Source organism: Carettochelys insculpta, chromosome 8 (genome assembly GCF_033958435.1).
Source record: "Carettochelys insculpta isolate YL-2023 chromosome 8, ASM3395843v1, whole genome shotgun sequence".
Taxonomy (NCBI): Eukaryota; Metazoa; Chordata; order Testudines; family Carettochelyidae; genus Carettochelys; species Carettochelys insculpta.
The window spans coordinates 58,095,029-58,307,009 of NC_134144.1; the positions used below are offsets into that span (position 1 = coordinate 58,095,029).

General features: G+C 42.3%; 4 protein-coding genes and 1 long non-coding RNA gene across 14 annotated transcripts in view; 2 read left to right on the top strand and 3 right to left on the bottom strand.

Annotated features, from left to right (window-relative positions):
* The first annotated feature begins 5,787 nt into the window (after nucleotides 1-5,787).
* Nucleotides 5,788-118,439, top strand: ZRANB3 (zinc finger RANBP2-type containing 3). Its single transcript, XM_075001070.1, has 21 exons — nucleotides 5,788-5,835; nucleotides 15,690-15,847; nucleotides 34,295-34,313; nucleotides 46,790-46,968; nucleotides 51,271-51,502; nucleotides 54,512-54,597; nucleotides 68,779-68,950; nucleotides 76,365-76,493; nucleotides 78,253-78,372; nucleotides 80,262-80,381; nucleotides 81,649-81,828; nucleotides 85,896-86,048; nucleotides 91,544-92,015; nucleotides 93,642-93,866; nucleotides 95,360-95,448; nucleotides 99,270-99,371; nucleotides 100,506-100,648; nucleotides 104,314-104,457; nucleotides 107,100-107,502; nucleotides 115,714-115,845; nucleotides 116,956-118,439. The coding sequence occupies exons 2-21, from the start codon at nucleotides 15,696-15,698 to the stop codon at nucleotides 117,052-117,054; spliced, it is 3,351 nt and encodes a 1,116-aa protein (XP_074857171.1). The 5' UTR covers nucleotides 5,788-5,835; nucleotides 15,690-15,695; the 3' UTR covers nucleotides 117,055-118,439.
* Nucleotides 35,978-76,378, bottom strand: LOC142016802 (uncharacterized). Of its 2 annotated transcripts, XR_012646394.1 has the most exons (4): nucleotides 76,335-76,378; nucleotides 58,791-59,039; nucleotides 54,474-54,555; nucleotides 35,978-36,127 (listed from the first exon to the last, which is right to left on the bottom strand). It is a non-coding gene; the product is annotated as an uncharacterized LOC142016802 (long non-coding RNA). The 2 variants fall into 2 exon arrangements; XR_012646395.1 differs by lacking the exon at nucleotides 35,978-36,127 and having other exon boundaries at nucleotides 54,457-54,555.
* Nucleotides 118,440-125,396: 6,957 nt separating the features above from the next.
* RAB3GAP1 (RAB3 GTPase activating protein catalytic subunit 1) lies at nucleotides 125,397-176,045 on the bottom strand. 3 transcript variants are annotated; one of them, XM_075000835.1, is made up of 25 exons: nucleotides 176,021-176,045; nucleotides 175,884-175,939; nucleotides 173,240-173,315; nucleotides 170,148-170,280; nucleotides 165,417-165,495; nucleotides 163,548-163,667; nucleotides 160,721-160,886; nucleotides 159,344-159,443; nucleotides 154,132-154,213; nucleotides 152,132-152,200; nucleotides 150,117-150,190; nucleotides 149,226-149,318; nucleotides 147,814-147,983; nucleotides 147,213-147,308; nucleotides 146,140-146,312; nucleotides 145,049-145,103; nucleotides 144,280-144,663; nucleotides 142,301-142,438; nucleotides 141,040-141,267; nucleotides 136,346-136,442; nucleotides 136,156-136,259; nucleotides 135,910-136,025; nucleotides 133,632-133,734; nucleotides 130,720-130,740; nucleotides 125,397-130,091 (listed from the first exon to the last, which is right to left on the bottom strand). In XM_075000835.1, the coding sequence occupies exons 1-25, from the start codon at nucleotides 176,036-176,038 to the stop codon at nucleotides 129,849-129,851; spliced, it is 2,994 nt and encodes a 997-aa protein (XP_074856936.1). In that variant the 5' UTR covers nucleotides 176,039-176,045; the 3' UTR covers nucleotides 125,397-129,848. The 3 variants fall into 3 exon arrangements, 2 of the variants coding, with proteins under 2 accessions (XP_074856936.1, XP_074856938.1); XM_075000837.1 differs by lacking the exon at nucleotides 130,720-130,740; XR_012646371.1 differs by lacking the exons at nucleotides 125,397-130,091; nucleotides 130,720-130,740; nucleotides 133,632-133,734 and having other exon boundaries at nucleotides 135,992-136,025; nucleotides 136,359-136,442.
* Nucleotides 176,046-193,710: 17,665 nt separating this feature from the next.
* MAP3K19 (mitogen-activated protein kinase kinase kinase 19) lies at nucleotides 193,711-204,712 on the top strand. Its single transcript, XM_075001714.1, has 4 exons — nucleotides 193,711-196,104; nucleotides 198,425-198,568; nucleotides 198,793-199,490; nucleotides 204,655-204,712. Exons 1-4 carry the CDS (start codon nucleotides 193,711-193,713, stop codon nucleotides 204,710-204,712), a joined length of 3,294 nt encoding a protein of 1,097 aa, XP_074857815.1.
* Nucleotides 204,713-210,177: 5,465 nt separating this feature from the next.
* The window catches only part of CCNT2 (cyclin T2), a 44,467-nt gene continuing 42,663 nt past the window's right edge, over nucleotides 210,178-211,981 (bottom strand). For all 7 annotated transcript variants that reach the window (XM_075000695.1, XM_075000696.1, XM_075000697.1 and 4 more), the window contains one exon: nucleotides 210,178-211,981. This exon is cut by the window's right edge. The gene's annotated coding sequence lies outside the window, so the exon portion shown is untranslated.

Genomic DNA, 211,981 nt, shown 5'->3' on the forward strand with positions numbered 1-211,981 from the left:
CTTTAAACTTATTCTATAAGAAAAGAATTACTAATTGATTATTCTTTGTGAACTGCTGCTAATGCCATAGTTTTGGACATTTCCATTAAGAGAGAGTTGAAAATAGCCTTATGTGTATTTAAAATACAAGAGCCTTTCTAAGTTCCAAGTTCCATGATGTATTTCCATTTAGGTGTATAAATTTTCATAAACTTGCTTTGCGAGATGTCTACTTTCAAAGAGTGAACATCATTGTGGGATATATTAGTGGGAGTGCTCTAAGCAACACATGAGAAATAATTCTCACACTCAATATTGGTAACGTCTCAGCCACAGTATTATGTCCACTTCTGGGCCCCACACTTTGGGAAAGATGTGGACAAACTGGTGGAAGTCCAGAGGAGAGCAACAAAAATAAAAATGTCTAGTAAGCATGGAACCACTTGCAGCTCTGGGTGCTGCTGCTGCTAACTCCTCTTTAGGAAACTGCACTGCCGGTGTCAAACCAATTCAGTCTAGTTCCATTACTGCAACGGGGTCACAGCAGGGAGCCACCTGTGCTGCACTTGTGGGAAGTGAGCAGGGAGATGGGTGGCCAAGTCTGCCCCTCCTAGGGCTGCACAACCACGCTAAGGAGAAAAAGGTGGCGGAAGGCCTCCTACGAATGCAGCTTCCCTCTCTGCAGGGCCAGTGCCTCCTCCCGGGCAACACAGTGCCCCCCGTCTCCTCCTCACTCTGCAGCAGCCACTGGAAACTTGAGCTGCATGCAGGGGTACAAGATCAGCTCCCCCAGGACCCAGCCCTGCTCCCTCCCCAGCCTTGGGACCCAGCTGGAACCAGCGCCATTAAGTGGGGAGCAGCTGGAAAAGTTGCAAGCACTTTCTGACCTGAGAAAAGTTTGGGTGTGTGTGTGGTGGTGGGGGGAAGGGCAGCAGGCGGACAAGTAAGATCTGTATTCAGTGGACAGGTTGGGGACGATTAAACCTGGGGATGTGGGGGGGGCACAATTTGGCACTGATAGGGGTTAAGCCTGGGGGTGGGGGGTGGAATAGGGGCACTTGGGGATGGGGCAGATTTGGAGACTCAGGTGGGTAAAGCCTGGAGATGGGGGTAACCACTTTCAAACCGGTACACATAATTGTATGCGAGCTGTTCTTAAAATAAGGGTTACAAAAAAGTAGTTTAATATTTATTTATTAAGGACTGTCCAGTATTCATGTCCATTGCGGCTCTTAAAGTAGTGATTTTGTAACTGAATTTGAAAAAATGGCTCATCACTATTTTGGTTGCAGACCCCTGTCCTAAAAGGCAATATTGAAAAGAACTGGAGTTGTTTAGTCTGTAAAAGAGACAACTGAGGGAGGGAATCAGAAGAGGGAAGGACAAAATAACAGCCTTCAAATACATAGAAGACTGTGTAAAGCAGAGGGTAATCAACTGCTCACCTTAACCACTAAGGACAGAACAAGTAGTAGTGGGCTTAAATGGTAGCCAAGAAGATTTAAGTTAGAGATCAGGAAAAACTTCCTAATTGTCGAAGCAATTAAGCAGTGGAACAAGTTATCTAAAGAAGTTGTTACTGGAGATTTTTAAGGCAGTTAGACAAAAGCCTATCAGGGAAGGTCCAAATAATGCTTAGCCCTACTTTGGTGCAAGGGACTAGACTAGATGAGCTAGTGACACCCCTTTAACTCTACGGTTCTGTGTATCTACCAGCAAATAATCACTAACAGAACTTTTGTCTCCATCCCTCCCACTTTATACATAATCACAAAATATACTAAACAGAAAACACACAGCTACAATCTACCTAATCACACCACCCATACTTAGAACTACATGTTAAGGAATTGTATAGAATGTGCTTATTTAAGGAATCCAGCTCACAAAATCCTCTTTATATAAGCAACAAACCAAGTCTTCATTACAACAGATATCTTAGGAAGATTAAGTTGCATTCATTTTCTATATTACTTTTTGTTTAAAAAAAAGTCATCTGCAGTGCTAATCATTTAAACTGAGCCATTTTAAATATAAATGCCATTCTCAGAGTCCACCAAAACTAGAAAATGATGCAGTTTAGGTCTTACTCTATCTATGCTTTCGATTTAACTATGCTAGATACAATCACATTCAAGACAGCTTTCCAGAACACATAATCCATAGCCATTCTCCAATGTCAGAGCCAACATTTACATTTCCTCCATCCAGCATGAAGAGAGTTAAAGAGAACCCATGTTAGCCCAAAAATTACAAATACAGTATAGTATTACAGTATAATTTCTTAGTATGGTTTTTAAGTATATGTTAAAGTTGAGCAATTTAGTAATTAGCAGTACTGTGTCTACATTTGCAATTCATTGCAATTTTCAGCACCTTTTATTTGAAGAGCTCAAAGCAATTTAAGAGTCCTTCATTAATTAAGGGCCTCACATTAAAGTTCCCTGTCAAAGACAGAAAAAGAATTTGCCCAAGCAACTTACTTCTATTGTTCAATATCAATCCTACACTAACACGTAATACTACCTTAATTTCATAAGGGAAAAAAAACATACAACATGAAACCATTCAGAGTTGCTTCAACATGAGGCCATAAGGGAAGTCAAGACTGGGAGGAATGGGATAAATCATCATACTACCTTAGTTTAAAACAAGCAAAAAGCTTCATATTCACTTTAGCGAACACTGATCCGTTTCAATTGAACTAGCTCAGGGTCAACAATCTTTCCAAGGCCCAGGGCAGAAATTTGACCTTTTGACCTCTGTGTACAGTCCAAGTGCTGGTGATACCTTTTAAAGTCACTAACAGTCCTACTTACAACAGCTTAATTAATCAAATTAAATGCAGAGCTTTACCATTTAGGTGATGGTTGGTAGCATTAGCTGGCCTTTTGTTAATCCACAGGTGACATGGCTTTGTGCAAACTTCTGGCTGAATGGGGGAGGCAAGGTGGGGCTTAGCTCCCCACCCCAAGTGCAGATGAAAATTGGGTCAGATGCCCTTCTTGGCAACCATGCCAGGGGTTGCTGATCCCTGAACTAGCCTATCACATCTATATGCCAATAGAATCAGTATTTCGAAGCAATCCTTCTCTTGCTAGTATCATTAAATGCCAGTTACAAAGCTTTCACCTTAATGCAAGGTTATGCCAATTTTGCTTAATCTAGCAACACTGAAACAATATTTAAGTAGTTCCACACCCAAACCTTTATAACTGGGGAATTTATTATTTCTTTAAAAGATCAACATGATACAGTTACACCAGTTTCTCAGCTGGTCCTCTCTGTTCTGCTACCTTCTCCTCAAATGGTTTTGACTTGATCTAATTATAAAGCTCCTGTGTGCAGACATAATCCAAAAAAAACTTTTAGGGTGCAACAAGTCCAGTGCAGGATCCCAGAGTGCAGTTACTATGAGAGCTCCTCAGAAGTCCTTCCATACAGCCAGCTTTGGCATCTAAGCATGTGTATTGCCTACCATCCCCAGGCCCACCACCACACCCAGTTCAGTCCCCAGGCCTACCTCAATGCAGCTGACACCCGTACACACCCAAATGTAACCATCCCCCACGACCACCATGCCAGTCCAGTCTCTCCTCGGGCTGCAAGGTGCTCAACCCTGAGTTCAGCAACCCGCAGGATTAATTTCCCCACCCACAGGTTGCTGCTGTCGCCACCACCCTGGGTCACCCATCCCAGGTCAGGGCTACCCTCCCCCTTCATTGCAGCTGAACTCTCCAGTACCCCACTTCAGTGCAGGCTCTCTCCCCCTCAGTTTAGCTGCCCTAGGGTCCCCGCCCCAGTCCAGGCCCCCATCCCCTCCGGTCAGCTACTCCTAGTACCCCAATCCTAGTGCACTCCACCCCCTCAGTGAGCAGCTTTCTCCAGTGTCGGTCCTACCCCAGGGACCAACCGTCCCTCCCTCCCGCGTGAGTACACTAACCCTGAAGCCACCGGGGGCGAACAACGCCGTCACGGACCTTTCACGCGGCGCGGGGGCCCTGAAACAAGCTCCCCTCCCTCTCCCGGGCGATGGTTACGAAGGGAGGCGAGCGCCTTACCGCGATGGCGCTCACGCCGCCGAGCGGATAAGGGCGGCAACGCTGCCGGCTCGGTGACGAGAATTCACACACGAGGGAGAACTGACCCCATCGCAGCCCCCGACAGCAGCTTCGGTTCCTCCTCCTGCCGCGGCGGGGACAGAGACCCGCCCCCTGCCACTGGCTGCAAATGGCAATGCAGAATCCAGCTGACCGACGCCGGCCTTAGCCATTTACACACCAGCGTCCCTCCCCAGAGCGGACCCTGAGTGGTGCACATATCACTTGCGCATGAACTCGCCCACAGCCAGGATCGCTGGCCAATCGTAATGGGTAGTTTAACTGAATGACGGCACTGTTGACCAATAGGAAGCAGGCTGACCGGCACATAGCGACCCATCTATATATGTGCTAGCCACCAGTAGAATCACAGCGCTGCGTTGACAGACGGTTGTCATCGCTAATGACCCTCAAGTCGGCACTTGTCCCCCCCGCGTGATGTTATAACCCGCTCCCTCGCGAGCTCTGGTACTACGCCCAACTAGCAGGGCACGCAAGCGAGGAGCTTCCTACCCTATCCCCAGCAGCACGCGAGCCCTCTGCCGCCAAAGCCCCCCGCAGACCACAGATCCTGGCCGGGCCCTGCACAACAGTGCAAACCGTTTTCTTCTGCGCACGGCATCCCGGGAATTGTAGTCTCCTGTATTAGGATATTCATGACCTTCTCACTTGCCCAGCCTATCTAACTACTCGACCGGTCGGAAAGTACCGGATACAGGATAGCTTCCTCCCCTCACCCACCATCCCGTCTATACATGGGGGCTCTACCGCCGCCTGCCATAAAATCCACAACACTGCAGCCCCACCCATTGTTCTCTGGGTTCGTCGCAGTGTCTGCACCCTACGCCCCTTTAACAGACCCCACCCCCGTCTGATACATTAAATCCAACGCCTTCTCCCCAGAATCGCTAGTCCTTCCTACACAGCTCGCCTTACTCCCTGACACTCCCACAGAGCTTTCCCACTCCCACTTCCGAACATTCTCCCCTTGTAGCTCCCCCATCTCCCGTGTAGGGCCCTCCGGCACAGACAGCCCCGGCACATGCAAGTATAGCATCCCTAGAGAGCTCCCCTAGCCCCCATGCACTGCTCCCCAGGCATAGGCACTACACAAGCCTGTATAGCACCACTCATAGCTCCTATATCCCCGTGTATTGCACCCCTGCATACCTCCCACACGCTCCGTAATGCACCCCTGCATAGCTCTCACTCCCCGTGTAGCGCAGTTCCTACACACGCCCCTGTAGCGTCTCCCACATCGTTCCCACACATGCCTGGAGAGCGTTCTCTTGCTTACCCCCACACCCTGAGGAGCACGCCTGCAGCGCCCATAGCCCTCCCACTCGTGTTGTCGCCTCACCTCGCCTCGCCCCTTTCCCTAAAGCTCCCCACCATACTCCCGCACAGCCTCTGCATAGAGCGGCTACGGGGCCGGGATGGGATGGGGCGGGGCAGAAATCAGACACAGCATCACCAACCCGCACTCCCCCGTCGGCGGGAAGGAAGGAATCTGTCGCTCTAACGAGGGAGGAATAAGAATGAGGTAGAAAGAATCAGAGTAAATTCAGGAACAGCGTCCCCTCAGCGTCCTAACTATTCCCGTCCCATCTCCCGGAAACACCACCTACTGGCGGGTTGGGGGTGCTTTGGACTACGGTGGTTCCGCCCCCACCAGAGGTCACTTCCGCTACCGGCGCTAAGCCCGCGCGAAACAGGCGTTGCCTCGGGAAGTTTGCTGGTGCCGGCGGTAGTAGCGGTAGGTGAGAGCTAGTCAAGGGAAGCGAAGCGAGGTTGCGTGTGGTCTTGTTCGTTCCTCACTTTTAGGGAGGACATAGGCTGGCCAAGCAAGGCCGGCTAATGAGGTTCTTCTTCGTCCCTTCCGGAGTGTGGGGCTGGTAGCGGCTTGTGCGGTAGGGAGGCGCGAATATTCCCCTGGGGAGTGGCGCGTCCTGTGGGTCAGGGCTGCGGTGAGTGGCGTGCGGCAGACCATGTCCCCTGAAGCTTTTGCAGCAGATGTGAGCCTTGGCTAACGCCATACCCTGCTGTCTGGCTCCTTTTTGCCTCCCCTGCTAGCAGTGCCCCCCCAGTTTTGGTGCCCTCGCTGGTTCCCTGCGTTTTGTCTTCGGTGGAAGCTGTACACACTCTGAGCTGTGTCACTTACAGCCACCACGAGAGGTCTTAGCGATTCCACTGTGGGAGCTCATCTGGCTAGAGGAGGGGAGGCTAGACTCACTGCTCTTGACCTGAGGAAGTTTGTAGTCTCAGAACCTCAACTGAAAATCTGTTTTTCTCCTATGTTCCTATGAAGGATGTGGATTCACCAGTGCCCCTACAAAACATTCTGATTGTGTCATCTCAGGGAAGGGGCTAGATCGAAGAATCTAGCAATTAAAAAAAACAACCATCAGTCCCATGGTACTTAGGAGACCAACAAATATTTTGGAGCAAAACGTTTTGTGGGCAAAGACCCACTTATGCTCTAAAATATCTGTTAGTCTCTAAAGTGCCACAGGATTTCCTGTTATTTTTGGAGATACAGACTAACATGGCTACCTCTCTGATACTAGCAACTCAAAGTGGTTAATAGCCACACTGGAAATGACTGCTTCATGTTCTGGGATTATTACTTCTCATGCTTAATAAAGTGTCATTTTGATCAGTTTGACTTCAGGACATGGCTTTCAGACATGTTACACCAGGATTTTTATGAAGTAATGTATTGGTGGTTTCTGGTCCCAAAGTGATTTGCAGTGCCAAACTCCTCATTATGGAACTTTTCTCAAAAATGAGAACCCTTGTAAAATGTAGAGAAAACTTGAACTTTACAGTTGTCAGGGATGCAGCTGAATGGTCTAGGAGATATATTGCTACTCATCTAGCACTTTTCATCAGTGGATCTCAAAGCACTTCACAAACAACTATCCCAATTTTACTGACTGGGGAAATATAGCACAGACTGGTTAAGTGCTTATCTAAGGTTGCTTATCCAGACAGTGGGAATAGAACCCAGGTTCTTGTATCCCAGTCCAGTGTTCTGCCTTCACTCCCTCACAAAATCAGGAAAATTAAATAATGAAAAGAAAGTTAGAACAAGTAATTTTATGAATATGCAAAAACATTATCAGGTTATGCTAGATAGTCTTCCAACCCTTGCGTAGGTTTTAAAGGGCAAATTTTTTTTTTTCTCTCTCATATGTGAAACACGTGGCATAATTTTGGGTGCAGAGAAATAATGCAGTAGCTATTCAGATTTGTAGAATGTGAACTTTTCATCATTCTTGCTTATTCAGAAATACTGTCAAAGATCTGTGATTAAGATAAATGTGTTTTTAAAAAATAAATGCCTGTAAAGAATATCTATGTAATCAAAATTTTCAATAGGTATATAAGGATAAGAAAATATAGGATTAGAGATACCATTCAATAAGAGAGGGCTGTCTCCAAAAGTATTTTAAACTAATTCATTAAAACTACATCTGAAGTTGAGTTTCTTAAAGAAAATGTAAATTTTACAATAAATGGAAACAAGAACTTTAGCCAAAGCATTTTCTTGTTTGCTTGAGGTAGTACTAAAGGCCACAATCAGGATCATAAGGATCAGATAGAAAATTTTATAGTAAATGCATAATAAAATATTGTCCCTGCCCTGAAAGCTTGCCACTTAATTTAACATGTAACAAGAGAATAAAACATTTTGGTGGGAAAAGAGGATGACGGTGAATATAATTAGACTGTTCTTTTAATTGGCTAATAAAGAGCACAATTTCACAGTCTCAAATAATGTAATTTAATATTTATGTATGAGAATCCATTTTTCATGTGAAAGAGGTTGGTGGGTCAAAGGGCCTCTGAGTTTTTCCTTGGTGTTATTCATCAAATGAGAAATTAGAGGAGTATTCCAAAATTGGAAAATTCTTTCTCATACACAACAGTTGTCATATTTTCACACAATAAATGTTTGTTTATATGAATCCTTTAGAAGTTACCCTGTAATCTTTTCTTGCTATTGAATATTCTGAGTCATCATACATTGCTCTTATAAGAAGAGTGCAAAGTGCTTGATGAAATGAGTACCATGTATAAATTTTATAAACTGAGAAATGAAATGTCTTGTTTGATTATTCAGGAGGTCAGTGGCAGAGATGGGACAATAACCCAGGACCCTTCCTGTTCTGTACTTTAGATGGTGGGCATTTTGTCTCTGTGCTTTCTAGTAGGTATTTGTGCAGCAAAGCACCCTCAGTTTCTTAACTTCCTGGTAACTGATTTTTTCATTTTTAATAGCCTTATTGCTTGATATGCTTTCTTAGTCGCAAGTGCAAAATGAATTTTAACTTTTTTTCTTATGCAGTACTGAAGTAATTATTTTGGCAATGCTATTATTCTTGACAGAACATCATCTGCTTCTTCTAAATCAAATTCCACTATTGAAAGATTGAAGCAGAGTAATCAGTTTCCATCAAAAGATGGAAATGCGATTGCAGAAACTGTAATCTTGGCAGAAGCTAGTGTGACTAAATAAAATTTCATTTGTCATTATTGTCAAACTCTCCATTACAGCAGAAGGTATGCAGCAAGTTGATAGAATTGTTTGATTCTCTATGATGATATTCTATCTATAGCAGGAGTGGCAAACTTACTGATTCTCTGAGCTGCATACAGTAATATTCAGAAGTTTGAGAGTCAGGCACACCAGCTCTTTTTTGGACCCTTTCTAAACTCCCCTCTCTCTCTCGTGCTCCGCGCAGTCTGATGGGTGGAGAATGGGAAGGCATGGGGTGTTCCAAGAGCTGCACACCCAGCTTGCAAGCAACACTTTGGCCACCTTGATCTATAGTGTTGAAAAATAAGGCAAAAAAGAAACTAAAATAACATAAAAAACTTTTGTGAAAGTAATTCCTAGTAGAGTAAATTGCAGCATTGAAAGATGGAGAGAACTTATTAGACCAGTTATTCTGCTTCCCAGTTCAAGATTGAATGTGCAGAATTTTCATCTGTTTCCCAAATTGGATAGTGTTGATTCCCACCTCTTTCCTCAATGGGAATCCAATTCACTGTCTGATTAATTTTTGTGCTTTAGAGTAAACAAATGTAGAATATTGCATGCTGGAATAAACTGAATTGCCTGTGGGCTTCACATTTATATTAAAAAGAAGGTAGCCATGGGACACATTGTAGAACTCTACTTTGCACTTTGTTCATTATATAGGTTGAACTATATTTGGCAAAATGTTAAATTTTCAGTGTTTATTAGATATTGTTTCTAGTTTGGCCCTCACTCTGAGTAGTTCTTTACTTTTAATACTAATTCTCTTTATTTCCAGATGAGTAACTGTGTGTGTGTGTGTGTGTGTGTTTTTCCATGGATTCCTCTGTGCTTATTCATGTACTTTGTGTGTAAAATTTGATTCTTTTAAACTTCGGTGCCCCTCAGAGCTGAATGTGTGCCCTGTACCCAAGGACATCCCCAGGTGTTGTGGGGCTGTTTGAAACCCCCACCCACCTCAGTCCCCACCCCTATTCTACATCTTCCCACCCCTGCTCCACCCAAGCCCACCTCCACTTCACCTCTTCCCCCAAGCCTCCACCCCCTTCCTTCCACTATACAGTGCAACACAGAATATGGGTCCCACCCCTGCTACAGGTGCCAGGCCCCTTTTCCATCTCCTCACTGGTAGCAGCAGGAATCTGAGTGAGCCAGCCTGTTCCACTCTGCGAGCTCTTATCCTCTTTGTGCCTCTTTCCATTACTTGTATGGGAAGCAATTACATTTTTTCCCCTAAATCCCCTCCCCCAGGCAACATGACATGGGAACTGGGGGAGTGGACGTGGTCTTTCCTGGCTGGATCACTTCATCATTCTTGCAGCCCTTGCTAGGGACCTCTGCTCTGTCCTGGCCAGGCAGGACTTGTCTGCGCTTTGCACCTGCAAGGAGCTATTGTCTCTAACGTTATGGCAGAACCCTCCCCCGCCACTGCTGTAACAATATAGTAAATTCTGAAGAAATTGGAAAAAGTTTAAATTAAAAAAAAGAATAATTCTACCAAGCCTACCTATGGCATGCTGCCTTGTCCTTATCAGTCTTATGAGGGGAGAGAAGGGAGCAGTATTGTCATTGCATATGTCAAATCTTGAAAAGACCCCCTTTCCTGGTAATACTGTGTGCCAGGTACACACATTATGAGCAAGACTTAGATCACTTGAGTAGGAGTCAAGAGAGTGACAACAGCAACTCCTATTTCCACAAAAGGAGTCATCCCCCTTTACAAATGAGGCAGTGGCCATCAGCCCCCACACTGGCTATCAAGTTTAAGGCATTTTAGGATCTTCCAATGTGTATTGTGCAGACCCTGGACACTGAACTGGTATTTATACAGAAGTCCCACAAACTCTGACATATTAAGCTCTACAGCTCTGGCAAGGGTAACTCTTCCCAACAGTGAGGAGATCTTAGACCGGCCCAATAGACTTCTGCAAATCCTAGACCTGCTACCTGCCACTTTTGAATGAGTAGGAGAAGATATAAGGTACCACCAAAGGACCTCGTCTAAACCCAGAGCCCCTGAATGTGTCAGCAGTGCAGGAAAGGTCTCCATCACTCGAGGTTAAAGATCCTAAGAACTTCTGTGACTGTCGGTTAATCACAGTAAACTCACATGATTAACTAAAAATTAATAGCAATTAAAATTAATCTGTCAAGTTTAATGGCACTCTTGAGCAATTAATTCCAATTGAAATTTATTTAATATTTTGATGTTTTCTAAATTTTGAAATAAATTGATTTCAGTTTCAACACAATACAAAGTGTATACTGCTCACTTTATTTTTATTATAAATATTTTCTCTGTGAAAAATGATGAAAGAGAGAGCATCTTCCAGTTCACCTCCTACAAGTACTGTAGTTCAATTTCTTAGAAGTGCAACTTTCAACTTCAGCACCTACAGGTCTACTCAGTCTGCTTCTTGTTCAAGCAACCACAAAGAAAACTAAGTTTGTTAACATTTATGGGAGATAATGCTGCCCACTTCGTATTTATAACATCACCTGAAAGTGAGAACAGTTATTGTCATGACACTTCTATAGCTGACATTGTAAGTGTGTTAGACATGCTGAGCATTCATATGCTGCTTCATCCTTTAGCCACTGCAGCAGTGATGATCATATAAGTGCAAGAGCCTCATGGTTTCAGCCCTCCAGTATTTTATGAAAAGTACAGTTCACCTCTTGCAGGGTTAGTACTCTTCAGACAAAGAACAGATGAGGTGCTACGTTCACTCACAGAATTAATGATTATGTTACATTACATAGAGATTTATACATCAGTTCCCTTCCAGAAACCATAAAAGAGCCAGCCCTAGCAAGGGCAGAGAATACTGTTCTAGTAGTAGGGTCCATAATCTAACACCCACAGCAGAAGGGGGCCAGATATTCTAGGGGATACCCATTTTTGGCTCACACAGTCACTTGCCTGGCACCCTGTCTGATGTAGCAAAGGTTATCTTAGAAGTATCAAGGGTTACTGGATCCAACCCATAGTCAGCAACTGTGGTTTGGAGCTGCCATACTCCTTTTCATTGGGCGTGGTTGACTAATGAAGCTGACAAATGGGCATTAAGCATCATTGTGCAAGGCTACTCTATTTAATAATTTTCACTCCTTTCCCTTGATTGTTCCGCTTTGCTGTTCTTCTTGACAGACTCTTCTGACAAGGAGAATCACAGAATTGTCCTCATCATTTTGTCTGGAAGCCATAGGAGAGCCCTTGTTATCCAGAGCTTTTTATCCAGATATTTTCTTTTCACAAAAAAGAGACAGGTGAAATATGTTTGTCTTATCTCAGACTGTAGGATAAATACATATGCTTACTCAGCTTTAAGATGGTAATGTTTACCTCCGTTGAACCTCCAGAGGCTCAAGATTGTTTTATGGTTCCTGAATTTTGGAATACATACTTCTGTATGGCCATTCACACAGTCCACAGAAAGTACTTGAAACTGATGTTGGGACATAATCATTGCCAATATAAGGTACTGTGGTTTGAACTCCGTGTACTGTTAAAAGTCTTTACAGGCTGCATACTTTGAAATAAAAGTCATTGTGCCTAGCACTACCTGGATGACTTGCTAATCCCAGCAAGATAAGGTGGGAAACCTGGAATAAGCCCATTCCCTGTTGTCAGATGGCCCTACTGGTTTTTGGGTTTTTTGTTTTTTTTTAACTGTTGCTTATCCCACCACCCATGAAAATTCATAGGTGCTTAGACTCACACACACTTGAAGTCAATCTTCCTGCAAACAGATTCTTGTTGCAGTTACTAGTATTTAGGATTCAGTCAAACTCCAGTATGATGATTTGGATTTGCCTGAGACTGTTAGGCAAAATGTCACTATGTATGTATGTGATTCTCCTTGGCAGAACAAATAATAGTCATGTTCCTATTTCACATGATCTCCGAACAAGATGGTGGTGGGAACTCAAAAACATGTATGGTGGAATATTGTTCATACCCGTTTCTCCAGCAGTTACTTTAATCATGGATGTATCAGACAGTTGGTGCAGCCCACCTGAAGCTCATATAAGTAAGTGCAAGAGATCTGGTCCCCAGACAACATGACACTCTATATCCCTGTCTTTCAAGCTTGTATGACCTTTCAAATGGTTCTCCGAAACTGCGCAGCCTGGTGGACAACATGTCCAGAATGCACTATATAAAGAAGCATAGAGATACACATTAGTGTCACCTCTGCTTGGAGACTACTAAACTTTGGACATTGTACCTCTGACATGGGATAATATGGTGCCTGTTCTGTTCAATGGGTCTGTAACAACTTGGTGGACTTTGTGAGCAAGCGATTGGTTACCAATCACTAGTGATTGCTACAGAAGTCCATAGTAGAGTAGATGTTCCTTTACAGGGGAACTCTGATTATAGATATTTTTGTCAACTATTGTCAATTTCAGGTGTGAGAATTCTTTGCCTCCTGTAGTACAGGAGTCCTTTTTTCCTTTTGCAGTGGTTTTATGGCCTCTTGTGTGACTTGATCAATTCACTTGATCATTAGGGTAATGTACAAGATCAGATGAGAGAGCCATTGTTAGTTTCATTGCTTCATACAGGCCATGGTAGTATTATGAGACTGACCTGCTATACATCCATTCAACTGCCTATCTAGCTCTCAGATCTAAGCAGTATGGTCTTGCAGCACCATGGCCAGATACTGCATCCAGACTTGAAGTCTCAGCATCTCATATTGTGCCTGTTGGCTGGATAAGCACCATGGATAGAGACTGTTAGGTCCAGGAAGTACTAAGAGCAAGAAAACTTCCACTAAGAAAGAAAGAAAAGCTCTTGATTTGAGGAAACCCAGCATGAGCTAAACACAGGGCAGATATCTTGGTTACCAAAGATCCTCAAATATTTATTGTGCTTGAAACATTGGCTAGCCTTTTGTTCACAATCTTTGCTTGTCATCCTGGTGCAGTTGTTTCCGTTTGTTTCTCACTTACTGGCTCTGTGCTTTTTCAAAGAATCTTTACTTTGCCTTCATTCTCAGCTTAGTTTTTCAGAGGCTCACAAAGCCTTTCTTTGAACATTGTTCAGAATGTTGCTTACATCTTCTCATCCTGGAACCAGTTTCCCTAGTTGCTATTGTTTTAGATACAAAAATGAGTGAGCTTTAGGTGCTTATGGCTAGAATTCTGTATGGATGCAAAATTTGTATCTGTATCCACCAAAATGAGCCTTAGATATTCACATTCGCCAATGTGGATACCCACGGATATAAAGTGGATATCCGCAAATTTGCAGGGTTCTAGATACAAGGTTTGTGTCTGCATCTATCTGCAAAAATGAACTATGGATGTCCCTATCCACATCTGCAGGTATTAAGTGGATATAAATGGATTTGCAGGGCTGTAATTGTGACTGAAGCTCCTCATACAGCTTTCCCTGATGGTAAGATAGTGTGGAATCCTTGTCTGAAATTCATCTCCAATGTCACTTCCGAATCAATCTGCCTGTCTTCTTTCCAAATCACATACTCTATCAAGGAAGAAGCAATTTCACACTCTGCTTGTTCTTGGGGAGCCTTGTTTTTATTATGTTTATGGAACAGAAGTGTTCAGACTGTTCTCTGATTTGTTCTTGATGTGGTCAATGTCAGGCCGTATCATCTTGGAAGCTATTGAAATGAATAATGATTTATAGTTATTGGCTGGTGTGCCTGTCCTACTAAACATTATTTTACATCAAAACACAAGCAATATCATCTTTCAGCTTCAGAAATGTTCCAGTTTCCAAGATCTACAGGGTGGCAACATGGAGTCACCTGCTGATATTTGTCAAATATTATACCTTGGTCTCATTCACCAAGTCAGGTGAGTTTGGGAGGTGTACTGTAATATCTCTTTGTCAAAAAAGTCCTTCACCATCACAAGTTTGAATTCTGAGGGAAGTAAAAGTAAGAATGGCTGTAATTCTCCTTCATGTCCTGACATTCTCCTTCATGTCCTGACACGGGAGCACAAGAAGACAGAGGCTACATGTGTGCCCCTCACAGAAGGAAAAGTCTCATTTCATGCACACAGAGAGTGGGATACATGCTGACAAAAACATTTCAGAGAACCATATTTACTATAGGGCAAGTGGCCATTCTTTCTGTTGTGTAGGTGGTTGTGATTTTTAATTCTTACTTAAAGTTGTACACTTTGCTTGTAACTTGTTTTTTTGTAAATCTGTGAAAATCTTAAGTTATTAATGTGCGATACAAAGCCTAAGAGGTTTTTTTTCTTGTAATCTTATGGTTCATTTTTTTTCTTTCGGTTATCATTTGAGTTTTATGAAGTAGGGGGACTGCATGGATTAGATAAATTACAACTGAACTGATTTTATGTTCCTAAAAAGTTTGCCACCAACTTGGACATATTTGCCTTTTGTTTCAATTTGAACTTAGTGTTTAATCCTTGATTTTTGTGTTTAGTCTTACCACATTTAAGTCACAGAGAAAGGGTGGTTAAAGCCATCTGATAAATAAAAGTGTAGAGATGGTCATTTAGCATGTCGTTAACCAGCTTCCTTAATTAAATTATCAGAAAACTTGGATTGCACACAAAGAGTTAATTTTCTGAGCCAGGGTTTGAGCAAACTTTTTACATCAGTCCCCACTTTTCATCCCCCTCCACCCAACCTGCTTAATGTAATCCAAACTGATGGAAATTTTGCTTTTGTTCATGTGAAAAAACCCACTTACGGCACATGTAAGACAATAAGTATGTAAAATGTAAAAATGTTATTAATTGGTATATAAATGTAACTACACATACATAAACATTAACATATTTCTCCATTTTTAATGAGATGGATGAGCCTGAGACTCAACAGCCAATCCTGCTGCACGTCTCTTAGGAAATTTCAGGACCTCCCCACACTATTCCCACCTCCTGGTCTAAACTAACGTCTCTTGAGAAAATAGTTTTATTCAACATCTATATTATTTGCCAGCTAAACATTTCAGGATAGCACTATTACTTATTGCTACATATACCTATAACCTGTATTGTACTAGAGTATTAAGTGCCTAATTCCTAGTCTCTTTTTTGTTTCTTGCAAGCTTAACATGGCAAACACAATCCAAGAAACTTCTGTAGTTAGAACTTCTTGTTCCGAAGATGCTGATTCTAACCTCTCCTTCTTACCTGAAAAACTGAGGGAAAGTCTACTTCCTTTTCAGAAGAAAGGCATCTTGTTTGCACTTCAGAGAAGCGGCAGGTAAGCGCTTATGGTGTGCTGAAAGCAGTAATTGTGTTTTAGAAATTTGTTTGTGGAACAATTACAAAAAGTAACAAAAATAGGTGAGTTATGTTTTGAAAACATACCTAGCTTATTTAATAATTCTATAAGGCTTAAAAATAAATTTTTATTTTCTTGCCATAAGTAGATCCTAATAATATTGTATTCTGGCTCAACCCTGCAATACAAAACCAGTGTTTGTCTGAAGGTAAAAATCAGTGAGGACAGAAAGTTTGTTTTAAATTCTTAATGTGTTCTTAGATATGGGTTGTTTCTATAGTTTGTTGGGGTGGGAGGTGGGTGGGTAGGAGAGTGTTGAAAAGACAAACAGCTGAGGCAATTGAAAGGTAAAGAGATTTTGTTGAATAAGGGCTACTAAGAAGTGCATGAGTTCTTCAGCTTCATTCATTGGACTTGGTTTAAGTGGGCTTGTTATGACTCATGGAGTGGTATTTTTCTATGTAATATCCTTAAGACTAGGCCTATATTTTTGTAAAATTAATCTTTTAAAATATTGTAACTTGAGGAAGGAAAGTCTGGCTTAGTATGCACTTGGGCTATAACAATGGTTCTGAGCAGCTTGAACTGCTCTCTTTGTTTTCGTGGAGTACTGACCCTGAAGCCCAGTGGTAATTTAAGAGTCAAAACCTTGGTAATTCAGTACTGTTGATCAAAGCATGCAATTGTATTATGGTCTTTGCTATCTACATTTAAAGCATACCTCATAATAGGCTGGGAGACTACCACAATTTTATTTGTATCTTGAATCGAGTTTATATGATCCATTATGAGGCAGGTGTTACTGAGGTAAATGGTGCCAAAGCTACATGAAGTTACAAGATTTAAAATGACCACTTTCAAATTTGTATAAACATAACCTTGGAGTCAGGACTGACTGCTATGACTCTTACTGCTAATAAGAGTAGAAGAAAAAACCATACTCATTTGCTGTGACCAGTTATAGTGCAGGGGAACAGAAAAAGACAGCTAGGAAGATCACTGGACATTTTTGAGAGAGGTTCTGTCCCACATGTCCTCAATTAACATGGCAGACACAAGGATAACAAAAAATTCAGGGCTTAGGGAAGGGTCAAAACATGTTTTTCTTTTTTCAGTGAAACAAAGTAACATTATAAAGTTAATGTTGCAGAATGTTTCATTTAAAAATCTGTACAGTTTCATATTTGTGTGCTCACATTATGGACTAGCATGAACCAATGCAGGATGAAGAAAAGTATGTTTGTGAATGCATTTGTACAGCATCATCAATTGTAAATAATATACTTTTGTTGTACACTGTGAATGGGAAGGAGATACAAGTGTCATGAATTTTTACTTAGAAATTTGACTGTGCTCTGGAGGGAAATAAGGGTTTGTGGGTTGTAAACTTTGGGTTTTCATTATTTTCAAAAAATGTTTTGAAAAATTGGGTACAACTTCCAAGTATTCTTTTTCATGTTCATCATTATTCTCTGTGGTACATACTCATAATGTGAAGCAGTGATGGTAATAAATGGTCTTAATGAAACAATCTTTTATTTGTTAACATGTCTATACAGTAAAACCCTGAGATATGCGCACTCAAGTTGTGCTAATCTCAGGTTAACACGACTCTTGAGTGGCGGGGAGCTGGGGCCTGTCTCTAGGCTGCCTGCCACTCAGGGAAGCCGGGATACCAACCAGTGCAGCAGCACTGGTTAGTTTCCCAACTCCTGTGAATTGCAGGCAACTGGGAGCCAGGCGCCAGCTCCCTACCACTCACAGGAGCAGGGAAACTGCTCCTGTCAAGAGCAGCAGCCTGACTCTTGCCATCCCTGAGAGGAACAGTTTTCCCTCTTGTATTAGGGGAGGCTGCCTCCCTGCTCTGGTGAGGGGCAGCAAGAGTCAGGCTGCCACCCTGACAGGAGCAGTTTCACAGCTCCTGTTAGAGGTGTCAGCCTGACTTGTGGCTGCTGCCACTGACAAGAGCTGGGAAACTGACCAGCACAGCAGCACTGATTAGTTTCCAATCTCCAGTAAGCAGCAGGGAGCTGGGAGCCAAGCTCCCAGCTCCACACCACTCATAGGAGAGAGGAAACTGTCTAGCACTGCTGCACTGGTCATTTTACTGGCTCCCCCAAGTAACGCACAATTTGACTTATGTGGGGTTGCACAGGAGCACAACCTCCACTTAAGTCGGGGGTCTAATATATTACAAAAAAAAAAAAGAGTATTAAAGAATTGACAGGCAGGACAGCGGGCATGAAAACACCAAAACCCATTATAAAATAGTAATAAAATCAGGTGTATAACAAACATTGAATTACAGTGGGGCGGGGGCAGGATACTGTGGTGAATATGGAAGGATGACAACCACAAGTGTGGTGATATTTGAATTCCTATTGGACACCACTGGGCTGGTGGGACTTTGACTGAGACCCACTTTCCTTGGTCAACCTTAGAGTCCAGGTCCTGAAGGCTTACCAGCCTGAATCTGACAGATTTGTATGTATATGAAAAGAGGGTTTGGGCATGAGCCTGAGTCTGAACCTGGGCTTACACTGCAGTGTATATCCTTGATACATATTCCCCAACTCTAAAATGAGGACAATTAGCAGTTCTTCCCTCCTTCATAGTTGTATTGTGAGGATAAGCACATTAAAAAATCATGGGGAGTTGAGGCTACCGTAGTTGGGCACTGTAAATGCCTTTCATCAGCAGCACAGATTGAATTTGAGGTCTCTAATTGCATTTCTTCATAATAGGGCTGTGCTGTCACTAGCTAACAAGGCAATTTCAGTTAAATGGATTTCTAATAACTTTGAAGTAAAATGGTGTTTAAAACTACAAAACATCTGATTAATCATACTTGTTTCTTTTTCCCCTCAGTGCATTATGTAATTTTCTTTAATGTTAATTAGCATAAATTGTGTATATTTAAGGGAAGCATATGCCTTTGGAATCTGTTACGTTGAATATGACACATCGTTGCCTCAAGGAAATTATTTAAAATTCCTCTCACTCTATTTTTTATTAATTAAATATAGCCTCCAGTTTTTTTTCTTTCATGTGCAGTATTTGCCTAGAACAAATGCTCTTTTGAATTATTGAAAACTTCTCTTCAGCAAGGATATATTGTAGATAATAGAATATAGGGTTTATAGATGGGGGTAGAAGTCAGTATGCTGATACCATTGACAATATTGTGGTGGTAGAGGTTACAATCTGAGATGTAGTGAAAGTGAAGTAAACTTTTAGGGTACAAAAGTCTGAGGGATTGTAAAATCATGGGTTATTGACGGACTGGCATTCAGTCATGAAGTAAGATAACCTACTACTATTTTTCTTTTAACTGAAACATGTTGTGCAGCCCTTATGACCTGTTCTGTACCAGAGCTTGAGCTTAATTTATTCCCATTGCTACTTTTAATTTCTAACTATGTAAACAAAAATCATTTGAGAGCTAAAAATGATGACAAATTAACACAAGACAAAATATAGTCGTAGTTTATGTACTGCCCAGAAATCAAGCAGGCTGGAATACTTAGATTTGGTCAAATCAGTTAGGCCATTTCTACATATGCCACTTTCTCCAAAAGTGGCATGCTAATAAACAGCCCAAAATATGCTAATAATGTGTGGATGTAAATTTCCCACGCCTCATTAGCATAAGGTCCCATGATTTGAAGTCCAGAAGAAGCTCTTCCAGACTCCAAAACAGCGTGTAGAAGCGCAGGAAGAAGGGGCCTCCGGAAGGAGGACATGCTTCCGGAAGATCCACCAGGGCCTGCGCTTCTACATGCTGTTTTGGAGTCCAGAAGAAGCTCCTCCAGACTCCAAATCAGGGACCTTATGCTAATGAGGCGTGGGGAATTTACATCCAGACCTTATTAGCATATTTCAGGCTGTTTATTAGCATACCACTTTCCGAAAGTGGCATGTGTAGAAATGGCCTTAGAGTGCTTGTAACCACTATATTAGAAAAAAATGAATAACCAAAATAAAAGAAGGAAGAATGGGAAGAAAATCAAGGTTTATATTTGCAAGCCACCATACTGAGTGTATTCCATCAAATATATTGAATTATTCTTTCTTTACAACAAACTTTGCATTTTTAATAATAAAATCTTAATCTTGTGTGGCTGGATCTTTATTCTACAGATACTCAGACTGAATCCTTAAATCTGAGTTTTCTATATGTTAAGTAATCAAATTTATGTGAATTTTAAAAAGCATTTGTTTACCTTCACGTGTAAGCTGTAGGCTTCTTAAATTGTTTTTCTGCCTTTTTTTTATTAATCAGAATGAACCCGAATCATAAAAAAAAAATAAAAGATGTGTTTTCATAATTGGAGAGGTACTCAGTTTTACACAGTTCATTATAATGCAGCTTGCTGCTATAAAGGGTATCCATGGTTTTCCTTTATGGTGGTAGTGTTGTGGGTGGGGGGTGGAGAGGCTTGAAACAAACACATTCTTTATAGTGGATCTCTTCTAATATGAGAGGTATATAGTAGACAATTTGTTTTTGGCATCACTCTAGCTTACAGTAAAGGATGCTTTAAGCTAGGAAAAGGAGATAATCAGAGTACATGGAGTTTCTCAATTGTCCACACTTTGCAGGAAACTCTGGGAATGTATGTGCAGCGTCCTGCTTACAGAAAGCACCCCACCCTGAAGCATTACCAACCACACACCCCACAACAGAAACAATGACCCAGGAACCAACCCTGGCAACAAACCCTATTGCCAGCTCTGTCCACACATCTACTCTAGTGACACAATCGTAGGACCTAACCATATCAGTCATACCATCAACAGCTCATTCACCTTCACGTCTATTAATGTGATATATGCCATCATGTGCCAGCAGTGTCCCTCTGCCATGTACATACCAGACTGTGTCTGTGCAACAGAATAAAGAGACATAAGTCTGATGATGAGAAAACTACAGAACCCAAGCCACCAAAAGGGAAATCAACCTTCGACTGCTGGCATCTCACTCTAATGAAGAAAATAAACATGCAAAGGTCCACTCTGGTTTGGATTATTTTCAAGCACAATCCATCGTCCGTATGGACATATCCTCTAGAGTGTTGATTGGAGTGAAGCATGAATGGACATGTGAATCTTTAGGATATCTTGTGATGCATGCAACAAGGGTGCCATGAGAACACGTGTTCTCATTTTCAGGTGATGTTGTAAACAGGAAGCAGGCAACATTATCTTGTACAAATTTTACCCATATTGGTTTGTCTGAGGGACTGGCTGAAGAAGAAGTAGGACTTAGTGGACTTGTAGGCTCTAAACTTTTACACTGCTTTATTTATGAATGTAGTTGCTTTTGTACGTAATTCTACATTTGTAAGTTTAACTTTCATGATAGAGGTTCCTCGACAGAACTTGTATTAGGTGAATTGAAAAATACTGTTGTTTTTAGAGCACAAATATTTGTAATAAAAATCTAAAGTGAGAAACCTATGCTTTGTATTGTGCTGTAATTGAAATAAATATATTTGAAAATGTCAAAAACAACATCCAAACTATTTAAATAAATGATATTATATTATGGTTTAATAGTGCAATTAATTATGATTAATTTTTAATTGTGCAGTTAACTGTGATTAATTATTTTAATCACTTGACAGCCTTACTACTAAGCTTTTTGGTGAAAATCAAAACAAAAGCTGTCACCTTAGTACTTCTACCATTTCAGTGTTTTTAGTTTTTTCCCAGTTTGTTGAATAACAGGCCTACTCTCTCTGCTCTTCCTTTCTTCTAATATGTTTTTCTCTAGCTCTTTTAATTTAATTTTTTATCTTAGTTTTTCTAATTTTATTCCTCTGTATTTCTGTAATTTTTGTTCCTCTTTTGTGATTTGACTTAGTTGCAGCTTTTTGTAGACTTTCTTGAGTTTCAGATCATTTTTGCTTGTTCCCCATATTTCTTATAGTAATACAGAGATCATAAAGTACTGATTTAATTTTCCCCTCTTCCCTCTCATGTTGTTACCTCTCCCTTATCCCTGCTGTAAGGCCCAAACTCCCCTCAGTTTCCAACTTTTCCCAGGTTTCCATGTTTTTGACTTCCATGTGGGCTTTTCTCACACACACACACCCACCTTCCTCCCCACATGAACCTAGTTTAAAGCTCTCAGTAAAATTAGTTAAAATGTATCCAAATATGCTCTTCCCCTCCTTCCACAAAGGATTGACCTCATCTCTGCTTAGCAGTCCTCCTTTCCAGAACAGCATCCCACGATCAAGGAAGCAGAAGCCCTCCTGGTTACACTAGAGGCCTGGAACAGGAAAAAAGCCTAGTTGTTTGTCTCAGGTAGCTTAGTTCAGGAGCGCAGAAAATATCTCTGTAGAATTTGAACGGTATAAAATGTTATTTTTCCCAACTGAACTTTAGGATATGGTGAGAGGGATGCTCTAGACCACAGAAACTTCCTGGACACAGTCTCCTTAAACATAGTGAAAGATATGCAAAGATATTGGTAATTTAAAAATTCAAAGATCATTTTTATTCTCTTAAAAATTACAGAACTATTTGTTTTTGAGTGAGTTGAGGATGAGCATGCTACAAAAACTTTTTCTGTCATTTCAGGCCTTTCACATTTTGCAGGAGGTAACAGTTCTTGTAATGACTAATTGGCAAAAGGAGATGTTACTCAAAGTTGCTGGTGGGAAGCCTGTAGTGCAGGGATTCCCAAACTATGGGTCAGGACCCAAACGTACGCCAGCTGGTCGGCTCTGATCCATGTCTGACTCTTTAAGGAACCATTTGCAGTTCCCACTGCTGCCCACCGCTCGTTCCTCTGGCTCCCAGTCCCTTCCCTGATGAAATGGAACTCAATTTAATTAACAGCTGACAGGAGGGATCTGCCCATTAAACCAATTAATTTGAGTCCCATTACAGTGCTGCAGGTGGGAGAAGGGAATAGGAGGTGGGGGTGGCCTGACAAAGGAGCAGCAGTGGAACTCATGTAGGTGGGAGGGTGTTTTGGGGCTGCAAGGATTTTAAGACTGGAGGGAGTTGTGGCTGAGAGTTGTTTAAGCCTGGGGGAGGCGGGAGGTGGTGGTTTGGGGCAAGGAGGGGTTTTAAGACTGGAGGAGAATCAAGATTTACAATTTTTTCCACAGGGGAGAGCCTATCTACCTCCCCCACCCCACTTTTGAAGTGCCTTGGATCTCAGAGTCTTACTGAATTGTCAAAATGGGTCACCACTCAAAAAGGTTGGGAACCACTGCTGTGTAGTATATGCAGCTGAAGTATTCAAATATATAGTAACTGAAGAGTACAGCCGAATTACACCCTTCACTGAAATGGGATTTCCTTTCTGGACAACATTAAAAAACAAATTCAGTTTGGCACAAATGATTTGTCAAGTGCGGACTGAATGGACTGCTTTTAAATGAAATGGACTAGATTTGTATATGGAAAACATTTTCACTCTCTGCACAGTTCGCTATTTTCAGGTGGGTCATTATACCAGTAAGTGCTTATGGAGCAGTGTCCTTAGAGGCATGGAGATGAGTATTATTTTTAAGAAGCAGAAACGTTCTAGAGGGAGTCTGTGCCTTTTCAAATAAAAATTTACTTTCTCAGCATTTTTACTCTTTGCATTTCCTGGTCGCCATTTTGAATTCCCTGTTTTGGGCGGTGGGAGTAGCCAAGCTGCTGGTGGTATGCAAAACCGCTATTAGCAGAAACACACTGCTAGGCCAGGGCTTTTAATGAATTTTGCACTGTTTCATAGAATAACAGTCCCTTCCATTATTGTATTAATACAAACTAAAAGAGATCCAGACACTTACTTGGCTCAGGATGACTTGTATGCCAGCCAGGTCGTCTTGGCAGCCTCCCACTCTTGAGATCCTCCCACTACAGCATTCAGAAGTGCTTTCTATTTTAAACCCGCCTCTGGTACCAGTTTCAGCGATAGTCACTCCTCTGTTCTCACTCAGCACCTGCTACTGATTTCCATCAGTTCTCATGCTGTATTCTGGGGCCAGTAGAGTGTCAATCTAACTGACAAGGTCATCATGCACCCTCAATAACATTTTTAATTATCTCCTCAATTTCCCAAAGTCTGCCCTTTTGAAATTAAAATACCATAGCTGATTACCTGTTTTTGCTTATCCTTCAGTTTAATTTAAACTGAATTAGATCATGGTGACTTGATCCAAGTTATTTTCTACTATCAGCTCTTCTGTGATGCCCTCATGCTTACACCAAGTATAAGATTGCGTTCATTCTTGTTGGTTTAGTGACAGCTTGATAAAGAAAGCTGTCATCTGTCATATCCAGGAATACCTGGGTCTTGCCAACGTTAGTAACATTTATTCTTCTGTGTGTATTGGGAAGTTGGTCTTCCACTGCGACACAAATGCTTGAAGTACTTATCTTTCTAATAATATTAGAGATTACTGTCTGACTTGGACCCTGAGGAATCAATAACAGACCCCTAACACCACAGAACCTTTTTTACAATCCTTGTCCACAGTGTCTTTGAATCAAACAGATACACTATCACTTTATATTTGTTGTTAGTTTGCTGCTTCATTGATGTATTATCCCACCACCTTTATTCCTTTCTTCTGAACAGTACATTGTCTTCAATATCCATATTCTAGCTGTAAGTGTTATTCTGCCATGTTTGTGAAAGCCCTATAAATAGAGGTTTAACCTGCTCCACTAGTTCCAGTTTCCCCATTATGTTACCCAGACTTCTGGGCTGGGTCTACACGTGCCCCTTCCTTTCGAAAGGGGCATGTTAATGAGCAGGTTTGAAATATGCTAATGAGGTGCTGCAGTGAATATGCAGCGCCTCATTAGCATAATGATGGCCACAGCGATTCGAAAGTGCAGCTTTTCGAATCGCGCGCTGCATGTGGTGATGGGACCTTCCAAAAGGACTTCCCCCACCCAGTTTTCGAAAGCCCTTATTCCTATCTGGTGATTGGAAGAAGGGCTTTCAAAAACTGGGGGGGGTCCTTTCGGAAGCTCCCGTCTCCACAGGCGGCGCGCGATTTGAAAATCCGCACTTTCGAATTGCCACGGCCGCCATTATGCTAATGAGGTGCTTCATATTTATTGCAGCACCTCATTAGCATATTTTGAACCTGCTCATTAACATGTCCCTTTCGAAAGGAAGGGGCACGTGTAAATCCAGCTCTGGTGTTTTCCTCAGACCCCACTCTTTTATTAGTGGGATGGGGATTCTATTATCCATTATTATCTCTTCCTGTATTTGTTTTACTCTGTTTATTGAAGCCATGCACAGACATTTCATGAGTACCTTTCAACCTTCCTCTTCGTTTCCTAGTTTAAAGTCCCTTTTTTTTTATTAGCTATGCCAGACTTATCTTGAGAGGTTCGTATCCCAGTTTCTCAAGTGGAGTCCATAAGTCAAGAAGATTCTTTCCGCAAATGCTTCCCATTAGTCAGTCATCCTGAAACTTTCCTCATAGCACCAACCCTTTACCCAGCTGTTGATATATATTATCGTGTCACACCTTCATCTGCCTTCTGCAGGGACTGAAAGTATCCTTCTGAATATCACCCAATTTTCCGCTTCCTTAAGCATCTTTCCCTGTTGAGCTCAGTCATTCTTGACCCATTTGAGAGGAAAGCTAGCAAATTAATTCATCCCAATGTGCAGCACAGTCAGTATACTTTCCCTGTTCCCATTGGGATCGTCTTCAGCCTCATGTCCACATCTTGTATCCTTGTTCCTGTCAGTCAGCACACTCTTCTATTATCTGGATTTGGTCTAGTGATAGGCCTGTCACTTCTTAATATGGAGTCCTTGATCACTTTCTTGATCAGATGTGTCACTTTCTGGTATTGGTGTAAATCTGTTTTATGCTTTCTCCATGGTGTCCTGTACATCATTCCTATTTTGTCTTAGGCTTCAGTCCCAGGCATTTTGATCATTAATTCACCTTTCTGTAGGGACTGTGTATTTTCTTTTTGTCTTTTGACATATTTATGAAGAACTCAGACCCGATGATGATGACTGCTGAATTTCTGGTTTCTGGATCACTAGTCTGAATTCACAAGTTTTCACATTGAAAGATTCACTATAACTACTGACACCTGGACACCATGGTGCTAATACATGATGGCCACATCAATACCACCCTGTACCGTAAACCCACTGACCGCTACGTCTACCTTCATGCCTTCAGCTTCCATCCCAGACACACCACACGGTCCATTGTCTACAGCTAAGCGCTAAGATAATAACCGCATTTGCTCCAACCCCTCCGACAGAGACAAACACCTACAGGAGCTCCACCAAGCGTTCTTGAAACTGCAATACCCACCTGAGGAAGTGAAAAAACAGATCAACAGAGCCAGACGTGTGCCACAAAGCCTCTTACTACAGGACAAGCCCAAGAGAGAAACCAACAGTACACCACTAGCCATCACCTACAGTCCTCAGCTAAAACCTCTACATCGCATCATCAGGGATTTACAACCCATCCTGGACAATGATCCCCCACTTTCACAGGCCTTGGGAGGCAGACCAGTCCTTGCCACAGACAACCTGCCAACCTGAAGCAAATCCTAACCAGCAACTATACACCGGACCACAGTCACTCTAACTCAACAAACCTCGTTGCCAGTTCTGCCCACATATCTACACCAGCAACACCATTACAGGACCTAACCAGATCAGCCCCACCATCGTGGGTTCATTCAGCTGCACATCTACCAATATAATTTATGCCATTATGTGCCAGCAATGCCCCTCTGCTATATACATTGGACAAACTGGACAGTCTCTAGGTAAAAAAATAAACGCACAGAAATCAGGTATCAGAAATGGCAATATACAAAAACCCGTAGGAGAGCACTTCAATCTCCCGGGCCACACAGTAGCAGACTTAAAAGTAGCTATCCTACAGCAAAAAAATTTCAGGACCAGACTGCAAAGAGAAATTTCTGAGCTACAATTCATCTGCAAATTCGACACCCTCAGCTCAGGCTTAAACAAAGACTGTGAATGGCTGGCTAAATACAAAAGCAGCTTCCCCTCCCTTGGTGTTCACACCTCCAGATCAACTGCTGGTAGTAAGCCTCACCCTTGCTGACTGAGCTAACCTTGTTATACCCAGCCTTGCTCTGGCTTATTTGTACCTGGCCCTGCAGATTTCCATGACCAGCATCTGATGAAGTGAGTCTGTGCTCACGAAAGCTCATGCTCAAAACTTTTCTCTTAGTCTATAAGGTGCCACAGGACCCTTCGTTGCTGTTACAGATCCAGACTAACACGGCTACCCCTCTGATACTATAACTACTGAGTAATCAATATGAAATATGTGGATGTTAGTCCAGTTATTATGCAAGCCGCCTACTTAAAAATTATCCTGGTTGGTGAGCAACAGTCTCAGAAGCCAAGGATTGAATGAGTGTAGAGAATGAACTCTAAACTTTTGCTACTAAACTTTATCTTGACTAGGATTTAAAGGTGCGTTAGCTAACATATTCTAAAAGCTTCATGTAGACTTTTTCATATGCTAAGCCTAAGCTTCAACTTGACAAGTTTAGCATGTTCGTGTATGCTGCCTTCTCTACACTAGGCTTTTGTAATATTGGATGATCATATTCTAATGCATGAAGCTGTGGGGGCTGTCTCCCAACTGAGGTTCAGGAATGTTGGAGGGTTACTGTAGAATCTTGCAGAACCACTGGCTGACAGTGCTGTACCTCTTCCGTGAATAAGTGGCACATCTCTAGTATTGATTGACAGCAATCTGGAACGTTTGATGTGTGCTAAATTCACTTTTTAAATATCTAGTGTAAATCAAGAGCAAACAAAGCCTAATGTAAATAATTAGGGACTCTCTTTTTGGTGAAGTGTCCCAGATTATGCAAAGAAGTCATCTCACATTCTTATAATTTTATGACTGGAGACAGTGATTACTGACATGCAAATGTAATGGCTGCTTGCGCACTTCTATATAAAAATATACTGAGTTCAAATACTTTAAATAACCCTTCAGTAAGATGTTAATACTAAAGTGTTGACTTGTGAGTAGGAGGCAAATTATATGTTGTAGTGTTATATAAAACTGACTCATATTAGTGGGTGAGAATCCCAAGAATACCAGGACACCCACACTAGCAAAAGGAACATGTGAGCTTCTTCTACAGTATGTTTCCAACAGATTGCATGAAGCTTGTTTTTATTAAAGAAAACTGCATTTTTTTTCATAACCTCGGTGAAAAAAAATCACTTTACTACTAGAACTTGTTAAAGTGCTTAAGTTGTAACTGCCTTTCTTTCAGAAATATAGGGCTTCTGTTCTCTGAAAGTTACATGTAGCTTTTAATTTAAAACAAGATCAATGAATAAGTTACTAAAATCATTCAGAACGTTAATTTGACTGTTGAAGAAAACAATACATACCTTCATTAGATAGGTTAAAACTTGATAAGGGCTATGAACATTCATTTGTGAAATTAACTGTCCAGATTTAGAATGAGGCTTCCTTTATAAGTATGTTATGCTGCTGTTGTATATTATGAGTGGGTTCGTGCAGTGTCCCCACATGCATCTGGAACCAGCCACTGCTAGAATACTGGGTTAGGTGGACCACACGTCTACACCAGTATGATGATTTGTATGTTTATAATATGATAAAGTGTACAGTCAACTAGATACAGGTTGTATTGCATTTTATAATTTTGATTGTAAACCTGCAGAGACAGACAATTCATGATGCCAAACAGAAATTGTCCCATTTAGAGAAGGCAAAAAAAAAGAAAAAGAAAAGACTCAGGTTCATTTGAGGCATAATGTTAACAGGCTAGAGTTCCTTAAATTAATATAGCTACTGTTATTATTTCTGTATGATGATCTTAAAACATCTGTCAAATTTCTGCAACTCCCTGCCAAAGACAATGTAATATCTGCAGGTGTTAAAACACTTCTCTCTCTCCCTCTCTCTCCGTGTGCAGGCACACACTGTGTGTTTGTGTATGGTATCATTGCAATTCATTTATTTTTCAAAGTGTTCACATTTATGAGACTACACTTAATATATACTATTGTAATATACAGGCCAGCATGGTGTTATGGGATCTCCGCTTAACTCTCACAGGCCCAGGAATTTTAAAATAAAGTTACTCATTTGGTGTTTTTTGTAGTAAGCAATTCTAATTATTTAACATAAATAATTGGCTTGGCCCTCTTAAGAACAAGCAGTTCCTTCCCCGATTAGCTAGAGTTCAGAAGTTATTCTCTTTATGTTTTCATACTTATACCTTTTTTTGCCCCAGGGATCTCAGAGGTAGGTTGTAGATTCTTTCGCTGTTGCTGCCATCTGTTTGGTTGATCCAAGGCCCAATCCACTGTTCTCTGGGATTCAATGTCTGGGCAGCCTGCCAACTCTACCTGGGACAGCTGTCTTTTGAAATGCGATCTCCATGCACAGGCCAACACAGCCAAAAAAGCGCAACTCTAGTTAGTGTTTCAATAGCTAGTATACTTGATTTACTCTACTCAAGCTTATATGAGAGCAACCTCACTTTGGAACGTGTGGATGAGAGTTGGGCTGGAACATAACTGGAGTTCTAGCTCACAGTGTAGTGAAGACAAGCCCTCATTCTGATGCTGGAAAGAAAGGGATGAAAGGTATATTTTTGTAAATTGCGTGTTATTCGTCCGCTTGGGTAGAGGAAAACTCATGATTCCATGCTCAAGAGTGAAGGCCTGTGTTATAGGCCTTTGTTGACTGATGAGCCATTCATAGGACCATCTCTCTTTTACAGCATGTCTGTCTTCTAGGAGCGCTTTCAGTGTTTGCTAGAGTATCATACAGAGCATGGAAGTAGACAATGTCCTTGCCTTAGGATCTTGGATCTAAGAATGATAGTATGAAAAAGCATACCTATGTTAGGAGAGTGGTCTCTCTCTAGTTGGCAAGAAAGCGTGACACTTTAAAAGCTCTTAAGTGATCTTTTTAAGTATTCCAAGATAATCCTAGATTCTCTGGTTTCATGTTCCCAGTGAGGGCACTGGTCCATCTGGTTAGCATGACCCCTTATACTATATTGTTGTGCCGTTTAGAGCAGGGTTTCAAATTCTCAGTGATGGAACTTAGTGAAACCTTAAGGGGAGGAAACATTTAAATGAATTTTGAGGCAAAAGATTAACACGAGTTATAGCAAATGTGCATGCACTCGAGGGATTAATGTCCTTGTGCATGTCCTTCTTTTCCCCACATACATGTGTGCTTGCCATGATACCTGATCAGGCAAATCATTCTTTAAACTTCTGATGTCTGTTCAGTAATCCCTTGAAATGTGAGATTTTGAGTTGCACTTAACTCACATGAACACGAGTTAAGTGCAACTCAAAATGCCATTCCCCCCAGCCTTAGCTCAACCCTCCCCCCCGTGGCCCCAGTTCAAGCTCCCCCATGCAGCCCCAGTTCAAACACCCCTGCCCTGGTTCAAACCCCCTGGGCCTCGCTCACTGCCCTGCCCATACCTGGTTCCAGCTCACACCGCCCACCCCACACAGCATAACCCCCTGCGCTGCTCCGTCTTGACCCCGCATGGCCCCAGCTCAACTCCCCCCTTGACCCCACCGTGCAGCCCTAACCCACCCCAGACTTGACCCCTCTACCTCCCTCCCACAGCCCCAACCCACCACCAGGCTAAACCCTCCCCAGCTGTCCCCTCCAACCCAGAATTTACCTTTCAAAAGGAGCTCCATGTGCTCCTGTTGCTTCCCTGGTTGCATAACATGTTTTCCACTGTGCAAAAAAGCTGCCCTTGTGACTTATGCAAAATTCGAGTTACTCAAGCATGCATGGAACCTCAACCCGTGCATAACTCAAGGGACTACTGTATTTTAAGGATGAGCTTTAGACTTTGTTTTATTATTCTAAAGTGAATACTGTACATTAAACGTGCTTTCTTTTATGAACTGAACTCCTGAATGATCTCACTGAGTATGGAACCATTGCTTACCCTGTCATTACAATGGTACAACAGCATTTGCAGTAGATTGGAATGAGATTCTAACGCTTGTTGTTGGGATAACAGCCATCTTCTCAGACGTACACAGAGTTTCTTGCGATAGTCCCAGAATCTCTGGGAAAGCAGATCTAGCCTTAAAAATAATTACAAAAATCTTCCTTTTTCTTAAGACACTGATGTCCTTTATCATTGACCATAATGTTCTCAAAATGGTTGGGCTTTGTTACTAAAGAAAATCTCTGTTCAAGATAGCTACTGCTGTTCCTCCTGCCTTCCTGAAACTTTGGCTGATCTTATAACAGGATATGAAACTGAGTGTCTCATAGCTTGGATTTGCATTCTTGGATATAGCCATTATTAAGGTGTCATATGAACAGATGGGATATGAATGATGAAGCCTGATTTGAGTAACTACCAGTGGAGAGGAAATGACTAATTGAACTTCAAAGAACAAGAAATCTGTCTTCTTGCAGTCAAAATACGTGAACCAGAAATACAGATTTGTACCTTCGTGTATATCTGAAGATTGTTTCTCCTACTTAGACAGCGTGCAATTTTCATCCACTTGTTGGCATCTAATCTGAATAGCTTAGTGTGGGAGATAGAGAAGTGAAAGCTTTTAGCTTAAACAAAGATTTCCCTTTTAAAAGATTATGTAATACAAAATAGACATGTTTAAGTCATAAATCAACAATTTGTATGTTGCATGAATTCGATATAGTTAGGCTGTAATGACAGGTGAGAAGCTATACTTTCCAATGTCATTCAAATGATCATAAAATGGAGGTGTTTCAGTAAAACATATTCAGTACTTTCTTTCGCAGTAAAGGAATATATGACTTCCACAGCATGGCTTAAATTTCCTTGTCAGCTCTTAGACCTAGAGATTTCATTCTCTTGTTGCTATATTATCTATACATAAATTTAAAAGTTCAATTGTGGAACAAAGAAAAGTTTATTGAGATTGAGTCCTTTAAGTCAGTAGTTATCAACCAGTGGTCTGGGACCCTCTAGAGGCCACAGGCAGACTTCAGGGGTTCCACCAACGGGCCATTTTTAGACTCGCTGGGGCCCAGAGCAGAAAGCCAAAGTCCCTCTGCATACATCTCAAGCCTGGAGCCTTGATTCCTGTCCACCAGGATGGAAGTGGAAGCCTGAGCAATGTAGCTTCACCTGTAGTCCCAGCCAATTCCCTGTTTGCTACCCTCTGATGCTGGCCTGGGCTTTTATATGCAAAAGAAGGAGTTGTTGTGGCACACGTGTGTCATATAATTTTTATGGTATGGCTGGTGGGGGTCAGAAAGAAAAAAGTTAATATCTGCTTCAATTTTTTTAGCCATAATCAAAATAGGTTGTTTCCATTTTTTTTAGTTCTATAATAATAATAATAATTAGATTTTTCATAACACATGGTTATCTGTTTTCACTTATCTTTTAGAATTGCATCTTAAGTGTCATATGAAAACTTCAATTTCAGCTTCAATCTAAATCAGTTTTCAAGCTACATCAGAATCTCAAAGTTAGGGACACTCTTAGAGACGGTTGACACTAGATAATTAGATCAACTTAACTGCATGAGTCTGAGGTGTGAAAAATCCTACTTCTTGTTGTTAAACTGGCCTAAGCCCCTGTGTAGGTAGCTCAAAGTCGACAGAAGGATTCTTCCATTGGTCTAACTACCATCTTTTGGGGAGGTAAATTATCTGTTCAAATGGAAGAAGCCTTCATATCAGGGTAGGTATTGTCTGAGCTGTAGCATTTTAAGTGTAGGCAAGCCCTATGTGAACTAAAAAGTAAAAAGGCCCCCTTAGTTTTGTTGCAGCCCCAGTGCCTCCCTTTCCAACTGTCCATATTATTTTACAACAACCATGTGAAATTGATAGAATTCTTGTTTATTTTCAAACATGGTTTGGCCTGTGAAACTGACCAATGTTGTTAATTTCATGTGATGGCTTGGAAAACCCCTGAAGAAACCAGAGATGCTGAGGCAGTCTGTCTACAGTCTTGTGAAAATGCAGCTTTATTTGATCACATCTGGAAAGTAATCTCTGCCTCCTTAAATTTTTTCTCTTTAAATGAAATTTAATTTTACATAATTTAGTTGTCTTGGGCTTGGCAGGCATGTAAGAACTGGACATTTAAAGACAAGCGTCTAAACAATATATGAAGGACATAGTTCTTTTATATGCAAACAGAGCATTTAATGGAGTAATTACTATCACACATTTCACTCGGATTTGATGGGTACAGACAATTAAATCTATTGGCCAATGTATGAAGTGAAAGCAACGTGAAATAGCTGTAATTTTATCATTCATAAATTTGCACTAGAAGTCTCAAAATCTGACATTGCTGCACACAATCATATGCAACCTGGGACTGCAAGAATATACATATATTGTAGGCTATACAATTTCTCATTGTGATTTTAAAGCCAGTATTAATCTTACAGAGAATAACACTAGACAGGTGAATTCTGAAATGGAAAATTTCAATTTGATATACATTAATATGTAGAAAGAAAGATTTGTTTGTGGAGAGGATAATAGAAGACATCTGTTTCAGCTCTAAAAGTGGCTGGAGGAAATTTGAGATCAAGTAATTACTCCTGTTCACAGCTGATTTTTCTGCTAGCTAGATACATATTATGTAGCTGAGGTGGTGGAGAACATTGCTTCATCTCTATGAAAGCTGCTAAAGCAGAAGACACAAAGCTTCTATTGGGTATGTTGATGGATATCACATTTAATGTAACTGTAGAGTGTATCTGATTTAGTATGTTTTAAACTCTACATAAATGTAAATGTTTTTAGAAGAGCTAACATTCTCATAGTATTTATTACAGTATTCAGTATCTTTCTGGTGTGCCTCAGTTAAAGTGTAGGTGACAATAAAGCTAGCTTTTGTTCTTAATCAAACTATTAGTCTGTTTTTTTTAATTCAAAGGTTGCTTCTGCATTCGCCCCCTCCCATTGGAGGGGGCATGGTAATGAGGCAGCTCAAAGCAGGGTAATGTGCATATTCAGTGCCTCATTAACATAATAGTGTCTGCTCAAATTTCGAAGTGCAGACTTTGAAGTGCAGATTGACAGTGTGGGGGCAGCTGCAAAATAAGCACCCCACTTCAGCATTCCCTTACTCCCACAAAACTGGATGGGAGTAACAGAAGTCAAAGTGGAGTGCTTATTTTGAAGCTGCCCACATCTACACTATCAATGTGCACTTCAAAGTCTGCACTTCAAAATTTGCGCGGCCGCTGTTATGCTAATGAGGTGCTGAATATGCATGTTAGTGCCTCATTGCCTGCTTCGAATTGCCTCATTACCATGCCCCTCCAATGGGAGGGGGTGAGTACAGAAGCAGCCTTAAATTGGATCTGTAGATAAATGCAATTTAAGTGTTTTTTCTGTTACTTACTGTTACATTTCTTTTTTTTGCATTTAGGTGTATGATAGCTGATGAGGTAAGTTCTTTTCCATCTTCTTCTCTAATATCACTTCTATTACTGTTACCCTTGTTAAGAATGACTCTTTTGTTGAAGGGAAGGCCTAGGAAGCAGAAAAGCATCATTATCATAATTCTCATTAGACGATATCTAAATAGGGAAGTGAAGTTGACCTGCTTGGTTTAAAAGGACATTTTAACAAATTGTTTTTAAAGATTAATTTTAATAGCTTATTGTGGATGTTAAAGCTCCTCTCCTAAATTCCTTAAAATATTGATTTTTACTTATGCAGTAGTCCTTGAGCAATTCTTTTGCCGTGTAGATGGCTGTTTTTAAGCCACAAATGAACTTAACTTCATTAAGCCACAAATAAACAATCTTAAACCAAAGCAATACCTGTTTTAAACAGTTGAAAATGTGACTCTATTCAATGCAGCAGCACATCTGTTATAAAGTAATACATGATTCTCAGAGAACAAAACAATGATTCAAGTTCTTAGAGAAATGGAAATTTTTGTTTGATACAGCACAGTCCTCTTGCCTGTGCTGTATAACCAGTTATATCATTTTGCATGTTATTTCTTCAAAGTAGCATATAGAATCAGAGCAGATTTTTTTTTGTTTGTTTGTTTCAGCACACGTTCTTATGCTTGTTAAGTCATTTGTAGAGGTAGTGGCATAACTCACTGACCATATTACTTAATTGCACTGATGAAAAGACTTACAGTTAGATTTAATATCTCTTTGGGGCTAGTAGACTTCTCTGAGTGAATTTTTAGGTCTCTTCCCTTTGTACTATGATACAATACTGAGGTTCATATCTGAGCTGATCATGTCTTTATTATGAGTATTCATTACAGCACAGGTTAAGCTTCTGAATCCTTGTTGCAGAATGCATTATTCTACGTGAGAAATCCAAGCAGAATTATTTTGGGGACAGCATCTTACTTGATAGTTCAAACGATCTTATGAAGAATCTGAAGTGTGTGTTCTCAGGTTATTACAGTAGCTTGCCTTACTTTTTACTTTTAGGAGTATTCACATATGATGGCAAGATGTTAAGAATTTATATCTGCCATCTCTTACCTCTTCTAATGTACTGAGATCTACTGATGTAAAGTATTACATGAAAAATAGGTGGTATTACTACTATTATTATTTCCAATGTTGGAGGCCCATTTGAGTTGGGATTCTTATCCTTACGCTGCTATCCTTTTTGTGATCTTTTTTTTCATTAAGCACAAACATTGAGCCTTTACCTTTTTCACTCAACTAAAGGTTACCCACCATTAGTTACATGGGCCTCTTTTTGACTCTGTGGTATGGGGTCGGTACCTGTCAGCCTCTGGTCATGACAGTAGTGCTTGCTATTCTGTAGACTTGCTATGTCAAGATTAAACTTTCAGTGTTGATTCTCCTTACATTAAAGTTTATCTTGAATTATGTTTACCTTTTGTAACTTTTATCAAAAAGTCAGTAATTTCATGTTAATAAAATGTTGTTGCTTATCTTTGTCATTGTGTCTCCCACACATTATTAGAGATTTCACATTATATTTGACTTACACTCAGATATAGAAAAGGCCTAACAACTTATTTCTGGGATCCTAAAAGGGGATTCTTCTTCGAGTGGTCCCCATGGGTGCTCCACAGTAGGTGTCGGGCTTGCCCGGCGCCACAGATCAGAATTCTTCTAGCAGTTTCCACTGGATCGCGCATGTGCCGATGCGCGCCGCTTCCTTGCGCGCCCTTGGTCATGTGCGCGATCCGGTCCCCGCCAGTTCCTTCTCAACCGCCAATGGCTGCAGACGGAATCCACTCCGTCTCTAAAGCCTGAGACAGATAAGATAGTTGTTTTACTTGTTAGTTTGTTGTTTTCACTATGATACAAAAACAAAAACAAAAAAAAAAGAAGAGCATACAAAATAGTAGAAGAGGAGAGAGGGGCGGACAAAGAAGGCTGTTAAGCCGTCCGCTACCCTGAGGGCCGTGAATGTTATTTGGGTTGTAGAACACACTGATTAGCGGCTAAGTACCCTATTAACAGTAAAGACTCACCGCGATGGCTTCCTCGGGGTTTAAGAAGTGTGAGTCATACCGCGAGGCTATGCCGGCCTTTGATGGGCATAGTGAGTGCATTCATTGCCTGGGGGAGTCCCATGTTACCCAGAAGTGTTCGCACTGCGCTAAGCTTACAACCAGGGCCAGGAAGGACAGAGAGATGAGGCTCAAAATCATCTTGTTTGATAAGGCCCTCCAGCCTGAGCCGCCGGAGAAGCCTCACACAGAGGGGCCCTCTGGGTCACATAAAAGGAAGGCGGCGTCTTTGACCCCATCTGTGCAGAAGAGGAAGAAACTCTCCCCGGCTCGATCCTTGCCGGTGGTTCCAGCGAGCAGGACGAGCGGAACGCAGAGCCCTCAGCCGCAGGCTGATGAAAGCGGCAGCGTGGTTGTGCATGTGGCCGGGGCCGGGCCTCCGATTTTGCAGCAGTCTGCATGGAGGGCGCGGCAAGCGCTGGTATCGGTGGCGCCGCCTCACGCGGCACTGGCTATCACGGCGCCGACGGCGCAGGGGCACCCAGCACGGGGCCCAGCAGCACTGGAGGAAGCTACCTGCACGACACCGCTTGTGACAGTACCGAGCACGGCACCGACAGCGGGGCCGAGATCCCCAGCACAGGAGGAGGGGGCAGTGCCCACCCTGCAGGGTCAGGGGAAAGCTAGAGCCAAAACCCGGCACCTCAGTCCATCTCCAGACAGGGCTGCGATGCCCTTATCTCCCTGCCGCCCCACCCCCCCACCCCCCAAGATAAACACGCCGTGTCGCCGGGCGGCAACTCCACTGGCTTATTTCGGACCTCCCTCTCCGTTCCTCCAACCACCTTCGCCTTGGCTCAGGCTTCCTTCACCCTTTTTGGGCATGGATTCCTTTGACTACTATCACAAACCAGCTTCACCATTATCAATGTCGTCACGGAGATCCCGCTCTCCTAGACATCACGGGTACACTCTCCGATCGTGGTCCAGGTCTCCATCACTGGGCTCTTGTCCATGTTGTTATGGCCGTCCTCATCATACCGAACACCGACATCGGAGGTCTAGATCCAGGGGTAGATCCCCTCCCACTCCTCGCCAATACTCCCGCGTCCACTCTCGCTTTGGGAAAGGAATGCAGCTGTCCCAGGGAGAGTTAGGTCCAAAGTCCCGAGACTTTCCTTCACAGCCCACGAAGGAGCAAGCATACCAGCGAACTCGGGAGCCAGAGGACTTGGGGGAGGGTTATCCCAGTGGTTCCTCCTCATCCTCCCCAGATGAGGCAATTGTCCCCGGGGATGTCTCCCCTCCGGATGACCTTAAAAAATTCCAGGAGCTGTTCAAAAGAGTAGCATACACGCAGGATATTCAAATAGCAGAGGTACAGGAGAAGCATCATAAACTCCTGAAAAATTTGAGACCCCCGGCTTCATCTAAAATCGCTATCCCACTGGACGAAGCCATTATGGAGTCAGCCACTAACATATGACAGACTCCGGCCTCTATTCCGCCCACAAATAAAAGGGCAGATAAGAAATACTTCGTCCCAGCCAAGGGCATGGAATTCCTGTTTAGCCACCCACAACCCAATTCTTTGGTGGTCGAATCGTCCCAGCAGAGGTTGAAGACGCCTCAGTACAAATCAGGGGGGTCAGATAAAGGTGCTAAGAAATTAGAGCTGTTCAGCAGGAAGGTCTACTTCTCCTCTACCTTATTATTGAGAATGGCAAACTATGCGGCACATTTATCAAACCATAACTTTGACAATTACTCTAGACTCACTTCTCTCCTGGATTCCCTCCCAGAGGACAAGACGCCAGTGTTAAAGGCAATCGTCCAGGAGGGCTACACAGCCTCGCGAACGGGAGTTCACATTGTCCTGGATGTGGCGGACATGGCGGCATGCTCAACAGCCGCAGCAGTGGTAGTGCATAGGGAATCCTGGCTCCAGACGTCTGGTATCCCTAGAGATCTACAGGCGAAGGTTGTGGATCTTCCCTTTGACAAGCAAAAGCTGTTTGCAGAATCAACCGACTCGGTCCTCCACTCTAGCAAAGATTTGAGGGCCACACTTAAGACCTTGGGTATATACACTCCTCCATACAAGAAAGAGGAATTCTATCCTCAGCAAAGGCGCTATGCTTACCGACCACAACACGCACAATGTCAGCGAGGCTATGACCAAGGGCGCCATCAACAGCAGCAACAGTACAGGGCCCCCAGGCGACGTTCTCAACAAAGTCGTACAAGCTTGGGGCAAGCCCAGAGGCAGCAAGTTTGACGGGTATGTCGAGGACTGCGATATCAACACCATCGCTCAATGCCACTCTCACCTCATGTTCCATCATCGCCTCAAACCATTCCATTCCCAATGGCAAAAGATCACAACAGACAAATGGGTTCTGGAAATTATGGCCACGGGTTACACGATCCCCTTCCAGTCACCACCACCAACGAAACCTCCCACCCGGCCTATTCTCAGGGACCCCTCTCACGAGGTGCGGCTGAAGCAGGAGGTAGATCACCTCATGTTCGTAGGGGCGGTGGAAGGAGTGCCGGAACAATTCCAAGGGACAGGTTTCTACTCACGCTACTTCCTAACAGAGAAGAAAACAGGAGGCTGGAGGCCGATTTTGGACCTACAGGGCCTCAACCGATACTTGCGCAAGCAGCGCTTCTGGATGATTACAGTTGCCTCCATACTTACGGCACTGGACGATGGAGACTGGTTTGCAGCCCTCGACTTACAAGACGCTTACTTTCATATAATAATCCACCCGGCACACAGACGCTTCCTCCTCTTCACAGTCGGTGGGGAACATTTCCAATGCAGGGTTCTTCCATTTGGCCTATCCTCGGCACCCAGAGTCTTTACCAAAACCCTGGCAGTGGTATCAGCTTACCTGCACAGGCAGGGCGTGTTTATTTTTCCATATCTGGACGACTGCCTACTGAAAGGGGCCTCAAAGGCAGAGGTCCTACGCATGATATACGTCACTGCGAACACGTTCACTTCGCTGGGCCTAGTTATCAACCTTGCAAAGTCAAAGACCGAACCCACGCAAGATATAGAGTTCATAGGGACGCGCGTAAACTCTATCGCGTCAAGAGTATGCCTGCTCGATGCCCGCTTCCGCACTATCAGCTCCCTGGTGCAAGTCATGATGTACAGCCCCACGGTGCCGATCTTAACATGCCTGCAACTGTTGGGGCACATGGCAGCCGCTACATTTGTGGTACAGAATGCCAGGTTAGACATGCGAAGCCTGCAGCATTGGCTGGCGAGTGTTTACACACTGGCAGCCCATACCGTCCACAGGGTAGTATCGCTCACGACGGAGGTACGGAAGTCGCTAGCATGGTGGGCAGATCCCAAGAACTTGCTAGTGGGAGTGCCCTTCCACCAACCACAAATTTCATTTTTCTTACAACCGACGCCTCCCACATAGGATGGGGAGGGCACATTGGCAACAAGGTGACGCAAGGGCTATGGTCCCCCGCGGAACAGACACTGCGCATAAACATACTGGAGCTCAGAGCAGTGTTCAGTGCGTACAGACATTTTCAGAAATACCTGCACGGCAAAGTAGTTGGGATCAATACCGACAATACCTCCACCATGTTCTACATCAATTGACAAGGAGGGGCACGGTCCCGTGCGCTATGCGCAGAAGCAGTCTGATTGTGGTATTGGTGCATTGCCAACAACATAACGTTGAAAGCCTCGTACTTGCCAGGTGCCCACAACATGAAGGCAGATCAACTGAGCAGGTGCTTTGCACTCACGCACGAATGGCAGATCTGCTCTGACCTGCTACGACACATATTTCGCACCTGGGGGTTTCCCCAAGTCGATTTGTTTGCCACCCAGTGCAACAAGAAGTGCCCCCAGTACTGCTCCAGAGCAGCAATAGGGCGGGGGTCCCTGGGGGATGCCTTCATGATCTCATGGAAGGGCCCTCTACTCTACGCGTTTCCCCCCCACAACACTTATCCACAAGGTTCTGCAGAAAGCCAGAAGGGAGAGAGCTTGCATGATACTCATAGTTCCAACTTGGGACCGACAACAATGGTTTCCCCTGCTTCTGCGCATGTCGGATCGTCCACCACTCCCCCTACTGGTAGCGCCGGACTTACTCACACAGGCTCAGGGGTCCATAGTGCACCCGCACCCCCAGGGACTCCGCCTACAAGCATGGTTAATCCATGACTCAGCGCCTTAGAGAGCCCGTGTACGGAGGGAGTAAGACAAGTCCTAGAGTGTAGCCGAAGGACTTCCACCAGGAGGACTTACGAACAGAAATGGACACGCTTTACCGCCTGGTGCTCTGCCACACAGTTAGCTCCTCTTGACGTTCCTATAACTGTAATTCTAGAATACCTGTTGGACCTCAAACGAGACGGGCTCTCTCTATCCTCACTAAAGGTCCACCTTGAAGCTATATCGGCTTTTCGGCACAAAGAGGAAGGGCCCACTGTATTCGCCCATCCTATCGTCACAAGGTTCTTGAAGGGACTGGTAAACCTGTACCCTCCTTGAAAACTGCTACCACCATCGTGGAGTTTGGACTTGGTACTCCACACGCTATCAGGACCACCCTTCGAACCATTAGCCACGGTACCCCTCAGACTACTTACCATGAAAACAACCTTCCTTCTTGCGATTACGTCAGCCTGCAGGGTGAGCGAGCTCGAAGCAGTGATGGTAACATCGCCCTGCACAGTGTTCTCAAAGGAGGCGGTGATCTTACGGTTTCACCCTGCCTTCGTTCTGAAATTTTCCTCGGAGTACCACATTAACGAACCAATAGCATTACCCTCGTTTTACCCGAAGCCTCACAGCTCCAGCAAGGAGGCGCACCTGCATCTCCTAGATGTGAGGAGGGCGTTGGCCTTTTACATAGACAGAACTAAGCCCTTCCGGAAAACGGACAGGCTTCTGGTGTCTCTCGCTCCCAGGTCGAAAGGGGAAGGCCTCTCTTCCCAGAGAATTTAGAAGCACATTGTGTCCTGTATAAAACTGTGCTACGAGCTTCGAAAGACCCCCTTGCTAGCCCCGCCCAGGGCTCACTCCACTAGAGCAGTGGCGGCATCAACGGCCTTCAAGGGAATCACGCTGAAAGACATTTGCAGAGCGGCAACTTGGTCATCCTACAACACCTTCGCCAAGCATTATGCCCTGCATCGGGTGTTTGATGAGGATACCCGTCTGTCGACAGCAGTCCTCTCGGGGGCAAGCTGCACATGAATCGAGTACCCACCTCCTTACTTGGGGTTACTGCTGGGTAGTCACCTACTGTGGAGCACCCACGGGGACCACTCGAAGAAGAAAGAGAAGTTACTCACTTGTAGTAACGATGGTTCTTCAAGATGTGTCCCGTGGGTGCTCCACTACCCACCCATCCTCCCCGCCTCGGATCTCTGTCCGGCGTTTTTCAGGAGTATCCGGGGCGGTTGGTCAAGGAACTGGCAGGGACCGGATCGCGCACATGACCGAGGGCACGCAAGGGAGCAGTGCACATAGGCACATGAGCGATGCAGTGGAAACTGCTGGAAGAATTCCCATCTGCAGCACCGGGTGAGCCCAACACCTACTGTGGAGCACCCACGGGGACACATCTCGAAGAACCATCGTTACAAGTGAGTAACTTCTCTTTATGAGCCATGAAGACCACTTTCTTCATTGGGATTAAGGGCTATAATTGTAAGGCATACTAACAAGCAAGAAAACCTTCTCTAGCTAACTGGAGCCATTATACAAGATGGGTCAGCAATCTTTCCAAGGTGGCATGCTGAAATTTGACCTTTGGACCTCGATGTACAGTCCAAGTGCCAGTCGTGCTTTTTAAAGTCAATAATAGTCCTACTTACGACACCTTCATTAATAAATAAATAAAGATGCAGACCTTTACTGTTTAGGTGTTGGTTGGTACCATTAGCTGGTCTTTTGTTAATTCACAGGTGGCAGGGCTTTGAGCAAGCTCCCAGCTGCATGGGAGAGAAGGGGCACAGCTGAGCTCCTGCCTTGCATGCCAATGAAAATCAACTCACATGTCACTCTTGGCATGCATGCTTGGGGTTACTGACCCCAATATAAGAGATATGACCCCATTCAGGGAAGATAGGACTGAGATGATATCATCATGCACAAAGTACTTGATCCTCTCTTCACTTCTTCATCAAACATCTGATGGACCCAGCTCTCTGTTATTTACCCCAGCCTCTCTAATTGCTCTTCCTGCTTAATTTTGAATAATTGCTACTTTCCTTGACTCTAAACTATGAGGTTTGGAGGCTGGATTTATATATCCTCAGGGAGTTTGTAGTCCACTCTTTGTCTTCTTGATTCCTATAGGTGGAGCTAAAATGCTTGCTGTTATGGACTGTTCCTTTGTGGTGTGAGAGAAAAGGAAAAGGACTTCAAAAATTGAATTAAAACATGTAATTCTCCCTTTTCTGACATTGCTCCAGAATTAATAAGAACTCCAGAGGCATTGCCCCAAATTTTATTACAGAGCTACTATAGAAAGATGCCATTCTCATTAATGAAATTGGCAAGGTTTGAATTTTGCTTGTTTTACTTAGTATTATTAGCTGAGTCATAGATCAGTCATCTTCTAGAAAAAATACATTGTGATCTACAAAACGGGATTAGATTTTCATAGCCAGCAATTAAAAGAAAAATTTTAAACCGTCACTTTAAAATGTTTTTGTAACACTCTAGAGGAGGGGTTCTCAACCCATTTGCCCTCATACCTCCCCTGAAAGTGACCTTAATTTTTACACCTCCCGTCCTTCCCCAAATTAATCAATGAACGAATCAAGACATAATTAAGATGATAAAGGGATTTTATTTCTAGCCAGTTCCTCACATATACAAAAAATACAAAAATAAATACATTAAAAAGTTCTTCAGGACCACCTTAATAAGATGGCTGTTGCTGCTTTCAGTCAGTAAGGACAGAAATTCGAGGGACAGTCATGGACAGTGCTAGGCGCATGTCATGCGTGGCATCCAACGGATTTCTAGCCTTTGTCTTCACACTGACCAATGTTGAAAATCCAGATTCACAAAGAGAGGTTGTAGCAAATGGGATCAAGGCTGAAAGAGCTTTCATTGCCAAAACTGGGTAGACAGCTATTTGAGAGCACCAAAATTCATCAAGATTTTGATTGGAGAATCCTTGTTTCAGCAAAGCTTTGCTCTGCAAGTCAATGAGGTGGTTCTTGTGCACGTCAGCATCATTCATCGAGTCCAAATTAAAGGTGAAAGGATTTCAAATCCACTCGCCATTTTTCAATTCATCTTTAACAAAGTAATCATCAAAAGAGTCCATGAGATTTTCCAGATGCCTCAAAATATTGCCTTGAATCCAGTCCGGGACTGTCTCTAACAAATCCCCTGCAGAGAGAAGAACATTTTCCAGAGTAGGAAAATTTGCGTAATTGTTCTTTACCACGCATCTCTTCCAAAGAGCCAGTTTTTGCTGGAAGGCAGCAGTCTTCTCATTTGCATCCAGGACAGTCACTTCTGACCCTTGAAGTGAAATGTTGAGGTCATTCAATTGCGAGAATATATCTGCAAGGTAGGCCAATGACAGAATGAAACCTTGGGTTTCAAGTTCTTTACACAGTTTGTTTCCTTTTCTCAAAGAAACATGGCTATCTCAGTTCTAACTTCCATAACACGAGTGAAGACTCTGCCATGTGAAAGCCAGCATACCTCTGTGTGATATAACAATACTTCATGAGCAGCTCCAACTTCTTGGCGGAATATTTTGAAGAGTCTGTGGTTCAAGCTCAAGACTGGATGAAGTTCACTGCTTGAACAGTGGTATCCATGGCTGATTTCAGTCTTGGAGAAAGTTTTTGACACCAATGCATGATGATGTAGAAAACAGTGGATGGCCTCCACTTGCACCAAAGCTCCAAAGCCAGATTTCTTCCCCAGCATGGAAGGTGCACCATCAGTGCATATGAAGCCCAATTTTGCCTTCCAGTCCAGCCCATTTTTTGAAAACAACTCGTCGATTAGCTGGTACACATCAGCACCTTTTGTGGTAGCCAATGGGGGTTCACAGAACAAAAACTCTTCTTTGGTGCACAATTCAGTGACATATCTTACAAAAGCCAAGAGATGACTGCATTGAGTCTCATCAGTACTTTCATCCAATTGAAGTCCAAAGGGCAGAGTCACTTTCTTGAGTTCCTCCATGAGTTGATCCAAAATATCAGATGACATATCCAAAATCTGACAACTGATGACATCGTTTGACAGAGGTATTTCAGCAATCTGTTTCCTCTGTTGCTTTCCGAGAACAACTTCGACTATTTGAAAGGGACAAGGTTTGATCAGAGTCTCACCGATTGTGTGAGGCTTTTTGTTCTTTGTGATGAGATATGCCACTTTGTAGGAGGCCTCAAGGAGTGGCATCTGAGTAGATCCAAAACCCAACTTGGGTAAAATGCCTGATGAGTGAAATCGAGCTTTCTTCTGCTTCAGTGACTCCAGTGAGGTCTCCAGGATTTCCTGGTGCACATTTGTGAAATGGTCTCGGAGTTTGGCAGGCCTCATGTTGTCATTACAGAAAACTTTTGCACATAAAAAGCACTGAGGTTTTTCGGTTCCCTCACAGTCAAGACAGCACATGAACCCAAATTTCACACAATGGTCACTGTATTTCCTTTTCTTTCACATTTTCTCATCTTCTTCAGAGGACACAAAAATGTAAACTAAACTATCGCTTGTTTTAGAGTTAAACACAAAAACGACTTCCTGCGCTGAAGACAGACTGCTAACTGAAACAGTGTGTGTAGGCAAAATACACCACAATATGGCGCGATGCAAGAGAGAGCAGTACACATGACCTTGAACAGGAGTAATCGAGGCGCGAGATGTGTGTGAAGATTGCAGTAACTCTACAAAGGCGCAATATTGTGTCTGACCTAATTTTTTAAAAGTGTCAGTCTTGAGGAAAAAAATATCACCTCTTGTTGCATCAGCCAATCAAAAATGTAACACGGTTAGCAAGATGTTAGTTTCTGTCATAACGGCCGTGTCTACACTAGCCCAAAACTTCAGAATGGTCATGCAAATGGCCATTTCGAAGTTTACTAATGAAGCGCTGAAATAAATATTCAGCACATGATTAGTATGCCAGCAGCCACGACACTTTGAACTTGACGCGGCTTGCTGCTGCGTGGCTCACCCAGACGGGGCTCCTTTTCGAAAAGACCCCAGCAACTTCGAAATCCCCTTATTCCTAACAGCAGATATGAGTAAAGGGATTTCAAAGTTGGTGGGGTCCTTTCGAAAAGGAGCCCTGTCTGCACGAGCTGCGTCAATGTTGAAGTGCCGTGGCTGCCGGCATGCTAATGAGGCGCTAACTATGTATGTCAGCACTTCATTAGTAAACTTCGAAATGGCCATTTGCATGGCCATTTCAAAGTTTTGGGCTAGTGTAGATGTAGCCAACCAGTTTAAAGCACATTGGTGGAATACGGTTGAATAGCTCTAACGGTGAAAGTAGACATTATTCTGTTAAGTATCCAATCTCACCCCAAGTTCCCCTATATTTAATTAATAAGCAATTAATGTTAATAATTTTAATTCATAATATTAATTATAAAGAATTCTATACTTCAGAATTTTATACAGTGAGAAAGCAATTGCGATAAATTTTCTGGGAGGCACTTCACACCTCCCCTGGGGAGGCTCACCCCACAGGTTAAGAACCCCTGCTCTGGAGCAATGATGGAAAAAAATCTAAATAAAATCCTAGACTGTTACAGCTAAAAATTATACAAGAGTGATATATTTCTACTAGTTTGATGCAAAAAATTTGCAAATTTGAAAACATGTTTGTAAGCTTGTAAGTCTATTTCTCTTAAATATAATTTGATCATGATATTTTTCCCATATGTTACATCATATAATTTTTACAATTTAAAAATATTAACTTTATCTGCATACTAACTGTATGCTATTCCATGTAAAACAATCAGATAAAATTTGCATGTAATATAGAAAACTGATTTCCATAAATTGAAGCTAAAACATCTGAGAGAGTTGTCCAATTGCTGCACATATTTTGTGTAGGTCTTCTGATATCTCGAGGAGGTGATTATTTTGTGTTTCCCCTCCTCTACTATGTGCTTGCTCCAAAGCTTATTGAAGTCAATGGGAGCATTTCTATCAATTTTATTTTGTCTGCGATCAGGCCACATGAATTTTTAGCCAGTTTATTTTGAATTTATATTTATTAATTGAAAATCACATTTGGCATCTTTTTGCCGCAACACATTCACTTATCCTTTATCCCTCTTTCTTCCTTTCATGGGTATTCTTTCCCTCAATTTTTTAAAAATCCATCTGCTATGGGCTGTTTTGAAAGGCATGCAAGTTATGTTCACCTTTCAAATGGAGATAATAACTTTACTTTTTCTGTGTGTTTGTCTTAGATGGGACTGGGGAAGACAATCCAAGCAATTGCCATTTCTTACTACTATAAAAAGGAATGGCCTCTCTTAATAGTTGTCCCTTCATCTCTGCGGTACCCTTGGATTGATGAGATGGAGAAATGGATTCCAGAACTTTGTCCAGATGATATTAGCATCATTCAGAACAAAAGTGACACTGGGTGAGTGAAGTTTCTTACTCTTCCCCACTGAAGTCTGTTGTGATTTGTTCAGAGAATGCCTGACAATTACATGAAATTCATGCAGTCCCAGATTTAGAAATCATTTAATGGCCTTGCACACAAGATGGGGAATTAGGCAAAACGGGTTTTATTTCAGGCTCCATGAGAATTCTTACATGATCTCAAGGAAGAAACTTAACTTCAGTTTTCCCATTAAATACAAGCCATCATGCACTCTTACCTCTGGATGTAATTATAAAGTATCTTTCTTGTATGAGAATGATTGCTCTTTCTTGTACCTGGAAAACTCCAGCAAATGACTTGACTAGTCATAGACTGCTCTCGTGCAGATGGAAGAGCCAGCTTCCACCTGAAATTATTCAAAGCACTTGTACTCCTCTCTGCCATGACTAAATGAAGCCAACTTAAAAATAGACTGGAAACATTTCAAAGTGCCAGAAAAGAGTATTACCATTGAGTGTTAAGGCACAGTTAGTACTGATAATCAATTGAGATCAGAAGAAGCTGATCTCAAAAGCTGTGCTTTGATTCTAAGGGCTTGCCTTTACTATGCAGAAGATTGGGATGATCTGTTTGGGGTCAGAAGTTGACCCCTGAACTCCTCGCTAGCCTGAGGAGTAAGTGTGGACAACAGGAGAAACACTCCTGTCAGCCTCCCTCAGTGAAGACAGTCAGGTAAGTCAATTTCTGATATATCAGTTCTAGCTATGCAGTTGCCATTTTTTTAATTCCCCTAGTTTTATCCCCCTAATTTATTCCCCTAGTATAGACCTGGATTTAGAGAGCATTGACTCAAAGGGGAGAACTATACGTTCATCTATTTCATTTTCAAAGCACTCTGTGCTTTTATTGCAGTGCCTCGATGCTTGCTGTCTTTCAAAATCCAAGATATGGCAGGCCAGGTCTGGTGTCTGTAGCAGTAGCAATTTGGCCTGGTGGTCATAGTGGTGGCAGCCAGACCAAAAATTGGAGCCCAACGTTCTTGCCATCAGGATTGAAGAGGCGGTTCAGAACAAAGTAAGAGTAGGTCTAGGAATAAGGCTGGATTTGGTGCAGGACTGGACACAGGACTGGAGCTGGCCAAGAACTGTGAAGTATTTTGCTGTTATCAGGCAGGAGGGAGTGTCAAGCCATGAAGTGACATGAGGCAGACTGAGCTACTGTTTGTACTGTGTGACTTACATACCTACTCTAACGGTCACTAGATCAGTTCCTGGATTGTGAATTGGCTAGAGCCTAGCACAGGAATAACTAATCATTTAATGTGGTTTTATCAGACTGTAGTTCAGAGATGACTCTCAACATCAGTCCTGAGGGTGAGGTTCACCTAAAGCCTGCCTTTAAAGTTCAGGCTGAAGATATCATGTTCAACACAAACCATGCCTCATCTGCCTCCCAACCCTCAAACAAAAGAGGTCAAACTCAGCATCAGTTCAAGGTGCTTGTTGGCCCTTGACCTGAAGCTGGAGAATCTGTTGGTCATTTTGGTAAGTAAGCATATAGGAATCATAATGGACTCTACTGAAGTTGTCACAGCAAGAAGAACCAAAACATTACAAACAGACTTAGCTACAGGTTTTAACAATTAACTGTTAAAGCCTTGGGGTGAAATGTAGTGGAAATTAGCTTGTGCATGACCAAAGATTATATTATATCTGCTTCACTGAAGTTTATGTATCTTATAATTGTTGAGTAATGCATCTTGTGGTACCTTGGTGAGCCACAAGGAAACAGATGGTAACATCTATTTCATTAATTTGAATGGTGTTAATATCACCCAGTCGTGTAAAATTAAACAATGATAAACAAGTTGTGGGGTTTGTTTTTATAGGGACTTCAGTTTCAATTTAATACCAAAGCAAATATACCATTAAAATCTTACCCTTTTATCAAAGATTAAACAAAAAAGAAAAACAATTCAACCACTTGAAATATAAAGTATTTAATATTGCTCTCATTTTAACAACATCTTTGTTGCCATTCTATTTCGCTGAAGAGAGTTTTTAGAAGGAAAAGCTCCCATGTTTGACAGTCCATTAGAGGGTATCAAAGTTGATGATAACTCTCCTTTGGGGTTAAAAGACAAGTTAGCTGAGAGAGGCTTAAATGGCTTTTGTCACTGTTGCTCCCTAAGTCCATCCTGTTTCGTCCCAGATTGGTATTGGGTGTTCCACTGAAGTCAGTAGAGGTGCCGATATCATCTGGGTCGCTCACGCTGGTCTGGGTGAGTCAGGACATCTCTCAGGATGACAAAGGGCAGTGGGGTTCCAGGGAGATGGTGAAGCTCACTCCAGTAGCCAGTTTTTCTTCCCATAGTCTCTTGGTTCAGGGACTCACAAAAAGAAATGATAAACTGAATAGCCCATCCCTGATATGCTAATTTTGGTTAATTGACTTCTGGCTCCATACATTTCATGATTGTCAAGCATGATCTTAACATGGTCCTTGAGTTATATTAGATCTTTTCGTTTGGAATAAATCAGTCTTTGTTTTTTACCGTATCAACTAAGTGTTTGTGACATAGATTATTATGGTATCCTATGAACTTTTTACAATTGAGCTTGTAATTAGGGTAAATCTGAAGGCTGATTTATCACATTAGTGATTATTTGAAATAAGAGCTACCCACACTAACAAATCGTTAACTGTCAGAAGGGAAATTATGGCAAATCAGAATACCATATATGGACAACTATAACCCTAAAATTGGTCTCCCAGAATACCAGATATGAATAGGGAGCTGAGACTTGATCTGTTTGTTTCCAGATGTATGTGGGTGGAATGAAAAAGATGTAAAAAAGATTGTGAAATTTATGCTTAGTTGGGAAACTGGGAATGTCTGAGTAGCTGAGTCCCAGAACTGTCATCTCTTTTGGAGTGCTCCACTTACTGTTTCTTCCATCTTTGGTTCTCATGATTTCCATAAAAATATTAGTATAACCATTGCAGGAGACCACTTTACTACATTTATCTTAAATGAATAGATATTTCCATGATGTCAATTATGTTTGTGTAGTGGTCATAAAGTTTCCATGTGTGATAACTTTAAGTAGCTGCCTGTATGTGTAGCGTATCTTCTAGTCAAATAGATATCTTAGCATCAAGCTTGTGTGCAGCGACCCGCATGTCTTTGTATTGAATTAATAAATGATACATTGGGAGCTTGTGATTCAGTCCTTGGCATCCTTGATGCACTGTCATGCTTCAGTGTGTAATGTTATGTGTAATACAGCTGTTCTGAGAATGTGAAGTTTATAGAACTTTTGGGTGTAGTTTGTCATTGTTGCAGATACTTGAATAGTTGATGTTTAGAGAATTTGGGCATTTATACTAAGCAGCACAGTGGCTGATTTTAAATATTCAGTTGTAGTTGGCCTCATGCACACTTTCTTACTGGAGATTGTTTGTTTCTGCAACTCTTCTTCAGCACATAGTAAGATGACAGCCTGAAACATAAGCCCATATATTTCAGGCCTCAGGTGTAGACAGCAGTGGTCAGGACTTGGCTAATAAAAAGCAAAGTGGAGCTGTGAGCAAGAGGCAGGCCTCGGTTCACAGAAGATGGCAAGAACAGAGCTGATATTACAGAAACCCTCATACCTAAGAGGCACAGGTTATAAACACATCCCAGAGGGGTCATAACAGAATATGTAATTAAGAAACATCTTGGTACCAAAACACACCCCACAGATAACAGGAACATACCAAAACAGGTTGAGGACATGGTCAAAATTGACAACATGGTGGTGATCGAACCCCCTGTACAAGCTAATGGCTAAGATCTAGGCAATATTAGAGGGTGACAAGCTGACATGTTCGGAGTTATGTGTAACTTGCTCGTACTTGTGTACAAAAATGTAACACAAGGGATTTGTCTTTGTCTGACCTAGGGGGCAGTGAAGAATCCTGTCACTGAGTTGAGTCAGTTATCACAGCACACATACTTAGCCTAGCTATAGATGTCTGATCGGGGAAGCTATTCCTGTACTTTGTTCACAGTAAACCTGGTCTGGTGCCTTTGATCCTTTTCCGGTTTTGAGTGGCTCTCTTGAAGTTTGCTATATTAGCCATCTGCACAAGGCTACTATGATATACAGTGAGAGCATATGCACACGGCTGAACAGTTATGATCACTGATAGAGCAGGAGGCCTGTCAGGACACCACAATGGGCACTTCTGACAAACACGCAGCATATTCATTTCTCTTTCTTCCTTTTTGGGTTAGTCCTGTTAGGATAAATTAATAACCAGACCCCTGTTTTCTTTTCTTTTCTTTTCTAGGAGAATAGCAACCAGCAAAGTGACCATTTTGGGTTATGGTCTGCTAACTACAGATGCACAGACTTTAGTAGATACTTTGTACAAACAAAACTTCAAAGTAGTTGTGGTTGATGAGTCTCACTATATGAAATCCAGAAATGCAACCCGGAGCAAGATTTTGTTGCCAATTGTACAGAAAGCTGATCGTGCCATTCTTCTTACTGGAACTCCTGCTCTAGGAAGACCCGAAGAGGTGATAAATATATTGTTATTTTTTAAAGGCAGTGCTTTTTTTGTGTTGTTACTTGATAGTACTGGTTACTGGCCCCTCGGCAGCTCCAGCTGCAGGTTTGGCTGGAGGGTGTGGGCAGGGAGCTGTCTGAGTACCAGCTCTTCTTTTTGTAAAGCCAGATCTATACCAGTATTTCTCAGCCTGTGGTACGTGTACCCTTAGAAGTCCTAGAAAAGTCCGATGGTTAAGCGCACTAGAGCCACATTTGGCTCTTTGAGCAATAAAAGTCTCAGTGCCGCAAGAGCGCTGTGCACTGCTCTGCTCATGTTCCTTCCCTAGCGCTTGGAGGGGGAAGCGTGTGATGATGGCAGTGGTGGCTCCTGTGAGTCAACAAGGGCAAGGGTGACTCTGGAGGAGAGGGGGTTGGGTTAAAGTGGGAGGTGGGAAGAGCTGGGGCTGCCTGGCTCTGGAGAAGGGGAACGGGGGGATTGGGTTAAAGCAGGGAGGTGGGGTTACCTGATGCTGGAGGCGGGGAGGGGGATTGAGTTGAAGTTGGGAGCTGGCAGTTCCTGGCTCTGGAATATTACGCTTGTTAGCTGAAGTAAGTGATAAAATTGCTGTTTGCACAGTTTTAGTTTAGTATCTGTAATAACAACTGAAAGGGCTTAAAATGGACTGATTTCTTGAGAAAACAAAGTATAGAAGTGTAGATTTGGAAGAAAGTAGTGCCCAGGAAACCGTATCGGAAACATTTGTTTAGTTGTGGCCCTCAACAGTTTGAAACCTAGGTCTAAACATTTGATTTCATCCAAACAAGCTCAAATTTCTCATTAAATTAATTATAATTTTTCTTGTAGTTTCATTCATCACTGTCATTGATGTTTGCATAAATATATATATATATATATACATACACACACACACGTATGAATAAAAACTGGACTTTTTATGTTCATCTAATTTTTTTTATTTATCCTCTTTGCACAATCATACGCATGATAGCAAGTTTACTGCCGATAGGCAATTTCTTCCAATCAACCAGTTACAATTAAGTTGTTTAAACAAATACGTTGCAATGGTAGAAAAAATTTTGTATGTCTGAAAATTGTGGGTACTGGGAGTACTTTTTTTTCTTTTTAAAGGGGTACTTTATTTAAAAATGGTTAAGAAATACTGATCTATACAGTTACATGCAATGGGATATTATGTTACTTTATGCACATCTCATAATGTAAAATACTCTGATTATCTGAAGCCAGAAGAGGTTGCTTAATTTTGTGTTGATCACATTGGCATTTTATAAAATACATTTTTGTATTTACTGCTTCAAGCACACCGGTAATCAGAAAGCTAGACTTCAAGGAAAACTAATTTATTATGTATATAGTGCTTAATTAATACCAATATTTTATGAGATTTGTTGGTTCACTTTGGTTTCAGTGCAAAATAATGATTTTTATTCCATTAACAACTTCTCAAGAACTGATTTATCTACCCAATATATATAGCAGATAGGTATGATAAATTATATTTAATACTTTCATCAAATATTAATTAGTGTTAGGCATGCTCTAATAAAAACTGAGGAAAAAAGCTCTATGAATCCCTGAAATCTTTCACCTTAGGACACAAAAGATTCAATACAGTTTCCCATCAAGAATTCTGTTACAGAAAGATTCAGGTCCCATTTCTCCAACATTACCAAAGAGTTCAGAACAAAGTGTATTAGGGAAGTAGTATTTCCTGTAAATGTAAACAAATTTGTTCACCTTAACAACTGGCAGAACAAGAAGTAGGGCTGACTAGGCATGAACGATCTTAAGTAGCGTTTCTTAAATGCAGCCACCAAGGTCTTTTCACACACCCACAGTCTCCTGGGCTGTGATTGGGCAAAGGAGGGAGGCAGACAGACGTTCCCTGCCCCCTTCCCTTTCCTTTTGTTCCTGGATGCACTGCCGTGGTGTTGGCTGTTGGGGCTGCAAGCGGGGGTTGGATCCTGCATACACACAAACACCGTGGAGACAACTGGGCACAGTGTTAGAGGAGCATGTAGCCAGTGGATTCCCCACCTTTCCAGGGGTGGTGGGGCTCACACTTTGAGCTTTATCTCTGAGGTGGAGAGGTGGCAGACTCTACTGCAGGGCTTTCCTTCACAGCATTGGGCCCTGAGCTCTGTCTGTGCCACTTCAGCTCTTTGTCCATCCCCTAGTTACATAAAGTTGGACTCTGGCTGTGGGGCTTCAGGCACTGGCTTCCCCAGCCATCCAATGCCATCCCACTGCCCCTGCTGCCTACTACAAATCCTCATCCCGGGCTTAATTTCTCCCCAGGCCAGCCAAAGCTGAGTAAATCTGCTGTGGAAAGTGATAATAAACAAACAAGTATCACTTTTCATAGCAGACTTGCTAGTTAGTGATAAATAAATTATGATATTGGACAGAAACTAAGCCGTTCTGCACTGGACCAAGAAAGATGGAAAGAAATAGTGAGGGAGGCATCAGACACCAATGCGCACTGAGCACATGGTTGATGATGATGATGATATGCTACTGAATATGTAAATATTTATTTTTATATTTATTTTTCTTAAAACTAAATATTTTAGGAAAAATTGTGAGTGGCTGAGGCCACCAAAATATTTGGCCTGAAATTAATTTTGTTTCCATTTAACAGCCCTATTTATGTGTACAGGACACTCCAGGTTCTTTGCGGTCTGCCGTCACCCCACCTTGCCTCCCTGAAACCCTAAGTTACATTTTTCAGGTTGCTCTGACATGCCACCCTAAGGTCTTTCCACGCATACTCTTTTTATGGAGAATATGTAGTCTCCTATGTAGTGTTTTTTACTGTTTCAAGTTCTGTATTTTTGTAAAATATCCTATAGCAAATGGAAGACAAATGCTTTATTAAATAAAGATTATTTTTAAATAGTTTTGCTTAAGTTAAGGATATATTGCAAAGTGTAATTAACCATCATTTTTATGATACAGACCTCTCACATTTTACTGATATTCATGTCTTCGTGTACAGCTTTTCATGCAGATTGAGGCACTTTTCCCAGGAAGATTTGGAACCTGGAATGAATATGCAAAAAAATACTGCAATGCTCATGTCAGGTATTTTTATTTTAATTTATCAGTTAATATTTTTTTAATGTTGTGATAAATGAAAAATCCTAATGAGAAACTAAATAAATCTAAAACATAGTTTTGTTCCCTGGCTGCAGCCATAGGTTCAGAAGCAAACTAGAGCTTGTAGACAACAGAGGCTAACGGAAGGTGCTTAATTTGTGCCAGGGCTGAGCCTCAGTGCTTCTAGTCTTGGAGCCCTCAGGGCCTCAGCAGTCCAGAATGAGGGATTTTGCCAGACCAGGGGGAAATTAATGACTCCCGGTCCTTGGCCCTATGGCGGCAGCTCACTGCCACAGGCAACGCCCTGGCCCTGGTTCTGCATAGCTACTAGGGAATACCCAATACCTGCACTCCAAATCCATCCCCAGCCCACACAGCCACCCAGGCATGCTGGCACTGCAGCCCCCGCCCCCCTGGGGCTGTTGGAAGGCTGGGTTGGATTGCCCTCTTGTCTGGCTCTGGTCCAGGAGCATCCCTGGTCCGACAAAACCAGAGTGAACTGGTTTTAGGATGTGCAACCTGTACCAGACAGGAGTCATCTGTTTACATTGTTAACATATGACAAGATTCAAGCAAACACATACAATTAGTATTACCTCTAATTCTCTAACAGTATCAGTTTACATTATAAAGCTCTACTCTAGCTAACATGAAATGACTCTAATTACCATTGACATACATTTCTATGTCTGTAAAGGTCGAATTTCAATGTCACAGAGGGTTTCAGAGCCTGGGCTCCATCCTGAGACTGAACGTCTGAACTGGTAATTTTAGCTCTGCAGCCCACAACCCAATTAATTTGGCTGAGGCTCTGAGGCTCAGTGCCACAGATCTTTTATTGCAGCGTAGATATAGCCTTGGCCATCTCCATTGCAGAGGAATTGAAGCATAGGACACGTACACTGCCCCAGTGGGTACTGCTGTAGGGAAAATGTCTTCTGTCCTGATGTATTAGGCGTGAACACGCTGGGTAAAATACCCATACATACACTTCTTTGAAGAAACAGTTATGGAAAGGTATTCTTATAAAACTTCATATTCTAAGGGTGCCCAAAAATAATGTTTTTTTCAGTGTTTGACTTTAACATGTAATGAAGTAATTGTGTCTGAGATCCAAATAGAGTAATTTTGCTTTTAAGATGTTTTGACTGTACAAATGTGAACATTTCACACCACAAATGTGTGTGGGATGTACTTTGTGGTTAGCTGTTCAATTCTAGATAATTTTATTTTTGGAATACCATAAATGTACAAAAAAATCAAATTGATGCTCTGGTGTGTTCAAAATAAATAATTTTGTCTTTATTATTGGGTTGAAACAAAAACTTCCTGTGATGCTTAATCTTGATTTAATATTTTTATACTGTACTCTGTGCATATCCTTCAACTTGGGTATTCATGATCACCTTCTTCAGAAGATAAGAGGCCTAGAAAGTGTTTGAATGTTTTTCCCACTGTTTCTTGACTGAACGTTCCTCCTTTCTCCCTTACGTTAATAAAAAGGTATTACCTTGACTCTAGCAAGGAGAGAAAAAAAAGCACCTTCCTGAGATTGCATATATTGTACTCAACAATTAAATGTGAGGGAGAAGGATAGGAAATGCGCAAATAGTGTCTTCCTTCCATATATCATCCTCACAGTATGATCATATTTTACCAGCTTAGAATTGAGTCCCTTTAGGTCTGTCTTAGTTGAATCTAAACAACAGAGTAAAATGCTGCTGAGCTGTTTGTTTTTTGTTGTTGTCGTTTTGTTTTTCTCCCCCATATATGTCCAGTTTACCCCTATCCTAGGAAGGTGTTTGTTGGACAGCTTTTCAGAGCTTATGAAATGTTGATAGAATTTGTTATACTGTTTTTCTTGTGCATCTACTGTCCAACATGGTAGAAAAGGAGTGATGATAAAGGAAAGAAAACCAGAAAGGGCAATGCTGTAGAAGACTCCTTTTCATCTTGCCCACTGATTAAATAGAATTGGGGGTGGGGTCAAAAGAGGTGCTCTATGGTGAGTATTCAGATAGAAGATTTCAGCAGTTAAAGTGACATTTAATTGCTTGGGAAACAGAGAATCCTAAGCAGGAAAACAGGTTGCTAAAACCTTTGGAGTAAGGTTTTCTTAATCTTTTATCTGCCTTCAGTATTTCTTGGGACATTTATAGCAACAGACAGAACAGTGATCATCCTCTATGTTGACTGTGCTGCATTGGCATTCAGGAAAGTTCTGTAGCAAACTGCATCCTTCCCATCTCTACACTAGGTACATGTGCTGGTAGCATCTATGTCTCTATTTGTCAGGCCAAGAGAGCCTTACACACTCTTTTACTTACAGGAATCTGGAAGCTCCTGATACACAAACCTGATTGCACATTGACAAGTTCTGAGGCCATTTGTAGTGAAGAAAATTAGACAAGGGAAAGGGCATATAGTGGTTGAGAGGGCTACTACCCCTTTTGTAGACATCCCAGTATTTAATAAACTAAATTGCCTGTAAAGGATTAAACCCAGAGGTAGTGAGTCCCTGAAAAGCTCCAGGAAGTGCAGGCAAGGAGCCAGGTGAACGAATGGGAAAAGAGGGTGGCATTTTTGAATTGGAGCAGTGATTTGCCTGCAGCAGTCCTTAGTATGGCCAGAGGCGAGATACAAACATGTTTGAAGTCTGGAACTGGGCTAGGGATGTTAAACTATAACCTGTTAATTGGTGAGCCTCACCCTAAAGGGATGAGACTTCTGGTTACGGTTAACTGGCATTAGCTGGAGCAGCCCCCACCTACTGAAGGCAGAGGGTTGCTACAGCCGTACTGGGCCACCACAGGCGGGGACGCTCCATCCAGGCCGGAGTAGCCCAGTCTAAGGTGGCCCTGGGGCAGGACCTGCCTGGAATGATGGGGGCAGCTGGGTAGGTACCTCCAGACCAGCTGGTAAGAGGTTCTGCGTGCATGTTTCTGTGACTGAAAGGTGAGCTATTAAGAAACTGTAGTTTGTTTTCAGGCCCTCTCCTGAGGGAGGGTTATCCCACAGGGAGACATCCCAAGTGTTTTCCTCAGTTCTGTAAAGTGGATTTTTGCATTGGGTAGCATGCTGTCACCACCCAAAGTTCAGAGAATCTGTGACCCTGGGGGGTTTTCTAAGCAGAAACTTTTAGTGAGAGGGTACTTTAAAGTTCTTGTAGGCCCCCACCTTCTGCACTCAGTGTCAGAATGGGGATCAGCCTCGACAGGGTACAAACCAGTAGGCTGAAAGGGGATGGAGATGTAAGGCAATTCTACAACAACAGTGAAAACAATTAAAACAAAAACTAATCCTTTCCCTCACCTCCAGAAGTGCCAGAAACCTTTACCATAGCTGATGCCTCTAGTGCTGTCATGGGTAACCTGTGACCTGAGAGCTACATGCAGCCCTGTGGAGGTGTCGTCCAGGGGTAATGCGCCCCCGCTGGGGCAGAGCAGGCCACACCACCTCTCCAAAGTCTAGGAGCTTCCTGGTTCTGAGCAGATGGCAGCCTCTTAGGGACCCAGCCCCCTTTAACTGAACTGCAGGTATGCTGTATATACACCCAGGCCCTGGGGCAGGGTGGGAACACAGTCCAAACAAGCAGTCAGTGTATAAGCCCTGGCCTAGGTCAAGGCAGGTAGCAATCAATTAGTCGGGCTCAGTGCCTTGCCACAGAGCAGAGCAACCACACAGTATCTGAGCCGGGCCCTGAGGCAGGGCAAGGCAGCAGTAACTGGAAGGCTCAGCTTCCTGTAGTGAGGCTGAGCAAACACAAAGTATATGAATCTGGCCCTGGGGTTGGTCAAGGCAGCAGCCAAGGTAACAATATGTAAGTCCTGGCCCTGGGGCAGCAGTCAATCGGGCAACAGTGTAAGCAGTTTGCTCTGGGGCAGGGCATGGCAGTTGCTTGAAAGAAGCTCAGAGCCGGTGTAAGCAGTCAAGCAATGGTCGTGGTTTGCTCTGCAGCTGGATAGAATGGCCAGTATACCACCATGGCTGTGTGGGTTGGGAGAGGCAAGGGGCTACCTCTCGCGGGAGGGAAGTGGGGAGCACAGGCCCACCCACTCCACTGCATACCAGTCCAGGGCCTTACCTAGAGCTCATGCCAGTAGCTGTTCAGTGGGGAGCCAGGCCAAAACATACTGATTTGGGGTCTGCTGGGGAGCATTCCCCAGGCTACTTCCTACCTCAGCCTTCATTGGTGCAGGGTCCCACTCAGGGTCGTCTGGGAAGCCGCGCAGCTCTCCATCCTACATGTGATTTTCCATGGGCAGGTCTGGGAGCTCCAAGCATGTCCACATCATTGGGGTAGTGGACTGGTGGCAGGACTGTGGGCTCAGGAAGATCCTGGACCTCGAGGTAGCATGCAGCCAGTAGGTCTGGGTAGCTGGTAGATTTGTACACTCAGGCAAGTAAGGTCCTTCCAAGTAATGTGTCTGCAGTGAGGCAGAGGGTCCAGGTAAGTCAGGGACCTCTGGGTAGCTGGCAAGTGGCAGTCTTGGGCGTGCCTCTGGGGTCTTGTCAGGTGGCTGGTGGGCCTGTCTGTCCAGTCATTCGGCAGGTTCAGGGGCCTTTGGCTCCTACTCATAGGAGACCAACCAGGCCACTCTGCTTGGCTTAGAGGCCACCCTTTTAATGAGCCCTTCCTGTCTCCCATGTCAGTCTTTGGGAGGCAGGGCACAGGTGCTCTGGGATCACCTACTAAGACCTCTGGGAGGCTTCCCCTGCTTCAGGGGAGGGGTGGGGCCACACCACCCCTCTACAAGCCCATAGGGGTCCTATGTATGGCCTACAAGAGGTTTGCCCATGCACAAGGTTGCCAGATTCTGCTGGTTTTCATCCACACAGGTTTTCTTCCTTTCAGTATTGCAAAAATGGCGCACACAGCAAGGGCACCGTGACAGAGTCCCTTGTCAACCCCTGTGGGTCCCTGCACTTCCTGGCGGTTCTCTGTTGTGCCTCAGAGACTCACAGAGACCCCTTATCTGCCCAGGCCTTTCCAAAAGCAGGAGTCTCTGCTTAGTGAGCCATCCTCATCATAGGCAAGTCCAGAGTGGGGAGGATAAAGCCAGTCCCCTTGCAGGCCCACGCCTACTCCAGTGGAGTAATCCCTCTGGGGAAGGGTGGAGGGAGTCCAGATGCACCCTCTACCCTGGACTCTGGCCCAGGGTCCCTACGAGGACAAGAGGCAACTGGCAGGGCCTGTACCCCTGCCCCAAAGTAGCAATCTCACCCTGGGCCACTTCACCCACCGCTTCCCTGTGGTACCTTCTCGCTCGCTCGCTCGCTCACTCACTCACTCTGCTCTGCTCTGCTCTCGCTCAGCTCCTCTGGTGTCCAAAACCTTCCCCCCTGCTACCAAATGGGGAGTCTTTTATAGGGAGCGCAGGGTCCAGCTGACCAATGAGGGCTTGGGCCTAATCAGGGAATGCTCTGTCCTCCAGGCTGCAGGGCTGCTGCAGGGATCCCACCTGGGGAGCCCTGCGGTTGGGAGGTGAGGTATTGGGGGACAGGCAGGCTTTGGCTGCTCTAGCCCCCTCTGGGGCTGTCTCTTGGCCCCCTTTTCTTTTTGGGCCAGCTTCTCTTCTTCCCTGCCTTGGGCAGGTTGCCTCTTTCTTCCCCCACTTCACCCTTCCCAGTAAGCCTCCCTCTGGAACTGCTGGGTGGGTAGTGTGTTGGGGGACTCTTGCTGTCCTGCCTCTTGGCAGGGAAGGGGGTATCCTCCCCCCCTTTTTTCCATCCCCTGGGGGGTAGTTTTCTGCCCTTCCATTTGGGCCTACTTTTTCCATCCGCTGGCTGCTGCATCCTCACTGCTTCGGAGGAGGTAAGGGGCTTTCTTGGGCGGTGGCTGGGCTTTCCCTCCACAGCTTGCTGGGGAGTGGCTTGGGGGAGGGGTGAGTTTGGGTGGGGCCCCTCTCCACCAGGCTCCACAGGGGTGGCTGCATAGTTGGGGGTGGGGTATAAGGGTGTGGTCCCTGCCCCACCCCTGCAGCCACCGCCTCCTTCCCCACCTCCCCCACCCACACACCCAGCTGCCGCCGGGGCCCTCCCCATCTGGGCCCCACCCAAACCATCTGCCCCTTCCTCCTCCTCCCCCCCCCGCTCTTGTGGGGCCCTGCAGCAGCAGCTGTTGTGTGGCCCACCCTCAGGCACCCGTGGGCACACTCCTGCCTCTAACCCCCAGCTTTAGCTGGTTCTACCCCACTTCCTTTTGCCCCCCCCTTTTTTGTGCCCACCCCCCCCCTTTTTTCTTTCTGTTAGGTGCCTGAGCCCCACACTTACATATATTGCACCCCCACACGCACATATCCCAGTTCAGTAGCAGGAGCCGTTTACCATCTTGTGCTGGGAGTTGTGGCCTTCTTGTACTTTCCTCTCCTCCCTCCCCTCTCCTGCCCCCCTCCCCCACTGACCAGGTCCTCAGCTTGGCTGGTGGGGGAAGGGCAGCCACTTCCTCCTTCCCTTCTCCTTTTCTCCTCCCCTCCCCCGTTCTTTCTTAAAGTACCCCATCCCAATAAATTCCCTCACCCTTGCACCCCTCACCATGGCCTCCACAACCACCAGGGAGCCATCTAGTGATGCCCCCCTCCCTCTTTCCTCCACTGGCACCCCTTCCACCCCTGAAGTGGTGGCCTCCTCATCCAGGGCCACTGGGGTCCTTGCCATCTCTTCGGCCAAGGGCGCAAGCGTAGGCTCCGGGGCTCCTACCACCCCCGCCGCGGCGTCCTCCGGTGACCCCGCCCCGAACCCAGCCCCCCAAAAGGGTAGGAAGGGCCAGGGGAAAAAGAAAGGCAAGAGCCCCACCCGGAAGGCCAAACCCCCTGTGGCGGGGGCTCTTGCCCCAGCTGCTGCAACATCAGGTGCAGCTCCCCCTTCTCCCTGCCCCCTGTTCCCACCACCGCGCCGGGGTGCTCCGATTCTTCAACCCCCAGGTCATAAGCCCAGGCGGCAGCTGCCGCCTTGCACCCTGCTCCCTCCGCCTCCGCTAGGACTACCACCCCCGACGGTCACGGCCCCTTCCCCACGCTCACCAGGAGGCATGGAGTCCGCTGCCTCCTGATGGCTGCTTCGCCCCATGTGGAAACCTACATGCGGGCGTTGGCACTGGTGGTGGGGCCTGCAGCCGTGGTGGCGGCCTCTCGGATGTTTGGGAAGATTGTCTTCTTCCTGGCTTTGGAGGCCGCCGCTCAGGAGGCGGTGGAGAGGGGCTTAGCGATAGGGGGCGTGCATGTGCCCCTGGAGCTGCTGGAAGACCTGGGAGTGCGGGTGGTGTTCTCCGTCCCACCCTTCCTCCCGAACTCCGCCCTTCTGCCTTTCCTCACTGCCCTGGGCCGGCCTCTGTCGGTCCTGAGCCCCCTCCCCCTAGGCTGCAAGGACCCCGCCCTCCGGCATGTGCTTTCCTTCCGCTGGCAGGCTCGAGTACAACTGTCGCCGGCAGCAGTACAGGGCAGAGTAGCCCAGGAGGGGGCTATACTGGTGCCCTACCAAGGGGCCCAGTACCGGGTCTTTTACACCCTGCGGGAGGCCCGGTGCTTCGTGTGCCAGGTGGCAGGGCACGTCCGGAGGGATTGCCCCCTGGCCCGGCGCGAAGAGGAGCCCAGGACCTCCTCCAACAGGCGGGGCGCCAGCCACGAGACCAGCGGCGCCCCAACTGCGACAGGCCCTGGGACCACCCCTCCTCCTCTCATCCTGGACGGATCCATCGCTGCTCGGGTGTCGGAGGGCGCCCGAACTGGTGGTGCCAGGCAAGAAGAGGCGGGTGCAGGCGCCCGAGCGGCCGCAAGAGCCAGGTCCGCGGAGGACAGGGAGGTAGGGCTGTGGCAGCAGGACCTGGGCAGGGCCCACCCCAGGACGGGCCGTCCCTTCCCCCTGCCGACCCAGCCCCTCCTTTCCTCCCTCCCTCCTTGCTGCCTCAGCCCCATGGCCCTTCCTCCTCTGCCACCCAGCCCCCCTCCTCGGAGGACTGGGTGCTGGTAGCAGGAAAAAGGAAAAAAAGGAGTGCACGCGACCAGCACCCCACCCTGTCGGAGGATGGGGTAGGCGTGCCTCGCAAGGCACCCAAAAGAGCCACCAGCCCCAGTCCACCTGCCAAATCCCTGGCCACTGACCACCTGCCGGGGGTGGCCGGGGTCGCTGCAGCGGCCACATAGGACACCACCCCTTCTGCCCCGGAGCTGGAGCCCCAAAAAATAGAGACCGCCTCCGTCACCCCTCGCCCTCCTCTGACACCCCTCCGGCTGCTGCCCAGCTTGCCCCTGCAGAGCATCCAGAGGAGGTAAGCCTCAGCCTCGCCCTCCTCTCGCAGGAGGTCGAGGCCCTGGGTCTCACCCCAGTGGCCCCGGACGCAGACAGCCTTCTATTGGAGGCCTGCGGGCCGTCCCTCTACTCCCCACCCCCCTCGCTCCCCCTTTCCCTGTCCATTAGCGCCCCTTTAACTGCCACCCTTCCTGGCTCCGGGATGTCGCAGAGTGCGGCCCCCTCCTCAATCAGGGAAGACCTCCCGGCGGGGGTCAGCCAGCCCCCGGACATCCCGGGAGAACTGATGCTCCCATTATGCCCTCCCTCCCCTCTCGGACCCGAAGACCCTACCACCATTCCTGCCAACCCGTCGGTGCCTGCCGCAGAGTGCGTGGGCACCTTGCCCCTAACCCCAACTTCCCCTCCACTGCCCGTGGAAGTTCCCCCCCCTCCCAAGATCCCCTCCGCCCCCATACCAGCCGCTATTCCCACCCTGGCCCCCCCCTCCACCCCCACCCCTGCTCCCCTCTCCAATCAATGTCCCATCCTAAAACATGCAACCCTCCCCCCTCCAGGCCCTCCCCTTACTCCTCTTCTGCCACTCCTGCCCCTCCCTCCTCCCCCTGCTCCCCCTCCCTCCCCTTCCAACCCCCATCCTCCCCACCTTCACCCTTCCCCTCTTCGCCCCTCCCCTCAACACTTGTCCACCCATCTCCACCCCCGAGGCTGTAATCGCCCGGGAGGCCTCTGCTGCACCGCCCTCTCCCAGCACCTCCGGGGCTGCTCTTCCTCTGCCACCCCCATCCCTCCCGAACCTAGACCCCACTCCCCGCTTCAACCTTTTTTCTGGCTGCGGGGCCCATAAGAAAATGGGGCTGACAGGTTCCCAGCCCCCCAAAATCCCAGCACCCTATGCACTGGCGGGTGAGATACAGCAGTTCTTGGACGACGTTCGCGGGTCCAGGAACAAGGTCGCTCTCGCCCTCCAGCGCTGGGGTGACTTCCACGCCATCCTAGAGTCCATGAGGGCCCTTCTAAAAGAAGGCAAGGGGACCGGGAGGAGGGATGCCATGGCCTACCAGCGGGTCCGTAGTTTTCGCAACGCCTTAATTACTTACAGCGTCGGTCACGGCTTGCTGCGTGGCCCCACGGGGGCTGTCGGCACTCCCTCTGGCGAGGATCCTACCCAGCCCTCCAAATGGCGCCGCTCATCCTTGCCACATTAAATGCCAGGGGCTGTGGGCCAGGTCTCCGCAGGTGCCAAGTGCCCTCCTTCCTCCGGGAGGAGGGGTACTCGGTCACCTTCTTGCAGGAGACCCATACTACTCCAGCCGCCAAGGCCAGCTGGCGGCTGGAGTGGGGAGGCGGGGTCCACCTTAGTCACCTCTCAGCCCATCGGGCCGGGGTAGCGACCCTGTTCTCCCCAGACCTGCAGCCCGAGGTGCTGGGGAGCATCGAGGTCGTGCCAGGCCGCCTGCTGTATCTCCAGGTGCGGGTGGAGGGGCTGCCCCTCCACCTCGTCAACGTTTACACCCCGACATCTGGTCCGGAGAGAACATCCTTCTTCCAGCGGGCGGCGGCCTTCCTCGACTCCATCGGTCCTCGCGAGTGCCTGGTCCTTGGCGGGGATTTTAACTGCACCCTCGAGGAGCGGGACCGTATGGGAACCGAGCAGTGCCAGGCCACTGTGGACGTTCTCAGGGAGCTCATCAGTCATCGCTCCCTGGTGGACGTCTGGCGCAGCCACCACCTCGACAAAGACACTGTCTTCACCTATGTCCACGTGGTGGGCCATAAATCCGTACACTCCTGGTTGGACTGCATCTACATTTCCCAACACCATCTCTCTTGGGCCCACTCCTCCAGTGTGCAGCCGGCCCCCTTCTCGGACCACCACCTGGTGGCCGTGAAGGCTTCCCTCTCTCCGGGGAAGCGGGGGTTGGCCTATTGGCATTTTAACAACAGCCTGCCGGAGGATGTGGGCTTCGTGGCATCCTTCCGGGAATTCTGGCTGGCCTGGCGCGGGCAACGGCACGCCTTTCCCTCGGTGCGGCGGTGGTGGGATCTGGGAAAGGTGCGCATGCTGCTCTTCTGCCGCGACTATACCCGGGGGGGGGCCAGCTGGCGGCGGGAAGCGTTGATAGGACAGCTAGAGCGGGAGGTTCTTGAGCTGGAGAGGTGCCTGGCCACCAGCCCCAGGGATCCACCCCTCTGCGGCATGTACCGTGAGAAGCGGGACAAGCTCAGGGCCCTCGATGCCCTTCGGGCACAGGGGGCCTTTGTGAGTTCGCAGATCCAGCTCCTTCGGGAGATGGACCGCGGCTCCCGCTTCTTCTACGCCCTGGAGAAAAAGAGGGGTGCCAAGAAACATATCCTCTGCCTCCTCGCGGCGGATGGCACCCCTCTTACGGATCCGGCGGAGATGTGTGAGAGGGCTCGCACCTTCTACGCCACCCTTTTCTCCCCGGATCTGACCGACGCTGACGCCTGCAGAGTGCTTTGGGACCAACTCCCTTCGGTCAGCATGGGTGACCAGGACCGGCTGGAGCTTCTTCTCACTCTGGCCAAGCTCTCGGAAGCCCTCCTTCTCATGCCCACCAATAAATCCCCGGGCATGGACGGGCTGACCGTAGAGTTCTACCGCGTGTTCTGAGGCGTCCTTGGCCCAGACCCACTCAGCGTCTGGGCGAAGTCCTTGCAGAGTGGGATCCTCCCCCTGTCGTGCAGGTGGGCCGTCCTCACCCTGGTGCCCAAAAAGGGCGATCCCCGCGACCTTCGGATCTGGCGTCCCATCTCGCTCCTCGGCACAGACTACAAGATAATCGCCAAAGCCATCTCCCGTCGCTTGGGGTCCGTGCTGCAGGATGTGGTCCACCCCGACCAGACCTACACCATCCCGGGCCGTACCATCCTCGATAACCTCTATCTGGTCCGGGATCTCTTGGAGCTCGGGTGTAGGGATGGTCTGTCATTCGCCCTCCTGTCCTTGGACCAGGAGAAGGCATTCAACAGGGTGCACCACGGGTATCTCCTGGGCACTCTGCGGGCCTTTGGCTTCAGACCCCGTTTCATTGGGTTTCTCCAGGTGCTATACGCTGCCTCAGAGTGTCTGGTCAAGCTCAACTGGACCCTGACCGCTCCGGTCAGCTTTGGGCGAGGGGTGCATCGGGGCTGCCCTCTGTCGGGCCAGCTCTACACTCTGGCCATCGAGCCCTTCCTCTGTCTCCTTCGGCGAAGGTTGATGGGGTTGGTGCTCCGTGAGCCGGAGCTGCGGCTGGTCCTGTCGGCATATGCCGATGACGTACTCCTCGTGGTCCAGGACCCGGGGGACCTGGTGCGGTTGGAGGCCTGCCAAGCCATCTACTCGGCGGCCTCCTCTGCACGGGTCAACTGGGTCAAGAGCTCTGGCCTGGTGGTTGGGGCTGGGTGGCAGACGAGCCACCTCCCACCTGCGCTCCAGGCCATCCGGTGGAGCACGGGTCCTCTGTCCTATCTGGGTGTCTTTCTATCCGCCACGCATCCCTCTCCGCCAGAAAACTGGCAGGGTTTAGAGGGCAAGGTGGCTGAGCGGTTGCGGAGGTGGACGGGGCTGCTCCAGTGTCTCTCCCTATGAGGGAAGGCACTGGTGCTTAACCAACTAGTCCTGTCCATGCTCTGGCACCATCTCAACACCCTTGTCCCACCCCCGGGCTTCCTAGCCAACCTCCAGAAGGTAGTTCTGAAGTTTTTCTGGCCAGGACTGCACTGGGTCCCTGCAGGGGTTCTCCATCTCCCCCTGGAGGAGGGAGGACAGGGCCTGACCTGCCTCCGCACTCAGGTTCATGTCTTCCGCCTCCGGGCCCTGCAGGGACTCCTCAACAGCAACAGTGCAGATAGTCCAGCGTGGAGCACACTGGCGCACGTTTTCCTCCGTCGCTTCTGAGGGCTCTGATACAACCAACAGCTCCTTTATTTACCTTTGAGAGGCCATCCGCGAGACCTCTCAGAGCTGCCGGCCTTCCACCAGGACCTCCTCCGCACCTGGCGGCTGCTTGCAGTCTCCAGGTCCTTAGGGGCCACTGCGGGGGAAGACCTCCTCGCGGAGCCTCTGCTACGCAACCCCTACCTCCGTGTGCAGGTGGCGGAATCCCCCGCGGTGTGCTGGAGGCTGGTCCTCGGTGGAATCACCAGGGTCGGAGACCTCCTGGACTACGACCAGGGAGACTGGATGGAGGCCCCGGTGCTCGCCCGGCACATGTGCCTCTCCACCCTACGTTCTCCCCGGCGCGTACTCGAGGAGGTGAAGGCCACCTTGCCACCTGCTGCTCATGTCTACCTACGCCGGGTCCTGCGAGAGGGTGCACCCCGCCCCCCTCTCACTCCTGGCCCTCCGGACCTCTCTGTGGGCCCCTGGCTCCGTGAGCCTCGCCACACCCCTCCCCCGCATCATCCCAGCCGGCTGCACGCCTTGCAGCCGGTCCCCTTTCAAACCGCACCCAGGTGTCACCTGTACATGCTCGTGCTCCACACGCTCCATTTCCCCACCCTCACGTCCTGCCCAGACCACAAGTGGCGGGACCTTCTACCACCTTCGGAGGGTGGGGAGCCCCGGTGGGCCAGCCTTTATTCTACCTTGGTCCCACGGCCCGCTGGGGATATTGGCTGGAGAATCCTCCATGGGGCGGTGAGCACAGGCGTGTACCTGGCGCGGTTCATCCGCCTCCCCGAGACCTGCTTCTTTTGCGGCACAAGGGAGACCCTGGCGCACATTTACGTTGAGTGCGCCAGGTTGCAGCTCCTCTTCTGGCTCCTCCAGAATCTTCTCTTGAAATTCTGGCTGCACTTTTCCCTGCACCTTCTTAACCTAACACACCCCATCCGTGGCCCCACTAAGTCTCAGGACCTCCTCCTCCTGGCCATGGCCAAGGTGGCCATTTACAACACCTGGGAGAGGAGGCTGGCCGGGGGGGAGGCCTGCGACTGTGGGGCCTATTTCCGCTCCGCCCATGAATCTGGGCAGAGTTCCTTTGGGCGGCATCCACTGGCTCTCTCGACACCTTTGAGGGGCAGTGGGTGCTGTCCGGGGTTCTCTGCTTGGTGTCCCCTTCTGGTTCCCTAGTTTTAAACCTTTGACCTCCACTCCCATCCCTGTTTTCTCTTTAGTTGTCCCCTGTACTTTGTTGGGGCTGTGTCTTTTAATGGGATCCCTCTCCCTTTAAGAGGGGCCTTTTAGTCATGGGCGGGCTGTGTCCGCCCACTCCATGGACCTCCAATAGGATCCAGTATACCGTCCTTCTAGAAGGTTCCTCAAGCTTCCAGGTAGGGGTCTGCCACAGGCACACAAAGTGATGTGTGTGCTGATTGCATGTGACATTGACTTCAAGAGCAATGTGCTCCCTCTGCATTCAATCAAAGTAATGCTATGGTTCAGTTGGCGTACCCTACAAATTCTAGTTATGCAAGCACAGTTAGCAAAACTACCCTATCCCAGGGGACCATCGTGCTTATAACAGTCTTGCAGCTCATTGGGATGGAAGGCTGCTCATTCTGTCTATTCACTAGCCTAGGTTGCCCCCTCACTGCTGTAATGCCACTGATGACATGGACAAAGCTGAGATGGGCTAGCTGTTTAGTCTGGACCTCCAGCATGGGCCAAGGCCAGATGTTAACATACTCCCAGCTGGTGATGAGTCTCCTTGTATCCCCTTATCTGATGGTATCCCCTTATCTGATCCCCTTGCTCTATTTGCTTCTGGCCACTTTGGTCTGCCAGCCTGTAGTGATTATGGAGAGGCAGAAATGAAATGGAGAGCTACATCTGCCTCACACCCAGGTCACTGAGTACTGTTCTGGCATACATAAGTATCTTGATACTTATTAGAATACCAAATGTGTACTAAAGAAATTGTTGCTTCAAGTTAGCAAGTTTCACCATCCGTCTCACCTTTTTATTCTCAGGTTTTTTGGTAAAAGAACTCATTGGGACTGCAGAGGAGCTTCAAACTTAGATGAATTACATCAGTTGTTAAGTAACATAATGGTCAGACGCCTGAAGAGTGATGTCCTAACCCAGTTGCCTCCCAAAATTAGACAACGCATTCCATTTGAGCTCCCAAAAGCTGCTGCTAAGGTGAAATTACTCTCATTTAATATTTTTAAATATCTAGCAAACTTGTTAATAGCAGTAATGTCATCTAAAAACTGTTTACTATCCTTTTTAATCTGGATTACTTTAAATATATTTTACTGTATAAAGAACATGAATTTGCATATAGCATATGTTTGTCATACGCTCACAAAAATAAAACAATGTGGAATATCTTTTATCAACATGAGTTTGAGGTGGCTGCATTACCAATGGGAGGTGAAGCCGCAAGTGAGCTATGAAGCTTGCCTTAAAGAGCCATGTGTAACACACTACAAAGTAATCGGTTACATACAGTAATTATGTTATAATGTGTTAGGATTTTGAACACATTGTTGGTATCCTGTAACAAAACACATGGGCAGGCACACCTCTCTTTTAAATGGCAAATTTTCCATTACGTGAAATGGTGCAGGACCAAACTCATTGTGAAGGATTTTCTTTCTGCAGAAAGCAGAATTTTACTAATATTAGAGGTACACAAAAGATCCCATAGTGAGAAGGTCTGGTATGTGTGGAGCAGGGGGACACGAGAAGGCTGCCTCTTCTCTCTCTGTTGCAGGGGTGGGGAACCTTTTGGGGGTCAGGGGCTACTGACCCACAGAAAATCAGTTTGGGGCCACACAAAAGTGAGAAGCAAAAAAAGCTGACAAAAATGACCCCAGACTGAGACACCTTAGTCACCTCACAGTCCAGCACCGTGGGCAGGAGGGTGGAGGAGGAGGGACTAAGGTTCAGGACTTCCCACAGGCCAGATTAACACTTCTCAGGCCCAGGGTTGGAAATGGGGAGTTCAGTGTGCCAGAGGGGGCTGTTGGAGAGCAGTTTGTGGGTCTGGATGAGAGGGAGGGTGCAGGAGAAGGCTAGGGATGAGTGTTTGGGGTCTGGGCAGGAGGTGGTGCAGGAGCAGGGTGGGGTCAGGGTCTGGGCATCTGGATGGGAGGGGTTGCAGAAGTGGGGAAAATTTGGGCAGGAGGAGTGGCAGGAAAGGGCTGGAGGTAGGGAGGGTCTGGATGAAGGGGAAGAGCACTTACCACTGTGCACCACTACCCCATTCCCCCACTGAAGGAGTAGCAGCATGGAGAAAGACTCCATGGAATTCCAACCAGTCAAAGTCAAGAAGAAAGCCTCTCTCCAGAGAGTGCTATACTGCTGTTCCCTCAGCTGGGAGAGGGAGAGGAGGAGAGGCAGTGGCCCCACCCCCACCAGGCAGAGCCCATGGGCAGATCCAACCTCTGCTTGCCTGACTTTGACTCACAAAGCTCGGGGCCCACACTCTCTGTTTGCCGTGAGCAGGATGCTGGTGTGGGGTGTCACAGGTCTTGGGGGCCAAATCCAGGCAAGCCATGGTCCAAAGTACAGTGATACATTTAGTTGCAGTGTTTATTGGATATCTCACTGAGAGAAATTTCAAATGCAGTTAGTTCATGACTTGCATTTTGCATTCTCCAGCAAGATTTGGTCATTTTCAAAATGTTACCTTTTAAGCAAAATCAAATCTTCTAATCTAAAATTATAAACTTCAGTAATTTGTCCAGAGTTGAACATTTTTCTTCTGTCTCTTTTTAATATACATTCTAATCTGTCAGGAAATTTATTATAGTTAAACCAATGAATTCTAAAATATATCTGTAGCATAGCCAGTAATTATAACACCCACCCTCTCCTCAAGTCTTCTTAACTAATAACAGCCCATCTACAGACCTGCTATAGCCATCCCAGCAAACAGTTTCTTCCTCTAATTCCCAAGAATAAATGTAAGATTTGTGGTGTTCCCCAAAAGTTAACACATCTGGTTTCTAGCAAACCAACACATGAGAGAGTTCCAAACATGACAATCCAACGAAAATGCATGGTTAGCACTTTTCCCAAAGCTCTCTACTTGCACAGCCAGTACTCAGGTGTCTGATGTGTGTGATGAGTCACCATTTAATAAGTGTACAATCAGATTCAATTTAAAAGTACTGTCAAATAATACAGTGGGTTGCAGTAAAATAATCTTGAGTTGACATATGCATGAATAAACTATAGCAAAACGTGTACCTTAAATAAATAATTTTTTTTGCTGTATATAAAAAACTGTCCTTGGTTGTGTTGCTGCTACCTGAGCATCTAGGCACACATTCAGATTTAATAATACAACTGGGGATGTTAGTATAACCTCTGTAAATAGTGTCTAACCCAAGGTTAAGGTGGGACCGGAAGAGACTGGGATAGAACAGCTAGTTTATTAGGTTCTGGGAGAATGAGTAAAGAAAGCTGACAGAACGAAGGAAAGGGCCTCACAAGTATGTCTACACTGCAAAGAAACACCCATGACTGGCCCATGCCAGATGACTCAAGCTTGTGTAGCTCCAGCTGTAGGGCTGTTCCATTGCTTTGTAGACTTCTAGACCCAGGCTGGATCCTAGGCTCTAGAATTCTGCAGGGTGGGAGGGTCCCAGAGCTTTGTCACTATTGGGCTTGATGAAATACATTTTAGAATACTCAAGGAGCAGACAGAGCAGATATGAGTCATTAACAATTATCTTTGAAAAGTTATAGCATACTAAAGCGATTTCAGAGGACTAAAAAATGGCACCATATTTGTCTATCTATAAAAAGAGAAATAAGAACAACTCAAGGAATTGCAAACTGTCAGGTTAACTTTAGTACCTGGAAAGGTAATGAAGTAAATAAACAAACAATTTGCAAACACCTGGAAAATAATGAAATGATAAGTACAGGTAACGGCATGAATTTGTCAAGACTGACCAGTGCCAGATCAACCTAGTAGCTCTCTTTGGCAGGGTAACAAGCCTGGTTGATATAGGGGAAGAAGTAGATTTGTATATCTTGACTTTAGTAAGGCTTTTGATACTGGCTCACCTAACCTTCTCATAGAGTCTGGATGCATCTACGCTAGAGAGTTTTGTAGACAAAACTTGTGGAATGTCTACATGCAAAATGTATTTTGTTGACGGAAACTGTCAACAAAAAAAAAACTGGGAGAAGGTCTAGGGGGCCCTTTTGTTAACAGAGCGTAACAACAGATCAGTCTGCTTTTATGAAAAGACAGGATCTGTTGACAGAAGTTTTGTCTGAACATCTCTTCTGACAGTAACTTCTGTAGACAGATGCTTCTCATGTAGACATAGCCTGTAGGAAAATGCAACCTAGACAGAGCTACTATAAGTTGGGTGCACAACTAGTTGGAAAACTGTCACCAGAGAGTATTTATCAGTACTTGATGGTCATATTAAGTGGGGTCCTGCAAGGATCAGTTCTGGTTCTGTTCAGTATCTTCATCAATTATTTAAATAATGGCATGGAGTACACTTATAAAGCCTGCTGGCGATACCAAGTTCGAAGATGTTGCAAGTGCTTTAGGATTAAATTTCAGAATTATGTGGGCCACCTGGAGGAATGATCTGAAATAAATCTGATGAAATTCCTTGAGGACAAATGAGAAGTACTCCACTTAGGAAGGAACGGTCAGTTGCTCAAAAATAAAATGGGAAATGACTGCCTAAGAAGGAGTACTGAAGATAGATAACGGGGGGTCAGAGTGAATCACAAGGTAAATATGAGTTATCGGTGTAACTCTGTTGAGACAGCCCTCAATGCTGTCGAGCTCCTACCAGTAATGGATGAACTGAAGAGAACCATCGACAGCATTGCAGCAGGAAAGGCCCCTGGTCAGGATGGTATACCACCAGAGGTAATCAAATGTGCCGCAAACACACTGCTGGAACCCCTACATGAGCTACTGTGCCTGTGCTGGAAAGAGGGTGAGGTTCCACGGGATATGCGTGACAGTAACATTGTAACGTTGTATAAGAACAAAGGAGACAGAAGCGACTGCAACAGCTACCATGGAATCTCCCTCCTAAGCATCACTGGTAAACTGTTCGCTCGCGTCATCGTTGGCAGACTTCAGAAGATTGCTGAGAGGGTGTACCCCGAATCGCAGTGCGGATTCCGCACAGAGAGGTCTACTGTTGACATGGTCTTCTCTCTAAGGCAGCTGCAGGAGAAGTGCAGGGAGCAGAGGAAGCCACTCTACATAGCCTTCATCGACCTGACCAAGGCCTTTGACTTGGTCAGCAGGGATGGTCTGTTCACACTGCTCCACAAGATAGGTTGTCCTCCACGGTTACTCAAGATGATCCAGTCGTTCCACGAAGACATGAGAGGAACCATCGAATGTGATGGCGCATTATCGGATGTTTTCAGAATCAGGAGCGGCGTCAAACAAGAATGCGTGCTTGCTCTGACATTGTTTGGGATCTTCTTCGCACTCCTCCTCAAGCATGCCTTTGGATTTTCAACAGAGGGCATCTTGCTGCACACAAGATCTGATGGGAAACTAAGTCTAAGGTGCGAGAAGTCCTCATCAGAGACATGTTGTTCGTAGACGATGCTGCTGTAGTGTCTCACACAGAAGACCAGCTTCAAAAACTGCTGGATCAGTTCTCCAAAGCGTGCAAGGACTTTGGGCTTACCATCAGCCTAAAGAAGACAAACGTACTCGGTCAGGATGTTGCTGAATCCCCATCAATCAGCATTGACAACTATACGTTAGAGGTCGTCCACGAGTTCGTTTACCTCGGGTCCACCATCACTGACACCCTGTCGTTGGACACTGAGCTAAATAGGAGGATTGGAAAAGCAGCCACAACTCTGTCCAGACTCAGCAAGAGAGTGTGGAATAACAACAAGCTGTACACTCACACCAAAATGCAAGTCTACAGAGCCTGCATCCTCAGCACCCTCCTTTATGGCAGCGAGACTTGGACCCTGTGTGCCCGCCAGGAAAAGAGGCTGGACGTCTTCCACTTGCGCTGCCTCAGGCGCATCCTTGGAATATCATGGAAGGACAGAGTGACCAACACCGCTGTCCTCGAGCAAGCTGGAATCCCAGCCATGCACACCCTCCTCAGGCAACGTCGACTCTGCTGGCTTGGCCACGTCCACAGGATGAATGATGGAAGGATTCCAAAAGACATCCTGTATGGTGAGCTAGCCTCTGGAAAAAGACCTCCCAGGCGCCCCCAGTTGCGCTACAAAGATGTCTGCAAGAGAGACCTCAGAGAGGTAGACATCGAGCTGGACAACTGGGAAGAGCTAGCAGATGACCACAGCAGATGGAGGCAGGGGTTACACAAGGGCCTTCAGAAGGGCAAGATGAAGATCAGACAGCTAGAAGAGGAGAAGCGAGTGCACAGAAAGCACAATAAGGACTTGCCAGACACCTACTACATCTGCAAGAGATGCAGCAAGGACTGTCACTCTCGTGTGGGTCTTCATAGTCACAATAGACGCTGTAAATGAAGTCCTCAGTTGAAACTTTCAAGGGCGCAATCCATAGTCTATGCAGACTGAAGGATGCCTACTACTCTGTTGCAAAAAAGTCATTATTCTTCTAGGATATATTAACAGGGGTGAAGTAAGCAAAGCAGGAGAAGTAATTCTTCTCTTCTGCTGCATGCTGATTAGGTGACAACCTTAATGTTGTATCCAGTTCTGGGCAGGCCATTTCAGGAACAATATGGACAAATGAGAGAGAGTCCAGAAAAGAACAACAACATTTTAAAAAAAGTTTAGAAAACATGACCTATGAGGGACGATTGAAAACACTGAGGTTCTTTAGTCTGGAGGAGAGAAAACTGAACGGGTACATGACAACCATTCTTAGTATATAAAAAGTTGTTACAAGAAGGAGGGAGAAAAATTGTTCTACTTAACCTCTGAGACCAGAAGAAAGAGTAGGTTAAGTTGTCCATGAGGAAAAACTTCTTAACTCTCAGGGAGGGTTAACCATTGAAATAACTTGCCTAGAGAGGTTGTGGAATCTCTATTGTTGGAGATGTTTAAGACCAAGTTAGAAAAATACCTGTTAGGGATGGTCTAGATTGATAATACTTAGTCCTGCCACAAGTGTAGGGGACTGACCTAGATCACTTCTCAAAGTGCCTTCCAGTCCTAAGATTATATTATTTTATCTGTCTTATTTGCACTGTGTCTGAGGCAGTCTGTGTACAGATGCTAGTTTCATAACTGTTCCACTGTACCACCTGGATCCAGTTTCTAATGTAAGATTATGTGTATTCTGGAATATTATTTTTCATGCCACACGTATATATGTAATAGTTTGTGTATCCCAGTCATTCAAGTGAATTGCTAGACATGTAATTAATCCCATTACAATTATCAAAGTATCAGAACAACAATTATGATGAGACTTTTTTAGAAGAAAATAGGGTTCTAACTGAGTGTGAGTTTTTTCATTGTTTCTGATAGTGTGTAGATTTTGATTTTGTTTTTATCATAAGAGTAACAAAGGTAGCAAATGTTTCCCTCTTTTACAAGGTTTGTTTCCATTTCTTTTCCATCAAATTATTTAAAAGACCACTCATCCCCCATCCCTAGTACTTTCATCTTTGCTTTATAAATATATTCCATTTTATACATTAATTTAATTCGTTGTTGTTGGTATTTTCTTCTACTTCCTATTAAAAGTTAAATGCCCACCCCACCTTCTGCTCTTTCTTCACGAGTCCACCCCCATTCCTTCCCTTCCCTAAAACCTTTTCCCCAGATCACATTGCATTTTGTGCATGTCTTAGGATTGGGAGCAAGAATTCTGTGAAATGTATGTCAAACGTCCTCAAACATCAGCCTCTACTTCAGTTCTCATGTGTGACCCCCTCTTTCCCTACCCTTTGCTTACATTGAATGCTAGAAAGGATGAGGTGGAATACTTCTGCCATGCAAGAGTCTATATGGACATGGAGGGAGGTAATCTGGGCCAGGAGTACATTTTGTATGTTTTTAGGTGCTCAGAACTTCTTGCCAGAGTACTGTATGGTTACATCCATTAAGTATTTAATAGCACATGAAAATTAGCAGAAATATCATCAGATAAATTAAGTAGAATTAATGTTCTTATTTAACTTTTTGTAACAGAGCTAAGTATTGTGAAGAACTGATAGTTGATATTTTTATTTAAATAAGTTTCCTTAGGTCATCTTGGCTGATAGACTAAACCTGAAGTTTACCATTAATTATTTTTGTACACTGTTACGTTTTCATGATTCACCACATTCATATATCATTAGAATTCTTTTTGCGTATTCAGTATTCCTCCTAAAGAAAAAGTGCTTAGTGTTTGATCTGTGCTATTAGTAGAGTGAACTTTATTTTCACCCGCAGCATGTCACAAGTTACTATTATTGGTAGGCACATGTGACTGACCTACCTCTGCACTGACAGTTATCTGTGAAAAAACTGGAATCTTTGGATGTAATCTCCTCCCCTACCTTCCCTTTTGGTAGGAAATAGGACATGATTCACAAAAGCAGTAATTGTTATGTCATTTATATTTTACCTCTGAACATTATTCTTCCCTCGCATTCAGGAACTCAGCGCCAGCTTTGAGGAGTGGGAAAAACTGATGAGAGCTCCAAATTCAGATGTCACTGAAAGCCACTTTGTTCAAGTCATGGGTCTGATTACACACATGTATAAACAAACAGCCATTGCTAAGGTGATGAACTATATTTGTAGTTTTGTTTTGAACGTGCATTCTGTCCTAAGTTTTAATTATCTCTTCTTCTACTATTTTTATATTGTGTGCATTCAGTGTGCAATCACTTAAATAGTGGACTTTTCATGCTTCTTTACAGAACTGGGTCAGTTAGGCATTTGGGTGATCTTCAGTCCCCTCAACTTCCCAGATTTGTGTTAGTGGTGTCTGGCTAATTGTGAGAACTACAGTATAATAAGCACAAACTTAAGTTCTCATCAGAATAATTTGGTAAAGCACTTTTGTCAGACTTGATCAGTCTCAAAGTTCTGAACAGCATTATCAAATGTTTAGTGAGAAGAGACTGCTTGAACTCTTGTCTGACATTCTGCTTAGATGACAGAAATGACAGTATTTGCACTTTGACCTCCCTCAGGCATCAGTTTCATTACCAATTTGCTGTCACTCCTAAGCTTCCCCCCACCCACACTAATACTATGTTTATAGTAGGCTATTGCTTCTTTTCCTAATACCTTTTGAGAATGTAAATTATTTTTCCGTTATTGATGTTTCTCCTGTAGCTCAGAGCTGTCTCAGGCTAACTTGTATTGCCTTCCTAATGATTCTTCAAAACTCTGCAGTTCTTGGTGGACAGCCCTTTCACCATGCACTGCATAAATGGGAAAGGAAGCACACACTCAGCATCACTATACCTGAAAATCATCAAGCTCTATATGTGGTGCCACTAGCAAAGGCTAACTCAAAGGGCTCTTTAGCTCCTGTGTATCAACAAAAACCTGGTAGAATTAGTGTGGGGACAGTGAGTCACCATTCACAAGTCATCTTTCAGGGACCCTGATGACAGACCAGTTTGTCGTCGTCATCACCAACTACTACAACTCTTATTACAAAAGGGTATGAGTTAGCATTTGTTACTGGCCACGTTCCTTGCATAATGGCTCCAAGACCCTCTTGTGTGCCTTTCCATCAATCCCCAAACTTTAAAGACTAACAAAATACTTCATCAGATGATGAGCTTTATATCTGTAAGCAAGCAGGTTAGCTCCATAGGCTACACAATACACATATAATGATTATTTTAAAATGACATTAGTTTGCTAAGTTTTTAAAATAATTTGCAACCATAACATGAGTAGAAATAGGAAAAACTTATTATTCTTTGCATTTTAATCAGTGGTGTTAGAGTAACCCATACACCTATTGGGTGTGTTTGTAGCATGTAGACCACTTAACACAAAGAATGAGTCTCCTCTATGGCCTTAGCTAAGACACTCTGAGCTCAAAGTGTAGCAGCTCCTACACTAGGCTCCAGAGGTCCCAGTTTAAAGTCAGCCTGTGGGCAGTTATATTAGGAACACAGGTGCACATTTTTAATGCATCACTTTTTAGTCTCCCTCTAAATATTCTAGGATAGAAATCAACTGATATTATTACATTGTCAGTATATTAAATAATCAATCTGAACTGTCATCTTGTTAGCTAAAAGGAGTTTAAAAATTGAATTTAATCCTTAGCAAGCACCATGGAACTATTAAACCCATTGAAGGTAAGGAACAGAGGATCATTAAGATAAGGAAGAGTTTCTGGAAGGGGTTTGCTCTGTTAGAACATGACTCGTATGACTTAAAAAACAGTTAATTTTCTGTCCTCGTAATGTAAAATATACATTGCAGAAGGAACAAAAATACAAATAATCACTGTCTAAATTCTTCTTATTGTCTGTAGCCCGAATAAAATTGCATCATTTCTTGTGTTCTAGGCAGGAGCGGTAAAGGACTATGTCAAAATGATGCTTGAGAATGACAAGCTTAAGTTTCTGGTTTTTGCTCATCATGTAAGCATGCTCCAAGCTTGTACAGAGGCAGCCATAGAAAACAAGGTAATTTTAAAAGTTCTTCATGGAGTGTAAAAATGACACCTTCCAAAGATTATATTATTAAGCCACAATCCTGCTAACACTTAGGCCCTTGCATAAATCCTTGAATTCACAGTGATTCATCTGAGTGTTCATAGGATCAGGTCCACAGTCAGTATTGAAAGGATATCAGTTGGTTGTAGTATATTTGGAAAATAATATAAACACTTGTACCTGAAACAGTAAATACCAGATCCCTTGCCATTATACTTTATTGTAGAGTGAGTCCTTTAGTTCATGCTAAAAATAGTGTACTACAGGTTGAACCTTTCTAGTTCAGCACTCTATCATCTGGCAACATCCGTAATTCAGCATGATTTTAGTTAGGCAGATGACCACTTATCATGAATGTGGCCAAGTTTTCTGTGGTCCCATAAACTTTGGTTAGACTCACCAGTCCTGTTAGCCCGAGGCAGATAGAGTTACAGGACTAGTCAGAAGATGGACTGGTCTGTCAGGCTCTACCCCCTCCGCCTCTGTCGTCGGTTGTTATGTAGGTAGGAGAAGGTAATGGAGTAAGTATAGCAAGGTTTTATTTTAAATACATACAACACAGTAAGAGAACTAGGACTCCCTAGAGCATACAGAATAAACTAAGTAACAGCTCACGTGTTAGCTTAGTTAAACCCTCAAAAGAAATTACAGAGAGAAAATGAATCAGACAATACCATTTCCCATGCAAAGGAGAACTCAGGGATTTGGCCTTCAGATATGTTCTGGGCCGGAGAAAGGATCCGTCAAGCAAGGGTATGATCTTCCTCCATCTTTCTTCTGCACTTGACTCGCCATCCTGTGTGCGGAATGCTTAAAGGACATGATCTTCCAGCATATGTGTGTGTATGAAGTCTCTAACCAAAAATAAAATAAGATAAACTAAAATGGACTGACCTACAAGGCCTAGCAGTCTTCTAACTGCTGCCCTAGCTATCATCTGGCCTCTCTCTAGTTCTCCCTGTCAGACTGGCCTACGAGGCCTAGCAGCCTGCGGTTGTCGCCCTAGGTACCAGCTCTGACAGGGGGCCCTAGAGAGTGTCTCTGAGGGAGCTACCACACTGAGGCAAAAAGACCCTGAAGGGCGGGCTCTGCCCCTTTATATATGCTCTTGTCTTCCGGCAGATTAAAATCACTTCCTGCCCTAATTTTCGTGCCTTAATCTCCCTGCCTTGCTTGGGGGAAGAAGACGAGCTCACGGCCATCTTTAAAAATGGAAACCACACAGGGAATCCATTTTGAAACAGAATGCAAAATGGATGTCTATTCAAAGAAATCACACAGAGCTGTAACATTCCAACTTAACTCTAACAGTCCTGGCTCTCAGTTTTCGATGCTGTTATTTAGCTGTAATTTACCCCTAAGTGTCCTCTAAGAGGCAAGTAAGCAGTGGAAGTGTTGGTAATGTGCTAGACATTATTGACCACCTGTGGTCTGTCAAATACTCTGGTTCAGCATTGGTCAGGTCCCGAGTGTGCCAGATTAGAGAGGTTCAACCTGTATTTCTTTGTGTTGTAATAGCTCACAAAATGGTGATTGGAATTAAAGAGAATATTAATAAATAATTCTGTTAGTGAAATTACATACCATTCTTCTGAAATATCCTCAATTTTAAGATTCCACATTGGTTTACAAACATTAATAAATGAATTAAGCCTCTCTGTACTCCTAGGTGATAGGCAAGATGATTATCTCTGTTTCAGTGAAACAGTGTGGTATTAAATTATTTGTCTATTGTTCTGAGCTAGGAGTAAAACAAAAATATTTTGCTTCCCAGTTTTTAATAGTATCCAAAAATATATTTCTTTTGTGGAAATTAAGAAAATTATAATGAAATTTGCCATTATCCTTGTGTGTTACAGGCACGTTACATTCGGATAGATGGAAGTGTTCCATCGGTAGAAAGAATCCATCTCGTCCATCAGTTTCAGAAGGATCCTGATACTCGTGTGGCCATCTTGAGCATTCAGGCTGCTGGCCAGGTAAAATTTAAAAAAAAAGTAGATATTGGACAGTGCAATTTAAAGCATGAAATTTAAGAATACAAAGTGTACAAATATAATAGTACAAATGTCTTGCTGTTAGTGACCTATATCATGAGGCTTTTGCACTCAGCAACCAGTGTAGCACTAGCCATATGATTCGTAGTGAATTGAAGTTGAAATTATTGAACCAAAGCAGAAAGGTTCAGCCAGTACTTAAATAGGATGTTGGTGTGAGCTCACTCATTTCTAATGCACCAGTGTAATAAGAAGCCAACATCACTTTCCACTTTTGCTTCCCTGGCAAAACGATGTGATAGCAGTTACACAATAATGCAGTTTATCTGTATATTATTGATGTTTTTATTGTCACTATTTATTTTATGTTATGGGTACAAATACTTCAAAAACATTAGTAATTGTATTCTGTTCATTTTCAATGATCCAATATGATTGGCGTGGGTTACTGTTCAGTGGAGCAGTCATAACATCAACAATACTGTTTTGCTTGTAACAAGAAGCAAAAAGCTTTGAGTCACCTTAGAAAAAAAGGCACCATATACCTTTGAACTATCTGCTGTCAAGGTGACCCAGTATCTGAAGAAGAGATCTGTGTAAACTCAAATGATTGTCTCTCTCAGGAACAGAAGTTGGTCTGACAAAAGATATCACCTCGTCCACCTTGTCTGTCCTGTATCTTACTGCCATTTTAAAAAATACTTTACGTAATTTGTAGTAGTGGTTGCACATCTCTGATCTGGCACCTGTGGAAGCTCAGTGGTCCTAAATGAGGGATTTTTCTGGAGCAAGGGAGGTTAATGTGTCATCATCATCCCCCCCCCACACACCCCGCCTGATCACTGGCCAGCCACAGCTAGCTGGCCCTGCAGATGTGGCTTGCTGCTGCAGCAGGCTTCCTAGCCCCATGCAGCTGCTATAGGGACTCCAGTGCCTCGGCCCCATGCAGCTGCCAGGAGACACCAGCACCCAAGCCCTATGCAGCTGCTGGAGGATGCCAGTGCTCCAGTCTGGCCCCCCTGTAGGGCTTTCAGGAGGCAAGCTGTGCTTGCCCTCCTGTCCTGGCCCTCTGTTCCTGCTGGGCAAGGGATGTTGCCAGACCAGAGAGTGCTGGCTTTAGGAGGTACAACCTGTAGTTACCTTCTGATGTTCAGTCATTCTCTAAAATTTCCTTGTGTTTGTAGAGTCACATCTTCTCTTGCATTTTAAATATCAGTATATCAACATTGCTTTTACTAATTGTGTTTAGGGATTGACTTTCACTGCTGCCACTCATATTGTATTTGCTGAGTTATATTGGGACCCTGGACACATGAAGCAAGCAGAAGACCGAGCACATCGAATTGGACAATGCAGTTCTGTAAATATACACTACCTTATTGCAAAAGGAACTTTGGATCCTCTTATGTGGGCAATATTGAATCGAAAGGTATGCATTAGAATAAAACTAAGTAATCAACAAAGTAATGTATGTCAGGAATCCATGGTATTCAAGGGTGTTTGCTGTAAAGGATTTGAGGCATTTTGCTAATATTAGGGTATTAAATCAACCAATATATGTACAGCTGCAGGGGACCAGGATGACCATTCTAATTCAGAAATCATTTTTCTGTTTTCTGCTATCCTTTCCTAAGGCAAAGATAAGCATGTTTTGTATTTTAAGATGCAAATAGAGAATAAAAGACCATTTAAAAATTCAGTAAGAATTCTGCAGGCTCATACAGTGGTAGACTAGGTAAACATAACAAAACATTTATTTCTGTCTTTCCACTATCAATTATGAAATATGGATGGCATGGATGAAGTTGGTGTGAGACAGCTGTTTTTCATCCTCGAAAATGTTAACTGAAGCTTCTATTAAAAATTCTGGAAATTGAAATATGGAGAGATTATAGTTTTAGAAATATTCATATCAAACATTTGGAAAGAGCATTAATAGTTAGTTGTGATAGCTTAAAAACTCTTTAGAAATGACATGTCCCAGAGGATTGTAAAGAAAAGATATAGAAAGGATGCAGAAAGTAATCACGGCCCTTTAAAACTGACTTAAAGGAAAATACTAAAATGACTAGACTTGCATTGATTGGTAGTCTTCTGCAAGATAGACATTAGCATTAAGAGAGATTACAGACCAAAATTCCAATACATAACACTAAAAATTTAGTTCCTTAAGGGAATATTATTACTGTTATCCATTGGTTGTGTTTGATTTGTATTTTTTTTTTATTTTCTTCTTCTTCTTCACTTCCTTATTCAGAGTAAATAGGTTAGCTGCAGGCCATTATGGATACGCACTATCTGTACCCACAAAAAAAACCTCCAGCTAGGAGAGTCACCAAAATAAGATGTTGCTCACAATAGATTGTGAAAATACCGGCTGCCACTTGGTAGGATATGCATATGACCATGGGTACTGATAGGTTCTTGGGCTTGGCCATGTGATAGGTTTGGGTGTGGGAAGGAAGCCGTGATGATATCTCTCAAACACTAATTATTTGTGACACCGAAATGAGATGCAATTCATAGTAAACTGTGAATTTCTGTACTTCTCAATAGTGAAATTCCACGTCTGAGGTTTTCTTTGCAACCATAACCATTATTTAGTTTACTTTAAAAAACAATCATCCTGGATCTCGAGAGTACAAGATGGTAGCTTCAGAGACGAGCCGATACGACATATGAGCCGTGTCTACACGTGCACGCTACTTCAAAGTAGCGGCACTAACTTCGAAATAGCACCCGTCACGGCTACACGTGTTGGGCGCTATTTCGATGTTAACATAGACGTTAGGCGGCGAGACGTCGAAGCCGCTAACCCCATGAGGGGATGGGAATAGCGCCCTACTTCGACGTTCAACGTCGAAGTAGGAACCGTGTAGTCGTTGTGCATCCCGCAACTTCGAAATTGCGGGGTCTGCCATGGCGGCCATCAGCTGAGGGGTTCAGAGACACTCTCTCTCCAGCCCCTGCGGGGCTCTATGGTCACTGTGTGCAGCAGCCCTTAGCCTAGGGCTTCTGGCTGCTGCTGCTGCAGCTGGGGATCCATACTGCATGCACAGGGTCTGCAACCAGTTGGCTCTGTGGATCTTGGGTTGTTTAGTGCAACTGTGTCTGGGAGGGGCCCTTTAAGGGAGCGGCTTGCTGTTGAGTCCGTCCTGTGACCCTGTCTGCAGCTGTGCCTGGCACCCTTATTTCGATGTGTGCTACTTTGGCGTGTAGACGTTCCCTTGCAGTGCCTATTTCGATGTGGTGCTGCGCAACGTCGATGTTGAACGTCGACGTTGCCAGCCCTGGAGGACGTGTAGACGTTATTCATCGAAATAGGCTACTTCGATGTAGGCTTCACATGTAGATGTAGCCATGGACATGTATGAGCTGTTGTGTGCTGTTTGTCTCTTTTTTGTCAGATTGGCTGCTGAACATTTTTAAACACACAGGTTCATTTACCCACCCCAATCCAAGATGCCATCTCTTGTTTCTGATGTATTACTACTTACTCCTCATGGTATTCTGCATCAAAAAATTAAAAATTCTGCAAATTTTGGCATTTTTGTCAAAATAATATAATCAATCTGGTTCAGTTATTTTGGTAATTTCTTTAAACTACAATAAAATGGATGGATAATGGGAGTGGGGAGCATTGTCGGAAATCACCAATCCCCCTGTCTAATAGTAATGTAATTAATATTAACCCTTTACATCAACAGCTATATGCAACCATATGCTTAGTGTTATGTTGTAGGCAACTGAAGACCAAATGAGGGCTGGGTATTCAAACTCACAATTTATACTGGCTACTGACAATCTACAAAAGGGTCAGTAGTAAACATTTCATGGAGCAGATTTTAACAGGAAATTCTTTTTAGTCCAAAAATTTAGACTAGTTCTAATCTAAAACACCATAAGTATTTATAAGGCCGTGCTGTCCTTTACAATAAGGCTCCTTTACACCACTCTGGCAGTGCAAAGGAGCCTTAAAATTTATCCACTGGCTTTATAGCTATTTTGAAAAAGGCACTATTCCTCATGGAAGGAGGTTTTCCTATTTCTAAAGAAGCCAACGGCTATTTCAAAATTATTTCAAAATAGCAGTTGCGTCGTGTAGATGCTAGGATAGTTATTTCAAAATAACTTTGCTATGTACCCTTAAGTGGGCGGGCTACTACATTCTGCTCTGCCTGAGGGAACGTTGTATGCCCCATGCCCACTACCTCAGAAACACACCAAAGTCCTGCTCCTTCTTGCCAAGTATGCCACAGTAGTGAGCCAGAAGGACAGAGAGTGTCTCTCACTCACATATGACTATCGCCCCATAGGATTTATGTCTCTGCCTGCAGTGCCAAGGAGGGGGCACAGGAAGGTTCTTTTGACTTCCCTTTATTTCACTGTCAGAGGTCATTTTTCTTCAGGAATGCACAGAAATCTGCAGGGACTATGAATTCTGCGTATGCATAGAGGTACAAAATTAGCCCAGAAATATTGTTTTTCTGTTACTGCTCAGTTTTGTTTGAATGAGTGACTGAGAAGGTGATGGCTGTTCAACTCCAGGAATATTTGGATACCCAACATCCTTCACTAGTTCTACTCGCTTTCACCTTTCTTTGAAGCTGAGACTGCTTGATTGGTTTCCTGCTGGCTTTGGATCTGAATCAGCTGATTATTTTGGTTAGACTGGATCTTTCAGTAGCGCTTGATATGACTGATCCATGTGTTTCTTTGGGAACTTGTTGATACATCTACCAGTTTTTTTCCATTCACATCTAGAAAGACATGTGGCTTTTAAAGTTTTAAGTTGGGATTGATAGACGAGTCTAAGGAAACTAGGTACCCGAGTCACATTACAATTTAGTGCATCTGCCACTTAAGGATTCTACCACAGACTCTGAAGTCAGCAGTTAACTGTGCTTTTACTTCAAGGGTCAGTAGGGTATGGAATTTGCTCCTATCACTCCTTTATTATATTCTGTTTGTTTTTATTCTCGTGCACAGTGTCCATTGGGGTCTGGAATGCGTGGGGGAGATTGTAAAAGGCACCAGGTGTTGCCTATGGCTGATAGTCAGAGAGCTGACCCTTTCAGGCTTCCTCATATTAAGGGCAAATATGAGCAAGCTGCCTGGTAACCCAGTTATCCCAAGAAGTGTGTCAAATATATAAAGGCTTTGAGAAAGGGAGGTATGCTTATGTTGTCAAAGTTTTGTAGTAACATAAATCAATAAATATTGACTTCTCCCAAATGTCCTATTGTTAAAACATCATACAGTAGATTTCATCTTGGTATTATGGCAGTAGTTAATCTTGATAGAGGAGTTTAAGGAGGATCAGATGCTAGCTTTATGCATCATTACTTATTTAATTTTGTTTTACTTTGAATTACAAAATTTTCTTTTTCACTTTTACAGTTGCTAAGTTATGTTTGAAAAGGAAATAACACTTAGTAAATTTGGGCAGCTAAGTTTACTCCACAGTGTGAAATGATGAAATCCCTCTGTCTACAGGCCAAAGTTACAGGCAGCACACTGAATGGTAAGAAGGAGAAACTGCAGGCTGAAGAAGGTGATAAGGAGAAATGGGATTTCTTGAATTTTGCTGAAGCCTGGACCCCGAATGAAAGCCTTGAAGAAATCAAGAATGAAGTTTTGTTCACTCATGTAAGACAAGATGGATCTATGCTCATCTTTTCTAACATAATTCTAATACTTAATCATTAATTGTGCATCAAATTAAATGTTTGACTGCTCCTATTTGAAAAGAATGAAGTCTGGGAAAACAGCCTTTTAGATTATTAGTTGCCCTTTCTTTTCCCTCTCCACTTCTTCCTCTTTTGGTGTAAATTTTTTCTTATTCATTTTGCTCCCAGTTCTGGTTTTTTAGATGGGTTGATGTGGGGCTATACTGGTTCTTGTTTTCTTGTCCAGCGTCATTAGATATACTACCTTAGTGAACCAGTGAAATTTATTAAACTGTAGAATAGCCTCTTGAAGGTAGAAGCACCATCAAAACGTTATGCTATCGTATAGAAAGTGCTCAAAAATAACATGTTGGGTCACATTGTCCATTTCTACCAGTGCAACACTGTTCACAAGCCTTTTTCTAGCATTGATCCCACTTCAAGGTACATATTAATGGTTAGAAGCACTTTTGGTTTATAGCTTAATGCTGAGTAGAGTGATAGGATTAGAGTTAGCATTGACCAAAGTCCATCTCTACAATAAAAGTTCTATCATGTCATTTAAATTATTGCAACATGCTTTTTACTCAGCTAACATCTAAACAGGCAGTAATCTGTGTGTTCAAACTGGCTCAGTGAAAAATTGAGGTGATGCCAAAAGGTATTGATCTGGGCACTCATAAAAGAGCATGCTGCTAGGGATGAAAGTATAGTATCCTAGTACCAAATAAGACATCCTAAAATTTGCATTTGCTGTGAAAAGCAAACAACCCAATTGCCTATGTGCACCTATTGTACCATAAAACATTAAATCTTAGGTTTACCCATGCCAATTAAAGGGAAATGAGGTAAAACTAAATCTTCCCAAAGACTATATTTGATTTAATGAGAAGTTTGTATGTAAGAAATTCTCAGACAATAGAAGAAACTTGATTTTTCTAAGATTTCACAATTTTATTTTAGCTCTTCAGTGAAAATTATATTGCTAAAGCATGCGGGTATCTTTGCTAGTCTTTTAAGCTTTATCTACTATCATTTAATATTACAAAAATCCATGTTGCTCAGTTAGTATAAATATCAAGTTTCTAGAGTATTTAAGAGTTTTTCTGTATGTGAACAAACTACATACATTTCCTATTGATCTTCTTTCACTGAGGGAGTCTGTCACAAAATATATAAGCTACCTATTGCAAACTGTTGACTTAACTAATGGGAGATCAAATTGGTACCTCCACATTAAGCAGCATGATCAGGATATTACTTATATGTTAGTATCATAGCTCATCATTCATTGTTGTCTTGTGTGGCTATCAGGGCGTTCACTAGTGACACTACATGTGTATGATCTGTCACATCTTTTACTCAAATGCTACTTGTGCTATATCTTTTATAGTGTGAAAACTGGCTTTGAGATGTTATCTGACTCAGTCTCAGTTTATTTTCCATATGGATGCATCTACGCTATGTGATAAAATCGAATTTAATTCAGTTAGCTCAATTTTATGACATGACTGTCTCAACTGTAAAGACCATTAGCTTGATTTTTGAGTGCACTAATCTCACGATTACAGAATCGCAGTTACCTAATGGGTATAGCATCAAGCTCAAATTCAGAAGTTTGATTAAAGGCAAGTGTGGAAGTGCCACGTCTTAAAAGCGAATTTATTGGCCTCCAGAGGTGTCCCATACGTAAGCCATAATGCCCCTCTCAGTGCTCTGCTCTGGCTGGTGCTCCCCAGTAACAGGAGGACCATGAATTTCGAAGTGGGAGCAGTGAGCCTTTAGCTGTGGGCTCATGTTAGTATGACAGACTGAGAAACGGCTTCTTTCCTTCTATGCTGTTAGCGCTGTGAATGCATCTACCCATTCACACAGCCCCAGCAGGGAGTTCGTGGCTCTGTCTGTACAATTGATATTATTTTCTGCGCTGCCTGGCCCCAGCCCATGCACCATTGTACCACGTGTCAACAAGGCTGTGCTGGGGGTCGTGCTTGCATAACATACTGAGAAACTTCTTCTCAGTGGTTGACATTTGTGTACAAACCCCCTTCCCTCCCCCCACAGGTGCCACACAGTCTGGGTGTCTTCCGTGCTCAGCCACATCATGTGGTAGCCCCCAACCCAACCCAATAAAAGGATGTGCCTGTTGTTCAGTGCTGACCATGCTGCCAGTCATGTGTTTAGGGCTCCAAGGGTGGGAAGGATATTCTGGGCTTTGCTGCCATGGGGAAGTCTCCCAAGTGGTTAAGATACTGGGGGCGTTGCTGCCACTGTGGGGAAGGACCACCTCAACTGGCCCCCAACTACTAACCCCCCTTTCCCCATACCAGGCCTCACTGCTGGGGAAAAGTCCCCACCCCCCAAACAGCTAAAGGACTTGCTGCCACTGGGGAAGGAACACCTCAACTGGTTCTCCACTGAACCTCTCTCCCCTCTTGGCCCATACTGGGGCTTGCTGTCGCCGGGGAAGAGTCTCCCCTGGCGGCTAAGGGGCTTGCTGCTGCTAGGGAAGGATCACTTCAACTGCCCCTCCCCACCCCCAACTGCACTACCCCCCTTCACCTGTACTGGGGCTTGCTGCTGCCTGGGAAAAGTCTCTACTAGTGGCTAAGGGGCTTGCTGCTACCACGGAAAAGGTTTTTCCAGGTGGCTAAAGGACTTTCTGCTGCCTCCGGGGAGAAGGTCTCCCCTGGCGGCTAAAGGGCTTGCAGCCACCAGGGAAGGACCACTTAACTGCGCCCCGACACACAGCACTGCAGTCCCACTTCGCCCATACTGGGGCTTGCTGATGCCAGGGGGAAACAAATCATTTTTTTCCTGCACTTTTCTATCCTCTTCCTTCTAACTTTAAAAAACAGCCTGGGACCCCGCATTAAGACTCTCCCCAACACCAATATGATGTATGGGGAAATCAGAAATTCTTTCTTCTTATGCTTTTCTCAATTTAAAAAACAGTCCGGGCCCCTACATTATTTTCAGGGATCACATGCATGCAATCATGGGAGGTGGGACACTCAGTGGATGGCCAGTTGAGAATACAGTCGCTGCGCCTATGTTGTCAATGTAATGTGTGGGGAAACCAAAAATTCTTTCTTCTAATTTTGAGGGTCCCTGCATTATTTCCAGGGATCAACATATTTTCAGGGATTGGGAGGAGAATGATGAAAATGCAACGGGGGAAGATGACGTCAAGACTAGTGAGCATACCCAGAATGCTACAGGGATGAGGGAACTGTGGGATAGCTTCCCACAATGCACTACTGCAAAAGTCGATGTTAACCAATGTGTGTGTGGCAACAATGACTCGACTTTGTGGTGAGCACGGTGAAACTGAGGATGGTCAAAATCCAACTTATAAATTCCAGTATTAGAAAATCAGTATAAATAAATTCTATTTTATCTCATAGTGTAGACGTAGTCTGTGTCTTCAACAGCGTTCTTGGAGACTAAGAAGAGTGTGTCCATGGTGTAATCATTCCCTTTTTCAGATGCATGCCAGTATATAAAAAGTGTCTTTAAATATATGAGGGAATATTTTAAATCAGAGAATAAATGAGCAATTTTCCCTGCACATTCAGTTAGATATAAATACTTCGAGATACTAATTTTGATGGCTCAGGATTTGTCACAGTGTTTATGATTATGAGGAATTTTGCCAAAATAAACCTCAAACAAGTAAATACGCTTGATCTGACTTTCAGAAGTGCTGAGCACTGCATATGTGTACCAAATGAGTCTTGGTACTGAGACTCCAGTCTCTGGATTACCATTACTTCCTGGTACTGCATGCTTCTCAAGCATTTTCTACTGGGCCTCCCAATTGTAGGACACAGAGAAAGATGAAGGAAATACTCAGTCTCCCTTTACTAGTGCAAGATTCCCCTCCTCATCTATACAGGAAGCCATGCTTCAGTCAGAATCCTCATCCATGACAGGGATCAGCCCTTCATGGCATTCTCTCTCACAGATGGGGCCCCCCCAAAGGCTGTACTGGAATCCTTAGGCAGCCTATTAGCAGCAGTTCGTAGAGTCCCCAGCTCCCTCGCCCTGAGAGACAAGGGTGATACAGTCTCCTATACCAAACCCCTGACACAGAGGCCTTTGTAGAACAGGAAATTAGGAGATTATGGAGGCCACCCCACATAATCTCTATTTCATTCTCATTTCCAAACAAGGCAGTCACGGCCATCAATATTCAACAACTTTTCCAATTCCCAGACTTTATGAAGAGGGTGCTTGGCACCCTTCATATGTCTCTTGAGGACATTAAAGACTTGCAAAAGTTCCTGGACAGTCTGCAGTGAAGAAGGTGTTTGGGAGTCAGATGAAGTGGGGTGCCCATGAAGACAATATTTGAAGAAGGAGGAGGTTACTCACCCTGTTCAGTATCTGTAGTTCTTCAAGTGATGGACTGTACAGTGTTCCACTGATGGTTGTATGCATGGATTTGGAGCTGGAGCGTTTCAGAGTAATATTGCTCAGCTATCCAAACATGTACTTTTATGCAGCCTCAAAGTGATAAAGGGTGGGGTGTACCATCCATGTCTACAGTTTCTTCTCACTGTTGCATGGTCAGAGATGGAACTGAGGATAGTTTGTGCAAACAGCCCTAAATAACCTTCAATGCGTGGCATGTAGTTATATAGAGTGGATGCATGGGTTGAATGGATGTGGCTAACATAAAATCTCCATTTAATAGCTCATGAAGCACATGCACACTGGAAGTGGAGCACGCATAGTAACACAGATCTCAAAGAACCACAGATACTGCACAGGTTGAGTAACCTTTTCTTTTCATGGCTTCATTTTTTTTTATCAAAATGACACATTCTCAACTTCAGTGACTTCTATTGTAAACGAAAAGGCCTTTCATCTTTAGAGGTACATTTCTGGAAAACTTGGATTGACCTACTTTTAACATTTGGTAAGGGGTGATGCTGGCTCCCTCAGAAGAAGGATTGTCCGATGGTTAAAATGCTGTCCGGGAATGTGGGAGACTGCAATTTTTCCTAGTTCTAGACATGACATAAAAGACACAGACCTAAAGTACAAATCTTCAAGGAAATTAGAAATGTTGCTGTTTTTTGCTTTTTGTTAGCTTATCTTTAAACATCCCTAATTATTCTAAAGTAGTAATAAATCTCACTGATTCTGGTGCATATCATTATTTTTAAAAAGCCTATACCACACTAACAATTCAGTTAATTTGTTCTTTGCCTGTACTGTTAACAATTCTGACTGAAATATTAAAGAATATCATTGCTGAGAAATGTAAAATTGATTTTAAATTGAGTTTTTGTAATTGAACAAGAATGTCTGTCTTTTTCTGTTTATTTTTTTTTTAAAAAGTACTTCGAATTAGAAAGAACAAACAATCCATAACTGAGGAAATAAATGATTGCCACTTTTTAACAGGTGGACTAACCAAGGAATTTTGGATCTATATATTTGAAAATATTCATTTCTCTTTCCTAGTTTGAAAAAGAAAAACAACATGACATTCGTTCCTTCTTTTCTCCAAAACCATCTACTGAGAAAAAACGCAAAATTGAGTCTTTGGATAAATCACTGACCTCTACTTTAGGAGATTCTAAAGTCACATCTGGAAAGGACACAGATCAGGGCAGCACACATTTGAATGACAGAGAGGTAATTAATGTGGATGCAATTTGTTATGAAAATGGCTGTGAGCCTGAAGCTAAAAGAACAAGAGCTGTAAGTATACCCACTCCAAGCAGCTCCAGTAAGAAAAAGAGAAAAACTTTGCCGGAAAAAACAAACTCTTTGTTTACAGAAGAAACTGAGCATGGTCTTTTTGGTGTCTTATCATCTAATTCAAGGAACAAATCGTCTTCAACCAAAGCCTGGTGTTGTGGTCTTTGCACTTACACTAATAATTCATTATTACCTTACTGTGAAATATGTGAATGTCCTCGTGGCACTGATGGTGAGTAGCCCATGCTGCACAATGTAACTGAATAGGCATATTCCCATCTCATTTTGCTTCAAAGATTATAATGTTTTTGTAATGAAATACATGAGTATTTAAACATTCATACAGAGCATGAACAATAAAATCATCACATGAGATGGAATCTTTGAAATTGTACCTGATTTTTGTCAGGAATTTATTTCTGAAAGTTTCTGTTATATGACATTAATTTAGTAAAATTTATCCTCATTAAAGTCAGTAGGATGTAAATTCAATGAGCAGCAACAGAAACACAGCTGCAAGCATGCCCTACAGTCAGAGCTTTGCTTTCTTTCCCTTCAGAGGATTTATCATTATCAACAAGCCAATGAGATTTTAAAATTTTTTCACAGACAAATGATGCAGTATAGGCACTTTACTTAGTTAACCAAGTATGTAATTATCACAGGAGATTATAAACGTTTTTACATTTGTAGATGTTTAAATTTCCCCCCTCAAAGAGTAAAAATTGAAATTTCCACAATGTTTGTATTTTAACATAGCCTAAAGATTTTTATAAAGGCCTAACTCTTTCTCTTGATAGTATATAGATTTTAGTATTGACTGTGCTCTAGATTGATTGTGGAGAAAAGATGCATAAGGAATTTTTTTAAAAGCTATTTAAGCAGAAATAATAAGAGCTATTGGCCTTCTGTATTTTCATTTGCAGACAACGAAGTGATCCTGTTGTGCTTATTGTGCGGTGTACAGACTTTATTCACCATGATATCTACTGTTTTGTATTTTGAAATTAAGATGCACATAAAACACACTGCTTGCCCTCTTTAATGCTAACTATTAGAATGTGAGATTATCATATTAATTTACTATAGGTACCAGATTAATGGACTTGGTTAAGTTCTTGGGTGACAAATAGTCATAAAATAAAATCCATCAATACAGTTGTTAGCACTGTTGACAGGTTCAGCAATGAGGATCAAGAATAGATTATGTCATGGACTCTGAACTCTGTTTACTTCTCTGGCTCACATGTGTGGTGAGCTGTGTCTGTATAGTGCCAATTCTGCAGAGGATTAATGACACTGGAAACAAAAAACTGGCATGTTTCATAAGCAGTAAGATTCATTTAAGAAAAATAATAGAAACAAATGTAATTATATTGGTTCTAATTGATTTCACAGAGTTTAAGTTCTGGTTTCCCAAAATAAAACATATTTGCTGTGGGAAGGAGACAGAAGAATTGATCAATACATTTTCCTAAAATGAATAATAAATCCTGTGTAAGTTGAACTTCAAAAGTTGTAGTGAAATGGTTAGCATTAGGAAAATATGCAGAATAATTAATTTTCAATGTCATGCAATTTAAAATACTTTAATATTGAAGTTTCACTTAAACAGTACAGTTTTCAGGTGTTTAATTGTTTAAATTTATCTGTTAGTATTACAGCCAGTTTAATTTTTTTTTCTTTTATGGTACAGCTGTTCTTTCAGAACTAATTACTGGATTATAATAACCAAAATATGTTTTAGACTACTTTCTGTTACAAGTATAACTTAATGTTACTAACTAGTAAATATCTTATTTACTTACATAGTTTATAGACAACAATTAAAAAGGATTTCCTACTTTTTTAACTACAGATGAAAAAAATAAAAATGGAATGCATGATTCTCCTTCTACTCTGAGTAAAGGAGAAGACGCATCACAGAACTCCAGAAAACTCAAAGATGTAGCAGTATGCAATGCAGACAATGAGAGAGATCATTTAGTACAAACAGCAACTGAACCATCAGTTGAGATTCGTGGAGAGGCAGCTAGTGCTGTTGAAAATGAATCTGGAGGATGTGAGCAAAAGCTGCAAAAAGGTAAAGAAAAATAGGATTCCTTGCAGAACAAATATACCATAACAATTATGCAGAATTTCATTAAACATAAACACTGGTATGCAGAATCATTTTTAGCAAAATGTTGGAACCTGTGTATTTGAAATACAGAAGAGTTGACACTTGCAGAATGACAACTGGACTTGTGTTTTTCACAGTAGGACAGCCATATGAATTGTGAAGTGGGCTGAATGCAACATTTTCATCCACTAGTGGCAGAATTGCAGATAAGCAAAATATAGTTCACAGTTTGCTTTTAGGTTGTGTGTGAAGTATGACCTATGAGCAGGTGTGAACTAGTAGGCTGTTAGTCCATGTACAGTGTGTCATTTTATTGAACTTTGTGGCTGCAGAAACTAGTCTGTATTTATATTGTACACCACAGAGGAATATTTTAATGTTACATGAAAAATACAAGTAGGAATGAAAATACAAAAGTCCTTTTAATATCCCTCCTTTTTTCTTTAATTTTCTCCTGTCCATCTTTCCTGTGTTTTTCTTGTGTTTCATTTCTGTGTTTGTGAACAGCAGGATGCAGTGAATTTTTGCATTATGCATTATTGTTATCCATTGCCCTGTTAGTACAGGTCATAATGAGCTGTTATTCTGGGCAGCAGTTAAATGCAGAATCTGTGTGATGTTCAGAATGCCTGGTATTCACATTCATTCATGTGGATACAGTTTTTGTCACTCTAAAATTATGTATAATTCATGGCACAGTCATGGAAAAACTAGATGACTTCATACAATAGTCACAGCAGTCCTCTTGCTGCCATGTGTTAATGTTTTGTTAGTTTGCTTTCATCTAGTCGTCTTGGAAATAGGAGTGTTCCTTCTCACAAAGTAATACTGTGACTGCATCTTGACTTGGCCCTCTGGCAGGTCACTGTATGATTTTCCCTCTCTCCATGAGCAGCATCATGCGATCTTCATATCACTGCCTGACAGTGTCACTCTCATAATGAATCAGGTAGTCTTGTTCACTGCCCCTACCAGTGCCACTCTGCATTAGATTGCAGGGAAGTCCAGACTGTCCCCTGCTCTGGGTTCCAGACCAGAGCCCAACAGTGATAAGTTTAAGTATGGATTTTCATTAGCTGTCTTCCCTGGACTACTTGGACTTCTGCAGTCTTCCCTGGACTACTAATTTACAGACATCTATCTTAGAATGGTTAGAATTAGGTAAGGATGGAGGTATGATATATCGCTGTGATACTTTAAACAGAAACTTGTCATGAAATATTTTTTATATGCGAATAGCATTGTGAATCTCCTGTCAGAGACAAGGTCCTCAAGAAGCAGATCTGATGCAAAGTAAAGTCTAATATTCATTGAAAGAGCAATGTAAGGCTTTCATCTTATGACTTTTAGATCAAATTAACCTGCTTTTTGTGGCTGGTGTGCTCTTTTTTCATTTTTCGTCCAATTAATGAAAATAATGTATGTTTTGGAAAAGTTTTCTATTGTTTTTATAGGTGTAGATAACTCGGATACTTTTCCAATGTACGATGGGCTGAAGTTCTGTGCAAGCAGGAATACTGATAGAATTCACCTCTATACAAAGGTAAGCATCTCAATGAACTCAATCTATGAAGGTTTCTCTCTCTCTCTCTCTCTCTCACACACACACTCTCTCTCTCGGACAACATTTTACTTTGTAATAATGAAAGGTTTACCATACATATATTTGTATTTTATTTTTCTACTGAAAGGTAGAAAAATTAGGCAATTTATCTCCTAGTTCTTATCTGCCATGGAATTAATAATAGTTCACTAGCTAACTTTTTTGCTAGCTGACAAACAAAACATTTTTCTCAGTAGATGTATTTTCAGAAGGCTTGTAAATTGGGTTATCTACTGAGGTATAAACTTTAGTACTCTATCAGGTTTCTTTACTGTAAAATAGGATTTATACTACTAAGCTAACTGGGTAGCACACTTTTTCATTTTTTGTTTGTAAAATTCTTGACCTTCCAACTACTGTTAAGCTGAATTTGAAGAAAGAGCTAATCATTATCATCTTGTGAAGGTTCTCTTAGAAGACCTTGTCCAGAATTAAAAGTAAGGGGAGTCTTTCTTGTTGCTATTAATAGGCTTTGAATCAGGCTCTTGAAAGTTATGCTATAATCTAGAAGAATTTAGTGTGCAATGCGATCACCCAGCCATTTTGTTAAAGTATTATCAGATAACTTTTGAATATGCTACTGTGTGCTCTTTGAGAATTGTTTTACCAAAAATAATTTTCAGGAATCACATCACATTCCTCCACCAAATGTTTCCAGAGTGAAAAACGGAAGTCTCTGGTTAGACTTGAACTTTTTATTTACCTTTGTGACTGAGCCATCTTCCTTGGTGAAAACTAGAAGAAAACTATTTCCTATTCCTTTTTCAATCATTCTGGGAATATATGGAATTAAAACTTCGTTTTTTATATGTGGCCATGGTTTGTTTTCCTAATGGTTTACAACAACTTTGCAATACTTCAGGTAAATAAAATATTAGCTGCCACCATCTTCAAGTAAATGTTGGATCAGCACTGTAGTCAGAATCATAGAATCATAGAAGAGTAGGACTGGAAGGGACCTTGAGAAGCCATCGAGTCCAGCCCCCTGCCCTCGTGGCAGGACCAAGCACTTTCTAGACCATCCCTGAAAGCCATCTATCTAACCTCTTCTTGAATATCTCCAGTGATGGAGATTCTACCACCTCCCTTGGCAATTCGTTCCAGTGTTTGATCACCCTGACAGTTAGGAACTTTTTCCTAATGTCCAACCTGAACCTCCCCTGCTGCAATTTCAGTCCATTGCCTCTTGTTCTATCCTCAGAGGCAAGGAAGAACAAGTTCCCTCCCTCTGCCTTATGACACCCTTTTAGATACCTGAAAACTGCTATCACATCCCCCCTCAATCTTCTCTTTTCCAAACTAAACAAGCCCAATTCTTTTAGCCTTTCTTCATAGGTCATGTTCTCTAGACCTTTGATCATTCTCATTGCTCTCCTCTGGACCCTCTCCAATTTCTCCACATCCTTCCTGAACTGTGGTGCCCAGAACTGGACACAATACTCCAGCTGAGGCCTAACCAGCGCAGAGTAGAGCGGGAGAATGACTTCTCGTGTCTTGTTCACAACACACCCATTAATGCAGTATGCAGTTAATGAAGTATTCTTTAAAATGTTCAAAAGGAAAATAAAAACATTTGTATTGTCAGACTATCATAGATTCCAGTACCCCAGGAAAACTTCGCGATCATCTGGTCTGACTACCTATATAGTACAGCCTATAGAACTTACTTAAAATCATACCCTTTGGAAAAACATCCAGTATTGATTTAAAAATTGAACTGTTGAAGAATCCGCCAGTGACCATTGGTAAACATTCAAAGTGTCAGTAAAAATTATGACAAAGCATCATTTCAACATAAACTTCTCCAAAGTTTCAGAAAACTAAAAAACTGGTGCCATCTATGTAAGGTTCTGAACAGACTCAGTCCAGGAAAACTCCCAGTGGTAAGAGTCTAAAAATATAACTACAGTTGTCATTTGGGGAGTTACTGTCACTGTTCAATTCCATTTCTCTGCTGCTTTTGGGAGGGAGACATTTTTAGTCTGACTGGACTTTTTCTAAGGGGTAATATGATAGAAGTCTATAAAATCATGAATGGTGTAGAGAAAGTTAAATGAGAAAAAGTCATTTACTTGTTCCCATAACAAAAGAAATTAATAGGTAGCAGGCTTAAAACAAGTAAAAGGAGGTATTTCTTCACACAACATACAGTCAACCTATGAAAATCCTTGGCAGAGGATGTTGTGAATACCCAGACTTAAGTGCATGAAATACAGGTCCATCAATGGCTAGTAGCCAGGAAAAGTAGGAAAGGTGCCCCAAGTCTCTGTTTGTCAGAAGCTGGGAATGGGTGACGGGGAGGGATCATTTGATGATTACATGTTCTGTTCATTCCCATGGGACACCTGGCATTGGCCACTATTGGAAGGTAGGATACTGAGCTAGATGGACCTTTGGTTTGACCCAGTACGGTCATTCTTATGTTCATACAAACCAATCGATGTGCAAACCATCTGTTTTATTTCAGAAGCAACTGAAATGTGGATCACATGGATTCTGTTGCAGTTCTGCTCTGTGAATTACATAAAACATTGGTTTAAATGAACTGGGAAAAGAAATTCCTTCCTATGACCCACATGGATCTGCAGCAGGGTTTGAACCCACAATCTTTACATCCTCAGGCAAACCGCTATTGCTGAGGTTTAGAAATGAGTCTTAGCCTCTGTGTGAAGCTGCAGTAAAAGCAACACATTCTTGGCCCTTGGGTCATTCATATTCAGGATCTGGCATCGAGTATCTTTTCTGCCATAAATGACCTTGTGCAAATGAAGCTCTCAGTTGTTTTATTTGTAAAATGGAGATGATAATAATACTTGCCTCCCACGTAGAGTGAATGGTATGCGGACTTACTTGGTTTGCAATACACTGAGCATAAACAATGTCAGTTTAAGACTGCAGTATCCAATACACTTCCCATTTGCCACACGTGACAAACAGGAAACCACCATGTGGTGAAATGGAGCACCCTCCTAGCCTCAGGTCACTCACGTATGCAGCAGCAGCTCTAGCTGCAGCTCATGCAATGTGGCTCTGGTGAATAATCTCGGGGTGGGGGCAAGCGGGCCTGTGACAATTTTGAAATTTCTTTTGGACACAACTGGTTCAATAGGTAAAATCAGACCTTGTATCCTGCCGGTCTGCTAATTCTCGGATAAGAGGATCTTCTAAGCCAAAATTGTATCTGGAGAGGGAGTCTCTCTTGTGTACTGAAACATATTGTAGAAGTCTGCCTTCATTTTTCCCCAGCTGAGCTCTTTTTATGATCAGTCCATCACAAACAAGGCATGAGCCCAACATGGACTCTATGTAGCAGTTCACTTGTTGACAATCAATTGAGAAGGAACTTGCTCAGAGCACAGGAGAGGTACAGTGCATGCTTCATGACAGCATGTGCTGTCACTTGATATAAAGTGGAATAGAGTAATTTTCTCCACTGTGAAGGAATAATTTTACAGTCATCCCCTGTACTATACGATACAGTTGAATCAATACTCTTTAGAGGTAAATTTGCAGTCTTCTTGCTGCAGGATAGTACTATGAATCAGATTTTCCAAACAGACAATTTTACTGTGATTTTACATTGACCGTGCAAATAACCTTTTGAATTTTAATATTATGCAACTTGTTTGATGGGTAACCAATGGAAAAAAATTGGTATTTTTTCTGTATTCTACTAAATTATAACTGTATGCAAAAAAGAAGGGCTTAAATTCCTTCAGAATTTAATGGATTTAATAAAATTGTCTGTATTGTCTCTCCAGGATGGAAAATCACTGAATTGTAATTTTATTCCATTGGATATAAAATTGGATAACTGGGAAGACTTACCAGAGAGTTTTCAGCAAAAACAAAATCGCTCATTGGTAAGAGCATTATTAAAAATTTTGCTATTGAATAATGTAATGTTTAATTTGGATATCTTCGTTTTCTGTAAATGGAGACTATTTTGTTACCCTGCCTCAGGTTTCAGTTACTGGTTACGTTTCCTCAATGCAGCCAAATGTTATAAATGTTGATATGAATAATAAACGTGCATTCTGTTACTTTGGCAAATTATCACACCACCTGTTACCATATCCGTAAATAAGATCATCATCACATCAGTTAGTTTCTCCTTTTTACAGGATTAGTCAGTGACGTTCGTAAGTTATCAAAATCACATATCATAAAGGTTGTGTTGCAAGACTGGCATACTGTGAGTAGAGAAAATATACTTGACTGCGTCACACTTGTGATATGTGTAAGCCACAGAATTCTTTAGTGTGCTCTGTGGTGACCCTCTTCTCTTAATAAGAGTGTTTAAATCAATATAGAGCGTGATTTGCTGAGACTGATTCACATCTCTGCTAAAATGTCCAATTTCACTGGGTTCTTCCTTGCTACTGCAGCTCAGTGGGAGAGAAATACTAATATAGAACATGATTACAGACCTTGCTCAGATAACTTTTCTGAGCCACATCTCCTTTTGAGAGGAATGGTAATTTTTCTTGAATAATAAGGGCTGAACAGAGCTTTCCATGTTCAAACATCTGTCTACATTTTTATCCTATACTAGAAAGGATTTGCCTTATAGATGTACCAGAAAACTCTTCTAGTAAAGATGCAGTTATTTTGGCAGAAGTTCTTTTGCCAATAGAATTAAAACCTGCTCCCTAAACAAAACAAGTTATATTAGGAGAATAATTTCTCCAGCACATCTGTGTCTATAATTGGACTTTGCCTGTATTGTGTATATGATTTTCCCACCCCTCGTGTGCTTTCCTGCTCACCTCTTAACTGACGTAGCTATATAGGCAAATATTTTAAGTTTAAATCAGGGCCAAGCTTACAATTTCAGGAAACCTTTAGAAGCTCTCAGAAAAATGACTACTTCTCAGCAAGCAAAACTTTTTTCCAGTTGACAAAATAATTTTAAATATAATCTAAAAAATTTCAGCATAATTAAAGATTTTTGTTTAATATTTGTGCTGTTGACCACTTGACTTTCTCTGTGCCAGATTCTGAGGTTCATAAGAGAATGGAGTAGTTTAACAGCCATGAAGCAGAAAATTATCAGAAAAAGTGGTCAGACTTTTTGTAGCCCTATTCTTGCTGTAGAAGAAATTTCTAAACAGCAGAACAGGCTGAGCAGCACCAAAAGGTATGTGTTTATACTTTTAATTCTTCCCTCTTTTGTATTCATTGCTGCAGGAGGGCGAAGGATTTTTATGTAATATTCAGTGGAATCATGTTGAGACAATAAACTAAACATTAAGCAATAATTTTCTTATGGTGAAAAAATTAGGCATTTTCTGTGCATTTGTGCAAATTTGTTAAAACATACTACGCTCGCTATCTCTCTCTCTCTTGCTGGGAGTCTAGTTCAGGAGATATTGTTTCTGAAAGTTTCTGCAACATTAAACATCCACAGACTGCTAGCGATTCCTGAGAAAAATCATTCATATTGTTAAAATACCGTCTATCGGCTTCAACATCTCATTTATATTGTTATTTATTATTAGTTTAAGAGCACCATTTGTACGTTTAGCACTTTAAGAGGCGTACAGGAAGGCATAGCTGTTCTCCTGAAGAGATTAGTCTGTTCAGATAACATAGAATATGCTGAGAGGCAAGGTTCTAGCCTCAAGCATTTATTTATTAACTTATGTTAGTATTTTGGCAATGTGTGGATAATTGGTTTGGTTTGGTTTGGTTTGTTGGTTGTATTTTGTTTTTGTTATTGACCACAGCCAGGCAGGGATCTGCAACCTGTGGCTCCATAGCCACGTGTGGCTCTTTAAGGACTTCTTTGTGGCTCCTGATGCTATAATTGCAAACTTAGGGGGAAAAAAAACCTCCTGATTATTTTCAGTATTTCAGTGAACACCTAAAAGCACAACAATAAACAACTGATATCTAAATAGCAAACAATATGTGATCTTAAAATATTGGATACCTCCCCCTTTAATAGGTGCAGTGAATTGTGGGATATGTGTGCGCGATATTCTTAAAATAGGGGTTACAAAAATCATAGAATCATAGGGCTGGAAGGGACCTCAGGAGGTCATCTCGTCCAGTCCCCCGCTTGAAGCTGGATCAACCCCCAGTAAGTCATCCCAGCCAGGACCTCGTCAAGCTGGGACTTAAAATCCTTGAGGGACAGAGAATCCACTACCTCTTTAGGCAACACATTCCAGTATGTTTTGACATTATCAAGGTTCATCTCATATTCACATTGCACTGCGGCTCTTGAATTATTGTGTTTTTTTCCAAATTCAAAAATAATGGCTCTTCTTGCTCTTTCAGTTGCCAACCCTGACTTAGGGCTTTGTAGAAGGAGTTGGCTTTATGGCTTTGTTGCTCTCAGACTTTTTCTGTGTAGGCATAGCAATTTTTCTTGAGGGGCCATATGGAAAGGTGACCCCCAATAACTAAGTCAGCTGCAAACTCTTTAAATATAAATTTGTATTTTGCAGAAAGTCAAATGAAAGAACCCACTGTAAAACTGTGGTCCTGGCCCTTAACAATTTGTTATGTCCTACTGGGAGAGAATGTTTCTGTCCCCAGAGGAACTATTCCCTTCATCCATTTTTTTCATCTCCTTCTGTATTGATTTAATATTTCAACACAATCATATATGGGCCTTCAGCTCTTGTCTTCTCTCTTATAATTCCTGCCTGTATTGTCTTTAGGACCCAGGAGTCCCAATTTCCTTCAGTCCAAAGTACATCATCTTGTTTCTCCAGCCTTGGAAGCATAAATAAATTACTACTTTTGTCCATTTCATAATTCATTCTTTGCTTTTTCAGCCTCACTTCTTTATTTGATTTCCCATCCTCCTCAAATGTCAGAGGGTTGGGGTTTTTTTAAGTGTTTATTATGGCTTTATTTCCCGTGTATAAGGTGCCAAGTCAGTGGTAAAATCTAAATTTACCTGTTCTCTCTCTCCTTTCCTGAGTTATATCTATACTTTAAGCAGAGGTATCATTTGCAGCTCATGTAAACATACCAGCACTTGCTTTTTCATGTCACTAAAAATAGTAGTGAGAATGTGGTGACATGGATTGTACATGCACATTTGAGCTCTCAAGGTATGTACTCACATTCCAAGCCTGTTGTTAAATGTGTGTTGTCACATTCAAATTACTATGACAGCTAGTGAGAGACCATCCACACAGACAGCAAATTATTTTTTTGATTGTAGTGTGGCCATAGCTTCAGACTCTGATGACACCATGTTCCTTCCTGAGATGGGGCTCATAACTTCAGTGTTGCCCTTAGACTTTTCTCATGGATGCATCTGGGATCTCTCACCTGTATTGTTCTACAACATGTATCTAAAACGCATCATCTCCTCTTAAACTACTGGTAATTCCCCATCGCACAGAATAAGCTGTATTGTGGTGGTCCGTGGGGATTTCCTGTAAATTTATGTTGCAGTTTGTAATTTCAGGATTACAGAACAAGTTAAATCAGCAAATAGTAGAAAATAAGTAAAGTGGTGTCTTTTCAAACCTGTCACAGGATTATTTCATTGTATAATATGTAAAAGAGGCATCTAAAAGTAATCCTGCACTGTTCTAGAATGTCTTGAATGGCATTTATTGATATATAGAGATGGTGAGTAGGGATTAATGTGACTGGGTTCTAGCATAAATAGGGCCAGATTAAAACACAGGCAAACTAGGCACATGCCTCAAGCCCAACCTGGGCAGCACGGCAACTCAGACACTAAGTCACACTGCCACTCATTCAGATTTGTCCCAGCTGACTTTAGTGGCTGTTATGAGGGGCAGTCAAGCCAAACCTGAGTGGGCAGTGAGGTGGCTCCTGCTCCTGCATCAGGGTTCCCTGAATCTCCATGCATCTGCCTGTCCTCACCCCAGTTTGAGCAGCTCATGCCCTCTCTACTGTGCCCACAACAGTCATTCGGTAGCAGTCTAGTCTTCTGCTAGTACAAGGCACCAACCAGGAGAGAGTGGTAAGGAGATCCGCAGGGGCAGACAGGAGCTGCTGAATAAGCCAGTGTCCATGGAGCAGAATCCAGTCACTGACTGACCTGAATAGAAAAGGGCTAACTAAGCGATATCCAGGCTGTGAGAGCTGGACTTGCGTGGATGAATAGATTAATAATGTAGCTCTGGTGACTAGGACAGGATTAACATAGATGCATCCCTACCACAGAAGCATCTACTTTGGCTGACTATTAGAGGGGCCCAGAAGTGTGTACTTGCCTAAAGCCCTGCCCTAATTAATTAGACTGATTAATAATTGTATCTTAAGAGTGACCAAAGTGTGTGGGGGGGGAAGTTAGGGTTACTGAAGTTTAACAGAGCTTAATTTAGAATAATAAGGATCATCTTACTCAATTTCCTTTGTATTTATATTGTACATTCACAGATGAACTAATTTTGCCATAACTCTTCCGCGGGTTCCATTGCTTCCACTATTCATTCCCTTTTTCAAAACCAACAAAAACCAAAACCTTGGAATATCAGTGATAATTCACTCAACCAAAACAAGCTTTGTATTGTTTTCTTGTCACTTTATAATTCCATGTAGCGGAAATTAACTAAATACCTTTTGGCAGCAGACTAAAGAGGCGGGTGTTTTATTTTTTTAAAATAAACTTTACCTAAGGTGGAAAATCTGAAAGAGTAAAATTCATTTTCAGAGCTGTACTCGTGCTAGGTTTAGAAAGTAAGAAATATTTAGAGGGGATTTTTCTGTATCAGTGTTGCTGCAGGTGGTTTGAATATTCTCTGAAGAAGTATCTAGTTGTCTGAAGTACATTTCACATTGAAAAGAATACTGTAATAATTCCAGATATGTGACAAAGGAAGATGTTGCTGTTGCCTCCCTCAGCGAAGCTAACAACAGTGGGGGCACTGTATGCTTGGTTACAAAGAAAGCTGCATTTGCCTTTAGAAATGAAGGTACTTCTGAAGAAACAGATGGACATTCCACCAAGTAAGTATGTTGTTAATTAAAAAGAAAAAAAAGACAAAAGCAACACTATGATTTTAAACTATTTTTTCCCAAAGTTATTTTTATTTTGTATAATAATATCGTAGGATACAAGGGCTTATGTTAATGTGATGCCTTGCTTAAGATTAAAGGCGTTTACTTGTTCTGATTAACTAAATCTTATTTCCTATAGTGATTTAGAATATGTATGCTGACTACCACATTTTTCAGTGAACAAGTAAGTTTCTTAGTGTGAAAGAGCAAAGTTGTATGATCAGGCAAATTGAGAGCTTACGCATGAGCAAGCCTATGAGGTTGATAGCAGTTTAGAGACACAAAGTATGTCTGCACTTTGAGCTGCAAGTGTGATCCTCATCTGAAGCAGACATATTTGCACTAGTTCTGATTGAGCTAGCAGGCAAAAAATAGTGGTAGCTGAAGCAGCCCTGCGTATGTTCCTAGCACCTCAGATGGACATATACTGAAGACGGCTACATCTTCCTGCTGCTCATGATGCCTCAGCTGCCACTATTTTTACCATGCTAGTTCAGTCAGATCTAGGAGACGTATGTCTCCTTGAGCTTGGAATCAGATCCTAACTTAAAATATAGACATACATAAACTCATAAGTTATTTAAAAAATAAAAGATGTGCAGGAGAACATGAATATCCTGCTTGGAGGAAGGCCAACATGCTGGACCTCATTGTTGGAAGAGAGGAAACTGTCCATTATCAGCTGTGCTCCAGCTACAGGAATTATGATACCTACAGGCAGATGGATATAAGGATGCATGCACAAATGGGGCCATGACCGGGACATACTGCAGTGCAGGGTCAAAATGCAGGAGCTGCGAAATGCCTACAACCACGTGAGGAGACAAACTGCTGCTGCAGTGCTGTGGCTGTGATTCTCCAGTTCTGCAAAGAGCTGGATGACATACTTGGCAGCTATCTCCCTTCTTTTCCCAATATCCTTGTAGATACGTCAGGACCTCAAGGGCCATCCCAGAGTGCACCAACAGAGGAGGAAGAAGAAATCATGGAGGAGGCTAGCCAGAAGATGGGGAGGCACAAACAGCAAAGGACGCACCTGTTAGGTGGTTTTGGTCTCTGAAAGAGCTGAAGTGAATTATTGGGGGTTGGAGGGCTTCAGAAAGCAAGCTTAGGTCTCTGTGCTGCCAATAGTAACACAGGGCTAGTCAGATGCGGAATAGGGTATGGCTGGAGACTCTCACTTCACGGTAATCAGCCTCACAGATCTCATCAAACGTGTCATGCAGATCTGTTGAAAGCCATCCATAACGTCATGCACTTTGCCTAGAGTATTTCAATTCAGGATACAATTGGTGGCCCTGCTCACTTCAATCAACACGAGTCCAGCAATCAACTTGTCCATCCCAAACTGTTTGGTGACCAACCAGTAGCCGTCGAGAGTAGCCAGCTTCCACAGTGCAATCACCATGTTCTCCACTGGCAGGGCCTCTCTCGTTTTTGTGTCTTTGCATCACAGGGTGGGAGTGAGCTTATCATACAGTCCTGTGAAAGTGGCTTTCCTCATCTGAAAGTTCTGCACCAACTTCCCTTGATACCACACTTATACGATGATGTGATGTCAGCGCTCAGTGCTTGTTTCACAAGACCCAAAGTGGCATTCTACGGTGGTCAGAACCTCTGTGAATGCCAGAAGACATCTCTTGTCGTAGTTATGATGGCAAGATCGGTGACCAATTCCTAATCACTTTGTAGCTTAAAGAATAACTCAGCTGCCATTCCTGATGTGTTAGTGAGGCCGATCGGCATTTTCCTTCAACAGTTTGGGATCCATTCCTCCAGATCTCTGAGGGTGAGCATGCAGCATGAAAGTGGTTGAAAGCTGTCACCAAATGCAGACAGAAACTCCAGGTTCACTGAGATGTGAAGCAATGCTCTGTGGAGCATTGGGAGAAGATCCAAGATTCCCCAGGACCCCTCCCCCACCTTCCCACTAGCCTCAGTGACAGAAGAGGATGTGGTGCTCTGTGGAATAGCTGCATGACAAGTGTCATATTACTGCACTAGCACCTGACAGCAGAGAGACACAACGGTGGTTTCTCTGCAGCACTATGTGAATAGTGATGTAATTGCCAGTGCTTTACATCTGCCAGTATAGACAAAGCCCTTGTCAGAGTATTTACAAGATAGTCATGAAAGAGAGCTGAACAAACAGGAAATTCTCACAATTTTTCCCCTAAAAATTGAATCTCATTTACAATGTTCCAGTTGACTTCAGGTGTAAAATTTTATAGCCGCCTTTTTTTTTAAGAAAGCACATTTATAATGCATATGTAAACTAACATTTATCTGGAGTTTCCCAGTTTGCCAGGGTCACAATTAAATTTAATGTGTGCAAAGTTGGCATTTGCAAAAAAAAAAAAAAGACCTTCTAAATGTCTGATCATAAAATTTAATTGAAAGTATAATTCAGGTGAGCTAATTGCATTCTGCAGTGACCATCCAAGGTAGAATGAGTTTTCATTGAAGCTGCTACTTTTCATGATAAAAAAAACCCTAATAGTTCATTTGTTCATATTCAGTATTTAAGTATTCTTTACTCATCCAGATAAAGTCTAGTCTTATTAAATAATTTCTTCTCATCCGTAACACAGGTTACTTCTAAAAGATGTAAAAGATTCCACTGTTCTTAATGCAGACGCAGTTCAGGCTCAAGTCATTCAAGACCCTGCCGTATACAAAGGATATATACAGGCTGTAGATAATAAAGGAAATCCACTTTGTCTTACCTGCCAACAACCAACAGTTCATCTGGACCAACACTGCAAATCCATTGCTTGGGAAACACGATTTTGTTCTCTTAAATGCCAAGAAGATTTCTTAATTCGCTCTAGTCAGAGTTACCTGAGAAGTAAAGTATTTGAAGTTGAACATGGTGTTTGTCAGCTTTGTAATCTCAATGCCCAGGAACTCTACGTTAGCATCAAAAATGCTCCCAAGAGTCTGCGTAAGAATCTTCTAGAGAGTTCTTGGATGTCTCAACTTCCTTTAGGACAGGTAATGACAATACTGTTTAAGTAGGAATGCACCATCATTGTATTTCTGTAGTAGGGTGCTCCTCAAGTCATTTTAAAAAGTAAGTGGCTGAAAACAAATGTCTATCAATAAAAAGAGTAGAAAAATGTATAACAAATGCACTTCATGGTGTGGATATTTCCACACCATGACCTCTGACAGCAACAAGAAAGGAAAGCATGGATGGTAAGCATGGACTTACTCGGGAGTACAGATCAGGGGAGCGGGAGAAACAACAGAGCAGGACCAATTTCCCTTACAGAGACAGAGTGTGGCTTCTCTCAGAAACGTATCACTGTCACACATACCCAGGCTATGTCTACACAACATCGTAAAGTTGATTTTAAGGCAGCTAGCTCAATTTTACAATGTCATTATCTTCACTGTGAATGCCATTTGGTCAATTTTAGGGAGAGGTAAGGTTGATAGTGTTACCTTAACTTTGTGAGTCGACATAGCGCCAAGTTTGAATTTAAAAGGTCAGATTAATACTAGTGTGGGAATGGCATTTGTTTAAATTGACTTCATTGGCCTCCAGAGGTGTCCCGTGTGTAATTACCCAGTGCCCCACAGTTGTCCTCTCTGGCTGCGTCACTCTCCGCTACTCTCCAGATGCACAGGAGATAGGTAACAGGAAGCCCATGAATTTGAATCTGGCACCAGGAAGCCTGGGAAATTGAAGTGGGCACCTGGGCCCAATTTGAATTCATTTCTTCATGATCAGCACAGCTATGAAACAATAGCCCCAGCACTGGGTGATGGCTTCTTCCCTGCACAGTATATAGCAGGAGAGGCTGAGATGTTTTTCAGCATTTGTGCCAGCCCCCACCACACCACCTGGTGGCTAAGCTGTCAGGGTCATGCTTGTATGAGAGGTGGAGAAATTTCTTTTTCTGCAGTTCACATTTGTACAGGGGCAGCCCCTCCCAACAGGTGCCATGCAGTCAGGGGTCTGTCCACCACCCAGCCACATCATGTGGCTAGCCCCCAACCCAATAAAAGCACATGCCTGTGGTGCAGTGAGGACCATGCTTCCAGACAGTATCATGTCCTGGCTTGTCCACAGGGAAGGCTGCAAAGGTGGGAAAGATTTTCAGGGTCTGGCTGTCACTGGGGGAAGTCTGATGTCTGCACCATGCTAACAGGAGCATTTCTGGGGCTGGATGGCCCCTCATAGGCAACACAAACCGTGGAGCCTGCATGGCCCCTCACAGGCAACACGAGCTGGGAAGTTTGCTCTTTGCTTATGTTTTCAGTGGGGCAGCATGCACCGGGGGGGCTGGCAGAAAGCCCCTGAAGGGACCACATCAGCTGGACCCGCAGCTTCCACCCTCACCTCTAGGGTGAACCATTGTACCAAAGGAAGCTTCAGAAAGTTGTCTCCCTTTCAAGAAAGCAGTTTTTGTTTTCAATTAACTGTATTGTTTCCATAATTATTTGTCGTTCAACCAGTGAATCTACAGCATGTGATTCTAAGTTGGATGAACAGTTACCCCACAGATTTCTGTCAACCGGTAACTCTCAGGAAACGAAGTGTTTAAATGAGCACCCTGGCTTTTCCTCAAAAGCTTTGATAAATAATGGAAGAAGGATAGAACAAGCTGTAATCTGTTCCTATAATATTTTCAGAGATGATGGTCATCTGCTTTTTGTAAAATCTTTGATAATTCAGTTATCAAAGCAAGAGATTTCAGTTAATTTGGCAATCTTTGTTGATGCTTTCTTTCCAATCCGTGTTTCTTTTGGCAAATTCCTTATCAAATGGCTTCCTTAAGACAGGTCATACCATACTGTGGTCTTCAGAGGGAAAAGTAGCTGAGGGACCAGCTGACATGACAGTCACTTGTGTGATCCCAGAGCACATACATTGTGATTCCTTCCTTCCTTCCTTCTGGAAAAATGGCCATTTACTTTTCAAGGGAGGGGAATGAGGGCAATGCAATGTGGGAAGATGACATCACATGCCTACAACCACTTGAGGGGCATTTTTTCCCATACTGCACCAGAGAAAAAGCCCAGAATGTTATAGGGCTGAGGGAACTGTGGGATAGGTTCCTGCCATGCACTGCTGCAACAGTCGATCTTTGGCAATTTAGTGTGGCAGCACTAACTCAACTTTGTGGGGACTCAGTGGGGAAGTGAAGGTACTCACATTCGAATGTATAAAACCCAGTGTTACAAAATCAAATTTAATAAACTTGAATTTGACTCATGTAGACATTGCACCAGTGTGTTCCACACACACAGTCACTATCATGTATATACTTGCTCACACACTTAATCTGTGTCACAAAGTCTCTTGCACACCAAGTGTTTCTCTAGCTGTTCTTTGCTTCTCTCAGTAGTCTGCAGCACCAACTCTTCTGCCTGAGGCCCCTTTTAATGGCTGGGCACAAGCTCTAAAAGCAGCACAGCACCCTGAGTAGTGCAGAAATAAGGGAGGCAATGTGAAAAGTGATATTTGTCAAAATTGGTTTTCACAGGTGACTTAGCACATTAGCATTTTTAATGCTGAGTAACTGGTTTTGTGCAGAAATTTCCTCTCTTTTTCAAAATACAACTTATGTAAATGTACAGGATGAATATTCAGAGCTGGAGAATAAAGAGCTGGAGAGAGAATTAGCTGGATAGTGGAGCAACGCAGTCAGTTGGTCACATCTAATTCTATTTAAAACGGAACATGCCTGGTGCGTAAATGCTACACTACACTATGGCTTCCTCAGGTTGTGACTCAAATCCTTATATGTGAAGTGCCATATGCTCTGTAGCCTGAGAAAATTTGAGAGCCAGTAGACAACGTTTTGGGCATCAAATTTCTCTACAGATTAAAAGGTTTTTAATGCAGCAGAAATATTGTTTTAACCTCTTTAAAATAATTTCATAATGTCTCATAATTCTCAGACTAAAAGGCAAACTGTAGCATCGAAAGCTGTCTTAGCATGAACTTGCTGAAATATTGATTATTCTTCTATCTAGCTTTAGATGTGTAACACATTACTTTATTGAAAACTAATACATGTGTTCATTTTGATTGGTTGCCACTTAACTCAGCATTTCATTACATGCTTCATGTGATTATGAATTCTATAATACGGATGGTTTTATTCACCACTGAGGTGAAGCTATTTTTGATATACAACATGGCAACACCAGCAAGATGCTGTTAGTTTAACAGAAAATGAAGAATGCTGCAGCCAATTGAAGCAACCAGAGATTTTGGTTTAGTTAGGCAGGAAACTATTTCAGATGCCTCCTAGTATTTCAAAATGTTCATTAAAGTCTTAATGACAACAGGATCAAAACAAAAAGCAGTCAAGTAGCACTTTAAAGACTAGCAAAATAGTTTATTAGGTGAGCTTTCGTGGGACAGACCCACTTCTTCAGACCATAGCCAGACCAGAACAGACTCACTATTTAAGGCACAGAGAACCAAAAACAGTAAGCAAGGAGGACAAATCAGAAAAAGATAATCAAGGTGAGCAAATCAGAGGGTGGAGGGGTGAGGTGGGGAAGGTCAAGAATTAGATTAAGCCAAGTATGCAGACGAGCCCCTACAGTGACTCAGAAAGTTCCCGTCCAGGTTTAAACCATGTGTTAATGTGCCGAATTTGAATATAAAAGCCAGCTTGGCTGCTTCCCTTTGAAGAACGGTGCGAAAGTTTTTTTTCAGTACCACACATACCTTTAGGTCATTAATATTATGCCCCATTCCATTAAAATGTTGACTAACTGGTTTGTGGATCTGGAGTGTTTTGATGTCTGTTTTGTACCCGTTGACCCTTTGTCTAAGGGAGTTAGAAGTCTGTCCAATATACAAAGCATCTGGGCATTGTTGGCACATGATGGCATATATGATGATGTTAGAGGAGCATGAGAGAGTACACATGATTCTGTGAGTAACCTGGTTAGGTCCAATGATGGTATTTCCAGAGAAGATATGTGGACAAAGCTGGCAGCGAGCTTTGTTGCAAGGAAAGGTTCAAGGACTGGTATTCCTGGGGTATAGACTGTGGCTGTTAGTGAGGATCCTCATAAGGTTGGCAGACTGTCTGTAGGAGAGAACAGGCCTGTCACCCAGGGCCTTCTGGAGTGTGGCATCCTGATTAAGGATAGGTTGTAGGTCTTTAATAATTCGTTGCAGTGGTCTGAGTTGGGGGCTGTAGGTGATGACCAGTGGTGTTCTGTTCTTGGCTTTTTTGGGCCAATCTTGGAGTAGCTGGTCTCTGAGTATTTGTCTGGCCTTGTCGATTTGTTTTTTTACTTCTCCTGGTGGATAATTCAGGTTTATGAATATTTGTTAGAGATCTTGTAGTTTTTGGTCTCTGTCAGTTGGATCAGAGCAAATGCGATTGTACCAAAGGGATTGACTGTAAACAATGGATCTAGTCATGTGTGCAGGATGGAAGCTAGTAGGGTGTAGGTAAATATAGCGATCAGTAGGTTTTCGGTACAGTGTGATACTGATCAGGCCATCCTTGATTAGTACTGTAGTGTCCAGGAAATGTATCTCTTGCATGTTGTAATCGAGGCATAAGTTGATGGTGGGGTGTAGATTGTTAAAGTCTCTGTAGAATTCTTCTAGAGTCTCTGTACCATGGGTCCAAATCATAAAGATGTCATCAATGTATCTTAAGTAGAGGAGCGGTAATAGGGGACAAGAGCTGAGGAATTGTTGTTCCAGGTCAGCCATAAATATATTAGCATACTGTGGGGCCATGCAGGTGCCCATAGCAGTTCCACTAATCTGGAGGTATAAATTGTCCCCAAATCGGAAATGATTGTGTGTGAGAACAAAGTTACAGAGGTCAGACACCAGATTGGCTGTGGTGGCATCAGGGATGGTATTCCTGATTGCTTGTAATCCATCTTTATGTGGAATATTAGTGTACAGAGCCTCTACATCCATTGTGGCAAGGATGGCATTATCAGAACTTTTCCGATGTTTTGTAATTTCCTCAGGAAGTCGATGGTATCTCAGGTACAGCTGGGAGCGTTGATGGCATAGGGTTTGAGGAGGGAGTCCACGTAACTGGATAGTCTGGTGGTAAGGGTGCCAGTACTTGAAATGATAGGGTGTCCAGGGTTTCCAGGTTTGTGGATTTTGGGAAGTGAATAGAATAATCCAGGCTGCGGCTCAGATGGTGTGTCTGAGTGAATGAGGTGTCCCGAGTAGCAGCAGGGAGTTCCTTCAGTAGTTGTTGTAATTTCCTTTGGAATTCCAAAGTGGGATCAGTGGAGAGAGGTCTGTAAAATGTGGTGTTGGAGAGTTGTCTGGCTGCCTCCTGTTCGTAGTCTGACTTATTCAGGATGACAACAGCATCCCCTGTGTCAGCTGGTTTGATTATGATGTCTGGGTTATTTTTGAGACTCTGGACAGCATGGCGTTCAGCATAGTTGAGATTGTGTCTCATTTGGCATTGTTTGTGTATAATGTCAGCCTGAGCACGGTTGTGGAAGCACAGTAGTGAGAAATCCAGACTTTCACTACGACCCTCAGGGGGAGTCCACATAGAGTTCTTCTTCTTTTGTTGTTGGTCGGGGGGGTCGAGAGAGTCAGACTGTTGTTCATAGGTGTGCTGGAAAAATTCCTTTAGACGGAGGTGGCGAAAGAAGGCTTCAAGGTCACCACAGAATTGTATTAAGTTCGTGGAGGAGTTAGGGCAGAAGGAAAGACCCCGGGATAAGAGAGACTCCTCTGCTGGGCTGAGTTGGCAGTTTGAAAGGTTAACAATGTTGTTGGTTGAGCTGTTGTTATTGTGGTTGAAGTATCCTGAGGAATGAAGTAATGAAGAAAATTTATTCTCTTCTTTTTTGTAGAAAGTGGAAGTGTGTTTTATAAATATCTTGTCTTGCACTGGGAAAGCCTCGTACTCTGGGGTCTTGTATGGATGCCTGTTTGTTTATGATAATTTCAAGTTCAGAGAGTTCATTTTTGATCATCTTTTGTTTATTGTAAAGAATTTTGATCAAGTGGTTCCTCAGTTTATTAGACAGCGTGTTGCATAAATGCTCACTGTAGTCAGTGTAGTACGTTGATTGTAATGGGTTTTTCACAGTCCCTTGGATACAATGCCCATTTTCTTGCATTTGGAGAGAAAGATGATGTCTGTCTGGATCTGGGCAAGTTTTCTCATGTAGGTGATAGATCTCCATTCCAAATGGCTAAATGTAGTACCTTGCATGTTGAATAGTAATCTTCTCTGGAAATACCATCACTGGACCTAACCAGGTTACTCACAGAATCACGGGCACTCTCTCATGCTCCTCTGCTAACATCATATATGCTATCATGTGCCAACAATGCCCAGATGCTTTGTATATTGGACAGACTTCTAACTCCCTTAGACAAAGGGTTAATGGGCACAAAACAGACATCAAAACACTCCAGATCCACAAACCAGTTAGTCAACATTTTAATGGAATGGGGCATAATATTAATGACCTAAAGGTATGTGTGGTACTGAAAAAAAACTTTCGCACCGTTCTTCAAAGGGAAGCAGCCAAGCTGGCTTTTATATTCAAATTCGGCACATTAACACATGGTTTAAACCTGGACGGGAACTTTCTGAGTCACTGTAGGGGCTCGTCTGCATACTTGGCTCAATCTAATCCTTGATCTTCCCCCCCACCCCTCCACTCTCTGATTTGCTCACCTTGATTATCTTTTTCTGATTTGTCCTCCTTGCTTACTGTTTTTGGTTCTCTGTGTCTTAAATATTGAGTCTGTTCTGGTCTGGCTATGGTCTGAAGAAGTGGGTCTGTCCCACGAAAGCTCACCTAATAAACTATTTTGCTAGTCTTTAAAGTGCTACTTGACTGCTTTTTGTTTTGATAGTGTATAGACTAGCACGACTTCCTCTCTGTTACTGACAACAGGATGTCATTTCTGCATCTTCTCAGAATACTTTACAGTTACAACCTTCCTCTGTATTTATGATGGGGCAGCGCTTCAGCATTGATTCAAAGGGAATAAAGCCATTTGGCACCTTCTGCACAACTGCAGAGATCAATGTTTAAATGGGATAAACTCTACCAGTGCCCATTCAGATTTATTAAAAACTCAGAAACAGTATAATTTTACATTGGTCATTAACACAACACATTTCTGGTCCTATATTATTGCTTTTGACAGCTTTGTCTCAACAACAGCATTATGTGACTTTCTCTTTGTATCTCCAAATGTTTTAAATGAATTCAAACCACGAAAGACCAAGTAGTCTCTCTTCCTTAAATCCTTTGTACGAACACTATTATGTTATTTACTGCAACATTACAATTAAATATAATAGAAACATTTAACAATAGCACTCAATATCTGCTTATTGTTATTTGCTAAGTTTATGATGGTGTTCTGACTTTATTCTGTAAGCAACAAGATTGAAAGTTCAGCACTTTTTCTTCCTCTGATATTTGTTTTTAATCCTCATACCTGCCATTAATAAAATAACAGGCATTAAGGACATATTGGCCATGTCTACACGTGCCCCAAACTTCGAAATGGCCACGCAAATAGCCATTTCGAAGTTTACCAATGAAGCGCTGAAATGCATATTCAGCGCTTCATTAGCATGCGGCCGGCAGCGGCACTTCGAAATTCCCATCAGCTCATGGGAATAAGGGGACTTCGAAGTAGGCGGGGTCCTTTCGAAAAGGAGCCCCGTCTGGACGAGCCGCGCGGCGGCAATCCGCGGCAATTTTGAAGTGCCGCTGCCGGCCGCATGCTAATGAAGCGCTGAATATGCATTTCAGCGCTTCATTGGTAAACTTCGAAATGGCTATTTGCGTGGCCATTTCGAAGTTTGGGGCACGTGTAGACGTAGCCATTACGAACAAATCCTGAATGTCTGGTCTCCATCTTTTCTCAATTTATTTTTGTAATTCTGTAAATGACCACACACACATTAGGATATACCTCTAGAGTCATGTATTTTAGCACTTGCTAAAAAGTATCTAACTGCTGTGCACATGGTGGAAAATAAGCTTTCTAAAAATATAACTCTTGGTTGATAACTTTTTTATGGCTTTCATTGAGAGAAGGAAAAATTGGGTCTTAAAAGTAAAATTCTGTCTCCATATATTGTTGTCTCTGTTGTTCTTACTGTATAAGCATGATTGTAGAATGTGTATCACAGTTTCATCAGTACAGAGTTGGGTGCTTAAAATTTCTGATGCTGTATCCTTTGTTTAATGCAGTTAAATGAAATTATAATAAATCCAACAGAAGGCCAGTTCTGGCAGGTGGATCATATCAAACCAGTTTATAGTGGAGGAGGACAGTGCTCTCTGGAAAATCTTCAGACTCTATGTACAGTTTGTCATAAGGAGGTTAGTATAAATCAGAACCCTGAATGTGTAAGTAAATGAATAAATCATGGAAGTGTCAATGAAAAATTCTACAGCTGCAGTTTTCAAAAGTAACTATATGAGTTCTTGGTCACCACACGTGATACACTTTGAATGGGCCTGATTTTCTGATGCTTGGGTGCTTAGTACTTTCTGAAACCAGTCCTTTTTTTAAAATAAATGTCTCAGTTATGCTCCCAAACTTGTTAGTTGCTTTTCAAAATATTGGCTTAAGTACACAAGCATTGCATATAGCTATAATGTGTGCCCACCTAATCCCCTGATATGACCTGCAGTGGGTTCAAATTCTGTTACAGGGTTTGTTGACCTTCTTGATATAAAACTCCCAAAACATTTCTTTATATAAGTTCTCCATAATGATGAGTACTATGAAAGCTGCTTTTCGCCTCGTCAGGAGGCATTAATAAGATAGTTTTCATGTAAGTGATAATTTAGGATGTATCTACCTGCCTGTAAAGCATCAACCTATTTCCTGTTTCTGTGTAACTGTAACTCAGATGATATTACAACCAGTGAATATAGCACACTAGCAAATGTGACAAGAACAGGTCACTAAATAGGCTGAATCAAATGAGTTTCATTGTTCTTTAGAAATAAGAGTAAAATAAATGTCAAAAACAATAATAATCAAAAATAATAATTACCCTAACTCAGTTTGATTTATAGTATAAGTCTTTGACATTCTCTCTGTTGGGCTAGTAAAGTAAGTTTTTGGGAACACAATAAAATCCCTAATTTTTCATGCAAAGATTAGGGCTTTTGTTTTGGGGGAATGGGGTAAATAATAGTATTTAGAGAGTGATCACCTTCTAGTGTGTAATGGAAAAATCAGTGTTCAAATTTGACCTTTCTCTTGTGCTTAGTGCTTCATAAAGAATGAGTGTGGAAGCCGTTAGTTCAACAAGAACATGGAAGTTGTCTCCCTGTTACACACATCGGTATTTTAAATAATAAGTGTTACAACACACATGATCTAACATGAGACCCCAATTCTTTAATAAGATAAATTCATGCATAAAGTGCTAAGTAATTTTTAACATACTATACAGACACATATGTTTTCCTTTTCAGAGAACTGCTAAGCAAGCCAAGGAAAGAAGCCAGATGAAGAAACATTCTTTAGCTTCAAAGTATGGCTCTGATATCACAAAATACTTTGTAAAGAAGTGAGTAGTATATAGTATCGTGTACTACTGATGTGAAATGCAAATGTGTAATATTTCGGAACTGTTGTGTGTGCATGGGTTTTGGTGGGGCATTGAGTAAGAATTCTGAATCTGTGCAATCTAATTATTTTAATAGGGTAATTTCTGAAAAATCTGAATCAGGCCAAACCAAGAGTGTAGAAAGAAATGGTCATTCTGTTCATAATTGCTTCAGTATTTCTAGGATGCCAGAACACCAAATCATTATATCATCATTGTATACCAAGACAGTTTCTTCACTAGGTGGATCAGTAGTTTTAAAGCTGGGTTTTGTTGTCAGAAATCAGAAATTTGATATTGTTTCAGTGTATGTTTTTGGACCTATTTTTCTACAGTATTATTGTTTCCAAACTTGATTATTGTAACTATACCTTTTGAGAAACTGTTGAGGCTGTATTGGAATTTTTAATTGCCTTGCATTATTCAGTCATACAATCAGCAAATTACCTTCCATTAAAGGTGTTTTTGCCTAAATCATTATTTGATATATTTGTTTCAAATATTTAGAATTATTTTTAACATACAGAAATAGACTAATATTCCCTACATGAAGTAAGACAGGAAAGTTTCTATTTTTATACTGCTATTTTTCAGTATTTGGGAGATGTTTTGATAGTAAAGTGATAGCGGATATATGAATACCTAGACTGATGACTGTGAGTGTTGTTTTTGGGGAATTCAGTTTTGACTGGGTTTGTAGTCAGCAATGAGTTTGGCTACATTTCAGATAGAATAAGAGGGAAGTGACAATAGTTTTATTGTCAGAATACTTGCAACTGCTTTTCATGGGCTGCATAGTACATTAGATGGTTAATCTTTCAAAATATGACTGAATCCAGCTGAATCTGGAATGAATATGCATGACACAGAGACTTCTTTAAATTTGTTCATGTGACAGAAAACGCTATTTCCTGTAGGAGCTTATTTTTATTATATAAAATAAAATGTACATTCTCATTACTTCCAGAACATAATCTCATTTGCATAGCTCATCCTGGCAGACATCTCTCTCTGTCATTCTCTATGATAATTGCTTGAATTCTTACTTGAATTTGGAAGGATAACATCCAAAATTAGTTAACTATGGCGATGGGGTATTTTATATACTGGTCAGTCACATCTAACTGTTGTTTTCACTTTAGGCAGGCAAAATTATCTGGTATTGTGTCCTTGATACCTCTCAGTACTGCAGGCAACTGTTGTAGTGGCTTTTCAAACAACTTTTTCAAAAATACCTAATTAAATGTAGGCAAAACAAATATAAACATATATATGTCCAAATAATTATAATTTATTTAAGTAGGATTTTTTGCAGACTCAGTAAAAATAATGTATACTTGTCTATATTCATTACTGTCCCTAAGCACAAAAAAACACTTTGTGTACTGTATACAGTAATTCAGAAGAAAAATTTTAAATTGCTTTTACGTAATAAAACCTGTTTGTGGCCAAAAAACCCTGAAGCAGAATTGCTGAATGCATAGGTTATAAAGGTATACTAATGGGAAAAGTTTCCTTCACTGAAACGATTTTCAACATCCTCCAAGAGAATACTCAGGTGTTCATCTTACAGCTAAGATGGCCTTTTACCGCAGATTTTCATCATGACATCTGAGAAAACTAAGCTCATAAAAAACTTTGGTGTCCTGTGCTGGATTGTGTCTGTCTGTGACTCTCATTGTGCGTGTATTAACCATCTCATAGCTGTCAACTGTCACTGGTAGTTTCTAAAGCTCCAGTTCAAGGAAGCAAGCTTTGGTAAGCTGTTTGTACTTATGGATCTGGTAGCTTTTCGGACAGTTCTGGCAAAACTGTGTTCAATGAGCTCTTCCTGCTGGTTCAAACAGCCACTGTAATCTGTCATTAAAACTAAGCCAGCAGACCAGGTTGTAATTCAGCAGCACTTTTTGTCACCCAGGCTATTTTGCAAAGATTTGCAAATCTCCCTTTAATGCTGTCAACACCAATGGCATCAATAATGCACTTTTTCACTTTGGATTCAATTGCATCCGTTATTTTCATTGAAACCTTGCTGGCAAGTACTTCAGTGAAGTAAAAGAAGTTTGAGTTCAGCATCTCTGTTCCCGCACCTTGTATAACCACTGCTCCATCAGCTGTGAAGCCACACAGATGGTCAAAGCTAATGCAGCACTACCCCATTCTTGCCTGAATACATTCAAAAATGTGTTTGCCAGTTGGGCAGTTACTGAGGTTCCCCTGACATAAAACACCTTCAAGGCAAACAGCAGCAGTCTCAGTCAAAAAATGAACACATGAATTTACCTTGGGATTCCTTGGAACATCAAGGCTCTCGTCTTATCAGAGGCTTTAGAAAGGGTTCCCTGTGACTTTAATTATTTCATTTATAGAAAATTTGCCAGATCACTTGTGCTCTTCTGTGACATGTCATAGCTCAGTGGTAAATCTGTGATGAGCATATTTTCCAGTTGAATCCTAGAACAACTTTCTTCATGAGCTCTCTGTCACCCAATGGTTTGCTTTCCTTAGAAGTAAAGCAGCCTTTAAAGTAAGTATCCACCTTTATCTGATCCACTTAATTTAAAAAAAAGAAAAAGCTTCTGTTGCTGTTGTCTTTGAAGTTCAGTTTTTGCATCTTTTAACAGCTTGCACTTGTTACTCACCATGGAAATTCTATGCAGTTCCTTCTGCATGAGTGCTCTAATGACTGTGCATTGCATAAATATTTGATTGATTTTGGCTTCAGACACACAAGCAGCTGCATTTCACACTGGTCCTGAAATGCTTTTCTTTCTTCCACTCCTTTCTACCTTTTTTAGCAGCAGGTGCCCTGGGACCATTTCTATATCATCCAGGGTCATTTTCTGGCACTAACTTTTTTTTAAAAACTTTCCAATATTCATTCACGTTTTTAACTCTTTCACCTTCTGCAATGACAACTTACCCAAGCTGTACACATGTAGTATCTTATTGATGATCATATTGGCCACTTGCCATTTATAGAGTTACAGTAGTGTGAGGTGTAAACACAGTGATTAGCCAATGAATAGGCTTTGTGACTTGGAAGAAAACTACACCTATGCAGTTCAGCTCTGCCTGCATTGTACCATAATATTTAGAAGAAAATGTGTGCACTAAGATTTATGGGGTTTACAAGGCAACTTTAATGCTTAACATCTCAGCAATTGTTTTTGTATTTTGTAAGGCGTCATGGCCTCAGAAATCTGCTGGTGGCCGCAAATCCTGAGCTAAGATATTTGCATGAAAACAGGTTGGGGTGTTTTGGGATTTTTTTTTCTGCTGATGTAACAGAATATGCTTCTGTGAGTAATTGCATGAAATCTACTCTCTATGACCACATACCCTGTGCACATCAGATTGGATTCTTTTACCTGGCAGTGTTAGTTACAGACAGACCAGTGCCCTCAATGTGCTCACACCACCTCTAAGCACATAAGGGGAAAAGCATGTTAAACCATCTCTCAATTCCTTACTGTCACTGGCAGCAAAAGAGAAGACCTGTAGCATCCACCTTCTTCATGCACTGTTACCATATTACTGGTTTGTTGTTATAATTAAGTTGTTATTGTCCATTGGGTAATAAACACCTGAAACAAAGTTTTGCTCAGAGACATTCCATTTAGACCAGACCCAACCCCTCTTTTGTGCAGAGCGGCTAGCAACAGAGCAGAAGCTAAATCTTCAGAATTCTAGCTTTGTCCACGATGGGCACTTCCAATCTGCTTGGTCTTGAAAAAGTACATACATCAAAGCAATGTTGTATATGTCAGTGGCACAGCCAGAAGGGCCCACTTGGTTGGACCCCACTTATGGGTGGGTGGGTGGCAAGAATGAGAGGGGGGGCAGCAGGACAAGGGAATGGGGGGATAAGCCCCAACCCAACTCCTGGGCTGGAGTGCTGGGATGGAACAAGATAAGCCCCAGGGCATGGTCCTGGGTGCAAAGTGGATGGGCCCTGGTATATGTGGGCCTTTCTCTAAGCATAGTCATACCTAAAGAACCCCACCTCAATATTTTTCTCCTTGGGAGCCTGATGTGAGCTTTCTTGCATACAGAAGGAGACTTTACCTACCTCCCAGTCCTCCCAGTCAGCTCTTTCCCTCAGTGCCCTCAGGAGTCAATATTTTATCTTTGGTCACATATAAGAAACCCCCATCATTCATTATTATTCTGGTACCAACAATCTGACAGAATCAGAAAGGAGTACTGCTTCAGGGAGGAAACAAGTGTGTAGGTCCCTGTATTTGGAACCTAACAAGCTGAGATTTGAGTTGCTAAACTTCTAAGTCATCCCAGGCTCAACCTCGTTTGGGCAAAAAGCATGGCAAACCCTCTTTGGCTATCCCATTACTGATTTCTAAGACCATGCCTATGGTACTGCTAAGTCTGTGGGCCAGGATCATGGTCCCACCACATCTCTACCCATCCCCTCAGAACCTTGTTCCTTGGTACCAGCTATCTTGTTACCTGAAGCATGTCGGCTACTGAGTAACTTATCTGTGAGTCTTGTACCAGAGCTGTTCTCTTTAAGAGATTTGAGGATAGTGATATCCAAGTCACTGGTTTCTGAGTTATTGCTCTATCATGTTAAGGAAGTATTCCCAGCACCAACCTCTACAAGGCATTCCTAATAGAGAAGACTCTACCTGGGACAAAATATGTTATTTCTTAATCTCCTCTGGACAAACTACAAATTCATTTCCCACCTATCCCTGTTCCCTTTCTTGGGTAGCACCGAAATGCTAATGAGTCAAGAAATGTTTCTTGAGATGATCCCTTGATATGTCACAGGAAAGGACCTTCGGACTCAGAAGGAATATCTGCTTTATAACTTCTCCCCCCATCCCCACCCTGCCCCAATTCACCATCTTAGTACTGATATCCTTGCCAGCCTTGGCCTTGCTAGAGGTCCTGGGGTGTGCAGCCTTGCTCTAGAAAGTCTGCATCATCTGCTGTCTCCAGGATTGGATCCACCACGAGAAAAGTGCAGTAGAGGCCATTCCAGTTAAGCCAAGCAGAAGCAAAAAAGAGGAAACTGAGGAAGGGCATTACCTGCAAAGGGGAAAAACTACTAGTCTCTGATGCAATCTCTTCATCCTCCCCTGATGAAGCAGTGAATTCTTCTACTTTTATCTGAATGGGTGGTTTCAAGGTTTCGCAGAACTTGGTTTGGTGCATTGCAGAGACCTTGGATAGTATTTCCATATCTCTGGCAAGTGTTTACAAGGTATGTGTATGTTTGTGAACTTTTTTGGGTGCCAGTTGCATTCAGGTGCAGATACTAAAATGATTGCTAAAGCTTTGTCTGGACTAGGAAAAGTGATTTATTTAGGTTGGTTCAACCTGACTGAATTTGACTATTTTTTCTTAACAAGCCAAAGCATAAAGAAATTAGAAGGGATTTTAAATCTCCCAGGTGTGTCTCAGTCAGTTCTGTGACAGGAAATGCCAGGTCTTGTTTGTTTTTAACTGCTGGAAAGGCAGCATATGATTTAAAAAAAACAAAAAAAAAACTTGTGACAGTTTAGTCCTACCTTCAGCAACTTGAGAGGAAACACACATCCTCTTTCCTACTGGCAGGTTCAGGTTGTCGAAGACAAGTCATTTTATAGTTATCATCGCTGGTTGTATTTTGTTCTGAAATCAATGTTGTTGGTACACAGCAAATAATTGTAATGGAGTCATTAATCAGCATATTCATGCTGGTGAGTGTTTTGTTCCTTCTTGTATTATTGAAAAATATATTGAATTGTGAATAACAGATAACTCAGCATCCTGGTTAAGGAACAATTTTCTGAGGCTGCTGAAGTATTTTAAATAAGCTAGTGGGGAAGGAGAGGATGTATGCTAAATGCAACATGAATTTAAAAATCTGTTGCTTAAAATGATCCACTGGGCTGGGCCAGTCTGGTGATGGAGAAGAGCAGTGATGTGTTGTGGCCTTCTGTATGCTATGTTCACTACTTTTATATGGTTATATTTTGTACAAAGTATGCCTTGTGATGTATTATTTGAAAACATTCAGCAGAATATGAGTTATCTTGTTGAAATGTGTAGCACTTCTTCATGGTTGTTACTGAGTATACTGTAGTCCTTGGTCATGCACCCAACCCAATTTCTCAGAGACAGACATGCTAGCATGCTTACCTGTCCATTTACTAATAGCGGGAAAGGTGTAAACCAGAAATTTTCAAGAGACCATTCCAATCTCCCATGCACCAGGGACTGTTTGAACACACCCCAGTGAAGGGTCCACTTCAAAGAGGAGGATACATAAGTCATGGAAAAAAGATTCAATAGACCTTATCATCCATTGTTACTTTTTGCGCTGGCAACCTGATGCTGCAAGTGGGGGTTCTTACTCCCAGCTCAGGTGTGGTCAGGTCTCCCATTCTCAAAACTGTGGTGGAAGCCTAACATGGGATCCAAAATAACCTGTATTAACAGCAACGAAGGGTCCTATGGCACCTTATAGACTAATAGAAAAGTTTTGAGCATGTTAAGTCTATAAGGTGCCACAGGACCCTTTGTTGCTGTTACAGATCCAGACTAACACGGCTACCCCTCCGATACTGTATTAAGTAGGGTTTATTCCTAATTTCACAGTGTTGGAATTCTGCACTGTCAGTGAGCATGCACAGTCCAAACACAGAGCGGTGCACGATGACCATTTCTGGGGAACAAGCCTGGGAACAAGCATTTGTAGGTATGGCCTTGTGAAGGGGGTAGGCCTGACCTATCTGAGCAGGCTTAAAAAGCCAGAGGCAGAGCAAACAAAGGGGCGAAACAGACAAGGGTCTGCAGACCAGAGAATTTAAGAGGGAAGGCATGAGAGTCCATCTTTGAACAGCATGCTAGGTGAGTGTACTAACTTTTTTGTGAGTTTGCTGGACTGTTTGAATTTTTATTCTAATTTCAGGTGATTTCAGTTGCTGTGGCAGTTGGAATTGTGTGTCTGGGAGTGTTTTGATCCTTTGTTCCCTTGATCAGCCTCAGAGATCAGCCTTCCCCTTCAGTAAGGAACAATCAGTTTTTTTATGTGCAGAATGGGAAGCGACCGTCTTGGGAGGACTATTGCAGAAAGTACAATTTGAACAGCTCATAGTGGATCACAAGCTAAATATGAGTCAGAGTATGATTCTGGGATACATTGACAGGAGTAAGGTGAGCAAGACACAAAAAGTCATTCTTCTGCTCTACTCTGCACTGATTAGGCCTCAACTGGAGTATTGTGTCCAGTTCTAGCACGTTTCAAGGTGTGGAGAAATTGGAGAAGGTTCAGAGAAGAGAAACAAGAATGATTCATGGTCTAGGGAATATGAGCTGTGAGGGAAGACTGAAAGAATTGGGCTTGTGTAGCTCAGAAAAGAGAAGAATAAGAGGGGACATGATAAGTTTTCAAGTATTTAGTGTTACAAGAACAGAGAAAAATTGTTCTCCTTGGCCTCTGGAGACAAGCAACAATGGACTTACACTGCAGCAAGGTGGGGTTTAGGTTGGATACTGGGAAAATCTTCCTGTCAGGGTGGTTAAATACTAGAATAAATTGCCTAGGGAGGTTGTGGAATCTCCATTACTAGAGATATTTAAGAGCAGGTTAGACAAACATCTATCAGGAATGGTCTACTCTAGACAGTGCTTGGTTCAGCTGTGAGGGCAGGGGAGTGGACCTCTCAAGGTCCCTTCCAGTTCTAGTGTTCTGTGATTCTATGTAATTCATGAGTGGTTTGGAGAACATTCATGTATTCAGCTGGGAATAGGTGAGACTGGGTGCAGTGGCTATTCTCAGTAAACCAGTTTAAAGGGCAGCCCAGGCTGTTGTCCTTCAGGAACACAGTAGTTCAGGCTGTTCCCTGGGGAGGGTCACACATTCAGCTGAACTTTGACCCACTATGCACCACTGGGAGTGCTGTGAAAGTGGTTTTATATGCCCTTCCAACAAGACAATAATCTAGTACCAGTCTGCTATGACCGTCATTGGATAAGGAGTGACCCTCATGAATGGTGAGGAAGGCAGAGGGGATGGAAAGACTTCTATAGCTGTGTACGGAAGCGTAAAAGCACGTTGAGATTGTTCCCAAAGCTGCATAAAGGTAGCCCTGCAGAAGCTTGAATATGTTATAAATGTGACTTCCTGTTTAGTATCTATAAATTGCTTAAGGTTTGTGCTATTAAGATCTTCTCAGTTCTTCATGGAAAATAAAACCAGTGAGTGACAGCTTCAGGCTGCACCTTTATTTTATTTGAGAAACTGAACTTATTGGAAGCTAAAATTCTTATTCCCATTTCAGACCCATAGCAGAAGCTTTAACAGATTGATTTTTATACCAGCAGAGACTGCTTGGAGCAGTGGACAAAAAAAATGATGGTAGAGACAAGCAGGGGGGTTTGTTCCTTATCACAAATTTAGTTATTTAATATCCAGTCGGTGAAACTTTAAAATGACAGTGAGAGCCACCTCACTGTTCAGCCCTTTGCAGTTATTTTTAATATTAACTTAAATACAAGACTTGTCAAAAGTAGAATCACGTTCTTAATCTGTAAAGGTTTAGCTTGTCAGGCTAGCAGTCAGTCTTGGAGAGTATATAAAGTTACAGTATTTTTTTATTACATAAAGGGATGGGGGACTGGTTTCAATATAGTAATTCAGGTATGTACTGATGCCAGCCAGAGCTGCTGCTTTTATATCCTAGTAACAGTATAAAATCAGCAGCTCTGGCTGGCATTATAGTCTAAAAAAGGAGGGCACTGAGTCATAGCAAAACAAGGCCACCAGTTTTTCATATTAAAGGGAAGCTAGCCACCGCATCTAAAAATTCAGAATAATTCAAAGCCTTGTACTAATACATAATTGATACAGAAATTAAAAACATCACTTCAAGTTCAATCACACTGGACCCTTGAATTTTGGAACAAGGTATTTCAAATTGTACATTGAGAAAGCTAGTCTGCCTTTCTTACTGCATCTGCTGTGTGCTTGTTACTGAAACAATCTCTCTTTTTATGCAGCCATTTGGAAATGACTGTGCCCATACTGTCTGCTAATAGCATCTGGTGTTAGTCACAATGCATCACTATATATTCCTGGTGTTTTCTATAAACATCATACTTGAAGCCCTGAGAAAGGACTGTTGTCTCTTGTGAAACTTGTGTCATGGCAGTGTAACTAGAGGCAGAAGTAGTTTGTTTCTGATGGCTGTTGTCAAAAGTTCTTTCACGGAATGGAAAATGATGATGTCTGCAGGGCTTCTATAGTCAAGAGGAGATGGAGGAGAGTTGGTCTGACTACATAGCACAAGAAGCAAAGACTGAGTAAATAGCCACTGTGAAAACTATTCACGAGCGTGGTGAAATGCTAAATTTTATTCTTTTCTCAGTAACAGCAGGGCATGTACTGTGAAATGCAAAAAGAAGGTAAAACAGGGACAAGTTACAGCACTGAGCCATCCATCTTCATAACAGTAATCTGTAAGCAGAGAATAATTTTTTTAAACAATTGGTTTGCCACAATAAGTTCATTTGTGCACAAGTAAAACTTCTATTTTGCCACAAAACCAGTCAGAATATTCAAATGAGGAAAACATCTGCTGCTGTGTGAGACAATTGGATTGCACCTCTCTTCCTGCAGTACCCAAGCGTATAACAAAGACAGTTTAGCCGAGCCAGTAAACAATATGGTGAGGGAAAGTCTGAAGCAGTGAAGTAAAGGAAGATGGCTATTTGGGGAGAAAAACAGTGCTCTGATCAAGGGAAAATAAGTGCTCTGTGGCAGAAGTTCTCAACCATTTTCTGAAACACTGGGGGAGCACTGCTCCACACAGTTCAGAATAGGGAGGTGAAAGCCCAGTGCAATTTCTCCAGGCAGCACTATGGGCTGACTGCCCTTGCCCCATCCTAGGACCCAGAGCTGCAAACACCATCCTCTCCTACCCCCCCCCACCCACACCTTGTCCCCCAAAAGCAGCTGGCTTTGCTGCTTCTGCCTGGAAAATGGGGGAGAAGTGGGTGGGCGGGGAGTTAAATTTGCCTGACAAAACATGCAAAAATGGGGTACATGACTTTCCTCAACTCTGAACATGGAGTACCCTTTCAGATATTAACCTGGTCACGTGAGCTCTAGAATAATTTTTAAGGTCTTCTGACACGCTCTCTTCTTGGAATGTGGTTGCTTATTTGGTCTATTCAAGAGTAAATTGTTCTGTTGGACTGCATTTTTACTGTGCAAAGTTCTAGGCCCAGTGGGATGTCTGTTTCTTGTACAACACACTGGATACGTCTACACTAAAAGCATCCATCTACAAAAGTTAGTCATAAGAGATGTTCATACAAAACTTCTGCCAGCAGATTCTGTCCACACACAAAATCCGCTGTTGACAAAAGGATCCCTAGGAGCATCTACACAACTTTTTTGTTGACTAAACATGTTGGCTATGTCTACACTAGAAGCATCTGTCGACAGGGTGATTGCAACAGATTGCATCCACACACAACTTGCTCTGTCAGAGTACTGCCCTCTGGTGCCAGAAAGCATAATGGCAGCTTTGCAAAGGACTGCGCAGCAACCAGAAGCCCTCTCTGGTGACAGAAGTGTCTACACTGCACTTTTTTGTTGACAGTACTGAGAGATTTATTCCTCAAATTTGAGGGATAATACTGTCAAGAAAAATGCAGTGTTCTGTTGAGAGAATGCTTTAAGTGTATGGACATTCCCTGAGTTGAGTTGACAGAAAGCCCCTTCTGTTGACAAAACTCTGTAGTGTAGACCTAGCGAGTTTTGCCTACAAAAGTCTAGTGTAGACATAGCCACTACGTTTTTTAGTAATGCTCAAAACAGGAACTGCAGAACATTTTATGGCGCAGAAAATTAGATCAGAATAGGTTAAAAAGTAAAATGTTAAAGTAAGTCGTATTTTCCTTGTAACCCAAATCTTGTTTGGTGAGCTATATCATTCTCATGCATCTCTAGTTGAGTTCCTTCAGAACAGCGTCTGTTTGTACTGTGTTTACACAGTATCAAGCACAATGAGGCCTGGACTCCTGACAAGGTGTTAGATGGTGATACAAATTTTTTGTCACACATGTTAGTTTAAGTCCATCTCCTTTGTGAATTACTCTGAAGGTCTAAGCCACTTTAAAGGTGCACATGGACAGCAGGCTCATGTGCTAAGAAATAGCACTTATACACTTCACTCCCATTGAAATAAGTGGCAGTTAGGCACCTAAATACCTTTGAGGATCTGGGCCTTTGAAAATTGCACTTCAAGTAGCAAAAGTAGTCAGGATCTCAAATCTGTGCACGTTCACCCCTTGCCATGAAGAGACAGACATCCCTATTTGTCAAAACTATCAGATAGTATTTCAAGTGACTTTGTTCCTGAGTCAACTGGTGCATTAATACCCAGCACATGTATTGTCTTAGCTACTACAACTAACTGAACAAGTGAAAAATGTCAATAGCCAATTTGATTTATTGTACACATCCAAAGACAAATAAATGCAAGCATGAGCACTCTTTTTCACAGCCAGACATCTTAGTTTACAACACAGCTATGAGTCTTTGCTGATTCACACCAAAACAAGGTATTTAAAATCCTTTTCTTATATCACCACACATTAAAAGCATAAGTATTTGCATGTTGACAGCATGTATTTCATAATACATTACTACTAGATCAATAGGAATGCAAATGCATGCTGTACACTGTGTGTGTCATGAAGATGTATCTATCAGCATCAGTAAGTTGCTTACATAATCATTTATGTATAGTTTTGGCCAAGCTGTCTCATATTTAAGGTATTTCTACACAAGCCATGAGTGTGCTTCCCAGCCAGGAGTATTAGCTCTGCTTGAACTAGTGGATATAAAGCAGCATGGCCACAATGACTGAGGTTAGCTCCCCAATATGTATGCAGGAAGTCAGGAGTGATTGCACTTTGGGAGCTAGCCTGGGGCACCATCACCCTCCCATGGCAATTTTTAGCACACTAGCTGAAGTACAGCTAATGTGTGGTCTCTCTATGCTGCAGTTGGAAGCATGCTCCCTTCCAAGACAGGGAGACATAAATGTTTGAAATATGTAAAATGATAAATTTAAGGCTATTTCATTTTTGTAGTCTTAATATCCCATGATAGCTAAAAATATCCATTTTAGCACTTCAGAGAAAAAGATATCTAATGCACGTAATCAGGGTTTCTTTCAGGCAAATGCTTCATGTTAAGAGTTTAGTGCAAGATAGAATTTTCTCTGTATAGTTGAGCAAAATGTATCAGTATTTTAAAATGAACCATTGGAATTCAGCGGGGAAAAAAAAAACCCAACACACACCAAAATACCCAGAATTTAAGATTATATTTTTGTGTGATGATAAATATTTTAACCTTTACACTTCAGACTGCCTAACACCACTGAAAAGCAGCATATATACTGCACTATAATTTCAACATGACGTATTTGTACAAAGTCCAACGACATGTCCATTGTTAGACTATCTAATGCAAACAAGTACAACTGTTTGGACAGAGCAAAGATTTTTAGACCCTTGAACAAATGTCTGAACTTGTAGAGCTCTCCCACATACCAGGTTGACAAAGGCACCACTCTGAGATGCTGATTTGACTCATTAAGGAAAAGCTATTTCTTGATTACATTTCCTCTCCTTGTCCATAGCCTGGCATGGTCCATAGTGTTTAGTCCCATGGAAACAGAGAAATAGTGTTCCACTTGTGAAGACACACAAGATGTCCCTAGCTTTTGGTTATCAGAAGAATGTTGTATCAGCTGAAAAGGCACCAGCAAGTCGAAAATCCTCTTTTGTGATTACACTGTACATACGCTGAGGCAGTGGTTTAGAGTAAGGTGCAGGGCGAGGTACAGTTATGCGTAAAATGAGCTCACGACCTGCAGGTGATGGGAAATCTGTGACTGCTCCTAAATTCAGTTTCCGTTCATCTGATGAACCTGACCTCTTCAGTTCTTCATCAAGTGGAGTCATTGTAGCAACCTTAAACAGAACCAGAAGCTTTGGTTGAAGGACAGTTTGTCACTAGCACATCAGAAATTATTCTGAAAAACAGCCTTTTGGTATATAAATTACCATGTTATACGCAGCCACCCACAGGTCTACACAGCAGTGCCCTAGCATGGCCAGCTGCAGATTTTTCTTTGCTGTTTAGATAGACCAAATGAGAACGTTCTGCATTTTATCAGGATTTTTACAGTTCAAGATGCAGGATTCATTTGAATTGGAAATACATCATCCACCGCGCAGCAGAGGAAGCTAGTGCTACTTTATGTTGCTGATCCCAACCAATAAACAGGTTTATGTTTAGTTCAAAAGCAATATCCTTGATATTTCTTACACATCAATAAGATCCACTGTGAAAAAAGCCTCTGCTTCATAAACAATTAACTTCTCATAATTAATCATTTTATCTTTGTTTTTACATGCTCTTTTTTCACATTGAGTTTCAGAAATCTGTGGATGCACAGTAGTCAGTTTGAAGGAGGGGAATTATTTTTATGCGTAAGATATGTAAAAATCTTATGATGCTGCTGTCCTGCATCTATTCGATAGCAATTTTCATGAAGCTAGAAAAATGGGTTGGAAATAAGTGACAAGAGCTAGTTACCTCATCAGAAGATTCAGTCATCTTGAGAGGGTTGAGAAGAAAACCAGTGAAGATAGAAAGAAACAGTGAGAACTTAAAAAGGTTAAAGAGATTTTAGGATTGTTTTAAGGACAGCTAGCACATACTGAATTCAAGAGTTTGTCAAGATACCTATTATGACACATTTTGAGAACACAATATATGTAACACAAAATTATGCAATTTATATACACAGAAGACCATAGTTTTAACTATTAATGCACCCCGGGAAGATAAAGCTACTTCCTAGCTCTGATTATTTGTGCCTGAAAGAAATCAAAGCTTGAAATTTACATCTTCAGCACAAACTTTAACAAACATTAAAAAACTGCTGAAGCCTTAGAACTACTGAAGGGTGCATTTAATCAGAAGTCTATCCAACAAGGCAAAAGGCAAAGTAAAAAGACTGATAAAAGTGATAAAATACAGGATAGGATAGTGTTAAATCTACAGCAGAACTCAGTTGCATAATTGGATGCATGTTGATTGATAAAAATCTCTAAAGTTAGTGAGAGCACACTTCTATAATCCCCGTTCACTGGGTAAGAAATCTTTCAATTATTAGCTAACTAATACAATAAGGTATTTGGAAACAAAAACAGAACATCTGTTACGCTTCCAACTCTGAATTGGGAAAAAAAAATTAAAATTTTTGCTAGCCACACACTTATCTTGTAAGCTGTGGCAGAGGTACCAGATACTTGGTGGCACTCAAAGAAAAATCAAAACAAACTCATCATACTCTTTAAGAATGCTAATTAATAGGAAGGGACAGCTATAGATCTGCGAATTCCAGGACTGCACCTGTGGCTACAATCCACTTCTAGACTTGAGTTATTCCTGAATATTAACACAAATTTTCAAAATGTGCTCCATTGCATTTAAAAAAATTGGGAGAAGTTTAGAAGGAGCTTTAGAGCCAGATTAATAGAAAGTACGGTATCTGTCCTTTTTTTTTTAGCATATGCCCAACAAAAGAACCATTGCTAAACATAGGAGAATAATGTGAGAGTTTCAGTGCCTATCCCAGTCACTAAAAATCCTGACCAATAAGGTAGGACTAGGCTACGAATATCAACACATAATTGCATCTTTCAGAACACTACAAACATAACTGGCATGGGTTCATTAGCTTCAATAAAAATATTTCATGTAATTTTATATTTTAAAAAGAAGCAACACCCTTGAGCAGTTTTTTCCTGTAAGATGAGCGCTTGGGCAGTTGCCCAGAAGAGGTTCAGGTGCCACCCAGCTGACTGGCAGAGCACCAACAGCCACCAGCATGTGTGTTTATTTGTGGTACACATCTGCATATGCCTCAGTGTAGATAAAGTTTCTCTCACCCATGGATAGAAAACAATTAAGAGGGAACACTATCCTTGACTACAATAATGCACATTTTCCATATTAATGAAATTGCAAAATTCTGTGCACTCTTGAATTTTGTGAAACGGTTCTATCAGGGGAACTCTCTATAGCTAGACCACAGCTGTCCTCAGAATACTGAGTGTCACATACAGATCATCACATTTTAATGACCATGTTAGCGAAAAAGGGAAGCAACCTGCAATTCATGATAGTATCCTAGCAGAATGGTTTCCCAAGGGGTAAAATAAAACTGCAAAGATAAAAAAAAAGGAACAAGACACTATTGTGTAGTTTATATTCTTGCAAATCACAAGGGAAGATCAAGTAGTCATTTAATAAGACACTGGACTACTTTTTTTCAACTTACTTTTATGCTTTGTGCCCACATATTACCGTAAGCTCAAAATGCAAGTCTACACCAAAAGTTAATTAAAAATAGCAACTTATTTATCATATCTATTCTCCAAGGCTGCATCTAGACTTGCATTCCTCTTTCAAAAAGAGGAATGCCAGTGAGGGAAATTGAAAATGCAAATGAGGTGCAGATTTGCATAGCTGGTACCTTATTTGCATATTCTTGCAAAAGAGCTTCTTTTGAAAGAAAAGCAGTGTAGATGCAGCTCTTTAGAAAGTAAACCCTATCTTCGAAAGAATCCTTCTTCCCATAAGAAGGGTTTTTTCGAAGATGGGCTTTACTTTCGAAAGAGCTGCCTCTACATTGCTTTTCCTCTTTCAAAAGAAGCTATTCTGAAAGAATATGCAAATGAGGTGCCAGATGTGTAAATCTGCACCTCATTTGCATTTTCAATTTCCCACATTTGCATGCCTCTTTCGAAAGAGGAATTCAAGCGTAGATGCAGCCCACGTGTACTGAGCCATAACTGCTTCTTTTATTGACAAAAAGAACATGTTTTATGCTGCTTTTTTTTTTTTCTGTTAAACCCTGCAAAGCCAACACATCTACATGACACAGAGAGGGGCATTTCATTTATGTGAATCATCAACATAACTGTTTACTAAGCAAAGTCTCAATCAGAAATACTTATGCTGATTCATTGAGGCAACAGATCTGCAGAAAAGTCACAAAGAAATTTTGGCTACAAAACCTTTATTACCAGTGATAAAATAAAAAGCTCATTTTAATTCGGAACCCAGTATAGTTTGCAGAGTTAGAAGTAAAAAAATATTCAAATTGAGCACATTTGATCTGGAAAGCTAGATACAAATATTAAATTGGACAATGGCATTTTTAGTCATATTTCATCAAAGTGAGCTTCACTTTAAGGGCACTTTAAATGCTTGTCTATCCAGCTGCATCTACAAGTTTTCTGTGCCTTTTCTTGTCTTCATGTAAAGTTCTATTATTGCTAAAATTGTTTTCACGGGAAGAAAAAACAAACATTCATGCATATGTATAAAAATGCATGCACATTTATAAATACAAGAAACCAGCATCACATGGTGATCTGTCATCTTACATGGGCTAAACTGAAGTTATCAGAATATAGATTGAAAATCCATCTTACCCTCTGGGCGTTCACAAATAACTTGTGGATGATACTACCAGCAGGGCCTCTTCCTGCACCAATCACTGATACTTCTGGTTGCTCCAGAAGACAATTTACAAACCTGAAATTAGAAACATAATGAAAGGAAGGAAAAAGTGAGCATAAACACATCTTAACTATCATTTATTTTCACATGAAATCTTCAAGACTTTCCTGTAAGGACAACAAAAGCTCCCCATCTAACTAGACTGTAGAAACAGATTCAGCACTAAGGGCACTATCAGTTCTCCTGGGCAAATTCTGTGCTATTGTGTACATGCATAATTCATACATTATGCTTTTTGTTTCCCCTTTTCAGAAAATAGTTTTTGCCAGAAAGTTGCAGAAGTTCCATATTTTCCCCACTCAAGGGTGCTGTGGTGATAGAAGAGCTGGCTCTGGCCAGCTAGGAAAGAAAAAGAACCTGTAGTGCCTTCTTCATGCCTGTTGGACCAGATCAGGAGACAGGCAGTACAGGGAGACAGCATAAGGGGGGTGGAGGGAGTCACAGATGGGCTCATAAGGGCTAGTGGAAAAGGACAGACTGGGGGAGGAGTTCAATGCAAATGGCGGCACAGAGGGATGGGGAGGTGTCGTCTAAGTGGGGACAGAGGGACATGTTGACGTGGTGTGCAAAGACACAGGATAATAAAAGAACACAGGGGGATAGGGGTAGGTATGCCTGACTGAATGGGAGAGACAAGACTGGGCCTGCATGGAGGAAAATAATAATCTCTCCCCATCCCTCCGATACACTCTTTTTAAAAAAAAAATCTGTTCCAGTTTTGCGCACACCCATGCCCATGCCCATGCCCAACAGACGTACAAATTCTCCACTGGGCTCCTGCCCAGCAATTACTTTCCTCCTAGTTCCTGTTACCCTCCCCAACTTCTCCCAAGTCTTTGCATTGTTTGAGGAGTGCAGGAATATCCATTCCATATGAAAGTTTAGATGAATAATTACTCAGTTCTGTATTCAGATGCCTAGTAAGGAATCTATCAATACATTTCCTGACTCTTTTGTCATCTGCCTTGTTACAGACATACCTGCTGACAGGTATTTTGAAATAAGTTTTCAAACCAATTGAAACTGGTATGATTATACTGTGTTTTGACAAAATCTGGAGAATTTCCCCAGGGATGTATTAGGAAGACATACATTCAGAATTAAATCAATGTCCACTTTAGAAGCCTAGATTTTTCCAGTATCACAACTGACATTACCCAAATTTTTCCCCTCTATGGTATACAGATCTGTCCCTCTCTTTCTCTTTCACTCCATCTCAACAAGAAATGCAACTTTTAACTCCATTCCTAATCCCTCCCCCAGAGCCCCTTCTGTGCTTACTCACATCCTGTGCTCTGACACAGCTTCTTGCTGCTCATATTAAAATAGTTTACAGGCTCTTAGCCACCCCTGGTGAATGTGTCCAATCCTCCCTGCAGTGGCTCCCAGTTTCAGGGAGCATTGAGAATCTGAAGTTGGGAGAAGTGAACTAAGATCACAGGGTAGAAATCAGGAGAATTCCTAGCAATGAAATGTGGAGCTAGTCAGAAATGGTTCATCCAAAGAGTCAACACCAGCAATGACGGAACCATCTAATCCTAGCACAGCAACCACATTAGCTCTAAGAATGTAACCTATTCCAATAGTTAACTTTTTAACATTACCATGTTTAGCCAAACAAAGGAATAAATAGTTACATGGTGTAATGGTCAACAGGAAAAAAAAATCTATTGGTAACAGGCTCCTATTCACTAGTTTTCTTATGGTGCATCACTACAGCACTTCTTCTTAGTAAGGAAAACAACTGGAAAATAGTTCTTTTGGATATTTCATTCTACACCATGCAGAGAACAGTAATAAACACATAAATACAATACCTGACTCTCATATTTCTCATTAGGAGATCTCAAACAACAGTTGTCCATTTTCACAAGACAAACTACATGGCACTAGATCTGCAGCCAGCAAATCCACATTACAAAACATTTTTTTTTTTTTTAAAAGAGACTGATAGATTACATAGATTACATCCCCGAAGTACAGGACTGGAACCCCGCAGAAATTTTCCCACCTACAAAGCATTATAAAGGTCATTATTCTTTTAAGCTTCTCTCGTGTTGTGGTACATTACAATTTCTTGGGGATCTACATTACTATTAATTATCCCCTATTAACATTTCTCTAAGCTGTAAAACCCAGGAAAATATGGGACGAAGCACAAAGTGAGTAAGCTAATATAGTGTCAATCACCTTTCCAGATCTTCTTTTTCCTCCTCCTGATTGCATTTCTCTATCGCAAATTTTGCTTTCAATGATCTTGCCCTGGCAATAATAGCTTCTGCACTCATAATCTGAGCAATGATTTCCTGCATACGGGTGATTTTGTTGTGAATGGAGGGGGAAGGGAGAGAAAGAAAATCAGCATTACAGAACACAGGCTTTGGACAATATGAAGATCTGCAATATTTCTATCAATGGCTAACATGAGAGGCTTACTTCCAGTTTTTTATCCTCTGGGTTTGGAAATCTTAGAACTTTACTGGAATGAGATATTATCTGCTTAATAATCTTCTTAACTGAAGAGATATTTTCTAACGTTTCTAAAAAAAAAAAACCCACAACTTTAGTCATAATATCATCACGGTGCTTAAAAAAACATTAGAATTGTTTATTATATGTTATTTACCTTCTTCCTTTACCTTTAGTACAGCTGCATGGATGACACAAGGCAAAAGATGCCTTGCAAGGTCAGCAGGTTTCTGAACTGCAAGATAGTGAAGCACCTATGGTATATCAAAAAATTAATACATTAATGACAAAATTAATTTCACAAAACTAACATTAACTGCGACTAAAAGCCCCGATGCTTAAGATTACAAAAATAGAACATTAAGCTACACTCAATCCACTACATTAATGAGATAAGACACATGGATCATTGATCTCAAAAGTATGCTATGATGATTGTCCTTGAGATAAAAACTCCGTAACAAAGCTCCGGAAAATAGTTCACAGGGAGACGGGGCCTAAGTTCCCTCTAAGCAACACAGCTTCTTATTAAGCCTCTTGTGCTATCTAGTAAGCCCCACGCAGGGGTTCACTGCAGCAGCAAGGAGACATGCCTTTCCCCAACCCCAAAGCTGCTGCAGCTGAGGGAGAGGCACCTCTCGCCACCAGCCTCCTCACAGAGCTGCCTGGACACCTGGGGAAAGAGGCACCCTTCCTCCAGCCCCAGCACAGAGCTGCATAGGCACCTCTCCCCGCCTGAAGCTGCCCCTGAACTGCTGTGGCTGGAGTACAGGCAACCCAGCCCCCATCCAGAGCTGCCCCAGACCTGCCACAAGAAGGGGACAGGTACTCCTTCCCAGACCCAACCCGGTGCTGCCCCAGAGCTGCCGCAGCCAAGGAACACACACCCGTTCTCCTAGCCTGGTCCTGCCCTGGCTCAGGAACAGGCAACCTCCATAAGCCATTGCCTGCTGGAACCTCTCACATGGCCCTAAGCTGCTGTAGTGGGAGAGGGCTGGGGGTTGTCCTCTCCCGAGAGCAACCAGTACTCCAAACTCTTCATCCCCAGCCCAACCCCAAAGTTCACAACCCCAGCCAGAGACCTCACCTCCACCCTGAACCCTTCAATCAAGGCCCCATCTGAGTCTTCACTTTCACTGGGACCCTCACCCTTCTGCCCCAATCCTGAACCTCCTTTCATGCCCAAGTCCCTTGGCCCCACCCCCAACAGATACTGGCTATATACGAAATGACTGGCTGTGTGATACGTCACCTCCATATTTGTGACTCTAGCCTCATAGAACAGTAAGAGAAGAAACTACAAATAATGAGCATTTCAAGAAGTTAAAGCACTGACCTTAACCAAACTCTTTATTTACATTTATAGTAAATGAAACAAGTCCCAAAGTAATACCACTTACCAAGTTACCATAGGCCATGTTTTCAAAAGGCAGCTGTATTATTTATTTGCACTTCAGAAAGTCATTCTAAGAACAGTTATACTGTGGCAAAAAAGCAGTCTGTAGCATTCACATTAGTGTTCTTTGTAATTCTAGGGCGTTATTAGACTCACAGTATATTAGAAATGGAAAGAATCTTGAAAAGTCACCGAGTCCAGTCCCCTTACTCATGGCAGGACCAAGCACCATCTAAGACCATTCCTGACAGGTGTTTGTCTAGCCTGCTCTTTAAAATCTCCAATGATGCAGGTTCCACAACCTCTCTGACCAATTTATTCCAGAGCTTACCCTTACTGACAGTTCTGAAGCTTATCCTACTGTCCAACCTAAACTTCCCTTTGTTGCAATTTAAGTTTGTTGCTTCTCGTCCTAGAGGTTAGGTTAAGAAGAATTATTGATACCCCTGCTCCTTGTAACAACCTAAAAGGTACTTGAAAGCTGTTATTATATCCCCTCTTAGTATTCTCTTTTCCAGACTAAACAAATCCAGTTCTTCCAATCTTCCCTCACTGACCTAAACAAAGCCAATTCTTTCAATCTACCCTCTAGAATTTCAATAATTTTTGTTGCTCTTTTCTGAACTTTCTCCAAGTATGTCTTGATATGTGGCACCTAGAACAGGACACAGTACTCCAAGTGAGGCCTAATCACCACAGAGTGTAAGAATTACTTCTAATATCTTGCGTACAATTGTGGAAACCATCTTGTATAAGAAGCCATTTCACATCCCTTACTTCTGCACGCACACGAGCCTGTACTTTCCCTGACCTATTTGGGAATGGCAGGGAGGATGAGCTCTACGGAATGCGTTAATGAACTGCTTAGAGTCAAGGCTCCAGCTCCCTAGTACCTGTTTCTCTTTGCTGACAATGGTTTCTCTTGGAGAAGTGATTAAAATTGCCTCTGAAAGTGGGCTTTGTTTGTGTAAGGGTATAAAATACTAGAGAGTTAGCTACATCCATCAGCCTTGCTGGACTTGTTTTTACTAGTGTCCCGTTTGGCTCATCTGTTGCCTTATTTAATTCAATAAAGCTGAATGTTAGCCGCCTAAACGCAGAGAAGTCTTGTGCTTCAACACAACACTCCTCTTAAAGTATCGCAGAATGGTATTCGCTTTTTTCACGCTGACATCAAACAGTTGACACATTTAGCTTGTGGTCCACCATGGCCCCTGAATCCCTTACTACAGTACGCCTTCCGAGACAGTCATTTCACATTGTGTGTATGTGAAACTGATTGTCTGTTCCTAAGTGAAGTACTTTGCATTTGTACTTACTGAATTTCATCTTATTTACCTCAGGACATTTCTGCAATTTGTCCAGGTTATTCTGAATTCTACTCCAATCCTCCAAAGCACTGATAACCCCTCTCAATTTGGTATCATCTGCAAACTTTATAAGTGTACTTTCTATGCCATTATCTAAATTGAAGCTATTGAACAAAACTGGCCCCAAAACTGTACCCTGCAGAACCCCACTTGTTATGCCCTCCCATTTTGACTGTGAACCATAACTACTTTTTGGAAAGTTATCCAACCAGTTATGCACCCACCTTACAGTAGGCCCTTCTAGGTTGTATTTCCCTAAGTCAGTGGTTCCCAAACTAGGGTGTTGCAGGGGGTCCATGAAAAAAATAAAGCTAAATAAAAATAATCATAGAAAATAGGTTAAATAAATTGCAAAGTTACAATCTATTACTTTTAAATTATCTTCCAATAATGTTATTAATTGTCTGAAAATCTGTGTTGTGGTTTCTTTTTTCATTTAATGAAGTGCACATAGTGGCTAGAATTGGCTTTGATGGGCATCCACAAATGGCTTGGGGGCGTGACTAGGGATCCACACTAGAGAACAGGTTGGGAACCACTGCCCTTGCTTATTTATAAGGTCATGCTGGACTATGGCAAATGCTTTACTTAAGTCTAGGTGTTCCACATCTTCTGCTTCCCCATTATCCAGAAGGCTTGTTATCCCATCAAAGAACACTATCAGGTTAGTTTGACATGACTTGTTCTTTGCTAATCCATACTGACTATTACTTATCACTTTATTATCTTCCAGATGTTAGCAAATGGATTCCTTAACTATTTGCTCCATTATCTTTTCTGGCACAAAAGTTAAGCTGACTCGTCCGTAGTTTCCTGAGTTGTTCTTATTTTCCTTTTAATAGATGTGCACGTTATTTGCACTTTTCCAGTGTTCTGGAGTCTTTCCTGTCTTCCATCACTTTTCAAAGACAGCTAATGGCTCACACATCTCGTTTATCAGTTCCTTGAGTATTCTAGGATGCATTTGATCAGGACCTGGCGACCTGAAGATATCTAACTTCTGTAAGTAATTTTTAATTTGCTCTTTTCCTATTTTGACTTCTGAACCTACCTCCTTTTCTCCAGCATTCAATATGCTAAGAGTCCAATGACGAAACTGAAACAAAAGTGATTAAGCGCCTCTGCCATTTTCCTGTTCATTCTCTTCACTGAGTAATCAGCTTACCCTGTCCATGGTCTTCTTCCTTCTAATATATTTATAGAATGTTTTGTTACCTTTTATGTCCTTAGCTAGGTTGAGCTCGTTTTGCCCCTTCCACTTTCTAACTTTGCCTCTCCATATTGTGTTGTAGTATTTGTTTATATTCATTCTTTTTGTGTGTGACCTGGTTTCCACTTTTGTAGGACTCTTTTTTGATTTTTAGATCATTCAAGGTCTCCTGGTTAAGACGGTGTGGTCTCTTGCCATACTCCCTAGCTATTCTATGGAGTATAATAGTTAGCGCTTGCACTCTTCATTTCTCTTTGAAAAACTGCCAACAGTCTTCAACTGTTTTACCTATTATGTCTTGCTTCCCTTGGGACCTTGCCTACCAACTCAGAGTTTGCTGAAGTCTACCTTCTTGAAATCCATGGTCTTTATTTTACTCTTCTCCCTCTGATCATTTCTTAGAATCATGAACTCCTTCATAAACACTTTCACACAAGCTGTCTTCCACTTTCAAATTCTCAATGAGTTCCACCCTATTTGTTAAAATAATCTTGAATAGCCTGCCCCAGTAGCTTTCTCTACCTTCTGAAATAAAAGGAAAATAGTCTCCAATTCATTCCTAAAAACCTGTTGGATAATGTATGCCCTGCTGTGTTACTTTCCCAACAGATGTTTAGCTAGTTCAAGTCCCCCAAGTCTTAGTCTTTCTATGATTTTGTTAGTTTGAAAAAGCCTCATCCACTTCTTCCACCTGGTTGGGCGGACTGTAGCAGACCCCCTACAATGGCATTACCCTTGGTTTTTTAGCACAGTTAAATAATAATAAACTTAAAAGATAGCACAATTACAAGTTACTGTTTAAATATTTCAGGATTAGATCTTTACATATTTAGTAGACAAAACAGAACAGACCTGCACAACACAGAGATATTTACCTTCTCTGCCTCTCTGGTGTCATCAAACAGTCGCCTCTGCCTCCGAGCTGGAACTGGTTTTGCTGTTTCCCATGCCTCTACCCACATGTTGCTAGGAATCTTCATTCGGGCACTCAGTTCACCTTTAAGTACTCTATTCCCCTCTTCATCAATCACTTCTTCTTCAATGTAATCTCGAGGAGAATACCACCTTACAAAATCCTCCAGACAACAACCAGGATTAGCTGCCTAGAATGGAAGAGTAAGCTAAATATTACATAGATGAACGAAATTCCTCTATATATGATCTCATTAGCAAGACAGTGTGATTTAGTGGACTGAGCTAAATGCTAGCAGCCAGTAATTCCTGAATTCTGATCACAAACCACCAATGCACTTTGAACATTCACATTATGAAATAGTACACAAGAATGGAAAAACCACCACCACAAAAAAAAACAAAAAACCACACACACATCTTATTTATACAGATCAATACAGCTATTTCAAGCAAGCTCAAAATTAAGTGTTTGCCTTGTCAATGAGGCAAAAGAGGTTTAATGCATGCAATTCCCTAATGCATGATAAAAGGAGATTTATAACAAATTCTTGTGACTTGGTAAGAAAAACAGACCCCTTAAATGGAAGATAGCATGATTTTTCCCCCTATCATTGCTCAGGGCCTGAAAGTCAGAGGCTGCTTTCAAATAGTTTTTAAACTAAGCTTTGGTATGATTATTGAAGCAGGGAGGAAATAACACTTGCCATAATGCAAGTAAAAGTGCTGACACCTGTCTTACCAACCAACTTCATTTTTCTTGCCACCTCATGAGAGCAATATTAAATTTTACAAGTTACAAAGCCTCTTTTAACAATTGCATAATCCATTTCTGCTCCTACATTGTCAGCAAAAAGCTAAAACTGAAAGCATGGTTGTCTACACAATAAGCCGTGTGAAATCAAAACCTTCAAGTCATATTTCATATTGCTTACTAGGTTTTCAAAAAAAACGTGTGGTACAAAAGTTACTATGAAGCTCTGAATCTCCAACTAGTTTGATACACCCACCTTTTTTTTGGGGGGGGAGGGACAGGGAGGGATTAATAATAGATTTTAATTTTAGGTTTAAGAATTATAAATTGTGAATCTTTAGATTTTGAAAAGTACCCTGAAATTGTCTTTAAACAGTTGTCAGGAAATCCTTCAAATAAATCACCTTAACCAATTATCCCACGTTGCTCACATCAAAATCGTCCCAGAGAAATCCAAAAGCAGCATATACCTTAAAAGACTCCATATCTGAGAGTAAGCAAGCACTCTGCATGCGTGCCCGAAGGTGAGCTCCTTCAGCTGATGTTCCCAGTTTAGCCAATACTTCAGACTGTTCTTCCAGCAGATCTTCTGTCATAGGTGCCGGTTCCTGTAATGGACGTTGAAGGCAACAAAAGGCTAGGTTCACAAAAGTACTTAGGCTATGTCTACATATAATGATGTGGCAGCTGCACAACTGCAGTGCTTCACTGCAGAGGCTGTGTACATTGACAGGAGGGGTTCTGCTATCACTGAAGGTAATCAACCTCTGTAAGCTCACCGAATATGTTCTTTCATTGACCTAGCACTGTATCAAAGGCTAGACGTCTCTCTAAAGGGTGTGGATTTTTCATATGCCTGAAAGATACAGCTATGCCAATATGACTTATTTATAACATAACAGGTTATACCAGTTGGTCCACGAAAAAAAAGGTTACTCGTCCTGTATGTGGTAACTGCATTTCCTCAAGCTGGGCGTTCCACGCAGTGTGCATGTACCCCATGTATGCGTACTTGATCAGACATTTTCGTTAGCAGTGATCATTTGGCCTGCATGTGTTATCCTCGTACTCCACATTAAGACTGCTTTGGGCTGTGTGGGTGAACCAATCCGTCTGTTTCTTCTGCACTGCCTGGTTTCAGGAGAAACTCCAAAGCAGAGGGGAAAGAGCTGGTAATGGAGAACTCATCAAGACAAACAGCTCAAAAAACCCATTACTTCATAGGGCAAATAAACTCTTCTTTGAGTTGTCTTGTGTCAACAATTTAAAAATTCTGCACACAATATTTTAAATTTCTACAAAATTCTGCATATTTCGTCAAAACACCACCAATTGTTTTATTAATTTATTTCAAAATATCTGTCAGCAACTGTGTGTATAACAATATGGACAATTAAAACAGCTCCTCTACTTTACTTTACAACCAGGAACCAGTTCTTGTTCCTCTGCCTTGTCCTCTCCCAAAGCCCATCTGGGGAGCGACACACCCAAACCTTCTCCCCACAGAGCCCAGACACCTGCACCCCTACTCTCTAGGGCCCTGAGAATCCATAGGGCAAAGCAGTCCCTCCTTCAGGGTATCCCAGGAACCGCAGATGCTGCTGCACCCTGGCCAGACCTCTGCCCTGGCTGCACACCAGCCTCCTGCTCTGCTAGTAGCCCACTGTGGGCAGAACTTGCCATCCCTGCTCTGAGCCAGCAGAGGGAGCAAGCATGGCTGAGACATGGCGCCTGGGTAGCCAATCCACTTGGGGAAGAGCCTGGGACAAAGCAGGGAACAGGGCTTCTCTGGGTGCTGCACACCAGACCCCATCACAAGAGACTGGTAGGAGCCCTAGGAGGTGTGCACTCTCCTTCCCCTGCCTTGTCCCCACCAACACTGCTCAAAGGTTACCCCCACCTGCCCCTCTGTGTGGCCCTCCCTGCGCCCCATCCTCCCACAAACACCATTCGCCCCTGTCCACCCCTCCTGCCAAAGGCACCAGTCACCCCTGTTGTGCCCCTCTTCCCCTGCCAGCTGCAGCTACCAGGGCTCTGGGGAATGTTCACACTGACTACAGTGGAATGGACAGACGGATGGATGGATGGACGCCTCTCCTTTTATAATAGTACAGATTATAGAAGGATGGCTAGCAACCCTACCAGATGGACATGAGCTGTTCATTCAGATGATTTTCTCTTTTTATTTTTTGTTCTTTGTAAAATAAAAGACATCTAGAAAACTAACTCTTTTAAATTACTTTGGGAAACAGTGGATTAGACCATCTTGTCTGAAATTTGCTAATATATTCAGCATGGAGCAGAAACCCAGCATGCAAAATTTTAGTTCTAATGGTTAAAGTTTGGAAAAGTTCTAAGCAACTGAAAATATGGTCTTCTCATGGGTAAGTGGTTATAAAAGCAAGTCACTAATAATCATACTATAAATACTGCTAAGCTACTTTCTAACCTGTGTTATTGGAATGTACAGAGGCTCTCCAGGATGCAGCAAAGTCAGCTTTCCATGTGGATGTAGGCGACCTTCTGGTTTTAAGTTTGCAGAGTCTTTACTTCCTTCTTTTGTGCCTCCTTTCTTTCCATTTTCTTGTCCATTTCCTTTCAGTTCTTCTGTGTCACTGAGGCATTCAAAAAATTCTTCTTCACTGTCACTCCACGATTCCCAAGATTTCCCAACCTCTCCTCTGTCCTTTTCAGTCTCCTTTTGATAATCTCCACCTGAACGGTCTACTGCTTTCCCAGTATCACCAGAAGAACCACTAGGAGAACGATCAGCTGTATAGGATTTTTTCCCCTCATCCCTTGCTTTTTTTCTTTCAATGCAACAGTTTAACATCTAGAAAGTTAAAAACAACAACTGATTTCTAATGCATTTATACCTGTTCACTAATATACTTGTGTAATGGCAGCAATGTCATTTTACCACACACCGACTTATTAAAAGCCACCAAAGGCTCTCAGTTCTTTAAGACAATAATATAATTAAATATGGAAGAATTTGTACTGAGGCAGAGATTTTAAAAGCCAGGAGAGGTAACCATTACCACAAGCTACGCCAAACTGAAAAGCCAGCAGTGTTTAGAAAACCACTTGGTAATGATCAAAAAGTTAACACTATCCACACAGTAACTCTAGATTGACTAAATATTTTATTGTTCTTGATTACTGCTATGAGGAAAGAAAAACTAAGAAACAGATTATTCTTAATTTGTGATGTTTACCTGAAGTTTCTGATGCAGTAGGCAGCATCTGAGATCAGGAGATCCATTAGCTAACCTGTAAAATTTTAAATTTACACTTTTACCACAGAACATTTGCACTTTCAACATTAGTATGTATTGGGAGTTGGTGCTTTGAGCACAGCTCCCAAAAGAGAACACACACAAAAACTATCACTCCAACTACTCTGCTAAGCTCTGATTTCAGCACACAGGCCAAGGACGGAACAGGGCACGGAAAATTAACTACTCCTTTCACCTCTGCAGGCTGTTCCTCCAGATCAGGAATGAGACAAATTGGAGATTGGTCAAGCATGCTTGGCTGTACCCATTCTGGGATTCAAAGGATAGTTTTGGGGGCTAACAACCTTTTACAAGATGTAGACAGACTAATAGTCTGCAATGGTAACTAAAAACTTTCGAAGTCCCATTTTACTAACTGATGTCACCTTTCACTCAAAAGAATGACTAGGCCAAACAAACCACTAGGCTAAGTCTTTGAAAATATGATTATGTTATTTGTTAAGGTGGAGGAGCCACAGACTGATCACTTCTCTTTCTGTCTGCAGCCTTAAGTCCAGCCCTGGCAGACAACGCTGTGGGTGCTGAAGTTAAAAAAAAGTTCCCAAAACTGGGAGATGATCATGAATACCTGTGCCAACAATCCACGAACCTGGACAGCTGCTCCCCATTCTACCATTTTTCTGATGAGTAGGAAGGGCTGTTACCCCTTTACATTGCAAGATTCCTTGGATTTAGTGTGTGGACAGAGTGGGAGGGAATGCTGACACGAATATTCCTTTCTAGATTCTCCTGACTCCCTCTCCCCAAATCACAAAATGGTGTGTCTTTTACCCTCCCCCCTAAGTTCTCTAGCTCTGGGCAGCTAGGCAAGGAAGGAGATGCTCCTTCCTACCCCACTATGTATTCTTTCCTCAAGAGAGCAAGGAGGAAGAGAAGCCAGGAGCGCTAATTAAGATAGTATACCTCTAGAATCATTTTTGCAAATCTGAAAATCAAAGTAGATTTTAAAGTCATAACTAGTTATCCTGTCACAAACTATGGACATTTTCAACGTCCCATGAAACTCTTACCCTGGAATTAGATTATTTTTCTCCCATCTGCAGCGCATTTCCACTACAAATTCTTGCCAGAGGTGTGCCACTCCTTTTACCCCTCCATGGTAGAAGTTAATCATACAAAGACATAAAGCCAGTTTGTAGGTCAGACTATCTGAAGGAGCTGATTTGAACTGATTGTAAAGATTCTACATGAGAAATATTGAAAGAAAAATCCACATAATGACTATATTTTTTAAACTTTTCATTACACTTAAACACAAATCACTACCTCCATGTGTCAATGAGAGCAAAATTAAGTCTGCTAGAGTATTAGCTCTCAATGATAAGGAACACAGGGGAACAAAGACAGTTTCCATGGAACAGTGGTAGGTAACGTGTGGCCCATCAGAGTTGTGTGTGTGACCCACAAGGCATTTTGTTTACCATTGTTCACAGGCAGGATTGCCAGATTCTGCCAGTCTCCAGCAGCATAGTTTTTCTCCTACCAATGTTACTAAAATGACATACATGTGACTTAAGGTGTGTGCTGACTGCACATATCAGCCATGAGAGCCATGTGCTCCTGCATCCAATCAAAGCACTGCTACAGTTCAACAAGCACACCTCACAAATTCTAAGTAAAGAAACATAATTAGCAAAATTACTATCCTGGCAGACTCTCTTAGTTATGACTATCTGGCAGCTCACTGAGATGAGAGAAGGCCACTCATGAAGCCCACTTATTAGCCTAGGTTGCCCATCGCTTTTATAGAACTTCCAGTAAAAATAACTATTCTTCCAATCATTCTCTAGTGGTAGTAAGAGAGAAAATTGCAGCAAACTAAGAGGAAAAGCAAAGGTGAATAGCAACACCTACTGGTCAAACAAGAATGTAGCTGACTTTTAAGACTTTTAAATATGTTTTTTAAAATAGGCAAACTAATGGAGATAAAAGGCATTCCATATGGGAAACTTTTTTTTTTTTGTTTAAAAGATATGCTACATAAAAGAAGCTATATAATCAAGTTCTCTCAACACTTTTTTTAAAGTATCAAGAAATCACTCAAATTTGATACATTTCCCTTATTAATTTTAATTAAACTTACATATTCTTCACTCTCTGGAGGAGGATTGTTTCTTGAAGTACTAGGCATAGCTTCAGATCCTTCTGTTAGTTTGTCAGTAGCATCAGGAAATAAGAACTTGAGGGTGGGATGGAGTGAATGGGGGATGGGAAAAAGAAATACGCCATGTCAGTTTTTAGCACTTTCATCACTTTTTTCCACATGCCTATTTTTTTCTTGACATAGTTACGCTAAATATGCTGTGATCAACTTCTTGAGTTTGAACAGTGCTATTCAAACAATGGAGGTTATTTATTTTCCCCTGATACACATGAAATGGATATTTTCTTGAAATGGATGAGAATATTCCACTAGACTTAACATGGCTTATCAAATTTCAGACAAATAGATATAGTTGTTTGTCAACAGAAAAGATGGCCTCCAGTTAAAGAGCCTTACTTGACATTGGGATCACTATTTGATTACTCTGGTTATGCATAGGAGAGACTCTTCCAATCTAATAGCATTACATCATAACTAATCACTCTCACCAGTACGTGAATATATCTTTAAAATTTTGTAAATCACAAATGTAAAACAAAAGACATGCATACAATATGATGCAGTTTGCTCAGTTGCTTACCGACATAATAGTACTGAGGACTTCACTATTTAACGGCGATTCATCTACACCTCTGTGTTTGCGAATTTTTTTCTTTGCACTATGAACCATGTTTGTGACAGACAATTTATGGATTGGAACTGGGGCTGGCTCTGTGAGCTTTGACAAAGCATGGGTTATATCAGCAACCTCTACAAGAAATTATAAAATAAGTTCAGCATTCTATTCCATCATTTATTTAGAATTTACAATTCTAGCCAACTTGTTAACCTAGTCTCTCTAATTCTGATGTCATGTACCACATCTGAAATTAACTGTTCTTACCCACACTGCTGAAAGACAGTCGTATTACAAAGCAATCACCAGACTTCCTTGCTTTCTTTAGAGACTGTAAATAACCATTAAAATTAAACCATCAATCCTGTCCTCCTGTCTAATTCAGAATAATTACAGTGCCCAAGTCAAAGAAATTTGAAACTATCCAATATTCAAAATAAGATGTTAAAATACAAGTGAGCTGGTTGTACAGTATAAAGGAAACGAAAAATAAATTTAAGAACAGACCAGGAAAATGATGTAAGTAAAAACCCATTGATTATCCAAGATTCAGTGATCATGACATTTGATTGACGGACAAAGGAAAGGTAAAGAGGGACTAACAAAAACAGCTTTCTGATAAAAATCAAAATACAAAAGCAAGAATTTGGTTCTCAAAGGACAGGCTGCCAAAAGACACTCTTGTAAGCTCAGAGTTCTAACTCACGCTGAAGACCAACTCCCCTTCCATCTGCACACAAATCATGCTAACCCAACGCTTGGACCCAGTGTTCCAGGACCCCATGGGGTAGAAGGTGTGAATCTGAGTCAAGCCACAACTCACAGTTCAAGACTTACTGCTTTACATTATAGACACAGCTGTTATAGATCAGACTTGGGCACTAGGAGTCCACCAGAAGTAGCCCACTACTTCCAAGGCAGATTTTCTTTGTCCTTTGAACACTCAAGTCTGGTGTATGTAGCTTTCCCCATGCTGTATAACAAAGAAAGAACGAGAATGGCTGCATTCTGGGAGAGTGCCAAGAAATCCTGGCTATGAATGGTTGGTGTAAGGTCTGCAAAATGTAGCATAGACACAATTCCTCACCTGGGATTACAAATGAGTGGAGACTTAGGTTAACAAACCCACTGTCTGTTAACTCATGTTGTACTAAACCTAGGATTACACTACAGGGCTGGCATACCCTAAAAGACCCACCTGGGTCTGGGGTGTGGGAAGAAGTGTTAGAATGTGCCTGTAATTTTCCCTACTAAGAGAATCTATAGGTTTCCCCTAGTGTTGTAAAATAGTAAATCTAGCTGATGTCACGAACACACAGTACAGTAAAGGAAAAGTGATCAAATTACAACAGAGAAAATTTAACAAATATTTCTACCTTTTCCATCTTCTTCATATGTAGATCTTCCAAGAATTTCATCAGTTGATTCCTTCCGACGACAAAGTTTGAAGAACTCAGTTAGAAAGTCACCTACAAAGAAAATATTTTTCTAAATATTTGGTTAATTTATTGCTAAAGGATTTTCAATGACTATAGCACAAGTCCTTTTTGACCATAGCAGGAGTCCTTGGGGGAAAGGGAAAGAAGTGACAATTATCTTAACTATTAATTTGAGAAAGCTATTATCATGATCTCTAGGCCATGCTTTACATATTTGTGGATCAAAACTACTAAATTAAAGCTTAACAAGAGTGAAAAGCCAACTAGAAACCTAACAACTATTCCAAAAATAAATCTCATATGCAGCTAATGCACCTCCTCAAGCTTCATAGCATGCTCTGAATAAACAAATTCTGGGAGTGCTGGCCCAACCGGGATAGTGAGGTCCAGAGTTATGAGCCCATATTGAGAACATCATGCCTCATTGATTTACAAAGGTACGGACTTCCACCTAGTGAGCCTCAACTGATCTGTTTAGGGACGGACACAGGAAGAAGCCAACTTTTAGACAGATTCTAAGCAACACAGTGCTTTATGGAACAAAATTAGCACATGAACATTAGCCAGAACCTAGTGAAGTCTAGAGAACAGAGGTCTAATAAAACTGTACATCAAAAAAATTTTTTTTCCAAGAATTAAGGGCTTCAAAGACAACCTAATATGAAGTTCATTTAGGCCTCCGAGAAATCAGGAGAAGCTGTGCTCAGAATTAAGGAAAATTATGAAGCAAATGCAGAATCACAAAGCATTAGGAGACTGGTCATCTATTCAGCACTAAATTTCATCTTATTGATGTCCAGAATGGAAAAGAAGTTATAGATACCTTACCTAACAAACACTGAGGATTATCTGCTTTTCTTACTCTCACAGACCACTGTGGTGCTTGAATGGGATCCAAGTCACTTAAAACAAAAACAAAAAAAAACCTTTTTTGTCAACACCAGTATTAGGGGGAAATTACTTGCACTTCAAGTAATCAAATGGTCTTAGAAAATTCTAGGTTAAGTCTATAAACAAAGAAATCAGCCAAACGAGGTTACGGAAGTCATCACAGAATGTACAAAATGCAACCTGTAATTGTTGCCACAGGGGAACAAGACATCAAAACAGAACAACATGAGGCAAGTGAGAAAAATTAGTAACAGATGGAAGTCTGGAAAACAAGGATCCCGTTTCCATGCATGTCTAAAAAAGTCAGGAAAGAGAAATACAAAATAAAGCCCTATTTAAAGGTAAACCAAATGTATTTTGGAGTTTAACATATGTTTCGGAGTTTACCACATGAACATTTAATTGTCTGTATGTATCTTCATCCAAAAGTTTCCAAAACTTAGAACCTATTGCCGCAAAAGTATTAACACAAAGGCTGTGGCCACACTTGGCCCAAACTTCGAAATGGCCATGCTAACGGCCAAATCGAAGAATACTACTGAGGCACTTAAATGAATATTCAGCACCTCATTAGCATTAGCACACTTCCGGCCATGGTGCTTCAAAAGCACCACTTTCAAACGCGCACGGCTTGGCACAGCTACACAGGGGTCCTTTTCAAAAGCACCCCGCGCATTCTGAAAGCCGAACAAGGGGAATTTCAAAATGTGTGGGCTCCTTTCGAAAAGGACCCCCATACAGCCACACTGAGCCACGCACATTAAAAAGCAACACTTTGGAAGGGCTGCAGACGGAAGCGTGCTAATGCTAATGAGGTGCTGAATATTCAAGTCAGCACCTCTTTAGTATTCTTTGATTTGGCCCTTAACGTGGCCATTTCAAACTTTTGGCCAACTGTGGCCACAGCCAAAGTGTTAGCATTCTTTCTTAAAAGAAGCCAATGCCCATTGCTGACCATGCTTGCTAGCTTTGGTAGAAAACAAAGATGACATTTCATTCTTCAGCAAAGACAGCTGTAGGCTTCAGTAACTCCTTTTACTTTCCAAGTTCGCTATGACACATCGTTCTTCAGCTCAAATCAAAACCAGCACCCAACTTAAAATCAATCAATCAATCAGAGTCAAATGCAAACTAGAGAGAGAATTAAAGTACTACGCAAACGAATATCAATATGTAATGACCCTTTCCCAATGCACACAAGGAAAAACTGATATGAAAACGATGGTTTCTGAAATACGTTCTTACCAGCTGAGTTATACAGTCAAGGCACTGAAAATGAAACTCTTAGGCTGTGTCTACACTGAGCCATACTGCTGACAGTGACATAAATAAGTAGTCTCAAAAATGCGAAATGGAGGCTCATTTCCATAGTCATGTGACTAATGCATATTCGTGCCCAAAAATCAAGCAGCGTAGACGTGGGTCTGCTGGCAAAAACCTCCTTTGTCAGCAGGCACCTTGTGCCTGATTTTTTTTGAGCCATAACGGGCTACCAACAAAAGGAGACCACCAGAACCATGTCTACATGGCTTGAGTTGGGGCCTGAACATGCAAATTAGCCTTGTGAATATACACATCAGTCATGTGAATATGCATATGACCCATTTTTCATTTTCGAGACTGCTTATTTGTATCAAACTGCCAGCACTAGGGCTCAGTGTAGACACAGCCTTAGACTTTTTTTTAAACTCCAGGGCTATGATTACACTAGCCCCTGCCCCTCTTTCGAAAGGGGGATGCTAATGAGACACTTCAGGATACGATAATGAGGTGCTGCAATGAATGTGCAGCACCTCATTAGCATCTTTCAATTAGGTTCATTATCATCCCCCTTCCAAGTTCTGGGGCTGGTGTACACATAGCCTAGGTGACACTAGACTGATGCAAGCTATTAATGGCTGAAGAAAAAATATCTAAACATTAATTAATATATTTACAAAACACATACTTACGAATAAACATCATTGTCCACAATGATGCCTTCTGTTAGATGAGGCCATGTAGTTGCTAAATGGAGTTCACTGAAACAACAAAAACTTGATATAAATTATGCTAGACTGAGTTCTAAAAAGCTCTGGAAGAGATTTTGAAAGGCATAAATGACAGTTAACTTCCTCTAGCTCTCACTGAAATTCAGTGGAAGTTAGGGAGTTCACCACCATTTATGACTTTCAAAATCTCCCCTATTGTGGCCTAGCACAATAAATTCTTGAATTATATTCATGATTTCAAATTTTGTTCTAAATCAGTACTGTATTCTGATTTCAGGATTTTATTACAGCATTTTTGTTAAATTTGAGGTAAAGGTTTATTTGTTTTTTGTTTTTGTGTTTTTTAAACTTTGGGAGGAAAATGAGGGATAAAAATGGATATTCAGTTCTCAAAGGAGCAAAAGATATAAAAACATTATTTTAATTCAGACAAGTTGATATGTTTCCATTGACTATGCCTTTTTACTTCTATTATATTGATTTGTGTACTGTGCCTATCACGCTATATCTGAATTCCCTTTAGTAGTACAACAGAGAATGTGATTAATATCCATCACATAGACTTCTCCCAATTTCTCTTCCTAAAGGGAAAGAGTTTTTAAATTTTGTTTTTTTTAATTTCATGTATGTATGTTTAAGTGTACATCCTGACAGGGAAAGGCAACTGGGAAAAGCTTGAGAACCAACGCATATGTTGCTGCAGGAAATTATGAGAACAGTGATGGATATTTCCTCTTCAACAGAAAGAGGGAAAATTCTACTGCATGCCCTAAGAAGGACTACAGTTAAGGAACAGACATGGAGACCCCCCAGGAGAACTGAAATTACTATCACAGAACTCCCAGTCAACAAGGTCTTAATCCAAATCTCCTGGCATTGGAAAACAAGCATAATTTCATCTGATACCTGGCAAACTGGGCACTCATGATCCATAGCCACTTGGGATACAGATTTGACAGCATTATTAGAACTAAACCTGGTTACTACAGGACATATAATGGCTACCCTAATAATCTGCAAAGTTGCTCACACCTTTTCATATCACTAATTTGCAAATTGCTTTGGCATACCTTAACATTAAACATGCTACACAATAAACACTGTTTAGACTGGATAAATTTAAAAAAAAACTTGGATCTCAAAAATCTTACAGGAATTTTAGTGCATGTAGAAACCCAGCCATTTATACCACTTGTTTATAGAATCATAGAACACTAGAACTGGAATGGAAATCGAGAGGTCATTGAGTCTAGTCCCCTGTCCTCAAGGCAGGACCAAGCACTGTCTATGGAACAAGGAAACTCATCTTCTACAAATGCCTTTGTTCTTCTGATGACAAATTCAGTTTATTTTTGACAACAGTTTGCTCAACTTTAAACATACATTAAAGAGTTAAGGCTAATGCTCTGCATATGGGCAGAGCATCTGTAGCTATGGTACATCTAGAATTATGGTTTGTTTGATAAAAACAAGATGAAAAAATTTATAATCTATTACATTGCACCTACTACATCAGGTACCCAAAATATCCGTCATGAAATTTGGAATCTAAACTACAGTGTTTTTCACTATTCTATACACTAGCGTTTGTCAAGTTTCATAGAAGTCTCTCAACACACAACGCTCTTAGCTCCTATGCAATATTTAAAATACAAAGCTTTCTGTTAGCCATATAGAGCGACAGATAGATACATCACTGGAAAAACAAAAGAGCAGAAATGTAGCACTTTAAAAGACTAACAAAATGATTTATTAAAGTGCTACATTTCTGCCTTTTTTTTTTTTTGGTCTGAATACAGACTAACATGGCTACCTCTCTGTTACTATGGAAAAACAGAAGTCCATATAAAATTAGATTTATAGTTGTAAATGCTTTTGAGGGAAAGCACACACGTGCACACACACAAAAACACCTCTTATTTTCTAAAACAAGCTTAATTTTTCTGAACTCTTAATCTCACCTAATGGGATCTTCACAGGCACCAAATGGTAATTTCCCAAATTCCAAGCCACCAACTTCTCCTCCAACTAGTGCATCTATATCTGAAGACAGATCACCACATTTCCCGGAATATAAACATAGCAATCATTTGTTAGATCAACAGCACACTGTCTGCTAAATATAAAGCTTACATCACATATGATTGTTCTGCTGAACAAGTTAAAATTTAGGTAATGTAAAATATTCATTACTAACAACTGACACATTGTCTTGGCAAACTATATATTCCATATGCTAAAAGTCATTTTAAGGCAAAAAGGAAAAATTATTTTTAATCATCTATATTTTAAGTGACTTCTTCATTGGAATAACAATGTACTTACATGATTTCTCTCTTTAAATACAGATGTAAACCAAACTAAAAGATAACATTACTAGTAAATATTTTTATTTAATAATGTTTTTCTTAGACATCATAGGCCACTTACACCATTCCCTTCTATACACATTACAAATGCAAAATGTGTCAAATATATGATCCTTACTGAACTAAAAAGATCTGAAGTAACCAGAAAGCAGTTTTTGTCATTTGACTTGTTCAAAAACAAACTGATTAACTATGATCAAGAATGGTCAGATAATTTGTTACAATAGAAAAAGTTGCAAAGAAAGAGTAAAACTTCATGGTCTCCAGCAGACTTAGCCTTAGATTGATACTTAAGTAACTTGTTTTTTGTAATTAAACGTAACAGATATTTTAACTGTTGGAACAACAGAGAGAGGGTTTAAAAAAAAAAACAAAAAAAAAAAACAGCACCATCATTAAATAAAAAAATTGGCTGTTGCCAACACCTGGGTATTCTTGCTGGAATATCTGACAATATTCGACCACAGTCAAATATACAAGTGTGAGCCTCAGAGCATTCCGATACCAAAAGACATGGGTCTCCCTGGTATCTAGCAGAGTTTCACCTGCCCTGACCAGTACAGTTTAACTCAACTCACTCTTGCTATCATTTGTATCTAAAAGAGTCATGTAAATAGGTCAACAGAAAACTAAAACTCACCCAGCCATTAATATTCTTACATGATGCATGTATGGTCAACGTATAAAGGCTTTTATAGTTATGCTGGAATTATAACTAAAATATGTTTAAAATAGGTACGTGAGGGTGAGTTAAAACAGTTTTTTTTCCCCAAAGAAAGAAATACAGTTCTGCCTGATTCAATGCATCTCCCATGTAAATTGCTAAGGATTTAACCCAAGACAATGGCAAGCACATTTGCATGCCAGGCAAGTAATGTCCTCAGGAGAGAAAGTGATCATTTAATCTCAAAGGGGGTAGGAGACTGGACAGTCAGGAAGCCTTCCTGCCTTTTGAAGGTGGTGGCATGACCTCCTTAAGAGAATGACAGGAATGAATTGCAAAATACCTTCTAGTGGGCTGAACCAGGACAGCCATGTGTGCCCCACTGGAAGCAGAAGAGTGGGACAGGAAGGAGAAGTACAGGAGGCAAGCCCTGCAACTCAGATGAGCTGTGGCTACGACAGTAGATGGGGACATCCTGCCTGCTGTTTGAGTACTGATAAGAGCTCCCAGGACCACTAGCCATCTCTGAGAAGTTGGTGGAGCTTCTACCCGAGGACTGCCTGGGTCTCCCTGAGATACCAACCGAGATGCTGAGAAGCTGCTGGGGCTGCCACCTGCCAACTGTCCAGAGCTCCCCTTTAGGATCCCAGGAGCATGATTATGTCTTAGAATCTTCAGCTGTCCAAGGGAGCATCTTCCCTGGGGTTACACCCAGAATGTTCTGCTCTTGGGCCTCCTGCTAGAGCCATCACGTCTTGAGGGGTACTCCTAGAATCCTCTGCTTCCCTGGGGCTTGTGAACCCATGTCCAGCAGGGATCTCTCTGGGACAGCGATGGCCTAGTTCTACCCAGAATCCTTTGCTTCCCAGGAGACGTCTTCCCCCTTGAGCTCTGATTCCGTCCAGAACTGGCCACTTCCCTGGGGGTGCCTCTTAGCTTCTCCCAGATCTGCCTGAGCTGAGGCAGCTGCCCTGAAGCTAGTTGCTGATCTGTCTCCACTGCTGCTCCATGTGCAGTCCAGGAGCAGGGTGAAGGTCCAGCAGGTGTGACGAACCTTCCCCTTCTCAGTATTCAGTGGCCTATACACAAATCCTCCAGGTGCCTCCATCCTCCCAGTGCCTCTGCCTGTCACCCCTCAGTGGCTGAACATATGGGAGTACATCATTTAGCAGGGGCAGTAGTGGCCATTTTAGGGTAATTTCCCACTGAGTGCCTTGGGGGCAAGTGGCCTTTGTCCAGCCAGGCTGGGATACAAGGCAGGAAGAGAGGCTTGTGCGTAAAGGAACCAAGGCATCTCTTCCCTCTCTGTAGTGGGGAGAGGATGGAATTTTCCCCTCTGAAGTGTGGCTGCAGCCTGGGGAGGCACTAGCAGGTGCCCTGGCTGTGGGGTGTCTGTGGGGCATGACGACAGATGCAAGTATACTCAAGGGTGAGAGTACAAAGGCAACTCAGGGAATCCAGGCCACAGTCTGGCTGGGAGATGGTCAGATACAAAGTCCATGTGGTGTGAGTAGATCACCACTGACCCACAGTAGACCACTCTGCTATTGTTAGGACCTTGGGTTGAGGTGCAGTGTCCTCCCTGCCATCCCACCGCTAGGGTGGCAGTATTCCCCTTCCTTAGGCCAGGAGGCCTGTGCATCTCAGGCACCCCTACATAAGCCCTATAGACTGTACTCGTGCTCACCCCTACTGGGGCACCTAGATGGCTCAGCTGCTCTGCAGGCCAGAGTCTATTTATTGCTTTGCTGCCATGCCCTGACTGGATGTGGGCTCAGACTGCTTAACTGCTCTGCCTTGACTGAAGGCCAGAGGCTACAATTATTTGCTGCTCTGCCCTGACCAAAGGCCTGAGGTTCACATATTGCCTTACTGTTCTGCCCAGCCAGAGAACTGGAGCACTAGTGTAGCTAATTCCCCACTTTTAGCTCACCCTTACTAGTATGCAACAGCAAAGAGACATGGCCTACCTTCAGAGACTGACAGGGCAGGATGCAATCTACACAGGTCAATGAACTTTGAGAGATGTACATTTCCTGGACTATAAAGAGGGGCAGAGAACCTCCCAGTGATGCTAAGAAAACAAAGAAATCCAGCACCTAAGACTCTGGGTATTCTGACTAAGATCTCATCAGCTGTCGCTAGAAGTTTGTTTATGAAAGCTTCTTTATGAAAGACTGCAGATTGTTAAATTAGGTCTTTGCCATTAGCATATTTTTACTTTTGTGTAACCCCTTCTATCCTTATCTTTTATATATGAACTCAGTTAAAACACTGTTTAATTATCTCAATTACATAAGCTAATTTTACTTTATCTACATCAACCCAGTGCTTTAACTGAATCAAAGTCATTGTTAATGCCAGTCAAAATAACAAGATTCTGTTCTAGTCTCTTTAAAGCAGCAGCAGCACACTTAGTATCTTCTATTAATCTACAATGATAGGGGTTGTGCACTGCAGAGAGATCTCAGAGGAACTTGAGGTGTAGAGCTTACCAGATGTTACCCCCTAGGCAAGGTCTGGACTGGGAAGATCTACAATATATTTAAAATCCCGTGGCTCGCCTGTGTCAGCTGTAAGGGGTATCTGGGTAAGGGGCTATCTGATTGTGGTATGTTAGCGAGTTGTCATAAAGCTTAACTGCAAATTTCCCATTTATTGAGGCTGAAAGGGGTAGCATGGTGTCTCACAGCTCTGGATATCCCCAGCAGCTTGTTCAATTGATATTATCTGATAGGTCAAATGATCAATATGCCAGTACTAATACGCAGACGGGTTGTTCCACTCCCCAAAGCGGGTTTAATTGCTCCTACTCCCCATCTTCTACCCACTTGCACACAGCCTACTTTTTATGCACTGTTGGGACAACTTCTTTTGTTTTAATCTGCCCCAAAATCCTTTCCTTTTAACTTTCTCTGGGGATGAAAACATGCCCAAGACTCTTTTCAATAACAGTCAGCTAGTATTTCCTAAATGAGAACCTCCTACCTGACCCCAGCTCCACTTCTGGGTTTTTTTGCTTAAGGATAAAGCTAAAAATAGGTACCATAGCAACAGAAATAGCTCTGACAAACCAGCAGGAGCTAGAGGTCTTAGCCAAAAAGCTCTTTAGCCAGGCAAAGAGGAAGAAAAAAAGTTGCTCCTCACTCTGTTCTCTCTGAATAAAGATGTATATACACAATGGGAACATTTCAACTTTATATAAATAGAGATCCTTCACTTAGTAAAACTTTAATAGAAAGCAGAGAAATACACAAATATGTAGTAGGTCTTCCAGTTCCAATATGTCTACACAAAGATTTCTGTAAACTACTCGAGTTGCATAAAAAATGGATAAGCCTCAGAAATCCTAATAAAAAGTTATTCTTGCACAATGGTGTCGTCCTTTCAGAACCTAAACAGCAACAGCTAAGGTCTCACACAATGGAGAGTTTCTCTGGCGTCAGCCATATTATACCTAACTGTTCACATAATCTCAAAAAAATCAATGGCACCAACTACAAAAATAACTCTCTCCTCAAAACACTTATCAGCATCAAGAAGTTTGATATGATTCACACTAGTCATTCCAGTCATTAGTTACTTCTCTCCCATTCCTGTGCACTGTTTTATTTTTAGAATCTTTATTTAGGGAAGCTTATTTTACTCAATAACAATCTTGCAAAAAAATCTTTTCAAACTAAATGAAGACTCTATGAAAAATTATCTTACCCTGCGGAAGTTTCTACAGCATAACACTTGACAGATTAAACCAATCCAACTTTAGGGCTAAAACACGGTTATAATACATTTTCATCTCACCAATATGTAATCTGTTCTTACTGGTAACAAAGTGACTGGGCAACTTTGTTTTCCTCTGATTTTTATGTGTATATATGAATATATTTGGTGGGCTTATTTGCTCAGCAAATAGAAAAGAATAGCCAAGTGAGAGTGAACTGATCAGATCATTTAAAACACAGTCATAAAATTTTTCTTATACCCACAGATAATCACATGCTTTGAAGTGAACAGCTACTACAGTTTTACAAAATTCTTGCAAGTCACATACAAATATGAATTCCTTTAGAAACAAAATCACACCCAAACTTATATTAATTTAAAATTACCCTAACAATAGCATGAACAAGACTTTCCTACCTGGTGGTTGTTGGGGCCAGAAATACTGTTGCCAGTCTTGAAGAACGTAAGTTAGTCGAATAGCTATATTTACTGGAGGCAGAGGAGTTAAAGGACATCCCTAAAAGATAAAATGTAAAAGAAACACTGCAAATGAACTAAAGTAAATGAAGTAAAAGAGAAGTAATATTCTTCACACTTCACGTATTTGAAACTAAAATACTGAGTTTAAAAAAAAAAAACTGAAAGGGTTTTCAACATTATGTAAGATTTTGCTATTTTAGTACTATCTCAAGTTTCAACCCCAAAGCATATTTATCACTGTGCACTTCTGTCACTTGGTTTTAAAAAAAAAAAGCCTAACAGGACGTTGCCTTATGATATAAAAAAAATTGTACAATATAAAAAATAAGACAGATAGTATAAATTCAAAAATAAAAACAAACCAAATTAATTGTAGTGGACCCCCACCAAGTTACACAAGGGTTGCACTCCAGGGCAACCTCATGTAACTTAAATTTTGCACAAGTCGGAGGAGCTGGGAAACGGATCAGCACTAAGAAACTTACCAGTGCTGACCAGCTGCCACCTGGTTCCCAGCTCCCCACCACTCTCCAGGACTTGGAACCCATTCCTGTCAGGGGCAGCAGTCTGACTCTACTCTGCCACCCCTGACAGGAGCAGGGAAACTGGCGAGTTTCCCTGCTCCTCTGCATGACAAGGAGCTGGCTCCTGGCAGCCCAGAGCCAGGTGCCAGCTCCCCACCACTCCAAGTCACATTAACTCGAGATACTGAAATAGCTACTTCAAAATAAGGCTGCTACACACAAAAAGGTATTTCAAAATAGCACTTAGCTATTTCGAAATATAGTCTGAACAAATAATGCTTATTTCAAAATAAGTGCTATTTTGAAATAGGTGCTGTTAAGACAGGGAAATAATCCCATATCTTAACAGTACCCATTTCAACATAGGCACTGTTCCTCCCACACTGATGTTTACCAATTTCGAAATAACACCCAATATTTCCAATTTATTTCAAAACAGCATGTGCACTTGTGACAACACCAAAGTTATTTCAAAATAATAGAGGTTATCTCGAAATAATTTGGCTGTGTGGCCATAGCCTCATGGGGCTATAGAACTGGCATAGCATTGGAAAGTAAAGAATTAATGAAAAAATTATTCAAAACAGTATTCAGACCTCACCCATTTAATATGGTTGCTCTTTATTTTTCAAGTCAGCAGACCCTTTAATTAAACTAAAAGAAAAGACAGGTAGACAATCTTTAAAGATTACATTACCTACAGTTTTTTTAAAAACTGCCGATTTGAAAAGAAATAGCCTACATTTCTCTTGGTTAAAGAGCACAATTCCTAGTATACACACATACTTACAATCTTGGATTTGAAGATGTCCAGTAGACCTGATAAATGAGTATACTGAGTCGGCACTTTACGAAGATGAACCATTTCAAAGTCAGTTCGAACTCCAGGGCCCTGACATTCTCCAACATACATTCTTCGCCATTTGTGATGTATTTGCACAAACAGAGGTACTTGACTGCAAAATATTGAAGCCATAAACTACAAAATACTTACTATTCTAATATGTTCAGAACTATATAACCATATGTATTTCAACGCAATTTCAGAAAATTCTATACAGAGGTATAAAGAAAACCACCACCATGCACTGGTATTTGGGCTTAAATTAAAAATTGTTATGTTAAAAAATACAAGTCATAAAATACCACTTTCAGTAACAGAGTTAAGTGAAACATACATCAAATTGTATTAATGTTATCAAATCTGCAACATCATACCAAGCATTTGTCTGAATGCTGACTTTGAGAGAGTTAAAGGGTAAGAATATTTTCTGGATCTCTGGAAGTTTTAGAAGATCAGATTAATTTTATAAACTACATTTTAAGAAATGTATATGAAATCTTAGAAAATTCAGTTTCAACAGTGATTCTAAAAATCTGCAGGTGACACAAAGCTAGAATGGACTGCAAGTAATTTGGAGAACAAGATTAGAAATCAAAATGACCTTGGCATATTGGAGGTTTGGTCGGACAAAAAAAAAAAAAAAGAATTCAATAAAGTACTACACTTAGGAAGGAAAAATCAAATGCACAAACATAAAGAGCAATAACTAGCTATGTTTAAGATTGCTGTAGAGAACCTGGGGTTATAGTGAATTATAAACTGAATATGAGCACACAATATGGGCTGAGAGGTGCAAGCTGTAAGTGGGATTTTGGGTACAGAAGGAAGCTCTAAGGAAGTGCAGAGTGCACGTTGCAATGTATTGGCTTTGGGAGTGGGCTCAGGGCTGAGGCTTGGTATACAGGAGAGGGTTTAAGCTGCTGGCTCTGGGAGATTCACGGCCCAGGGTGATGGCTGTGGAAAGGGGACTGAGATGCCATCTTGTGCCAGACAGCATTTACTGTGGGCAGCTCCAGTCTGCCAGCCCAGCATGGCTAAAGCAGGCTTCCACCCTGCCCCAATCCTATAGCACTCCTGGAAGTGGACGTGCTTCTGTGGCTCCTGGCGGTGGGGAGGCACAACGCTGCCCCTCTCTGACGACACCACCCTCTCAATTCCCATTGGCCACAATTGCCTGTTCCTACCCAACAGGAGCTGCAGGGATGGTGCTTGCAGGAAAGAGCAGCATGCCGAGACTGCCCCCCATACCTCCACAGGGACATGCGGCTCTGCTGGTCACTTCCGTGAGTGGCATGGGTCCAGAGCAGGCATGAACCCTGCTTTAGTGACAACCCCTGCTACACCACTGGAGATTGTGATCAACTGGGAGAGTCTGCAGGATCTACCAGTCGATTGTGATCAACCAGTTGGTGACCACTGATACAGTTCTATTAACAGGAAAGCCATGTGAGGGATATAGGATGTAGCTGTCTGACTGTATTTAGTATTAGTGAGGCCACAGCTGAATAGTGTCCAGTTTTGCGTGCCGCACTTTAAAGAAGAGGTGGATAAACTGGAAAGAGTCAGAGTACAGCCAGAAAAATAAGAGGTTTAGGTCTGAGGAAAGATTATAGAAAATTTGGCATATTTAGTCTTGAGAAAAAGAGACACAGAAGAAGGATCTGACAACAGTTACAGAGAACAGTGATCAACTCGTATGTGTACACACTGAACAAAAGACAAGGGCTTACCATACAGCAAGGGAGTTTCAGGTTAGATACTGAGGGCTGTATCTAGACTAGAAGGTTCTGTCAGCAAACAGCCTTTTTTTTTTTTTTTTGCCAACAAAACCTTTAGAGTGTCCAGATTCCCACAGGCATTCTGTGGACAGCAAGTCAGCAGAACACAGCACTTTTGTTGATAGCTGCACCCTACTCACCACGAGAAAGAACGCCACTGTTGACCAAAAGCCAGTCTGGATTTGCTGGCAGGTGGGTGGGGGTCCTTCTATTGCCAGAAAGGGCTTCCAGAACACTGGGCAACCCTATCTGCTGTGCCTCCAGTTGGCTGTTTTGCCAAGAGCAGCCAGGCAGTCCAGCTGCTCTTTGTTAACAGAGTGGATCTGCTTGGCAGCCTGGCCATGATCTGTTGACAGAAGTTTTGTCAGAAGACATCCTCCAACAAAACCTTCTGTCAACAAGTCGTTCTAATCTAGACATAGCCATAGTCTTGGATCGACTGTTGCATTTAGATTTGGAGCCGTAGTAAAATTGCAGAATTTCATATTAGGAAAAAGCTCTCTCAACTTAAGGATAGTTAAGTACTGGAATAAATTACCAGGGAAGTTCTGGAATCCCTATCACTGGAAGAGTTTAAGAACAGGCTGATCAAGCACCTGTCAATAAAAACGTGGTCCTGCCTCAGCACACAAAGCTGAACTAGATGCCCTTTCAAGATCCCTTCCAGCCCTACATTTCTGTGAAAATCATGTCTTCTAGACCAATGTCTTATGTTTTTTAATATTTAAGAATAAGACATTTTCCGACACTTTGAAAAACCCTACAGAACAGAAGTCATACATGTGGTTCAGTGCATTATAATAATTATTTGTGAAAACGTCCCCATGCTATTAAGGTTAGATCATGTCTCCACTGAGACACATTTTTGTTACTTTCTGTGGCAATATTAGATTTAGCCTACAGTGTATGTTGTTACTATTAATTTAATATTTTTCCTTACTATGATGCATGTTCTAAGCTATAATGAAAGTAATGTCTGTTAGCTCTTTACTTACCAGCCAGTGTTCCCCAATGCAATTGAAACTGAACTCAGAAGAAGGTTACATTTAGATTCACTAAGAACTGCATCATGATTTGCTGCTGGAGCAATAACCACGAATTCCCGTAAGCCATACCTAAAAAAGATAACATTTCTAGTAAGTTACATATGACAAATAATTGCACATTCTTCATTCAGTCCTAGGTCGTTTAGAATACAGCTGTAATCAATTTATTTAACTATGGTTCAACTTCCCTGGTCTGGTATCCTCATGACCTGAGTGTTTCCCGACCAGGGATGATCAATTCTGCCCCCATGCTGGCCTCCAGCCCCCTGCTTCTGGGCTCTGCTCCCCATTTTCACCCATGGCTCCCCAACTCCCCCTACCCCCCAAAGGCTCTCCAGCTGCCAGCCCTAGCCACCCCTCCAACTGTGGCTTCCCGGGACCACAGCTTTCTGCCTTGCCCCAGCCACTGCTCACTACTGCTCCCAGCCTGGGCTCCTTGGCTGCTGCTGGCCTTCCCCTTGCCACCACACCAGCTGTGGTTGCCCTGCCCTGCACTCCTGCCAGTGGTCTAGCCAGCCCTTCCTCCTCCCAGCCCCAGGACTCTGTGGTCCTGCCAAACAACGGATGTTGCCAGACAAGAGAATGCCAGATTAGGGAGTTTTAACCAGTAGTGCACATTGTGGAAGTAATATAATGATAACTAATTAGTACTGCCTTAAATATTTAAGCGGCCTCAGAAAAGCCAAACTATTGATGTCCATTTTGGATTTTCAATTCATTTTTAAAAATATTTTAAAAAATTATACCCAAACATTATTCCTTTTACAGCGACTTTTACAATTTGTGTGCTGGAGTATATTATATGTTATTACTTATATTCTACACCAGTGATTCTCAATCTACCACCCAATCAGCACAGAGCTGTGGCTTCTGTGACGTCCTCAGGGTCAAACTGGTAGTATTAAATATGGCCTACAGTGATTAATAGGATGAGAACCACTGTTTTAAATAAAAGGTATATTAGACACAAACAATAAATACAGTCCTCTGCAACATGTGCAGTGATATACTCAATTTGAAATGCAGACAGTGGAAAAAGAGCATTGTATTACACATTCGGGCAGAGATCGCTGTGCTCTTCATTTATGCCTAGTGTGAAATACAAAAGCTCACATGAAGATACCATACTTTAATTTCTTACCCAAAATTCTGATGGAAGAGAAACAGGAGGAAAAAGTTAATATACCCAACATTTATGCAAACTACAATTTAGTTGCACAACAACTTTCTGCTTTCCACTTCTATTCTTTAAGTGATCTAGAATTAAATAAAAGCATTTTCCTTCTACCCAAGTCTGCAGCCAGGATGTAATCCTGAGTTTGTAGCATCAGACTCTGACCACAAAGAGACTTGTGATAGCACTAATTCTGCTTCACTGCAGAAAGGAGTGAAGAAGCTGAAAGGAACATAGTGCCTATTTAACTGCAGTATAAACATACTTTTTGTTATGAATGACAAAAATATTGAATAAAAAATTAAGATGTATACATCTTGCTCTGATATGAAATAAACTAATACTTGAAAAACCTTCGCCGGAAATGTATTTAACTACCTCTTGAACTATTTGACACTTTTAGTGGCATATGTACTAGATTTTAAAACACTGAAAGCTTTTCACTTAGTTATAATTTAAATCTTTAGCTCATTACAGTTAGCTAACTGTTCCAAATACTGTGGTATGATTGGTGATGATTTTTGAGACTCAGGTCTTAAACAAGAAGTGCTAAACAAATACCCAATCTGATCACTGAAAACTGTCGAAGTAGGATATATGTTAAAATGTAACATAAGGAAAAAGAATAAAAATTGTATACATACCATCTCACTAGACAATGGGCTCTAGGAGGGAAATCATTGTTCATGCACAGCAAGTCTTGCATAGATAACGGAAGGGCATCTGTGAAACAATTCGGTAAAGGTAAGTGTCAGTGTAATTTTACTACATCAAGCAGATATCTTTTATATGTGAAATGCAAAGATAAAAACAATGAGAGAAGGTCCTTTAGCTGGTTGTAGTCTTTTTCAGCAGCCTTTCAGGTTCATTTAGATAAGACTAGAACCTTTGGAACAGAAAACATTTTTGTCCAGTAAACTCAAATTCACCTTGATGTTTTTTTCCCACACTGCAGATTTAGTTCCTAATAGAGCAATAAACATAACTTGGTGTTCACCCTCGACCCCAAAAACTTCAGTCCCTAGAGCTTGTCTTCCTATTTTTAATGCTTTAATATTTTCCTCCCTGAATTCATTTCAACACTTTAACATGGTATTTATTGATCAAAGATATCAAAGAATAATGCATTACAAAATCTATATTAGATATGCATGGACAAGTATTTTTTTCCCCAAAAATGCTGTTTAGCATCTGGCAAATATTAACATTTGGTAATACACAGACATGAAATATTTTCATATCACATTTCACTGTCAAAGAATCTCAGAAGTGATAATACTTTTCTATATTTTCAAATTGAAAATCCTCTGTTATATTTTTATAGCCTCTCTAATCTCTCTCAGCATTTCAGTCACTATAATTATCCTCGTCAGTAACATATTCCTACTGCTATATTCATATTATTAAGAGTATGCAATTAGTATACACAACGATTCTATGGAACAGTTTGATTCTATGCTTTCTTTCATATATAGTGCCACTTCCCATCCAGCACCACCTATTCTGTCTCTCCGATATATTCTGTCCCTTGTTTTATTATGTCCCATTGCTATCCTGATTCCACTAAGTTTCTGTGATGCCTGTTATATTTATATTCCCATTCAATACAGTAAACTCATTCGTATCCAGCAGCCTAGGGACCGGAGGTTGCTGGATATTCAAATAGTCTGGATAACAGAGAGGTATACTGAACAACGCATAAGACTTAAAGAAAAACAAGATTAGACATTAAGAAACAAACAAAAATGTATGCACAGTACTTTATTTACCAACAATAGTAGTATTGTGCACTGTAAACTAATACTGTGTTCGATGTACTTATTTGTATTTATTTTCACCATACTGTATTTACGGAAAAGGTAACTAAAATTTAATTTTGGTTAAAATGCCAGTTATTTGGCAGTTCTGGATGACAGAATGCCACATACAAAAGAGTTTATTATACAAGGCTCTCTAGTCCATCCATATTTATTATTCAGACTTTTAGCTTTTTTATATAAGCACCTTAAAGACTTGTCACTACTTAACCGTCTGCTATTACCTGATGTAATTGAATAGGACTCTTTCATTTGATGGTTTTCATCTGATATTACCCATATCTTGTCTTCCTTCCTCTCCTCTTTACTAGGACAAAGAATCTCTAATAGACCCTCACTTGTCCAATCCAAGTGCTCCTCTGCACCTGCTGACTTTCTCCCAGCTCTTAGTTTAAAAACTGCTCTACAACTTTTTTAATTGTAAATGCCAGCAATCTGATCCATTTTGGTTTAGGTGAAGCCTATCCTTCCTACATAGGCTCCCGCTTTCACCAAATTTCCCCAGTTCCTAATAAATCTACCCCCACACCCCATATGCCATCAGCTAATCCACGCATTGAGACTCTGCAGTTCTGCCTGTCTACCTGGCCCAGAACACGGAACTGGAAGCATTTCAGAGAACGCTACCATTTAGTTCCTGGATTTCAATCTCCTTCCAAGCAGCCTAAATTTGCCCTTCAGAACTTCTCTCATATCCTTCCCTACGTCACTGATACTGACATGTACCACAACCACCAGTTCCTCCCCGGCACTAGCGATGAGTCTTACTGAGGTTTCAAGAGATCCACAACCCACACACCAGCCAAGCAAGTCACCATAGGGCTCTCCCAATCACTGCAAATCCAGCTGTCTACATTTCTAATGATCAAATCCCCCATTACTAATACCTGTCATTTCCCAATAACTGGAATTCCCTCCAAGGGAATCCCCAGTGCAAGAGGATGCCACAACCTCATCTGAAGGAGGGTCCCAATTATTGGATAATTTCCCTCTGCTCCAACTGGGTGTTCTCTTTCCCTGAGCCTTTCACTCTCCTCAACAGAACCAAGGATGTCTGACCAGGGGTGGGACCATTTTACTGTGCCCCAGAAAGTCTCATCTGTGTACTTACCACTCTTAGCTCCTCTAATTGAGCCACCCTGGTCTCCAAAGAACATACATGGTTTCTGAGGGCAAGGAGATTCTTGCATGGAATGCACACATGCCACCTGCCAAAAGGGCTGGTAATCAAACATTTAAAAAAAAAAATCAAGTGGTTTTTGTTTTAAAGAAGATTAAAGAACACGAAGTGTATCTAACCCCACCTAATTCCCTCACCAAACTCCCCTAGTAGCTGGTCCTGTTCACTGGCTCCAATGGTCGCACAGGACCAAGCTTTTTATAACCCTAGTCTTCCTGAGTAGCCCTGCCCACAGTTAAGGCTTGATGGGTGTGAAAGAGATTAAGTGTCAAAGCCTGATTAAAAAGCTCTCGCTCTTGCCTAGCACGTTACTAGCCTCAGCACATGGACTTCCAAACAAACAAGCTCAGCACACAGGATCTTTCCAGGCAACCAGCAAGCACACCCCTAACACAAGCACTATAAGTGATCCCCGAACTTCACCAAGATCATCATCAAAAGCAAGCTCCACACAGATCAAGACAAACTAACTTAAAATGGTGGCAGATTTGACCAGAACAACACATGCAAAACTTGCAGCCATATCTCCACTGATTTAATGATCATTACCCCAACAGGATAGCATTCATGGTCCCTACGCATGGCTGTCATGGTACGTAGTCTCTCTCATCCAATGTTCCAACAACGAGATGGTTGAGACTACACAAACACTACACTCTAACAAACTCACACAGAAAAACACTAAGACCACAAAAAAAAAAAAAATCAATCATCTGTTGACACTTTTCACAAAACCATCACTCCATATATGCTCTCCCACTCCTTATCCTCAATAGACACCTACACACCATTTCCAAAAACTCAGCATAAATTCATAATTCTGCTAGACACCAAAGAACATGCTCAGGGACATGGTTTTGTGACTCAGTAAAGCAATCTGTAACCACTAACTCTCCTTTGTCCTATGAATGCAGAGGTGTTAAGTGCCCAAATAGTTTCTTCCAACATGTGTTAACTCCTTATGCTTAATCTACCTTGTACCAATCTGCAAACTCTGATTATCTTTCCTACACCAGAAAAAGGGCTGTATGGAGCTCAAAAATCTTGTGCCTCTCATCAATAGAAATTGGTTCAAGAAATATCATCCACTTTGCCCATCTTGTAGAATGCATGTATGAATTCAGCACAAGACTCTGAAATAGTCTAGAAACTAGATGTACAATTCAAAATTTATACACGGGTCAGTGTTAGTGTTAGGTAACAATACACAGTTTCATATTATAACTACATAAATACTATGACAGAAATAAGTGGCCTAACAAAAAGAGGACGACTGAATAGGTTAGTTTTCCAAATTCTATGCCCCAACTCCTCCTGTAGCCTTCTGAAAGAAGTTCAGAGACTGATTTTCACAGATACTATGCAATTCCAGCCCTGCCTGAAAAAAGGGAACTCAGGACATTATAATGGTTCAAAGTTTGTAAAGCACTTTTGAGATCCTCTAATAAAATGAAGAAATATTCAAAGTACTTTATAAATGGATGCTGTCATTGTGAATATTACTATTTATACAGATTCATGGACAATACCAGATTTCTTTTAGTTTATGCACATATGTATACAGGTTGAGATGCGTCTTTTCTGACTTAAAGAAAACAATCAAGGTATTAGCTTAATACAAATCCTGTTAGTCTGGCAGTTTGCATGACAATGACAGAAAGGCAGAGTTGCGAAAAGGCGCAGTTTTCACCTGCCATAAAACAAATATAGACACAATTATTAGATATAAGTAGTTGTTTAGAAGAGCTATTTAAGTTTCTCCATCTCACTTGTTATTCTATGAATAAATTTAGAGGTTTCCACCCCCATAAAAAAGGAGGCAACAAAGAGAAAATTTAGTTAGGCTACAATAAAAAGAACTTTGCAAGCTTGACAATTCCCATTTAAATTGATCTGTTTCCATTTTGTTTAGCTATGATATAAAGACACACAAGAATAAGTATTTATATATCATCAGATAAAGATCTGAAAAACTAGCTTTTTGTATGCAATATAAAAAAAGTTTATCAATGGGCACATACTTAACACTTGCTAATTTTGCTTTTTAGAACAAATTAACCACCAGACAGCTGAATTTTAAGGACCCTTACATGTATAACCTAACAATAACTCATTCTTAAATATCAATTTCAAAGCTGAGCATAAAGTGGGGAGAACAAACGAACAATGCTGCATGGAAACGGCAGTTTCCAAAATATTTAAAACAGACACACAGATTATGGTTTGGGAATATAATCTGCAGATCTTTCAAGTTTCTAGGCAAGTCAAATAAATGTGCTGCAAGTTTCACACTATATCATCATGATATAGTGAAGAGTAACTTCTGAATGCCACCTACCCTACACACATTTACCACCTATAAAAGAACTATCATTCACCTTCTACTAACTCCTCTTTCCCATCTTTGTCACTGGCTTCTTCCACAAGATAGTGATGAGTTATGGAGAATCTGAAGTCAGCAAATGAAATTTCATCTGATTTCTCCTCCCATATGCCAGTGGTATATGCACCCTATAATTAAAAAGGGAAAGGTATTATTTAGTCACAGAGACTTAGATTAACCTTTATCAGCAATAAAGTATGTTGTCAGTATGAACTACAGAATTAATCTTTCCGGCATGGATAATAAATACGTATTTTATAGAGTATCATATTTTATAGATTAACGAAAAGGGAGTCCACTCTACAAAGTTAACCAAACACAAACAAAATCTTGCTATGATCAAGTCTGTGAATTTCAAAGCTGTAGTTATGCTAAACAAACTCTAGATAAACAACCTACAGATTTATCTGGCCATTCAAAGACATTTACACATCCCTCCTACTTTAAAAAAAAAAAAATCACAGACTTCAGAATGTTCAGTGCTGTGCTGAAAGACAAAAATAGCTCCTTTAGGAGATTACATTTTGTGTATGTTCCAATATTTGGCATACTTTTCTGTTTCTAATATTCAGCTTGGATCTGCTCTTGTTTCTAAGTAATTGCACAATTATACCCTTTAACATGTAGCAATATATTAACAGTAAAGACTGAAAGTATTAGATTGGATAACCAAATTTTAACCCTGAAAACTGTGTCCTGACCACCAAATTTAGTTGCATAAAACTCCCTTTGAAAAATGTAGCCGCCATCCCACCCAGTACTAAAGAATTTTTCTACATTGTTATGCAGGATCTGGATAGCTTCCTGTTGGGTGTACTTTGCTCAGAGGAAGAATGCTACACAGGCTAAGGCTACATCTGCACTATAGCCTTTCAATATAATCTATGTTGCTCAAGGGGAGAAAGGAGAGTTAATGTGAGTGCATGCCTGAGCAGCACAACTTACAGTGCTGGGGTGGGGAATCACCGGCCCCCGCAGTCTGCATCCAGCTCCCTAGGCTGGAGGCTCCCCTCCACAGCATCCAGCCAATGTCAGGGTGGGAGTTGTGGAACTCCAAGTCTCACAAGCTGGAGTCAGGCAAGCTGGGGCCAGATCTCGATCATGGGCTCTCCAGAGGGACAGGGTGGTAAGGGGACAGGAAGCATTCCCCTAGCCATGGAAGGAGAAGGGAAAGGCGGAGCAACAGCAGCCGCACTTCCTGGAAACTTTATCCCGCCAGCCAATCAGGGTAGCAGAGAGTGGTGTGTGGGAGCAGAGGGAAGAGAGGAAAGTGAGGAGGTGCCGCACAAGTAAGATGCGCCCCCATCACCCAGACACCGAGCCCCGAGACCACTCCTGCACCCTCCTTCCCACCCAGACCCCCACTCCCACACACAACCTGCACCCTCCCTCCTAGACCCTCCCCCTTGCACCCTCACCCCCACGCAGGCCTCCCACTCCCAGCCCAGTTCCTGGCAGCCCCCTCCCACTCTGAACCCCTCATTTTTGGCCCCACTCCAGAGCGCAGAGAGGCACACAAAATGTAGTGGCCCTGGCCCCTCCCAGGCTCCAGGGCTGGGGTGCAAGGGGAATGAGAGTGTCTCTTTTTTTTTTTTTTGTTGTTTTTCAGTCAAGGACCACATGGGTCAGTGGCTCCACAACCAAAGAAAATGCCCCCATCCCCAACTTACACCAACATAAGCCCTCATGTGCACAAAACAATGTCAACAGAAGTGCCTCCCTTGCTAACACAGCTTCTGCCTTTCACTGAGGTTGTTTGCACTTCGTTGCATTGAGACACGCTTCTCACAACAACAATTGTCATTATCTGTACTAATTAGGCCTCAACTGGAGGCCCTGTATCCAGTATCCGGCACCACATTTTAAGATGTGGACAAACCGGAGAAAATCTGGAGAATACAAGCAAAAATTATTAAAGGTCTAAGAAAACATGATCTATAAGAGACAATTAACTGAAAGCATTGGGTTTAGTCTGGAAAAGAGAAGAGAGAAAGGACACGATAAATAGCTTTCAAGTATCTAACTTTGTAAAATGATTTTTACAAGGAGGAGAGAGAAAAATTATTCTCCTTAACCTCTCAGAGTAGGACAAGAAGCAATGGGCATAAATTGCAGCAAGGGAGGTTGGACATTAGGAAAAAACTTCCTGCCAGGGCAGTTAAGAACTGGAAAAAACTGCCTAGGGAGGTTGTGGAATCACCATCACTGGAGATATTTATGAGCAGGTGAGATAAACATCTGCCAAAGATGATCTACAGGGTGCTTGATCGTGCCCTGAGTGCACAGGACTGGATTCAATGACCTTTTGAGGCCCCTTCCAAATCTAGTATTCAATTATAGTATCACAGGATCCCAGCAGCAGTGACTGAAACTTGAGCAGGCGGCCAAAGCTCAAACCCCACCATCCCAGGCACTGGGATCAAAGCTGATGCTACAGGGATTTGGCCCCGGACTCGCACAAGTTTAACCCAGCCCATTAAAAAGGGGCAGTAGCCCACAGTCTGAGAACCACTCTATTATGCTAATGGGAAAACTCTTGGCATAGAGCATTTCCATAAGATGCCCTGCAGATACACAGTTGCATCAATATACCTGCGTCACTCTTTGTGTAGATATTCCCCAAGTATTTTTTAGACTTTAAGGAAGGGATAGTGCCTCAGCCACAACTATATCCTCTGTAATACAACCTGAGGAGGCTTGTGAAACCTTTAGCCATGCAAAATAATGGCTGAGTGCCATGAAATGGGAGACAAACAGAGATCCTTGAGAACTCAACTGGAAACCTGGACAGTGCCCCTCCCACTCTGAATTCAGTAACAAGAACACCAGAGCACACGTGAAGGTCTACTTACCAATACAAAGTGTTCTTGGGAGAAAACTACTCTCAATCACCATTTGACAAGAAATTCTGATCACACACATTCATTTCTGCAAGTAAAATTGTCACTGAAAACATTCTCTCTACAAGTAATCTTAAATTATTGTCTGCCACTTACAAGATCGTTTCAAGTGTAAATAGGAATGCACACTATATGATATATTCCATCTCCAATTCTGAAACACAATTTCAGAAGCAATTAAACTGACCTTTTCTAGAAGCTTGCCTGAAGAAATCCCAATAAGTTTCCAGTCATTTAAAACTTCTTCAACTTTTGAAATAAATCTAGTGGAGAGAAAAAAATTAGTATTTCCTAAATAGTAATCACATTAGAACATAAGTCCTTAAAAATGACAATACAGTGAAATTACTTAATTGATTGATTGATTAAATAAGACAGAGAGAGCTGTGCAATTCATACAAACAACCCTACAGAGAAAATCGTTAACTTATTTTAGGATTTTATACTATTCTTTTTTCTCTATTTCATTTATACTGAACCTTACTCTGAGTGTCTGACTGTGAGCCTCTTATGGGCACGTCTTTCAGATTTCCATTTCTCTGCCCACCAGTGTAAAATAATGGGCTCAATCTGATACACAAGATTCAGGCACAAACATTCCATGGAGCAGAAGATGTAGCAGGAGACCCAAATTATATTGTAAAAATTAAGTAAACTAACAAACAGAATTATTTTACCTGTCTCACCAACCTGCTCCGAAATTCTACACCTGGCAAATTAATTTTTAAATAATCTATTTACAGGACAATACAGAGATGTTTAGGTCACCCAGCATCTGAACTGGGCCGCATGTGGCCCATCAGGTTTCTCTATGTGACCTGCGAGACATTTTCTATATCACTGCCCACACGCACAGTTGCCAAATACCACTGTTTTCCATCCAAGTAGATGTAAAGCAAGGGTACGTGAAGTGAGGGGCATGCTGATTGCACACAACATTGACTGGGAGCCCTGCGCTCCCTCTGCGCCCAAGTGCTGCTACAGTTCAATCAGCACACCCTGAAAATTCTAGGTATTCAAGCACAGTTAGCAAAACTACCCTATCCCAAAAGACCGCCTTTGTTAGGACAATTTGTAGCCCACTGAGGTAAAGGAGGGTCACTTATGTGGCCAACTTGGAATGAGAATAACGACCAGACTGAGCAGGAAATCTCCCTCAAATATTTCAAAGATGTAACTAACAAATGCACAAGACACACCATACAGCTACAAAAGGTGTAACTTTAGTTTATAACTCTGGTTGACAGTGAAATCTCTCAGAATTTGTTCTTAATTTAGAAAGTCACCTGAGTTTTCTGTAGCAACAGAAACTGAATTCAACCCAACAAACATTTGTCACCACACACAGTTCTGAATAGTTTCCCACAACAGATTTCATTACACTCAGAAACACAGAAAATCCAAATGACCGAGACAACAATTTTAAGTCAATATATCAACAATAGCTGCAAATAGTGTTGTTCTTAATCTTCAGAAGATGAAAATGCATACTTAAACTAGTTATTAAAAATAATGGGAAGCCAGATTCTGACAGCTATTTTTGTTCGAGAGACTTCATTCTTTCAAGCTCCAGTGAAATCACCAAATCTCTCAGAATATTATGCATCAATTAGAAATACTAACTTTAAACAAAATTCCATACCATGAATTATTCATATAGCAATCCCAAATGAGATTTTCACACACAAAAAGACCATCTTCTACCATAAAAACTAGAGATAGAATGGGCCGACAAAATCATGAGCCTACAAACTATGTAACGCAACATCGTCCTTCAAAGTCTATTTTCTGGTATTTTATATCATCATGTTTGCTTTAAGGGAGTTCACTCGCACATGCAAACTTTGTGATGGGTCTGATCCTACTTCTACTGACTTCACTAAGAGTGAGATTAGGCCTCACAAAGAGATCAGTTTTCTTTATTGCTCATTCCACTTGCATACAAACTAACCCTTCGATCAACTATTGTATTTCTGAATTTGTGTCAGATGCAGAAATCCATTCCGTACACTCTGACAGGGGTGCACAAAGAGGGGCACAGCACAACCGGCTGCTGGATCTCAAGCTCATCTAGCTCATTAAAAGTTGAAATATGTTCCTATTTTTATGTATGCATACCCACATTTATATACCTATTGATAACATTTTTACATTCTACACACTTATTTTCTTATATGTGCTGAAAAGTGTTTTTTTTCAAATGAACGTAACTGATATTTCCATCAGTTTGGATTATATTAGAGGGGGCGGGGCTGCTAACTGCAGGGGTGAAAAGTGGGGCCTGATATAAAAAGTTTGCTAGCGCCTGCTCTCCAGTACTATTTTAAATAAGCGAACAAGAAAAAAAAAGATGACTAAACGTCTGATGCTATAAAACAAGATAAACTGTTCCTGTCAAATATTTAGCTTGGCAAAACCCGTAACTGGATTCAGGAAACACCACACTGCACACACTGTGTCTGGAATGGTGCAATATCACGGTAAAGTAATTCCTGTCCAGAAACCCTGTCCCTGTCTTAGCTTAGCTGAAAGCCACCACCCCAGCGCTGCCAGCAGTGAGAGAAGAGCGGAGGGCCAAGGCTCCAGCCGGTCGGCGGCTATTGTGCCCCTGGATCACTTAGACCGAATCAAAGCCCAGGCTGGTAAATGGGCTGCTGGCTTCCTACCCCGGCACGCCCCCCAAGCCAACACACTCCGGGGTTCAAGAGGCGGGGGAATGTGTCACCAAAATGCCCGGGCGTGTGGGGCTGCGCTGTGCCACACTGCGATTACAGGGAGCCCCTCTCTGCGGGCCCCTTCCCTAAACTCGCAAGCGGGCGGCGGACTCATACCTTTCCCACTCGGATGCGGTGGTGAAATCCGTAATCTCAAACACGTCGGACTCGGGCTGCAGGGAGAGAGCGGAGAGGCGGTGAGGGCGGGCTAGGAGGAATCGCTGGGGAGTCGGGGGGAAGGGCAGGAGACTCACCTCGCTGTCCGCCGCCATTTTGCAACGCCGGGCACTGGGCCGTAACGCGCTGGCTCACGGGAGATAGGAGGGGGGCGGGAACAGGAAAGGAGGAGTAGGACGGGGACTGTAGTCCGAGCCGTAGGAAATGCTGCGGTTATAGGGTTCGCGCAAAGGGACAGTCACTGCTCCCTGTCCTACATCGCGTCCCTACACCCCACAGACACACTCCTCGACCCCTCCACTCCAAACCCCTCCTCGCAGACAGTCGCTACACAGCCTTCCTGAGGGACAGCCTTGTGCACCCCTGTCCTGAGAGACAGCCTTGTACCACACACCCCTCTCCTGAGAGACAGCCCTGTCCCTACACTCCTCCTGAGAGACAGCACCCACCACACACCCCTCTCCTGAGAGACAGCCCTGTCCCTACGCTCCTCCTGAGAGACAGCACCCACCACACACCCCTCTCCTGAGAGACAGCCCTGTCCCTACACTGCTCTGAGAGACAGCACCCACCACACACCCCTCTCCTGAGAGACAGCCCCGTCCCTACGCTCCTCCTGACACAGCCCCCACCACACCCTTGTCCTGAGAGACAGCCCTGTCCCTACGCGCCTCCTGAGAGACAGCCCCCACCACACACCCCTCTCCTGAGAGACAGCCCTGTCCCTACGCGCCTCCTGAGAGACAGCACCCACCACACACCCCTCTCCTGAGGGACAGCCCTGTCCGTACACTCCTCCTGAGAGACAGCACCCACCACACACCCTTGTCCTGAGAGACAGCCCTGTCCCTACGCTCCTCCTGAGAGACAGCACCCACCACACACCCCTCTCCTGAGAGACAGCCCTGTCCCTACACTCCTCCTGACACAGCCCCCCACCACACACCCTTCTCCTGAGAGACAGCCCTGTCCCTACACTCCTCCTGAGAGACAGCACCCACCACACACCCCTCTCCTGAGAGACAGCCCTGTCCCTACGCTCCTCCTGAGAGACGGCACCCACCACACACCCCTCTCCTGAGAGACAGCCCTGTCCCTACACTCACCACATGTACCCATTGTGCCAGAACAATTTGTAGCGTGGGGATGCTGCATTATATTCCCCCTTACACCTGTTTCATGCGCCTCCAATGGGTGATCCAAATGACATAGTGTACTTGGACTTTTGGAAAGCCTTTAAAAAGTTCCTACATCAAAGGCTCTTAAGAAAACTAAGCAGTTATGGGATAAATGAGAAGGTCCTCCCGTGGGTCAGTAACTGGATGGAAGGTAGGAAACAAAGGATAGGATAAATGGTCAATTTTCACACCTGAGAGTAGTAAGTAGCTCAAGGATTTTTACTGGGACCAAGGCTGTTCAACATATTCACAAATGATCTGGAAAAGTGAGATGAATAAAAGAGTGGCAAAATTTGCACATGGTATGAAAGTTAGTTAAGTACAAAGCAGATTTCAAAGAGTTGCAGAGATATCTCACAAATCTCAGGGGACAACAAAATGGCAGATGAAATTCATGGCTGACAAATACAAAGTAGAGCACACTGGAAAACATAATCCCTACTATACACAGAAAATGGTGGGGTTTTAAATTAGCTAGGGTGACCATCTGTCCTGCATTGGCCAAGACATCTCTATATTTGAGGCTCCAGGACAGCGTCCTGATTTATTTCTGAAAAAGGGCTAACTGTCCTGTATGTTCTGGCTCCTGGCTCCCTGAGCTGTGGGGAGCCAGAGCTCAACCTGCACAGCTTCTGCCAGCCCCCTTCTGCGCCTAGGGGGAGCTGGGAGGCATGGCTGGCCCAGATCCTGCTCTCCGTGACTTGAGGAAGCCAAAGCTGGACTAGTGCAGCTGCTGCCTGGCTCCTGACTCCTCACTGCTCAGGGGAGCCAGAGCCAGACCAGTTTAGCTGCCACGTGGCTCCCAGCTCCCCACAGCTTGGGGAAGCCTGGAGCTGCTGCTGCCCCCTGCAGCCAGGGAGCACCCCTCTCCAGCAATGCGGCAGCCCCCACAAGGCAGCCACTGCCTGACTGTAGGGTGACCATCTGTCCAATTGTGGCCAGGACATTAGCTCATCCCCCTGTCCCATATTTGGCTTGGGGAGTGATCGTGAAGTCATCAAACATAGTTTTCTGAAAACATCTGCTCAATGTGCAGAAGCAGTTAAAAACCAATAGAATGCTAGGAATGATTAGGAAAGGGATCAAGAAGACAGAAAATACAAAACGGGAGTATAAAAATCCGTGGTACATCCAACCTAGAAGACTGTGTCAAGTTCTGGATGTCCTGTTTCAGAAGTCTGCAACCAAAATAGCGAGAAGAGCCAGTTTTGTCCAATTCAGTTGCAAAATCAATATTTCAAGAGTCGCAATGCATGTGAATATGAGATGGTCCTTAATAAATGTCAAACCACACTTTGGCCATGTCTACACTAGCCCCAAACTTTGAAATGGCCACGCAAATTACCATTTTGAAGTTTACTAATGAAGCGCTGAAATGCATATTCAGCGCTTCATTAGCATGCGGGCGGCCGCGGCACTTCGAAATTGATGCGCCTCGCCGCCGCGCGGCTCGTCCCGATGGGGCTCCTTTTCGAAAGGACCCCGCCTACTTCAAAGTCCCCTTATTCCCATCATACTTTCAAAAAGGAGCCCCGTTGGGACAAGCCGTGCGGCGGCGAGGTGCATCAATTTCGAAGTGCCGCAGCCGCCCGCATGCTAATGAAGCGCTGAATATGCATTTCAGTGCCTCATTAGTAAACTTCAAAATGGTCATTTGCGTGGCCATTTCGAAGTTTGGGGCTAGTGTAGACGTAGCCTTTTTGTAACACCTATTTTAAAAACAGTGCACACACAATGATTTGTACCAGTTAGAAAGTTTAAGTTACTTTCACCCCTGAATTGGAGAGCAAATGAGGACAAGGAAAACACTGTGCCTGGGGTTAGGTGCTTAAGCAGGAAGGAGCAATGGTCGCATCAACCCTCCATGCTCCCCCCATTCCCAGGCTGTACCCCAAACCCACCCTCATCTCCAGGCTTTACCTGCCTCAGCCCTGAGCCTCCAGATCTGCCCCTTTACCTCCAAGCTTTCCCCCCTCATACTGCAAACCCACTCTCCATACCAAGGCTTAACCCCTCTCAGCCCTGAACCCATCCCCGCATCCCCAGGTTTAACCCTTCTCGGACCCAAACTTGCTCTCCATCCCCAAGATTAATCTCTCTCATCCCCAAACTTGCTCCTTATCCCCAAGATTAACCCCTCTCAGCCCCAAACCTTCCCCCTATCCCAATGATTAACCCCGCTCAGCCCCCAACCTGCCCACCATACCCATGATTAATGCACCTCAGCCCCAAATTGCTCCCCTGGAACTAACCCATCCATGCTACTGGATGGGGAACCTACACCAGGCAGCCACATCCACCCAGCAGAAGGAAGGCTGGCATGGAGGTGTTCCACTAATTGGGGTGAGCAAAGCCACACCCACCAGAGGGTTGTGGCCACTCAGGTAACAGGGCAATTGAGGGGCTCTCTACAGCTCCATGCCCTACCACCTTTGAAATAATGGAACTAAATTCAGTCAGTTTAACTGCTGGATCCTTCCTGCTGCCTTGCTGGCCATTATACCAATTAAATTTAATTCTGCTGTTTCAATGGTAGCAGGGCAGGAAGCCTCAGAGAAGTCACCGGTGGCAACGCCTGGAGCTGCAAATGACTCCTTAGAGTCACTCCGGAGCCACATGTTGCCAACCCTTGCCATGTCTCAAAAAAGATACACAGCATTAGAATTGGAAAAGGCACAGAGAAGGAAGCAAAAATTAATGTTTATGGAACAGTTTGCATATGAGAGATTAAAAAGACTAGAACTGTTCCATTTAGGAGATGATTAAAAAGGTATATGATGGAGGTTTATAAAATGATGAACCAAGTGTTTGGAAAAGGTGAATAATGATCTTACTTCTTTACATTACACAAGAGCCAGTACACACCCTATGAATTCAATAGGAAATAGTTTAATACAAACAAAAAATAAGGGCCAAAACTGTAGAAGTGTCAGGATTTTTAACATCCCTGGACATAATCATCCCCGTGGGCCAGGAAATAGATGCCTTTGGCTGTGTAAAATCAGTGCAGACACATGAAATTCTAAAGTGTCACAGGCTGCCATTTAGCAGCATTACCAATGGTCACTTTTTGTCAGTTAGCTTCCCCGGTAACCTGAACTCATGAATTATTCATGATCAAGTGTTTGAATTCTAGGCCTCTGATTGGGCGGAGGGAAGAACTTCTAGCACCTTCCAAGCCCCAGAGGACCTAATTGAGAACTGCAGGTACAATCATGAATATTCATTTAGAATCATGAATCATGCATGAACTCCCTGCATATAAGCAGGTGCCTCAAGCCATTCTGTGGCCCTGGAGGACACAGACTCACTTCTGCTACTCCACATAGGGAGGCGTGGCTGCATCTGCGGCGTCCTCCAAGCCCGTAGGTCAGCCCCAAGCGGTGAAAAGAGCTGATTTGAAATCACTGTAAGCTGATCACTCCAGAGCTGTGAAATCACTTAAGCACTGCTGCACACCTGCGGGGCTGCCCAGGCTCGAGTGGTGCCTACGCTCTCAAGCAGCAGCTCCTCCCTCAAGCGGTGCCAGCGGCAAGCAGTCTCTGTGGGGCGGCAACTAGGTATCCAACTGGCCCGCCGTCAGGTGGGTACTGTGCTCCTAGCTGCCAAACCCAGAGGCTGCCATCTTTAACACCTCCACGCCCACCTCACCGGTGCCGTCATCTTGACTACCAGCTTTTCACTCTACCTGGATATGACCTATTCTACCGGACTGGACTTCTATCTACTAAACAAGTAACTTGCTTACCTGAACTGACACTCCAAATACACATACTTACCTGGGACATTGGGGCCCCCAGTGGGGGAGTAGGGGTCGCGCCCCTACGGTGTGCTGGCCCAACGGGGTCGGTACAGGACCCGAGGGCCTGACCCTCAGGGCCAGGCCTACAAGCCCAGGCAATATATATATTTAAACACAGCACATTTAATTAACAGTTATTATTGTTGTTGTTGTTATTGTTATTAAGGATATCAAAAGATAAGTTTATTATTTTGTAGGGAAGGTTTATCCCCTTGCCCTTTCCTCACATACCTATATTTTTCCAAGCATAGTTGTGGGTGAAGGTGTCAGCCTCCCCAGCCTCCCATATCCATTGACCCTCTGTGTCCCATGTAGAGCCTAGGCCTCTCAGGAACACATTATTATTGGACCCCAAAAGCAGTTACGGGAGGCCTCCCACAAATTAAGAGGAGTTACCTCGACCAGCTCCAGGTCCAATCCTTCGGGGCAGGCCAGCACCCTGCCTCTGGTTGGAAGCGAGGAGTAGCACCCCTGCTCCACCTATAAAGTCGACGGAAGGGATTTAAAAAACCCTTCCCCTTTTCTACCGCACCCTTTCTAATAACTAATAATTTTTACCTTCCGGCAAAATAAAAATTATATCTTCATCCAGGAACTACAGCAACAATGCTTATAGTAAGTTTGTAAACGTTATAGTTTAATACAATTAGTTTGTTATTTTGTTAGTTTGTTATTCTTAATAGTGTATTTTCAATAAACTAAACTAGTTACTTTGTTTTTACCTATTACCGCCCTGTCCTTGGTCTCGCTCTTCTGTGTCAGCCACTTCCCGCTAGGAGGCTTGGGTGGGGTCTAGTGCACACTGAGGTGGGGCTCTCCTGCCTGGGTTTGTATCAGGGAACTGATCGGATCCTGGGATCTGTGCTAAGGAGGCTTTGATCTCCTTGTAAGGGCTTCTTTAACTTACCATCTGTCCAAGAAAAAAGCCCAGCAAAAAGGTTGCAGGAAAGAATTACCTAAGTTCATGGATGATAGGTCCATTAATGGCTATTAACCAAGATGATCAGGGAAGTTACCCCAACTAATATAAACAAGGAATGGATGACAGAGGGTGGATCTCTTGATAATTGCCCTGGTCTGTTCATTCCCTCTGAAGCATCTGGCACTGGCTGCTGTTGAAAGACAAGGTACTGGACTAGATAGACCTTTGGTATGAACCCGTATGACTATTATGTGGCAAACGAGTTCCTTAAAGTCTGCCCAGCCTTTGTCTTTACTGCTAAAAAGTGCTTCACTGCTTTTACTATTGGATAACTAATGTGCATGCACTATCAAGACAAGGCACTGTAATTTCATCATGAGGTAAACTAGGTGAGGTCACCCAGAGAAGGAGATGTAGAGTTGACTTCCCTTCACTATCTCATATTAAGTTACCTCATGTAAGTTATCTCACTGATTTAAAAAAAAAAACAAAGGAAGCAGAAGCACACCTGTTAGGCATTGTAACCAACAGCCTGGCAACATGCTGGGTATGACCCCTGTCTCAGAGACGAGTGCTAAATATTCCCCCAAACACAAGGTTCTAGTTCTAGCCCTCCTTGGACTTCCAAGTGCTTTCACATAGTTCAAATAAGAAAGAGTATTTCTTTACTATGGATGCTAAAAATAAATTTTGCGAGTGACATAGGCACAATTATTTTCAGTGACAAACTAAAAGTAAGCAGTTCCTTTTTAAGCCCAGAGGGGCAGATGAGGAGCTACCCCCTTCAGGAAGCAAAAAGGCTCGTGCACATTTACAGCTCCTCCAACCAGAATTTATTTATTCTGTGTACCTCATTCAGACTTGTCCATTTGGCCCTCTTGTTTACAGGCCACTGCTTATTATTCACCCTGGTGCAGCTATCATCGATAATTTTTCCAGTAACATGATGCTTCCCAGTCTGTGTCTTAACTTCTAGTTCCATCCAACCAGCTGCCCAGGCTTCTCCCTGAAAGCAGCTTCCATACTGTTGCTTTCATCTTCCTGTTTTTGCACACACACAGCTTCTCAGTGATTTCTAAACTACATCTTTACTCTCTGACCTGGGTATATTACTTCCTTTTCCTGTATTGGAGGGATTATGGAGTCCTCTATTTGTTGGATGCTGTGCTGGGGATTAAAAGAGCCCAACACTAGGAATGAAACTGCAGATACAGTACAGTGTGCAGCTTAGTGACAATTATGAAGTCATAGGTAGATAGGGGTTGTTACAGTATGTCCAATTAGACAATAATATTTTGTATTATTTAATCTGTTCTCTAAGAAGGGGAAGGAAAAGCAATTTAGCAGAATCTAGCTAATTTGGACACTAATAGGAGGAACTACTTATTCTAAAAGAGTTTGAAAACTTGTGAAAGTAAATAGAAAAATAAGAATAAAAACAGTAGCTGTTGAAGGACATATTTTAAACATGAGTTTTAGGCTATTTTTAAAAGGACTAAAGAGTTCAGGGAACTTTTCGAGAAGGGAAGTAATTAATTTTTACAAAAGTGTGGAAATTCACACGCAAAGTAAGGTGCCAATAAAACCATACAGCAAAAGTGTAGCTAGAAAGACAAGGTATTGAAAAATAGGCTGCTCTGCATGCTAGAAAAATTCTTTTCTGACTGGGACCTAAAATCCTTCTATGTAGTTTGTCTGACCCTGTTTATTTTAAGAGATGGCTCAGACTCCAACTTGAAATTCTCCAAACAAAATGCCCAGTCGAGAGTTGCCTTGGCAACAGCCTGTAAACTAAACAGTGTGGTTTTAGCATTGGCCGCCTGAAGAATTTTATGCTAGAAGAATTTGCTTTAATAATAGGCACGCAGTTGGCTATGAAATTCAAAGCTTGCCCAGAAAATAAAATTATAGTACACAGAATTACTGTGTGAATTAACTGCTATTCAGTGAAGAGGGACAGATCTGACCTGAAATGGATAGATGCTCTTTGGATTGGTGTCTCTGATTCAAAACTTGCTCTGTGATACAAGCTCTAGGTAAGCTCAGTGTTTCAGCATATTTTGGAGAATTTATTATCTTCGGTTATTGTTTCTGAAGATCCACAGTTAAGCAATAATTAATTTACAATAAAGTAAGAAGACTAACTCTTGAAGAGGTTATAATCTTATAAAGCAGTTTAATGGAATGGATATGCTAATATGCAAGAGTAGAAAGTATTGTCTAGTGATTACCACAGAGGATTGGGAATCATGCTTCTTGATTTCTGTCTTGGTCATTGCACTGATTCACTGTGGGACCTTAGGCAAATTACTCAGCTATAAGGTATATTTTTAGCCATGTTTAAAACTGGGGTAACATTCCCACTGCCTATCCCACAGAATTATTATGAATCTTAATATTAATGTGTTTTAAACTTTGAGATAATTGGATGAAAAGTGCCATATAAAAGTGAAGTTTGTTACAACAGAATTTCATCTAAGATAAATTCAAGGGTATAACTAATAAGTCTGTATAGGGTGCAACAGTATACTTCTCTGTTACTTTTCAGTATACGTTAGTCAAATCTCCACCCTTCTGTCTTATTGAGCTCTGTCAATGAAAGAGACAAAGAAGAGCAAGAACAAACAAACATAAAAAAAGAGACAGGATAATTATGTCTCTATCTTTTTTCATGTTTAGTAAATGTGGTCAATCAGTGGGTGAAATTCTGTCCATGCTGAAATCCAGAATAAAGTTACCATTGATTTCAACATCGTACATAAGAACGTAGCAGTGGCTTTAATGGGTCAGACCAGTGGCCTGTTGTGAGCAGATGCCCAGGTGCCAGCTAAAGGTCTGGTGGGGCAAAGGGTGTGATGCCACACTGGTAGCTACGCTCAGCAGCCAGGGCAGGCTGGGTTCTTTGTTTGCGTTTAGTTCAGGTACAGCAGCAAGAGGAATATACGCTTATTAGAGGCTTTAACAATTACTTTTTATTTATACAAAGATAGAAACAATTTAACTAAGACAAATGATTAAAGCACAACAATTGTGAATTTGTTTATAACTGTAGCAGCGGTTAATAGGAAAACCGCTGGCAGCGATTTTACAACAGAAGTGGCTGCCGGGAGTAAAAGGGGTTTTAAACTGACCGCCCAATTTTATGAATGAAACCAAGATGGCCACCAAGTTTGAGTGACAGGATAATGGTTTTCTTGCAGTTACTAATGTTTACAGAAGGTAATTGCTGACCGCAGCTTGCCAATTAAGGTAAGGACCCCCTGTGGTTTGACAGGCAAGATAATGATTTTCTGTAGTTATATGTAAAAGGTAATGGCCGATCACAGTTTTCTAATAGATCTAAATGGTAAGCGTGTTTTAAAGACAAGATAAGGGCTTCCTGCAGTTTGATTGACAGGCTAATGGTTTTTAGCAGTTTATAGCCAAAAACAGTTAGTACCTGCGGTTTTTAAAAGGGGAAACAACACAATTTAACTTAAGAAAAATTTTAGACAAACTAGCTAGCTTAAACTAATAATGTGTACACAAGAAAGGCATGTTGCAGGTGTGATTTTCACCCCTGCCTCTTAGACCTGGTGGAACCAGAGTCTTTCCCCCAATTCCTATAGGAAAGAAGTATAATACGGGTGTAATTCTTACCCCTGCCTCATAGATCTGATGTGACCAGAATCTTCCTCTCAATCCTCGGGAAGAAGTAGATACGAACCAGGTGTCCTCACTCTCGGGAGTCAATACTGGACCTGGCCAGCAGGTGTAGGTGACTGGAGCTCAAAGGGGGTGGGCTGCCAAACCCCTCTTTATACCCCTTTGGTCACATAGGCTTCTTCCTGGTCTCAAGTGGCCAGTCGGGGAGGAATGTGTTTGAACCCCAGGTTTCCCAGGGAAGGTACAAGGCTCAATTCGCACCTGTGAATTGTGGACAATTGGGCACCTTTGGAGGTGATGGGCGGAGGTTCCCCGTTTTTCCTGGGGCGGTGATCAGGCATGTCAATTACCGATATCAGCCAGAAGGGCGGCCATTAGCGAGCCCATTCACTGTCTGGTTTCTGTGTATGGTAGAGAGTCTGGATGAGACAGCACACCTGCATTCCCAGGGCATCAAAGGCTGCCTGTCTCCCTCTCTGTGTCTCTGTCTGTCTCTCCCAGTGGCGGGGAGAAGAAGAAAAGGCCAAATGGGGGGTTCATGTCTGGCTACACCTGTATAGGCCAGGATCCCATCTTCTGAAAAGTGGGCAATGCCAGGTGCTTCAAAGTGAATGAACAGAACAGGCCATCATCAAATTATCTGTTCCCTGTCCTCCAAGCCCAGTTTCTGGGCAATCAGAAGTTAGGAACACTTGGGGCATGGGATTACACTGCTGACCGTCTTAACTAATGCACATTGGTGGACCTGTCCTTCATGAACTTATCTAACTCTTTTTTGAACCCAGTTATCTTTTGGCCTTCACAACATTCCCTGTCAATGAGTTTCACAGACTGACTGTTTAGTATGAAGAAACACTTATTTTTGCTTAAGAGAGGTAGCTGTGTTAGTCTGCTTTTTTTTTGGAAAACTACAATCTAACTTGCTGCCTATTAATTTTATTGGGTGACCACTGGTTCTTGTGTTATGTGAAAGAGTAAATGACACCTCATTCACTTTCTCCAAATCATTAATGTTTTTACATTAGACTCTCACACCTCAGCACTGAAGGCTGTTTGTAACTCTAAACACAATGTTATGGTTGTTCTTTGAAAAGTTTACTACTGAATATTTACATAATATAGCTTTGAAACTTTACAATGCAGAAGAAAAAATGCTGCTTTTAACTATATTAATGTAAATGAAGGACAGAAACAGTTTCCTTACCTTGTCAAATCTTTTTTGTAACTCTCCCTTTATTTCTTAGGAGTGTCCATTTAACTAAGGACTGCACTGTAATTGCCCTCTTCTCCCATTTTTTCTTTTGTTCTCATTGCTATCTAATCATGATCAATTATATTTTAATGCTAGTTTTCACAGCTATGAGGTTCCACTGTATTGACTTCTATTATATCGCCACATAATCATTTCTTTTCCAAGATGAAAAGGCCTATTTTTTAAATCTCTCCTCTTTTAACCTCTCCCCTAATAATTTTTGTTTCCCTTCCTTATACTTGTTCCAATTCTAATATATCTTTGTTTTTCTGAGATGGGTGCAACCTGCACTGCATGCAATATTTAAGATGTGTTCATGGATAAATATTGTAGCATTATGATATTGTCTGTCTTATGTATCCCTTTTGTAATTGTTCCTACCATTCTGTTAACATTTCATTTGCTTTGATGTTTAAGGGTTAAACGGATCTGATCAAAGCAGAGCAACAAGAGGGCTGAGGTAAGATGTAATTTTATGTGATATTAAATATTAGATTACAAATTTCACATTGTTTCTAAACTTGAACTGATAACTCATGACTAAGTTCAATACAGTGTAGAAACAAAATTTTAAAGTGCAACTAGTGTCAGAAAAGCTGTATGTATCTGCTTTTTGCCCAGCTTTCCTACTGTAATGAAAAAATTGCCAGGTATATATCACAATGGATTATACAGCAATAAAACTGCCAGCTAAGTTCCGTTGGATTTTTTGTGAAAGATATGCATTAAAACATTGTGTACATTAAAGATTAAAGATCCAATTTTCCGCTGCTTTTTCAGGAATCAGCACTTATTTTTATAGACTCTACTTCAACAACTTAAAATTGGAAGTAAGTATATCATGGAGAATACATCTTGATTTCCAGGTAACTGTTTGAGTTTGCAGTGATGACAACCAGAAAAAAATCTCGCAAATTATTAAGCATAGTTGATGTAGAAATCCATGATAAATTGCCAACAGGGAATAATATAATTTTAACTTACTTTTCTAATCATAGGCATACTTTACCATCATACCATTCATGTTCCATGAAGCTGCAAAAGCTTTAGACATAAAAGTAAACTGTATTCAAGAAAAAGAGAATCTGTTATTTATCTCTGTGCCTGAACCAGTAGCTTTCATAGGGTGACCATCCATCTCATTTTGGGCCGGACAGCCCTGTATTTTGGGCTCCAGGAAGGTGTCTCAATTTATTTTAACCAAGAGGCTAAATGCCCCGTATTTGCACCCCTGATGATTGACCTTTCTGACCAACAAGCACAGGCACAGCTGCTTGCCGGAGATCACATACTCTCTGGTTCTATGCCTTGAAATTTGAGGGTTTATGCTTTGACACTTGAGGGTTTAGAAGGGTTTGTCCCTTCTAAATATTATTTCAGCCCTTTTGATTACCAGTCATTTTTCTCCATATTTCTTCTTATTATCAAATCCATTTTGAAGCCTGCAAAGTTCTTGGCTGTAAGTGATATTTTGTGGCAATGAGTTAGTAATGCATTGTGTAAAAAGCGTTTCTGTTTACCAGTTTTAAACTTGTCTTTCAATTTCCTTCACTCTCTGCTTGTTTTGGTTTACGATCAAAGGTAAAGAGGAACATGACCTACCTTTCTTACCACTCATTATTCTGTATATGTATACTATCTCTTCTATTCTGCTGCTGCTCTGTAAACTGAGCAGTTCCAGTTTTTTTCAGTCTCTCCTCTTTTCATAGTGCTAATAATATCAACATTGTTTTAGGTCAATGGTGGGAAACAGTAAGGAATCTAGAAACAAATTTATCCTGAATAATTTCACAAGACATAAAAGAACAGAAGTAAAAACTGCTGTGAAAAGGGCAATTCAAATTAGGGAAGATATTTAAGATAATTTGTTCAGACTCAGTGTGGTTTAACCTTTTATTTTATCCATTAGGTTAAACTGCCTTTTAAAGCAGGGGTGGCCAACCAGTTAGAGACTAAGAGCCAAAACAGCTGTGAACAGAGTGCAAAGGGCTGTGTATTCTCTCTCTCTCTCTCTCCCTCTCTCTTTCTCTCAGTATATAATAGATAGATAGATAATATGTGACTCATTGCCCTCCTCCAGAGCCAGCTACCCCTAGCCCCAAGCCCGCCCACTCTAACACAATTCCTCTCCTCTCCCCCAGAAGCAGGCACCCCCAGCCATCTCCTTCTCTAACACAATGTCTGGGACTCATCTGAAACACCTCCACAGCCATGCGCTTCTCCTTCCAGGTGCTGGGGTGCATGCACAGAGCAGCGGTGAGCAGTCTGAGCATGCAGTTCTGAGCTGGAGAAGTATTTCATTGAGCAAAGAGCTGTGGGTTGACCACCCGTGTTCTAAAAGCACAATAGTTGGGTTAAAAAAATAATCAAATGATGCAGAAAAAAGGTGTGCAGGCTAAAAGAAAGAGCCTGCCAAAGTTCTGAATTTTAAAGTACAGAACACAAATATCAGAGGGGTAGCCATGTTAGTCTGGATCTGTAACAGCAATGAAGGGTCCTGTGGCACCTTATAGACTAACAGAAAAGTTTTGAGCATGAGCTTTCATGAGCACAGACTCACTTCATGAAGTGAGTCTGTGCTCACGAAAGCTCATGCTCAGAACTTTTTTGTTAGTCTATAAGGTGCCACAGAACACAAATGTTAATTATAGACATACAAATTAGTATACAGTACATACAAATTACCTCTAATTGTTTCTGTGGAATTGGGACTGTGTATGCATTTATTTGTACGTATACAAACAGCTTATTCTTTGAGCTCATTTTTACTCTCCATATCCTCTTACACTAACACTTTGAAGTATACTTTGGGCCAAATAATTTTTATGGCATTCATATGAGTAGTCCTAATAGAAATACTGTATAATCATGTAGTTCTCTAAGCACTGCAGAATAAAAAGTATAGAATAACTTTAGCTGCAGGGAAAAACAAACAATTTTTTACACACAGCGTGAACAAACTAGGTAACAACAGACCACTCATTGTAAGTGAAGCTACACGAAAGTGTGACATGTTAAAAAAATTGCTTAATCTAAGCAGACATGGTCTCCCTAAGGGATATTTTTAAAAATATATCCCTCCAGTGCTGCTGTCATTCTGCTACACTGGTGGAAGCCCTAGAGTAGGCAAAGCTCAGACAACTTTTGGCATATTTACCATTCTGACAATTACACCATATGTCAATATAGTATGGTTCCTGAAAATTGGTGAGGCTAAACTGTATAGCTAGATGAGCTGCACTATTTAAACTGTTTAAGATTATATTAACACATCTGTTGAAGATCTGGAAAGAATTTTCTGCATAGGTAAACTAAAATTAAGATGGCAGACCACAATTTTGTGGTTCAAAGCCTCTTTTTTTAACTGATTAAATTAGATTTATAGTCTATGGCATCATGACTATTAGTACTGGCTGAATCTCTCTTGTCCAGCACTCTCTCATCTGGCAACATCCATAATCCGGCATGATTTTAGTTAGCCAGATGTTAGTTAGCCTTATAGGATGTCTGTAATCCTATAAGGTTTGTTTACAGCCACCAGTCCTGGCTCTCAGTGTTCTGTGCTGTTATTTAGCTCTAATTTACTCTTAAATGTCTTGTAAGAACCCAGTAAGCAGTGAAAGTGTTGGTAATGCTACTAGACAATATTGACTTCCAGGTCTGGCAAACTCTCTTGTTCAGCACCAGTCAAGTCTCAAGGGTGCCAGGCTAGAGAGTCTCAAGCTGTATTACTTGAAAATTCACTGGTTTCAGTACAGTCTTGGAACCAGAATAACACCACATGTTGAAGTATAAGGCTTATTTTCTCATTTAAAAAGTGCATGGCAAGCAACATCAATTCTGGGACATCAAACCATGGATTACGTTTTGAATTTTTACAGCAAACTGAAACCATACATCAAAGACACGTTTAAGAGGTAACAATTTTTGATATTTTTATAAGTACAGTATGTATATCAGAGATTACTATTTTTTTAGCTCCGTAGTGACATTTGCCCACATATACAGGCCTGCTGGTGCAGGTGGGGTCAAAGAGCAGTTGCCCCTAGGACAAGCATTTCAAAGGGGTCAGACTGTTGGCAACTGCTGCTGCTACTTTGGCAGTTGCATCAGCTAGAACTCAGGGACCCTTTGAACTGCCATGGCAGCGCTGCTCCAGCTGTTGGTGACTGTGACGGGGAGGGGGCCAGTGCTGCAGTCTAGATGGCACTAAGAGACAAATTCCCTTGACCCTTTGCCTTACGGGGCATGAAGACAAGCCCCCGTCCCATCTTGCCTTAGGGCCTGCAGTGGCTGTTGGCACTGTGGCACATATAAAATACTTACACTTTTTCTATTGTTACATACCTCATAGGCTGACCATATTTCCCTATGCTGAATATAGGACACCTTGTAAAATTACTTGTGTTCAGGTGAGCTCATTGACAATCAATGAGAAGAATGCAGTACAAATGTTCAAATTAACATCAAGTTGACTGAGCTCCTGTTAATACTATACAGTTGATTTTTTTTTTTTAAATTTTCCTTTTTATCTTTAAGGCTTTAGGTTTCACACAAGGAGTGGTCTCACACACACAACTTTGCATAAATGTAGAGGTGACTTCCGTACACTTCTGTCACGTGAGAAGGTGACAGACTGCCCTCCATGCCTGGGTGAGCCCCCAGGATGTACATGCTTCTCCTGGTACCTCATGCTGCATCTTCCATATGGAACACAGGGAGGAGCATGCAGAGTCACATAAGCCCCTGATCTCTGCTAGGTTCACACCAGAACATGCACTGTGAGGGAGGGAAGGGTTGAGGGCTGCTTCTAGCTGCAGGAGTGTAGGATGGTTGGGTTGTGGGGAGATGGGAGACCTGGCCTGTGTCTTTGCAGAGCTCATCTCTTTTCTCCCCTGGTCTTCCCTGTGTCTGGAAGCAGCTTGTCCCTTCCTGTCCACATAGCGTCAATAGGACGCTAACACCTCTGAGCTGCTGCTGGGCACCGCCAGAACCCAGCCACTTCTTGTTCCCCAGCTTTAGCATAAGGGCCCAGGGATTCTGACTGCAGGGGCTTCAGTGAACCTGGCCAGAGAGGTTGCTCAGCAGGGGAGAATGTCTATGGCACAGAGCAGCCCTGTGCTCACTGAAAGCAGAATGCAGGGGAGGTGAGAAAGGTAGTTAGTACCTCTCCCAGCCACTGCAGTGAAGCCTGCAGGTTTGGGGTGTAAACAGTCTGGAAATCACTTCTTTTTTGCCACTCCAGAGCTTAGCTGATGGGCAGAAAGGCTTGCCTGTGCCAGCACTGTGTGGGGCTTTGGCACATGCAGGGCTCACCTCCTCCTGGCCAGTGCCCTGGATTGGAGGGAGTTGGGCTTTCCTAGGATGCTGGCCTAGCCAGAGGAAGCGGGGCAAGGAAGGAGCCTGCCAGCCAGGTGGTTGGTGAGTGGAGCACTCTGACCAGGGGCTGATTCTTTGTGCAATACTGAGAGCAGCGGGATTCACCATGCTGGGGGGATATAGTGGGGCTGAGGGAGGGGGTTGAAGGACAAAGCAAGGAGATGATGGTGAGAGAAGGAACATGTAAAGTGCCAGTGAGTGGGCAATAGAAGCAAAACATAATTGGCCAGTGACCACCATCTGGTGCCTGCCTTCACTCACCAGCCACTGATGCTCACTGGAAATGGGTGAGGGAAAGTAGAGGGGACCCTGCTAGTGGAGAAGCAACGCATATTGGGCTCTGTGCTACTGGCCCCATGCACACTGCATCTTTACACTGCCTCCAGCCTTGCACACCCACACCTACCATCAGCCATTGGTGACCCATCCAGCAGCACTATAGAAGGGGGAGGGAGACTGAAAATATGTGATGTTTTGCCCATTTTTTAAGAAAAAGTTGGAATACCTACAGGAGGGTTTACATATGGGACTATTCCTCTAAAAATGGGAAAGCTGGTCATCCTATGCATAGAAATGATTGAGGATGAGATACATAGATAATATGGGTCATTATGGCTGTGTCTACACATGCACGCTACTTTGAAGTAGCGGCACTAACTTCGAAATAGCACCCGTCGCGGCTACACGCGTCGGGCGCTATTTCGAAGTTAACTTCGACGTTAGGCGGCGAGACGTCGAAGTCGCTAACCTCATGAGGGGATCAGAATAGCGCCCTACTTCGACGTTGAACGTCGAAGTAGGGACCGTGTAGATGATCCGCGTCCCGCAACGTCGAAATTGTGGGGTCCTCCATGGCAGCCATCAGCTGGGGGGTTGAGAGACGCTGTCTCTCCAGCCCGTGCGGGGCTCTATGGTCACTGTGTGCAGCAGCCTTTAGCCTAGGGCTTCTGGCTGCTGCTGCTGCAGCGGGGGATTCATGCTGCATGCACAGGGTCTGCAACTCGTTGTCGGCTCTGTGGATCTTGTGCTGTTTAGTGCAAGTGTGTCTGGGAGGGGCCCTTTAAGGGAGCGGCTTGCTGTTGAGTCCGCCCTGTGACCCTGTCTGCAGCTGTGCCTGGCACCCTTATTTCGATGTGTGCTACTGTGGCGTGTAGACGTACCCTCGCTGCGCCTATTTCGATGTGGTGCTGCGCAACGTCGATGTTCAACATCGACGTTGCCAGCCCTGGAGGACGTGTAGACGTTATTCATCGAAATAGCCTATTTCGATGTCGCCACATCAAAATAGGCTACTTCGATGTAGGCTTCACGTGTAGACGTAGCATATAACAATCAAACACCTTTGCATTTTCTGTGTTGATATTAGACCTGAAAATGAGTGGAATATTGAGAATTTGCCAGAGAATACAGTTGGGAATATGTTCTTGATTAAAATAATTGGTTATTGCCTCAGAATTGTATATTTCATGTCCCAAATGCAAAGCAAATTATTAATAGTTTGTTCTGGAACTTGCAGTTTCTCCTGGTACCAGTGACATTTCAACCTACAAGAACAGTTCAACTTCCCCCTTTAAAGGACAACAAAGTCAATGCAAACACTGAGTATTATGAATTGTGTACCTATACTTATGAGTCCCTACACCATACTTTACCAGCCTCAATCAGCCAACCAACAGCACAAGCAGGCTAAAAAGTTACCATACCAAGATTCTACTAGTGCTTCTGATAGCTCCACTTCAACAGGAAACCAGGATTTCTCTAGAATGGCTAGCTATTACAAATACTCTGGAGACCTAAAAGAACAAACCACTGAAGTAAAGCTAAAATGCAGTGAAGCTGATGTAAGTATTAAAAATGAACAGACTGATTTTGAAAAATACCAGTTTTCTATAACCTATGAAAATTCAGATACTGTGAACACAGCCAATATTTTTGATGAAAGTCATGTTTACTTCAACTCCAGCAAAATTGCAAACGTCAAGGAGAACTGTGAAAAAATCGAAGTTCAGTGTCTTGCATCAAGCAATACAAACAATGTAAGAGCTGCAAACTGCTGTGAGAGAGACTTACGAGCAAGGAGTGCCATTACTGCTTATCTAAAGGAAGTAGATGTTTCAGAGGTGACCCCAGGTTATACTTGGCGTGCAGGTGTAGACACTGTGAATACTGTGCTTGAAAATCATGATTTGAAATCAAGTTGCAAAAATGAAGTGGTAGAATCATATCGTATACGGGAGGATAAATCTGTAGCTAACAACAATCTTCACTTTTCTGCTGGGAAAGCAGAAACCAGTGGTTGTCCAGTAGTCTCTGGAAAAAATGAAAAAATAGCAGTTTCAGAAGCAACTGAGTCAAAAATCAATGAACCAGTGCCTCTTGTCCATATTACATTATCTGAAAAACATGAGCCACCTAAGGCACCACAGATTGCCAAATGTCTCTCCAGAAAAAAGGGTGTCTCTTGTAGCAGGCCTTTTCATGTGAGTCACAGCATCAACATACTAGCTCACAAAGAAAATGACAATAAAATAAAAACTCATAGAAATAAACCTGCTTCAAAACTTGAAATGACTAGAAAAGTACCACAAGATTTCATTGTTTCTGATGAGAGTTCCACAAACTGTAACACAAACAATACCAACATCAAGAACCAAATTTTCCCTTCTGTGGGGATGTCTCATATGGAATCTGACACTTCCTCAAAGCTTCAGAAGAAAAGACCTCAGATGAATAAATACCACATTCAGAATGCTCAGAAATCTAAACAGCAAGCATTTCCTTACATCTGCAAAAGTTCAAGCAGCCTAAAGAAACATGTTACTACATTTTCTGTTCCACAGACACAATCTGCCTCAGATATCTTGAATCTGAAATATAGTGACATGTTTAAGGAAATAAATTCAAATGACAAAGGCCCAGGGATTTATGAAATGTTTGGGACACCTGTATATTCTCAATTGCGTGGACTTAGCCAACATGAGAGCAGATGTTACAGGGAAGATTTTGCTCCTCCACCTGGGAGATACACTGCTAATAACCATAAATCTACTTGCACTAATGAGAAAGACAATAGCAGATTAAGAAGCATCCAGAAAAGAACACATTCTAAACCCAAGAACATGACAGGCATTAAACAAAAGCACATAGATTTAACACCTAAAAAGAGAAGTTCTAAGTTCAAAGATAGCAACACAGAGCTGGATGTTGCTGTAATAACTTCTGGTCCAGACTGGCACATAAAGACTTCAAGGAGCACACCATTGTTTAATGAAGATGAAGGTCAGCAGTTTCTGGTTCTGGAGGAGTTTTCACAATTCACGAAACAAAATGAAATCTTTCTGAATTCAAACTTGCCAACTATTAAAGAAGTCCCTTCAGAGCAGTCTTCAGATAACAGAGATGCAGCTAACAATCAGATCTTTGCAACCCATGCTCATAATTTTCTGGCTGATGATACAGATCATGCAGAATGTGTTGCTTTAGTAACTAGTTTAACAAAGGCCGATCAGAATAACAAGTGTGTCGTCCAAGGAAGGGTAGATATGAATGACTCCATTAATCTGGAAGCAAACCAGACCTTCCACAAGTCTATAGATAAATATGAGGCACTGTTTGAATTATCTTTTCCAGACAGAGCAAACTGTGTGTCTTCTCAAAGAAAACTAGCGCAGGGTTGGATACACATGTCTGAAAATAGTAATTCAGAAAATGCATCAACTCAGCATCCAACAAACCACACTTTAAATGCTGCAAGCCCAGTTTTCCAAACTTATCAAAACATTCTGGACTGTGCAGATAATGGACTGACTTACGAATTGCTTTGTTGCCTGGCATCAGAGCTGCTAGCACTCGATGAAAAAGATACTGTCTCTTCCAGAATACCCACAGAGAATACAGAGTCTAAAACACAAAATATTTTTTCTGAAGAAGAAAGAGGCAGTGTGAATGAAGATGTCAAAGACATGGGAAGTGCAGAGGAACAGGTAAAAACAAATTTCTCATATCTTGCTATTTGTTTCCCCCATGATGTAGCAACACAATCAGCAGAGAAAAACATGAGTCCTCTTAGCAGTCAAGCACATGGCAGCCTGACCGCATCCAGAATTTTTGTACTAATTTAATCCTCAGCTGGTGTGAAGACAAACTTGCGTATTAGAAATTTTCCAAAACTAGAAAAATGTATGGTTTGCCCACACTCCTTTGAATACCTACTCACTTTTCAGCACTTTAATAGGCAATTGGGATCAGGCAGAGCATCCATCTTAAAGACCATCAGAAGTGACAAATACTCCTGACCAGCAGTGGCCATATTCCAGGGTGAAAGGAATAATTAAGGAGATACTAAGATGAGCAAGGCTAAAACAATGAGCCGTGATAAAATGGGGAAACTGGATCAAGAAAAGGGACAAGAGAGATTTTTGCCATAGAAGGTGGGTGCAAAAGGGAACTCAGGGTAGATAATTGGGGTGCAGGAGGGTACGTGGGGTCTGGGAGGGAATTTGGGTGAAAGTGAGAGTTGTGACCTGGGGAGAAGGACTGGGGTGCAGGGTCTGGGAAGGGGATAGGCGCAGGAGCAGGGGTGCAGAGGGTTTGGATTGTGAGCTGGTTCAGGAGTGCAGGAGGAGGAGCAGAGGGTTGGGGAGGGCAGAAGAACTGGGGTGCCAGGTGCAGGCTCTGGCTGGGAAGTACTTACCTAGATGACTCTAGTAGCAGCCTAGCAGGAGCCTTGGACAGTATCTCTACCATCTGTGCCCCTCCACACCACTCAGAACAGCTGTCTGTAGTGGTTATGTAATCTCTGAGTGCCACAAACTGGGAGGGGGATGGGTTCTGTGCCCTGCAGGTACAGCCTAGACAGCTCCTAGTGGCTAGTTTCTGGCCAATGGGCAATGCAAGATTATGCTGTGGATGGGGAGAGCACATGAAGCCTCCTCTCCCTCGGGGTCATGGCACCCAGAGAAGCACCTGGCCCTTGCAGCTGTCATAAGCGGGGACAGAAGACAGGGAGCCTGCCTGAGGCTCTCAGTAGGCCACAGGACAGTAGCAGGATTGATTTGGGTTTATGGTTGAATGGATCCAGCTGTTGGGTGGACTATATTTTGCTGACCCGTGGCTTAGTTGATAGGACACTGAACCAGGAATCAAGACTCCTCTTCATATCTTCATATCTTATCAACTAATCTGCTGTACAGTACTCCACCCTCAAAATTATTCCCAACTTGTTTTAGAGCAATTGTTCTGGAGGAAACAATTTCTAGTATTGGGATATATTTAAATATATTATCTAGTCCAGGCATGACCAAACTTAATGGCCCTCCAACCCACATTCAACAATCTTCACAAGTTTCAGAGCCAGGGGACACCTGCTGGGAGCCAGGATTCAGGGCTTAAGCCCCACTTCTGCTGAAACCTCAAGCCCCTGCATGAATTAAGCCTTCAAACTCCTCATCTTGCTGGACTGAAGCCCCTACCCCACCACCCCACTGCAAGTCACTGGTTCTAAGCGTCTTTCTCTATTCCAGATTAGTAGGTGGAGAAGGGCAGGTAACATGGGAGGCTTGTAAGCCCCACCAAGCCACAGTTTGACCACCCCAACCTAAACCAAGGTTATCATCAGATTGATTCTTCGGGTTAGTGAGAAGTAAGTACTTGAGAACCAGGGTGACAGACCGAGGGATATCTTGCCATCAAACTTTCTTCTCAGATGGATGCCTTAGCATGCTTTCTGAATGGCAGTCAGTATTGCCTAGTACCATACTTACACATTACTTAGAAGTACTCTATGGGCTTGTCCACACTACCACCTTCCTTCAAAGGAAGGATGGTAATTAGGGTCTTGGGAGTTTACTAATGAAGTGCTGCAGTGAATAGGCAGCACTTCATTAACCAAATTCTCCTCTGCGGCAATTTTGAAGTTTTAAACTTCAAAGTACCGGCACGTGTCTAGCTGCGGCTAATCCACTGGTACTTTGAAGTGATGGGGCAACTTCAAAGTCCCCTTACTCCTCATAACTTTTCAGTACTTCGAAGTGCCAGGCCTGTGCATGGCAGCACTTCATTAGCAAACACCCAACACCCTAATTACCATCCTTCCTTCGAATTAAGGGAGTAGTGTAGACAAGCCCTATGTGTAATTGTGCCTATGGACTGACAAGGAGCCTTGTAATCTGATTACCCTGAAGCAATGATATAAAGAATAATTTTAGATTATAATTTTTAAACATGTAAATTATATTAAAATGAAGCCCTTGTCTTTCTTTCTCCTCTGGCCCATCATTATCTCTCTGACTACCACTTCTCTAGCAGAGTTACCTTAAAGCTTTTCTGGTACCAAAGAGGGAAAGTGACTTCGATGAACCTACTGTGTTTCCAGAAAGCAGTCTAGCTAATAAGGATCCTATCACATGGACTAGAGGTGAAATCCTTGGAAAGGGAGCCTATGGCACTGTAAGTTAAAGGCTGAATTAAAAAAAATGCATTTTTTTGCCTCAAGCTATATAATTTCTTTATAAACTATTTCTCCTATTATCCCATTTACTGTAGCTGTCAAAATATTTTGGATTATACAAATGAGCTCTAAATCAATTTTCCTGGTGTATCTATAGATATATATTTCAAAAAAATCTGTGTGTTTAATTCTTTTTTTTTCTTAAATACTGGTTTGATTGCAGGTGTACTGTGGTCTGACAAGCCAGGGACAATTAATAGCAGTAAAACAAGTTGCTTTGGATACCTCGGATAAAGTCACTACAGGAAAGGAGTATCAGAAGCTGCAAGAAGAAGTTGACTTATTGAAAACACTAAAGCATATCAACATTGTAACCTATTTAGGAACATGTTTAAAAAACAACATTGTAAGTATTTTCATGGAGTTTGTTCCTGGAGGCTCAATTTCCAGTATTATTAGTCGTTTTGGGCCATTGCCTGAAACTGTCTTTTGTAAATATACAAAACAAATTTTACAAGGGGTTGCATATTTACATAAAAACAGTGTGGTACACAGAGATATCAAAGGCAATAATCTTATGCTTATGCCAAGTGGTGTTATAAAGTTGATTGACTTTGGATGTGCAAAGCGTTTAGCATGGGTAAGCCTTAATGGAACACAAAGTGAAAGGCTCAAGTCTGTGCATGGGACTCCATATTGGATGGCACCAGAAATAATAAATGAATCTGGATACGGAAGAAAATCAGACATCTGGAGCATTGGTTGCACTGTGTTTGAGATGGCAACTGGTAAACCACCTCTGTCTTCCATGGCTAAGCTAGCAGCTATGTTTTATATTGGAGCCCATAGAGGACTGATGCCTTCATTACCTGACCATTTCTCAGGAAATGCAGCAGACTTTGTCCATTTATGCTTAACCAGGTAAGTAGGGTTTCCTTTTTAGTTTAATACGTATATTAGTTTGAAATATCCACTTTTGATCTTTGATGCAGTTTCTCAAAGTGTTTGTACAGGTTGAACCTTTCTAATGCGGAACTCTCTCATCTGGCAAACGCTGTAATCCAGCATGATTTTAGTTAGTTGGATGACCACTTTTCATGGGTGGGGGCCACATATTGCATGGTTTGATAAAATTTGTTTCCTGCCACCAGTCCTGACTCTCAAGCTACGTCTACACTACAGCACGCTTTTGAAAGGTGCTCTTCCAGAAGGCATCTTTCAAAAGAGTGCGTCTACATGCAAAAAGTGGATCGAGCCTGTTCTTTCGAAAGCGAGCATCCACACAGCCCAGGGCGCTCTTTTGAAAGAAAGGGCCAGAAAATGCTGCAGACTTGCGGGGGGGCGGGGGGGGGGTGTCGTCGCATGGCAGACAAGCCCTTCTGGGGGCTGCAGCCAGCTGTTTCCTTAAAGGGGCCCTCCCAAGCTCCCTCATCTGGCACACACTGAGGGCTGCTTTGCCACCCAAAGCTACCAAACACTGAGAGAAGCTATGTTGGGGAACACTATGGACCCCCCCCCCCAGCAGTTCTCTGATGTTCTACCCCTAGAGGCCATGGTCAGTCTCCTGGCCCCATTGCTAGCGGCCAGCCTCCTGCAGCTCCAGGGAGGCATCCTGACAGACACTCTGCTACAGGCTGCCCTCTTGGGGTGATGCTCACACCCCCTCCCCCAGATCATCTGGTGCCTCTGGAGCTGTCCCACAGCACAAAGTAGTGGGACTGGCTGGTGCTGGGGGACTGGGACAATGACTGCTGGCTCCAGAACTTCTGCATGACAAGCAGATGTTTCTGGAGCTATGTTTCTGTCTCATCCCAGCCCTCCAGCACCACAACACCTGGATGTGTCCCATGATCCCCCTGCAGAAGAGGGTAACTATTACCCTCAGGAAGCTGGTCACCCTGGACAGCCACTGCTCATTCAGGCACCAGTTCAGGGTGGGCAAGGCCACTGTTGAGGTCATCCTCTGGAGGTGAGTCATGCTCAGGTCACATATCCACCACAGGGATGCGGGGGGCGGCAGGTTGCCTAGGGACTGGGAAAGTAAGCCCTGGGGCACCAGGGCAGGGGTGTGAGGGGGTTGGGGGGGGGCTGAAGGGGACTGGAAGAGTGAAACCTGGAAGGGACCAGGGAGTGGGGCTCCAGAAGGAAGGGGAGATGGAGCACCCTGCCACACACTCATGGGCATGTTCTCCCTCCACCCCATGCAGGTCATCAGTGATAAACTGCTTTGGGGCCCTGGGAGTGGTGGGAGGTGCATGGGGCAGGAGGAGCTGACCGAGCATGGCCTGCCCAGGCCATGATCAGCTGAGCCAGTTCCAGCAGGGTGGCTGGACAGAGGTCAGCTGGGATCAGGGCAGCAAGGTCAGGGGCTGCAGGGGGAGCTGATGAGGGAGCAGGAGGTGGGGTCTGATGGGCAGTCATGGCCTAGGTGAGCATTTCCAGGCTGCCTACCATCTGATTCCAGGCCTCCCCCTCTACTGCCAGTCACTCCTGGAGGACGGAAGTCATGTCATGCAGGACAGCTGTGTGGGCAGCAGCAACAGCAGCCTACCCCTCCCCTTGGTGGCACTGGCGCATGACCCAGAGGAAGCCCTGGAGGGGCACAGGAGGAGGTTGGGTCTGGGCCTCCTCTGGAGCTCTTCTGGCTACGCAGAGAGCTTGGCCAACCCCCAGCTAGTGGAGCTAAGGGGACAGAGGGACGACCCATCAGTACTGCGACCTGGCCCCAGGGGCAGTGCCCCCCACCCCTATCTGATGGTCCAGGGGGATACCGGTTGCTGGGTGTCCCCACATTAGTGGGGCATGTGCAGGTTTTAATCACAGCCCCCTTCCCTCTCCAGCTGTGTGGCCTATGGTGCTGTCTATGGGGGCAGGTGCCGAGTGCCATGCACAGCCCCCTCCAGGGCCCAGGAAGTGTGGTTGTCTAGGGTGTGTCCAAACTGGCAGCAATGGTGATGTGAGGGGCCCACTGCCAGCTGTGGCAGAGGTGAGCGCCCACTCCGCACATGCTGGCACATTTGAAATGCATGGGACCTACCTGAGCATCCCCTCAGGAACTCAGGGGTGATCTGGCTGGAGGGAGCCTGGATGGAGATCTCTGATGACAAAGCAATGATGAGCGGCCCATTGCTAGAACCCTCATCATTGCTGTGGTGTTCAGGATCTGGGCTTGTTGGGTGGGGTATGCTGGCCGCCATGGGTCCCAGCACGCTCTTTGGGCTCATTGTTGGCTCCAGCTCCGGCCTGATGGTGTCAAGCACAAGTGGTTAAGCAGTTGAGCTCCTCAAAATGTAGCTAGGTGGTGGCTGCTGCCCCGAGTGGCTGGCTGCACTCTGGGCCTGGCGGTAGGCCTACTACAGTTCTTCAACTTTGCACTTGATCGACTGTGCAGGGGTTAATGTGTGCGTGGGGCCCTGGGAAGTCAGGCCAGCTGACAGCCAGAAAGCAGCAGCATTCCAGTGCTGCCTGCTGGTGTGGAACAGGAGCTCTTTGTTCCCCCATTCCCCCACCCCCATAAGGTTTTTGATTTTGGCCTTGCTCTTCTTCAGCCCCTTGCTGGCCTCCTGGGAGCCTTTGTCCAGCTGTGAAGGGGACCCCTGGGGGATGCAATACTCCTGGTCAAGTACCTTTCTGAGCTGTAGCATCACCTAGTGAGCATGCTGCTGGAGGCTTGTATGCCTGCAGCCAGCACATTCTCAGCTTCCTGCCATGGGGTTTCTGGGACACTCCATCTATAAATGTGGCCGGATACAGACCACAGGCACCCCCCCACACCTTGTGCTGACAGGGCTGTCTTCATGCTCCAGCTGTCTGGCACCACAGAGGATTGCCCTTTTGAAAGAGCAGCCCACAGAGCAGCTGCATTCATTTTCTTCCAAAGTAAGGGACTCTTCCTGAAACAGGCATGGAAAAGTGATTTCTAAAGGAGGCCTGCATTCTTTCAGAGGAATGCATTTTGTGTGTATACACTCCACAGCGTATTTCAAAAGGATGCCCTCTTTCAAAATTTATTTCAAAAGACCTTGCTAGTGTAGACATGACATCAGTGTTCTGTACTCTTATTTAGCTGTAATTTACACCAAACGTCTAAGAGTCCAGTAAGCAATGGAAGTGTTGGTAATGTGCTAGATAACATGACCTCGTGTGGTCCAGCAAATTTTCTCATCTAGCTCCCATAAGGTCCCCAGGGTACCAGATGAGAAAGGTTGAATGAGTATGTCGTCGTTCATCAGTGAAAGCTTAGGTTATCTCCTATAAACAAAAATGCCTCTGTAACATGTCATTAACTTACAGCATTCCAAAAAAACTTAAAGGAAACCTAAATATGAAAGTTTTTACTGCCATTTATCAAAACTTCTCAACCTCATTTCTCTTGGGTCTTGTTCCCCATAAAATTGTGGCCTCCTTAGTTATTTGGAACTACAGCATGCCATATTTAGGCCTCTCTCTTAAAAAAGCCCTAATTACCAGAGAAACAACTTACAAGACTAGGTCATAAATGAGGGAGCTCTCAAATGACTATTTACATTTGTATTAGAAAATTCTTTAGCCATTGCCACAGTAGAATGTATGTTCTCTTCCTGAAACAGCACACTCCCCTACCCTTCATTCAGCAACCAGGGATTCTGTTTTACAACATTTACTTTAAAAAAAGTGTTAAAATAGAGATAGTTATATAGCAATTTACTCCCACCACACCAGAAAAGTTACAGCACAAGAGGCAGTTTCCTGCCATTGGCATTCCAGTGATATTAATGGGAGCCTTTTCTAGGCAGCTGAGGAAAGAATTTGAGCACCATAGGGAGGCATAGGATTTAGTGGCTAAGGAAGTGGCCAGAGCGCAGGAGACCTGGCTTCTACTCATTTTGTTATGAGCCTGCTGATGAATCATTGTCCCTTTGTGCCTGCTTCCCGTCCCACAATACTGTCTTGCTCATCTAGGTCTGCAGAGAAGAAACCTCTGTAAAATAGCTACTGATAAAATGTAAAGGAAAATTGCATATTTATTCACTTAGTGATTTTACATTTACTAAGATGCTTCCAAAACAAGAATTTTAAAGCACTTTATATTAATTTAACATTAATATCCCTGTGATGCAGGTCTTGTATCAGTTTTATGAAATGAAGGAAGCAGCACGGTGTAGTCTACCCATAATTAAAGGCTGCAAAGATGCAGCAAATCATGGCACTCTCAACCTTAAGGCCACCTTGCCCCTGGATATACAGCCAAGGACTCTGAGAACTAGTCCAAAAAGAAGTTAACGTACCTTACTATATAATTCTGAAATACTGAAAAAAATCAGACAATTAAAGACAGGAAATGTGGTAACCCCATGAGTTTTGGTATTATACCTGGGTTTATGTACAGTGAGCAGTAATAGGAAAGTCTGCTTTAAAACAGTTAGGAGCAGCTTCATAAACACAATTTGGAAAAATTAAATGTATGGACAGAAAACTGTGATATTCAGTTTGAAAAACAAATTAAAATACGCATACTGAAGCATGAACAGAGGAAAGAAACCTAGAAAGCAGTGGTTCCAGTGTTGCCAATTCTTGTGACTGTATCATGACTATTGCCATTTGGGCTCCTCGAGTCAAGTGATCTGCAAAAGATCTCAGCTTTCATATAATAAATACTAAGTCTCTAAACCATCTGGTTGTGGAGATAGACTTTTCAAGCTTATCTGAAAGACTCAAAAATAGGAAGGGGAAAAAGTTGTCAATTCAGGCGTGGTCATTGCATATATTTAGAGTCAGCAAGCAAAATAATTATTATTTTAACAACTTTTGATGCAATTACCCCTGGATTGGCCAGATTAGAAGAAAACTGTTGTCTAAATGGAAGGAATTAAGAGTGTCAATGAAATCAGAAGGCTTGGAAGAAATGATTTAAGACTACTATCAAATTAATGTCATTTTACACTTTTCATCAAGGAGTGTGATGCCACACCCCCCTCCCCCAAGAAAATTTAGGAAAAAGACACTAGAGAAGTGATGAATTATGATACCTAGAGTTTATCTAAAGCAATATGCATGTTTTGTAACTGTTTATTTTCTGTATTAATTCCTTAACACCACTATTCAGAGATCAACATGAGCGTCCATCTGCTCTACAATTGCTGCAGCATCCCTTCATGAAATGAAGAGAGTGAACTTTCCAAAACTTCGGCCAATGTATATTTTTTCACTCATATCAACAGTACAAAAGATTCATTTGCATTTGATTTGAAAATGGGAGTGTAATAATTTACTAGATTGCATCAGCCAAACAGTGGAAAGCACCTGCGAGACTGAAACATAATTAAAATTAGTTTGATTTGTGATACGAAATGTTTATCAGGGTAGGGGAATTTGGTTGCCATTTGTCCAATTTTTTTCTAAGCATTTAAGCAAATGCCATGCATTTTTTGCTCTCAACTTGAAGAGGCTTAAAAATAAGTAATTTATAATATTGTAAAAAAGAAGTTGAACAAGATATTTTTATTCTGTAAATATTTAAGTGGTAAAATATCTAGTATCAGAAAGCAGCATCCTGAGAATGCTGCTCAGGTGTATTTCCCAAACAGAATTTGCCAGTTCATTAGATGTGGTTGTGGAAATCATTTGGGCTGCATCTACACTACAGAGGTCTTTCGAAAGAAGCCTTTCCGGAAGATCTCTTCTGAAAGAACTTTTTTCAAAAGGTGTGTCCACACACACATAAAAGCAGATCGAAAGAGCAATCTGCTCTTTCAATAAAGAGCATTCATACAGCCCCTGCTCTTTTGAAAGAACGTAGCAGGGATAGAAAAATCCAGCCCTATGAGGACAGTTCTTTAGAAAAAAGGGCCTGTGGAACATCTACATGTTTTCTTCAAAAGAATTTTCAAAAGGGGGCACTCTTCCTGAAACAGGAAAGGAAGAGCAATATTGAAAGGAGCACCGTATTCTTCCAATTTATTTTTGAAAGAACACTTTTTATGAGTAGACGCTCTGTGGGATCTTTCGACATAGCCTGGAAGAATGAGAACTTTCTTTCTACACGCTTAAATCTACACTAGCCCCATCCTTTCGGAAGGGGCATGGTAATAAGTGAGTTGGGAAGATGCTAATGAGGCAGCATCTCATTAGCATAACTGCAGCCACATGCAACTTGAAAGCACCGCTTTCAAATTGCACACCGCCCATGTAGACAGGGGTCTTTCAAAAGGATCTCCCAGACTTCAAAAGCCCCTTCTTCCTAAAACCAAATAGGAAGAAGGGACTTTCAAAGTTCGGCGGTCCTTTTGAAAGGCCCGTCTATACTGGCAGCGCGTGATTTGAAAATTGCAGATGGCCACCATTGTGCTAATGAAGTGCTGCATATTCATGGCAGTGCCTCATTAGCATCTTCCCAACTCACTTATTACCATGCCCCTTCCTAGTGTAGACATAGCCCACAGGGTCAGCATAGAACATGGGTACAAACAGTGTACCCTGTAGCTGTGCACTTGTGCAACAGATCAGGAGAAATTCAAATGCCAGCTGATTAGTATTTCTATTGGTGGTGCATGTTCATACATGCCTCAGTGTTCATGAAATTATTCCACACATGAATGGAAAAAAATCCACATATGGATGAGAAACATTAGAGTGAACATTGGCTATAAGTACAAATAAGTTTTGCAGAGTCCATTTAATATCAGTTGCTTATAGAACAGTAAATTAGTTTCAGCCAACAGACATTTGGGAATCTTTACTGCTGGTGGTTTATCAAAGATTAATTGGCATATCTGCTCTATATACATATTCTTTAAAACTACATTTCCTGTTTGCTCTGGAAATACAAATGCTATGACATTTTTGATAAGTTTTCCCCGTTTTCTATTAGGACTGGTCACTTCACTTTGGCATAGAGAAAATTTCACTTGTTTATATCACCACTGAATTAGCATGTTAGATGGGTAAAATGTGGAAGGGGGCTATTTGAAATGTGACTAGAATTGCAGTATTAGAGGGAAATCCCTGGCAGCTGTAAAGGAAAACCTTTTTACAGGATTGAGGCATGACCTTTACACCGATGTATTGTACTTCACTGATAAACAGCAGTAAAAATACAGGCCACATGGTTAAGAAGTGCTTGACTACAATATGAATTGTATGATGCTATTTGAATCATTACAACTCATCTGTTTTCAGCATCCTGGTTATGATTTAATAGAATAAAGTTGATTTAAGCTTTTGAAATTTGACCTATATGGGTCACCTGAGAAGCAAGAATAGGAAATTTCTGGTTGGATAAGATGTAATATTGTGGATATAAGGCAGATATAAAATATACATGGGAACACAACTGCTTATGGAGGTTTTGAGTTATCACGCTACTCTGACCTCAGAGAAATAAACCTTCTGCTTTGTATACAAATCGAAGTTTATAGAAACCCATCCACTGTTATTGTCTAACTTCTCCCATTCAGGTATATCTTATTCTTTGAGGGTCTAGTTCTAAACAACATTGAAAATTTAGTCACTTAAGCAATTTTAAATATTTTACCTGAAGTGACTGTGGAGCCAAGTCTGTTTCAAAAGGCACTTAAACACAAAGAAACCAAAATCCATCCACTTTTAATAGGTCTCAAGAGAACTTTAGGTTTCTAAATATGTAAGTCCCTTTGAAAACAAGCTTTAGGAATATAATTTATTTAAACACATTTGAGAATTTTACCTTTAAAAAACTCTGGTATAACTAACTCCAGGAGCATCCTGCACTACTGCCAATCATTAGCATTTACAAGTCATGAACTAGACCCTGCCCCCCTCACCATGAAAGCCAATTAATACATTTTGCCCTCTTGTTTCTAAGACCTTATAATTAATTCTGCTTATAGTACCAGTTTCCTCTGCTTAAGAAAAAGCTGAGATTCTCATATAATCACTTGAATCCTACAAATGAGACACTAAACACCAAGGCCGTATTTAAACTGGCACAAATCTTCGAAATAGCCATGCTAATAGCCATTTAGAAAATTACTAATGAGGCACTGAATTGAATATTCAGCAAGTCATTAGCATGCTTCCAGTTGCGCTTTCAAAAACGCGCAGCTCTGCGTGATTACATAGGGGTCCTTTTCGAAAGGACCCCGCGGATTTTGAAATCCCCTTATTCCCCCTCAGCTGAGAGGAATAAGGGGATTTTGAAATGTGCAGGGTCCTTTCCAAAAGGACCCCCATGTAGCCGCCCCAAGCCACGCGCATTTGAAAGCAGAGCTTTTGAAGCGCCACAGCTGGAAGTGTGCTAATGCTAATGAGGCACTGTATATCCAATTCAGCACCTCATTAGTAATCTTCAAAATGGCCATTAGCATGGCTATTTCAAAGATTTACACCAGTGTAGACAGCCCAAGTATCAAAAGCTGGCAAAGCAGATAGTGCACAATTCAAAAGTAATTGAGTATAGATTAAAATGAAGAGTTACTGCGGCACCTTAAAGACCAACAAATGTATTTGGGTATAAGTTTTTGTGGACTGGAGCCCACTTTGAGAGGTGCATGATGTGAAATTTCCTTTTGGCATGGATATATACACATGCAAAAGTGTGAGTGCCACCTTACTATGTGCAGGACCAGTGCTACTGAGGCCAGTTCAATCATGGTAGATGTGGCCCACTCTCAAAAGTTAAAATTACTTTTTCAGTGAGCTAGACACTTCCAGTCTCTATTCAGACCTAGCCTGACAGTGTCAAATTTGCACATGAATTCCAGCTCTGCAGTTTCATGTTGCAGTCTGTTTTTGAAGTACTTTTGCTCAAGTATGGCAACTTTCAAGTCTGAAGCTATATCCAGACTAAAAGACTTCTGTTGACAAAATTTCTGTGCCGTAATCCTAACTTCACACTCATTTCCAGACTTACTTTACAGAACATAGACCAATTCTTATACAAAGCCCTTGTAAATTGGATCTTCTCTCTACACATTATCTGTACACATTATACTATAGGAACCCTGTCCTATGACCTTACACATCACACATTTGCCTGTTTGCATTAGGGCAGTCTTAAAAAAAAAGATGCAAAGTAAAGATGAGCATTAATTTCACATGACATGTATGTAGCACTAACACTAAGTAACAATACACAGGGATGCACTGGAGCAGTTTGTATTAAGAGTACAAATTTTGTCAAAATTCTAACATTTCCCTGTAGAGTCTTGCCATAAAAGCTACTCCACTGAGTAACATAAATCCCTGATGCTCTGGTAATATCGGAAAGTATTTTAGCATCTATTTAAGCCTTTCATTATTTAAAGAAAATTTCAACACTTAACAATATTTGTTGCTTAAATGTTAATTTTTCTATTTCTCAGAGAGTACGTAAGATTTTAAAATCAAATTTCATTCACTAAGTTAAAGACACTATAGACACTGTCAGAACTTCAGAGGCCTTATCTAGAAATAGAAGTTGTAGCACCTTAGCTGCACCAATAACTTATGGGAAAGGAATTTGCTATCTGACTACAAGGCAATTTCACATGTATAAATGCAGCCACATTAGGGGTTGTTCCATATAATTATAATGCTGAGACCTGCCCTGAATTGGCACTTATACTGGTACAAAAGGGTCATGGGAGAAATGGAAGAATCAACTGGATATGATGAAACAGATATTAACATAGTTATAGAATAGCCGGGTCATACCAAATTCTTAGTTCATGTTGGTCAATTTCAGTCAGAACTTAAAAAGAGGTAAAATTATTTCAGTTGTTTAATTCTGACCTTCCAGGGTGTCAAAATTGTAGATCTTCTGACCCAAAACGTTGTGCATACAAAGGTTTGCACTACTGCTACCTTTACTTCTGTGCCGCTTCTGGTGGTGCTGCCTTCACAGCTGGGCAGCTGCTGGCCAAGGAGTCCGGCTTTGAAGGCAGAACTACTGCCAGCAGCTGTGCAGAATGGCAGCATGGTATGGTATTTCCACTGTTATTTCTACACTGCTGCTGGCAGGCAGCTGCCTTCATGCCCAGCTCTGAAGGCAATGCAGAAGGGTGGAAATACTGCAAAGTCCCCTAAAACAACCTCGTGACCCCCTTGCAACTCCCGTTTGGATTAGGACCCCCCAATTTGAGAAATACTAGTCACCCCCATAAAAATTTGTGTAGTATAAGGTAAAAGCACACAGAACACCAGATTTCATAGGGGGAGATCAGATTTCACGGGGGGAGATCAGATTTCAGTCTGACATTTTTTCACCGCTGCAAACTTGCTAGGGCCCTAAATATACCTACATGATTCAATTTTAAAAAAAGTAAAGAAAGCTTCTAAATCAAGTTCTTGGACTTAATTTGAATTCAAACCCACCAGTCTCCATTATATATCCCAGTACAGATGGTTAATTTTTCCTTTAAACTCAAATTTTAAAAAGGTATTATAGCTATCCTGAGTATAGGCAGCATAACATAATTCCAGTTCTTAAAAATACCAGTTCAACTATTATGCATTACTTTTTGAATTGCATATTAAAGATTTGTTATTAATAGAGGTATACTTTAACCAACTATTTTAACAATTTGTTAAAAAGAGTTATTTTCCCCCCACTCAATCATAGTCAGGAAAATCAGAACCACTAGCTCCCACATACACCTACAATCCTTTGTGTTCTAATATATCAAAAGCAATGTTGAATTGTGCAAGGCCCAAAGTTAATCAGCAGTTTTTTTATTTACAAAATTCCCATCGGAGTAAATTGGATGCCACACATATAAAAAGCAATTAAAATGACTTGATGATCAGCTAATTCTTTAAGAAGGTGAAGGATTAACAGCAGAAGAGTGATGTTGACAGGCGTCTCATTCTGCTTTGTTGGAGTATGTATGATTTTAAAAAACACAAATTTTAATTACAGATAATAGCTACAATGCTCTTAAGACAGTTCTACAAGGCCTTGAATGTATTTAACTTTACACACTTACTACATGAGCATTAATACACATTCTGATGTGGGGAAAAAGAACAGAAGCCCCCACTTTGTTTACATCAAATGAAAAGCAGGCATTACACTTTTTTTTTTTTTTTTTTTTTTTTAAGAGACAGACAATCTATGAAGTTCACTTTTCTGGAGTTCTATGCATTTCTGCAAAGTTAGACGCTGCTGTGAAAAAGGTTAGGGAAGTTAAACTATGTTATTTTTTAAAACGGATAATTGCTTTCTGCTTACATTGAAAAACACCGTAAATGTTTTGCCATCAAATCCAAGGGATTTTGCAGGTTTACAGCAAAACCAGAAAGATAAATATAGGAAATAGGACTGTATTTTTGTCCAGTGATGAGGTAAGGAACTTTATTAATAAATAGTTTTTACACAAGTTGTCCTTGAAAAAAGACAAGTGAAGTTTTAATTTCATAAAAGGGATGCTTTAAAATTGCAACTGTCTATTTTAACATGAAACATTTACCTACATCGAGCAGAAATTATATACAGCACTTCAATTCTACCCAAATACCAAAAGTACTAGACCACAGCAAGATACAGTACATTGTCTAGGGTACTTTAATTCAGTACTTCCACCATTAGCAAGGAGACTAAAGATTCAACATACAGTAGAATCTCAATCCACACACTTCAACATATCACAAAAGATTTAATAGTTGAGCACTGTAGTAAGGTTTCAGAATTAAGACTTCATTTTTACAAAATACATAGTGTATTTTCTAATAAATTCACCCAAAATTGTAACAAAACTATAATCAAAGTGAACAAAGTACATTGTGATGTATTAACTTTATTGCATTTATTCATTCATTTATGGGACCAGTAGTGATCCTGTAAACAGTTGGATCATGCCATTATTCAAAATTCAGTAATTTGCATGGGTTCAGTCACTGTGAATTAGTAGTATTTTGCTGTTTTCTCCCCATATCAACATAATCACAGAGAGCAAGACTTTGATACAGAGATATACATATTTACACAATTATAATGCAAACTAAAAATAATCTTATTTGTGGATATTCCTTTCAAAGAAATTGAAATCACTGTTTGTTCACATTAACCTAGGATTGACCCTTTGTCAATGTAATTTCACAACCCCCTGGAATCAACCTGAACCACCTGTGTAAAAGTCATCACCTCAACTGAGGAGCTCTGGTCTTTTTCATTTGCTTTTGACCATCATCCGTTACCTGCCTGGCATTTTATGTCCAAGTTATTAACATTATATGCTACACTTATAGTAGAATAAATTGCTGTATCCAGACTGGATGCATTGCATGGTAGTTATTTAAAAGGCTTACAAGCAAATAGTGATGATTGGTCAAAGTTATTTTTAAACACAATTTACTGTTATTTCATCTTTTCATTATGCATATCACTTATCAATTTTTCAGACTTAGTCCTGTGGTGGAGAGGAAACAGACTAGTAAGAGAGTCAGGACATATCCAAAAACAAAAAAAGTAAATATGT

What these genes read in the sequence shown, in the direction of transcription:
- ZRANB3 (XM_075001070.1), top strand. Translation starts at nt 15,696, where the DNA reads ATGGCAAACACAATCCAAGAAACTTCTGTAGTTAGAACTTCTTGTTCC. An exon ending in TGAGCAAAAGCTGCAAAAAG is followed by an intron (nt 93,867 to 95,359) that starts GTAAAGAAAAAT and finishes TTGTTTTTATAG; the next exon opens with GTGTAGATAACTCGGATACT. An exon ending in CTCAACTTCCTTTAGGACAG is followed by an intron (nt 107,503 to 115,713) that starts GTAATGACAATA and finishes TGTTTAATGCAG; the next exon opens with TTAAATGAAATTATAATAAA.
- RAB3GAP1 (XM_075000835.1), bottom strand. An exon ending in GTGGACAATGATGTTTATTC is followed by an intron (nt 150,191 to 152,131) that starts GTAAGTATGTGT and finishes TTTTGTTTTAAG; the next exon opens with TGACTTGGATCCCATTCAAG. An exon ending in ACACCAGAGAGGCAGAGAAG is followed by an intron (nt 136,443 to 141,039) that starts GTAAATATCTCT and finishes GATATACCATAG; the next exon opens with GTGCTTCACTATCTTGCAGT.
- MAP3K19 (XM_075001714.1), top strand. Translation starts at nt 193,711, where the DNA reads ATGCAAACACTGAGTATTATGAATTGTGTACCTATACTTATGAGTCCC. An exon ending in TGGGAAGTGCAGAGGAACAG is followed by an intron (nt 196,105 to 198,424) that starts GTAAAAACAAAT and finishes CCACTTCTCTAG; the next exon opens with CAGAGTTACCTTAAAGCTTT. An exon ending in GAAAGGGAGCCTATGGCACT is followed by an intron (nt 198,569 to 198,792) that starts GTAAGTTAAAGG and finishes GTTTGATTGCAG; the next exon opens with GTGTACTGTGGTCTGACAAG.